The following is a 288,358-nucleotide window of genomic DNA, read 5'->3' as shown; positions in this document are numbered from 1 at the left end:
GAGGGAGAGGGGAGGGGCAGAGCTTGAGAGGGTTTAGCAGGAAGGAAGGCAGTTGAGAAAAAAAATAATCTACCTTGTGTCTCATTGGCTTCTTGGTATCATTTTCTGGAAAGGAGAATCAGAAAGAAACCAACACAAGGCATCTGGGGTGTCGCAAAGTATCAGACCTTTCTCTCCGACTTTTGGGGCGAGGGTAGCAAGGGGGTGTCTCACTAGTGTCCTATCTGCTGCTCCAAAGAGGGAGAGATGGGCTGTGTTTTAAAAAGTGGTCTGTCAGACCAAGATCTAATGTGCCTCTTTTACCCTAAAAGCCTTGTTGCACAACCCAGCGTTATTTCCACAGGCGGCTGAAGTAATTCTGCTCTTGAAATCCTGCCCCATGTGACTTTTTTTTTCTTGTTTGTTAGCTCAGTGATTAAATAATCATGACAGAACGGTTCCCCAGTTTTGTGGGGCATGGACCCGGGTGGTCATCAGCAGCTACCACACATTTCCAGAAAGGTCTCGCTGTGTCCCAGTACTCGGGGCTGGAGTAACAGAGCTGGTCCCCACCCGCAGGGAGGACCTGATCTAATGTCCTTCCCCAGCCGTCAGTTATCCAACCAGGACGCAGCTCGGTGCACACTGAATGCCCCGCTGGAACCGTGCCCCATGGAACCCCGAGAAGGTTCTCCTATCACAACAGGAAGCAAAAGTCAAGGGAGGGCAGGATTTCAAAAGCAAGGTTTCTTCAGCACCCTGAAAACACCCACCTGGCCCCCACCCTCCCCTCCATTTCACCTCTTATCTCTGCTCAACCACTCACTGTTTCAGATCCTTTCTGGACTTCAGTCTCCAAACTCGATTCAGGCTTTATTTTGGGGAGGGGACGCAGAAGTGAAAGATTTAACCAGTCAATGTATTGGACTCTAAATCTCTTCACCTCCCCCTGAAATGACCTTGAAACAGTTTATTCCTTGAGATGCTGGAGCTCGGTTGTTCTGTCTTCATCTCAGAATTTGCACATGCAAAATCAACACTTCGTCTACATGTTCAAAATCAGCCTGGTCTCCTCACTCTGTTAAAGAGAACCATCGTCTGCCCAGATGTTCAAGTTAATCTCTGACTCATGGCACCTGGGTGGCTCAGTCAGTTAAACCTCCGACTCTTGATTTCGGCTCGGGTCATGATCTTGAGGTTTATGAGTTCGAGCCCTGTGTCGGCCTCTGCCCTGATCGCACAGAGCCTGCTTGGGATTCTCTCTCTCCCTCTCTCTCTGCCCCCTGCCCCCCCCCTCAAAATACATAAATAAACTTAAAAAAAAAAGTCAATCTCTGACTCACAGCTGCTAGCTTCATAAACGGGCACCAACACATTCAGCGGATTCTTGATTCGTCTGAAATGTCACTCTACGGAGGGCCCTCGTCACAGTCACCCCACGCCGTCCCAGCCTTTATCACTTCCTCATGCCTCCGTAACAACCCCCTACCAGACTTCTCAACTAACTCCATCCTGCCCAGCATGTCAAACTTAATTCACCTAGATCTCAGATTTCATCACTCTTTTCTACACAGAAGCCCCATCACGGCTTATAACGCAGAGCTCAGCCAGACACCCAGCAGGCCATTCTCCACATTCCTCTGTGGTCTGGTTGCCAACTTCCCCTGGCAGCCTCCCCACTCCCCCAAAGACACCCGCTGCTCCCACCAGGCTTTAATTTTTTTTTTTTTTATGTTGATTCATTTTTGAAAGAGAGAGGACAGAGCACAAGCAGGAGTGGGGCAGAGAGAGAGGGGAGCACAGAATCTGAAGCAGGCTCCAGGCTGCGAGCTGTCAGCACAGGGCCCGACGTGGGGCTTGAACCCACGAACGGTGAGATCCGTGACCTGAGCCGAAGCCGGATGCTTAATCGACTGAGCAACCCAGGCGCCCCTTTAAAAAAAATTTTTTTAACGTTTATTCATTTTTGAGAGACACAGAGACAGCGTGTGAATGGGAGAAGGGCAGAGAGAGAGGGAGACACAGAATCCGAAGCAGGATCCAGGCTCCGAGCTGTCAGCACAGAGCCTGATGTGGGGCTCGAACCCACGAACTGTGAGATCATGAACTGAGCCGAAGCCGGACACTCAACCGACTGAGCCACCCAGATGCCCCAGGCTGCTTTGAATACTGCGCTCTGCTCGGTGTGTGGCTGAGGCTAGCTTTTGGGGGGGCGGGGAGAAGGAAGTACTCAGCTTCATCTCCTTCACCAACCGTTCTGGTCCTTACCACCAACACCTTCCTGGGAGCCATCCTATCTGTGTCTACACCACTTCTTCCAAAACAAGCAAGCAAACCCAAAAACTTTTATCATGAAAGTTTCTAAACTTATATAAAAAAAACCCTCATGAACCCTTTTGTCAGCTTTCAACAGCCATCAAGTTCTGTCATATTTTATTTCATATTTCATCTATTCTCCCTCCAAATTATTTTGGGGGGGCAGTGGGGGAGAGAACCATTTTAAAGCAAATTCCAGACGTTATGTCAATTTATTCCCAAACATCTCAGCATACACCTCAAAAAAGAACATTTTTTTTTACACAGCCACAATGCCATTCTCACACCTAATACAATTGCTAATTCCTTCCTATCATGTATTTCTCAGTCTATATTCAAGCTTTTCAAATTCCCTAAAAAATCATTTTTAGAGCTGAGTATATTTTAATTGGGAGTCAAACAACATAGCATTTGGTTATGTCTGTGAGTTCTCTTTCAACACCTTTTATTTTTTTTTTAATTTTTAATGTTTGTTTAATTTTAAGAGAATGAGAGAGACAGAGTGTGAGCTGGGGAAGGACAGAGAGAGAGGGAGACACAGAATCTGGAGCAGGCTCCAGGTTCCGAGCTGTCAGCACAGAGGCGGACGTGGGGCTCAAACTCACGAGCCATGAGATCATGACCTGAGCCGAAGTCAGAAGGTTAACCGACTGAGCCACCCAGCTGACCAAACAAACAAACCAGGTTAACTGTCCTGTACAATGCCTAACATTCTAGATTTGGCTGATTACTTCCTTGTGGTATCATTTACAGACCACTCATTTCAACCCTTTATACCTTGCCTTACACTGTCTCTGACCTAACTTGTATGTGAGTGTGTGTGTGTGTGTGTGTGTGTGTGTGTATCTGTGTGTTTGGTTTCAGTGTTATAAAGAGTTTTTCACATACCAGATCCTCAATAAATACTTGCTAAATAGCATTTATTAAGCACTACTGTCTGCAGAATTGTGGACTAGAGAGAGACATACAGAAAGAAAGAGACGGATTCCTAACCTTCATGTTTCCAGTGCTGTTAATTATACCGGATAGTGGTTCTCCAACTTGAACATGCATCGGAATCAACTGGATTCCAACTGGATTGGGGGGCTCCATTCCCAGAGTTCCCGATTCATTAGGTCTGGGATGGGCCCTGGGAATCTGTGTTTCTAACAAGCTCCCAGGTGATGCTGCCGGGCCAGGGACCAAACTTTGAGAACCGCTAATATCAGATGTGAGCCTCAGAAAGTCTTCCACAATCCCTGGTGCCCAGGCCTTTTATGCAGTTTTGATTCCCAAGGCTGCCCATTTCTGAGGCTCAGGGTGTGACCTGAGCGGTCTAAAACCTTCAGTGCTGAGGAGGTACTTTGAAGACATGTTTTGTGGTAGAGATGAGAGAGCCTGACTGCAGGGTAGAGGAGTGGCTTCCTCCCATGAAGGAAGGGGTCAGCGAGGTTCTGTGAGTCACAGGAAGTTGGAGAGGAGTGACAGGCAGCGGGGGCCTGCCCCCCGTAGCCTGGATCTTAAAAGCGTCAAGCCAGGGTCTCCGCATATAAAGTGTATGCCTGTAGCTTTGCTCGGTCTGGGGGTTCATAGCAGCCCCAGGACAGGATTGCCACAGGCAGGATGTGGCTGAAGTTTTTGCTATGGCTCTTGCTATAGTGTTGCATCCAGAAATGGAAGGAAATGTACCCTTTGGAAGGAGTGGGAAAAATGAGAAAATGGGAAATTCTTTCAAGAGCATCCTAGACTCAGAGTGACTAAATAAAAAACCTTATTATCTTGCTCAATACACTCAACTAGACTTTTCCCTATCCCAGGCTTATGTCTTTCCCTACAGATAGTAGCCAGCTATTTCTTAGTGTTTTCCTTATGATAATTCCTGTCACTTCAGCTTCCTATCCCCTACCTCATTCTTGGGGGGGACAGACTCCCTTATCTACCTCTTCAGTGTAGACGTTCACCCTGTTCTAGACTTGGCCCGCATTCCTTCTCACTATATATACCCTCCCAGAGAAACACTAGCCGCTTCTTTTTTTTAAATTTTTTATGTTTATTTAGTTTTGAGAGAGAGAGAGGGAAAAAGCATGAGCAGGGGAGGGTCAGAGAGAGAGGGAGACACAGAATCCGAAGCAGGCTCCAGGCTCTGAGCTGTCAGCACAGAGCCCAACGCGGGGCTCGAGCCCATGGACTGCGAGATCATGACCTGAGCCAAAGTCGGATGTTTGACTGAGCCACCCAGGCGCCCCACTAGGTACTTCTTTAGCTTCAACTTTCCACCCATATGTGCATGGCTGCCCCCAAAATATCTGCAGCCCAGACCACTCTCTTGAGCTCCAGACCATAACTCCAGCTTCCTGCTAGATGCCTCCATAGGTAGCATGCTCAATATATCTAACCTATTTTCCCCATCTCAACATTTATCCCTTCCTCTGGCCTTGGACCCCATCATCCAAGATGGGGTTACCATTTTCTGAGTTGTGCAAGCTTGAAATTGGGGAGTTCTCTTCAATTCTTCTCTTTTCCTCACCCTCCCTCTATCTAATTGTTCATCAAGCCCCATATTTTCACCGCTGAAATATCTTTATAATTCATATCCTCCTTGCAACCCCCCCTGCCTTTGACTTAGTTTCGATCCTCACTATCACTTCACTGAATCATTGCTAACGAGGCACTACATGTTTACTATGTGCCAGGAACAGTGCTCAAACATTTCAATACCTTCTCTAAGTACAAGCTAATACCTTCAATACCTTCTCTAAGTACAAGCTAATTCCATCTCTGTTTCACAGACAAGAAAATCAAAGGCTTAAAGATATTAAGAAACTTGTCCAAGGTCCCCTGCTCGCTGGAACATGCCCTGTACCATGTTGGGTACATATTAGAATCAACTGGGGAGGGCGCCTGGGAAGCTCAGTCAGTTGGGTGGCTGACTTCAGCTCAGGTCATGATCTCACATGTCGTGGGTTCAAGTCCCGTATTGGGCTCTGTGCTGACAGCTCAGAGCCTAGAGCCTGCTTCAGATTCTGTGTCTCACTCTCTCTCAGTAACCACCGCCCCCCCCACCAACTTGTGCTCTTTCTCTCTCAAAAATAGATAAATATTAAAAAAAAAACAAAACAGAATCAACTGGGGAGATCTTAAAGCCGACCATGTATCCCATCTGTGCCCCAGACCAATTGAATCAAAACACTATCTGTTTCTATAGCTTCAACTTTCTACCCAGATGTTCATGGCTCTCCCCAGAAGATCTCCAGCTCAGGCCTGTTTCTTGAGCTCCAGGCTCTTTCCTCAGGTGATACTCCTGGGCAGTCAGAGTTGAGAACCACTGTCTTTACTGTCCCTATGCATAGCTATGTTCTCTGCTCCCCATCCTGCCCCACTCAAACCTTCCTCCAGAATGCTGTCTCCTGTCCTTTTAAGCCACCACCATGATCGCACTACTCCAGCAGCCCCCCGTGATGATACAAGGAAGCAAATACTTCTCAACAGAGCATCCATGCCTCCATGGTCTGAATTCTCTCTCATCTGCCAGCTCCCTTCCCTTACTCTCTACCTGCAGCCATGCCACACACTTGAGATTTCTGGTACTTTGCACATGCTATTTACTCAGCCCGAAGTGGCCTTTCCTGCTTTTCTCTTCCCCAGCTTAACTCTCTAGCAAATAGCTTCTCTTTTTCCTTTCTTTTTTTTTTTTTTTTTTTTTTTGGAGACAGTTAAAATGTCACCTCGACAACCTCCTTGGGTAGTATTAATGGCTTACTCCTTGTTCTCTTTGTAGTTTGCCTCATGACTCTGAGCTGCAATGATTTCTTTACACCCTGTCTCCTTCAAAAGACTTTGACTCTCAAGAAGATCTGTGTCTTGTTCGTAATTTTGCCCCCATGATCTAGCCCCTGTGAGGAACTCAGTAAACGTTGAATGAATGAAAGAATGAATGAATGAACTTCAAGACTTTTGCCAGCTTTTGCTGACTTCTGTTGCTGGACTGTAGGGTCAAGAGCAGAGTCCTTGAGTCAGATGAGTCCAAATCCAGGTTCTGCCCCCTTACCAGCTGTGTGGCCACTCCCCAGATGCTAACTTTATTTACTCTGTCTATGATTTAGTCTCCTTGTCTGTGAAATGGGGATATTGATGGTGCCCACAACTTAGAATGGTTATGAGGGTTAAATGAGATTAGTCCATAGCACTCAGTAATGTCCATTATCATTATGTGCTTAGAAAACAGCTTTCTAGGGGCGCCTGGGTGGCGCAGTCGGTTAAGCGTCCGACTTCAGCCAGGTCACGATCTCGCGGTCCGTGAGTTCGAGCCCCGCGTCGGGCTCTGTGCTGATAGCTCAGAGCCTGGAGCCTGTTTCCGCTTCTGTGTCTCCCTCTCTCTCTGCCCCTCCCCCGTTCATGCTCTGTCTCTCTCTGTCCCAAAAATAAATAAACGTTGAAAAAAAAATTAAAAAAAAAAAAAAAAAAAAAAAAGAAAACAGCTTTCTAGTATATTGTGACCAGTTATGAAAAAAATCACATCTATATGTGTGCATGTGTGTATGTAAATGTACATGTGTGTGTGTGTACATATACATAGAGAGAATACATATAGATATCTTCATCTATATCTATATATAAAGAGAGACATGGAAGAATGTTCATGAAGGTGATACTGAGTGGGTTTTTTTCACTTATATTTTTATTTATTGTTAGACTGTCTTACAATAAATATTGATTTCTGTATACACTTAGCCACTTCAACTCCCCAAATACAGCCACACACACACACATACATACAAACACTCTAACCTATAATAGGCGTATACAAACCCCACAAATGCACACATAAAACATACAAACACACATACTCCCTCAGGGGGCAGAAACTCTGAGTCCAGATGTGACCCAGCCTTGGGGACATTGAGAACGTGCCGGTGCAGAGAACATGTGGACCTCGGGCCATCTGTGGCTCTCCGCCAGGAGGGAGGGGCAGGCACGCTGCCAGCTCTGGAGCCAGGAAGTGACATTCCTATTCATCCAAGCCTTCAAGTAAACACCCAACCTGGGTGTCTGGAGACAGACCGCCCCCCCCCCCGGGCCCCCGCCTCCCTGACCATGAAACGTGGGCCCTTGTAGGCACGGGCTGGCTGCACAAGCCTGTTTCTCAGGGTGGAGGAGTGGGGTCAGGAGTAGAGGCCTCCAGCCCACAGCACAGCACACAAAGGACAGTTGGGAAGTTTCTAGAATAGAAAGGAACTAACTAACCGCCGTCAGAAAAATGATTTATTTTTATTCTTGAAAGTTTAGGAAAGGCAAGCAGAACGGGATGGAAGGAGCTCCATTCTACACTTTAATTGGAAGTTCTTTATTTTTCCCCTGGAAGAGAAAACTTGTGATGACTTTTGAACCGGCTTCGATGCTTAGGCCTCAAGCTTGCTGGAGTTTACAATAGCAAATGTATGATCATAATCAGCCTGCCGCACGTTGGCATGTATTGTGACCGAGAATAAGCGGGTGCCACATGGCCTCCAGAAATCAAACTTGCTTTCCTGTTGAAGGGAGCAAACGATGCCGAGTATTAGGACAGAAATGAGGGGAATTTCTGGACCTGTGAGCCATCCCTGACCTTTGGAGAAGGACCTGGAGAGAGAAGCAGCAAGTAGAACAGAGCCTTGTCCAGAGTTGGAGACTCACACGGGTGGGCCCAGCTGCCAGGCCCCAGGCCTCCATTAAGTTTAGAGTCAGCATGGGGAGGTCACAGGGTCAAGGAGCTCCTGTGGAAAAGAAGAGGGAATCCCTAATTCCCTCAAGAGACATGATCTCTACCCTCCGAAGTTTACATTGTAATTGGGGAAATGAGATGGGCACTCATGAAATAATTAGAAAAAAAGTCTCCTTATATCGCCTTCACCCCTCTATCTTGGGCAGTGGAGACCCTACGTACTAAAGAAGTTTACGGAAATATATAGCTGACCAGGGCCACCAGGTACAGCCACAGAGGTCCTACCATGTACAATCTACATAGCCAGATCTCCTTCAACACTTGCATAACACTAATGATCCGAATCATCACCCAAAAGAGGAAGGGGCATAACATTAATATCCAAAATTTTACTAACTTGCAGCTCTGGTGAATGAGGACCCCAGCGCCTCCTTCCACTGCCCCCAAGTTTCCCATTCTTTTGTTCATTCGCTCTCTCCTCCCTTCCTGCCTTCTTTCCTTCCTTTTTTCCTTTCCTTCTTTCCTTCATTCCCTCCCTCTCTCCCTTTCAGGTTTAGCATTTTAAAGTGCACAGTTTTGGGGGTAGCTGGGTGGCTCAGTCAGTTAAGCAACTGGCTCTTGATCTCGGCTCAGGTCATGATCTCGCGGTTCATGGGTTTGAGCTCCTGGAGCTTGGGATTTTCTCTCTCCCTCTTTCTCTGCTCCTTTCCTGAGTGTGCTCTTTCTTTCTCTCTGAAAATAAATAAACTTAGGGGCGCCTGGGTGGCGCAGTCGGTTAAGCGTCCGACTTCAGCCAGGTCACGATCTCGCGGTCCGTGAGTTCGAGCCCCGCGTCGGGCTCTGGGCTGATGGCTCAGAGCCTGGAGCCTGTTTCCGATTCTGTGTCTCCCTCTCTCTCTGCCCCTCCCCCGTTCATGCTCTGTCTCTCTCTGTCCCAAAAATAAATAAACGTTGAAAAAAAAATTAAAAAAATAAATAAATAAACTTAAAAAAAGCGTACAGTTTAGTGGATTTTGGTATATTCACAAGGTTTTGCAAACATCATCACTCATTCCAGAACCTTGTCATCACTGAAAAAGAAACCCTATCCATTAAGCAGTCACTCTTGTTCCCCTCTTGCTCCAGCCCCTGGCAACCACTAATCTACTTTCGGTCTGAATGGACTTGCCTGTTCTGGACATTTCCTGTAAATGGAATCATACGCTATGTAGGCTTTTGCATCCGGCTTCTTTCATTTAGCGTGTTTACAGAGCCCATCCATGTTATTGCATGTATCAATCCTTCATTACTTTTCTCAGGTTTTTCTGGGCACCCAAGATGGTGATTCCCATGTGCTCAGGCACAAGTCTGCTCATGGACGTCTGCTCCCCAGAAGCCACTTGGGAGAAGTGCCTCACAGCTGCTGCCTCTGCCCAGTTTGCAGATGCTGTTCTCCCATCTCGGTTTCGTCATCTAGTATTCTTCAAAGTGGAAAACCCTAAGGTGTCAAATGATATTCAGTTCCTATCAGGTCCTTCCCCCTACATACACCAGAGCTATGTCCTGTGCAGACTTGGGGACAGGGCCTCCCTCCCTGCCTGAGCGCTGCCCCTGCTCCCCCAGGCCTTTCAGAAGATCCCACCTTCAGCTTGTAATGACAGGCTTCTCTGGTGCCTGAGGGAGGGCCTGGACTTCCTCTCCTTCCTCTCTCTCATTCACTCTGATACTCCAGACCAAGGTAGGAAGGAGCCCAAGACAAAACAAACACACCCTAAAACAACGATTGATGTGAGAGTGATTTTTAAGGCTGTGTTTCCACGAAAAACCAGTAGGGGTGTGGGAAAGCAGCGGGGGGAGTACGTGGAAGCCCAGAAGGAACTGATATCAAGTGAAGTCCCACGGAGAGTAACCTGAGCCCAGTCTCCCCAGGGACCAACAGTGCACGTCAGCCCTTGGAGTCAGATGTTTGTACTCTGCACCTGTCAGTCATTGGCTGAGGGCTCCTCCTTTGGTGTGTTCAGTCCAGACCCTTTAGCTTGCAGGGTCCCCTGGCAAAGGACATCCTGACAGGCTGAGGACAGCCCTTTGACATAGAGATGCAGGTGTTGGCCGTGGAGAAGTGAAAGCAGACGGGCTCAGCTACATTCACTCTTTTTTTATGTTTTATTTTATTTTACGTTTACTTGAGAGAAAGAGAGAGACAGAGAATCCCAAGCAGGCTCCACTCTCAGTGTGGAGCCCAACATGGGACTCAATCGCACAAACTGTGAGATCATGACCTGAGCTGAAATCGAGTCAGATGCTCAACAGACTGAGCCACCCAGGCGCCCTAAATGGCTTTTTTTTTAAACGTTTTATTTATTTTTGGGAAAGACAGAGAATGTGAGTGGGGGAGGGGCCACAGAGAGAGGGAGACAGAGGATTCTAAGTAGGCCCCATGCTGACAGCAGTGAGCATGAATCGGGTGCTCGAACTCACAAACCGTGAGATCATGACCTGAGCAGAAATCAGGAGTTGGATGCTTAATCAACTGAGCCACCCAGGCGCCCCTGGCTTTGGCTTTTTAAAAGGAATCTTGGGCAACTGAGGAGAAGAGTTTCAGAGTGAGGCTGAGAAGGTTCCCCTGAATTCTCATTGAGTTCTGAGTCTCAGTGGGAAGTCACAATGACCCCAGACCTAGTCTGTGCCTGGTTAGCCCCGCCACCAGGAGCCTGAGCAGACCTTTCAGGCTACAGCACGACTACTCAGTAAAGGTCCACTGGGGGCCCCAGAAGAATTAAGAGGAAAGGAGACAACGCAAAGAGGGGATATAAGAAAGGGCGAGGGGAAAATGGAGGAGAGTAGACAGGAGAAGATGGGGGGCGTAGGTAACACATAAAGAAGTCAGGGGTAAAGGACAGAGAGGAGACAGAGGCAGCCATGCTGGAGGGTGACAGGCACCACTGGCAGCTTCTCCTATGATGTTTGCAACCTAGGCTTCTGGACACTGGATCTATGATGGAAGCCACATTCACCACATCCTTGTCAGAGCCCTGCTCTCAACCCTCCAGCTACCTTCCCAAATTATATGAGGGGGAAAAAGTCCAGGAGGGTCTCCATGGCAGTCTGACCTTGACCCCCACAGACCTCCCACAGACTTTGGGCTGAAGGTGGCCAGGAGAACCAGGAAGCAGAAGTCCTGATCCGGCCGGCAAACAGAGGGCCCTCAGTGAGTGTGCCAGCCTGTAAATTGTCCTTTTGTTTCGCGGGCTTTACTGAACACGGTTTTATTTCATGTGACTGTGCTATTTCAGGAGGAGTAAATATTGCCGGCGGTCTGTTTAAAAAGGCCAATGACCTGAAATGGTTTTTTTTTTTTTTCCCTTTTCTTTTCCATTTGAATTATCTCCAAAAGACAGGTCTGCCCAAGCATCGTGCCATTTTAATTCATGGGCTTTTACTTCTAACTTTCCCTTTCTGTCTTGTGTTTTGTTGAGCCAGAAAACAAAGGGAGAAAAGAGAAGGGGATAAAGGTACAGGCGCTGACCTAGGCCCGAGCAAAGAGGGGTAGATGTCCAGGGTGCAACCTGGAAGAGGGCAGGGAGCCATAGGCTCTCTGCTGCCTTAGCTGCTTCCGGAACTTGTGTTTGACCTATAATTATAGCCTCTTTCCTCTGATTTCCTCTGTGAAAATAGCAACATTCAGACTAAGCACAGAATAGAAAAAAGCCCTACATAAAGGATCAGGGATTTATAAATACAGTTAAAATTACAGGATTGTTACCCCCATAGTTCAGTTGTCTAAGAGTGGGTTGGGAAAGGGGGAGCACAGCTCTTGAAACTTGTCTCATGCCCTAAAATACCCAGGTGTGCCTCTTTAGGGGCCCTGTCAAAAATAGATTTGCTACAGGTTTTTTGCTTTTTTTTTCACTAGGTGTCAATCATTGTAAGAATGGATGTCCCCGGCCAGGCACCTCCCACTCAGGAGTTCTATTTTGACTTCTTAAGGATTCTCACTCATCATCACCTGATTGTTCAGGTTCTTCTCAACTCATTATCTCTAAGGAGGTGGAACAGGATATCCTTGTCTCAGCAAATACCTCCTAGTTTTCTGCACTTTTCCCCCTAGACAAACAAACACCATGTTCATGTTCGAATTGTCATGTTCTTATGTGACTCAGCACCCTGCCCACAGCTTACCCACACTGGCCCTCCCATTGGGATCTCTTAACTTGGAACAAGTGAGAGATCACCAGGAAAGTTCATCTCTGGTGACAGAGACTGTCAGATGGAAATATGGCCATGGAAAGTGGAGTAGCCTGTTGCCGTGAAAGAGGGTGAAGCAACCGTGAATGAGAAACAGAGGCCACAGGCAAAGACAAAGGCCTGCCTGGTCCTGAAGTCTTTGGTTCTCATGGTTTCTGAGGCCTAGCTCCATGTATTGCTGATCTTTGCATAGCTTAGATACTCAACCTTTCCTTGAATTCCACGAGCTGATACATTCCCTCTTTCCCCTAAACTAGTTCAAGCGGGTTTTTTTGATTGTGGGCAACCAAAAGCCTTGACTAATAAGATAGTGCCAATGCTGAGAATTCTCTAGGGAAGTTGACGAAGCAATATTACCAGTGCAGCTTCTCAAAACTAGTTTCACAAAGGGCTAAGAACAATGTTTATAGGATGCTGACTTTGAATTACTGTCACTGCTCTACTTTCCAGAAAGATGAGCCTTGGGAAGAAGAGTGAAAATATTCCAGGCAGCATGCATGACCCAGCTACCAAAGAAGAGTAAGGAATCTGGGGACAAGACTTGTGGCCAGGCCTCTGCCTTCATGTGGAATCACACATGAGCTTTCCAGATAGGAGATTTCCAGAAGAGAGCACCAGAATTATCTTCCTATCACTCACTACAATGTCTTAACTCTCACTATGGGATCTACAGTACGTTAACCCAATGTCCCACATCTGCCTCTTAGTAGAGCCAAAGAATAGGGACTGATCTTGGTCAGTGTTAATAGCTAACTCTGTGCTCAGAGTTGTCACCTGCACACTAAATGACTACAGTCCCCTCTCTGTGTCTAGAGGGTAAATATAATGGTCTGACATGATGGTGTAGAATATGCCCTAGTCTGGGCATCTGAGGACCTGGATTCCAGCTGAGTTTTTGCCGTCAGGCACTTAGAAGACCAGCTAAGCCTATGGGTCCAGTTTATTCATTGGCTAAATAGGGGGTCGGGCTAGATAATCTCTTAACTCCCTTCTTGCTCTCATGAACCATTACTCAAAGGTAAGTTCCTGGCCTAGAATCATTCTCCACAATGCATACTCTTTGCTTTCCACCAAAACCAGGAGGGACAAAAAGGAAAGAGAACAAGAAATTCAGACATGTTTTCTCATGTTTAAGGTGAGATGAATCTTTTTACAAATTAAGGTTATTTAACATTTGATTTGATTTTTGATATACGTTTATTACACAAGAAATACATGTTTACTATAGAAAATTTAGATATAAATAAGTAAACAGGAAAGAGTTTCATCTGTAATCCTTCCTATCAAAGATAGCGTAGATATTTTGTGTGTATAAATGAATTTTTTTTTTCTGCACACAAATACACATTTTTTAAAGTGAAAATGGGATCAGAGTATCCATTTTCCTTTTCAAGTTGACCTCGACATACTGAAAACATCTTTCTATGTTAATAAATATACTTATATAGCAGTGATTTTAATAGCTGTACGGTAATCTGTTGTTTGGGCGTACCTTAATTTATTCAACCAATCCCCTATACTTTGTGCATATATATACATACATACTTTCTGTGTGTGTGTGTGTGTGTGTCTGTGTGTGTATTTTTTAAGACTTCTGTGTTAGCAGACAGTACAATTCAACATGATAAAGGATGCAGAGCCTCCACACCCTTCCCTGCGGGTTCCTGTGTTAGTCAAGCTCTTTTGCGCTGCAGGGAACCATTTGATTTCTCTGTACCACATGACCTCCTGCCACCCTGGTCACAACTGACTGGACTGGCATTCTCTCCTCCGCAAAGGCAGCCATCTGGAGGCTGGCCAAAAGCCTATGAGGGGCCTGGCAGGAGTCCTGTGCCCTGAGAGGGATTCCTTTCCTGGGTGGTGCTGAACAAAGCGAGCAGATTCTCCCTCTGGGTATCGAATGCGAGACCTATGAGCAACCTCCGTGGGGGGAGAGAGGGGCAGGCACGGGGATGAATCTGTGGGTAAACCTCATGCACTGAAATAACCAGTGAGTTATGTGATTCCTGGGGTTCACCCTCCCTGGCTCCAGGTAGCTTAACAAGGAGGGTGAGGCCGTGGTGTCTGGAGCCCGAGAGCCTGGGTTTGGATCCTGGCTCTGTACTTCTTACGTGTGTAATCTCAGGCTAGTCCCTTAGCCTCCCTGTTCCTGAGTTTCCCCGTGCGGAAAATAAGGACAATAAGGCCTACTACAAAAGTCTGCTGTGAAAACGAAATGAATTAATATACGTAAAAGGCTTTAGAAGAGTGCCGAGTACACAGGAGGTGTATTTGTATCCTGCCTCTGCCGGTACTGTCTGCTCTACCTAGAATCTTGGGAATTTTAGGACTCTTACAGGTCACTCTTATCTTCAAGGACATACTGATGACTTCAAATATCCTGCTTTTATTAGTTTACTCTCAAAACAATTTTTTTTAATATTTTTTGAGAGAGAGAGAGAGAGAGGGAGACAGAGCACGAGCAGGGGAGGGACAGAGAGAAAGGGAGACACAGAATTCAAAGCAGGTTCCAGGCTCTGAGCTGGCAGCGCAGAGCCCGACGTGGCGCTCAAACTCATGGACTGTGAGATCATGACCTGAGCCAAAGTCGGACGCTTAACTGACTGAGCCACCCAGGCGCCCCTGGTTTGCTCTTGAAGTACTTCTGTTCTTTCCACCAGATTCCTCACTTCCTTAAGGGCTTGGGTTACACCTTAGTTTCCACTGTGCCCTCCACAGTGCCTTGTGCAGAGTAAGTGCCCAATACATGATTGATTCTGCCATTTGGTGAGAGAGTATTTTCCATGCAGCCCCAGCACAGCCAGCTTGGACCAGCGTAGTGGTCAGCTGGGCCAGCAGCCCGGCTCCCCCTCCCCCACGGCAGCCTCCCCCAAGCCAGTCTCCTTGGATGGCAGGGCACCAGCAGCCCCGCTGGCAAGAGGAAGCCTAGCGCTCCGTGCAGAGCCGAATTCTTGAGACTGGAAGTCATAGCCTACTTCACGTTGCAGACTTAGAAAAACATCCCTGCCAAAGTGAACCCAGAGCCTCCTTGACATGTGCCAGAGCTGACAACCTACAGGGCTACAGGGGCGCCTGGGTGCCTCAGTCGGTTAAGCATCCAACTCTTGGTTTCGGCTCGGGTCACGATCTCATGGTTTCTGGGTTCAAGCCCTGCATCGGGCTCCACACTGTTATCGCAGCGCCTGCTTGGGATTCTCTCTCTCCCCCTCTCTTCCCCTTCCCCACTAATTTTCTCTCTCTCTCTCTGAAAATAAATGAATAAACTTTATATATATATGTACTATATATATAAACTATATATACTATATACTATATATACTATAAACTGTACATACTATAAACTATACTGTATACTATATGCTATAGTATATACTATAGTATATACTATATACTGTGTCCAGTTTATTCATTGGCTAAATATAATACCATATACTATATATACTATAAACTACATATACTATATAAACTATATGTGTGTGTATATATATATATATATATATATATATATATATATCCCTATAGGGTTACAATCTGTTTTGGGGACTCCTCTCTTCAGGGAAGCAGCAAACCTGCGTGCTTCCTGGGAGGGCCCCCAGGTCACACACTCTAGTTTCCCTCTTGGGGGTGTCCCTGAGGCTAGAGCCCTGGACAAAGAATAGAATGAAGGCAGTGAAGGTTGCTGGTCCTTCTCAGGGCTTTGGTCTCCTCTGGACCCATGTGCTCACCTACCTGGACCACCAAACGTGGGCCTTCAACGTCTGACTGCTGAACAGCCCTTGGAGCCCCAGTTTCCTATTAGCTGGAGAGAGGCTCAGCTGAGCAGGACAACTAGAAAGGGAGGCACTCCAGAGGACAGACAGCAAGTTCAGTACCAAAGGTATCAGGGCTTACCGAGCATTATGCTGCATGTGTCGTGTCGTGTTAATAATAATAGTAACAGCTGACACATACAATTGCCACCTGCCAATGACTATTCCAAGCATCTTCTACTTCTTAGCTCACTTAATCACTACCCCAAGTCATTGGAGTAGATGGTATTATTATCTCCATTTTACAGATGAGGAAACTGAGGCACAGAGAAGTCAAGTAACTTGCTTGAGTTCCCACAGCTACTCGGCGGCACACCCAGACGTGTACCTAAGCCCTACACAAAAGCTTTTTGATTAATGTTTAAGTATGATCACGTATGCATGCACACATTTCATTCTCATGGGAACTCTGTAATGGCTAATAGGCTAATATGGACCCATTTCATGGAGGGGAAAATCGAAGCCCAGAGAGGTGAAACATGTTCGGGTCACATAAGTAACCTGTGGTGGATTTCACACCAGGCTCGTCTGGCTCTGTGACACCTCGACACAGAGAAGACCACGTAAAAGGACAGGAGAATGCTTAGTGGCCTTGGGAAAGGAGGCCATCGAAGACCACAAAGAATTAGGGATGTACAAATCAGGTCTGCTGGAAATAGCAGCAGGCACAGCAAGGAGCCAGACCTGACTACCTGGTTCTTTGCTGGTTTCAAGCCATACCAGCTAGCTAGATGGGTGAGCTGATTAAAGTCCCACGGTGGCATGCCTTTTAGAAAGGTGAACCCAGCAGAGCCGAAAACCAGCTCTAAATGCAGCCAAATCTCCAAACGGAAAAATCTCAAAGCTTTTCTCGCACTCTATACTCACTTTCTAAGCCATCTAATTTTTTTTTCTTTTTTCTTCTCCCTGCTGAGTTTGTTCGCTCCCCCCCCCCCCCACCCCTTCAAACTATCTCTGGCTCAAGAAAGTTGAGATTCTAGAACTCCAGAACTGGAGAGAAACTTAGCAATGATATAAAGCACCTTGTCAAGGCTGCTTAGAGCAAACTACTGCTTCTCATTGTGTGTTTAAACTGTTTCTCCCTGAGGAAGATTTGCCCCTTGTTAATGAGACTGAGAAACTGGCTGGTGGCAGAACTATTTCAGGCTCTTGCCTGGTATCATACAAAGGAGGCTGATGGGTGGCTCAGACTGTTAAGCGGCTCGGGTCATGATCTCACACTCCGTGAGTTCGAGCCCCACGTCGGGCTCTGTGCTGACAACTCGGAGCCTGGAGCCTGCTTCGGATTCTGTGTCTCCCTCTCTCTCTCTGCCCCTCCCCTGCTCATGCTCTCTCTCTCTCTGTGTCTCAAAAATAAATAAACACATTTAAAAAAAGAAGAGTACAGTTAAACAAAATAAATAAAATTAAACAAAGAAATTCACAAATGCGTAATGATAATACCATAAGACTGTGTTAACAGATACTTGTAAGCGGTTTTAGGCAAGCACTCAAACCAGAAACTATCAGTGCCTGCAGGCATCCAGAGACCTCACCAAGGAAGAGACCCAGGAGAAGAACTGAGGTCTAGAGAAATTGCAGGCCTGAAGGCAGCAGGGTTTCTCAGCTGAAGTTAGGTAGCCCTGGTTTGGCAATCCACCTTTGCCCTTTCTGGCTGCGGGACCACAACCAGTGACACACCTTGGCATTCCCAGACCTTCTTTTCATTGTGCAACTGTCTGATTGGGTGGTTCCCTGCACTGAAGAGGAAATGAATGGTGACTAGAACATTGAATCCATAAAATGAATGACTATAAAATTGAGTTACACTTTACAGATACTTTTTTTTAAATGTTTATTTATTATTGAGAGACAGAGAGACACAGAGCATGAGCAGGGAGGGGCAGAGAAGGGGGAGACACAGGATCCGAGGCAGGCTCCAGGCTCCAAGTTGTCAGCACAGAGCCCAACACGGGGCTCGAACTCACCAACTGCGAGATCATGATCTGAGCCGGTCAGACGCTTCACCGATTGAGCCACCCAGGCACCCCATTTTACAGATACTTTTTAAACATTTTTTTTAAGTTTATTTAGTTTTTTTTTTTTTTTTTTTTTTTTTTGAGAGAGAGAGAGAGAGAGTATGAGCAGGGGAGGGGCAGAGAATCCCAAGCAGGCTCTGCACTGCCAGCATGGAGCTCAACGTGAGGCATGAACCCACAAACCATGAGATCATGACCCAAGCAGAAACCAAGACTTGGACGTTTACCAAATGAGCCACCCAGGCTCCCCTATACTTTGCTGATTCTTATCATCGTCACCACCATTATCTGCACCAAGCAGTAACTGATTACCCAGCCAGCTCCTTTTAGAGAGTGAGGAGGTTTTTCTAACGCGGTGGAGGCTTATATTGAGCTCAGCATCTCTGGTACCATCCACGGTGGGGCTAAGTTCCCAGCTACAGCTTTGCTGAGGCCCTGGGCTCCCAGTGGGGAGACTGGACTATGGCACCAACGGGCACATCAGGACAGTGGTGATTTTTTAAAAAATTTTTTTATGTTTAATTTATTTTTGAGAGAGAGCATGAGTGGGGGAGGGGCTGAGAGAGAGGGAGACACAGAATCCGAAGCAGGCTCCAGGCTCTGAGCCTGACATGGGGCTCAAACCCACAAACCACAAGATCATGACCCGAGCCGAAGTCTGATGCTTAACTGACTGAGCCACCCAGGTGCCCCCAGGACACCGATGATCTTAATCACACGTCAGTTGTTCCTCAACAGAAGCTGGCAGCTAACATTAGGTAAATGTCTGCTGAGGTCAGGCACCCTGATGACTGTTTTACACACCTTATCCAATGAAGCAGTATTATCCCCATTTTGTAGATGAGGAAACTATAAGAGATGAAATCATTCTCCCATGGTTTCCCCACTGTATTGTGATTTCCATGAGAGAAAGGACTCCTTTATTATTGCTGCCTCCCTCACATCCAGAACAGTGCTAAGCATTGGGAATCTTCCAGTAAAAACTTTTTGAATGGCTGGATGAATAGGGTAGTAAATGGTGAAGCAGAGAAGACTATATTCTCTAGAAAGATTTTCCAGGCTTACTGAAAAAACTATAATAATCCACAGCTCCTTTAACCTTCTCTTTCTCCATGTATTTCCCCACTGGTTGAGTGTTTTCAATGGGAAGCGTCTTACTACTCTGTGGGCGTACAAGGTTGGTTGCTAACTTTGGAACACTTGTGAATCCTGGGCTCAGAGTCATGACCGAGGCTAGTGAGTCATATTCCCCACACAAAGCTCCCTACACACTGGCTGTCAGAATAAACCAGAAGTTGCCATCTCGTCCCCCGCACTGGCTGTCTCGTTTTACCTTCTTAAAATGACAAAGGATGTTCTGCAGAGGGTGGGGTTGGGGTGATGGTAGACTTCTGGATACTCTTGCTCTCTGGAAACCTGCAACTTGCACAGGTTCTGCTGGAAGCCTCACATTCTACTGGAAGAGTCTGTCCCTCCTCTAGGATATCAGCGTGAACCCGTAGACTGTGGCATCTTTAGTGTGGGCAATGGCTGCAGGAATCCCATGAGGCCATTCGAGGGGGTATATAACATAACCTGTCACCAGGAGACCATTAGCCTCTGTGATAAAGGATACATTTTCTCATTCCTTACTCAGAGAGAAGAGTTTAAATATACAAGCGCCCCTCGCCTGGGTGGCTCAGTGGGTTAAGCATCTGACTCTTGATCTCGGTTCAGATTTCACAGTTTGTGAGACTGAGCCCCGCGTCGGGCTCTGCGCTGACAGAGAGGAGCCTGCTTGAGATTCTCTCTCTCCCTCTCTCTCTCTGTCTCTCCCCTGTTCACATTCTCTCTCTCTCTCTCTTTTAAAATAAATAAATAAATATTAAAAAAAGATACAAGTACCCCTGAGAGAGGAAACACATTGATTTAGTCACACAAAGGTGCAGACAGCTGATGGCAGACAGGAAACAGAGTTCAGGGGAATTAAAACAGGGGCAGAAGAGACTTCGCAAATTACTGGATACTGAAAATGCAATCTACTATCTCTCCTTCACATTGTGGGTTATTCGGGGTCCTTTGCGTGGCTGTGGCAAATGACTGAATCCTTGCTTCCAAGTCTGCCAGTGGGAGAAATAAAAAGCCAGGGAGAAAAGAGAAAATGTCTTTTGCTAGACTAGGTCACTTGTTACCTGCGAACAACACCGTGACCATGTCCTGATAAGTGGTGAGGCTAAAAGTTAGGGATTTTCATCTTCTCGTCAGATATTAATTTGCATAAATTCTGCCATCCCCTTTATTAAAAAGAATGGAGAGTGGATAGTATCTGGCTGCGTGAGGGCCCTCTGACTGGGTGAGCAGCCCCCCATGACGCTTCCAAATGCCGGTTCCTCTGCCAAATATGCCCCAATAGTTTCACTCCTCCTGACCAAAGTGGATAATGCAGGTGTAAGGACAGAGGGAGAAGCGGTGCTCTTAAAAATAGATCTGACTTAGTAGTCTTTAAATAACTGAGGATTGTGATATGAGAGAGGGCTACTTACTTTGAATCTGTATCTCTACGGAGAGCAGAATCTGACAAAATGGCCTCAACTGACTTGCGTAAAGCGATTTGGCCTCGCTGAGTAAGAACTTCTACAAGGTAAGAGAGCTGCTAGACAAGAGAATTTCCTTCGCCGCAGCAGAATGGATTCTTATTTGACCGAGATGATCACTGAAATTCAGCCTACCTTGACACAGAAGGATAGAGTAAATCCTTGTCATTCAAAGTGTGATCCCCAGAAGCAGCATCGGCCTCACTGGGGAGCTTGTTAAAGATGCTGACTCTCTGGCCCCATCCTTGACCTACTCAATACGAATCCTTCCACCCCCACAAAATTCCCAGGTGAAACACATGTACCTCACAGACCGAGAAGCCCTCGACTAAATGACCTTTGCAGATTCCTTCCACTTGAGGATTTCATGGGCCAACTCCAGTTGAGAAGCGGTGAGGCCCCTCTGCAGAGGGGGACCTGGTTGCTAAGGAAGTTGGAGGCGTGATGTTCCCCCTCCCAAGTCACAGCTCTCCACTCGTCTGTTTTTACAGGATATGTTTCTCCACAACCTCAAGGGTACTATAGCTGAAGTCCCTCCCAACACACACCAGACTCCCTGTAGCAAATTCCTGGGAGACCACACAGCTTGAGAGTCTGGTTTGTGTTCAAAGGGACTGCAGCTGCCATACTCTTGAGGTATGTCTCCCTCAGGCCCATCAGAGACACCCAGAGCAAGGAGTGAGGCAGGTAGTCCAGTGGTTTGTATAGATCCTAGCTTTCCTCCCTGGGCCAGAACCACCTACATACCACCCTGTTCATTCATCTGGGGGCTACAGATGGTGGTAGCACCCAACATCGCATCTGTTGAAGAATCCAAAGGCAACTCATAGATTTTCCCTAGAAGGATTTGTAAAAGTCATTATGCATAAATTATTCATAAATATAAATAAGAAAAAGAACACCCAAATCTCAGGTGGGGAGTGAGGGGTCTCAAGATAAGGTAAGCAACCCTCAAAGAGGATTTACTGCACGGACACACACATGCGGAGGAACATGTCCACCCAGATGCTGATATCAACTATTGATTTGATCCATCTGGGCTGCTATAACAAAATACTATAGCCTGGGAGGCTTACACAACAGACATCTATCTTCTCACAGTTATAGAGGCTGGGAAGTCCAAGATCAAGGTGCTGGCACATTCAGTTCTTGGTGACGTCATTCTTCCTGTCTTATAGATAGCCACTTTTTCATTATGTCCTTACGTGGCCACTCATCAGCGTGTGTACATCAAGAAAGAGCTTTGGGGGCACCTGGGTGGCGCAGTTGGTTAAGCGTCCGACTTCAGCCAGGTCACGATCTCGCGGTCCGTGAGTTCGAGCCCCGCGTCAGGCTCTGGGCTGATGGCTCAGTGCCTGGAGCCTGTTTCCGATTCTGTGTCTCCCTCTCTCTCTGCCCCTCCCCCTGTTCATGCTCTGTCTCTCTCTGTCCCAAAAAAAATAAATAAAAAAAAAAGTTGAAAAAAAAAAAAAAAAAAGAAAGAGCTTTGGTGTCTCTTTCTTCTTCTTATAAAGGCATTAATCCCATCATGGGACCCTACCATCGTGGCAACATCTCAACCTAGTGGCCTCCCTAAGGCCCCATCTCCAAATACCATCACATTGGGGATAAGGACTTCAAAGTATGAATTTGGTGGAGGACACAGATGTTCAGTCCATAACAACTACCAATGTAATAGACTTCAGAGTGGCTGTTTTCAAATCTGTATTTTTCCCCCTGAAATGATATGTTCTTGGCTAATACTAGTATTTTTTTAAGTATACTAAGACTATACTAGAGAAATAAAAAGTTAAAAGTTATGCATCTTCATAACAACTAGTAGTGCAGTAGAAATATAGTTCATCAGTCCCTAGGGTGTCTGCACTCCATTTCAGGCCAAAGATGAGCTGCACTATTTATTCACAGTAAGGAAAGCAGTTTGGATCAGGAGCTCTAGAGTTAGAATGATATGGGTTCAAATGAGACTTTAGGGCTTGCTACCTATGACCTCTCCAACCTCTGATTTCCCCATCTATGAAATGGAGGCAATTGTAAGAACTTCTATCATCACATATCATTTTAAGTCATGTGATGGTTAAAATAAATAATATATGAAGTGCCCTGCTACAGAGTAGACATGAAATATATGATGGCTATTACTATCACTGCAGTTGCTATTATTGGACATGGTATTTAAGTCTTTCTGGCTCATATATACTCTTTCTACCAAGAAACAGGATTAAATTTCCTCAGTAGATGCCTTATTACCTTCTTGAGTTTATAAAAGGTCTCCTGCTTCCTGTATCTCATGGAACAGCCCAGATAGGGCTCTGCCCTTGGAGACCCTAAGAACAAATGTGGCCACTTATCTGACTACTGGCTGGAAGAACTCCTCCTGAATCCTGAGCTCCTGGTAAAATTTGTAGCAGAAGGTAGGACTTGTTTGTCAGGAGGCCAGGAGATCTCCTCCACCTCTCTGACTCCCACTGTTCCACCCTGGTGAGCACTGATCTTCATCCATACCTCTTGACCCCTACCTGCCTGCTTCCCCTTATATGACACTTCACCCCTGAGCACATATCATGCACTGGCCTTCAAGGGTCATCTCTCCTTCATGTTAGCTTTCATTTCTTCCAGGATTCCCTGGGGTCAGCCATCTGAGCAGGCCCCTTGGAACATACCCAGTACTTCATGGATGGGTCACCTGTACGTTACCAGAGTAGAAGAAGGTATCATTTCTACCCTACCCTAACCATACCCCATGACATCAAAATCGGTTGTCATCCATCCATGAAAGACCCACATCCCCAAATTCTTTCATCCCAATTCCTTTGTCCAATGCTCTTAAAGCATATGAATGGCTTGGCCTTGGGCCCTGCTCCTCTCCTAGTCAATCACCCAATTATCTCTTTCAGGAAGTTTCCTGCCTTCCTTCCCAAGCCAAGGGCCCCTCCACTAAATTTACCCCTATTATTACCCATTACACTGGAATGACTTGTGTCTCTGTCTGCCTCCCCCAGTAAACCAAGTTCCAGGAGGTCTAGGGCCATGTGTAATTCATCTCTGTATCCCCAGTATTTAGCACTGTGTTTAATACATAGTAAGAATGCAATAAATGTTGTAGAAAGAAAGAAGAAGGAAGGAAGGGAAAGATAGGAAGCAAGAAAGATGAAGAAAGGAAGAAAGGAAGGAAGAATAAGACAGGATGAGAGGTATGGGAAGAAAAAAATAATGAGAATAGGATGGACTTAAATCTATAGAATTCCCAATAGCCCTGAGCAATGAAGCTATAACCCACCCTCCTCTATATTTAATCTTCCAATGTTTCCCTCCCTGTTATTAACATAAAAATGGAGTGAGTTTATAGAGACTCATTAAAATAGTTGGCTAAATAATCATTATGTTTCCCAGAGCCCTTGGCCATCAGCAAGCCCTATAAAGTACTCTCTACTGACATCAGGGCATAAAACCATCATCAAACACAAACACTGCACTTTTTCCTGGTCACAGACACCGAGTCCATTCAAAGGTCAAGGTCAGTCACTTCTTGTGTACATGAATCCCCCACAGCTGACAAACATTTCCACACACATCCAAGGAGAGGGGAAGAAGGACCAACAAATTCTTAGGAGTTCCTTGTTGGTCATAACAACCTTATTGATCTCTCCACAAATGGAGAGAAGAAGGGGCCCAGAGAGGTAAACAGCAAAACAAAAAAGTCAGATAATCAAGAAAGTATCCGCAAGTGTACACATACAGACACACTCAACAGATTAACTTTCCTAATACTGTTTTGCTCAGATTAATAATTAAATGGCCTTGTGTACTTTGAATAGAAGCCAACTGCTCAGCAAAGAGAGGTGACAGAGAAGCATATCAACGAGATCAGCCTGGAATGAAGATTAGTCAGTACGCCATGCAGATAATCTTGAGTTTCTTGAATTCATTATCTATATCTTCTCTGCCTGTGTCTACCTTGGAATTTTAGAGATGGATTAGATATGAGGTCTGGAGAAAGCTTGCTCTACAAACTTTGGTTTATTCCAGTCATTTCGGTCACTGTTCTCTCTCCACCAACTAGAAGTAATAGTTTGACCGTGAAGCCTAAGCTAAACTTTGTTGGTTCTGTTTGGAGGACAACTCCTCTTGGCTTTGGGAACTAATCCATCTGGGTCCTCTCGTTTCATCAGAGCATGCCTCCTTATTAACACCATGAAATCTCTCTGAACAAAGAGTGTGTATTCCCCATGATTCACTCTGTGGTCAGGAATTTCATTACTGAAGGTGGAAATCATGTGGGAGGGGAGTACTGGAAAAAGTGAGTGTGGTTGTAGGAGAAGATACATTAAGATAAAAGATAAATAGATTACTTTTTAAACACTGTCGAGTGCTAATCTAGTCCCTGGAAATAGAGGAAGAGATTAAACTAGAGTTAGCAGGAAGTCTGACATGAGCCCACCTAGTGTTCAGGTGAGGAAGGTGGGAGATGCGGAAAAGGAGCACAAGAGGGAGGAAGGCACATGCCACAGCAGAGGATTGTCCTCCCCGAATCAAAGGAGAATGGGTGCTTCCGGGAGATCAGATTGTCCTCCCCTGGGCACCTACCAGGCATGGATGCAGATGCCTCCCTGGGCCAGCCTTCTTCCTCCCCTCTTTTTCCCTGCTTCCCTCTCTGCTTCTTTTCCCTCCATCCACTTTTATTGACCATCTGTTGTGTCGGGTACAGTGCAGGTGATGGGAATATGAAGGAAATATTAAAAGTCCCTAACCTCAAGTTATTGTTCGACAAACCACCAATGCGGTCATATCACAGAGCCTGTGTCAGTATGCAAAGTGCCAGGGCCAGGGGGGTTCGGTGGAAGCTGTGGACGTTCCTATCTGGCAGCCAACCCTTTCATGTAGCTGATTTCAGTAACGATGTGGTTTTTAAGTTTCCACACACCTACTGCTCTAGATCAAAAGAGAACAAAGAGACATTTCGACCAAACTCAAAAGAATTTTGATTGGATCTTGTTTGAAAAAAAAATCTACTAGAGGACACATAACATTTTGGAAAATGGTACATGGACTGGAATGAGGTGATTAAGGTGATTATCATTAATTTTCCTAAGTGTGATAAAGATGATTGTGAATAACCTTATTCATTAATATCCTTATTTTTTCAAGAGATATGTGTTGAAGTATTTAGAGGTCCTGTGTACCCCATACTATGAAATGGTTAAGAAAAATATATATGGACAGCAAAATGTAAACAATTGTGGAATAAGTAATTGTAGAATTAAGGAGAAGGGTTTGCGCGTCAATTGCACTATTCTTTCAACTTTTCTACATGTTCGAAGCTTCTCATTGTAAAAAAACTGAGAAGATTCTCACTACTTGCTCACTGTTATACTAAGGACTTCAGTAGAATAAAGCCATTTGTGTGTCAATTAGCCAATAAATAATCATAGCTAATATTTATCACGTGCCAGGGAATTCCGAGCTAAAGCAGGTTTTCTCCTTGAGTCCTTACAGCAACACTGCATTCCGGATTTTTCTTTACAGAGAGGGGAACCGAGGCTTGGCAAGGTGAAGTACTGATCTCACGTCACATAGCTGGTAAGTGTCAGCACCAGATCCCAGCCTGGCTGTGATCTGGTTTCAGACTACCCACTTTTAACCACCACTCTCTATCCACGGCCTCCCAGGAAATACTTTGAAATGCAATGTCTAGTTGAAGTCATGGTTACAGAAATCATTGCCGGAAGGGCAATCTGTCAACCTGTGAGTACAAACAACCATTGTAAGAGCCTTTCCTGCTTTGATAGAAAGAAGGGTCTTCCGGGGGGCTCCCAGGGAAGGAGAGGCCATTGGTGGAGCAAAGGGCAGAGAAAGAGAAAATGGGGAATGGAAGCATGGCCCAACCCTATGCACCCTCAACTGTTTGGGGGCAAATTAAAGACGTTAGGCAGGTATTTCTGTCTGGAGCAGCAAAGTATTTTCTGTTTAGTAGAAAAGGTGCAACAATTAACACCACCCCATATCACTACAGAAGCCTGAAAAAAAATCAGAGCTGAGATAGAAAATGGTCGTTTCTTCCCAATGGTTTCTTTTTTTTTTTTTTTTTTAATTTTTTTTTTTCAACGTTTATTCATTTTTGGGACAGAGAGAGACAGAGCATGAACGGGGGAGGGGCAGAGAGAGAGGGAGACACAGAATCGGAAACAGGCTCCAGGCTCTGAGCCATCAGCCCAGAGCCTGATGCGGGGCTCGAACTCACGGACCGCGAGATCGTGACCTGGCTGAAGTCGGACGCCTAACCGACTGCGCCACCCAGGCGCCCCCCCCAATGGTTTCTTAATCAAGGTCTCCTTATGTCTGAAGTTCCTATTACTGACCCACCATTGAGGACATGCAAGGCAATTTAAGAGAGTGAGACTGGGCTCTGTTGAGTCATTGTTACCCCTTGCTACCCCCTTAGGACCGGAGCCAGAGAGTGGAGGCCAGGATGTACCCAGCCAATAGGCTTCTGTAGGAGTTTCAACCATGACCTCGACCTTACTTGCTCTCTGCTCCAGTCTCCTGACTAACTAGCCCATTGCATGGCCGGCCTGGCAGACTCACCATGTAGTAAGCCAGGGTCAAGTTCTATTTTGCTCTTGGTGTATGAAATGTAAGAGTTAGAGAAATCATGTAAAAAGTCAAAAGGATGTAAACTTTGCAAACACCAGTCTCCCAGGGATTTGGCATTAGAACAAAAGTCACTTCCTTCAGTGCCCTTTTCTTACAGCCCAGTTTTTCCTGTGAGGACAGATCTACCTCAGAAAACATCTGTCTAGTTCTAAGTATTTCTACAGTTCTAACCATTTATACAGCGAGGCAAAAGGTCGCCTTATACAGAATTTGGGGACTGCCCCTGGGAAATTTATTTTTTTTAAATAAACACAATTGTGCCAACTGATTTCAGTACATATTTCTAGAAACTTCACAGCATTGTGACAATCACAGACTTTCCCTCAGTCCTGAACAAGGGACTCTGAAACAGCCCTCAGAAGACAAAAAGTTGAAGTCAACTCTGATGATTCCTGTGAAGCAGAATCCATTTCAACTGAGAGAAAAAGGAAATCATTACCCAAACCTTGGAAAGCTACAGAAATGACAGCTATTTTAAAAATTCCAAAATGAAAGGTGCTCCTCCGGGAAGAAATGGAACAATGGAAAAGTATTTGTTAAAATAAATGGCTTTCAGGGTGCCTGGGTGGCTCAGTTGGTTATGCGTCCGACTCTTGGTTTCAGTTCAGGACATGATCTCATGATTTCGTGAGTTGGAGCCCCATGACGGGCTCTGTGTTGGCAGTGTGGAGCCTGCTTAGGATTCTCTGTCTCTCCCTCTCTCTCTGCCCCTTCCCCACTCATGCTATCTCTGTATCTCTCAGGATAAATAAATAAACTTAAAAAATTTTTTTAAATAAATGACTTTCATGGGGCATTTCCCCTAACGGTCTTCCTCAACCCAGATAGTTCTCTTGCCTTAAACCCATCTTGCACACCACCCAGCTGTGAGCATCCCATGAGATGCTGCCATTTCCTTGCTTATACGCCTCAGTGCCTCCCGCCCAACCCACTAACCCCCAGAACTGGTCCCCTTCCTCCTGCTTCTCTGAGCTCCAAGACTCCATTCTCTCCATGATATTTCTAAAGGTAAACACGAACCCACCCCTCTCCTACTTAAAAATATGGCTGGCCCCAGATCCCCCACATGATAAAATCACACACTCTTTGGCACTCAAGGCCTTCAGGATCTTTCTCCTGCCTCCTTTTCCCAGACTCAACTGCTATCACAGCCCACACGCATCCTTTGTTCCAGTTATGCAGACTTCTGTAAATTCTCACCCTGTCTTTACTAAGTGGCCTCTGTCCATGCCTTCTCATTCACTGTTCCCCCTGTCTAGAATGCCATTCCTCTGAGTCCATAGAGTACACAGAAGCTTCAAGACTCAACTCAAATGTTACAACCTCAATGGAGCCCATCCAGAACTACCTTTCTCTATCTCTCTTTCTCTCTCTCCATACATCAGATGCCACACACACACACACACACACACACACATACACACACACACACTCCATGCCCCCAGCTTACTTCCCTAGCCACCTTCCAATATCACACCTTTTCCAGGGCTCTGCTTCGTCCTCTGTTCCCACACCTGCTGCCCACATAGACAGTAAGTCTTTCCTTGAGGACAGAGCCCACACAGTGCTCATCATTGTGTTCCAATTCTTAGCACAGTGCCTGACACCCAGTAGGTGCTTTATCACGTGGAAGAAATCTAGATCCTCCCGAACCAGCAAGGCCAGGCTCAAATTCTGCCTTTCCCAAGTCTTCCCAGATACCCGAGGAGAAACATTCCTGCCACCTCAGAACTTTATATCCTATATTGTCTGTAAATTGTTACTTCTTTCTTCCTAAATATATATATTTTTTTGTATTTTCTAGGATTGAAAAAATTTATCCTTCTACACTATAATATGGTTTCAGGAAGTCACACTTCTTACTCCCTCCCTTCCCCAACCAGCCTTTGGTTTTGTTTAGGAAGTATTGTTGAATTAATTTGTCAACCGGTCCTTTAAGACATCAACATCAATTGTGTTAAAGCTTAAAATTGTTTAAAAACATCAATTGTTACAAGGTCTTAGTTTATAGAGAAAATGTAGCCAAAAGACTGACTTCATTTATCCCCTTTTAAGAAGCCCAGCATTTCTGTAAGATGAATGCTTCTGTTCAGAAGTTGCTGGGAAGCCATGGGCTAATAGGATAAAAAGTCCTGGCCCTGCGCCGTGGCCACCTTCTCCATCGCCTGTTCTGCTTGGCTTCTTCCCAGGCTGGGCTGCTTCCCTTCCCAGGACCAAAGGATTCAGGTTTACACGTCGAAGTCCTCTCTGATTTTCTGGAGGTAATCCCTTCAGTGACTGGTTCTCTGCTGTTCCAATAACACTTCATCAACAGGACCAGTAGCTCTGTGGCCCTAAGGGCGAAATTTATATACATTGCTTCTTTCAAAGTGACCTTGGAGAAACTTTTTTTGTGTTTTTTTTTTTTTTTTAGCCTCACCATTTCATTAGTTCTGAAATGCAGATCTGGGGAAGGAGAAGGATATGTAGAAAAACTCTCACTTAGCTTCTAAACCTGCCACTTCTTTGTATCACCAACTACCTGAAGAGCCCAGTTGCCTGGAGGCCTTTAGCTAGGACAGTGGTGTGCTAGACAGGGTTCCTGGGCTGCTGGCTGGAACAGCATCAAAGTGACCTCAGGGTTGGAACAGGCCAACAGGAAAGCAGCTGGTGTCTCTATCACCATTCTTCCTCTACCTCCATGACCCTGTCTTACCCTCCATAGCCATCCCAACACAAACTGCCCCTCAAAGTCCTTGGTAGCCAAATATTTGTTAGTTGATGGAAAGGACTCTGGTGTCAGTGTCAGACTGACATTGGTAAAGGCTCCCTCTAACAGCCTGTCTTGCCCATATTCTTCATATCCTGGAATTGAACACTGGTGATATGGGAATCCAAAGCCATACACCTGTTCAGATTCAAGGAGTAGCCAGAAGTTGAGAACAAAAGGGCAAAGTGTAAGACTATTTACTGGATAGGTGGACACACAGTAGGTCCAGGCCAGCCTGGGAAGGCCAATGTGACATAATTATGCTTAACCAAAGGTGGGCTCAACCTAGTCTAAGAACCTGGGAGCTTCTCCTAGGCAAACAGCCAGGAGGCTAACAGCATCTTGGGACTTAACAGGTAGGGGACCTCAAGCTGGGAATCTAGGTCCTGGGGCAGGGAATAAACTATTGGATCTTACAAAAGGAATGCTGAATTGTCAGGCAGGGACTTAGTAAAAACAGAATATCACATAGCAGATTAATAATAAGGAATCAGGATACTGAAGTCAAGTCTTGCTCACTAGCTTCTGAACTGCCTTGGTGGTGGGCTACAGGTGGAGGATCTAGAGCCAGGCCTGGTGCCAGACCCAGGCAGGACTTGACTTTGCATGTGGAGCCCTCCCTATTCTAGACGACTAGCACCAGAAGGACAAGGACCACGTGTGGCTCGCTCTCCACTCAGTAAGTGCCTGGCACATAGTAGGTGCCGAATAAATACTTACTGAGTGGATGACCATTATGTAAATTGTTGGGAAGAAGAATGAGGATGCCAGGCACAGCTTTCTTCTTTAAGAAGATCACAGTCCGTCTTTGTCCTGCAGGTAGCACGGCTACCAGAGCTCTGTCTGGACCCTTCCAACTCTAGCCCCTGGATTTATTTTAACAAACACATATAATGCTTGCCACAGTCCAGCAAATATCAACTAACTTAATTCTCAACTCTATGAGGTAGGTACTTTTATTAGCCCCATTTTATAGATGAGGAAACTAAAGCACAGAGAGGTCAAGCAACTTGACCAAGGTTTCACAGTGACCAATAAATGATAGAGTCTGGATATGTAGCCAGGCACTCTGACTCTAGAGCCTGTGCTCACGCAGACCAGCATCTAAGGATCCAGACCCATCACTATCCACGATTTGAGAGCTATGTAGTGCTGATCTCTGTGACCTTCCAGAAGCCATTCACCACCCATAAGCATCCTGCTAAGTCTGAGATGCTGGCAGTGGCTACCAAATGTGGAAATGTTTCCCATGGCCTTTGCATGTCTCTGAAATGCAAATGAGACACAGCTTGGTAAAGCATTGCCTTGTAGAACCCCTCCCTGGGCCTGGACTATGTCAGGGCCAGCTTCATGGGGGCATGTGGCTATGTACTCACACAGGTCCCTGTGCTCAGAAGGACCTGTGCTTGGTTTAATGTTCTTCTGCCTCTCTGCTGCCATCTTGGAATTCTTGATACTTTTTTTTTTTTTTTTTTTTTTTTTTTCCCAAGAGAGGGAACACGCAGGAGAGGCAGAGAGAATGAATCCCAGCAGGCTCCCCACTATCAGTGCAGGGCCCAATGCAGGGTTTGAACTCACAAACTATGAGATTATGACCTGAGATGAAACCAAGAGTTGGATGCTTAACTGACTGAACCACCCAGCCCCCGCCCCCGCATTCCTAATACTTTAGAATAAGGGGACTGGGACCTCTACTTTGCACAGAGCCCTGCAAATGAGGTAGCTGGTCCTGCCTGTGTTTCTATGTTGTTCCTCAGATTCAACCAGATTTCCTTTCACTTACCCTCCCTTTCTTGCCCTTAGGAATCAGACTCTTAGTATAGGTGCTGCTGAAGCGAGCACAGGAATCAGACTCTTAACATCTCCATAAATTCCTCTCATTCATAAATGTTAAGAGAACATGCAGGCCAGCTCCAGTTTTTTAAGAGTCTCTTATTTTAATCTGCTCCCTCCAAAGCCAATTAGAATTTTTTTTTTTTCATAAGATTAAGGATGCTGATACTCACTCCATCCCTCCCACCCTCTCCTCATATGGGAATCTTAATCTTTCAGCTCCCTGCCCATCCAGGAGAGAGAGAAAGGCGGCGAGGCTAAGGTGGGTTGTCAGCAAAGAGATGTCCATTCAAAGAGAACATCCATAGTGTTACAAGATAAACTGAGGCATATTAAAATTTTGAGGAGTTTATCTAAGCAAAGATCAAGTCAGATTATGTAGCACCAAACCAGAAGTGGTTAGGAGTGCTCCACCAACAGGAGTCAGAGGAAAGATTTATGTACAGAAAGTACAAAAACAGAGAGAGAAAATTATTTGATTGACTGTAGCTTAAAGCCTAGTTGACTGTAACTGGTTGTCCTTAGCATTTTGATTTCATAACCTTGAGGCATTTACAGGCTTAGATTTGGGCTTGCTTTCGTAGGCTGCCAGGGAATTAGAGCCACATCAGTCTAATGGCCTTCTTGTTTAATTAATTTAACAGTAGTCTAGATTAAAAGAGATTTAAGAGGCATGTTGACCAAATTAATGTGTGGACTTTGTTTAGATCCCAATTCAAATAAACTAACGGTAAAAAGATATGTCTCAGATGATCAAGAAACATTAAATATGGACTGGGTATTAAATGATACTGAGGAATTATGCCTTATTTTGCTGTGCATGTGAAAGGTATTGTGGTTATGTAAAAAAAAAATGCCCTTATTTCTTTTAGAGATGCATACTGAATTATTTAGGAGGGTTATGACACTGTATCTGGGATTTGCTTTAAAATGCTTCAGGGGAAAAAAAAAGGGTTGGAGAGGGAGAGAGATGAAAGAAATATGGCAAAGTATGGATGCATTTTGAAGTTGGGGATGGGGTTTCTTGTACCCTTCTTCTTTGTTTATGTTCAGAAGTTGTCATAATAAATAGTTAACCATGAAAGAGAGGAAGAAAAAAAGAGAGAGCATCTAGACCACAGTGTTTCCAGAAGAGCAGAAGCAGATGTTTACTGTTGTTCCCTTTTACTGGCTCAGAGGAGTCTGAGTTCTGAATGGGCTGTTTTTTATGTGTGTGGACAACTCTCAACTTTGCAATGTCCTTTGAAACATAATCTTCTAGGGACGTTTCAGTGACAGTGGGATTGGCTCTGCCCAACCATCCTCACTCATTCTCCTTGTGAGTAATAGCTTATGAAGATACCAGTATAACTGGAGCCACAGAGGCTCAAACTCATGACCTTGACTTATTAGCCTCCTTCCCTAATTTCATCACATCCAAGTCCTGTTCCTTCCCTGGGCCTAGTTCCCATGTGAAGCCTTCTATAACCACCCATCCTGTCCTGATATCTTCTTCCTCATCTCCCACAGCAATTACAGTCTAGCAGCTGGCATTTAAATCTTTATTTGGCCCTGAGTTGTTCTTGGATGACTTTGTGCAACCCATTCTCATCTCCCCAACCGACTGCAGTTTCCCATGACTTCCACCCTGACAGAGTTCAGGGTGCTCTGAACAGGTCTCTTCTACACTGAGCAAACTGTAGGCCATTTGTTTGTATATTCAGTCATTTACTCTCCTGATACTGAGCACCTACTATATGCTAGGCATGGTGCTAGATGTTGGGGATTCAACAAGACAGATCCGGTCTCTGCCCAAGAGCTCTTTCTTTTGAGAGGGACAGATGACATTAAGTAAGTACCCAACACAGTAATTGATGACGATGGTGGGGAGCCCCGTAAAAGCAGCGCCCACGGTGCTCTGAGGGTGCAGAACAGGAGACCTGGACTGGTCCGAAGAGTCAGGGGAGGCTCCCCATAAGGAAGTGACTTCAGGAAAGGACTTGAAGGAAATGTAGTAATTAGCCTGACAAGGAGGTGAAGAGGAGCATTCCGGGCAGAGAAAGCAGCATAGGAAAGGCCCCTGGGGGAAGGAGTTTGGCATTCCAGAAGTCCAGTTTTACCGATATGCAGAGACCAAGATTGAACATAAGCATGCTTCTTTAATTGAGATGAATTTCTTTAAAGAAAAATTGTTTCAGTGTTTATTTATTTTTGAGAGGGAGAAAGAGAGACAGAGCACAAGCGGGGGAGAGGCAGAGAGAGATGGAGACACAGAATCCAAAACAGGCTCCAGGCTCTGGGCTGTTAGCACAGAGCCTGATGTGGGGCTCGAATCACAAACTGTAAGATCATGACCTGAGCCGAAGTTGGACGCTTAACTCACTGAGCCACCCAGGTGCCCCAAAATGAATTTCTAAGCACTTTGTAAGCTGGGTTCTTATTATCATCTGATTGTTTTTATTGTCATTAACATTGTTTATTTATTGTTATTTTATTGTTATTATCATTGTTGCAATAATAGCCTCCCATTTGTTCTTGCCCCCTGCATGCATTCTCTGCAGTGTGATTCTATCCCTCTTCCCACTAGCAGCAGAGTCTGTTTCTCTGAGTCTATTTCTCTATCTATTGAATCCAGGCCTGGCTAAATGACCTTATTTGGCGAATGGGACAATCGCAAAATTGACACAGCAGAGGCTCTTGATGGTGGGATCTCTTTACCACCATGTGAACAAGCCTGTCCCCTTCTCATTGAGGATGAGAAGCACCACATGGAAAGAGGCTCCAGCCACACCCTTGGTCCAGCATTCCACTTGAGGCCCCAGACGTAGGAGTGTGGCTGGCCCAGACATCTAGCCTCAACCAAACTAGCCCAGCCCAGAAGAACCACCCAACCAACCCACAGAATCATGAACTAGATTAAATGTTTGTTATTTTAAATCACTAAGTTTTGGAGTAATTTGCGATGAAAAGCTCATTAATACATTATCCGTACATCTTACATCTTATATACTCCTATCAACCAACCAACAAAGCATTTGTTAGGCATTAGGGGTACAATAATGAGTAAAAACTTAACAGTTATAATCTACTTGGGGAGATGTCTTACCTGTGAAAAAGTAAGTAACACTGCAGTTCAAAGTGATAAATGCTAAGTGAGTTCTAATAGTGCTGTGGCATAAGGAGGAAGAAGCGATCTCTAAGGCAGAGAAAATTTCTATAGGAGCCTGAACTTCAACTTGATCATAAAGAGCACCGATTTAATCTTAGGTGACTGGAGAGAAACAGGGGTGGGATCTCCAAGTCAGAAGAAGATTGCAAACAACATGTTCAGGAAACTGGTGAGCAGTCTGGTTTGGCCAGAGCATAAAGAAAATCAGTAAGAGATAAAGTTGGAATGGGGGAGGCCAGGCTACCAAGAGCTGGAAACCTGGGGTTAGAGTCAATAGATTTAGCAAATAAAAATACAGGGAGCTTAGCAATATTTGGGACATACTTATGCTAAAAAAAAAGTATTTGTTGTTTATTTGAAGTTCCAATTTAACTGGAAGTTCTGGTTTTTATCTGGCAACTCTAGCTAGGGTGGCAAACTCAAAAGCCTACAGAAGTCCAGGAGATAAAATACATGAGTAATATGGGCAGGTGTAAGGCAATAGAGGTGACTGAGGACTGTGGCAAAACGAGAGAACACTTATTTCACTCAGGGAATCAGCTCGACTTTGCTCCTGACAATTGTTGCCATGTGAAAATGCAGGCCCAATATTTCCAACTCTTCCAATATTTCAAGAGAGGTTGAAATTTTGGATAGTTATACGAAATACCCTATTGTTTCGTATAGTTATACGAAATAAGTGAATATTTCAATATTTTAAAAAACCTGTGTGGGTCAAGCAAAACATGTCTGCCAGCTGTATCTAGTCTAAGGACCTCTGGTTTTCAACCTCTGTTTTAAGTCCTAAATACCTAGGTTTTTTTTTTTTTTCTCACTATAGTAATATATGCCTGTAAAAAATTCAAACATCAAAACATTAAGGTGAATGTGAAGGTTTTCCTCCCCATTCTTTCCTCAAATCCTATTCCCTTCCCCAGAGAGCCCTTGTCAATAGTCTGGGCACATATGCTAATAACTTTAAAATCTGAGGCCGGGTTAAAGACAGAATCACAAATTCTAGACACATATTCTAGTAGACCTTTGGCATATGTGTACAAGGGGGTATGTGTGTAAGGAAATATGCACAAGGAAGTTTATTGCTGTGAAAAATAAAAAAATATCCTAATTCCCATTTTAGAGAACTACATAAATAAACTGTGATATATTCATTGCAAAATACTAAATAGCAGTTGAACTGGATGAACTAAATGTTTACGTATCAAATGCATATATTCTCAAAAACATTGAGTATAGAAAAAACCTAAAACAAAATTACTTTCTCTATTACCTATCAATCAATCAATCAATCAATCATCTATCTAATCCAAGTACAAAAACATGGACCAGATGGAAACCTGTCTAACTCACTGTAATAGTTTTCTATTGTTGCTCTAATTGGCATAAACTTAATAACTTTCAAAAACACCACTCTATCATCTTACAGTTCCCAAGGTCAGAAGTCTACAACGGGTCAGCAAGGCTGTGTTCCTTCTGGAGGCTCTGGGAGAGAATCCTTGCCTGTTCCAGCTTCTAGAGGCTGCCCGTATTCCTTGGCTCTTGGCCACATCCCACCAACCTCTGTTTCCATTATCACGTCTTCTCTCTGATCCTCTGGTGATTACACTGGGCTCTAATAAAGACACGGGTGATTACATTGGGCTCAGGTGGGTAATCCAGAACAATCTCTCCATCTCAAAATCCTTAATGTAATTATATCTGCAAATTCCCATTTGCCATGTAAGGTAACATACCCACAGTTTGTCACATGGATACCTTTGGAGGGCCATTATTTAGTCATGATAGTGTTTACCTGAGGAGAGAACAAAGAAAACAGGATTGGGAAGACAAAGAAAACTTCAACTTTGTCTGCCAGGTTTTATTTCTTTGCTTTAAAAAAGTCTTTATGTCAAATTACAATTTTCTGATTATGGATGGTAAGTGTTAGTTATATTATTCCATATATATATTCCATATCATTTATATATATATTTCATATATATTTACAGTATATATATGTATTTTTATATTATAAATATATACTTATATATGATTATATATATATAATCCCTCTATCAATTTTTTTTCAAAGTTACCAGAGAGAGAGAAATGAGGTTAGGAAGGGAATAGTACATTTTAACCTGCTTTATATCTATGAAAGGTGTGCTGTGCTATTGTGTGATCTATAAGGGAATAATCAGACTTTTTAAGAAAGAATGAAAGAAAGAAAGAAAGAAAGAAAGAAAGAAAGAAAGAAAGAAAGAGAAAGAAAGGGAGGAAGAAGGAAAGGGAGGAAGGAAGGAAGGAAGGAAGGAAGGAAGGAAGGAAGGAAGGAAGGAAGGTGGGAGGGAGGGAAGGAAGGAAGGAGGGAGGGAAGGAAGGAGGGAAGGAAGGAAGGAGGGAGGGAAGGAAGGAAGGAGGGAGGAAAGGAAGGAAGAAAGGCAGGCGGGAGGGAAGGAAGGAAGGAAGGAGGGAAGGAAGGAAGGAAGGAAGGAGGGAGGGAGGGAAGAAAGGGAGGGAGGGAGGATTTTAGATCAGAAGGGACCATAGAGAAAAAACAGCTAGGCCAGAGGTTGTCTAATAGCCCCAGGAAGGTCTCACCTGGGGCAGTACTTCAAGGGGATGCCGGGCCCAAGGGTGGGACCTCTAAGGACCCCCTTCTTCTCCTCTTCCACCCTTATCCCTTCCACCCTCCCTTCAGCCAAAGCACATATGTTTTTATCTGTTTTTTATGATGGCATTTCACACAAGATGTCATCATCCAAAAAGATGTTCTGTTATGTCAATATGTACCTCCACACACATGCATGCATGCATTCACACTTACATACATGCACACGTATACAGTTTGGAAAACACTAACCCATTCTACCTTTCATCACTGTGTGATTGAGGAGTGTGAATCTGGGAGAGATGAAGTGACTTGAGATTACATAAAAGGTGTTACTATCTCAGTAAATCTCTTTTATTTGTGAGTCAGAGACCAGGCCATTATAAACCCATAGAGGAAAGCCTTAAGATTTTCCAGTAACCGGAACTGTCTTATCTGAAAATGTTTCCTGGAATCATGGATTCCTAGGACAGGGGTGTGGAGACAAGGAAGGAGGGGGTGTTTCTTGAGGAGGAAAGATCCTTTGTTCATCCTCCCCGCTTCCAGATGAATAAAGAAACTGCTGAAAAGAGGGCTATTAGGAAGGGAAGGAGTAGTAATAAATCCTTAAATCTAAAAAAATAGTTTAAAAAATCTGGTTTTCCCAGAGCTCAAGTGGACACAGAGAGATGTTTTTCCTTCTGCCTCCTTTTCTTCTCTCTTGCTTTTGTGAAAGTACGTTTTCCTTATTCTGTCTTTCTAAGCCTGCTTTTTGTCTGTCTCTCTTGTGTTTTACTTTCTTACATATTTATTTGGAGTGAAAGGGACGCAGCTGGAAGTCACTTCTCCCAGGCACGGGGGTGTGTGCGGCGGGGCCTCCATCCCAGAGGAGACTTTCTTTGCCAGTTGTGGCATGAAAGCTGTCCAGAAGTTCAGGGGGTCCACCAACACAGAGGACAGCAGGAGCAGCAACGAATCAGCCCGAGAACACCTGCCTGGCGATGTGCTGTGCAGCGCGGAGCAAGGTGTGAAGAGCTCGCATCCACCATGGGAGGCGGTCAGGCTCGAGCTTTTGAAAAAATTTTCATTGGCACCTGTCAGATGGCTTGATTTCCAGGTGAATAGTTGTATTAAGGGGTTGACCTCAAGCCAGTTTGTATAGTTTTGGTTGTAGTTGAGAGAACTAGTAACTAACATTTTTTGGACATATAACTGCTGGCTGGTTGCCATTGTCCTGGGCATTCGCGGACTGTAGTGGGAACTTCATTTCTCTTTGATCCTTGCTAACAGAAGCTCTTCAACTCTCAACTTCCATTTCTCTTTCATCCTTGCTAACAGAACCTCAGTTTTGTTCATCAATTCTTTCCTTTTGAGGGTCAGAGGAAAGTGACCTGTCTCCAATTCCAAAGGTAGGTATTAATTGGTCTAAGCCAATTATGATATTTCTATTTCCCTTGACAATGGCTGGTTTAGGAAAAGTCATGTGATATATTTTCGTCAGAAATCATCCTAACTGATGTTTGTAGGTTAAGTTCACCTAGTCTTCAGCATTGCCCATGAGGTAGCTATCTCCTTTATTTTTTTTTTTAATATTTTTTAATGTTTATTTATTTTGGAGAGAGAGAGACAGAGTGTAAGCGGGGGAGGGGCAGAGAGAGCAGGAGACACAGAAGCCGAAGCAGGCTCCAGGCTCTAAGCTGTCAGCACAGAGCCCGACGCGGGGCCCGAACTCACGGACCGCAAGATCATGACCTGAGCCGAAGTCGGATGCTCACCAGACCAAGCCAACCAGGCACCCCTATCTCCTTTTTTATAGGTTAAGAAGTTCATTTAAGTTAATACAGTTGATAATCAGCTTAGCCCAAATTCAATCTAGTGACTTCATGAAGAAGATGGGACCAGGCAGGACCCTGAAGGCAAGGTCAGAACTTTGTGCACTGGTCTCTAGTGCAGTGTCTGGCACATGGGAGCCATTTTGAATAAATTAGCCCAGATCTCATGTTCATTACCCTATGCCACTACTTTAGAAATAACGGGTAACTTCTACTTCCTGCAATATGGTAGGCCAGCTATTCTTAAAAATCCCATCACTACCAAATACCTGAAATATCTAAAAATACTAAAAACATTTTTTAAACTATTAAAACGTACTGCCGAGCTGACATTCCTGTGTGTGCTTGCGTGGGTGTGTGCACACAGAAAAGGAAAAACTAAAAGGCAAAAAAAATCAAAGCAATAGCAAGTTTAGAGAGGTAAGCAGGTACTAAAGGCAAAAGCACTCTGAGAGAAATCTCTCAGTTTCTGGAAACCACAGAGCCCACACAAGCTGAAGGATCAGATCAGAGACTGCAGCTCAAAGCTGGGCTTCTGAAGGGCAGAGCCGCAGTGCGAATGGGGTACCCTCCAAAGGGACAGACCAAAGAATCACTTGTCTTGGCTTTTGTTCTCAGTTTGAGAGAAAAAATGTTTCCTTGAGCTGTGAGTCATCACAAACCAGCCCTCAACTCAGGTTTTGGGTCCAAATTCACTCTACTTGCATATTCTGAAGACCTCCAATTGAGAATTACATTTAAATTGATCCTGGGTAGGCCGTGATTCTGAGTGCTTAGAAGAAGCAAATATAGATCCTCTCTGGAGGAAGATACCACCCTTGGCCAGGCCTTGAAAAATTCCATCAGATAAAGATCCAATAAATATCAGCCCACGGTTTTCAAAAACAAATTATGAAACACACAAGGAAACAAAGTGCCATGAGTGAGAGTCAACAGAAACAACAAACAGAAGAATCGGGTCACAAAGACTTCAGATACTGGAATTATCGAAACAGAACATAAATTAAATACATTTAGTATCAGTGGAATGAGGAAAAGAAAGAAGTATTGGGGGTAGAAAAAAGGTAAGAGAATGAAGAGGGTGTTAGGCTTGTATTCTTTTTTTAAAAAGCGGGGCGCCTGGGTGGCTCAGTCGGTTAAGCGTCTGACTTCGGCTCAGGTCATGATCTCGCAGTCTGTGAGTTCGAGCCCTGCATCCGGCTTTGTGCTGGGAGCTCAGAGCCTGGAGCCTGCTTCAGATTCTGTGTCTCCTCTCTCTCTCTGCCCCTCCCCGACTTGTGCTCTGTCTCTATCAAAAATAAATTTAAAAAAAATTTTAAAAAAGCAGAGTTAACATATACTAATTACTCAAATAATACAGTGACATATACATGTAAAGATCCTAGCAATGCAGAATGTAAGGAAATTAGGAATAAGAAAAAAATTTATTAAATGTCTCCAATAGAAAGCCATGCTCTGCTTAGAGCCTACCCTTTAGGATGATCTGATTCTAGCCTTTCATTGCCTTTGATTTATTTTACAATTCTGTAAAGAGTACTGATAGCAAAGCAAAATAATGTTTGTCCATAGACACAGAAGTGAATTCCGTCCAGTGGAGGGACGACATCCCCCTCTCTCCACCCTAGAAAAGCCAGTTTTGCATCCATTTACAAATTCTTTTCAATATTCCTGATCTATAAATCTGCTGTCCTTTGGATTCCTTTGAACCAATTGTAACATCTGCCTAGTCCTCTCATTAATAATAAGTTTAAACAATCTTAAAAAAAATTTTTTTAATGTTTATTTTTGAGAGAGAGTGAGTGAGTGAGAGAGAGAGAGTGGGGTAGGGGCAGAGAGAGAGGGAGACACAGAACTTGAAGCAGGCTCCAGGCTCTGAGCTGTCAGTGCGGAGCCCAAGATGCAGAGCTCAAACTCACAAACTGTGAGATCATGACCCGGCCTGAAGTCAGATGCTTAACTGACCAAGCCACCCAGGCACCCCTTAAACAACCTCGAACATGTGTTTGTTTTATATCTCGTCATGATTTTCACCTTTTTTTTTAAAGTTGTCCTTATAACAAAATAGAATAAAAAATTGAAAGACTCCTTCTTCCTGAACCCTTGGAAAAACCACTAATGACCTGGTAATCCTGGAGAGCAAGTTGGAGATGAGGCGGTGACCAGTGAAAGGTCACTCGGCATGCTGCCCCTCTTTCTGGGCAGAGTCCATCCTGGTCCTAGAGGCTGTCCCCAGGGTTAGTGGCTTGCCCAGGTCGCTTCGGTGCAGGACTTCCTGGGTTCAGTTCACGGCTCACCTTCTTGTGCTCAAACTTCTTGTGCTTTGGTGTCCCCTTATGGAAAATGAGGCTAGTCATAAACCTATCTGGTGGGGCTCTTGTAAAGATTAAATGAGTTCATATTTGCAAATCACTTGAAATCGTGCCTGGCCCATTGGCAAAACCAAGTCCTAGCTAACACTATTATTATCTGCATGACTGAATGGTCTATTTTTGGGCAAGCTTCCATCTAAAACAGTACCAGTGCTCCCCAATAAAGTGGTATTTTCTTAATTTCTCTCTTTGCTATTCCTTTTCACCCGCTCACTGTTTCTGATGAACTCTTGGAAGCGAAACTGGTTGGTGGGGAGAAAGAGCAAAGGAGGAGGAGGTGAACTCCAGGAACCATTGGGTCTGACGACGAACAGAGGAGCTGGAACATCTTCGACATCTAACTTGGGGTAGGAGAGAAAGGAAATGTTGAAAATTTTGTTTGTGTCAAAATATCCTATCAACCTCAGCCCTGTGGTTAGTGAGTTGTTCCCACTAGGAAAACACTACAGGCTGAGCAGATTTGTTTTCTCAAGACAGGAGGGGTAACAAACCAGCCACAATTGTCCCCTGGCACTGGTGCACCAGAATATTAAGTTGTTATCTGTATGGTGCCCAGAATACCAAGGGGCAAGCGATATGGTGGGAAAGGTATGGGCTTTGAAGCCAGACAGGTCAGTGAGGAAACTCAGGCCCAGTCACTTGCTGGCTGTGTGACTTTGTGGAAAACACTTCTTCTCTCTGAGCCTCAGTTTCCCCATCTCTGTAGTAGAGATCATTATAGCTTTCTTTAAGCCTCTGGTGAGGATTAATTTAGGCCCAGCAGTGCCTGGTGGTCAGGCAATGTCAGCATCACTTGTCTTGTCAGGAGGGAGGCCTGGCGTCTTTCAATACCAATGCCCTCTGGGAAGATGGAAAACCAAACTTTTGCGAGCATCCCTGGCAGCAACTGTTCAGTCATGCAGCTGACCTTCAGGAGTTGAAGGAAACTGAATTTTCCGCAGGAAGAACAGCTGCCAGGTTGTTGGTCAGGGTTCCTGGAGGGTGGGTCACTGAGGATTGGTCTCCACTCAGAGGTGGTGGTAGCAGGGGAGCTGGGTGGGGCAGCGACAGGCAGTGGGGAGAGGTTCATTGGCTTCTTCCCTGCTAAAAAATAAACTCCAGGGGGCACCTGGGTGGCTCAGTCAGTTAAGCGTCCGACTCTTGATTTCAGCTCATATAATGATCTCACAGTTCATGAGTTCGAGCCCCACATTGGGCTCTGCACTGGCAGTGCAGAGTCTACTTGGGATTCTCTGTCTCTCCCTCTCTTTCCGCTCCTCCTGCCCTCTCGCTCAAAATAAAAATTAAAACAAAAACAAAAACAAAAACAACTCCTGTCCATTTTCAGAAGCAGATCCCACCTCAACACCCCGGCAGGAATCCCCTACCTGTCCAGGTGGGGAGGAAGCCCTCAAAGGGGAAATCTCCCCCGTTGCTCTTGGGGCCAACCAGCACAAGATACTGCCAATCTTTACCAAGAGCTTTCTACCCACAAGACATTCTAACAGGGGATATTGGGAACAGGGGTGGGGAGAGGGGCAGCTCAGAAACAAGTCAGTTTCAGTTTCTTTGCTGTTGTCTCTTTGTCATTCACATTATGACTTTTCTTGCTTTGGGGCTCTTGTCGACATTTTGCCTTTATTCTGATCATTGATGCCTCTTTCCCTGTTTCCAAGATCACACCCACTTCCCCCATCTCCGTGTCAGATGTGCAGCAGAGAATCCAGGAACCCCTACTGCCATGTGGGCTCCTCACCTGCCTTATTACTCTTTACATCCCCAGCACTTAGCACAGCACCTGGCACAAAGATGGTCCTCAGTCATGGGTGCTGAACCAGTGGAGTGGCTTGTTACTGGGCTGGAAGTGAGATTCACTTAGAGAGGGGTAGCTCTGTTAAGGTATCTCTAAAAGGCAGCTCTGTCCATCTCTGGCTTGACTGGGCAGGTGGCAAACAAAAGGTGGTTTCCAGCTTTCCAGCTTCTCCCCCAGGCAATACATAACACTTGAGATTTGGAACCTGAGACCTGAATTCAAGAGACAGACCTTCCACTTGATAACTGCACGAACCTTGGGCCATTTACTTAAGCCCTTTGAACAAACTTCAGTTTGTTTATTTACTTTTTTCCAGGAAAATATAAGATTTTCCTTTCCTGCTTCATAATCAGAGAATTTGTGACAATTACACAAATAAGGTTTATGAAAATGTTCTATAAAGAAATATATGAGTGACAGCTATTATTTTTTATAAAATGATTCCACTAGTGGGCTCTAAGTGTTGTGGTTCAAAGGTATTGGAAACCAACCATACGCCAGGGGTTTCAATAAGTACATAACCGAGAGGTGAAAAGAACACTATGAAGGCGCCCAAAGAAATGAGCCATTCACGGACCGCACCCAGTCTGGGGGTGTCCTGGGTGTTTCTGTTGCTAACTTGCCATGTAGTCTTTCATCCTGTGGAGTCTGAAGCTGTAAATAACACCCAAGTCATTCTCATTTTGCTTCAGGACACCCCCAGGCTGAGTCTGTGAATGGCTTCTTTCTTTGTACTAGTTCTGGCCACCATCTTGGAGAATAAAAATCTTCCTTGACTTAGGATGGGGTTACACCTCAATAAACCCATTGTAAGTTGAAAACATCGTAAGTTGAAAATGCATTTAATGCACCTAACCTACTGGACATCATCACTTAGCCTAGCCTACCTTAAACATGCCCAGAAGGCTTCCATTAGCCTACAATTGGGCAACATCATCTAACACAAAGCCTATTTTATAATAAAGTGTTTAAGGTTTCATGTAACTGATTGAATAGTGTACTGAAAGTGAAGAACAGCATGGTTGTGTGGGTACAGAATGGTTGTAAGTGTATCGGTTGTTTACTTCCGTGATTATGGCTGATGTTAGCATCACAAGAGAGTATCATACTGAATATCGCTAGACTGGGGAAAAGATCAAAATTCAAAGTATGATTTCTCTGAATGCTTATCACTTTATCATTATCATAGAGTAGAAAAATCCTAAGGTGAACCGTCTTTTTTTTCTTTTTACAGTTTATTTGAGAGAAAGAGCATGCACGCAAGAGAGCATAAGCGAGGAGGGGCAGAGAGAGAGAGAGGGAGAGAGAGAATCCCAAGCAGGCTCTACTCTGTCAACACAGAGCCCGATGCAGGGCTCAAGCTCATGATCTGTGAGATCATGACCTGAGCCGAAACTAAGAGTCAAACACACAACCACCTGAGCCTCCCAGACGCCCCCTAAGTTGAACCATCTTAAATCGAGGACCATCTGTATTGAGAAATAACTAAGTATAATCTCAGCTGAAGCCATCTGTGGATCGTAGACACTGCATGATTTCAAGTATCAGTGTCCATTCTAACAGTAGGTATCACAGGAGGAAAAATTAATAGACAAACAAGAATTTTGATATTTCCCTCCTCTCCCACCTCAAACCAGATGCTACAGATAAGCCAGCTCCTTGGCTGATAGCCAGCCCTGCTGATTTCTGGCATTCACCTCCTTCTTCTTAGCTCTGTTTCGCCCCCTCATACAGTTCTGCTCCCAGGAGTCCACCAGAAACAGTGGGTGAGGGAAAAGGATTAGCAAAGAGAAAAATTAAGAAACTACCACTTTTATTAGGAAGTAGTGCCCTGTTTTAGATTGGCATTTGCCTGAAAATAGACCATTCAGTCGTGTAGACAATAATAAATTATACGTAAACACCAAACACCCACGCACATTTTTTGAACATGTAAATATTCGTGTGACCCATGTGGATTTGGAGATGGTGTAACAACACCCTAAGTACAGCTTAATGGTTAAGAACTAGGGATTGAGCACAAGCTCTACTGATTACTAGCTACCCGACCTCAGGCAAGCCACATGACCTTTTCTATGATTCAGTTTCCTCCTCTATAAAATGGGAATAACATAGTATTCACCTCACGGACCAGTGGTGAGGATTGAGTGAAACACTATAGACTCTCCTTTACAGCAGCCTGGAAGGAAACAGTGACCCTAGTAAGACCCTTTTTCTTCTCTGCTTTCCTCTCTCCTTGTCAAAGACTTATCTTCCCCTCTCCCACAGGAGCACCTGATTCAATGCAGACTTCCTCCTTCAAGGCATCTAGCCCAAAGGACTTGCCCTCCCCTCCTTGTACGGGGGGAGCTATGTTCTTGGCTTTGAGACAGATTCTTAAATTGTCTTCTGCAGTTGCAAGTGACTCAACGTTGCTTAGAGATTTAATTAACCAGCAATAGGAGGCTTGAAAGAAGCAAACCTCTGGGGACTTTTGCTCTTCTTTGGTTGGCTGTGAGCAGAGGGAAAATGGAACAAAAAGGAACCTTACAGAACTTCACTGTCTAATATGGTAGCCACAGTAGCTATTGGGCACTTGAAATGTGATTGTCCAAATCAAGATGTGCTGTAAGCATAAAATACGTACCAGATTTTGAAGATTTGTATGAAACAAGAAGGTAAATTTCTCAATAATTTTTATATGTATTACAAATTTTTATGTATCTGCTTTACTTATGTTAACGTGGCTACTAGACAATTTAAAATGATCTATGTGGCTCCTGAATGGTGCTGTTCGTGATTTAATAATGGCTAATAGCATGCCTGCATTTTTAAAAAGTGACTTTAATGTAGATCTCCTTTTACCTTTATGAAGTAGGTATTATTATAACAAATTTTCAGATTAGGGCAGCAAGACCACAATCCATTCTGTGTTTGGACAATCAGTAGACTTGCTTGGCTGGAGCAGATCCAAGCTAGGGGAGAATCAGGCAGAAGAACACTGACTTGGGAATCAAACCTGGCTTCCCATCCTTGTTGTAGCATTAAACAGCGTGTGACTTCCAGCAAATTACTGCCCCTCTCTTGGCCTCACGTTTTACTTAAAAAATAAAGAGGGGTGCCTGGGTGGCTCAGTCGGTTGAGCGTCCAACTTCGGCTCAGGTCATGATCTCGCAGTTCGTGAGTTCCAGCCCCATGTCGGGCTCTTTGCTGATAGCTCAGAGCCTGGAGGCTGCTTCTGCTTCTATGTCTCTCTCTCTCTGCCCCTAGCCCACTCGCATTCTGTCTCTGTCTCTCTCAAAAATAAATTAAAAAATTAAAAAATAAATAAAGAGATTGGCTAAATTAGAATTTAAGAGTGGGAGGCTAGTGGCTTATGGGCCAGATAGAGCCACAGATTCGTTTGTGTGCTTTGACCAACAAAGCCTTATAGGATTTATTTATTTATTTACATACTCAGGTAGAGGCCAGGGCTCTGACCGTTCACCTTGGACTCACACTCCACCACTTCACACACTTTCATTACCTGCCTCAAAACCCAGGAGGCATTTGAGTTTGCAACCCTTGGCTGCAAATGCTAAACTTCAGGTGGAAGGACTCCGTGGAAGGGCTGCTGACTCTTCCTTCGGTCCATGCTAATGCCAACCATTCTTAGAACTGGGCGGTCTCAAGCAGTGGGCACCAATCTACTCCAGGCCAAATTTTGGTCTCTCCTAGTTTTTGTTTTTGTTTTTGTCTTTTTAATGATGTTACCATCTTGAATTTCTAACAAAAACAACATTATATCTTCTTGTAGAATCATAAATATTAACCTAGAAGGAAACTTAAAAATAATCTATTCAGGGCAAACCTTTCATTCTGTAGAGGAGGAAATCAAAAGAAATTGAAGGCATATTGTGCTTTTATACTTGCATGTGTCAATGACTTCATCATCTGTCTTGGCAAATACGATAAAAAGTATGATGAAATATAATTATTTTTAATTCAAATATTATGCAATTCCCTTACATGAAATCAAGGTAGAATTTTCTTCTTCTTCTTCTTCCCTTTCTCCTTCTTTTTAAAATAAAAATTCAATGGGATGGCTGGCTAGCAAAAGAAATAGTCTAGAACTGTTTCCCTTCCCTTGTGATTATGCTATACAAAACTTGCAACAACAACAACAAAATAGGTAAATGTAACCCATGCAACGCAAGTAAATAGCTAAAGGATTTTAAAGCACTGAAAGAAGCCTTTTTACAGGAATAATAGCAATTTGGATGTGAGCTACTGCTTTTGCATATTAAACACGAGTCTTTGTCTCTTTCACCTCAGTAGTGTGAGAAAGCAAAATCTGATTTGATGGGGGATTAGGAAAAGACCATAAATAAAAGGGTGTGTTGTTTCCTGAGGGACAACCTTCCTAATGGCATTCTGCCCAGAAGCCCTTTCTTTTTGGCTGACCCACGTGACCAGGATACGTTGACTAACCAGACTGAGACCCAAAAGGGTCAAGGAGAGACCACAAAGTTGATCAATGCCTCCAGGGTCCAGACTTGAGCCAGTCCTGAGTCTGAGACCAGACTGGTCAGTGTTGCTGTTGAATAAACACAGTCATGAAAACTCTACACGTGATCTCTGTTTGGAGAAGCTCGAAGTCAGTGATGGAGGAGACCCTCCCCAAGGTTAGCTAGTCATAGGCAACACAGGAGTATCTGAAAGTACGATCACTCCTCAATACTACTCACAGGCATCTCTTGCCAGGAAAGAAGTCTAATCTTGGGTACATGGTGGGTACATGGCTGGGTTCAGGCCAAGAGTATCTCCTTGTATTCCTCTACCTTCAGGAAGCCAACATTCAAAAAGGGGAAAAGACAGATCTGTTTTTCATCCACAGAAATATAAAAAGGTAAATGCTGGAGGTTGTCTTAGGGATTCAAGGAGAGGTGGAAAGAAAAAACAGCCTTTGCAAATGGCAAAAGCCAATCCAACCAATTTAAGTTGAGGAAAAGATGGAAATCAATAGTAAATGGTTTGGGGAGATAAAGGTCTTCTCAATACTCTATGTTCTTTTCTCCTTTGTTTATATACTTTGCTCTAGCAACAGGACCTTAATTCACCTGTTTCTCCAACAACCTACCCATCTTTCAAGGTAACTCAGGAATCCCACTTCTCCTAAGAAGCTTCCTCTAACCCTCCAATCCACAGAGTTTCTGCATTTACTATCGGTATCATTCATTTGCCTCTTAAAGATGGCCTTGAGCTGCCTTTTTACTACATTTATATACATGCACCTCACCTTCCTGACTTGACTGTAGACCCTTCACAGGCAGGGTGAAGTGTGAGTAACAATGTCTAGCTGAGCCGAGCATAGAACTCTCGAGAGGAGACCAGGGCAACAGGCTCTCTATCAGCCATGGTCCAGGGCCTCCCTGCTTCTGCTTCCCAGCATGCCCTGGGACACTGCACTTTACTGACTCCATACCTGGTTCCCTTTTTTGTGGCCAGACAGGAACCACATTCATCTGTCCTGTTTTTTCCCTTACCAGAAGGCCAAAAAAGTGATGTTTATCTTTTTATTCAAGAGATAAGGTATCAGGGAAACAGAAAGTACTATCAGCTGTTTAGAGAGGTTTATGAGAGCAATTACCATTATCCAGATTACTAAGATTTTCTTAGAAAACCAAACCTTTTCCTGTTGAATAGAGGTGGACCATTAAAAAAAAAAGGAAGCAAAGAAAAACTCTCCACAGCTTCCTTCTGGAGGTGTTACCAGGCATCTGAGGACTTAAAAAGCAAAAACATGCAATCCAGGCTGAACCATGCATTTACATGCTTAAGATGATAAGTTTTATGTTATGTGCATTTTTACCACAATTAAAAACTTTTTTTAAAAAGTGCAGTCTGATGGGGCACCTTGTTGGCTCTGTCAGTGAAGCATCCGACTTTGGCTCAGGTCATGATCTCACGGTTTGTGAGTTTGAGCCCTGCGTTAGGCTTTGCACTGACAGTGCAGAGCCTGCTTGGGATTCTCTCTTCTCTGCCTTTCCCCCACTCTGTTTCTCAAAATAAATAAACTTAAAAAAAAAAAAAAAGCACAGTCTGGGGCCACCTGAATGGCTCAGTCAGTTGAGTGTCTGGACTCTTGATTTCAGCTCAGGTCATGATTCCAGGGTCGTGGGATCGAGCCCTGCGTTGGCTTCCATGTTAAGTGTGGAGACTGCCTGGGATTCTCTCTCTCTCTCTCTCTCTCTCTCTCTCTCTGCCCCTTGCTCCCCACCCCACAAACACCCATGCACACTCTCTCTCTCCTTCTCTCTCTCTCTCTAAAATAAAATAAATAAACTTTAAAGTTCAGTCTGTATACAATACCAAGCATTAAAATAAGAGTAGCAGGTTGAAAATGGAAAATGGGAGAGTACAAACTTAAGGTGGAAGATGGGTTAAGCTATTTTAGCCTAATGGAAGGATGAGGGCAGTCAATAACTCTGCTATACCACAAGTTAGGTGAGGAGGAAAATAACCAGTAACATTAACTATGATATAGAGTTAGGCATTTGTTAAGAAATCAAAATTGAACTTGGAATTCAAATGGGATTGAATGCATAACTAAGTGCTAGATTCATTAGATGTCTGTTTTTATTTATAATTTTCTGCCTTTGAAAAGAATCTGAGGTGGAGCTGAGAACGTTAATAATATTACACAGTTGAACACGTGACTTCATTCTTTTCCCTCTAAGTTAAAAGTCAGAACGTGCCAAGAACATTAAATTCCAGCCGTCCAAGTGAGGTAAGGAACAAAGGAAGGAAATGGCCACTTGGGCCGGGTGTCTTTGATGGGCGCATCTGCAGGGAAAGTTGAACACTGGAGACAGAACCTCCCGCCCAAAATATTTTTTCAAAAGCCTCCCCATTGTTGCAGTCTCCCTCAAACATATCTGACTTCAGAACATTTTTTATATATAAGATATTGAGAAAAATACCAGTAGGAGCTCATCAATTACATCATAATAATGATAGTAGCTAGCATTTGCTGATACTTAACATGCCAACACTGTTCTAAACATTTTATACTGACATTTACCCTCAAAGCAACCTACAAGGTAGGTATTGTTAATATCTCCCATTTTACAGATGAGGAAACAGAGGCACAGCCAGGCATGGAGTGAATTGTTCAAGGTCACAGAGCTAGTAAGGGGTAATGTCAGGGTTTGAGTCAAGGTAGTTAGTTGGACTCTATAAAGCCGACATGGGCCTCACCCACGACATGGGCCTCACCCACCGTTGAGGACTAAAAGGCTGTGTCTACCCCCATTCCCAAAATGTCTATGTTGAAGCTCTAACTCCAATGATGGTATTTGGAGATGGGGTCTTTGGGAGGCAAAGGTTTAGATGAAGTCATAAGGGTGGGGTCCACATGATGGCATTAGTGCCCTTCCCCATGATGGGATTAGCACCCTTATTAATAGAAGACGCACCAGAACTCTTCTGTCTCTGTCTGCCTTTCTCTGTCTGTCTCTCTCCTCTTTGTGTGTACAGGGAAGAGGTCATGTAAGCACACACTAAGATGGAGGTAAACTACAAACCAAGAAAAGAGGCCTCAGATCGAAACCTACCCTGTCAGCACCTTGATCTTGGACTTCAGCCTCTGGAACCACGGAGAAATGAATTTCTGATGTTTAAGGCACTGGTTTATGGTGTTTGTTATGGTGGCTCAAACAGACTAAGACAAACACTATACCACATCCTCCTGCTCAGCACAGAATTGTAGGGAATGGGTGTGTAAATGCTTAGGCCACGATAAACACTAAACACTACAATGAATGCTGAAATAATACACAAGATGCCTAATGAGAGATGATTGTTGATTGATCAGTGTTGTTACCTCCTCTCAGCTCCCACTGAGCACAGGTGCGCAGTGTCTTGCCTGCCCATGGGGCTCACTTGGACACAACATTTCTAAAGGCAAGTGGACACTATAGGAAAAAAACCATGCAAGTATGTTCAATATGTTAAAAAAAATAAAACTTTCTTTTAGAATACCTTTAGATTGACATAAAAATTGCAAAAATAGTACAGAGAGTTCCTGTGTACCCCATACACTGGTATGGTACATTCGTTACAATTAATGAACCAATATTGATACATTATTATTAACCAATGTCCATTCTTACTTCAGATTTCCTTAGTTTTTATCAAGTGTCCTTTTTGTATACCAGGATCTCCTCTAGGATGCCACATTCCATTTAGTTGTCACATCCTTAGGCTCCTCTTGGCTATGACAGTTTCCTAGACTTTCCTTGTTTTTTTTTTTTTTTTTTTTTTTTCAACGTTTATTTATTTTTGGGACAGAGAGAGAGAGAGAGAGAGACAGAGCATGAACGGGGGAGGGGCAGAGAGAGAGGGAGACACAGAATCGGAAACAGGCTCCAGTCTCCGAGCCATCAGCCCAGAGCCTGACGCGGGGCTCGAACTCCCGGACCGCGAGATCGTGACCTGGCTGAAGTCGGACGCTTAACCGACTGCGCCACCCAGGCGCCCCGACTTTCCTTGTTTTTGATGACCTCGACAGTTTTGAGGCACAGGAGTTAGGCGTTCTGTAGAATGTTCCTCTGTTTTTCTCATGATTAGGAGGATTATGGGTTTTTAGGAAAAAGACCACAGAGGTAAAGTATCATTTTCACCACATTATAAAAAAGGTACATATTATCAACATGACTTAATCTTTTTTGATGTTGACCTTGATCGCCTGGCTGAGGTCATGTTTGTCAGATTTCTCATTACAAAGTGACTCCTTCCACCCCTTCCCATGCTGTTACTCATTAGAAGGAAGTCACTGCATAGCCCACACTGAAGGAGTAAGGAGTCACGCTCCACCTTCCTGAGGGTGGGGTGCCTATGCAATTATTTGGAATTCTTCAGCACAGGAGACTTGTCTTTTTTCCCCCACTGATTTATTCACATCATTCATCTTCCTCTTCTTCTTCCTTCTCGTCCTTCTCTATTTCTCCTTCTCCTCCTCCTTTTCCTCCTGACTTTATTTTTTAGAGGAATTTCAGATTCATAGCAAAATTGAGCCGAAAGTACAGAGAGTTTCCATAAACCCCATGCCCCGCACACACACACAGTCTCCCCCACTATCAACATCCTGCAGTAGAGTGGTACATTTGCTACAATAAGTAAACTTATATTGTCACATCATCATCACCCAAATTCGCAAGTTTATATTGGGGTTCACTCTTGGTGTTGGACATTCTATGGGTTTTGACGAATGTATAATGATGTACCCACCACTGTAGAACTGTACAGAATATTTTCACTGCCCTGAAAATCCTCTTGCTCTGCCTCTTTATCCCTTTTCCCCCTAACAGTGGTTCCCCTGGCAACCACTAATCTTTCTACTGTCTCCATAGTCTTGCCTTTTCCAGAATGCCATATAATTGGAATCATACAGTATATACGTAGCCTTTTCAGATCGGTTCCTTTCACTTAGTAATATGCATTGAAGATTTTTTCATATCTTTTCATGGTTTGATAGCTCATTTCTTTTCAGTGCTGAGTGATACTCCATTGTCTGATGGACCACAGTTTATCTATCTCTTCACCTATCAAAGGACATCTTGGCTGCTTCCAAGTTTTGGAAATTATGAATAAAGTTGCTATGTGCATCTGTGTGCAGGTTTTTGTGTGGACATAAGTTTTCAATTCATTTGGATAAATGCCAAGGAGGGCAACAGCTGGATCACATGGTAAGAATATGTTCAGTTTTTTCAGAAACCGCCAAACTATCTCCAAAGTGACTGTACCATTTTTGCATTCCCACTGGCAATGAATAAGAGTTCTTGTTTCTCCACATCCTTCCCAGCATTTGGTGTTATCAGTGTTCTGCATTTTGGCCATTCTAACAGGGACATAGTGGTATCTCATTGCAGTTTAATTTGTAATTCTCTAACGACACATAATGCCTAACATCTTTACATATGCTTACTTGCCATCTGTATATCTTCTTTGGTGAAGTGTTTGTTTACATTTTTGGCCACTTTTAAAACGGGGTTGTTTCTTTTCTTAATGTTGAGTTTTAAGAGTTCTTTGTATATTGTGGATAACAGCCCTTTATCAGACGTGTCTTTTTGCAAATATTTCCTCCCAGTCTGTGTCTTGGCTTATTCTCCTGACATTGTCTTTTGCAAAACAGAAATTTTTAATTGTGATGAAGTCCAGCTCATCAGTCCTTTCTTTCATATATTGTGCCTTTGGTGTTGTATTTAAAAAGCCATTGCCACACCCAAGGTCATCCTGGTTTTCTCTTATGTTGTCTTCTAGGAGTCTTACAATTTTGTGCTTTACTTTTAGTTCTATGATATTTTTGTGGAGAGCATAAGGTCTTGTGTCTAAATTAATTTATTTCACATGTAGATTCACAGTATATATCACATGTATATATCTTTTTAATACATGTGTTTAAATAAATTTTATAAGAAAAATATTGGTAACATCCTAGTGACCTCTCAAGGCATAAGGGCGGCTTCAGAGCACTTTGGGAGATGTTGATCTTCTAAACAAAGACCCTCCGTAGCCCGGTCCTTCCCACTTCTGCACACTTGGCCCTTGGGACTTTTTGGATACATTCAGTCCTCCAGCAAGACTGAGCTGCCCACTGCCCCTTTCCACCTTGTTGCTGCCAAAATTGCCACTTCTAAAAACACCCTTCATCCCAGAAGTTCCAGCTTTCACACTGGAAACTTCCCTGGCTGAAGTAATCTCTTTCTCCTCTGGGCTCAGAAGATATACTGCTTATATTTCTGTTGGAGGCCGATTCTTGGTCTGTTTTTGCTCCACCTTCAAGAATCCGTGTTTTGTCCTCATTTGGGGACAGTCCTATTCTGCTTGGGGACAAACTGATGTGATGATGGTCATCTGGCTCTTCCCAGATTTGTGTATTTTAGGTACAACAAAAACATTTGTGGGGCCCAGACAAAAGCACACATGGCGTCCCATATACACAGATCTAAATATATAAAAGTTATGAATCGAGAGAATAAACCATTGAGTACGTTTTATTCTCCTACCCTGACAAATATACCTTCAGGTTGACCTGGAAGGACCATTTCAAATTCAGAATGCTTGAACTCCTTGGGGTTCTGCACTGGAGTGGGGCAGCACAGGTAATGATGATTCCTGCCTCCCGCCCGCTCCCTGCTCCTCTTCCTGTTCCTGGCTCTCTCTCAGGTACCTCATGTGCAAACTCCATCCTGCAGTTCGACCTCTGTCCACATCCCCTGCAAACAGCTGCCTCAAGACAACTTGATCTCACACTGGCAGGGAGGTTGACCCTAGGAGGATGGGCCTGGGGAAAGTCACATACACCCTGAAGGCAGGATGAGGCAGGGCTATTTGTGCAAAGGATTCCGGCATCCCAGCTACCTGAAGCATGGTCTAAAAGAGGAGGTGGGCTCTGAGTGGCCATATCTCCTTGGCCCTGAGGACTCCTCTTCCAGCGAGGAGAGATGCGGCTGGAGGAAGCACGTTTCTCAGACACTAATGCGCATGTGAATCTCCTGGCATCTTATTTAGTAGGTCCGGGTAAGGCCTGAGAGTCTGCATTTCTAAAAACTCGGGGGTGATGCCAGTCCTGGCGGTACAGGACTGTATTTTGAATAGGAAAAGTCTAAAGCATAGACCCAAGGCAGGGGTCCCTCTTGCTGGGGCACACCAGTACCTTTAGCACAACAGGATGTATTGTATAATAACTTACTCACCGCCATGGATAAACTACCAACAGAACTTAAGACACACTAGTCTACGCAAAAAGCAATGTGTACACAACACAAAGTTGAATGCGGCATCAAGCCCACACCTGGGGAGCCCATCACTCTAGCATGACCAGTGTCATGACAGGTGAGTGTCACAGCTTGCAGCCCTACTAGTTATTGTTTTCTTCCCTTTCTTGCACACTGGAGCTCCTCCCTTGTGTGGCTCACCCTGTGTCACTCACTGACCCCTTACTGACCCATGACTGACATGTCTGTTAGGGCTTTGTTGTGTCCTCTGAGACCCTTTCTTACAAATGCATTTTCTTACTCTTCCTCGTCTTTTACTCTTTCTTCTCATGTGCTTCCCCACACTCTCAGCACATTTCTTCTGGCAGTTTCTTCAGCAGACTGGCCCCTTTTCCGGGTCCTTCTGCCCTTTCCCTTTAGCCCTCAAGGCCGCCCCCCAGCCCCCCGGCCAAGCCCCTGGAGCTTGTCCCGCAGCTCCTGATGCCCCTTCCCGGTTGCTGGAAAGCACCCTCCCTGAGGCCTGCCTTCTGTAGCATGGAGGCGTCTTCAGCCAATTCCATGTGGCAAGAGAAGCTATTTATGCCTTTCGGAAATCTCATCATTGGGGCAGGAAGTGACAGACTTCCTGGCAAAGAATTCCCAAGAACATCTTCCCGAAGGAAAAAGAGAAAACATATCTCTGACGTACGTGGATGGTTTCCTTACTCGTAACTGGCCCTGCCCCAACCCAGTGATATGGCTCAAGGCAAAGGCTCCTGCTGGTGACAGAAGCCCACTGTGTGTGACCCACTCAGGCTCGGGACCTTGGATGTGGCAGGTGTGCGACCTCGACTGAATCAAGTTGAACTTCCTGGGGCTGGAACTCTGTTTCCTATTTACTCTCTCTGCTCCTGCAGATCTTCTCATACGGAGCTGCTGAATGTTGGTTAACGCGCAAACTTAATTTTTTGCTACAGCTGAGGGTTCGCCATACGTCAGAATGAATGCTGAGTCAAGCAGATCATGTACAGGGTACACAGAGGGATGTGAACTTTCTTTTAGAAAGAGGGATGTTGGACCATGGAGCCAGGAACTACCCTCCCACCCTTCCCCCCAAAAATTCATGAAAAACCAAAAACCAAAAAACTCTACTCTCTGACTGGAACATATGAGACCTTCGTCTCAGGATTATGTAAGAGAATGGCAAGAAACAGGATCTTTTCAAACAGCGACATGGTGATGTAAAGGGACCAAAGGGCCAAAAGTGAATGTTCTGTCTGTGGTTGGTGGAGACGCTGTGAGGGCTTGTTATGCTCTAGCAATGACTGAAGGCAAAAATCACTGCTGGCTGTGGTGTCTTATTGAGCCTTATGATAATTTTCCCCCAAATATTCCGTTCCAAATTCTAGTGGTCAAAGACGTGTCTCTGGCTGAAAAGGACTAAGAACCACCACACTCTACCATAAAGACTCAACAGGACTAGCCCAAGGGCAAATTGAAACAGGAGTGTTGGTCTTCAGGGTATAATTTCCTCTTCCTGCTGCAACCTTCTTGCCCACAATTGCTGGCTTCCTGGCAACACATAAAACTTACTGGTAAAGAGTTCTTTCTCCTAGAGTTGGTAGTTTCAAGGTATACTCTAGTTAATCTAATTAATTGATGATAACATGCAAATGACATGGAATCCCCCACTCCATTCACTATTCATTTTCATGGCGGTCTCAGAAGACCCTACCTCTCCAGTGCCTGTGAAGGTAGAAGATGGACACATGAAGAAACCTTGGTTGAGAGATACTCCTGCGCAGGTGTGGTCTTGGGACCCTCTCGGTCTATCCTGACACACCTGCTATTCTCTTTATACAAGTGGTGTTCATTGTTACTATTTGTCTGATGGGCTGGCTGATTGACAGACTTTTCTGAATGACAAATGAAGGTCCAAGGGTGTTTTCCTTAGTGGTGTCCTTTAGGATGGTGTTCAGGAAGGTTGTCTTGGGGAGGTGTCTGGTATAGCCATGATTCATGCCATGATTTACACCATAACTCCCTTTCCACTTGGGAGTCTGAGGTGTGACCCTAGCTGAACCAAGTGGCTTTCCTTCCCTCAAATCAGGAGGTTGGGAGACGTGTTATTCATGTGCATTGGTTGAAATGTTCAAGCTATTGTTTCCTTTTTTTTTTAATTTTTTTTTCAACGTTTATTTATTTTTGGGACAGAAAGAGACAGAGCATGAACGGGGGAGGGGCAGAGAGAAAGGGAGACACAGAATCGGAAACAGGCTCCAGGCTCTGAGCCATCAGCCCAGAGCCCGACGCGGGGCTCGAACCCACGGACCGCGAGATCGTGACCTGGCTGAAGTCGGACGCTTAACCGACTGCGCCACCCAGGCGCCCCTGTTTCCTTTTTTTAAAATGTTTATTTATTTTTGAGAGAGAGGGACAGAGACAGAGTACTAGTGGGGAGGGGATGAGAGACAGGGAGACACAGAATCTGAAGCAGGCTCCAGGCTCTGAGCTGTCAGCACAGAGCCCGACGTGGGGCTTGAACTCACAAACCACAAGATCATGACCCGAGCCAGAGTCCAACACTTAACCAACTGAGCCACCCAGGGGCCCCTGAGCTATTGTTTTCTACATGTCTCATTTGTTCTTTCTTTTTTCCTCTTTGTCTTTTTTTGGATTGATTTTTTTTTTTCATGATTCCATTTTATTTCCACTATTGGCTTATTAACTGTATCTCTTAAAAATTTTTCTTTGGTGCTTGCTCTCTATGGTTTATAGCACACACCTTATCCCAGTCTGCCTTCGAACAATGTTTTAGTTTTAGGTCACTTCATGTATAGTAAGAGCAACTTACAACAGTTTAATTTCATTTCTTCCCTCCTATCTTTTGTGCTATTGTCATATGTTTTACTCCAACATAGGCTGTGAACCCCAAGATACACTGTAATGATTTTTATATTAATCAATTATCTTTTAAAGAAATTTAAAAGCAAGATAATTTTCTTTTATATTTGCCCTACAATTTGACATTTCTGGTGCTCTTTATTCCTTGGTGTAGATCCAAATTTCCATCACCTTCCACCTGACGAACCCCCTTTAACATTACTTCCAGTGCAAGTCTTCCGGGCAACCAATTATTATTGCCTTTTCTTTGTCCGAGAGAGTATTTGTTTTTGCTTTTTTTTTTTTCCTGAAAAGATATTTTTATAAGGTATATACTTCTAGGTTGATAGTTTTTACTTTCAGCATTGTAAAGATGCCCCACTGTTGCTAACTTGCAAAGTTTCTGACAAAAGAATGCTATCATTCTTGTCTTTTACTCCTCTGTATATTCCTTCTTTTCCCCTTACTTTTATGATTTTAACTTTTATCACTAGCTTTTAGCAATTTGATTATGGTGTGCCTTGATGCAGTTTTCTTTATGTTTATTCTGCTTGGAATTTCTTGAGCTTATTGTATCTGTGAGTTTATAGTTTTCGTCAACTTTGGGAACATTTCAGCCATTATTTTCTTCAAATTTTTTTTCTGTTCTCCCTCCTCTCCTGGAACTCAAATTTCAAGTATGCTATACTACTTGATACTGACTCACAGGTAACTGAAGGGCTTTTTTTTCTTAGTCTTTTTTTCCTTTGGACAGTTTCTACTGCTATGTCTTTAATGCACTGATCTTTTATTTTATATTATCTGAACTGTTTTTAATCCCATTCAGCATACTTCTCATTTAGATATTGTAGTTTTCATCTCTAGAAATTTTTAGATCTTTTTTTGCATCTTCCATTTTTCCCTTCATTGTGTTTATGTTTCTCTCTGTCTTCCTCAGCACATGAAGCATGTTTACAATAGCTGTGTTAACGCTCTTGTCTGCTGAATCCATATTCTCTGTCCTTTCTGGGTCTGTTTCTACTAATTGATCTTTCTCCCAGTTATGGATAATATTATCCTACGTTGATGCATGCTTGGCAAATTTTGCTTGGTTGTGGGACATGGTGAATTTTACATTGTCGGTTACTGCATTTTGTTGTAATCCCTGAAGTGAGGCGCTACGTGTTCTGGCATGCAGATAAGTTGCCTAAAGTCAGTTTGGTTCCTGCAAGGCTTGCTTTAAGCTTTGTTAGGGTGGATCCTGAACAACAGTGAGTTCAGAACAAATTAGCTCCACTGCTAGGACAATGCCTTTCTGAGGACTCTCCCAGACGCCGTGTGTATTATGAGGTCTTTCCACTCTGGCTAAGGGGAACAGAATTCTGTGAGCTCCAGGAATATGGGGGCTCTTGCTTTCCATTGTTGTGCTCCCTCTCTAACTGACCCCTCCCACCAGCTTCATGTATTATTGTCTCACATGTGCCTGAATCAGTACTCAGCCAAAGACTTGATCTACAGACCTTCAGAGCTCTCCCTCTGGGTGGGTCTATCCTCTCTAATATGCTGCCTCTCCAACTCTAGCCATCTTGGCTTCCCTGAATTCCAATCTGTCAAGCCAGTGAGACCACCAGGCTGCTTGGGTTCTGCCTCCCCATGCTGCAGCCTGGAGACTTCCTCCAGCTGGTAAGCTGAAGCAACTGTGGAATTGACCTTGGGTTTGTTTTTTTTCCCTTCTCTAAGTGACACAGCCCTGTGGTCACTATGGCCCAAAACCTGAAACCATTGTGTCATAGTTTATCCAGATTTTTAGCTTTAGTTTAAGTTAAGAAAATAAATTCCTGGGGTGTCTGGGTGGTTCAGTCAGTTAAGCATCAGACTCTTGGTTTTGGCTTAGGTCATGATCTCATGGTTTGTGAGTTTAAGCCCCACCTTGGGCTCCATGCTGACAGTGTGGAGCCTGCTTGGGATTCTCCCTCTCTCTCTCTCTCTCTCTCTCTCTCTGCCCCTCCCCAATTCACTCTCTGTCTCTCAAAAAAAAAAAAAAAAAGAGAGAGAGACGGAATGCCTGAGTGGCTCAGTTGGTTAAGCATCTGACTTCAGCTTAGGTCATGATCTTACAGCTTGTGAGTTCGAGCCCCACATCGGGCTCTGTGCTGACAGCTCAGGGCCTGGAGCCTGCTTTGGATTCTGTGTGTGTCTCTCCCTCTGCCCCTCACCCACCCATATTCTCTCTCTCTCTCTCTCTCTCTCTTGTTACTCCATTATGGCCAAAAGCAGAAGTTTTCTCCATGCAGATATAATGATATAACATAGACATTTTACATCATGATGTTTTCATTTAACAGTAGATTTTGGTCATTTTTCCATTTCACTGTATAATTTTTGTAGACATTGTTTTAAACTGTGTTTACAATCATTTACTTATCAAAAAGCTATCAGTTGAGTAACTCTTATGCTCCAGGCTCTGAATAAAGCAGTGAACCGAACAGGTAAGATTGCCATTTTCACAGAGGTTTTGCTCTAGTGAAGGGAAGACAGGTAAAAGATAAGAAATAAATGAGCAAACCACAGAGTGATAAGAGCTATAAAACAGGGCAATATGTTAGAGAGTGACAAGGACAGCTATTGAAGATGGGTATTTAGAGAAGTCCTCTCTGAGATATGGAGTCTACTCCCTGAGTTAAGAGCAGCCATGTGCAAAGCATTCTGGGCAGAGGGAACATTAGTGCAGGAGCCCCAGGAAAGTAGGGAGCCTGGGGTACTGGAGGAACAGAGAGGAGACCAGTTTGGGTAGAGTATAGTGAGCAAGGGGGAAGAGTCATGCCAGACAAAATCAGGGAAGAGACAAGGGGGCCAAGGCTTTGTGGGGCAAAGAATACCATGCAAGTGTGTAATTTATTTACTTAACTGTACCATTATATAATTAACTTACTTATTCCTGTCCTGTTGAAACTTAGGTTCTTGCATTTTGAAATGTTTTATCATAAATGACACTGCAGTAAACATCTTTGATTTTTCTTTTTCCTTTCTGTACTTAGAATTCTTTCAATATGGCAGAATTCCAGTACTGGCATTAAAGAGACAGAGGGTATGTAGCAGAGGCTGTTGCTACCGCCAGGGTCCCTTTTACCGTCAGCGGTGTCCTTCCTCTAGCCCCTGCAGGCGCTGCTGACAACGCACACCTTTGCCCAATGATGCCACCTCCCCGCATGCCTGGGAATGACACTCCTCCCTCCACAGCCTACAGTCAATGGCTGACGGGTGTGGGGAGACAAAAGCACCTACCTCCTTGACTCAATGCAGGACAAACTGCGGTGCCATTTATATTCCAGAGCTGCCAGAAGGACCAGGTGGAGGCCACATTTCTCCTGAAACCACATTCCTGCCTAGCTTCTTCCCCTCCTTATCCTGCTCCCCGTCCTCCTTTCATGATTCTTCTAGAACACTCTCCCCGAAAGTCACCTGCACAAGAATCTCCACATTAGGCTTTCCTCCTAGGGAACTCAGCCTACAACAGGATAGGAACCTTCGGAAAATTTGAATGAAGAATTCTGTCTGTAGACTCATTATGCTCATTGAAGACAGTTTGACATTTGCCAAGTTACCATGAAGGGTAGGAAGCACTGGGAGGTGGTGGATACGTGATTGAAGGACTAATAGGTGATGACAAGAACGTGTAGAAAAAAGGATTAAGACTCCATCAAATTTGGACAGGTAGGGAACACAGGTCTGTGAAGACATAGGAACAGCCAGGCTTAACCTAAATGAGAACAACCCGTTTGACAACATCCAGGTAAACCTGTTGTCCCTGTTCTCAGCAATAATGAGAGCCTGCAGGTCCCAGAGCACATAGCTTATTTTCCTCTGAAGGAGTCTGCCATTTGATTCCAGAGGCCCTGTGGCTTTAAGATAAGAGGACAAGAGAGCAGAAACACTAAAGCCAGGGGTGGGATCCATGGTCAGAACAAAGAAAGGGACACAATGAGAGATGGGAATGAGGGTTCAGATCAGGGAAGGAAAACTCTGGGTATCCCAATGCTTCGGTCATGATTTTCTTTTCCCTCTCCTCTGTGGGAAAACACAATAGTCCATGGGAAAGCCTGAGATCAGCAGTGGCTATCACCCCCCTCCCCCAAGCCCCTCATCACCCCCTGCCACTCTTTCCCACTCCACCACCTCTCCATCCACTGAAGAAAGGATCTTGGACAAGGGACCCCACACAGAGTGTTTGGAAGTACCCTCTTACTGAGAGTCTGGGCAGATTCCAACCTGGCTTCCAAAGTAGATGGTAATTCTACTGCCAAGCATTTATGAAGACGCTGAGATCTAGAATCATTAGCAAATTCATCCAAATGTCAGGAATCTGAGAAAGGACCATGTGCAGGAAGGCCATCTCTACCTACGTCAGAATGAGAATGGCAGTGACTGAGTAGCCCCCCCTTAACCGTGGTTTTGCCTTCTGCAGTCGCAGTCACCTCTTGCCAACTGTGGTCTGGAAGCAGAGGATCCTCCTTCTGACCTGTCATCAGAGAGTCAATAGTAGCCTAACGCTATGTTGCAATGTCTGTGTCATTCGCCTCACTTCATCTCATCATAAAGGCATGTTTCTCATCTCACATCCTCAAAAGAAGGGCGAGCACAGTACAGTGAGAGATTTTGAGAGAGATCACATCCATGTAACTGTCATTACAACATATCGTTATAATTGTTCTGGCTCATTACCAGCTTTTGTTGTTAATCTCTTACTGTGACTAGTTTATAAACTTTATCGTAGACATGTACGCACAGGAAAAAAAACACAGTGTGTATATAGGGTTTGGTACTATCCATGGTTGCAGGCATCCCCTGCGGGTCTGTGAATGTATCCCCCATGAGTACGGGAGGCCTGTTGTACACACCTGAAAATACCCCTTATGTACTGAACACACAGTCCTTCAAACATGAATGTGACATGTGCCTTGAGTTGCCTATCCAGGTCTGTGGCTGGGTCTCAGTGAACCACTCAGAGGTATGGTAATAACTGAAATTTTCACAGGACCTTACAGCTTCCAAAATACTTTCATAAACATTATTATTTAGCTGCCACTCATCTGTAAGCTAGATACTCTTATTATTGTTACTGTTTTCATTTTTTCAGAAGAGTACATAGAGAGCCAGAGAAGTTAATAACTTGCCTAAGATCCCAGAGCCATCAAGAGGCAACCCTTTCTTCTCAGTCTGAATCTTGTACAGTTCTCACGCTATCTGCCTGCCTTGTCCCCTTCCTGCTCACTGGAATCTTTTTATGTCCTGATGTTCAAGGCTAAGAGTTCTGAGATCCTAGAAAGGGCAAGAGGGAGTTGGTCATCCATGAGCTCCAGAGCCTGCTCTCTCCCTCAAGGGTATCTTCTCATGCTTACTACAAGAGGAGCATTCTATCCTACCCTTTTTTGCTTTGGGATGCAGCTCCCACATCCTGGACGTAAGAAGTACTTTTTTCCCTCCCTGATTCACTCCTCTGTGGCTCCCAAGATGGCAGGCCTCTCCACACCAATGGGAAGATGGCAAGATGTGCCAACCTATCCCTGGGAGCAATGACAGTGAGCCCATGTAACAGCCTGGGTAGGAAGTGAGTAGGGGGTTCCTCTGGCTGCAGTGAATGCTGAGCACATTGTTTCTGCCCCCCGGGATCCCCTTTCTCCTGCACCTCCAGGCCTGTCTATCTAACCTGGGATGATGGAATGCCATTTCTTTCTCTCATTACTCTAAATTAAGTATCATTAGGAAGGTAAATGCTCTCCCTAAAACAAATAAATCACCCAACACACTCCAGAGAGAGATTTAATTATTTAAATTATTTCTAGATAATCTGTCTCTTTGGATTATCCAAACCACTGTTGAAAACTAACATAAAAAACAGACTCACCTGAAGCCCAGAGCCTTAGGGCTTACGCTGACTTGCAGACTGGGCACGAAGCCTGCCATGGAAGGAAGTCCGTAGTGATAGCATTTGGGAGGATTTGTCATCCCGAGGAACATGGTGGTAGTATTTTCAGCATTTGCAGGCTCTGAGTCATAGCAAAGCATGCCGCGCTGTGGGGAAAGACCCAGCTCTGGATTGGACGGCTTCCCAAGGCAGAGTCAACCGACAGGCCCGGGAAGCTCGTTAATCCTCTTCAGGGCGTCAGCACCATAGCCAACCGAAGCCATCAGTGGGCACAGATGCACTGCTGAGATTCCCGGGCTGGGACGTGTGGGGGCCAAGACTTGTCCAGAAGATGATACAGAAGAGACTCTAGAGTGGAGGCCCACTCCCCTGCCCCCAGGAACAAGGGCAGCTTATCCTGGGGAGGAAGGGGCTAGGGCTGTTATGGTGGCAAAGGAGCAGGGACCGGAGGAGGCTTGTACCCTCAGAGGAGTCATGCCCGCCATGCCTTGGCACAGCCAAAGCGAGCCCAACAGCCATGCCTCTGCCTGCAGTTCTGTTGGCTAACCTGGGAGGTCCCTCTAGGGTGAGAAGAGCCAGAAGATTCTGCTTCTCTGGTCGGCAACACGGAGCAGTGAATTTGGCGCAAGAGCAAAGATTTGGAGGGAAAGATACGAGGCAAAAAAAAAAAAAAGAGGTTTCCCCTGGGAACTGCTGTGGTGATGGGAGGGAGTTCTGGATCAAGTGCCAAAAACCCAGGAGGTATCTAGGAATAGGCTGTGGAGGTGCTTTGTGACCTACAGTTCCTCCCATCCCTAACATTCTGCTATTCTGGTTTATTGGAGGAGACCGGATAAACATACATCAAAAATGCAGAAATGCTAAGCAGCAGGAAATGTAGCGATGGAGTCAAGTCTCCACTTTCTGCCTTTAAAAATTTTTTTTCATGTTTTTATTTATTTTTGAGAGAGAAAGAGAGAGAGCACATGAGCAGGGGAGGGGCAGAGAGGCAGAGAGAGAGAGAGAGAGATGGAATCTGAAGCAGGCTCCAGGCTCTGAGCTATCAGCACAGGGCCCGACGCAGGGCTCAAACTGACGAGCGGTGAGATGGTGACCTGAGCCGAAGTCAAACGCTTAACTGACTGAGCCACCCAGGTGCCCCTCCACTTTTTGCCTTAATCGTGATCTTTGTAGACCTCAGCCAGGCCCCAGACCACCGACAGGAGGGCCGAAGACTGGACACAGAGGGCATACATGTGGGAAAAGACAGGTGATTCTAGTCGAAAGCCCAAAGAGCTAATTATAGAGCCCACCGAACGGAGAAAACTCTATGAAAAGAACTATTTTTTCTTACCTGAGGCTGCAAATCTTCTGAGGAGAGACTCTGCTATTGTTTCGGTTAAGATGTGCACTTCCTGAAGGCAGAGAAGGTGATTCAGGTGTTACCCCTGGAAAGGTGGCTGGCAGTGAGAGAGGGGTGGGTGCGGATGACTCAGGGCTGATTTGGGATTTGCTGCCTTACCTACGGTGACTCAGGCAGCCCAGGCCCCTGCCTTCTGTGGGCCAAAATCCTGCGACAGGATCCCCCATGCAAACATGCAGGCAGTTGCCTTGCGGGTGGTCTGAAATGCTTCTGCCACTGCTCTGTAACTGTCTCAAAGGACAATCATTCGGCGGTTAAAACAGGGAAGGAGGGAGGTATGATGTTCTATAGCTAAGTGGATTCAGGTGGGGCCAGGAACGTTTTCTAGAAAAGGGGGATTTCAAATCTACTTGGCTGAATGAAAAGGAGCTATCTCCTGTCTCATGCACGATCTACCAATGTGTCTTCGTGTACACTCCCCTGCTCGGCAGTGGTAACACATTCAAGTTGATCAATAGATTGGAGTGAGCTGAGGTGTCTGCAGAGTTCCTGTTGCCTGAAGAGGCTGGGTAGCACATTGGAGAGTGCCTGGTTTCTGTTGCCGGAAAGAGCTGGGCTCAAGTAAGTAAGTAAGTGGGCCACTTACTAGTCGTGTTTCCTTGAACAAGTTGCTTGAACTCCCTGATTCCACAGGATCCTTAATTATAAAATGCAGACAATCACTCCATACGGTGGGACTGAGAATTAAATGTGACAATAAACAGCACTAGGCCAAAAGGAGCCCCATGTGTTTCACTTCTGTGCCTGTCAGAGGCACAATGGGAAGGCAGGATCTGAGATGGAGCCGGATGAACAGGTGTGCCCCATGTGGGGCCTTAGCTGTGCTTTTCTCTAATGAAGTGCCATCTGGAAGGGAGCCAGCCTGAACCCAGATTGCCTGTCCAAGATGGCAGCCTGTCCAGAGACTCCTCCACATAGAGCCCGTGGCAGGCCTAGGACACATGGGCCACACGGTCCATGCCTCAGCACTGCCTTTGGCAAATAGGGCCACCTTTGGAAACTCCCACCAAGCCCAGGCTCTGCAACTGTGCCTGAATAACACAACACAAACACGGCATTAAGGCCTAGAGGTGGTGCCTCGGTGCTGTCTGTGGTATGTCTCCTGGGCATTGATGATAAGGGCTGAGAAATGAAAAGGAGTCTCAAAAGGGGAACTATTGGTTAAGATCACATGAACCAACTTTTTGTAAACACACTTCCATTTTTCTTCTTGCTTTTTAATATTCCTTGTGTGTTCTTGTATGAAAATGTATCTCTTACAGCTCAGTGTGTCAAACGAGAAAGAGGAATCAGGGGCGCCTGGGTGGCTCAGTTGGTTAAGTGTCCGACTCTGGATTGCGGCTCAGGTCATGGTCTCGCTGTCGTGAGACGGAGCCCCATGTCGGGTTCTGTGCTGACGGCTCAGAGCTTGCTTGGGATTCTCTGTCTCCCTCTCTTTGCCCCTCCCGGCTCATGCCATCTCTCTCTGTGTCTCTCAAAAATAAACAAACAAACAAACGTTAAAAAAAATAAAGAGGAATCAATCACAAGTCCCAGGTTCCAGCGCCAGCTCTTATTAACTGAGAGAGACCTTGGGTGGATCCATTCATCTTGTTGAGCCTCAAAGATCTCAGCTGTAAAACGAGGACACTAGTGCCTCTCTCACAGGGTTCTGGTTAGGATCCAATAAAATAATGAACGTAAAAGCCCTTAATGAACTGGGGGCAAAAGGGATACAAATGGAAGCTAGATTTTGCATTGGTCATCTGCTTGAAGCATTGTAATTACTGGGTTGACTTGCTGGGCTAACATCTGAGCCTGTTCCTTCTTCTCTGCTTGTCAATCCTTACCTTAGTTTCCCTTCCCCATGAGGTCAAAAGAACTGGGACACTGTTGATCCCATTGTGCCTGGGGCAGGTCAGATGTTCCTGAATAGTCATTACAGACTTCTAGGGATAGAAGTGATGATCCCCACTTGCTGATGTGAGTGTGAGAATCCTTTCTCCTTGCCTCCCAAACCCTCTCAAGACATGTTGTTCCTGTCTTTTCTTCAACAAGGGTAACAAAAATGAAAAGAAAAGAAAAAGAAAACAAAAGAAAAGGGGTACATAGGGACACAGGGTATGGGATGCTGACTGCCATGGTCTCACCCACAGACTTTCCATGAAACACTTGACCATGACAAGATTTCATGGGAAGTCTCTCAAGTCCCCTGTCTTTGTTTTGTTCATCATGCCCTCCCCTCTCAAACACTGTGAAGGCTGTAGAGGACGAGGCTATAGCTACACGGCACAAAAGCCAAGACTGGGTGCAATTCCTAGCCATTCCGTGGGAATGTGACTTTACGGCCACTGACTCCTCTTGCTTTTAGCATTAACTACCTTGTCCTAGCAATTTTCTTTCATTAAAACATTAAAACCATTTTCTAACTGTAAAATAATAAATACTTTTAGGGAAAAAAAAGAGCTATAATTCCACCACTGCTAACATCTTGGGGGTATTTCCTTTCGCAACCACAAAATGTGGGAGATGACAGGTATATATAGTTTTGTGTACTTTTTCACTTAATGTTATGCTGTGAGAAATTTCCCATGATGCTAAAATTCTGAGAACGACAAGGATTTTAATGGCTGTATAATGTCTGTTATACAGATGAATCATAAGTTACTTAGCCGATTCCCTATTGTTCAACATTTAGACTATTTTTATTTTTTTCTATTAAAAATAACACTGCTATTACTATCTTTGTCCATAAGTGTCCATGCCTCTGATTATTTCCTTAATATAAATTACTAGAAATAGAACCAGTGGGTCAAAACAGTAGGAATATTTTTGAAAGTCTTGATATACGGAGCCAAATTACCCTCCAGAAAATATGCACCAATTTGCCCTTCTGCGAATAGTTGCAAAAGTACTCACTTCACCCCATGCCCACCACAGCTGGATATTAACTCTGCTTTAATCTTTGCTCTTTTAATACATGCAAACTGATTTGCCTTATCTTTTTAAAAAATGTTTATTTTTGGGGCGCCTGGGTGGCGCAGTCGGTTAAGCGTCCGACTTCAGCCAGGTCACGATCTCGCGGTCCGTGAGTTCGAGCCCCGCGTCAGGCTCTGGGCTGATGGCTCAGAGCCTGGAGCCTGTTTCCGATTCTGTGTCTCCCTCTCTCTCTGCCCCTCCCCCGTTCATGCTCTGTCTCTCTCTGTCCCAAAAATAAATAAACGTTGAAAAAAAATAAAATTAAAAAAAATGTTTATTTTTGAGAGAGAGGGTGGGAGGAGGGGCAGAGAGAGCGGGAGAGAGAGAATCCAAAGCAGGTTCCAGGCTCTGAGCTGTCAGCACAGAGCTCAGTGTGGGGCTCGAACTCCCAAACTGCAAGATCATGACCTGAGCTGCAGTTGGACACTTAACCGACTGAGCCACCCAAGCACCCTGCTTTCTCTTTATGTAGCTACCTTGTCCTGTCATTAGAGGTATGGTACTTGTTTGTTACCTGTTTGATTATTGTGTATGCCCTGCCTACTTCCAAATAGAATCTGGGGTGGTTCCAATTAGATAATAAGTCTCCAAAGACAGTAATGTTCCCAATTTGTAGCATCTATGACTGGCACAACAGGCTTCACATAGTCAATATTTGATACATGTTTGGAGGCTATTTTTGTACCATATAAAGATGTTCATGAACAGAATAGGGCATTCCTTTCTCCTGATGTATGTGACTTCATTATGTTCCCTTTTCCCAGCCCTCAATGCTCTTAAGCATTTAATCTTAAAGGCATATAATTATTTGCTAGTTTTGGGGGGAGAAAAAAGCAAAAAATAAAAAATAAAAAATAAAAAAAAACACCTCTATCTTCTCAACTGAGTTATCAGTCACTTGAGGGTAGAGGATATGCCCTTTATTTCTCTTCGAAGAAATGAGTACAGCATTGAGCACATGTAGACATTTAATTTTTCATTCATTAATTCACTCATTTAATAAGCATTACCGACCATCCATTATATGTCAAGCACTGTACTCAATGCTGAGGAAAGCAGCTTCCAGTCTAATAGAAGGGGTGGGTGTGGGAGCATGTAGGATGCTATGAGAACATTAAGGAGGGACCTGAAACCCGGATGGGAAGAATTAAGGAAAGCTTCCTGAAAGAGGTAGTAGCTGACAGGAGTTAGCCAGTAAATAATGTGGCTGAGGGGTTGGGTGTTTCAGGGGCAGAGAGCTGCATCAGCAAAGTTATAGTAGACAAAGTGTGGTGCTTGGAGGAGTTTCCTACTGGTGTAGCAAATCCAAAACTTCGAGAGGGACAGAGAAAACGCAGGAGGTGAGGCCAGAGAGTTGGCAGGAGCCATAACATGTACAATGAGAACGAAAGCGACCAGTTTCAGGCTTCGCCAGTCAGTGTGTGCAGGGGCAACGCCACCAGCATCAATATCCAGCTCTCCCAAGCTCAGCATCCCATCAGCTTGACTAAAGGAAGTCGAGATCTTTGCAGAATATCAGGTATTTTCAGGGTCTTTTCCACCAAGTCCTTAGAAGACTCTTCAGGGAGTACATCCATGTTTCGGTGAAATAGTCTAGGTTATCACCTGCCCATGTCTAGCGAGGCTGGAATCCTGCAGTCCCAGGCTTTAATGCTTCAACTAGGGTACCAACACAAGGCTGGAAGTTCCGTCCTATCGTTGTCACAAATACCTAGCAGTCTATTGAGCTTTATAGTGTTGACACTGGAGCATCACTGTTGCATCTAAAGACCAGAGATGATTGCCACAGATCTAGCAAACCCTCTGGGAAAATGCCCTTGTTGGGTAACGTTCAAATAAAGTTTCCCCAGTAAGGCTGCTTGACTGCACAACAACAGCTTTTCAAACTTCCACAGAAGTTCTCCCCACTCCACTTTCTTACAGGAGCCACACATGCTGCCAAAGTGGTTAGTGAGGCAAGTTACAGCGTTAGCTTCCACCATGAACCCAGAATGCCATTCCCCTTGGGCACTCTGGCCTAACTACTGGATTTGGTCTAAGGGGCCAGACACCTTCTTCTATATGATGACTTAATTCTTGGGTCCCCCTGCTACTTATAATCATGACTCCTTCGGGCCCATCAGATGACTGAAATTCAACTAGGGACAAGATTCAGACTCTTTCTCATAGGCTCACTGTTCAACTTCTGTGTAAATCAGTGGGTATAAATAGATACACGGAGAGGAGGGTGTTGCCTAACTGTTCTCATCAAAGGCATCTAAATAACATCTCCTGCTCAGACAACACATCTGGATTTGTTAAGCTACTTAGATTTTATGCTGCAGACAAATAGGATCCAATCGAGTTTTTATATAGTCTATTAGTATACAGATTGCACTATACTAATTAGGGATTAACATCCATAATATACAAAGAGCTCTCAGAAACTGATTTGAATGGTGCCTGGGTGGCTCACTTAAGTGTCTGACTCCTGATTTCGGCTCAGGTCCTGATCTCACAGTTGGTGAGTTTGAGCCCCACATCGGGCACCACGTTGACAGTGCAGAGGTTGCTTGGGATTCTCTCTCTCCCTCTCTCTCTGCCCCTCCCCTGCTCACACACACACTCTTATAATAAATAAATAAACTTAAAAAAAGAAAAAGAAACTGATTTGTAAAGACAAACCTGATAGAGATGGGTAAATAATATGAATGCAATTCATAGAAGAAAAATCCAAATGTCCAAAAAATATATTTAAAGATGCTAATTAAAATTAAAGTAGTAATATAATAGCACTTTATATACCCTCTGGACTGGTAAAAATTAAGAACAGTGATAACACCTACTACTGGTGAAAGTGAAGAGGAAACGGCTATTCATCCATTGCTGGATGAAATATGAATTGCTGCAAACTATTTGGCAATCAGGGAAAGACTATAACAGTTAAACATATATGGCCTTCAACCCAGCAATCCGACTGCTGGGAATCTAGTCTACAGAAATAAATCACGGTTGAAAAGATACATGTACAAAGGTATTTTTTGCTGTTGTTTGTGGTTGGCAAAACACTGAAAAGAAGTGAATGCCCACCATTAGGGGAATGATTGAATACATTATAGCATGCACATATCATGGGGAGTAACGGAGCCATTTAAAAAGTATAGCCTACATCTATACTCAGTGACTTGGAGGGATTTCCACTAAATATGATTAAGTAGGAAGAGCTGTATGCAACAGTGTATATGTCCTCCGATTCAATTTTGCTGCTAACAGCAAAACAAAAACCCTAACATCTTTTGTGTGTTAGCATGTATGTGTGTGTGCGTGTATGTGCATGTGTGTGTGTGTGTGTGTGTGTGTGTGTGTGTGTGTGTGTACATTTCTCCTGCCTTGTCTTGCAGATCGGAGTGGCCAATGAGGTATAATGGGAGTTTTGGACTGAGTGTTTGGTGAATCTCTTTCTTGCTATTGGTCTTCCCCTTTTCTTTCTTTCTTTCTTTCTTTCTTTCTTTCTTTCTTTCTTTCTTTCTTTCTTTCTTTCTTTCTTTCTTTCTCTTTCTTTTTCTTTCTCTCTTTCTTTTTCTTTCTTTCTCTCTCTTTCTTTCTTTCTTTTTTCTTTTTTTGCCTACAGATTTATTTAACAGAAAACCATCTCTTCCACTTTTACTGAGGTGGCTGACCATGACCAAATCTGCCTCTAAACTGGAATTCAGTTGCTGACCCAGCTGCGGCCTCAGCTTCCTTGTTGGCACCAAGGGACACAGCCCTGTCTCTGTCTCTGTCAGTGTCCCCTCAGGTGAGTCTTTCAGGTATCTCTCCTTCCAGACCTTCGGGCCCTGGCCTGCCATCTCAGGACGGCTGTGACACAGAGCGGCAGGCACGATCTCAGGGGGCAGGTGGAGGTAGTCACAGAGATACTGGATACCCTGGCTGGTAAGATACCAGCAGAAATGTTTCCAGACAAACTGTTCCTTTACGTGGCCCCGTGATTTGAGAGACTACATGGCCTTCATGATGTGAAGATTGGGCACATTCTTGTCTGCTGGCTCGGGGGGTTTAGGCATGTGGATGTCTTCCTTGGCTATCGTCGCTCCCTTCTTGAAAAGGAGTTCATAATGACAATACGGCTCTCCTCGGGCATCAACATCTCGTTGGCTGCCACGTCTGGGGCTGGGGCTGGGGAGTGGTATTCTCTTTTTTTATCTGAAATAGGAATGTGATAGCTGGCACTTTTACAAACATTTTTATGGCTTTGAAGATATGACCGTGTGAAAGATCGCAAGGCAGACAGTTTGAAGGAACCTGGCTCCCTGATCACTTTATGGAGCCCTGGGCCTTGTTCATATAAGCATAAACCCTCAAGGAATTAAACCTCTGTAGCTGGGTCACTGTTGTGAGGAGGCAAGCACAATATACGATTATGTGAGCATGAAGAAAAGTGGAAGTATACATACCAGGTTCTTAGCATTGATTAACTGGCGTAGGGGTGGGGTGCAGGAAGTAAAGAAAGAGAGAGAAGGGAAGGTATAGAAAAAAAATTTTTAAGTGCCTTCTATTCAGAACAACACAGCATTATGATATTATACCATTTATTTCCAATTATATATTCGCTCCTTCTGAGCCCTCTTTGTTCCTACTTAAAATTCTCCCTCCCTGAGGGCCATCCTGAGGCATCCGAATCCCAGCAAGAGACAAGGTTCAGACTCTTTTCTCATATGATTGATCAATGTTAAAAAGCTGACGGAGGAATAGAAGTATCTCAGGGTAGTGAGATTTCAGGGAATCATTTTCTTTCTTCCTTATTTTGGTATGATTGTCTTATTTTTATATTGATAATGTATTACTTGTATAATCAGGAAAGAAACAGCAAAGCTATTTTCATTGTGGAACAACAAAAATAACAAAGAGAGTGGAGTGAGGCAAGGTCGGAGGCAAGATCAACTGGGAGGGTATTTTCAATAATCCAGCTAAGAAATGATGATGATCTGAATGTAAGTAATGACAACGGAGATGGAGACATGTGGAAGGTAGATAGAATCAACAGGACATAGTGGTTGATTGGAAGAGGAAGAGAAGGAAAGGCTTCCAGCTTCAGCAAGTGGACGGAGAGGTATGCCATTTCCTGGGGTGAGGAACACAGGAGGAAAATCAACTGTTGAGTGGAAGACATGTGACATCTTCAAATATTGATGCCTAGGCTCCACCCCAAATCAGAATCTCCAGGCATGTGCCACAGGTGATTCTAAGGCACAGCCAGGGCAGAGAGACCCTGGTGAAGACCCTAACATGAGGCTGAGGACCAGGGGGACATGAAGTTTGAGACTAAGAAAACATGGTCAGAGAAGGAGGAGGAAAGCAAAGGATAATATGTCCTGGAAATCAATAGAAAAGGAAGTTTCTGATACTTGGCACTGTGCTTAGAATATAATTGGTGCTCAATAAATACTTACTGACTAAATGACAGAAGGAAGGAAGGGATAATGGTCTCAAATATTGCTTGGGGGTCAAGAAAGAGAAGGGTTCTAAAGTGCCCATTGGATTTGGCATCAAAGAGGTTGCCTTTAGCTCTGTGGGGTCAGTGTGTGTTGTTGAGCGGTGAGGATGAGGGCAAAAGTGCCAGTGGGCTGACAGCTGACTGGAGACTGGCCAGCCATTATATTGAAAATCTTGGTTATGCTTAGAAAACACATTTCTGAAACATTATTTTGTGGTACTGAAAAATTCTCCCTCTGCCTATTATATAGGATTCTGATTTGGGTGTAAATTAGAAGCATAAGGAGCTAATTTAGGAGCTTATGCTCTCAAGCCAGACTTGCTAAGACTGAATCTAGACTATGCCACTGACTCGATGCACATCTGTGGGTAAGTCTCTCATTGGATCATGGTGAGCTGGGCACACAGAAAGCACTCAGCAAAATATCAGCTGTGAAGTGTTAGACAGCCATATATACATGGAAGCCCAAGAATGAGTGGCAGGATTACAAAAGTTCTTTCAGTACAGTTTTGTGCAAATAGTCTATAAGGAACGTGTACTACTTTTATAATTAGAAAAACACGTAAAATGATATTTAACAACAACAGAAAAGTGTTGCTATTCAAGAAAAGATAAAGAAAAGGAAATAGCTAAAGGGTATAGGATGAAAATTTCATGTGTTTCTGGTGGGACAGACATTTGCCTGTTCACGGCTTTTGAAAAAGCCTGAAAGGTGCTGAGGGTGATAACTGTGGCAACAATGTTTCTGGGGAGGGAGAAGGAAAAGGGGTCGGAATGCAGTTTGAAGAATTAGCCTTGGACAGGATGTGTCTTCCTGTGATCGGGAAGGAAAGAAGTTGTGAATAGATATAAATGCAATAATTTGGGGGCACCTGGCTGGCTCAGTCGGTACAGCATGCAACTCTTTTTTGTTTTTTTAATGCTTATTTATTTTCGAGACACAGAGAGACAGAGCGTGAGTGGGGGAGGGGCATAGAGGGAGACACAGAATCTGAAGCAGGCTCCAGGGCCAAATTGTCAGCACAGAGTGTGACGCGGGGCTCGAAATCACAAACTGTGAGATCACGACCTGAGCCTCAGTCGGATGCTTAACTGACTGAGCTCCCCAGGTGCCCCTAGAGCATGAAACTCTTAATCTCAGGGTCATGAAATTACTTAAACAGAGGTGTAGAGATTACTTTAAAACATAATAAAAAATTTTAATGCAATAATTTGTAGGTGCAGAGGAAGGAGATCAAGGAAGTTCATGACTGACAGTCTTGATGTCTATTACTGAAGCCAGTAAGGCTGTCTTCTGAGAGGGGAGATTTTGAAAAGCCATCATAGGGAAGAAAGGAGGAAACTGACAACACAGATACTGCCAAGTGGCACCAAGCTCCTGGCTTTGGATGGAGACGCGACTCTGCCAAGGCCCTGACCTGTGTCACATCCAGTGGAGCAGATGTATCCACTGTTCTGTCACAGTTCTGGTGCGTTTGTGGCTCGCTTTAGATCCGTGATTTAGTTGCTTCCCATGTGAACTCTACTCCTTCTCCCTCTTATCGACAGAAATCCTACTCGGTCTGCAAAGCCCAGCTCCGGTTTATTTACTCATTTATCGATTTTAACCAATCCAATTTCCAGGTGGTCTCTCAGAACCTCAGACCTTCTGGGTTCAGGAACTGGCCAAAGGTCCATCTATGCCTTTTCTCTTTGATACCTGTGCTGTCTGATCATGAAAGAGTCATTTCAGGACAGGGGCTTGCCTTGAAGTTTGACTTCCTGATGATTTTTGATTGGGGGCCAGTATTATATTCAGTCTGTGTACATGTGCTTCCTTTAGTTCTGTTATTAGGGATTTAATTTACTGGAGGGGAAGCACCTGCAACCCGTTTGGAAAAACGTTTAATGGCAGCTCTCCCGGATGTGACCCACTTGACAGTAAAAGTTCCAGTGGAATCACTGTAGCGTGGTTCACGTGTAGATATAATCAGACATTTGGCTAACTAGTTGGAAATGACTGGGTTTCCCAGATTCCCACCATACCTATTCTCTGATTTTATCAGGCTCTCCAGTGCTCTCACCCCTCCATTTCAACCAATGCAGCATGCCTCCTGACATATTTTTCTTCTACATCCTGCATGAAACCTGTGACATATCCCGTGGCCTTCTTAGCATCCAAGGTCCCTGATTTTTCCCATTGCATCTTCCTTACCGGCCACCACTCTTGAATTAATCCAGCCGTCTCTTTTGCTTCTATGTTAGGGCTACTGAGTCCTTCATCAGAGCCTAGGTTTTTGCCCCAACATGGCCAGCAGGGGTTAGGGGGGCCAAAGGACAAAAAGCCAGCCCTGATGTCACTGGTGGAAATCAGTGGGACTTAAGGACCAAGGACTGGGCCCAGAACAGCCAGGACATTGGTTACATACAGGTGGACTAAGCAAATATGTAATATATTCAGGATAATGAAAGCCAATCCTCTCTGCTAGTGAAGGGAGTTACAAGGATGGAATGGGGAAGATAAACCCTGCAATATTGGGTTGGAATTGGAGGCATTGGTTATATCTCATGGTTTTTGATAGATAGATATGGAAATAGATACACATGTGCATGTTTATGTATATTTATATTATTTACATTTATTTATATTTACATTTACATTTATAATTTCCGAGTTCTATCCATTGAAAGGACAAAGGCCTAGAAGCAATAAATGACACTCCAGAAGGAAAGAGCACACTGAGTACCCAGATCCTGGCTTATGATTATCATCTTCCACTAAAAGGAATCAAAACTTCTTGGAGAAATGGCTGATTTCAGGGTAGGGGCAGGGAAGTATAAGATGAGCCTAGGGCTTGTTACCAGAAGTAACAAAGTACTAACATATCGAAAGGACACAGGAGATAACATGAAGGGATTCTTACTGACCAAATGGGGGACAGTTTGAAGATTAAAGAAAAAAAATAGTAACATTATAAGTCATTGAATAGGAGTTCAATGAGTCCATACAATTGACTTTTAACCAAAAATTAAGAATTTGTGGGGCTTATAACATGTAGAAATAATTAACATATTATAACAATAGCACGGTAGCCAGAAAGGGAGTAAATATATTATTGTATGTTTCTTACCTTGTACATGAAGTGATATAATATTATAATATTACTTCAAAATATGTTGTGATGTTAGGAATATATATTTGACTTCTAGAGAAACCATTAAAATAAACAAAAACCCCATGAGAAATAGCTAAAATGGAATACTAAAAAATGTTTTGCTATATACAAATAAAAGCAGGAAGGGAGGTAAAAAGAAGCAGAGAAGAGCTAGAATAAATTAAAAATAAATAGCAAGAGAGTAGACTTAAACACAGTTGTATCTATAATTACACTAAATATAAATGATCTAAACACTACAATTAAAGGATAGGCTGGATAAATAGGATGGTCTAGTAAGGCCTCACTGCAAAGGTGACAACTGAACGAATACTTGAAGGAAAAGAGGGAACAAGACATGCAGATAACTAGGGTCAGAGTGTTTCAGACAGAGGGAAAAATGTGTACAAGACAGATACTGTTTTATTTTTTTAATGTGTATTTATTTTGAGAGAAAGGGAGGGAGAGAGAGAGAGAGAACAAGCAGAGGAGGGGCAGAAAGAGAAGGAGAGAGAGAATCCCAAGCAGGCAGAGCCCAACACAGGGTTTGATCTCAAGAACCATAAGATCATGATCTGAGCTGAAATCAAGAGTCAGACACTTAACTGACTAAGCCACCCAGGTGCCCCCAGATACTGTTTTAAAAAAGAAAGCTGATTAGCAGACATTGCTCAGAGCTGAGGCTGCTTGGATTCCCAATGACTGAAACATCCAAAAATATTCCTAGGATTAAAATTTTGTAAGTTCATGGTTTATGGTAATAATGATCACAGTTATGGATTTAGGGATTAGAATAGAAGATACCTTAAAGGTCATCTTGTTCCAACCTCACACCTGTGGCATGGCTAATAGATAATGAGTTGGAGTCACAGCCAGTGAAAATATTTTCATGCCTCCCCAGGGCCTACTCTTCCTCTTGATGAAAGGCTCTAGTAGCAAGTTCTTTCTTCTATAGAGCACAAAGCTGTTTCACTGTATTTGATTTTTTTTTCTGCACTTAAGCAATCCTGATGAATGTCTTACCACATCCAGCGAGACCTAAAGTTAGGAGGGTTTCAACTTGACCATAAGTTTCTTGGCTTTCATCACCTTTGCAGGGCCTGTCAAATGGTTTAGATTTCAAAACTTAAACCCTTGGCCTTTACTAAACCTTCCCAGTATCTTCTGTCAAGAGGCTTCCTGGACATTTGAAGGGAAAGTAAACCAAATGGGCGTTTGTTTCTCATCAGTGAAGGCAAAGTGCTCGCCGAGGCCAGCTGGCCTATTTTTGTCTATGTATCAGGGATGGTTGCCAAGAATGAGCAGAGGGGTTTGCCTGCAGTAAAGACCAGAGACAGGGGTTGGTGGAGATGGTTACTGATGCAGAAGGCAGGCCCATGAACAGGATTCAGAACCTGTTGAGATGATCCTAGCTCCACCTTTAAGCTCAGGCCTCTCATTCTCCTCCTCACATGTATCCTCTTATCTGTACGCTCAGGACTGTAAGGGATTCATTCCTCTCCTAACAGAAAGTAGATATCAAGTCTTTGGTTGGGGAAGACCTTATAGTGCCCTCATCTTATTATGTGATGCTCTGATTGTTGGTATTCTGAATCCAAAGTGTCCCTTCCCACACCCTCACTAATGAGGCTCAGCACAGCTTTGGCTGGATGCAAAGACTGGGTGGAAGGACATAGGCACCTGAGGTAGCACTAAATGTCAGAGGGAGTCAAGTTAATCCTAGGGAGTTGCAGACTGACTCAGATTCAAAGACTGAGTGTAGTCCAGAGAAACACCAGAATGCTGAGGTTTCAGAGCCATGGGACCAGGTAGAGCTGGTATTAAAGGAAAGCAGTTTGGGAATAAGCCAACGCAGAGTCCTGAGTTACTTCAACATTTGCACTTTCCTTAAGGCCCTTTGTGTATTAAATATATCTACACAAATTGGAGTTAATTCAGGGTGCTTTTTTAAAAATAGAGATTTTTAAATATATATATTTAAAAATATAGGTTAAAATACAGATTTCTAAGCCCTGCTCTCAGAAATTCACATTTAGGGGGGATCTGGGTGGCTCAGTCAGTTGAGCATCCGACTTTGGCTCAGGTCATGATCTCACAGTTCGTGGGTTTGAGCCCTGCATAGGGCTCTGTGCTGACAGAATGGAGCCTGGACCCTGCTTCGGATTCTGTGTCTCCCTCTCTCTCTCTCTGCCCCTGCCCAGCTTGTGTTCGCTCTCTCTCTCTCTCTCAAAATTAAATAAATAAACATTTTTTAAAAAAAGGAATTCAGATTTGGTCAATCTTAGGAGGACCCAAAAAAAGCTGTCTTTTGAAAACTTCCTCAAATAACCCTGGTGTCTTGGGAGTCGTCAGTTTAAGGAGTCGGGTCTGGCAGACACATGTGCTGGGTCTCTTGCCGGTGGACATCTGGGCTTCTTGCCCTGAGCTGTCGTACTGTGTTCGCCTTAACTTTTCTCTCACCTACTTTGCTGGTCCCATGACTTGATTACCACCCTGTCCGGTGTTAGCAGGTCTCAGGTCTCAGGACTGCCATGAAAAGTAAGTGAGCTCATGTTAAAGAGTGCTTAGTGTTGAACCTGGTAGTCAGTAATCACTCAGTAAAAGTCAGTTATTCTTATTATCATCTCTGCTTGAAACTATATGATGTGCCTGAATTGTATGACTCATTAGACTGTGCAATAATATTTCCTGAAGACAGTAGAATTAGATCAATCTCTGACCACCATTAATCCCTGGAATCTCTTCTTCTCCAGGAAACTTCCTGTTTGGCCCCATTGGGTTCTCACTTGGTGACAGTCTGACTTTCATGGGTCTGCTTTGTATTGTTTTGGCAGGATCTGGAGCAGGTGTAAGCCCCTTTGTGTTTGTTTAGAAATGCTTTCCCCTGGTTGGAAGGAGTTGGGCCTCCCACTCATAGTGGTTTGTTTCTATCCCTTTGTGGTTGTGTTTATGATTGTGGTGCAACTACTTGGAACTGAAGTGTAGTCTCTTTGGAGATGGGGTATTCTGTAGACACAGTGTGAAATTCCTTGGGCAGGGAGGATCCCCAGAATGTAACACAGTATCTCTACTGGTTCTAGAACTGCCCAGAGTGGATAGGATTTTACTGTTATAATGAGAATTAGGATTCTAAAATGCAGGAATGTAAATGCAGGATCCATTCATTTGTTCGTTTGTTCAACTAATGTTTATGCTTTTTAAAAATTTTAGACAGAGAGAGAGAGAGAGAGAGAGAGAACATGTGAGTGGGGGGAGGGGCAGAGAGAGAGAATTTTAAGCAGGCTCCATGTTCAGCACAGAGCCCGATGCGGGGCTCAATCCCACAACCCTGGGATCATGATCTGAGCCGAATCCAAGAGTTGGACGCTTAACCAACTGAGCCACCGAGGTATCCCATGAGTACTTTTAATGTGCCAGGCACTATACTAACATTGAGAAGAAAAAGAGGGTCCCCACCATTTCAGCCCAGGACCTCTTGTTCTCCATCCTGTCCATAGATTATAATAGCATAGATTATTAAACTTCACTTATTCATACTCCAAGTTACTGAACACCTACTATGTGTGAGGCTAATAGGTAAAGAGGATATACAGTAGCTCACTTTTATTCATGAAGGATTAGTTCCAAGACACCCAGTGGATGCCTGAAACTGTGGATAGTACTAAACTCTGTATATACTATTTTTTCTATACTTATATACCTATGATAATGTTTAACATATACATTAGGCATGATGAGAGATTAACAACTTACCCAATGACAAAATAGAACAATGATAACAAGATACTAAAGTAAAAGTTATGTGAATGTGGTCTCTCTCTCTCTCTCTCTCTCTCTCTCAATACCTTATTGTACTGTACTCACTCTTCCTGTGATAATATAAGATGATAAAATACCTACCTTATGAGATGGAATGAAACGAGTGATGAAGGAATTGTGATGTAGCATTAGGCCACAGCTGACCTTCTGTGGTTATGTCAGACGGAGGATCGTCTGCTTCCAGACCACGGTTGACTGCAGCTAACTGAAACCATGAAAAGCAAAACCACAGCAAAGGGAGCGACTACTGAAGCCCCTCTCTCCAGGAGCTCACAGTTTCGTAGGAAAGGAGGTTCAGAAACATATAACTATCCTGTTGCAAGTCCTGTTTGGCATGAGCGAGATGTGATTATTCTACCAAGAGCTTAGTGCTAAAATAGAGCTATAGTAAAAATGTGTGCAGGGGCGCCTGGGTGGCGCAGTCGGTTAAGCGTCCGACTTCAGCCAGGTCACGATCTCGCGGTCCGTGAGTTCGAGCCCCGCGTCGGGCTCTGGGCTGATGGCTCAGAGCCTGGAGCCTGTTTCCGATTCTGCGTCTCCCTCTCTCTCTGCCCCTCCCCCATTCATGCTCTGTCTCTTTCTGTCCCAAAAATAAATAAACTTTGAAAAAAAAAATTAAAAAAAAATATGTGCAAAGGACAAGAACTTAAGAATTATGTGCTTGGTGGTGTGCTTGGCAATATAGCAAAACAGAGAGAGTAAGAGAAATCGAAAAGTTGTAGCTTGGCTCTATTATTTACCACCTGTGTGACCTTGGGCAAAGTACCTTCCCTCTCTGAGTCTCCCGTTTCTCATTTATAAGATGGAGGAAATAACATCTACCACATGGATTACTGCAAAGAGTAAATGAGGCCTTTTTTTTTTTTTTTTAAAGAACTTTCAGTTTAGTCCCCTTTTATTCCAATCTACTACCTTGCATAATAGTGGGTTAGTGCCTGACTGTTGCCCTAAATTGTGATTTCCCAAGGATGGTGACTGTGTCATATTCAGCTCTGTATCTACTGTGACCGCCACTTGTTGTATTGTCCCCAGCTCATGTCTGGGACAGAGCCCCTCACTGCTGCTGCTCCTGCTCCCATGCCATGGGCACCATCCAGTGTCCAGGGGCGTGTGGCTAGGTCAAGATGCTCGGCACAGAGGAATGATATAAATACCTGGGGGTATGGAGCAGGAAGCTGGCATGGTTAAACTTGCTCCTACTCTCCAGCGGGTTCCTGATATGCTCCCTCAGTTTTAACCTCCACCCACACCCACGTTCTTGAACCCAGCCCCTGCCCCTTCTCTTGCTGTCACACTGCCTTGTCTCTGGCTGCTGATTTCCTCACTGATCTGATTCTCCACACTAGCAATCTGGGCCTCACTGATACACCCCTGCCAGCTTCAGATACCTGTGGTCACATGGGAGTGACCCCCAAATGACTTCTACTTCTCTCACCTTGACTCACTGCCCTAGTGGATACCTTGCTACTAGCTTTTCTGCCCCAATTGGACTTGTGTCCCACCGTGACCCACTCAACAAACACACACTGAGTTCGAAAAGTATGCCAGGTTCTCCGTGCTAGGGAACACACATATAGAAGACATGGTCCCTGCCTTGAATGACATCTATGATATGGCTCCTATCTTTTGGAAAAGGGCTGTTCAGCTTCCACAATGAGGTTTTCTAGCCCACTTTTTTTTTTTTTTTTTGGTAGAATTTTTATGTTTTATTTTATTTATTTAATTTTTTTTTTAACATTTATTTATTTTTGAGACAGAGAGAGACAGAGCATGAACGGGGGCGGGGCAGAGAGAGAGGGAGACACAGAATCGGAAGCAGGCTCCAGGCTCTGAGCCATCAGCCCAGAGCCTGACTTGGGGCTTGAACTCACAGACCGTGAGATCGTGACCTGAGCTGAAGTCGGATGCTTAACCGACTGAGCCACCCAGGCGCCCCTAGCCCACTTTGATGAGTAGACACCAAAGTGCCTTCTTGTGGAGCCCTAGTGCCAGCCCTCTTTACCAGACTTGCAAGAATAGCACAGGGGAGGAAGCGGGGAATTGAGAAACAGTTATTGAATACTTACCCTGCTCCAGGTACTGGGGATACAACAGAGACTATGAAACATTTTCTGTCTTCGCAGAGCTTGGAGGTTGTGGTAGGCAGAATAATGGATCCCAAAGATGTCCATGTCTTAATCCTTGAATGCTGTCAATATACTATGCAACATGGCAAAAGGAATTAAGGTTACAGATGGAATTAAAGTCGCTAATCAACTGACTTTAAAATAGAGAGAGTAGGGGCGCCTGGGTGGCTCAACTGGTTGAGCGACCGACTTCAGCTCAGGTCACGATCTCACGAGTCGTGGGTTCAAGCCCTGCATCAGGCTCTGTGCTGACCGCTTGCTCAGAGCCTGGAGCCTGCTTCAGATTCTGTGTGTCCTTCCCTCTCTGCCCCTCCCCTGCTCACGCTTTGTCTCACTCTGTTTCTCAAAAATAAATAAATGTAAAAAAAAAAATGTTTTAAATAGAGTATCCTGGGTTACTCAGGTGGGCCCAATGTGATCACAAGGATCCTTAAATGGAGGAGGAGGAGGCAGAAGAGTCGGTGTCAGAGAGATGTGACGTAAGGAAGATTCAACTGGTCATTGCTGCCTTTGAAGACGGAAGCGGCCATGAGCCAAGGAATGAGGGCAGAATCTAGATGCTGGAAAAACCAAAAAACCAGATTCTTTCTAGACCCTCCAGAAGGAACACAGCCCTACGCGCAGCTTGTGTTTACCCCAAGGAAACCTATTTTAGACTTCTGACCTCCAGAACAGTACGATAGTAAATTTTTCCTGTTTTAAGCCACTCAGTTTGTGGTCATTTGTTACAGTAACATTTGTTAATTTCTTACTTAACATAGAGTTCAAGTGGGAAGATGGGAATTAAAGACAAAATTATCGTTCAATGTGATGAGTGCAGTGATCAGAGAAGTAGCAGGTGCTGGGACTGTATGGAAGGGGCCCCATCCCAGCCTCAGTGGGGGAGCCAGGCAGTGCCTTCTAGAGGAAGCGGGCTGGGTACCCGCAGCAGAAGGGGAGGAGCCAGATGAGAACCTGCTGTCACCAGGGGTGGGGGATTGTGACCTGGCCCATCAGAAGTCCAGTGAAGAGGTGTGGGAGGGTCTGGGCTACTCTGGGCTGGTCCCTATGCCTATAGTTACTTCTTTTTGGAGAAGTATTTGGCGAGAGTGCTCAAAATGTAAAAGGTGGATAAATAAATTGTGATACATTTATACAACAGAATATAATACCTCAATTAGAAAGCAAATAAAAATATTTTTGCAGAAAAAAATGTAAAAGACATAAATCTTTAGGCCCAGCAATTTTCACTGCTGGGAACTTACTGTGTACGTGTGTCCTCATAGGAGTTCAAAGATAAGTGTACAAGGAGGCTCTCTGTTGAATGGTTTCTAGTTGTTAAAAACTAGAAATAAATGTTCATGGATGGGTGATTCATTACATTTGAGGCATCCATGGTATGACATTCCATGTTGTGGAAAGCAAAAAAGATCCATTTGGCCTGACACGTAGAGTGACCAGAAGCTTTATCCAAACTGATACTTTCTTGAGAGTGGAAGGGATTCTATTGATAAGTATGCTGGTTTAGAATGTGTAAATCAGGACTGTCTGGTATGGGACATATGATCATACTACCAATAAATAATAATCTCCAGGGGCACTGAGGTGGCTCAGTCAGTTAAGCTTCTGACTCTTGGTTCTGGCTCAGGTGATGATCTCATGGTTCATGGGTTCAAGCCCTGTCTGTTCAAGCCCTGTGCTGTCAGCACAGAGCCTGCTTTGGATTCTCTCTCTCTCTGTTCCTCCTCTGCTCTCTCTCTTTCAAAATAAACATATAAACTTAAAAAAAAAAAAGACTCTCCAAGGAAGCTTTTTAAGTGAGAAAAGCAAGTTATATAACACTATGCATAGCATTGGTTCCATTTGTGTTTCTGTTTTAAAGAAAGGATACATCTCATAGTTATATATGCATAAATGCTTTTTTATATAAAATGTATAAAGAACTAATTACCGCGGTCAGATATGGGGAGAACAAGACCATATGGGAACCATTTTTATTTTATTTTATTTTATTTTATTTTATTTTATTTTATTTTATTTTATTTTATATTTTGAGCCTATACTCATTTTAAACTCTACAATGGGTACTTAAGTTACTTTCACAGTAAAAATGCCAAATTGACAAGGTACATATATTGCTTTCATAAAAAAAAAAATGCAAATTTAAATAAAGTCATGGAAAACCAAATACATTTTAATTAGGTGTTTGCTCCCAATCTTCCTCTGGTTCCTAGGTTGGCATGCCTCACTTCCTCACATACTACCAAATCTGGATCTCAACAGGTGCAACAGGAAATGGTGGGCAAACAAAACATAGTAAAGAAATAAACACATCAACATCATGTATGATAAAAATTCCTCTAGGTTTCCAATTGGGACAATTATAAAAGTAGAGGCGAAATTTTCTAGAGAAAGGTCTCTTTAAGGCTGCAGACTCTCCACTCAGATTGGAGGGAGCAGGTGCCCTATTGTAGAAAATATTTTTCCTCTATATTCTGAAAACTATTGCAGGACAGTAAATTCTTCCCCCCACTCCTTTTTCCTTCTGCACTGAAAAAGGAGTGCATTTTTAAAGCTTTCCTCCTTGACATGATAAGCTCCTTCCAAGAAGGGAAGGGCTGAATTTCAGGTCACTTCCTCAGCCCTTGTTGTGGACCCTGCCTGAGAGCAAAGGGGAAGAAGGATGGTTCTTTGGCTTGGTCATTTGGTCAGAGGGCCTTAGAGGAGTCAAGTCTGTCTGAAGACCTGCTGATTTCCTTGGATTTTTGTTACCCTGGCAGTTTTCCCTCAGGGAAAAGGAGGGACTAAACACAACCAGGTCAAAAGATTGAGAGGGTGGAGGTAGTCTGACTGTTTCCCTGAAGGACATTTTAATAGAACCCCTGCCTGTCAGACTCATTCCATTCCTGCCCTGTCCGGATCTTTCATGATCACTTAACTTTTCCAGCCTTGGAGAGCTTTCCCTCACAGTGAGGGGGCAGGCGGTGGCAGAAAACACTAGCGAACTAGGGTTTGACCCAGTCTATCTGCCTCAGAAGCCTGTGACATCTCTATACTTCTGGCCCATCCCCTCTTCTCCCTGTGGGAATTCAGCATCCCCTTCAGGCAGGGCTTTCCCTAGCTGTAAACACCACTCCTCCCACCCTCCAGACTGTCCTTTAGTCCCCCCACAGACCACACCATCCTTCCCACCTCTACTCTCCCATCAAATACCACCTGCCTCTTCGGGGAGCTCTTTCAGTCCTATCTCTTTCATGAAGATCTCCCTGAGCAGTGATATTATGCTAAGAAGATATTGGATTTTAAATGCTTATTTAGTTATGTTTGAGAGGGGGTGCAGAGAGAGGGAGAGAGATAATCCCAAGCAGACCCCAAATTGTCAGTGCAGAGCCCGATGTGGGGCTCAAACCCATGAACTGTGAGATCACAACCTGAGTGGAAATCAAGAGTTGGATGCTTATCCCACTGAGCCACCCAGGCACCCCAAAAGATATTGCATTTTAAAAATAGTTCAAAAATGGTGTGCAAAAGATTATTATTATCATTGATGAGCATAAAATCATTGACCGTAGCCATGGGGCACGTTCAATCTTCAGGCTTAGCCCAGTGGCAGCCTGTGGTGGAAGCCTGGGATTCTTTAGGTTGGCTTTTCCAAACAGGTGACCCGTGGGGACTGATGGCCTGGTAGCCCAAGGGGCTCTCCAGCTGAGGGGGAGAGCAAAGCCAGCCAGAGCCAGCCTGCTGGCAGGAGGTGCAGGGAGAAAGCTGGCTGCAGTTTGCACATCAAATCCCGAACTGTTTTGCCTCAAATTGGAAGGCGTCGCTTTCTAAGAGGAAGGCAGTTCTTCCCACAGCTTACCTGAGGCCATCACAGCAACCCCTGGTTGCTCTCTCAGAGAACACAGGCTATATTGTGGTCTCAGGACAGAAGCTGGACATTCATTCAACCGGTTCCCCTGATCAGGGAACTCTGGCTGTCGCCACGCACACCCAGGGGTTCTTGTTTCCAGATGTGTCAGTAGAAAGAGAATCTGGGCTTGAGTCAGAGAATCATAAACCGTGAAGTGGTAGAAGGGACTCAAGGAGAAATCCAACACTCTCTGATAAGGTAAATGAGGCCTAGAGAGATTTCAGAAGTGGTTCCCAAATGCCAATCCTTTTATCTGTCTTCTGGGGGTCAGGGGAGACAAAGTAGTGATTTAAAAAAAACTAACTAAATTTATTGAATTTGAAAGATGTGTCTTTTATTCTGATATTATGACCTTCTCTTGTTTTTCATGTTTAAGGTAATTTTTAATGCTCTTTAAACAAATGTAGTGACCGTACTTGAAATTCCAAAGTTCAGATACACAGGTAACTCACCAAAGGCCCTATAAGTCTAGTCAGAGGCAGGCCTGATTTTGAATTTCTATTACTCATTGTTTTCTTCTAACCCACAGAGACACTTAACGTATGACTTGGGGTAAATGATTTACATCCTGAGTTCCAGATTTTGCCATCTGTAAAATGAGGGATCATAAAAATCTGCCCTGGGTCACAAAGTATTCATGAGGCAAAAGTGAGATAATGGGGAAAGAAGAACTTTGAGAAGTAAGGTTTTTACACTGAACAAGGGCTCAGTGTGATTACTATACATCAGTCAACTGATTCTTGAGGTTCTAGCTGTGTGGATTATTTGCTTTGAAGACTGTATAGTTTCCTAGGGCTCAGTGTGATTACTATACATCAGTCAACTGATTCTTGAGGTTCTAGCTGTGTGGATTATTTGCTTTGAAGACTGTATAGTTTCCTAGGGCTGCCAGGACAAAGTACCACAAACTGGTAGCTTAAAACAACAGAAGTTTATTCTCTCACGGTTCTGAAGGCTAGAGGTCTGATATCAAGGTATTGGCAGGGTCACGCTCCCTCCAAAGCCTCTACAAGATGATCTTTCCTTGTCTTGTCCACTGCTGGTGGCCCCAGCTGTTTCTTGGCTTCTCACAGCAGAACTCCTTTCTCTGCTTCTGTTTTTCCATGATGGTCTTCTGTCTCTGTGTCTCTGTCTCTTCACACAGTAATGTTCTTTTCATGAGGAAACCAGTCACATCAGATTAGCGCAACGCCATCTTAACTCAATTTCATCTGCAGTGAGGCTATTTCCAGATAGAGTCATGTTCTGAGGTACTAAGGACAAGGACTTCAACACACCTTTGCAGAGGGGACACAACTCAACCCATAACAAAGACCGTCCAGGTAAATTTTAAGTTGTGTTTTGAGTGGCACCAGCTGCCCTAAGGAAAGCAAATTTCAGTCACCCCACTCTTCCATAAAGGACCGCTGTGAGGCAAAAACAAAGGGAAGTAGGGGGGACTTGGGGGATTGGAGGAAAATTAAAGCAGTTGGTTAATCAACAAACGGAAACCTTGGCTTCTGAAAGATGGAGTACTTAGCGCTCCAAAAGCTTGACCAAGCTTGAAAGCAAATTCCAGGCTGTGTTCGCTCCCTGGAGAACTCTTAGCTGGAGTGCTGCTCCCCCCAGAACAATCTGCATTGCCAGGGAAAGGTGAAGCTTTCTTAAGTCAACACACTTGGGCCTGAAGCAATATTTATTTATGAAGGGTCTGAGCTGGGCTCTGCTCTGCTGAGAGCGGACACACTGGTGACGGGGGCACTGCTTGGCAGTCTGGCCTTGCCAGGCCCTGGGGCCAATTGAATCAACACCAGCCCTCTTCTCGTCTAGCTGCAAGCCTCTGCTTCCTTCCCAGAGAGCTTTTTTGTTTTTTATTCTGACTCAAAGGTCAAAGCCGGCTGTGTTCCATTCTCCCAAGGACTGCGCCAAAGAAGGACATGGTCATGAGGAACTCCGCTCGGATCTTGCAAAGCATTCTCTCTCCATGAAGTTTGTGGGCCCTGAAACATGTTATTTGATGAAAAGAGGGTTGCATTATGACTTTCACTGGCCCTTGGCGCTTTTGCCTTTGTGGGCTCCTCCCTCCATATAAAAATATTGAAAATTATGTTTTATATAATTGGTATACGGATTAGCATAATTCACTCTGGATTCTTATTATATGTCCATTAATATTATATATATATTTTTCCTTCTGGTTTTAAGAGAAGTTAAAATATTTTGGGGCTCCTGGTGACTCAGTCAGTTAAGCGTCCGACTTCAGCTCAGATCACAATCTCAGGGTTCATGGGTTCCAGCCCCACTCTGGGCTCTTGTGCTGACAGCTCAGAGCCTGGAGCCTGCTTCAGATTCCGTGTCTTCCTTTCTCTCTGCCCCTGCCTCGCTTGCACTCTGCCTCTTTCTCTTTCAAAAACAAATAAAAACATTAAAAAAATGTTAAATTAATTAAAAAAGAAAGCCATTTTTGTTGGTCCCTAAAATATCATGGGCCCTCAGCACAGTGCCTATGGGTAAGTGAGCTCTGGAGAGGGGCTATGCTATTTTTAAGCATGTGGGCGTGAGGCACCGAGAGGGGTGTGTATCTGTGTATATCCATATGTGTGTGTGATTTAGATCTAGGAGGTGATTTAAGCTCAACCCAGTCTGGAACAGAGGAATGACCAAGATGACCTCTTGAGGCCCATGTAAGCTGAAGAAATAAGGATTAAAGAACCAAGCCCTTTCTCTTTCGAGTTAGATGTTCCCTTTCCTCCTGTGAACCCAGATATGTATCCAAATGGAAAGTGCATCTACCTTGTCAATGGTTCCCTGATGTCCAAGTTCAATATCTGGATACTTGGCCTCACCACAAGTCAAAAATGTAGAGGAAGATGTGCAAAACAGGGTGATGAGAGGAGGAGAAAGCCAGAAGGAATTACCTGGACCACTAGTCTAAACAGGGGCCCAGAGCCTGAGATTATTGCATATCAGCACAAATCCTTGCCTGTGGCGGGGGGGGGGGGGGAGGGGGGAGGGGGGGTCTCAAAAAACATTTTTCACAGGGACCAGAACTATTCAGTTTTGAGCACAAAGTATTTTATCTTCCATCTAACCTAGTGCTCACCTACCTTCTCCTCCATCAAGGAAAACTGTACCAGTTTTACGGAGTCTAGGAAGCATTCACTGAGTCCTTAGTTTGGCAAACTTCATCTGTAAAGGGCCAGCTAGTACATATTCAGGCCTTGCAGGACTTACAGTCTTTGTCGCAACTACTTAATTCTGCTGTTGTAACGCAAAAGGAATCATGGATAATATGTTAAAAAAAAAAAAAAAGAAGGCCATGGCAGTGTTACAATAAAACTTATTCACAAAAACAGTTGGAAAGCCAGATTTGGCCTGTAGGTTGTAGTTTGCCAAACCCTGGACTTCCCTACCTTTCCCTTCCTGACCACATCTTGTTCCTTTTTTCCAGAACATTTCTTGAGTGTCTATTATGTGCCATACACTGTGTTAGGGATATTATTTGGTCTGGTAATATTTAAGTTATCCTGTTTTCACTTCTCATTTCTTGAATGACCTCAATGGTCCTGTTTTCGTCTATACCCTCCATGAAGCTTAACATAGTGCTGAACTGAGTATACTTTGGTTTCTTATGGTCTTTGTTGCTTACATTTTTCTGGTCTTGAAATCAACAGCAAAGGCATTAGTTAAATTCACCAAAACCCACCAATTTGTATTTGGTGTTCAAAAACCTTTCCTTTTAGGCTTCTGCTTTCCTCATGGAGCAACCTCCAGTTCTTGCTTGCCTGGCAGTTAACAATACTCAACACTTGTCAGTCAACAAATATCCATTTAGCACCTACCAATATACTCCAGGCTATTATTTAAAAAAATAAAAGACGCAATCTCTACTCTAAGTGTTTATAAACTGTGGTACACATTGGTGGCACACCAAAAACCGCATCTCCCACTAGTATTACCCTTTTGAAGCCCAATTGATTCTTGGGTAAGCTGGTGGCTTTCTCAATCAAGGAGATATTAACAAACATGAAGCAAGTAGGTAAGTACTAGCATAACGGAGCTCTACTTCTTGAAATGCTCTCTTTTTGAACTTAGCTGCCATGCTGTCGGGAGGCCCAGGACAACGAGCAAGAGAGGAGACCATGTGGAGAGGCCTTGAAGAATGAGGCATCACATGGAGAAAAGGGCCAGCCTGCCCCCAGTGGTTCTAATTTCATCGGCTGAGGTATCTGACATGTGAATGAAGCTCTCTCGGAATCTCCCATCAAGACTGAGCTTCCAGATGACTGCAGCTATGTGAGACACATTGAGCCAGCAAAAGGACCACCCAACTGATCCCAGCCTGAATTGTAGACTTGTGAGTAAAAATCATTTTAAGTCACTAAGTTTTGGTGTGGTTTATAATGCAATAGACAAATGAACTAACAGTTGATAGACACTAATTAGGAAGAGTGTACACACACACACACACACACACACACACACACACAGAATCCAACCAAGAAGCCACATAAGGTCATGCCTGCTGGATCAAAGGCTTGTACCAGCAACTCAAAGCCTAAAGACAAGGCCAGGCTAGAGCAAAACCACTGAGGAAGTGTTCTGGGACTGAATGACAGATAGGATTTGAATATACGGAAAAGAGCAACCTAGGAAAAGAAACAGCGAGAGCAATGGCTCATTTCTCTATGGACTACATGCTTTTACAAGAAGACTCTGAGAGCTAAAACCATCCCTAAGGACTGACTCTAATGATGGACTTCTAGGAATGGTGACATAAAGAGGCATTTTGGTATGCAGCTGAGGTCCCTCCCATTTCTCTCAGAACATACACATGGGTGGCAACCTATTCTATTTACTCATAAAACCAGCCCTGATAAAAAATAATCTATTATCAATTTAGAAAACTCCTGGGGCTGGGGCACCTGGGTGGCTCAGTGGGTTAAGTGTCTGACTTCGGCTCAGGTCATGATCTCATCGTTGTGGGTTCGAGCCCCATGTTGGGCTCTGTGCTGACAGCTCAGAGCCTGGAGCCTGCTTCAGATTCTGTGTCTCCCTCTTTCTCTGCCCTTCCCCCACTCATGCTCTGTTTCTCTCTGCCTCTCAAATATAAATAAATGTTTAAAAAAATTAAAAAAAAATTAGAAAACTCATAGGGCTAAATCCCCAGGACCCTAATAGGGCTTTCACTTTTAGGAGGAATAGCCAGGAACAACTAGGTTTACGCTGTCTACTTTATAAAATGGCCAAATGCTAGGTTACAGGGTCCTGTTATTATTCGTCCTGGTCCATCTTGTGTACCAATGATTTGGTGTCTTGTTTATCTATGTACTACCCAATTAAAAATTTTTTTTCACTTTTATTTACTTATTTGTGTGTGTGTGTGTGTGTGTATGTGCGTGTGAGAGAGAGAGAGAGAGAGAGAGAGAGAGAGAGAGAGAGAGAGAGAGAAAGAGCGTGAGCAGGGGAGGGGCAGAGAGAGAGGGAAACACAGAATCTGAAGTAGTTCCAGGCTCTGAGATGTCAGCACAGAGCCCAATGTGGGGCTTGAACCCACAAGCTGTGAGATCACGACCTGAGCTGAAGTTGGACGCTTAACCGACTGAGCCACCCAGGCGCCCCTGTATTACCCAATTTTTAAAGGCTAATTGCTTCTCTGCCATCTGAGTTTTTGGTTCCCTAATTGGCGACACCACTGACTGAGATCTAGAGCTGGACAATGACCACACTGTATTGTAGCTGACTATTCACTTCTCTGCAATCCCCACCAGAGCACAAGATGCTCAAAGGTAAAGATATTTTCTATTCAGCGTTGTGTCTCCAATGCCTACATATTGATTGACATATAGCAAGTGTTCAATAAATGTGTAATGCATTAATGAGATGCAAACCAGGAAAAGGTTAACTACAGAACCAGGCAAATTAGAGTGGAAGACAGCAGGCATGAAAGATCACTAACATTTGTCCGCGCAACTCTATTCCAGATTGCGTATTAAGCATGTGATGAATCTCTTGTTCACTGTTAGTGTTTAGCAAGTTTTAGTTACATCTGGAGAGGTCAAATTATTTATCCGCAGCTGGGATTCCGCTAGGCCCCTCTGTTCCATGCTACACTTTCTAGCCCTCCTCCTGGATGTTGACTATGACTCAGCCACTCCTATTTGAGGGTTCACCAAATACGGGCAGAGGTGGAGGGGAGAATAACAGGAGGGCTCCATTTGAGAACTTCTGCTTGGGCCTCAGGAGAGAACTCACCCTTAAGCTTGTGCTGAGGAGGATTAGGTACAGACAGAAGAGGCCCTCAGAGTCTTTGAAGACCTTTTCATGGGCACAAGGATGGAGGAGGAGGCACACAGCCTGCGGCAGGAAGGACGAATCCCTCCTAGGCTGTTCTTTGCTCCTTCAAGACTAAGTTACTGTTCTCTGGAAGTACTGACGGGCAGGAGAGGGCAACCAGGCCTGCCTGTTCATAGGGTGAGGCAATACAACTTGACCCTGTTTTTCCCAAGTTTCATGATTAAGATCGGGAGCCGGGGTGGGGCAGGGGCTTGGCATCTACAAAGTAGACAAGGGAAATTCAGGCTTGCAAAGAGCAGGGTGGAGCTGGGGTGACTCAGGGGACAGGACCAGTGTGGGGCACAGCCTCTGGCAGGCAGGGGCAGATCTGAGGAAAGTGTCTAACTGCATCTCTGTGCCTGCGGCTTTGCAGGCACCATTAGCAGGGCGGTAAGTTCACCGGTGGCTTGGTCTCCAATGGCCTAGGCTCAAATCCTAGTCATTTAACTTTTCAGGGCCTCAGTTTCCCCTTTGACAACATGGGGCTGTAATGCTAAGTGGGGGTGACAAATAAGTGAGAAAGTATATTGGACATCAGTTCCTCTCCTTCCTGTCATGCTGGCCCTCAATATTCCCCAGAGCCTTAGCGGTGAGCTGTGTCAAGCAGGGCCACATCATAACTCTCATGGGTCCCTTTTGTCTTCCTGGGTTGCTTCTTTCATAAAAAAGTATTAAAAATTCTATTTTATGACTACATTGGTATAAAGATGGATATAATCCAATCTGGATTTATTATTATATTCATTATTATTCTTATAATTCTTTTCTTCTGATTCTAACAAATTAAAATTATATTTTTGTGGCCCCTAGAAGTATCATGGGCCCTCAACGCTGTGCCTAATGGATAGGTTGGATATGGTGTCAGGCCATAAGCTATTCATGTAGGCTTGGGTCTCTTCCTTCTTCCCCCCTCCTTTTTTTAAATGTTTATTTATTTTTGAGAGAGAGAGAGAGACAACACGCGCACGTGTGGAGGGACAGAGACACAGAGTGAGACAGAGAATCCCAAGCAGGCTTCATGCTGTCAGCACAGAGCCCGATGCTGGGCTCGAACCCATGAACCATGAGATCATGACCTGAGGTGAAATCAAGAGTCAGACTCTTATCCAACTGAGCCACCCAGGCACTCCTCTTACTTCTTTGTTAATGTTTATTTATTTATTTTTGAGACAGAGAGATAGAGAGTGCACAGGGGAGGGGCAGAGAGAGAGGGAGACACAGAATATGAAGCGGGCTCCAGGCTCTGGGCTCTTAGCACAGAGCCCCATGAGGGGCTCGTACCCATGAACTGTGAGATCATGACCTGAGCCGAAACTAAGAGTCGGACGCTGAACCAACTGAGCCACCCAGGAGCCCCCCCTTCCTTCTTCTTGAATCTTTGCAATCAAAATGGCTCAGAAGAATGAATTCACAATTGAAGGTCCTTTTTCCCCCCTAAGATATTTATTGGATCAGTGAGGGTGTGTGTCACACATGACTGGGTATTTCTGTGGTGGTCTCAGTGTGTCTGAACTTTAGGATGTAGCTGCTTTGGAGTGGGGGAAGGGTAGTATGAAAGCCTAAATTATAAAGTGACTGAAACTTTATTGGTTCATTCGACAAATATATTTTTGTTTAGTATTTATAGGAACCTGGTCCTGTTATAGGAACTGGAGACATACTACAATGAACAAAAAGGACAAAGTCCCTGTCCTCATGCAGCTTGTCTTCTAGTGGGGGGAAATAGATAAGAAACAAACAATGTACATCTGGTGATGAGTGCTAAGAAAGATGAGTAGGGAGAGCCGGTGGTGATAAGGTGAGAGGGGAGTTTCTATTACCTAGAAGGTGATCAGTAAACATGTCTTAGATAAGGTGATATTGAAGAGGAGCCCCAAAGGAAGTGAGGGATAGAGCCATGGAGTTATCTGGAGGAATAGCATTCCAGGCAGAATGAAAGGCAAATACCAAGACCCTGTAGCAGGAGCCTTCTCACGAGTGTGAGGAACAGAATGGAAGCCAGAGGCTGGAGTGTGGCAGGAGATGAAGTTAGACAGGTGGCGCAGGGCCAGATCATGTAGGGCTTTGTAGGCTGTTGTAAAGATTCTAGCTTGTACTACAAGTGTGATGAGAAGCCACTAGAAGAACTTGTTAGAAGAATGACATGATCTGACTTAGCTCTTAATAGTATCACTTTGGTTACCTGCATGGAATAGATGGGAGGAGGCAAGCAGAGAAGCAGGGAGGCCAGTTAGGAGAGAATTTATAGGGATTTGGACCAGAAGGTTAGCAAAGGTGATGCTGAGAAGTGGTTACATTGAGGATATGAAGGTAAAGCCACCAAGATTTGCTGGTATATTAAGATGTCCAGGGAACCAGAAAAAGAGAGGAGTCAAGGAAAACTCCCAAGGTTTTAGACCGGACAATTGGAAGCACGGAATTGGTGTTTACTGAAATGGGGAGAGGGGACAGGTTTAGAGAAGACTCTGAGAATTTGGTTTTGAATGAGTTAATTTTGAGAAGCTTCTTAGACAGAGATTTCCAAACTGAAGCACAGTGACCAGTTTTCCGATGTGGCCTACCCCCAGCAAGGGGTGTGGAAATAAGCCACGGAAGCTCCCTTTAGCTGACAACATTGTCCAGAGAGGGACAGAGCTATGAGCCATCAACAGGCAACACTCATGGATGCTGAGGGAATCCATGTCTTAGTCTTGGAGGGAGGGGATCTGGATGCTACCTCACAGTATCCACTATAAATCACCTCTTGTGCTGTTCAAATCCACTCCATCTGGGCATAGTTTCTCTAGAACTATAGCTGGTCTGTTTCCTTGGGAAACTTATGGAAGGTTAGTGGGATGAACTAGCCACACCCCTCCCTGTCTCCACTACTTCAGCTAGTCTTGAGGCCACAACCAATACTCATCATCTCCCTCCTGTACTACCTATTCTAGAATCCCCTCACCCGGGGCTGGCACACTGTTCCAAGTGGCTTACCTGGTGTTGTGACCCAGACCCTCATCCCTAAGGGATCTGAGCAGTGGGTCACCATGTCCTTCCTAGATCAACATTGATGCACTTTTCCATTTACCTTTATAATCAGGAGAGTATCCAGAGACACCCCAGTGGATTATGTGAGTGCCAAAGATAGTCTTCCCTTCCCCCAGGGTGTAACACAGCATCCTGCTGATTAGGGTCAATCACCTTGGCCAATGTAGTGATCCTTTCCTGTCTGTCAGTCTCTTGGCAGGAGGAGCCTGAAGTGACCAGGCAGAAGCTGTGGCTTAAAGCTTACTGGAACCCCTAATGTGCCTCCTCCTAGTAGAAGCATTCTCCCTTTGGGAACCAGGGCCTCTAGACCCACAAAGCTGTAAATTGCAGGGACGGGAAGTACAGATTCCTCAAGCAGGTCACTGGAGTGATGGTGAATGGGTCTTCCTCTTGGTTCCTGGACCTATGTATTCTGCCTATTGAAGACACAGTACCATATAATGGTTGTGCTCAGGGTGAGATCACCTCCTGGGGGACAACACCCCAACTTTGTAGGATATCAATTCCAAATTAGTACCTGAGCTGCATCTTTAAGCAGCCACTTTGCCACTCTATCAGGCCAGCAGCTTCTGGGTATAGCACTAGGGGATACCGTAGTCTTGTATATGGGAGGGGATACCCACTCCCATATCTCCTTTGCTAAAAAGCAAGGCCCATGGTCCAAGGCAAGGTCATGCTCAATCCCATGTCAGTGGGTCTAATGTTCTGTAAACCTTTGAGTTGTGGTATTGGCCAAGACTCCATCAGTAGAAAAGGCAAAACCAAATATGGAATATCAACCAGGAATATACTGTTTTTAAATTAAATCTTTACTTGATAATTATAAATGCACACGCAGCTGTTAAAATTAAACCAGAGATCCATGTACCAGAGATCCCAGTTTCCCTCAATGTACATCTTGCAAAACTATAGCACAAGGTCACAACTGGGATATCAACTGTGATACAACTCAGATTGCCCCAATTTTACTTACACTAATTTGTGTGTGTGTGTGTATGTGTGTGTGTGTGTGTGTGTATGTGTGTGTGGTTGTGCACACACCCTTAGTTCTACACAATTTTATCATACATGGGGGTTAGTATACCCACTACTGCAGTCAAGATACAGAACAGTTCCAGCCCTGCAAGAATCCCTGTATTGGCCTTGTATAACCACACTCCCCCATCCCTAATGCCCGACAACCATTGATCTGTTCTCCATTTCTAAAATTTTGTCATTTCAAAAATGTTTTATAAACAGAATCATACGGTACACAAGTTTTTGGAATTGGCTTTTTTCCCACTCAGCATAGTTCCCTGAAGATTCATCCAAGTCCCATCCATTAATAGTTCGTTCCTTTTATTGCCAAGTATTCCATGATATGAATATACCATCCTTTGTTTAACCATTTATTCACTGAAGGACATCTGGGCTGTTTTTAGTTTTTTGGTTATAATGAATAAAGCTCCTCTGCATATTTGTATACAGCTGTTTGTGTGAACATTAAGTCTTAACTTCTCTGGGATAAAGGGCCAAGAGTGCAATTGCTGGGCCATATGACAATTATATGTTTAGTTTTATTAAAAAGACTACCAAACTGTTTTCCAGTGCAACTGGACCATTTTACATTCTCTCCAGCAATATGTGAGTGATCCAGTTTTTCTCCATCCTCACCAGCATTTGATGTCACCACTTTTTTATTTTAGTAAGCATGTAGAGATATTTCATTGTGGCTTTAGTTCGTATTTCTCTATTGGCGAATGATATTAACATCTTTCCACATGCTTACTGGCTATCTGTAGATCTTCAGTGAAATGTCTGTTCATTTTTTTGCCCATTTTATAATTGGATTTTTTTCACTGTTGAGTTTTAAGATTTTCATATATGTATATTTTTAGATACTAGTTCTCTGTCAGATATATGCTTTGCAAATATTTTCTCCCAATTATAGTTTGTTGTTTAATCCTCTTTATAGGGTCTCTCACAGAACAAAAGTCTTACATTTTGATGAGGTCAAATTTATCAATTTTTCCTTGTGGGTCATGCTTTTGGTGTCAAGTAAAAAACTCTTTGCCTAGTTCTAGATCCTAAACATTTTCTCCTGGGTTTTTTTTTTTTTTTTCCTGTAAGTTTTATAGCTTTACATTCTACATGTAAGCCCATGATCCATTTTGAGTCAATGTAAGAGTTATGTATATGCATTTGAGTTAATGAATTATGTCTTAAGCCAGTCAAATGGTTTCCTCTTCTAAGATGAAAAAGCTCCAGGGCATCAACTTGCCACAAGTGGTTGGCTCGTGTCCTCGGAGGATGGTGCTGTACTGGGGGCTGAGCATTAGCTTCTGTTCCTGGTAGGTTGGTCGTTTGTGGAGGCAGCAGCTAGACTAGCCTTTGTAACTTGGAGTCTGCACAGAGTTAGCCAGTGACAGAAAGTATCTGAGGTCAACTGGCTGACACATTCTATTTGGGTTTAGTGGCAGTTGCTTTCTGGTGGCCATTAATATGTGGCAAAATACATCATACTTCATGCCTACTTCCATAGATCTATCACATGCCTCTCCCTCAGACCTCCCTGGCTCTTATCTCCTAAGCTTTGTCCTTCCCAGGTCCCTGGTCAATACAGCCAAGCTATTCACCACCATCTGTATATTCTTTACCTTAGACTATTTCTCTTTTCTTACAAGAGAGTTACAGGTGCATGAAAGCTCTATTATGAAGGTTTCTCCTCACACTGTTTTTCAGGGCTGCCCCTGGATAGGCTGTAATGCAGCATCAGTCCACTTGTGGCTTGTCCCATCTGTGACCCAATCTTAGCTTCTTCCTCTTCTATCAGCTGATTGGAAGAGCCCCACCACGTGGTCACAAGTATGAGCTGAGGGAAATGTGGTAGTTGACATGCGAGTCTGGAAGCTACATAGCCTTTCCAACCTTGCCTCAAAGTCAATACAGCATTACCACCTTGTTCAATTGGTAGGAAAAGTCACAAACTTTCCCTGATTAAAGGTAAAAAAAAATCAGACTCTACTTCTTGATGTGGGAATAGCAAGTCACACTTTAGAAGAGTATGTGGTATAGGAGATATTGGGTCATCTTTGGAAAGTACAATCTGCCACAACAAGGTCTCTCTACTCAGGCTGGTAAGAACTTGAATAATTCCCAGTCATGAATGAGCCCTAGGAATTTTTCAGCTCATAGTTCCCAGGAATTAGCCTTTCTGCAGCAGTTTTTTTTTTCTTTTTTCTTTTTTTTTTTTTTTTTGGTCTGGTCTTGTGAAATGTCACCCCGTGCATGCACAGATTGGTGTTCTTTCAAAGACTCAACTCCTTATACAGAGCTCTTTCTCCATATAGCTCCTTCCTTTTGGGCATTTATCTACAAATTTTTAGCTGACTCAGCTTCCACAAACTCTAATTTGCCTCCTCAGTTCAGCAAGACCACTGGGCTCTGTTAGGGTTTTCCAAAGCAATTCGTAAAATTGCATTGGTGCTGTAATGGAGGCTGAGGAGTCCAAAAGTTTCCTCCACAATTGAGGGTTCATCTCATTTGTTTCCCTTCCTTCACGGATCACAGTCCTGTCTTGACTCTTGTCCAATGTCTAAAAATGGTTGTTTCATATCTTTGAGCCAGTTTTTCAGTTGGTTATGGTGAGAGAGTAAGTCCCATTTTTTCATAGGTGGAAGCAGAGCCTGAATATATTCTGAAGATAAAGTCAACAGCATTTGATTATGAGTTGGATACAGGTTGTGAGAAAAAGAGAGATGTCAAGGATGACTTCAAGTTTTTGGCCTGAAACTAGAAGGGTGGCATTGCTGTTACCTGAGGTTAGATCAGAATAGGGTGTGTGTGTGTGTGTGTGTGTGTGTGTGTGTGTGTGTGGTGGGGGGAGGGGTAAAATTAGAAGTTCAGTTAAACATCCAGGTGGGGATGTCAACTTTTCAATTGGATATAGAAGTCAGGCGTTCAGGTTGGAGATCAGGTTAGAAATATACAATTGGGAACAGTCTCTGTATAGATGGCATGAGAAGCCATGAGTCTGAATGAGATCACCCAGGAAGAGAGTGGGTGGAAAACAGAAGTCCAAGGACTGAGTCCTGGGATACTCCAATATTAAATATTTGGGGAGATGAAGAGGAACCCTGGAGTTGTTTGTGCTAACTCTGCCTCTCCCCCAACCCCATGATTCTCTCTTACTCCCACGACTATGCCCCGTCCTGTCTTGCTGATTTTCTGGCTCTGACTTCTGCTGACCTGTTTTATCCTGTGGCCCTCCCAGTCCGGGCCTGACAGATCAGTTCCAGGATTGGTATTGGCCTTAGAAACTGCTCTAGCCAATCCATGTCCTCAGAGTACTCTGGAGTCATTTGAAATCCATCTGGCTCCATCAGGACTGATTCCTGCCAAAGTATAGAGTAGGAATAAGGCGAATGCCATGACTTCCACAGTGAGCAGTGGTGGGGCCAAACCCTCTTATCATCTGTGATAGCAAATCCCATATTGAGAGCTCAGAAGAACAGGGAAGTAGCATTCATATAATCCTTGACAAAGCCAGTTTCTTCTATCAAAGATTCTGTCTTGCACAGTATTACTGTGTGGGAAACTTGGTTGTTGTACTCTGCCTTTGGCCTCAAAACACTAAGTGCATATTTCCCAAATACCTTCAATTTCCCCATAGCAATTTATTATTGACTGGAGAGTGGTAATCAATATTAACATTATTTATCTAGTCACACATAAAAAGGACTAGATAAGGAATTTTATCATAGCACTAGCTAAAAAGTAAAATATTAGAAATGACCTACTACACGCCTAACAGTAGATGAAATAAATAAGTTATAGTATGTACAACAATGGTAAGCACTCAGTAAAATAATTTTGCAGATATGGGAAGATGTTTACAATATATGTTGCTGATATAAACATTTTAACAAGGCAGTACAGTGTGGTGTTTAAAAGCACTCTCGAATAAACAGACTTAAGAGAACTCCGTACCTTGAACTCTAACAACTAATGGCTAGATAGAGAAGGATGAGCCTGCAAAAGAGACTTAGCAAGATCAGGGTCAAAGATCAGGTCAAAGATATATGAAAAGTATTGTGTCATAGAAGGCAGGGGAAGATGTTTTTTTAAGAAAGAAGGAATGGTCATTCAACCATTCGATAGAGTCCAATGCTGAAAAGGCAAGATGAGGACCGAAACATGACCATTATATTGACCATGGATATCACTAATGACCATTGCAAGAGCTGTTTTAGCAGATTAATGAGCAAAAGCCAGACTGGAGTGGGTTGAAAGGTAGATGGGAGGTGAGAAAGTGGAACTACTGTGAGGAATTAGATTGTGTAAAGAATGAGAGACAGAAGGCCACAGATAGAGGATGTATGTTCAGGGATCCTTTATTTTTTATAAAGTTTATTCATTTATTATTTCTGAGAGAGCACAAGTGGGGGAGGGGAAGAGGGAGAGGGAGACACAGAATCTGAAGAAGGGTTCCAGGCTCTGAGCTGTCAGCACAGAGCCTGGCACGGGGCTTGAACTCACGAACCGTGAGATCATGACCTGAGCTAAAGCCAGATGCTTAACCAACTGAGTCACCCAGGCACCCCAGGGATTCTTTTTTTATTGAGAGAGATATGAGTTTGTTTGGATCCAGTAAAGAGGGAAAGACTAGATACACGAGAGTAAGACCAGATAAATTACAGATGAGATTCATGAAAACGTGGGTGAGGATGGGCTATAAAACACAAGTGGTGGAATTGTTCTTGGTTAGTTAGTAGGAAGAAACACTTTTCAATTGTAAAAGGAAGCATGAAGGAAGGGTAAACGTGTGGGTAGCTTTAAACATTTGGCAATACAAAGGAAGGACTCAACAATGAGGATTTGTGTAGAGGGCGTCAGAAGGGTCAGGGGAGTGGGGAAGGTTTGAAACAGTTGTGGATAGTAGGAGTGTGAGCTGACCAGAGACAAGTAGTAAACTTTCAATCACGCTTTGTCCCATTTGGGGGTGGAGATCCTGAATTGTAGTGGAACCCATCTCTCTGGCAGTCAGACTTTCTTCAGTAGTATTTGGTTTCTTGGGTGCAGGCAAGAAGGAAGCAGATAGAAAGGTTCACCTGTTGTTGGGATTTGGCCATACAGGAGATGAAAATTTCTCCCACCTGCTTGTGAGCCTAGGTGGCTGTTGCCCAGCTCTTCTGTGGAAGCATAGCCAGAGGGAAATGGGAAGAAGGTTCCTCTGTCCCCACTAAATGAGTATCCCTAAAGTCCACCTTCCAAACTTCCTGTCCCTGGGAGAGCGGGTCTTTTGTTAGCCTGACAGATTCCCCCATGTAGAGCTCAGCCTTCCATATATGCTCTTTGCTGTTTCTATAGGCTTGTCAGGAACAATCCCTTTCAGTTTTCAGAAAGGTCTTTTTATAAGTGCTGCTTCTTGATCCATACTGTGCTTGTGAGTGCATGGGAGGGACAGGGCTTGACTCCCTGAGGAAGGTCACTGTTAAGCTCCAGTGAGAGGACAAACAGCCTTCTTTAATACCCTACTCACTCAATACTCTGTTGCCAGTACTGCCTGTCAGAAGCAACGGGGCTTCTCTTTCCTCTGGCCCTTGGCTTCTGTGGAAAGCAAAATAGAATGGAGATACTGATTTTCTTCAGCTCTAAGCTTTATTTATTTATTTATTTATTTATTTATTTTTTTTTAGATATTTTTTTTTTTAATTTTTTTTTTTTTCCAACGTGTATTTATTTTTGGGACAGAGAGAGACAGAGCATGAACGGGGGAGGGGCAGAGAGAGAGGGAGACACAGAATCGGAAACAGGCTCCAGGCTCCGAGCCATCAGCCCAGAGCCCGACGCGGGGCTCGAACTCACGGACCGCGAGATCGTGACCTGGCTGAAGTTGGACGCTTAACCAACTGCGCCACCCAGGCGCCCCTTCAGCTCTAAGCTTTTAACCCAAGGAGGAGAAAACATGGAAGCCAAGTTATAATTTGTGCATGTGTGACATTCCTAACATGGTCGCTGGGCCAGAGTTGGCGCTGGGAAGGGAAGGGCTGGTGGGATGGAAGGAGTGGAAGAATCAGGTTCCAGCTCCTGCACAGGACTCAGCTGTAACTTCTACTGCATAGAGGAGAGAGGCGAAAGGGTACACACAGGGTGAGCCATTACTGGTTCTGCTGAATTGTAGACAATGTTTCCCAGGCAGACTGGCTTTGGGAACAAGCTGGCCTTGGGAAGACAGTCACACTCCCGCCCCTCCCTTCCCCCGACATACATGCTCCAACTAGAAAAAGGCCAATGTGTATTTCCTATGTGTCTTTGCTCCCTCTAGACAGATGAACCTCATTTAAATGATAAGGTACTGGCCAGCTGACAAGGACTCGCATATCACTTGCCATCTCTGGGCCTGTTACTTCATCTACAACCTGACAGTTGAACGGGATGATTTCTAAGGCTTCTTCTGATTGTAAGTCTGGTATAGTCTGGGTATAAATCTGACTGAACTGGAATGATACCAGATTTTAATTGTTTTATGGGAACTGGATCCTGAGGTCTTAACACACATTGGATGATATACACAGAGTCCCAGCACTGGTTCCAGAGGAGGGGGTCAGAGGAGAGAGAGAATAATTTAGGATGGCTCCACTCTGAAGAAAGTGTTGAACCTCCATGGCTTTGACTGCACTTTTTAGGCCTCAGTTTCCTCAACTACAAACTCAAACTCTAAGCCTAGAAGATCTTTAAGATGTAGTTCTGATTTTCTTGTTGCATGTCTCTCTCCTCAGGTAATTTTGAGCCCCAGTGGATAAATACAGTGTATTTATTGAACTATTTGCTTGGCGTTTGTGCAGTGCTATAGTGGAACATGATCCCTATCTCAAGGAGCTCACAATGTATTTTTAAAAATACTAAGCCACACACACAGGAAAGTATAGTATAACATGCAGTATTATCCATGGCCAAATGAATAATACAGACACCACAGGATGGCTCTCTCTGGGCAAGCTGCAGGCTGGAGGAGCCACAGTTACAGCTTGCTTCCCCATGGCCTTCTGCTACTTCAGCTCTCACAAGGGGCTTTGTGGGGGTCAGACTTCTGGGTTCAGTTCTGGTTTCGCCATTTGCAAACTTTGGGGAAGTTATTCAACCTTTGTAAACTGTGAGGTTAGTTTTCTGACCTTTAAGAGGGGGCTGATAAAAGTACCCCCTTGCTATGTTGTTGTAAAGATTACGTGAAATTTCAGTAACAGGGTATAGAGAGAATGTACCTCAACATAAGAAAGGCCATATATGATAAGCACATAGCTAATATACTCAACAGTCAAAAGCAGAAAGCTTTTCCATTAAGATTAGGAACAAGACAAAGATGCTCACTCTCAGTACTGTAATTTAACACAGTGTTAGAAGTCCTAGCCAGAGCAATTAGGCAAGAAAAAGAAATAAGACACCTGAATCAGTACGAAAGAAGTAAAACTGTCTCTATTTGCAGATGACATGATATTATATATAGACCCCCCCCAAGACTCCACTAAACAACTGTAAGAACTAATAAACAAATTCAATAAAGATCAATATACAAAAACCAGTTATGTTTCTATGCACTAATAATGATCAGAGGGAAATTAAGAAAACCACTCCACTTACAATTACATCAAAAGAATAAAATACCTAAGAATAAATTTAACCAAGGAGGTGAATAATCCATATGCTGTAAACTATAAGTGATGAAAGATATCAAAGAAATAAATAAATGGACAGATATTTCATATTCATGGATTAGAAGAATTAATGTTAAAATGTCTATATTACCCAAGGGAATCTACAGATTCAATGCAATCCCTATCAAAATTCCAATGGAATTTTTCACAAAAATAGAACAATCCTAAAATTTATATGGAACCACAGAAGACCCCAAAGAGCCAAAGAAATGTTGTGAAAGAAGAACAAAGCAGGAAGCATCACACTTCCTGATTTAAAACTGTATTACAAAGCTATAGTAATCAAAAACACTATGGTACTGGCATAAAAACAGACACATAGATCAATGGGAATAGAATAGAGAGTCCAGAGATAAACCCATGCATATATGGTCAATTACAGTTCAACAAAGGAGCCAAGGATATATAATGGGGAGGACAGTCTCTTCAATAAAGAGTGCTAGGAAAACTAGGCAGCCACATGCAAAAGAATGAAACTAGACTCCTATTTTACACCATATACAAACATCAACTCAAATAGATGAGAGACTTAAACATGAGACCTGAAACCATAAGATTCCTAGAAGAAAGCATAAAGGGTAAGCTCTTTGACATTGGCCTGGTAATGATGTTTTTAATTTGACACCAAAAGCAAAGACAACAAAAGCAAAAATAAACAAGTGAGACTACATCAAACTAAGAAGCTTCTGAAGAGCAAAGGAAACCATTAACAAAAGGAAAAGGCAACCTACTGAACAGGAGAAAATATTTGTATATCATATATCTGATAAGGGGTAATATCCAAAATATATAAAGAACTCACACACAACTCAATAGCAAAAACAAAACAAAACACCCCAAACAATTCACTTAAAAAATGGGTGGAGGAACTGAATAGACATTTCCCCAAATATATACAGATGGCCAATAAATACATGAAAAGTACTCAGCATCACTAACTATCAGAGAAATACAAATCAAAACCACAATTAAGATAGCACCTCATGCCGGTTACTGTTAGAAAGACTATCATCAAAAAGATAAGACATAACAAGTACTGAAGAGGATGTAGGGAAAAGGGAACCCTTGTACACTGTTGGTGGGAATATAAATTGTTGTAGTCAGTATGGAAAACAATATGGAGGCTCCTCAAAAAATTTAAAAATAGAACTCCCATTTGATGCAACAATCCCACTGCTGATTATTTTTCCAAAAGAAAGGAAAACAGGATCTTGAAGCATTATTTGCACTCCTATGCTCATTGTAGCATTATTCACAATAGTCAAGGTATGGAAACAAGTGTCCATCAATAGATGAATGAATAAAGAAGATATATATAATGGAATATTACTCAGCCATAAGGAAAAAGGACGTCTTACAGCATGGATGGACCTTGAGGGCTTGAGGGCATTTTGCTAAGGGAAGGCAGATAAAGACAAATACTGCATGTGGAATCTAAAAACTAAAAAAAGAAAAAAAAGAAGTCAAACTTGTAGAAAGAGTAGAAAGCAGTTGCCAGAGGTCTGTGTCAGAAAAGTTCCCCTAGTATGATAATCTCTACCTGATGCAGTGATGTCCAAGCCTGTCACAGAGAGACAGATGGCAGTGATGGAGAAGGAGCCCATACCTGTGGCCATCCATGGTTTGGTTCTTAGATTGGCACAAATCCAGAGGCAAGCAGGCAGGGGGTGGGTCGACTGAAAGAGGCAGAGCCCCCATTGGGCTCTAATCCCTGCTGTGCTGCAGAGTTCTTGAGTTTACTGCAAACCACTCAAACCTGTTGGATACCAAGTCCTTTATTTCTTAGGAGTATTTAATATAAGAAAAGAAACTTGAATTCATAAGAAGAAATCCCAAGAAGTGAACAGGGTTTACTTTTTAAGAAAAGGGGGAGGTATAGAGGCGCCTGGGTGGCTCAGTTGGTTGAGTGGCCGACTTTGGCTCAGGTCATGATCTCACCGTTGTGAGTTCGAACTCTGCGTTGGGCTCTGTGCTGACAGCTCAGAGCCTGAAGCCTGTTTCGGATTCTGTGTCTCCCTCTCTCTCTGCCCCTCCTCCACTCACGCTTTGTCTCTGAAAAATGAATAAACTTAAAAAAATTTTTTTTAAAGAAAAGGGGGAGGTATAGAGGAAGTCAAGATACTAATGGGGATTCACCTAGAGTCCAGACTTGGGGGCCTTGAATGGATCTAAGGGAGGTTGAAGGGTTTTAGGCAACCAGATTTACAATAAAGGAGCCACAAGTATCTCTAGGGGAGTCTTTGGACATACCTGTTCAGCAGCAACTAACCCAAAGTCTTGTCCCAAGGGCTTTCAGGGCCAGTTAGTGCAAGTTGCTAGAGCCCTGTGCTCATGGGATCACAGGTTTGACCTCTGTATATATGTAACTGTCCCCACATTAGACTGAGCCCTAGCCCTAGCTGGCAGTCACACATGTACATCACCAGAGACACACAGGGGACTGGCTGGGAGAGGACAGGTGGATTCCGCCTCCCTCCCCCCCCCCCCCACCCCTTTGGAATCTTGCTCAAAGAACACTCTGGCTCAAACTACACACCTTGATACCTCAGGTTTAGAGCAGGGTCATTGTCATTTTATGGTATTTAGAAGACCATGTGAGCAGGGAGAGAAGATTCACTTCTGAGGATTCACTTCTGAGGGTCTTCAAGCTGAGGCACTAGCCTAGCGGGTTGACCAATTGGAATGACTGGCAATTCTCCTTCAGGGAGTAAGTACTCAGAATTCTCTCTCTTTGGGGAAACCGCACAACACTTCTTTCTTGAGGGCTGCCTGGGCATCTCAGCCAGACCTGCAGGGCTGGTCATCCAGACTCACAGTGAGAGCTGTAGCTGAGTGTCAGGCACACAGAACTGGAGGGCTGGGCCTGTGACGGCAGGTCCCAAAATAAGGTGCCAAGCCCTACTTCTCACTTTCCCCTTGCGCCCTGTGAGATGCTGGCACTGCCTTTGGAGCCATTACTCAGCAGCCTGAATGTACAGAAATAGGCCGAGTGCACTGACCCAGGAGGCCACGGTTCTTTCTTCTGGCAGGGTCCTGTCCTGGCGTGGTGGGCCCAGGCAGAGCCGCATGGCCTGGCCTCTGACTCTCACCTCCTGCCAGGCAGTAATCCTACCACAGGACGGGGCTTTACTTAACTGTTTCTAGGCCTTTGAACATGTGTCTCCTTGCCCCTGGACGGTACAGCGTGTTAACCGGTGAACACACTTTCTTACCTTCCCCACCTTTTCAACACACACTCTTTCCACCTTCTTGTCCTAAATGAACACTTGCCCTGCTTTGCCCTCTGGCCCTCTCCAGAGAGGGCAGTTTCTCTCCCTCCCCTGGTTTTCAAGGTCAGGAGAACAACCTGGCATTCTCCAAGTTCCCGTTGTTTCCCCAGACCATGCTCCCCCATCCCTCTTGGGCACAGCATCCCATCTTACTGGCCACCTTGTCCATCCAACTGTATCCTGATTTCCTGCACTCTTATCCTCCTCAGTGGCTTAATGCCTGCCTCACAGCTTTCTTGGCCACTGCATCCCTGTGAAGTGAGGGGGACCCTTCAGATACCCTGGGTTCACTATCATTTTGAAAAACTACACGACTATATTTTGCCCAACCTATGAGTCACTGAGATGAACGTGATTTGGAGATGGGTACCAGAATGGCCCCTGTCATCTCAAATTCTCACAGCCCTACTTGGACCACAACCTAAGCGACTTTTTTTCTACCTGTCGAGGTATTTCTTCCTCCACCCTCCCCAGAATCTCCCACTTCCTCCATATCCAGCCTGGACCTACTGGCTGTCCCAGAGTGCTCATGGATCCCTTTCTTTATTCTTCCCTGGGTGCTTCCTTGCTGCTGCCTTCCCATCCTGGCTAATCCCCAGCTCAGCTTTCTTTGCCTCTGCTACCAGATTGCTGAGCTCTGCTGGAAACTGACCAGCTTCCTGTGTACCTGAGCCCTTGACAAACCATCCCATTAAGAGCATGTGTGTCTGATTCTCTTTCCCCACTGCGTGCTCTTCAAGGTAGGAATTTTGCCACCCCGGACGTTATAAAAAGTTAAAACTTAGCACACGTCTTGCACTTGTCTAGGCACTTGACACATACTGACTCATTCAACCCCTACCCAATAACAACGAGGACAATACTGTGAATACTTCTCTCACCTGGTGAGCAAATGGGGGCTCAGAAAGATGAAGTAAATTGCAGAAAGTCACAGAATTAGCAAGTAGCAGTCAAGATTAGGCAATCTGGGTGAGACATTATATCATGTCTCATCATAAGATAATCATTAACTCTGCACAAAGTCAGTTGACTTTCATCAGAGCTCCTGCTGTTCAGCAATCTTTTAAGTCAACTTTTGTTCACTCCTAATTGGACGTATGTGCATTTCAACTCTGACTCTTTATTATTTTTGGTCAATGTAGATCAGAGACCAAAGGCATCGCCGCAGAAGTCCCAGTGAATATCTAGAATCTCAGGGAATTCTATCTTCTCCTGCCTCATTTCTGATTGAATCAGCTCCCATATAGCTTCCCTCTAGACAATATTTACCATAGCCCTGGGTCGTTCTAAGGGCTTAACTGGGCTGCAGTGTCCTGGTCTCCATTCTCTAGGGAGGGAAGACACTGTAATTCTCATAATGGTTATTTCCAGCCATTTCCATGTGAACTGGCTTTAGAGGCTCGGATTTAAATCCCTCCTTTACTACTCGTTATCTTCTATGGGCGAATTATTTAAATTTAGAGGTTTCGTTTCTTTCTCTGTAAAATGGAAATAATAATAATCCACTTAAAGGGTTGTATTTATTAAAGAGCCTAGCGTAGAGCCTGGCACAGATTAGGCACTCAAAGCATTTGTTCCTTTTCCTTCTCTTTTCCACACCCTCCTTCTGCCTAGCTATACGTTTACTCCATTTTTCCCATCAGCAGATCTTTTCCTGATCATGACCTGCCCCCCAGCATCTATCCTTTCTCACTTTTCTCAGTCAGACTCCTTGGAGAGTAAACTACAATGACCATCTCCCCCTTTCTCCCTGATACTGCCACCTGGCTCCAGTAGTATCCTCTAAATTGCCAAATGCAGTTGACGTTATTTGTTCTTCATCTTGCCTGACTTTATTCAATTTTGTTTCCTGAAACGTTATCCTGACCATCTCTTCCTAAGATGACTCCTCCTCACTCACTTCTGTCACTTCTTTCTTTAATCACCCCCAAATGCTGGCTTTTCTTTATACTGACGGTTCTCCAAGTGTGATTCCCAGACCAGCAGCATCAGCACAGTCTGGGGACTTGTTAGAAATGCGTATTTTTCAGGTCCCACCTCAGATACCCTGAATCAAAAACTGGTGGGGTACTTGCTCGTTTGAGAGCTACCATGCTACACATTGTCTTTCTGGCTGATCTCTGTGAGCTCCCCTTCTAACTATTCTTTTCACACCAAAAATCCTTTCCACTCCAGACGGCTCTCCAGAGCTCCAATTGTATACATGCAACTACCGATGGGGCATCCCCAATGGCTGTCCATTAGGTGTCCCCAAGGAAAACAATCTTATAATCCTATCACCTCTGTATCTCCCTTCCCCAAATGATACCACCGTTACCCCATTGCCAGTGCCAGGATCCTGGGATTCATGATTCCTCTTTTACCCACTTATGAAAACACTAGTTTGCCATTTCAGGAGTATCTCTCAAATTGGCAATATCCTTGTTATGCACCCCCATTACTTCACTTCAGGCCCACCCTCCTTACCGCTTAGATTACTAGTCTCCTTCTGACTGGGTGAACTGCCTGATGTCTGGTCCCTTTCCAATGGACCCCCCACATTGCTACCAGAATCATCTTTCTAAAAAAAACCAAACAAACAAAATAAACCGGCTGTGCTTATCCCCTGCTTAGTCATTCAGTGGCTGTCCAGGGCCTTTGACATAAAGTTCAAACTCAGTATGGCGGCACTGTAGGGGTGTCTATGCCCTGAGCCCTGCTGGCCTCTGCAGCCTCATCTCCTGCTGGTGTTTTATATGTCCCCTCTGCTCCAGCTCTAACAGGAAACGGAACTACTCAAGAGTTCCTCAGACAGGCCACTCTTCCTCACACCCTCAGACCACTATTTCCTTTGTGAGGAATGTCCCTCCTTCACTTACCATCTAGAAAATGTTTCTTCTCTAAGGCTCAGCTCGGTCAGCTTTGGTATGAAACTTTCCCTGAATGCACAGGCTCAGTTTGATGTGCTCCCACAGGCCCCACATCTGTCTTCATCAGAGCCCTCATCACAGTGTGTTCAATGTTCTCTGGTCTGCCCTAAGCACTGGGGAGCAGCTTGAAGATGGGCCTGTATGTCATCTTTGTTTAGTGCAAGGCTTGACACACAGTAGGTATTCAGAAATAGCTGCTTAATAAGACTGCCATTTTTTTTTAAAGGCATCTACATTTACTGCCTATTTCCTAACCACCCCCATCTTTTCATTCCCAGCCACATCTCATCCTTATTATGCTACTGAAAAAGCTCTTGAGAAGGACAAAGATGTGCTGGCCTTATTCAAGCTCTCATCTTCCTGACTTGTCTGCAGAGTGAATCACCTATTTCTCAAAACATTCTCTTCCTTGGGCTCCTGAACTGATGCTTTTTGAATTCTTGTTACTTTTTGGTCTTCACTTGTACTGGATCCTTCCTTCTTCGTGCTCCTTGCGACTGCTCTGCATCACAGCAAGTCTAGAGGTGGCTGCTGGTGGTGGTGGGATTCGTACAGTGATGTGCTGGTAACCTGGCTCCCTGGGGGGGGGGGGGAGCCCTGATTTGCAGCTTTTGTTTGCTCTATGTCGCAAAGACTCTCACCAGGACCGATTTCCAGCTACCTACATTTTAACGACCAGCTCACAAAATTCCTGAGTATTTAATAATTGGCTCCGACGAGCCTAACGCTGGGTATGTAGAAATGAATTAGACCAATTTGACATTTAGGAGGATACAATTTGGTGGAGGGAATACAGAAATAATTCTGAGACAAATGTGATAAGCACTACTGAGGGCATTAAAACAAGGCACCACGCATGAGGCTGAGTGGAAGGAAGGTTTATTTAGGAAAATCTGTGAATACCTCTTATAGGAAGGAGGGAGGGTTCGAACTGGATCTTAGAAATGGTACGTAGAGAAATGGCTAGTAGATCAGGAAGACTAGGGTACAAAGAATGTGAGGTGCCAGAACGGATTCTGCCACTATCTAGTTTTGTGACCTTAGTCAAACTGGTTAACTTCCCCAGGCCAGTTTCTTCATTTGAAAGTAAGAATTTGATTTCCATGGCCCATTTCTGCCTTGATTTGATGACGAATCTTGGAAAGAGAAAGAAAATATGAGTGGGGAAGAAGGAAAAAAAAAAAAAAAGAAATGTACTTAGTGTGAAACTTTTAGAAGGTCAAATGCTGCAGGACCTTCTCTTCTAACTCGTCCTACTTGCTAGCTTCTGGCTCAGTCCCAATTATGGAAATCCCAACCCCGTATCTGAGCAATTGCATGGTTTGCTAAAGGATCAGTTCTTTTCTTTTAAACTGAACAAATATAGTGAATGCAAATCAGTTCATCCTTCTGCTTTGAGGGAACAGAGGATTCTCCTTTTTCCTTACAGAGTATTAAAAAGATCCCACAGACTTCCCTAGTAGCTTATTCCATTTGAATAACTGTTATTATCAAATCTATCTAGAATTTCTCTATCCCCACATCTTGCCTAATCTTCTCTATAGAACTATTTAATCTTCATTCCTTTTCAAAAGCCTTTAAAAACATGAATCATAAAACATCCAGAAATATGTGTATAACATAAATGCAAGACATAATTATAAAGCAAACACCCATGTGACCACCAAGCTGGGGAACAGAGAACCTTGCCACATCCTAGGAAGTCCCCCTGTTACTTCCCAAGTATACAACCTTCCAGAGGGATCCACTGTCTTGATTTATTGTGATCATGATCCTTGTTTTGCCTTTTACCACCCATGTATGTACGCTTCCATACTATTTCAGTATTGCATTTTTTGTTAACACTTGACATGAACAAAATCATATCACATGCATTTGCTTGTTTCTTCTGCTCACCGTTCTAACACTCATTCTTGCTGTGTGTAGCTAGTTTATCCTTTTTCATTTCATGGTTACATAGTGTTCTATCATGAGTATCCAAGTTTACCCATTCTACCCTGGCTGGTTATCTGGGTTGTTTCCAGGCTTTGGCCAGTGTAAACAATGCCGCTCTGACCATCTTCGTTTTCGTGCCCTGGGCATGTGAGCTTCCCTAGAGTACAGGGGTGAAATTGCTGGGTCGGAGGGTATGCATATCCTCATCTCCATTCTTCAGTCTCTCCCCTACATTTGTGAGCAAGCCTTTCTCTACTTTTCTTTTCTGAAGAATTTTGTTCAGAATTCTTCGTTCCTTTTTTCCAACCTTCAATCGTGTTAATCTTAGGTTCCTATTAACACACATTATCGGTACTGATGCTAGCTTCTAGTGCTGCGCATCACCTTCCTCTGGTAGTTAAGAATGGTTTCCTCTCCAAGAAGTAACATTTTTTCATTTATTACTCAAAGAGAAAATATATTTGGAACATTTTGAGAGTTCTTCTAAGTGTGTGCAAAATAGAAAGTGTGTATTTGATTAATAGAGGGCCAGGGACAAGTTTCTTTCTGTGAGGCATTATAGTATGGGAATTAAGACTGTGGGCTTCGAGTCAGACCAAATCCACAAAGTGCTGGCTATGTGTCCTTGGGCTGATTACTTAACCTTTTGTACTTTAGTTTCTTTATCTGTCAAAATGTGGATAACAAATTATACCTACCTATAGGGCAATTGTGTGTATTACATGAAACAATCTATATAAATTTGGTCAAAAGAGGTTTATAAACTTGGTCTTTAAGGAGAAAGACAGGCTTTCAAAATGTAGTGAGGTAGTGAGGAGATATTCTATGAGTTTGTCTCCAGTGTTTATACTGAGCCTAAATACTTTTCTCACTCCTTGCTGGAGCAGCTGGCTAGGGTAGGCAAGTGGGATGCCGCCTGTGGCCACAGGACAGGGTGAAGTGAATTGGCCCGTGTGGGAATCAAATACACAGCCCTGACTTTAAGCACTATTCAACAGAGTTCAGTGGGCAACATAACATGAAGAAGGAAAAAGTGAATGGGACTAGAAATACTGTCAAAGTAAACAGGAAGGCAAGAGGACACCAGAGGATAGCTCAAATTAACAAGCTGCTCTAAATGGCACCCTCTTGTGAAACTTGTACAAGAGAGTTGGCTGCAACAGAAACCATTCCTAATCGTCAAAAAACCACATTCTAATTTTCCTTATCCTCTAGACTCTCCATATAGGATTCCAGACTTTGTTGCTTGTATCTCTTGGTTTTAGGACCTAGTTTTCCAAAGCCAGAAACTTAATTACAGGTTCAACACTTCAAGGCCAATACCTAATCGCCTCATTAGGGAGCTGAGAAATGTTTAGCATTGCCATCCTCTCCTTACCCCTACCCTGAAGTTATTAACATTCGCTTCGACTTGTCTGTTAAGTCAACCCTTGTAAAGACAGTGATTTTTGGACTCTGAGTCTCTTACTTCCACATAAAGTTATCTAAATTCAATAAGGCTTTGAGGAAGTAGCATTTCCAACTCGACATCAACTGGTGGGCCAAACAACGACCCATTACAGAGGCAACAATGCCTTACTGGATTTTAGTTTTAATTATTTCAGTTCCTGTATCATTACTATTTCACCGTTATGCTTAATAAGCCATATTATGCTTCTTATTAAATAATTCTTGGAATATTGTGAGTGCACTGTAGGTTATAGAAAAAAAGGTAGAAAAGAAATTGAAAAGGGGAAGAGTGGTTTGGAATGATTATTGAATGATGTGTTATGACAATATTTGCTAACTACAGGTCAACATAGCAAGGCCAGATAATTTATTTATAGTTTGTTGTTTCAGTAACATATATTGTCTGGTAGTATACTGTTAGGGGAAGGGCTGATTTGTACAATTACGGTACTTTCACACTATGACTTTAAAAGTGAGTAGGCTGGGGCGCCCAGGGTGGCTGACTTTGGCTCAGGTCATGATCTCGCGGTTCATGAGTTCAAGCCCCGCCACTGGGCTCTGCACTGACAGCTCAGAGCCTGCAGCCTGCTTTCGATTCTGTGTCTCCCTCTCTGCTCCTCTCCCTCTTGCGCTGTCTCTCAAAAATAAACATTAAGAAAGATTAAAAGGCTGATAACAGGGGAAAAAAAGTAGCCCTTATCATCTTCATTTGAATTGATAATTTTGGCACCAACCCATGAAGGGGGCTGAGCATGGTGGGATCATCTGTTTGCAGAGGTGCAGATACCAGCTAATAAAAGAATGCCCCATTCTAGAACTACAAGTTCCCATTTGGAAACCAGAGTCTTGAACAGCGGCAGTGGCAGTGGCAGCATAATTTGGTGCTCAGATGCCAAGAGAAACCCCAATGTTGAGTCTGAAACCTTCACGACTGGTATTTTGGCACTGGTGTGACACTGGCAACAGGTATCACTGGCACCAAACAGAAGCCCACGGAAGAATCTCATTAAGTGAGAAAAAAGAATCTAGAGTCTACACATTACTCCTCAGTCAAATGTTTGAATCTTGCATCCAACTAAGATAGCCACACGGCCTGCTTTGAGCTTCATCTCTTATTTGCCTTCCCACTGGCCAGGGAACACATCAGCCTAACAAGTGATCAAGAGTCGGCATTAATGGCGAGCCAGCTGTGGCTTCCTCCCTAGGGGTGAACACGTGTTAAACAGTATAGCAGAGCTGGGGGCAGCAGTCAGGAAATGGGAGGATGGGCTCTGTGTGAGCAAATGCGTGGCTTGCTTAGGAGTGCAGGATACAGATTTGCAAATTATACCTCTTTGAACATTGGCTGAGGCCACATATGAAATAACCTCTGTAATTTTCATGTGTACCTGGTGGGAAAGATTCATGAATATCAAACACCTGTGAAACTGGAGGGTTTTGTCCCCCCACCCAGAGGTCTATTTGCTCCTTTTGAAAAGTGGACTAGAAGACCAAAGCAACACTAACAACAACAACAAAAGCTTCCCAAGTGATTCTTATTTAGTTCCCATACCTTTGAGGACCATGGCTCTAGTGGAACGGGAATGAACAGGAATGATTTAGAAACAAAAAGTTAAACCTTTATGCCCATTTATTCAATAAGGATAGAATCTTGCTCTCTCTACTTTGAGAATAATAGCTAACAGTAATTGTTCAATAAATGTTAGCTATTATGTGCCAGGCACTGTCCCAAGAGCTATACCTGTAATAACCACACAATCCCATTTTACAAACGAGAAAAACCGCTTCACAGAGAGGTTAAGGAACTTGCCCAACATCACACAGCTAGGGCTTGGATTCAAAGCTAGGCAGTTTGGCTACAGAGAATATGTTTTTAACCATTATTCGTAATATTGTAAAGAATATAATAGAACCATGCATGAGAAAAGCATTTTACTTTGAAAAGTTAAGGTGCTCCAAGAAGCTGTTGAATGAACTTCCTGGAGGGAACAGTCTATGTGGCTTCCAGACAGCACTTGCTACATTTACAGCTGCTCACAAACAACTTCACTCAAAGGACTTGAAAATCTGATCTTTGCCTGTTTCTCTCAAATGCTGACTTTAGTCTACCGAAGTGCCACAGGTAAAGTGACTCCTTTGACAACCGAAAATAAAGAGAAGAACTCTGCAGACCAGGTGCCTCACACGGGGCTTGGCACCCAGGTGATGAATAAAATGTTGACTGAATTGAAAGCCTTCCAGTCAAAGGCACTTTGAAATGTGCTATTCATAGTCCACAAAATGGCTTGAATACAAATTATTTAGAATGTCAAAACAGGAAGGGGCATGTGGCAAGTTAAGGAAATTAAAGAGAAATGAAGTATAAATGGAATACTAAACCTTTGAAATTCAAAATAAAGAACCTGGTTATATATCCTTGAAATCCTCTTTCTTGGCTTAGCCAGGAAATGGGAGGGGTAAGCTCTGGGGATGGAATAAGCCTATTCTTTAATAATATAATACTTCTTATTTATGTTCTATGTACTTGCTGTAAGCATACTGATCTGAACAAGCTGCTTAATATGCTCAGGTGATTTTTTTTTTTAAAAGGCTGACTTTACCCCACCACATTCCCTAACGACCCTTGCACTTTTTAACAGGCATTTAAACATAGCTCAGAAATAAAAAAGGCTTTTCTACCACTTTAGACAACAAAATGGTTTCCTTAGAACAATGCTGAGCTTGTATTCCTAGCACTAGATCTAACGAGGCCTTAGACTCACGTCATGTCCAGCAAAATGTGTGTTTGGCCTCCCCATAATTTTTATCCAGTATCTAAAGAGCTAATAATGCATAAAGCAGGGTTTTCCATAATTCCCAAGAATTTAATGAGTGATGGTTAGTTAGTTCACAATGTGGCATGATCCAAACCTAGGCAGCCAAAGAACCTCCTATGGAGACCTGCTGAGAAGTAGGGAGAGCTGATGAGCAAGAGCTCACTGGACCCATATTCAGCCTTTAATTGCCATGTGGAGGACAATGACTCAGTTTCCCCAACATGACATTCTCCTCTAATCTCTCTTCTGATGCACAGCTGTAAAATGCTGCGCATGCTACCTAGTTGTGAACTCATTCTATGAGGCTACTCAGCCTTTGCTTTATGAGCAGTGTGAAGGGAAGTCCAGGAAAAATAGATCTGAGAGTAGCAGTTTATCTGCTAGGATAGGCTCTCAAAAAGCACATGCTGAACTGATATATGACCTATACAAGATCATGACCATAGGCTGATTTCAAGCTGGGAACTAAACAACACACACACACACACACACACACACACACACTAAAAAGTTATCTCCAGGCATCCATATTGCCCAGCTGAGGTTTTAAAAAATGCCTCCTATACTGGGTTTCAAGAAAAGTCTTAGTGAAGTTTTAAGCTTTTAGGGCTAGAGATGGGGTAGTGAGCTGAACTCACCCTCTGCCAGTCCAACAGGGATAGCTACAGATGGTTTTGATTTATCATCAGTTAAATGTGCAGCCCAGATTAAAGGAAACATTTTAAAGGACTAATTAGTCAACCCTCACAAAAGTAAATTAAGGGCCTGTGATGAAACAGCCAAAGGAAACTCTAATACAGCACTGTAGCAATAATGCTTGGAGTGTATTCAAATGGAAAAGCTTGGGCTGGAAATACTTGTTTAGAAAAAGAACTACATCACTCCACCCTACTTCATCAAGTAATTCAAGCCATCTTAAGTGCTCAAGGTCTGACCAAGCAAGACAATATTTATTAAAACTTCTTTCAGCTTGAACTAGATCATATCCTTGGGAATAAACAAATTTTATTCAATGACAAGTAGAAGGGATTCTTGATTACTACTATAGTTCTTTTGTGTAGACTGCTTCTAGGTTAATGTAAAAAGCTCAGAAAAGGATATCAGATAAGGTAAAAAGCTTTATTATTCAGGATCAGCTCAAAGTCTGACACTGACAGAGGCAGGGATAATTATTATCTCATTACATTTGACCTTTGGCACCCATTTGAAGTACTAGTTTTCCAAGTGGGACGTGTTACAGCCAGTAGACTCTCAGCACAGTTCCTGCCAGCCACATTTACCCCAATTTCACTCAGCAGAGCTGTTAGATGTTCAAGGATACAAAGAATGTAATTATCTAGTTATCCTTTTTCCCCTCCACTTGGCGTTGAAAGCAAGAGACAGATATCATTATTAGTAGATATGGTCATAAGCAACACGTTCCCATAGCCTAACATTCAAAAATCAAACACCAATTATAAGTAGAATTCCTAAATATTCAGTTAATGCTATGGAGTGCTTTGTTTCAAAAACAGCAATTCTGTGGCTTCCCTTTACTTATTTTTCTCCTTGGAGAAAACCACGCGTAATCAACATATGTAGTGCAGGTTGTTACAAGCTTGACTTATAGGAAGCAAAGGAATTAAAAAGTTGTCATTAAGAACAGATTTTTAAATTATGACAAAAATATGAATAAACTCTACACATTTCTCAGGGTTATGGATAAAATGAATCAAGTTTCATGATTGTTAGGGGAGTCCCTTCTAAGGATGTAGCACATAGAAAGTACATGGAACTTGTTTCTATGAGCTTATAAAGGGGACAAATATAAAACAACAGTTCAATTCAAGATGATCGAGATGTAACTGTTGGTTAAAGAAGATGCTCAAGATATTCTGTACACTATTAACGTAGAGTCAGTCTAAACATCTTCTACATTAAATATCTAGAGAAATTTCCATGACTTTTCAGCTCAGGGCTATTCTAGAGGGTCACTGTTTTTTGTTTTTTTCATATATATACATGAAGAAAATCCAAAAAATCAAGTTAAAAAGCCAAGAGTTGTTTTTTAGGTTCTGGGTTTTCAGTTCAGACCTATCTTCTTTTATAAAAGTATCAATCAGAGATGATTACTTTTTCTTAAAATCTGATGACTTATATTTTGAAAAACTTGCAGCCCCTAGAGAACTGAAGATGATTTCACACCCCAGCTTCCATGCAGGACTATTGATTTTATAAGTATCTTTGTCTAGTAAGTGGCAAAACCATAACCTCTTATAAAACATGATGTTGGGTTGCTACCTAGTAAATTGCTTAGTAAAAAATATAAGGGTCATAGTCTCATATGGGAGATATATTTGGGGGAAAAAGGCCAAGTAAAGGTTTCTAGTGTTGTTCTCCTAGTTTCTCCAAAGCGTCGACATTTATCACTGCTCTGAAAATAAAGATGATTTTAACTTAAGAAGACTGTATTTTAACACTGAATCAATATAAATGTACTTATCTGAACATCACATTTTTACACATACTAAAAACAAAACAAAACAAAAAACCAAAAGTGTAGTGAAAAGATTATATAAATTTTAAATGAAATTATATTTGTTTGAGGCAGCACAGATCCAGGGGTCCCCAGCAGAAGACTTCTTCAGCACTTGGCCTTCACAGACAGGCCTCCTGCTGTGACCAGCAGATATTTTCCACTGTGTACCCACAGTCTCAGAGTAACAAGAGACAAGTCTTACTTTTTGCCTCTATGAGCTGGGATGTCATTATTGTAGAGAAGAGGCATAATTTAAAAAGTGAAGACTACTCATTCAAAATGTTACAGAGTGACAAACTTACTTTATGGAATTTAAACACAGCATTCACCCCAAGGAAGCTGCATATAAGCTTAAAACCAGAGTAGGTAAGCTTCAGAGTTGAAACGATTTTTCTCTGAAAATGAAAGAATGGTAGCTTTCTTAAAGATCAGAGTTACTGAATCACTCTGTTGTATTTTTTGTCTTGTTTTAAGGGGCCAAAGTTCAGTTAACTCACTCAGATTAGAATCTATAATTCTGTTGACTGTTCGGGACTACAGTAGTCATCTTGAGATTTTCTATGGAAGTATGTACAGATTTTCCTCATGGAGCTGGGAGTAATAGTGACCTAGAAAAAGAAAGTTTAGATTTCAGAGATTTTCTAAGATAAAGTTCAGCTGTTACTTCAGCAAGTTATCAGTAAAGAGTATTTTAAGTTGGGATGCCTAGAAATTTGATTATTTAGTCAGCCAGCTTTCAAGTTCCAAATACTTTGAGGGCAATGTCTCTTTTGGCTGATTTGTACTGAATTTAATAAAAATTTAACAGATGTATGTAAGAATGGAAGGCATAGATTTTTCATGTGAACTGAAAACATTTACTAGTTAAACCTCCTGATAAGACCCAAAGGCTATAATAACCCTCCTCTTTGAAAGAAATGAGTAAATCACGCCCCCCCCCCCCAATTTACAAATGGGACAGGGATTCAAATGGCAGCTGCTACCCTTTTCTGAGGAAATCTTAATCATTATGCACATAAAGAAGAAAAACCTTCTAAAGAAACTTTAGCTTCAAAGATTGAAATTATAAAACCGGAAATATATGGGACTGGCACACTATTTTTAAAAGCCTTTATAATGTACACATTAGTGAAAACAATTTTTCACTGAAATTATTTTTCTGATAACACACAGCTGAGATCAGTTCTGGAAAAAAAGGATTTTGGTCAGGGGCAAAAAACAGATACAAAGATAATTTTAGGAGAAGAAAGAAAAGATTCCTGATAGCTGTTTTCTTTCCCCATGTTCTGTAGCAAGATCTTGGTTGGATTCTGTGTTTTAAGTAATCTTTAAAATATTTCTAGTTTATTTTCCCTAAAATTATGGGACAGGCTTCAGGACAGTAGGATGGGGGATATGAACCCTTATTAAACTAGAGCTGGCTTGAGGCTCTCCAGCTTTTAGATTGAATTTTAATCATCGTACCACCTTCTTAACACAGAGCAAGAACCACTATGAATCAGAGCAGAAACTTTGTGAACCTACCCCCCCCACCCCCACTTGCAAACTGATTACCTGAAGCTTTCTAGTCCCTCTGACCTGTGCCCATACTCACTCGATGCTCATAGCTACTTCTCCCTCCACCATTTCAATAGGTCATTTGCTTTTTAAGGTTCACAAACCTATTTCTGCCAGCAATATGTGTTTTTGAAATTATTTAACTTCAATATTGTGTCAATGAAAACAGTAGTCCTAAAAAGATAAGTGAAACTAACCTGAATGTTTAAAAAGTATAGATATAGATGAATTGCCAAAAATACTGGTGTGAGCAAGGTGACGGTAAAAAAATGGGGGGAAGATCATAAAAATCTGGAAGGATTCTGCATTTAAATTGCTTTAAGTATCTAAGTTTCACTGTATTTGAAATAATCATAAACCATAATGACCAAACTGGAAATCTATTCATGGATGTTGGTAACTTGCCCATGAATGTCAGTTTTATCTATAAAAAGGGGAGGGAACCTATAAAAAGTGGTTGCCAGGGGCTGGCTAATGGGGAAAAGAAAAAAAAAAAACGCAGGGGTTAGGTGGGGAGGGAATAATGCCAAACAAAGAAGAGGGAAGATAATTGAATTGATATATTAGAGCATGATGAAGGCTTTGAGGAAACAGACACCAGGGCTGAGTGGTATGGACCTTCACGGAAGGGATTTTAATGGGAGTAAATCGGGTTGCTAGATAATGAAATACAGCAACACCTAGTTACATTTGAATTTCAAACAAATAACCTTTTAGTATAAAGAATTTTTAGTATAAATATGTCCCACGCATTATTTGTCCTGAATTTTTATGTGCTAAATCTGGCAACCCTAGGTATAAATAGATTTACTGAAAAAAAAAAAAAAAAAAAAATCCTGACTTCTGAGAAGGGATTTGTGCTTGACCTCCTCAAGTTAGAGAATCTATGTTCTCACTGGCTCCTTTCAAGTTAGGAAATGCATCTTCCCACCACTGCCGACTTACCGGGCCTGGAGAAGTCTTTCCACTCTGTCTCCTAGAATTGGGGGTCTGGGAGGATGGACTTCGGGGAGATGAATTCTCAGCCTTCCGTTTGGCCGCCATGGCCAGTAACCAGTTTTTATTCTCCGGGGAGCTATTCTCTTTGCCTACCACCTCAGACCCTTCTCCACAAGATCCCAAAGGAAGAGGTAGTGTTCCGCAGCTTTCTGAAGCATAAGGACTGGCGGGAGAAGGAGGCTCTGAGATACTCATACTAGCTCCTTCAATCTTGCTTGGTTTGGGAGGACCTAGAGAGTCCTTACCAAGGTCTTCCTGGCTACCAGCAAGGCAGCACAGATCCAAATGAAGCTTTTCAACTGGGTCATCAAGCTCAGTCACACAGTTGCAACTCTTCACACACTTCTGTTTCACACTCTCCAGACAACTTGAGTCCAGCCTCCTCTTGACTCGATTTCTGGACTCAGAGCAAGCCACTGCTTGGGATGATTTTAGGCTCACAGGAATGAGGGCTTTTCTTGGAGAAGTGATCTTGGTTTCAGAAGCAGGTGGCGTGATGGGTGGTGAGGAGGATGGTGTTCGGGTCATCCAGTTTCTAATGGACATCTTGAAAGACGAGGGTGGCTTGGGAGAGACCGAGGACACAGAGCCTCTTCTGCTGATGGGAGACCGGGCTTTGGCAGGAGGGGTTTTAATAGAGAATGTGGGAGTATTTGAAGGAAGAGGGAGGTCTCCTGCACAGCTTGGAGCACAAGCTGCTGATGATGGGGAAGAAATAGATGGACTGCTCTTTACTCTGGGGGCTTTGGCAGGAGTGCTCTGGCTACTTGTCACTGTTACTGAAAAAGAACAGAGGGTCACAAAAATCAGAAGAGAAAGCCATAGAAAATCCCTGAATTCTCACCAAGGAAAATTATAGCTAACTTACTCATATAGGAATGGATTTCCCAGTGAGTCGATTACATAAATCACTTGATTCTTACCACACCCTTTCAGCATTTTCCTTCCCCTTTCCTAACTGCCAGCCTCCCAACCACTCTGTTGTAAAACATTTACTTGTAATAATCTAGAAAATATAGAAATATTAAAGGGAAAATTTTAAAGCATCCAGGTACACCATTTACAGCATTTTTTCTATACTTGTGCATGTGATATATACGTTATACACCTCAAATTTTTTCTATACAAAAGAGACCATAATGTATATACTATTCAGTAACCTGCTTCTTAGCATATAATGAACCTTCCCCACATTAACATAGATGTACATTATAATTTTTACTAGCTACCAAGTATTCTAAGGTAACAGCAAGACATTTAAGTTGTTAATGATATTTTGTTTTCACAAGTAAATTTGCCATTACAATTCCTGTATATGCTTTGGAGCAATGTGAGGGCAGGGGGGCACTGCACAGTGGTTCCCAAACATAAGTGCACTGGTCTAAAATTTGGCACGACCATTTACTACTGACTTGAACACAACCCTTTACCTCCTCTGCTTCTGCTTCAGTTTCCATATCTGTGAAATGGAGAGCTTTTAATGTCCATAGGAAATAATCCCATCAATTGCTTGCTAAAGTTATTAGGCCTCACTTGGCTTTCCACCTTAATTTATAAATGGCTACTTTCTGCAAGTCAAAGAATGCCAAAGAACATTTCCAAAACCAAATGCTTGCTCTCAGTAGAGCAAGTCAGTGGACAGAACTCTTCTCTATGTGTCTTGTCCCTTGTTTACAAGCAATGGCAAGCCCTTGAGGAAAATTCTTATAAACTTCATGCTTCTTCCCACTTTGGCCCCGCCATAGACAACTCTGTATTTTCTTACTTTCCTTCTGAGCTTTCTAGATTTCTGAAATAGTGTTCCTGTCTCTAGTAACAAGGAAAGGCCATCAATTATTTCTAAGTCACAAACTCTTTGAATTAGAACTCTGATATTTAATTCAGTTTAATTACTGAATTGCATTTATATGCAACTGAATTTAGGATGAGCTGACATAAGACAATCACTAGAATACAGATTCACAGGCACTAATTTCAGTCATTTAGTTACCCTGTATGTTCTACCCTGTGCTTTTTACTCATCAAGCAGTTTTGCCTTGAGACAGAGAAATTCTACAAACTGACTTTTGCCTAAACTTTCCCCATCAACTATACGTTCAGAAATGTCCAAAGTGATACTGCTCTTTCAATTAAGATCATTTTACTGGAAAATCCCATTCTGGAGTAACGTGCTCCAGAAGGAGAGTTAGTGACAAGGACTGTCCCTGAAGCATCTGGTGATAGTTCTCATATTCTAGAGCTTGATTAGTCATTATTTCAGGAGGACAGAAACTTTTCATTTGTGTCACTCTTCAGCACAGATCAACAGTCACTGTACAGTCCCTACAGTTATTAGTTCCATGAGAGTGGGCTGAAGGGTAGGGTTAAGGCAGAAAGTCCTAAAATAGCATGGGTCTTAGAACAGGCACGTTCTAACACAGGATTAGGGGAGAAGGAAAAGCTGGGCCCTGGGCTAAGCAGGTATCTAAGTTTCTGATACCTAAGTAGCAGACATCTGAAGTGTTTACTAAGGGTCAGAGGGAGATCTGATGTGGTGGAAAGCTGGGGCATTTCTCTTCCTTTAGGATGTTAAATGGAGGAAGGAGTGGACCATGGGGTTTCAAAGAGAAGATTTTATTAACTTTGAAGGTTAACAAAACTCTGCACCAAATTTCAATCTTTTTAAAAAAACAGTAATAAGATTATTAAGATAATACAATTTCATGGTAAAAAAAATTCAGTTTCAAAGGGAAATTAAGCAAAAAGTAAAAAGCCCTCTTTTCAACCTCATTTTACTCGTGTGCATCCCACAATTTTCTAGATGACTATTACCACACAAAGGTATTTCAGATCTTAAAAACCCAACAATGGATTATTACACAAACACACACCACATACACACATTCTGCAATTTCTTCTTTTCTCTAAACAGTGTTTTTTCTCTATATCTCTATAAACTTAGACACACTGCATTCTTTTTAACAGCTACACAGTATGTCACTATATGGTCCCTCGATTTAAATATAACATGGCTGGTAGTACATCATCTACTGAACCCCTATTGACCCGAAGCACTGTGTGAGATCTGAGGACACGGTATCATAGACTGCATTACTGCCCTAAGGGCCTCCTGCAAGTCAGTTCTTTTGAGGAATTATAGAAAGCTTACTAATAATCAGTCACTTTGCAGCTTCTTTCTGTATAAGAGTTTGCCATTTGGCCTCAGCCTACCTTTCCAGTCATATCATGTACTGCTACTTTAGGATCCTGTTACAGGAGACTACTCACTGCTTCCTGAACAAGCTGTGCACTGTCACATCTCTGTCTTTGTTCATGTGGCTTTCTTGCCAAGTCTGCCCCTTCTTGGCCAGGTAAAAATTCTCCTCATGTTTCAGGCTCTGATGACAGCCGTTAACTTCATTGTGAAGATTTCACAAACTTCTTTCCTCCTCTCCCACAGGAAGTAGGCTCCTTTTGTTTATACAGCTAAGAGAAATGTTTACAATGTACTACAGGGCTTTTGTATCTGCCTCCTGGACTAGACCGTGAGCACCTAGAAGGCAGGTGATGATGATTTACTCATTTTTAGGTCTAGGGCCCCTGTAGCACCCAGCAAAGAATTATTAAACAATGTTTGTGAAATTTCATTACTGCTGAGAGGGATGACAGTGAGGTTCCATGCATCAAAAAACAGACTCTGTAAGCATTCTGCAGACTTGCAAGACTATGGCAAGCACATGAGATAGTACAGGTAAGGTTTCCTTCTCTTCAAGATAAGGACAATCATCTTTGTCACTCAATAATGCCTAGACCAGAGGTTCTCAATCCTGGCTGCATACCAGAATTACTTGGAGCTTTGTAAGAATACAGGTACTTGGCCCCCACCCCAGACCTACTGAATAATCTCTGGGGACACACAAACTTTTAAAAAGCTCCACAACTGGTTAAGATGCACAGCCAGGGTTGAGAACCATTTGCCTTGACAGTACTGAGATCGCTGGCTGAAACAGTGACACAATAGTAAGCGATAGAGCAGGTGCTGGCTGGGAAAAGTAGGGCAGAGGGAAAAGGCGCTGTGCCTCGGGTTTAAAGCCTTCTAGTTGGTGTGTTAAGAGGGCCAGAAGAGAAGATACAAAGCCCAGGACAACAGTGAAGGATTGGGGTGGCAATTAGAAGCTTGGGAAAGCAGAGGACCATCATTTTCAAACTGGTAGTGTGATTAACAGCAGCCACTCTGTTGCTGGAAGCTGGATTACAGGGCTGAATAGCCAATGTGCCAACCTTTGGCATTCGAGTGGGGTTGATTTTCTTTAGTGCTCTTCAGAGTAACTCTAGCAGCACCCTGAATGGAGAAATCTTGGTTGGGTCTTAACTTGAACTATGCTTTCCTGTGTTGGGTTTTAAAGGAGGCAGTACTGGAGAGTGCTTCCAAGCATGCACTCTAAATGTTTATTTATTTTTTAAGAAATGGAGAGACAGAGTGTGGGTGAGGAAAGGGCAGAGAGAGAGAGGGAGATAAAGAATCTGAAGCAGGCTCCAGGCTCTGAGCTGTCAGCACAGACCAAGCACGCACTCTAAAACCAGACTGCAAGTGTTTGAAGTCTGGTTCTACTACAAACTTCACAGCTGTGCGGGATCTTAGGCGAACCTAACTTCCTTGAGCTTTAGTTTCGGCTGTTTGGGAAACTAAGTAAGATAATCCAAGTGGGTCTTTAGATTGTCTATGCTCATACTCAATAATGGCTGAATGTGGTTGCTATTATTATGGTCCAAACTTGGTCAACATGTATAACTCTTTTTGTGACTTGGCTTCCAAAACCAAGAATAATTAATGATACACTAAAAATAATTAAAAGCAACTTCACTTTTCATTAATACTCTTAAAATGGTTACAGCAATTAACATAGAAATGCCACCTCTGGGAATCTATTTTAATGGGATGAGGGAACCCTAAATTCAGAAAAAAGTTTCACAAAATTTTGGAAACAAAATGTCCAACTACGAGAGAATAGCTAGATAAACTGTGGAACATTTACTCAGTGGACTATTTTAAATATTTTGCTAAAAAGATAACACAGAAAGTGCTTAGAACATCATGTTCAGGGAAGACGTCCCCAAGAAATCCAAATGTATTTACAGTATAAACATGATTCTATTAATAAGAATCTCTGTGGAAAAGGAGGAAAGTCTCAAAAATAAGTTAAAATGTTAATTAAAATTATTTGTGAGTGGTAGAAACACTGATGGCTTTTTACTCACATGATTCTTCTCTTTTTTGTTTTCCCAAATTAGGGATAGATAAGTAAATATAAAGACAAGGCAGCTGATAGACATCTATGTTCACGGATCACAAAAGTTAACACATCTTTAAGATGGCAGTATTCCCCAAACTGAACTATAGATTTGATATAATGCCTATCAAAATCTCAGGGAACTATTTTGTAGAAATTGACAAGCTGATTCTAGTATCTGTATAGAAATACAAGTGACCAAGAATAACCAAAATAATCTTGAAGAAGAAGAAAATTGGGGGACCCAGAGTTTCCAATTTCAAAAACTTGCTACAAAGCTACAGTAATCAAGACAATGTAGTATCAGCCTAAGGATAGACATATACATCAATGGAACAGCATGAGAATCTAGAAATAAATCCTTACATTTATGGTCAATTGATTTTTGGCAAGGGTATGAAAATAATTTAATGGAGTAAAGAATAGTCTCTGTTAAAAATGATACTGAGAAACCTGGATATCCATGTATAAAAGAATGAATTTAGATCCTTATATCATACACAAAAATAAACACAAAATGGACCAGATGGCTTAAAACTAAAAATCTCTTTGTGACCTTGGGTTAAGAAATGGTTTCTTAGATACAACATCAAAAGCACAAATTGACAAAGGATAAAACAGGTAAGTTGGATTTCATCAGAATTAGAAAATTTTGTGTCAAAGGACATCATTAGGGAAGTAAAAAGACAACCTACAGAATAAGAGAATATTTGCAAATCATTATATGACAAAGGGCTTATATCCAGAGTATATAAAGAACACTTACAACTCAACATTAAAAAGACAAAGAGTCCAATTAAAATTTGGGCAAAAGATGTGCAGAGGCATTTCTCCAAAGAAAATATACAAATGGCAAATAATAAGCACAGGAAAAAATGCTCAATATTGTTAGCCATTAGGGAAATTCAAATCTAAACCACAATGGATACCACTTCACATTCACTAGGAGGGCTGTAATGAATTAGACAATAACAAGTGCTGATAAAGATATAGGGAAATTGGGACCCTCATTTTGGATAATGAAAATACTCTAGAATGAGATTGTGTTGATGACTGCCTAACTCAATATACTAAAGACCACTGCACTGTATACTTTAAATGGGTGGACTTATGGTAGGTAAATACATCTTGACAAGTCTCTTAAAAAAAAAAAAAAAAAAAAAGAGCCTCAAAGGGGAAAAAAAGTTCAGGAAATAAAAAGTAACAGCAGTTTACTATCTAACTCCCTTCTGAATAGAAAAAAAACAAAACCAAAAAGCTAACTCCTGTTCAAACCAAAATTATGATCCTGTATTGGGAAGACAGGGGAATGCGGAGCATGCAGAGGCTTGGTAATGCTGGGGACACAGAGAGCGAAATCCTCATCTCACAAAGTGAGACGTCAGTAGATTAAGTTGAAAACAAAAGAAAACAAAAATCAAAAGAAACAGAAATGCACAAATACTATTTAGAGATATAGACACACATATCAAAGAATCAGCTAGAAGATTTGAGAGTGGCTGCCCCTGAGAAAAGGGAACTATGGGGCAGGGCATCTGGGGACTGTTTATCTCGCTCACTGTTGAAGGACTCGCTGGCTTTTTAAACTTACATAATACTAATAAAAGAAAAAAAATTTTTTTCTTTTTTTTAAAGAAAAATTTTTTTTTCAACGTTTATTTATTTTTGGGACAGAGAGAGACAGAGCATGAACGGGGGAGGGGCAGAGAGAGAGGGAGACACAGAATCGGAAACAGGCTCCAGGCTCTGAGCCATCAGCCCAGAGCCTGACACGGGGCTCGAACTCACGGACCGCGAGATCGTGACCTGGCTGAAGTCGGACGCTTAACCGACTGCGCCACCCAGGCGCCCCAAGAAAAATTTTTTTTAAGAGAGGAAACACCAAAAACTAAAAAATAAAGGCATCAAAGGCTTTACTAAAGCAGACCTACAAGTAAAAGACCCTCCCCTGGAATCCAGTTCTGCTTATAGCATCTTTTAAGAGACTAAAGAACCAAGTCATTAGAAAAATGGGCATATATTCGGTCTCATCTTCAATTCCCCATTAGCTTAGGCCTTGATGGTTAACGTAAAATGAATCTTTTAAGCTTGAATTTCCAGCTTATTACTATATATCTGTTGATAACATGAGAATCCCCTCTGGCTGGTCCAGTGCTTGGAAGAGTTTTGCTCTTGGTGTACTATCACTCTCTTCAATACTGTCTCTGTCAATTCATGGTTATTACAAAATCCACATACATGGTCTTTCCAATGCCTTGGTTTCTATAGCCTTGTCCTTTAATTCACTCAAGCCACTTACTCCTTGACCTTATTACTACCAATCTGGAAATTCTGTTATCTCAGTTTCAACCACCACCTATATTACAGTTCACTTTAGTGATCAATCTCCAAAATCCCTCATCTCTAGGGGATCCTCAATTCATTTATCTTCCCACTTTGACACTATCCCCTAGTGCCACTATATGCTCACTTCCTTCCTTACCCAGTTTAAATCCTGCAGTCAACCATTACAACCATCCTCTCATATCTACCCTCAACTTCCTTGGCCCTCCTCTCACTTTACACTTGTGGATTTAAACCACACCTCTGGTTAAATGCAACTCCGCACCTATAGCGTATCTGTACTTGGGCAGCAGACAACCATTAGACACTGCTCACTTGCAATTCATGACCACTAGCCTCAAGTTGACCCACTGCCCAACAACCGTATTTCCCTGGTCCACTTTCTCTTCTTTTCTCTGCATGACTATTTCAGACTCACTTATCTCTCCTCAAATCTCAACCACTTCCTCCCTTACCCTTATTTTCAGTTGATGATCCTGATTCCTATCTTACTAAGAAAATAGAAGCTATCAACTTCCATAGGTTCTGACCTACCTTCACTGTGCCTGTATGTTCCACCTTCTCTCTAATTATTATGGATGACCTATCCACACTCTTAGCAAAGTCCTACCCTTCTACTTGTGAATTTGATACCATCCCTTCACACTTACTTGAGAACACTGCTCTAGTAAATTTCCCTGCATCAAGTTTCTCTCTTGATACAAAACGCTATACTGCTTAAATTTTTTTTTAAACATTTACTTTTGAGAGACAGAGTGCAAGCAAGAGTGGGGGAGAGGGGGAGAGGGGGAGGGACAGAGAGAGAGAGAGAGAGAAAATGAATCTTAACCAGACTCTTCACTGCCAGCACAGAGCCCAACATGGGGCTTGAACTCACGGAGTGTGAGATCATGACCTGGGCCAAAGTCCGACGCTTAACTGACCGAGCCACCCAGGTACTCCAAAATGCTATATTCCTATTAAAACAAAACAGAAACAAATGCTGCTTCTTCCTTCAGCCACCACTTTATTTTTCTCCTTTCCTTTCTAGCAAAACTCCTTGATAGAGCCTTCTATACTTGTAGTCTCCAAGTTCTCTTCTCTGATCCTCCTGAACATCCATGAGACCATGACACTCCACCAAAATTGCTCTCATGAAAGTCACCAAATAATCCCCACACTGCCAAATCCAAAGGTCATTTCAGTCCTTGTCTTACGTGGAATGCTAAAAACATTTGACCAAATGGATCCCCCTCTCCATTACTTACGTGGGTCCCAAAATACAGTACTCTCCTGGTTTCTTCTCTAACTTCTCTGGTTGTGTCTGTTTCTTCACCTCTCTAATCTCTAAACATTGGGGTGTTCCAAGGCTCAGACCCCAGACCTATTCTCTACCTTAGCTATAGCTTCCTTGCTCTATGATGATGGACCCCAAATTTATAGCTTTAGCCCCAAACTGCAAAATTAACATCTAACGGCCTCTCTGACATCTCCATTTGAATGTCTAATAATCATATCAAACAAATATCCAAAGGGAATTTCTGCTATTCCCTCCCAAACCTGTTCCTTCTGCAGTGATTCCTGTTTAGGTCAATGGCAATTCCATTCTTCTAGTTTTACAAGCCCTAAGCTCTGATGTCATCCTTAGTAATTCTCCCTTACATCCCACATCTGATTCCACACCATGTTCTGTTGGCTCCACCTTGTACATATATCCAGAATTTGAAGACTTCTTACCATATCTTTTGCTACCCCTCTGTCCAAGTCACCATCATGGCTTCCTGGATTATTTCAAAACGACATTAAAATTAGCTTCCAGCTTTTATACTGCTCCCTTTACAATTCGTTTTCAACACAGGAGTAAGAATGATCAAGCAAAGTCAGATCATGATACTCGTCTATTTAAAACCCTGCAATAGCTTTTTGTCTGTCAGAATAAAAGACAAATTGTAGAAGAACCTCATTTCCCATTACTATTCCCCTCCCTCTCCTTAGCTTGCACCAGCCACAGGGGCTATAGCCATATTAGCCCCTTCAAGGAACAAAAAAATATGTCAGGCCTGCTCCTACTTTAGGGCTTTTGCACTTGTCTGCCTGGAATGTTCTTCAAAATGTCCACGTGGCTCACTATTTCACTTCTTTTACTCAAATGTCATCTAAACATTTAGACCTCCCTGGGCACCTAATTTCCCAGTGTTCTTTTTTTTTTTTCTCAAGTACTCACGATTTGACATAGTACATATTTTACTTTAACTTGTTTCTATGCCGCTCATACTAATCTGTAAGCTTCGTTTATGTCTTTGGGTTTTTTGATTCTTTTGTTCATTGCTAAATCTCCAGCAACTCAGAACAGTGCCTAGCACATAGTAAATGTTCAATAAAAATTTTGAAAATAAATCCACCACTGGATTCCAGTGCTTCGTATAGATGATAAACATAGTAGTGCTCAGAAAATATGTATTGAAAAGAATGAATGTCAAAAAGATGGTGCTTTCCTTTAAAAATATACCAAGACAAGATGAAATCTAGCTGATCACTCTGTACTGTAGAATGAAACCAATTAAACCATGAACAACTTAGAAAAATGCATGGGATCCTTACCTAGGTCAGCTCTCGCCTCTTTTTTCTTCTGAGATGCCCAACCCACTATGGAGAGCTTATCTCCTCCTGATTTCTCCTCTAAGCCTCTATTCAAACGCCAGATTTTCAGTGTATTGTCATCAGAGCAGGTAGCAATCTAGTGAGAACCAGGAAGGGAGTCAAGAAGTTTCAATCAAAGACTTACAACAAAGGAAAAATTTTGTAGATCTTAAGGACTCATAAGGAGAATTATTCTGTCTGACACACCAGGATATAGAAAATGATATCTGAAAAATCATATACTTCCATTCTTTGCTTTCAGGAATCACTCCAGATTTCCAAAGGACTCTCTATAGTTTCTTAATAATTCTGCTGGTATGTCTTTCATTACCAGTCATTTATTACCTGACCTAATGCCCTACTATAAAACCAAGTTCATTTCATTTTTGCCTTAAAAACTTGGGCTAGTCATTATCTTTATAACTTTCTATAGAACTATGACATATATAATTATAATACCTTTTTTACTCTCCCTCTTAAATGATAAACCAGTACATGTCACCATTCAATTTCTACCACTTTCTTCTGAATTATACATGATCTGGCTTACTGCTAAAGTAATGGGATCATTTCCAAGATCAGGCTTAGTTCATGACTCTAGGAAGCTGTGACAAGTAGAATGAAACCATTCCTTTGAGATTCTTTTTAAATAGGTAAAGGAGCGATCTGGGAAAACAACAAGTTCACTAGGCTGAAAGAAGTTAAAAATAACCTTTGCCCCTTTAAAAATATCTGACCATTCCCGGTCTTGGTCCCAGCCTTTTATGGCAGAGAAAGTCCAGCCTGAAGAGCTTGTGGCAAATGGCCACTGGTACCAGAGCTGTTCCCCAGCATTTGTTTATATAATTTCTCTATTTCAGTCACTAAAGAGAGAGAAAAAAAGAACACACGTTCTCTTAAGTCTTGGCCCCCAAGAGACTGGCAGCTTTTTCCTTTCCTTACTGGGAGGCCAAAAGAAGACACACATATTTAACTGCTCAACAAGAAATGCCTGGAATCCCCAGTTACTCTATGGTCTATTAATAAGAGTTATTAGTTCCAGAGCACCTACTGTGCATCTGACAATTTACATTTTTTTAACTTGTTTAATACTCACAATGTAAAAAACCTTGAACTCAAATAACCTCATCTGCAGATTAGAATAAAGTTGTTTGCCCAACGTCACCACAATTAAGTGGCAAAGCTAGACTGAAATATTATGTTTTTCCAATTTCAGAGGCTAGAACCTTTTGTTTTTATACCATACCTACCTTCCTAACTCTAGGCTGGGAGCAAAATTATTTTATTTTATTTTAATGTTTATTTACTTTTGAGAGACAGAGAGAGACAGAGCATGAGCAGGGGAGGGGAAGAGAGGGAGAGGGAGGCACAGAATCCAAAGCAGGCTCCAGGCTCTGAGCTGTCAGCACAGAGCCCGACGTGGGGCTTGAACCCAAGAGCCGTGAGATCATGACCTGAGCCAAAGTTGGACACTTGGACACTTAACTGACTGAGCCACCCAGGTGCCCCTAGGAACAAAATTATTTAAAAAAAACTTTTAAAAGGGTAGTCACTAGGTGAGTATAGGTAAACAGCCCTGTCATCTCCTAGGAGTCTTTCGTGTGCATATACATGAGGACAATATATGGTGGTTGAAAAAAGATGACATAAATAACTGAAAAATTAAAAAACTATCCCAATTCTACAAAATAGAAAATATGTTAAAAGCAGATATTTCACTGGAAGTTACATGGAATCTCAGAAGGAAAATGTCATTGGGATATAATTATTGGTGATTAAAGCGATTAAGTTAAAAAAAAAAAAAAAGGCCTATCACGAGGCTGACCACAGAAATGGTTATATAGGGATACAGAAATAAAAAGAAATCCACAGCAGTATTGGAAAGCTAGCAGAGATGCCTTGAGTAGAGCAGACCATAAAAAGTTTCTGGAAGATAAAAAACAGATGGGAACAAAACCTCAAAACTTCATACATGAAAGGGGAGATCTCCACAGAAGTGATATTTCTTGTAAATCCCAATAACCCAAAGACCAGGGGAAGCAGAGGCCAGGAGAGTGACTGGAACTTGGGCTGCTATTGTATGAAAGCCCTACATGTACATAAAGATTATGATTATGTTTCTGGTCTTTCTACATTTCAGGATTTTGTTTTTAAGTATTACTGTTAATTTTTTTAAGTGAGAAATGTCTAAAACATTTTAGAGCTACTTATGTAGTTTTGCCATAGATAACCTAGCAAATTAAGACTTCACAGCAAGCATTGTTTAGGCATGTGAACACTAAATTGGATTGTGAAGAACAGTCGAGATGTTACCTTTAATATGTCACATTGATAATATGTAGATAGTTAATAAAACTAGTTTTTTCACCTTAGAATTTTTTTTACTTTAGTTTCGGATAAAATTTAATTACATTAAAAACTTAATTCTACGTTTAGGAAAACAATGACTTCCAAGGAATCAAGAAATCCATTCTTATTCTTTAGTGTAAGTTTCTCTACTGGTAGAGAAAAGTAGAATGTGTATGATTAATGCTGACATAGATCCTGGATGGCCTCTACTTCTTTCGATCTCTATTTAAACATTGAAGTCTGTATAACACTCAAAATAACCTTGGGAAAATCTACAAATCTGTGATCCACTTTTTAAATCAACTACAGAGATTTATTTACAAACCTTTGTGAAGTCTGATGGACACCAGCACACAGATGTGACCTCTTGAGAGTGACCCTGGAGTACCGTAGGAGGATGCCAGGGTGTGGAGACCTATTACACCATCAAAAAAAGAAAAAAACAAGTCAGCAGAGCAGTGCTAGGTCTCCCAGATAGAGCCTTGGAATCTCTCCATATTTGTACCTTAGATAGCTTTGTTACCAAACGTCTCTTAAGTATGCCTAGTTATAGCTCAGAAAAGAGTTCCAATGGGCAAAATATTTCTGCCACCGATCTGAGAAAACAGATATGAACTCAGATACCAGGACAGGACTACCTAACTATCTATATATATTTTGACTAAAATTCAAGAATGACATTTTTCCTCACTTCTTAGCTGGTAACTTTCTGCAAGGATGGGGTTCAGCTGCTAGGTAGTGTGCACTTCAAGGGAGCCCTGTTTTTACATAGCCTAGGCATTTTCAGATCTTCTCTAATCAGTGACTTCTGGGAATACTGCATTAACTAAACCCTGAAGGCATCTCAGACATACTACCAGTTCTCCTGCAACAAGAGGACAGTCTTTCATCCAAAAGACTCACTGATTTTTACCAAAGTCATCCCTTCATTTTGAAGGACTATAAACCATATACTTTTACATGGCACTTTGGTATCCTTTTTGGAACAAAAGAATCTTTTACAATTTCATTTTGGTTAATTTGATTAAAGAACTCTTGAATTTTCAGTTAATTTCTGCTATGTTTTAATGAATCAAGGGTCATATTATGCAGTACAACACACATGACTAAGGATCAGATTCCCCCCCTCACTGGATGCCATTAGTGATCTGCATTTGACAGTTGATTCATTCGAGAGCTGTCAATCCCTTTCAGAGGCCATGGGAATTAATCAGCACAATATGGCACAAACTCATTTAACTATTATTAGCACATGTGTTTGAAAAAGAGAAATTATTCCCTTTTCATTTTCCCAAGGCTCTGAATCATTGCTCATCTGTATGAAGAAAGTGGAGGCGACTCTGGAAAGAATATTTGCAAGAATGACTAAGTAAACTTAATAGATTTCCTTCAATTGTAGTGAAGATATTCAACACACTGATTCATAAGGTTCTCCAACTCAATCATTACTACTCCTCTCTTGGGTTAAATGGCACAGGTAATGATTCAAAAAGCAAAAAAAGAGAAAGAACAGAGTCTAATTTGTCTCGCTGGGTTAATTAGAGTTTTGCAGAAAAAGCTTTTTCCTGAGTATTAACAAAAAGGATCTCACTTTCTGCCTCCTACAATAGCACAGAGAGCAATAACTCATTCTCTCACAAGGTAGCATATTTTAGAAAAGACTTTCATTTCAGGAGTCACAGAAATTCTCCATCCTCTCTCTTTGGGATGGCCCCAGCCCATTAAGTTTCTCTTCACCCAAGGCCCAAGCAGGATGGGTAGCAGCAAATTAAAAGGGAGAGAAAACCCTCATGTTCTTTTGACCCTCCCTGGTAGAAACACATTACTCTACTGCATTGGTTTACTCTGCTTATGGCCTCTAGCTTGTCATTTCATGATACTGGCTCTTCTTCAATTTCCTAGGCATTATAATACCTAAGGAAACCTAAACGTGTATACAAAGGATTAAAATAAATTAAAAAACAAACAAACAAATATCCGCCAATAGAATCCATGTACATTTTTGCATTTACCTATAGGATCTAAGAGAAAAAACAAAAGATCCCTTGGAAAAACTTTTTACAAACTGTAAGATAGGAATAATAATGACAATAAAAGTCAGCATTTGTTGAGCCAGGCACTTTACATAGCTTCAAACGTGGGGGGAGAAGGTTCCTCAAAAAGTTAAACATAGAATTAATTACTAGACGACCCAGCGCTTATATTCTTAGATATACACACAGAAGAGCTGAAAATGTATGTTCAAACACTTGTACATGAACGCTCATAGGTGCTTTATTCATAAAGCCAAAAACGTGAAATAATTCAAAAATCTACCAACTAATAAAGGCATAAGTAAAATGTGGTCAATACATACAGTGAATACTCAGCCATAAAAAGGAATGGAGTACTGATACCTGCAACAACATGATGAATCTTGAAAACACTGTGTGACTCTATGTGTAGGATATGTCCAGAAGAGGCAAAACCATAGACAGAACAGAGGTTAGTGCTTGCCAGAGGCTGAAGGCAGGGAAGAACAGAGAGCGACTCTTATTAAAAGGTATAGTGTTTCGTTTTGGAGTAATGAAAACATCTGGGAATGAAATAGTGATGGTGGTTGCACGATATTGTGATTATACTCAAAATCCCTGAACTGTACATTGACAAATGACTAAAATGATGAACCTTATATTCTATGAATTCTATCTCAACAAAAAAAAAGTGGAGAGAAGGACATGAGGTAGGCTGAAATGAGAGGTACTGTCCAGCAAGTTTATCTGAATGGTAGTTACAAGCGCTTTCGCAGTTTAGGACTATACTAGCGTGGTATAGTACCCTTGCTGACTACTTGAAGGAGATAAAATGTCCTCTGGTGAAGCTCAAGTTGTTTTTAAATCCTTCCTTTTTATTCAAGTAAGTTTTTATTTATGGTCACTTCATTTTTATAAAACATTACTGTCTTTACATGATTTCATTTTTTTAAAAGCCTCTATTTTTAAGTAGGAAGAGGAAACTAAGTCCAGGAGACATTTACACCTGTGCATCCTGGAGAGGGTCAAACCATGGAAAACTGCCCTCTCTTACATATTCTAGCTGTTATACAGACTTTGCTTCAAGGCATGAAGAGTCCCTGTGGTAAAACTCCTTGAACTATAAACGCAACAGGTAGAAAGAACTGGCTCTAAGCTATGCATGTAATGAACATTTTGTATCCTTAAACGTACAAAAAAGATGAGCACCTTTCCCCCCCAAAATCTCCTTACTATGCCCAGAGAGAAACCAAATCTCATCTTTATTTCTGCCATGAGATCATTTACACTTCCTAAAGTGTCAGGCTCAATGTTTCGCCAGTCAGCGGTAGAATTGACTGTGCCAAATGAGTTTATTTATAACCACTTCAATACTATTCAGCGGCTATAACAGAAATGAACCAGGAAAAGGAGGTGAGGGATAAGAAATTAGAAAGAAAAAAATATATTAACTGTATTTTGAAGTCTTGGGCCTCAGTATCAGAGAGCCTAACTATATTATATCTCCCCTTTGCTGAGCAGTGGTAAAGATTAGAAGGCTATTCTCTTCTGTCTTAAGATCTGAAACTCCTTTATTTCACTGTTTTCTTGTGCCCATGGGCTTTTTAACATAGGAAAAATCCCAACACTTGAAGGAATTCTGACTGCTGGAAACACAGCAGAGCTATAAGATAACCTAACAGCCTGGATACTCAGCTTGCATGGAATGGTTTTAAACTACACCCCCACCTTATTTTTTAATCATGGAAAAGAGAAACTGAGCCACGTCACTAGGCAAATTCAATTTTAGGAGCAGTGAGCTTGCCAGGATCTCAAATATCAGAGCCTGCACATTGAGTTATGTGTGGACAGGCAGGAGAACATCATGTCTGAACCACATCATTCAGCACTGACATGTGACCCTGCCTAGGAATTTAGAAAGGGTCACCCATGTATGTGATAGCCACTGAGTAGACATCTGAAAATGGGTTACTAACAACAGCCAAGTATCTTTACTGCATGTCTCTAAAGAAACTATACCTCCACCCTTATTCCCTGAAACGAAACAAAACAGTTTGCGTACTAAAGGAAATAGAATTGACAATAAAATATATCTCTAAACACATACACCCATGTATAATACACAATTATATGCATAATTACATATATGTAATAAAAAACTTATTTTAAAAGATCTTTAATAATGATCAGTGCATTAAGTATTTTTTGCATAATCTTTTATTATGCTTTTTTGTATGTGTAATTTTCTTTTAAAGAATTAAAAAACTTAAAAAGATACAGACTTTGGTAGGAATAAAATCTTCCTGCTAAGTTGGAAGTCAAATAGAAAAAGGAATGGAGATAAGATAGTGAGAGAAGGAGAAAGGGAAAACAAAAAGAAAAATAAGCATTAAGACCAAATTTGAAACTCAAAACTTAAAATATTAGAAGAAAGCATTAGTATTGCTAACCTATATCATCAAAGTTTAAAACTCGTATCAGAAAATTTTATAGACAAGAAACTAAGTAAAAACTCTTATGAATCAGGGTCTCAAGCATATATTTTACAAGCAAATTTTCATTTAAAAATACAATAAGTAGGGGTGCCTGGGGGGCTTGGTCGGTTAAGTGTCCAACTTTGGCTCAGGTCATGATCTCACAGCTTGTGAGTTCAACCCTGCTTTGGGCTCTGTGCTGACAGCTCAGAGCCTGGAGCCTGCTTCAGATTCTGTGTTTCCCTCTCTCTCTCCCCGCCTCCCCTGCTCATGCTCTCTCAAAAATAAATAAACATTAAAAAAAATAAAAATACAATAAATAAAAAAAAGAAACGTGCTTGTAGGAAAAGAGGCAAGTACAACACAAAAGCAACTTGGATAGAACAACGTCTCCACCATGTGACCATCTAGGATATTGTGACTAAAAACTCTTAAGGTAGTGTTGCATTTTTGTACTTCTAGGTATTATTCAGAGAAATCATTTTTTGGTGTGTCCCCCAGGACCAGATGAAATTAAGCTGAAGAATTATCCTTCATACCTGACAGATTCTATCCTGTCCTAAGCCAACATTAAAGATACGACTTCCTATAGGTTGGCAGGACCTACGAATGATGTAATTGCCTCCTAAGAAGGGATTTGATAACATTGAATCTGGGTCTATGAAGTTTGAGACATTATGACTCTAAGATCCAAAATGTGTGAATTCTGATCATTTAATTCACCAATGTCAGGGACATTTATGATATTACAGGGCAACCTAGAAGATAATTAATTTCTAGCCCTAGAAAAACAATGCCATATTACTCTTATTTCTCTGAACTCCCAGACACTTCTATAATTAATTAGTCCCACAAGAGCTACTTTTCAGTGGTCAGCAAGTGCTACTTGTGTAGTATTTCAGTTTTCTCCACTAGTGTCAAATGGAAAGCTTTAAATTTATTTTTAATATATTTTTTAATGTTTATTTTTGAGAGAGAGAGAGAGAGAGAGAGAGAGAGAGAGAGAGAGGATCTGAAGCAGGCTCTACACTGTCAGCACAGAGCCAACTTGGGGCTTGAACTCACGAACCACAAGATCATGACTGGAGCTGAAGTCAGGCGCTTAATGGACTGAGCCACCCAGATGACCCCAGCAGCTTTAAATTTCTTAGCTTATAGTAGTCACTTAGGTATCATTGTTATTTAAAAAGTAAAAAAATATTGGGGCACCTGGGTGGCTCAGTCAGTTAAGTGTCCGACCTCAGCCCAGATCATGATCTCACAATTCATAAGGTAGAGCCCTGTGTCAGGCTGTGTGCTGACAGCTCAGAGCCTGGAGCCTGCCTCGGATTCTGTGTCTCCCTCTCTCTCTGCCCCTCCCCTGCTCATGCTCTCCCAGTCTCTCAAAAACAAATAAACGTTAAAAAAAAAAAAAAAAAAGTAAAAAAATATTATAAACTTGTGAAATGGGAAATCAGTAAAATAAAAAAATTAAATAATGCTATTAAATATATACAAAAGTGAGAAGCACCTGGACAGCTCAGCTGGTTAAGCGTCTGACTCTTGATTTTAGCTCAGGGCGTGAATCTCACGGTTCGTTGAGTTTGAGCCCCGCTTTGGGCTCTGTGCTGACTGTAGTGCAGCGCCTGCTTGGGATTTGGATTCTCTCCTTCCCTCTCTCTCTGTCCCTCCCCCACACTCTCTCTCTCTCTCTCAAAATAATAAACTTAAAAAAAAAAAAATATATATATATATATATATATATATATATATATATATAAAAACTTGATAAAGCATCTATTCTATTCTAGTAACCTTAAGATTGAACACTTATGAAAGAGTAAAGGATACAATTGCCATACAAATATTTTTGAGTGTTTTGTGTAAGGCTCTATGGTTAATTTGGGTATAGGATCCTGGGGATTAAAATACTGTATTTTAAAGATATTTCTAGGGGCGCCTGGGTGGCGCAGTCGGTTAAGCGTCCGACTTCAGCCAGGTCATGATCTCGAGGTCCGGGAGTTCAAGCCCCGCGTCAGGCTCTGGGCTGACGGCTCGGAGCCTGGAGCCTGTTTCCGATTCTGTGTCTCCCTCTCTCTCTGCCCCTCCCCCGTTCATGCTCTGTCTCTCTCTGTCCCAAAAATAAATAAACGTTGGAAAAAAAAAAAAAGATATTTCTAAACAATTTTTATTTACTTATTTTGAGAGAGAGTGTGTGTGCAAGCAGGGGAGAGGCAGAGAGAGAGGGAGAAAGAGAATGCCAAGGAAGCTCCACGCTCAGCGCAGAGCCTGACATGGGGCTTGATCTCATGATCAAGGCAGAAAGGCAGTCCAACGTGTTTTTCCAGGAAGTAGGACAAAGTAGTTAAGACTCTCTCCGGTCTTCTGAATTCTCAATTTCCTGATAATCTGTGAAACTCCTGGAGGACACAGATTGTCATTTCTGAGAAGCTCTGGCCATGAAAGTGTGTTATATTCTGACAGAGAGAGGTTTGGCTATGTTAAGAAGCAAGAAGCAACTTGTATTGAACATCTGATGTAAAGAAAGTTAACAGTACGTGTTTGTATTCAACTTGCTCATCTTAGAAAAAATATTTGTAAGAACACTTTAGTCTCTTTAACCTCTTTGTGAGGGAAGTTTGGCAACTTACCTTCCAGATATAGGCAGCTTCATCACTTGAGCCACTGACTAAAAACTGGTCATCTGGACTAAGACTGGATTTAACATAGAAGGTAGAGTTTTGATGTCCATTGAAGATAGCCACTGCCAGAGGGGGGAAAAATAAAATTACTTGGTTCTTATTATTTCCAGTGTTCAAATAAATGCAGACAGTATACATGTTCTAACAAGTTTTATTAGTGTATTGACTATTGAATATTGAAACAGATAGTCAAGCTATTTTCACTAAATTAAAAGGAATTGGACATTGTCACAAAAGTAAAGGAAGTCTCAGAGAGAGGCTTTATATTAGATGCACTCTCATGACCTAAGCCCAAATACTTGGTATAGAGCTGGCTATAGAAGAGAAAGTGATGAAAAACATTCCTAAGAAGAATGGAACCAGTCTCCACTCTTTTAGTAAAATGCCTTTATTAGACCCCTCTTTCCCCACCCTGAGGAAGGGCTTTTCCATTGTATAATACATTGGTCCTTCTTCCTCTAAGACTTCAAATCTCAAGGACAAATTTCCTATTTTATTCTTTCCTCACTAGACCTCACAGTGCTTTGAACAGAGTAGATTTTCAAACATTGTTGCATGAATAAGCAGTAATCAGTGGAAAGAGTTAAGATTTAGGGACAGGTCATTTGGGATGTAGGAATCTATCTTAATTTTTTTGTAGGAGTCTTTTTAATTCCACACTTTAAAAAGGCTGGAAAGAAGTAGCTAGTGGGGTAAACTATATGTTCACACGTAAGATACTCCAACTAGGTTAGTTTTAGCCTTCAGGTTTAGACTTCTTACTACCTGTGGTAAAAGGGCAAGTAATCCAATCTAGCACAATGTGCTTGACAGGTTCTTCTACCCTCAGACCAAAACCTGAGGCCTCTGGTATGAGAACACTAATAGGAAATATAAGAAAAATAATCTCACTTATTGGAGAATTTAAGGATACATATAAACAGGAAAAAAAATTCACTCCAATCTTCTAACAGAAAGGAAACAGGAATTATTAAGGGACTTAATAGCTTTCCTTAAGTGGTCATAGAAACCTCTTCCTTTTACCAGAATAAAACTGGAAAAAGATCTTGTAGTTTTTGCTTTTCAAGAAAAAGCCTACATATTAAATAGTTTCCACGGCAACACTCTCAATGTGGAAGTAGAATGTGAATCAATTCAGATATAATTTTCTTTTCATCTATTATGATAGATAAATCCTCACAAAATAAACAGCATCCTTTGTTCTGAATCCAACTCCAAAACTATATTTATTTTTTTCAACTCTAACTATGAATGGAAAACTACAGACCAAATTTCCCACTAAACCAGTAAGTGTTTACTGCCCTCTGCTGGTCTAATAATGTACACTGTAAATGCTTCAAACCTTTTGAAAAATCCTTAAACCTGTATTGGCTTTGATTAGCTTAACTTAAATTAATAATTTGGGCTCTGAAAATGCTTTACTGAAGTAGTTCAGAGTCATCCTTATGAACATCACTTAGTATAATAAAATATTGTGAATTAAAAGCATGGGAAATGAAATATTAAGCCCAGGACCCTCTGAAGGATTTTTAATTAAAAAAATTTTTTATTAACATTTATTTATTTTTTGAGAGTCAGAGAGAGACAGAGCATGAGCAGGGGAGGTACAGAGAGAGGGAGACACAGAATTGGAAGCAGGCTCCAGGCTCTGAGCTGTCAGCACAGAGCCAGATGCGGGGCTTGAACCCACAAACCGTGAGATCACGACCTGAGCCGAAGTCAGTCGCCCAACCGACTAAGCCACCCAGGGGCCCCAGGACCCTCTGAAGTTTTGAAAAAGATAAGCAATTACCAGATGTCACACACACATCTGTCACTCAATTTCTAAGGAATGTTATCTATCTACCTATCTATCTATCTAATACTATTTTAGGAGCACAGGAAAAAGGTCACTAAATTATTAGTAAAGTAGCATTGGGCATATTTGTTCGATGACAGAGGGACAAACTAAACTCAAGCCCCCCTTTAGGGCCACACCATAAAAAAAAAAATGACACAAAAAGAGCTCTTGTGGGGCATCGGGTGGCTTAGTCGGTTGAGCGTCCAACTTCAGCTCAGGTCATGATCTCACAGTTTGTGAGTTCGAGCCCCACGTCAGGCTCTGTGCTAACAGCTTGGAGCCTAGAGCCTGCTTCAGATTCTGTGTCTCCAACTCTTGCTCCCCCTCCCCCCCTCCACTCACACTCTCTCTCTCTCTCTCTCTCTCTCTCTCTCTCTCAAAAATTAACATTAAAAAATTTTTTTAAAAAAAGGAGCTCTTGTATATTTGATAACACAATTGGGATTATATTTTTATTTTTTGGAGAAAGATTTTAAAAAGTCTATTTTATATGGCTATTTAAATTAAAAGCTATCCAAGTTCTGGCTTTACTCAGGAAAATAGGAAAAGTTATACACCGTTCCCCTTTCCAAATAATCTTGTTCTTGTTTAGACAAACACCAGAACCAATCCAGGGTGTTAGAAATACCAACTGTGAAGCTGTCATAGAATTCAAACTCCTAATAATGGCTTGGGGCAGTCTTTGGAAACTTCTGTAAGAGCCCAGCTAAATTCTATACTATTTTAAGGTTCCTTATTTATCAACACATCTTACTTTAATGGGAACTAGGTAACTTTGGGGATTGGTTATAGAATTCAAAGTCTGTTTCTGACCTGAGCAAGAACCAGGTTACGAATATGTAGCTTGCCTAAGTAATTGATAATATTCTTAAAATTATGTAACCCAAATAACCCTTTTCGATGATGTCTAAGAAATTTTCACTTCTTTTTATAAAATGTCATGTATCAACTTTGAACACCAAATTCCAATTTTAATTTTCTTGAAGAAAAAAAAAAAGCGAGGTTGGGGAAAACTAGAGATATTTAAGGAGGCTGAGTAGATAAAAACTATTTAGGGGCTTAAAAACTTCAGCCCCCTAATTTTAACAAACAACCCCCAAACAAGACAAAAGCTAAGCAGAACAGCTTTCTGTATCACAAAAATTGAGATAAATCTAAATATAGTCAAAGGGACATAATTTCAGGAAAGACTCACCGTTAACATAAAATTAAATCACCATAGAGAGCAGGATTCTGTTTACTTGTGCAATTACCACAGGGAAATGTATCTATCAAAACATCACTAGAACTAATCAAAGACCTCAAAGTCCTCATACGTCTTCATAAATTTGGTTTAGAAAAAAGGCCAATATTAAATTATCATTAACAAACACTTCCATATTAGTTTTTGGGTAGGAGATTTGAAGTTGCTAAGATCTTACCTGGAGAAGTCTTTAATCCAGTCATATTGAACATGTAGATGTTGTCATCTGTGCAGTTAGCAAATAAAGTAGAGCCCGTGGAATCCAAAATCAGACTTGAGTATCCTAGAAAAAGGAAACTTTAGTTAGCATGTCCTGATGACAGTGAGTAGAACAGAAGTGAAAATGTGGAGGCAAAAAGAACATTCTACAAGATTATCAGAATTTGTCTTCCCCCAAATATATATAAACCAAAAATATTCTTCAGAGTGTTTATCTTTCTAATTTCAAAAAGATACAATGACATGTTAGCTTTAAGTCTGTGTTGCTGAAAACCAGCTTGATATTTATTTTTAAAATTTTAACAAAAACTCGCACATCTAAAAAAAGTCCTACAGGCTATAAAAAGGCTTACCTAGTTTTCGAGTGCTGCTACCTGGGTACAGAAAAGACTTGGATGCTATGGGTTCCTGTCGATAAGCAGTATAATTCTTCCGTAAATCCCATATTTTGATTACCCTAAAAACCAAGGTAAAGAAAGTTATTTTGTAGCCACCCAACTCCAACCAGTTTCAACTACATTGAATGTGAAAGGACTTTTAATCTGACTCCTCTGGCTCATCAATCAGGTATAATGAGGATATCTCACTGGGAAACAGATTGAACTATCTCATACCGTTATTTCCAATGTCAGGCTAACAACTTAAGCAGAACGGAAACAGATGTGATCTGACCCAGTGATGGGTTACCTTGAGTTTACTTTAAGGGAGCGGAAAAGGAAGATGAAGGTTGGGTTCCGATGGTCTTTGTTTCATTGTTTTCAGAAACAAAACAAAATAAATGCTTCCTAAGCCATTAACACTCTGCATGTAACCTCTAACATCATAAGGAATAAGCCCTGTCCCTATGGTTATCTCTCTATATAAATCCTTAAGTAATCTAAATAAATTTTCCCGTGAAATGAAGTATTTCTTCATTTCACTTATTGGTATAATTGTCTTAATCCTCAACATCTAGTTTATAGACAACCTGAAAAAAACCCAAGTTTGGTATAAAAGGGCAGTATCCTTGGAAACAAACAGAGCAAGCTTTCACAGCCATTCAGAAGCATTACTAATAACCTTCAGATAATCCTTCATTTGTGCCTGAGAATTTGGTCCACAGACAAGTTTTGGTGTCCAGAAGAGACAACAGAAATCCTAGTTCATTAAGCCATCATCCTAAATTAGTTTCGAAGGTAGGGATGCCTTCAGAGATACAATGAGCAAATAAGAGGGCAAAGAAGGGTGCTTAAAAAAACATTCAAAGAATTTTTATTCTAACAAAGCAACCAATCAAGAAGTACCACAAACTTATTTGAAAACCAAACATTCAGACCAATCACGGATGGTAGGTATGTGAAAGTCATTAGGCCTTATTACTCCTTGAAATGCCCATTATATACCCAGAATCAGATTTCTTCTTTTAGGGTTATTACTAAACCTGAGAAGATAAAATCCAAAATAACAGAAATCTTACTCCTCAAAATAAGACCCACTGCTTAAATTCTACCGCATGGACAAGTGAGCTACCCATCCAGCTTCTCTACAACAGCAATAGCAGCCAACACAATGCTCCCTGTGCTAGGTAATGTGCTCAGTGTGATACATTACCTCATTTAATTTTTTGAGCAAAAGTCCTAACTAGGTATTTTTCAGTGTCATCTGTAGTTCTCAGCTGGATATTCACTACGCCGAAAGTTAAAAGCACACACATTCAATTTTAACGGGACTAGGTGACTTCCCTATGTTTATGAAAGAGATCTCATCAAAAGAAGCAAGGCTCTTACCCATCCACAGCTCCCGCCGAGACTAATGTATTCTCATCTTGAAAGAGGACCACAGTAACACTCTGCTGGAAATCCTAACAGCACCAGAGGCAGAAAAAGAATGGCAGAAAGTCCTATTTTGGGTATCATAATCTTTACCACAAAGAAACCAAGATGCTAAAATGATGGCTTCCCCCTCACCCAAACTCTGAGTTAGACTAAATTTTCCCTTTCTAATAATCCTAAATCAGATATTTATCCTGACCAAGAAGTAATTTTGTGTGAAAATGACCTAAACATCATTAAGTTATAGTACATAGTGTTGACTTTGCCTTGTACTCAAGAAACAAACTGGTTCTACTTAAAATCAGCCCTACTAATAAACTGTGTATTCTTAGAAAACTCATTTAACTTCCCTGTGCCTGTTTCATCTGTAAAATGTCACCGTCTACCTAAACTATCATACAGGAGTGTCTAAAGAATTATGGATAAAAAATGACTACATGCTCTGAAAAATTAAAAGGAGCTCAGTAGAGTTTTACCTCCTAATTGTCATTAACAAATTTCCTTGGCTCAGAATCTGATTGTCTAAAATGATATTAATTTTAACTTCATCTGGCCTCCAAAAATCACGTTAACCCTGTCAGTTTCTTCTCATGCCTGTGTCCTATTCATGGTTTACAATTTTAATTAGTAAACACATTTCTCTAATATTCTCTATATTAATTTGAATCCTACAGACCAGGAATATTAGCAAAATAAACACAATAAGACCCACCAAAAAAATGGCGATTTTTTTTTTTTTTGAAAGAGAAAAGGTATATTATGGGCATTGTTTAAGCTTTGACTACAAATTTTCAGAGAGATACTATATTCTACCTAAATGTCTCAATATATTTAATATTTTGCCAAATGTTTAAAAAAATACTAAAAACCTACATATTTCCTGTAGTTATGAAAACAACAGGGATTCCCTCCTCCTAAAGAAAACTCTATCAAGGTACTTAATATGCTTCTTCAAACCATCCCCCCTTTTCTAATGAATTACATTATACTCTAGATGCGTGTATGTATGGAGGTCTCTAGGATGAGGCTCAGGAAGATGACTTTTTACTATACTTCCAGGTGACTGTGTTGCACCCTACAGTTTGAGAACTACTACTATAGTACTGTAGGTATTGAGTATTAAGCAGTAAACCACTGATACCAAGAGGAAATGAAGATTCTCATTCATTTAATCTATAGCTCCTATTTTATGCCCAAGAAGTTCTGTAAAATGAGATTCTATCCTGTTAAGATGCACACATGTACACAGCTATAAAACCTTACCACAGAAGGAGCAAGTCCTTTTGAATTCTGTTTCTTCTTAGGTTTTGAAGGGGTTTGCTTGTCTAAGGTATTGTGAGCTCCACTGATTTGATTCACTTGCCTATAAAATCCATCTGAAACATATTCCGAACAAACTGATTTAGGTTTCAGAACTTTATTCCCATGCTGAATATAGCATTTACGTATAAGATCCCAAAATTGTATTCCTAAAAGTGAAAGAAGAAGCTGGGAGCTACTGCATTACATTTCTTTCAGTGAGATTATAATATATCAAAAAAAAAATAAACGTATGGATATTTAGAGCAGCTTTATTCCTAACTGCCAAAACTTAGAAGCAATCAAGATGTCTTTCAGGAGATGAATGTATAAGTAAACTGTGGTATATCCAGACAATGGCATATTATTCAGTGGTAAAAAGAAATGAGCTACCAAGCCACGAATAGACATGGAGGAACCTTAAATACATATTAAGTGAGAAAAGCAAATCTCAAAAGGCTACATATGTAAGATTCCAATTATATGACATACTGAAAGAAGCAAAACTATGGAGCCAGTAAAAGATCAGTGGTTGCCAAGGGTCAGGATGAATAGGCAGAGCACAGGGGAATTTTAGCGTTGTGAAACTAGTCTGCATGATACCATAATTATAGATACATGTCATCATATGTTTGTCAAAGCCAACAGAATGTACAATACCGAGAGTGAACCCTAATGTAAAGTACAGAGGGACACTGGGTACTAATGATGTATCAGTGCAGGTGTATCAATTTTGACAAATGTCCGCAGCTCGGCTGTGGGATGCTGACAGTGGGAAAGGCTGTAAGGATAGGGAGTAGACCAGTACAGAGAAAATTCTGGATTTTCTGCTCCATTTTGCTGTGTATCTAAAAGCCCTCTGAAAAATAGTCTGTTAAAAATAAATAAGTTATTTTTAAAAAAGCAAGCAGAGATACGATCATTGCATTCTGCTTAATGGTATCATGGGGGCAGTGTGAGCATAATTATGTTTAATCCAATTCTTTAAAGCCAAATAATTTTTAAACTAAAAGATCATCTCCCAGTGAGCCCATGTATTAATAATTCCATCAATAGTTTAGGTAAATTATTGCAGTTCAGAAGACAACAGAAGTAAATATGGAGGGTAATACTTGCAACACAATGACAATTTGTACAGTGAGCAGAAATGGGGGATTGTGAACATGTGCCCCCTGGTGGTAACTATATGAAATCACTAACTCAATCAACGTAAGTATGGGGTGATCCTACATTTATCAAAACTAAAATGGAACTAGGCTACCTTTTTTGTTGCACCTGGTGTCCCAGACCATAATGTTGCCATCTCTTCCACCTGTACAGAAGACGGCTATGGGGAAATAGTTTATAAGAAGTTAACAAAACCAGTCAATAATGCATGCATTTCAATTTAAGTTTCCTAGAGCATGTATTATATGTTACGCACTGTAATTGGCAGAGGAGATTAAAATCGAAAAAAATACATGGCTTAACAATAAGAGAAAACAAAGCCGTGAAGGGAAAAGACTACAAAGAACTCAAAAGGTTTATGCTGAAAAAAACACTTTACAGAAAAATCCCTCTGTGTAAATATTCTTAAAACCACACAAAACACTATATATGGTACGCTTATGGAAAGAATAATGATAAACAAACAGTAACCAAAATATACTGAGAGCTTACTAAGCGCTACACACTAACCCATGTGCTTTATATAAATTATCTCAATCCTTGTTATCAACCCTCTTAGGGGGTTATTACTATCCCCATTTTATTGATAAGAAAACTAAGGCATAGAGAAGATAAGTAACTTATAAAGATATTCTTAGCAGAATAAATCGAGAGCCCACTCTCCAAATCTCCAAGCTATACTGTCTCAGTATTAAAATATGGACCAGATCTACACAAAATGGTACAAGAGGTTGCCTCTAGGTTAGAAAAAAGGGCAATGGGATTAGAGAAGGGAACATAGGGGAACTTCAATTTATCTGTAATGTTTTACTCTTTAAAAACTAAACCAAAAAGACTCTGTTTCCTGTGTGAAAGAGTGAGCCCTTACCGAACCAATCTTTACCTGCATTAGCTATAAATTTTGGACAAAATATAAAAACCAACTACCTGAGGGCTGTTTAGAAACTGAACAAAAACATGCAATTTTTGGAGGGGAGTTTACACCTGAAGCAAATGATTGGCCTGGGCTAAATTACTGTTTTTTTGTAGTTTTGCCTTGAAGGTAACCACAGTTGCACGAGCAGTACCAGGCAGCTAAGATGCCAATAAAATATCTGCCATCTTTCAAGCCATAGGAACTAGGAAAAGGAGACTGAGACAACAAGAGCTGTCAGAGTGAGAGGGGAACTCCAGAGAGAGCCAGAGAAAGGGTAACTCTAATTCTGTGTTTAAATTTAAAGCACAGGGCACCTGGGTGGCTCAGTCGGTTAAGCCTCCGACTTCGGTTCAGGTCATGATCTCACAGCTTGTGAGTTCGAGCCCCATGTCGGGCTCTGTGCTGACAGCTCAGAGCCTGGAGCCTGCTTCAGATTCTGTGTCTCCCTCTCTCTGTGCCTCTCCTCTGCTCATACTGTCTCTAAAAATAAATAAACATTAAAAAAATTAAATTTAGCACAAGTCTCTGGTTGACCCCTGAACCATATATGCAAGGGAAAACCAAAGGCAGCTGGTAATTAAGGCTTACGTTGAAGAACTGAAAATGGGGTCTGACCCTTCTGTATGTCTAACAGCCTGCCATCTAACTACTACTGAGTTAATTGCCTGTTAAAACAAAAATATCAACAAATGAAAGTCCAGGGAAATAAAAATGACTTTGCCCAAGAGTTTAGAGGCAGAAACCACATTAAAACAGGGGTTCTACATATGGTTGTAAAAGTGCGCCCTGTACAAAGGCATTTGGCTGAAGGATCTAAAATCTAATCTGTGTTTACCAACCAAACTATGTGGCCTTGGGGGCAGTGTCCAACCAGATAATTCATGCTAGAGCACCTACAGACTACTGGGAGCCATGATAAAAGCCACCAGCCCCAATTTCTAACACAGTGCTTTTTTCTACTAGACCACATTGGCATAGACTTACTGTATAGAGTTTAAAGAAATTAAGTGAAGGGACCAAAAGATACAGTGTTTCCCTTTCCTATTACTCTTTAAATAAATTTACTTTGTAAGGTAAATTTTCATCTTATTTTTATAAACTCACAGCAAACTCTGACACAGTAGTAAATCAGAACACAAACACCTAACTTTATACAATAGATATATGAATGAAAACTTAGAGGTAAAAACTATGCCATTTATTTTTCTTCAAGGTTCCGCTCTCAAAAGCAACCACAGTCAATTAAAATTGACATTTTTTTTAGTACATATCAGCTCAACAGCTCAGTTTGATTTTCCTGAGTGCTCATGTGAATAAATAAAAATGTTCCTTTTAAAAATAGAATATTTCTTAATGATAAAGGAGACTGCAATACTTGTCTTTACCACTGAGGTAAAAATCAGATTAGTTCAGCCACTTCTTTGAGATCAGTGTTTGTTGGTCTTTTTGTTAAAAAAAAAAAAAAAATTCAGTGAGAAACTAATAGAGGAAGGAGAAAAGAAGTGAACAGAAATGAAGAGCTCATTCAGACAATCCTTTTTCCCTAGCTACTACAGCACTGTTCTGTATTATATCACTCTTTATATCTTCTTTCTCTATTATAATAGCAAAATAAATATAGAAAGATCAACTGCGAGCAAATAATGGTTGAAAACATATTAGAGAATTGGGCCATTTAAAGTAATTAAATAGTAAATTTTTAGGTAGAGAATCATGCCCATTTTATCAAGTTTCCCACTCTATCCTCACACCCCATTTAATTAAAATTTTACAAGTAAAGTATCTAATTTATAAATAGAGTTAACCAGTGTCCACTACAGGTTTTGATTTTAAAGGACACTCGAAGTTGTACAGAGGTATTGTGGCTGTTTATAAGTATTTACCTTATCTGCAAGATTATAGAAAAAAATTATCTGAAGATTCTTAACAGGGACAAGCTGGAGATAATGTCCATAAGAACGGGACTAAAAGCCAACTTTATTTCATGGGTTTCAGTCATGAGACTCTCAATCATCTATGTAGGTAAAGTAGCATCTCTGACAGGGGAAAGGGAGGAAACAATCACAGCTTCTTATTAACTCACTATAAAGGTTAAGGACATGAAAGAGGAAAGGTACAAACCTACCTTTCTCAAACTTAGAAAAGGCAACTGATTTGAGGCTGCACTGATGACCTTTGCATGTTCCAATCAGCTCACCAGCTTTTACATCCCAAAATTTGGCTGTTTGATCACCTGCTGCTGTAACCTTTCAAAAATAAGGTATCATAATTTAATAAAGAAACGCTTTACCAGTGTTTACCCAAATTCCAATAAAATGAAAGTCACTTACAAGCTTAAGTTCACCAGGAACCCAGGCCAGATCAAAGACAGCATTCCAGTGAGCCATCCATTCTAAACAAAGAAAATGGTGAATGTGAAATGTCTAGACTATGTTCGGGGTAGCCATATCAATAGCCGTCTGAATTTCTTGAAAGCTGTTGTGAAAAGATCAGTCATCAGCACCCCACAGTCCATGGGCCAAAGAGAACTTGTGTACACACAGACATTATACATTCCCTTTACTACTATAGAGAACTACCATTTGATATCAAATTCCTTTCCATGAGGTGACTAGTAATATACTCTCTAAAATGGAATGTTTCTGAAACATTTCCAGTTCAAAAATCTTCATCATGCTCTCTGAATGCAATCTAAACTAGTTTGACATTCAAGGTTCTGCATACTTTGGTCTTTATCTCTGTTGCAAGGTTTATCTCTCACTGTTCTCCATATATCTTATTCCAACCAAACTGGATCACTCCCTATTCCCTAATTGTAGCCTATGCTTTCTTATCTCTAGGGCTCTGCTGATGCTTTTGCCTCCACCTGGCGTGTCCTATTCCACCTCCATTGGTTTAAATACCATAGTCCAACTCAAATATCCTACACCTCATGAAAAATTTTCCTTGCCATCTTTACTACACGAAAGTTTTCCTTTTGACACCTGTGGCATTTTTCTTGTACATCTACATCATTTATAGCCTGTTTTATTTATCTCCACACTTGACTTAACTAGTTCCAAACTATCAGCTTCTTAAGGTCAGCAGAACTTTTCCTTGGGAAATGCTTGGGCAACATAAATACTTGAAAGTGATGTTTCCTCCAACCACGTTAAGTGTAAAAGATTTAACTTCTTAAAAGAAGAACTGTTTTTAATCCTAAAATGTGTGTGTGTGTGTGTGTGTGTGTGTGTTTTTAAACTTTCAGTAAAGGTATTGCCATAGTTAATAATATTGACAGAAAGGCAGTCCACCATTTACTTTGGGCCTGGTCCCTGAACAGGCTTATTCAGAAGTGAATAGGGGCACCTGGGTGGCTCAGTTGGTTGAGTGACCGACTTCAGCTCAGGTCATGATCTCACGGTTTGTGGGTTTGAGCCCCGTGTCGGGCTCTGTGCTGACAGCTCAGAGCCTGGAGCCTGCTTTGGATTCTGTGTCTCCCTCTCTCTCTGCCCCTCCCCCACTCATGCTTTATCTCTGTCTCAGAAATAAACATTAAAAAAAAAAAAAATTAAAAAAAAGAAGTGAATATAATTGGTAATATATCCAAATAACAATTTACACGAGGCTTTATGAATTCAGAATAATGTTAAAACAACAAGTTTAGACCTAGACTTACCTTTGACACACTTCTTTCGATTGGCTTGTGATTCTGTGTTATATAACCTAACGAAGCCTTCTTCATTGGCAACTGCTAGTATATGCTCCATATTGGGAGCTAAATAAGAAATAAAAAATAAAATATATAAAAAGTAACACAAAAATTTTAAAGCTGAGTATAAAGCTCTAAAAACAATACAGTATAGATTAACTGAATGCTACTAGTTAAACACAAAGAATCTGTTTGAAAAGAGGGAAGAGGATTCTACCCAAATAGCATTTGATATGGTAGAGACGTTATTTGAATTAAAGACTGCTTAAAATTTGCCATAATATCTAATTCAGTGAATGACTCAAAACCACCAAAATTATCTTCAGATAATCTCTTATTTAGAGAAGGGTAGTACTTAAACAAAGTAAGAGTGGTACTGACCAATGGCGAAGAAAAGCATATGATACAAGCCACCAGCAAGTTGAGTCTACTAGTTAAATTTCCTTTTCATACCCTTTTACTTTTCCTCTCTTAAACCATTAACCGTGGGGACAAGTACTTCTATTTCTGTTCATATGTTCCCCAATGCATTATAGAAAGAAAGAGATTCCATCAGACCAAAAGGTGTACCTACTGGGCAAAACAGTTTTTCATGATGGCTGAACCTTTGCAATCCTTTCCCAGTATCAATTAAAAAACAACAAAACCAACAATGCTCTAATAGTCTATGCTTTAGAGGAAATCTATAATTATGCATAGAGATTAAGAAAAGCCTATTTCATAAATCATAGAACAGTTATTAGAAAAATTCTAGGGGCACTTGGGTGGCTCAGTTGTTAAGTGACCGACTTCAGCTCAGGTCATGATCTCACAGTTGGTGAGTTCGAGCCCCATGTCAAGCTCTGTGCTGACAGCTCAGAGCCTGGAGCCTGCTTTGGATTCTGTGTCTCCCTCTTTCTCTGCCCCTCCCCTGCTCATGCTCTGTTTCTGTTTCAAAAATAAAAAATAAACATTAAAAAAAAAACATAGAAAAACTCTACCATCTATCTAACTTACTTTTTCTTGAAAGGGGGACAGCCAGTATTATTTCTTCTCTAAATGTGAAACAGATTATTTCTGAGCAAGCCTAGATTAGATAGTAATTCTCTTACCAGAAGAGAAGGTACATCCAAAAGGAGGAACTGGGACTCCTGTTTCTCCATAAGAAGTGTGCTCATCATTACAGTTGCACTGATAACCAGTTAGAAGGGACTGTAGAGGGTACTGTGAAGACCATCCTAAAGTAAGACACAATTCCTTATAGAATTCCAATATATCATCACATATCAGTACTTTAAACAAGCACAGAGGTACATATCTGTTTTTAAAAGCTTTACATACTTTATATAGATCCACTCACTATCCAGGATCCTCTAGAATACAGTTTCTGATATTTCCCTAAGGGAATCTGAGGTAGAAAGGTAGAAATGAAAGAGCGCACTCAACTTCTGGTGAGGTACAGCTTTAGGCTTAAATGGAGTCTTAACCCATTTTAAATGGAGACTCTCCTTTGTACAGTGGAGATTTTAAAAAGCAAGTGGCCAAACGTTGGAAAAAAAAAAAAAAAAAGGGGCGCCTGGGTGGCGCAGTTGGTTAGGCGTCCGACTTCAGCCAGGTCACGATCTCGCGGTCCGTGAGTTCGAGCCCCGCGTCAGGCTCTGGGCTGATGGCTCAGAGCCTGGAGCCTGTTTCCGATTCTGTGTCTCCCTCTCTCTCTGCCCCTCCCCCGTTCATGCTCTGTCTCTCTCTGTCCCAAAAATAAATAAACGTTGAAAAAAAAAAAAAAAAAAGCAAGTGGCCTCTGCACATTAAAAAAGATCTTACCTCTCCTCCACCCTTTGGTGACAACCACAAAACACAACCACAAAGATTACCGCAACCATTAAAACTGCCCTTCTCTTCAATTAAAAATTGTTTCCAGAGTTTCTAAATCAACATCACCGCAAACTCTTAAATTACTAGAAATATTGTACATAATCCAATGGTCAAAGAGTTAAAGGAAATAATGTAGGTAAATGTGCCCACCTAGCCACTAACATATTCACAAGTAAATTCTAATTCCATTTCCTCTTTCCTTACCAGTGCTGAAATTCTAGGATTCTAAAATGTTAACAGCAACAAGTCACAGTATCTTAAAGTACATGAGAGCAGTTTTCATGTGAGGCATTACATACCTACCCCTAGAGTACAATCGGTTAAGCCCTGGGTAGTGGTAGGGTCAGGGAAGTCTTTAGAGTCTTTAGAAATCGAAGTTGAGAGATGAGTAAGTTTTCACTGAATATACAAGAGAGAGGAAGAAATTCAGGGTACAGGGAGAATTTATTCAACTTGGGTCAGAGATCTAATGTGCACTATGGTCCTAAATAAATAGTAAGCAATCTTCAAAGATTTGTTTTATCATTTAGATATAGGGGTCAATACATTTCAAATATTTAAAATATTTAAATATTTTAAACTGAGAACTGAGAACTAAATGTTTATTAAGCACCAGAGGACAATGAAGTTACATTCTATTGAGAGCTGTCTAAATAATTAATAAACCCTCTTACATTTTAGGGTACTTTTAATTTCCACTTTCATCAAAAATACTGTTTGGAGAAGACCTCTTAGTCTGACATACCTCAGACACATCTAGCTTTGGTGTTCCTAGAGATAACCGGAAAGAATCGGTACAAAAGAAGCAAAGAATACAATCCAGATTTAGTCATTATTCCTGGGGATATTACCTCAAGGTCAGGTATCAGGGTAAATAAGCCATTAAAAGACCATTAAAGGAAGAATACAACAGTTATGTTGTAAAATATACATCTACAGGATGAATTTTAAAACAAAAACCTGTATTCTAAAGTCATGCAAATGTACACTTGTGGTTTGGGATTAAAAAATATAATAATCTAATGATTGCAACCCAAAGAGTCTAAAGGACCAAGTCGTGAACAATTTAGGCAGAACTGAACAGGATAAGCTCTGGAGATGCAATTCTCTGCAATTACACAGGGACTCCTTCAAACTCTACCTTACTGCTTATGGACTAATATGCACAAAAGGCCTAACAGGGCTTGGTAACTTGTCCCCATCCACCCTTACATTTCTGCACTCCCTATAACAAACAGTTGTAGACGGCTCTCTCAACCAACTGTTGGATCCTTATTGTGCTTTGCAGTTTCCAATACGAATGTATAATGCTTTCCCCCCATAACACTCACTTGGAAAAGCCTGTTCTTTCCTCGATGTACAATTTAAGCCCCTAGAATTACACGCCAATTTTTCAAGGAGTATCTAAGATATGAGAGTTTTCAGTGAATCATTTGATATATGTGCATTTCTATAATGTCTGAGAAGGTTGTGGCTCTTTTCCCTCCTCTCCCTTCATCACTGTCTTTCTTCTACTTTTCAAAAGAAAGGCATTTCCATGTCCCAATCTTAAAACTTGTGTTGATCCAAAGTATAAAAACTTATGGGACTCCAACTAAGAGACAATAGGATAATTCCTTTAATAAAGGCATCATAAATAGCCCAATCCATCTCTTTAAGATATACTTCCAATGAAATTTTATTTTTTGCTTCATAATTAGTTATCAATATTAATAGTCCATATTGTTTTGATAACTTGCATACTAATAACTGTAACAATTCAGAAGAAACTCTTGACACTTAGAGCCTTATGATTACAGACAATTTTGACAGTGTGGTCAGTAAGACCTAGAATCAAGCCTAGAATCAAATTACATAAGGATAAATCCTGTGAAAGACAGTGGAAATAAAATCAAGAGAAAAAGCAACTATAGCTGACCTTGAACACAGGTTTGAACTGTGCGAGTCCCTTGACATGTGGATTTTTTTTGACAAATAGAGTACTGTAAATGAATTTTCTCTTCCTAATGATTAACTTTTCTCTAGTTTTATCGTAAAAATACAGTATATAATATGCATAACATAGAAAGCGTGCGTTAACTATGTTATTGGTAAGACTTCCTTCCAGTTAACAGGAGGCTATTAGTAAAGCTGTGGAGAAGTCAAAAGTTATGGTGGAATTTTGACTGCGTGGCATTGATGACTCTAACCCCCATGTTGCTCAAGGTTCAACTGTACATGCAAAATATGGCAGTTAAAGAGTTTGTTCATACTTAAAAAAAATGATTGATGTGATCATCAAATCACTAGTTTTTATATTCTATTAGATACATTTTAATTTTTTATTTTAAAATTTCAGTAAGTTTAAACCTATGATAAAAACTTTTAGATAACAATTTAAAAATAGATACAGGAGTAATCAGATTTCCACTTTAGAAAGACTGTTAGCAGCAATGTGGAGCATAAACTGGAAAGAGAGAAACTAAGAGACCATTTAGGAAACTTGTTATTTAGTACAGACAAGAAGTTATCAGGACCCAGTGGAAATGGAATGGTAAGCATAGAACAGATCCAAGATACACTGATGAGGCAAAATCAGTGGGAATAGAGAGGACAGATTCAAGAGGTTTTAAGAGAACTTTCTGTATCTTGTGGACAGCAGAGGAATTTTGGTTGACTCAAGTTTCTGGCTAAGAAGACTAGTTTCAGATAATGGGACCACTCCCTAAAGTAGGTAATAGAGCAGGTTTGAGAAAAAAGTTCCGTTTCGAGTACTTGAGTCTGAGATGTTTGTGAGACTGACCTGCCGGGTGAAGATACTCACACAGCTTTTATAGGAATGGATGTAAAGTATAGGGAATGGAAGGTTGCAGGTAGTAGGGGAAGAAGGCCTGGTTGTGGCTATGATCATCCATAGGAGTAGGCAGAAGGAGAAAAGGGGCCTAGAATGGAACGCCAACATGGAAGGGGAAAGAAGAAGGTCCTACAAAATTCAGTGCATAGTATGTAACAATGAATGAATTTCAGAGTCTGACACATAACAATAAATGAGTATTTGTGAATGAGAGAGAGAGGGGAAGTAGACAGATATACTGAGAGAATGAGGAAAAAAATCTGTTACAAAATAGGGGCTAACTATAGCCCCAATAGCTTGCCTCAGGTCTCACAGATAGTAAGGACTCGTGCTGGAATTAAAACTCAGGCAGTTTAACTCCAAAGATAGAGCTCTTATCCACTGGGCAGTACTGCCACTCAGGACACAGGGCACAGAGAAGGTACTTAAGCAAGGTCCCAGGCGAGTCAGAGAGGGGCATTTCGAGTACCATCAGAAAAATATACAAGGGGGAAGTAGGTAAGGATGGTACAAAGTTCAGAATGGGGGCAAGAAACTGAGGGACTATTCCTCAGTCTACTACTTCTCAATATCCTTTTCCTAGACCTTTGCCTTAATAATATAAAAAGTTCCCTTCTCAGATTCTTTTTGTTTTCCACATGATGTCAAGGGGGAAAGAAGACCTAGTCCCTTTTTAAATGAACGGGATTTCATTTCTATCCAACCTCAGTCTGGGTAGTAACTCCCTGGTCAGAAACTTACCAGAAAGTTTCAGGTTGATGATACTCAAACCTGAGCTCAAAACTCCTATTGCCAATGTTTTAACCTAAGGAACCCCAACAACTGTAGCGAGTAAGTTGGATTTCTACATACCACCAACACAGAAACATCCCCAAGTTATACCGCTACAGTGAAAAACGAAACAAACAAAGCATTTTAATCCCATTTCTGTAAATAACAATACATACTACCTTGGCATCGAAAAACATTTGTAATAATATACTTTAATCTACTATCAGTGATTATCTCTGGGGGATGTGGTTAAGGGCATTTTTCACTGTGTAATTTCGAATTTTTATGCACATGCAGTAATCAGGGGGAACATTTTTTTGGACCATGCTGGAAGCAGATGTTCTGTCTTCTCTGCTTGACTGAGTTCTTTAATAGCGAATCATATTCACCAGCGTATACAGCAAACAGTAGGGCTTACTAAAGTTCTACAACAAATGAAATCAATGAGTTAACAAATGGATCCGTAAATGAGTCTTGAAGATCTCACAAAGCTGTTAAACCGCACACACACACACTCAAATGCCCGCATTGTCCAGTTAATGTGCAATATAGACAAGCCGTAAAGAAGGCCAGCCGATTCAACTTTCCTCCCTCCGTCGGCCCGTATTACAATTTAAAACCTCCCGATTACGATTAAAAGTGTCCCAAGGACAGGAAAGTGCAGCTTTCTTCAGTAGTTCTCACTAACACGAACTCACTTTGGCCGTGGGAGAACTCGGGGGCTGGGAAACAGAGTTGGAGTCGGCCTTGGTCCGCGGTGTTGTTCGGGGGAGGTGAAGCCCGCCAGCAACAAGTAGCGGTTAGGGCCGTTACTCACCATTTCTCGGGACGCCGAACTGGGGCTGGCGGAGCACCGAATTGAAAAGCATCTGGGCCAGAGGAAAAGGTTCAACTGCAAGAAAAGCCGTGGAAATGCCCCTAGGTTCTGCAGAAATCGTAGCTTGCGCCCCTCTGAACACGACTAGTTATTGCCTCCAACTCCCGCCACTGTAAGCCCCGGCCACCAAACTCCCCGCCAAACTGACGTCACGCCCTCTGATTGGCTCTCGCCGCGGCGTCCGGGCGCCTCCGAGTCACTTCCCCCTTCCAATCCCCGCCTCCTTTTCTCCGAGCCGCGGGAACCCAGAGTTCTGGAGCTCCCTGAGCGCCTGCGCGGGGGGCCGCAGAGGCGCTGGCGAACGGCGGGGAGACCAGGGCGCATGCGTAACAGGGCTTGACATAGCGCGGAGGAAAAATCCGCGAGGTGGTGGAAGAAGATGGCGGTGCTGGGGCAGAGTTTGCAATCTTTTTAAATAGGCTAGTCGAGTAACTATTCGGGTCATGGCGTCAAACTCAACTAAGTCTTTCCTGGCAGATGCCGGCTATGGCGAACAGGAGCTGGATGCTAACTCTGCCCTTATGGAATTAGACAAAGGTATTCGAAAGAGCGGGCTGAGCGGGTGAAACGGGTGTGGGGGGCACTGGCGCCACCAGGCGGTGGTGGCCGCCGGACAGGCGCATGCGCCTAGTTTTCCTGGGAGAGGGAGAGAGGGCGGGGGCGGGCACCCATGCTTTTGGGGAATCCAGAGCTTTTGCAGCTCTGGTAGATTGCAGGGAAATTGCAACGTTGCTGGCTTGGCTTTGCACCAGTTGAACAAGTAGCGAGCTCCAGTGATGGGCCCGATTTGATCACTTGAGGGCACGGTTCCCCGATTTTCCAAGCAGTTTGTAAAAATGCTAAATTTAAATTGTGAAATTGTTTTTCAGTACGTTCAGTTGAGACAAGGTCTTCACCAGGAGTGCTAAATAATAATCTTACACCCACTTTATAGCGTTGTATTTTATTTCTGTAACTCTGTTACCTACGGGTTACTAGGCAGGTTAAATATGGCTAAGAAAATCCAAAAAGCATCGCCCCTTTTTTTTGTAAATTCCACGAGTTCTCTTTTCCTGTCGGAGAAGGGGTGAGAGGTGCGAGGGCTGCTTGGTGTAGTCGAAGGAGCTTTGGAGTTAGACTGAGTCAAATTCCAATGCCACTAATTTTATTATCATGGACAGGGCACCTAAGTTCACCTAACCTAGGTATTTTGTCTCCAAAGTGGGTTCAGTACCATTGAGCTGGCAAGACTATTGTAAATATTGATATAAGTGTATGCAAAGGAAGCCTTTATTAAATGCTAAAGAGATATGCCTTCTTAGAGATGGATGTGGGAGGCAAAGGCAAATATTTGACGGTAAAGAACTAAAGTATTAAACCTTTCAGTGTACTTCAGTGATTTTTATTGAATGGAGGAAACGTTTTGTCACCTGGTATACAGTTAATTCTTCATTGACCAGAGCCAATGTATACTTTATCGAGGATTGGGACTACAGCTTAGAAGGATCTGTCTTTAAGTCCACTTTGAGCCATTTCCCAGCTCTCTAACGTGGACACTCTGTCAACTTTTTGGGATTTCGTTTTTTTGTTTTTTAACCTGTAAACATTTCTAGTAGGTAGGTCTAGATAAGAGTTTATCAGAAAAAGCTTTTAACTCCTTTTGATCAACATAAAGATGTCACAGCACTCCAATGAGATATTCCTTTGGTTGAGTCACATTATCTTTAGTACATCCTCATCAGCCAAGAAAATGATGCTGGGCTTTGCTTTCTCTTACCAAAGCCGTGGGCCGGTTCCCCCTATGAAATATCAAATTATAATAGTAAATTTGATTTTTAAACACCACATAATCCTTTCATTCTGGAAATTCCTTCCTATTTCCCAGTGAAAGTTGCAGGTCTGGATATCTAATAACTCTACCAATTCTAAAGACATTTTCTACCACTCTGGTTCAGGTGGGCTCATTTCATGACAGTAGGACAGTGGTTGTAGAACAAAGATCAGGATCAGGCTCTGAAGAAGTTGAGAAATCTAGAATTCCTAAAAATTTGACATTGTGTTAAAAAATATATAACACAATTTTTGCTTTTTAGAAGTTGATATAGCATACGGTATTTCATATCTGTAAGAAATAAATGCATGATTATTGAGTGTTTAACTATAAACCGGCAGTCAGTCCTAGGTATTAAGCAAGTGATCGTGTTCAAGTCTCCCAGCAGTACCCCAGGTGAGTATTCCCCAGATGTCTCAGGCTCAGAAAGATAATTTGAACAATATAAGAACAAAACTTGTGGGGGCGCCTGGGTGGCTCAGTCGGTTGAGGGTCCGACTTTGGCTCAGGTCATGATCTCACAGTTGGTGAGTTTGAGCCCCGCGTCGGGCTCTGTGCTGCCGGCTCAGAGCCTGGAGCCTGCTTCGGACTCTGTGTCTCCCTCGCTCTCTGCCCTTCCCCCACTCGTGCTCTATCTTTCTTTCTCTTAAAAATAAATAAACATTAAAAAAAAAAAAGAACAAAACTTTTGTTCTTTTTCATTTCACCATGCTCCCCTTTTAAAGCTGTTATGAAATTAGATTACAGGAATGGCCAGTTTCATTAGAATATAGTTTAGTATTTTAACTATTGAGTCATTTCATCCTGTATCTGTTAAAGTATTTCTGTTTTATGAGCCAAAGGTCATAGGGTCAGAAGGCTACAAGTTCTGACTTTGTTTTAATTCCCAAACATCTAGACCAGAGTTCCCCAAATTGTATTCCAAGGAATAGTTTCTCAAGTGTTTTAATAGGAGGTTCTTAGTCCATAGCCCCTTGCACCCCGCAAAATGTACTCTCACATTCACACACACAACTTATTTCATCAGGCTTTGTACTAGGGAAACAGTGACAAAACAAAATGAAGCCCCTGCATCTGTAGAGCTTATATTTGGGACAGAGAAAACAGGCAATAAGCAAATAATATTGAGCATATATTGTGACAGGTAGTGATACATACTGTAAAGTGAAACTAATGAAGGGGGCTGGAGAAAACTGGGTGTGGATTGGGGTTGGTTATTTTATTTATTTATTTTTTACTTGTATTTACTTTTGAAAGAGACAGCATGTGAGTGGGGGAGGGGCAGGGAGAAAGAGGGAGACACAGAATCCAATGCAGGCTCCAGGCTCTGAGCTGTCAGCACAGAGCCCAACGTGGAGTTTGAACCCACAAACTGTGAGATCATGACGTAAGTCTAAGTCTGACGCTTAACTGAGCTGCCCAGGTGTCCCTGGTTTGTTATTTTATGTCGGATAGTGAGGGACAGGCCTTACTGGTCAAATAGAGGAACAGCAAGTGCAAAGGCCCTGAGGTTGGAGCCTGTTTTGCATGCTGTTTCTGGAGCAGAGTGATAGACATTGAAGATAAAAAGATAGCCAGGAGCCAGTTCATGTAGGGCAATACAAGCCATTGAAATGATTGGCTTTAATTCTGAGATGGGAAACCATAGGGAATTTTCAGCACAGGTGTGGCATATCTGACTTAATTTTGAGAAGGATCAGTCTGACTGCTGTGTTGAGAGTACATTGAAGTGGGAGAGCCAGGGATGGAAGTGGGGAAACTAGTGAGTCAATTGTCACAATCCAGGAAGAAGAAAATAGTGGTTTGGTCCAGGGTGATTTCAGTGATGATATGTGAAGTGCTGAGATTCTGGATATATTCTGAAGGTAGAGCCAATAAGATTAGCTAATGAATGTGATGAGAATGTGAGAATTAGTGGTCAGGAAAAAACTTAGAGGTGTTTGGTCTGATCTACTAGAAGTATGTGTTGCCATTTACTGAGTGGATGAAAGTGAAATCAGTTTGGGACTGCTAAATTTGAGACATCTCTTAGTCATCCAAATGGAGATGTTGTGTAGGCAGTTAGATGTACAGATGTGACACTTGAACTCCATTATAAGGAAATATCTGTGGCACTCGTGTCCTAAGATACACAGTTGGGAGATGTCATTTATGATTTCTTGCACTTTGTTCTGAGCCTTTTGAGCAAGCATGGCAGTTAAGCTATTTGTTTCTGATCTCTCTAGGAATAAATGGATGCCATTTAAAAAAAAAATTTTTTTTAACGTTTATTTATTTTTAGACAGAGAGAGACAGAGCATGAATGGGGGAGGGTCAGAGAGAGGGAGACACAGAATCTGAAACAGGCTCCAGGCTCTGAGCTGTCAGCACAGAGCCCGACGCGGGGCTCGAACTCACGGACTCACGGACCGTGAGATCATGACCTGAGCCGAAGTCAGCCGCTTAACCGACTGAGCCACCCAGGCGCCCCAGTGGATGCCATTTTGAAGCTGACACAAGTCCATTCCTTCCAGATGTAGTTAGTAACACAGAAAAATAATCAGGTGATAGCCATTCATTCATTCAGGAAATATTTACAGATCGCCTACATTGCGTTAGTCACTGTACTTGGACTTGGGGCTATATTAGTGAACAGTACAGCTTTAAGAAGGAAACAGGGCTAAATCATATATGGCCTTGTTAGTCAGGACAAGAAGTTTGGATTTTATGCCAAGTGCATTGAGAAGACACTGAAAATTTTTAAGCAGAGGACTGACATGAGATTGGTTTACATTTTTAGTGATCACTGTAGCTGCTTTGTAGAGGTCTTTCGGTGGTATGTCCCTTTTTTAGAGTTTTTAGCTGATAACCATGCTGACTGAGCTGTGAAGACCAAGCACATACAGAGTTAAATGTTATAATCAAGTGTAACTTAAATTTATCTGCCACATTTCAGAATATGGATAATCATTAATCCAGGCATTATAAAGGACATATCTCATTTACATTGATCAGTATAACTTTCTCATTAATATAACTTCTGCATAGTCTGAACTGACAGAAAGTGTCCTAATGATTTAGGAAAACCTATGCAAGATCTCCTTCACCCTGAGTGAAAAGGAGTGTCCTTTAAATGACATCATTCAGGGGCGCCTGGGTGGCGCAGTCGGTTGAGCGTCCGACTTCAGCCAGGTCACGATCTCGCGGTCCGGGAGTTCGAGCCCCGCGTCAGGCTCTGGGCTGATGGCTCAGAGCCTGGAGCCTGTTTCCGATTCTGTGTCTCCCTCTCTCTCTGCCCCTCCCCCGTTCATGCTCTGTCTCTCTCTGTCCCAAAAATAAATAAACGTTGAAAAAAAAATTTTTTTAAAAAAGTAAATGACATCATTCAGCCTGATTCCTGTAAGGTTGGCCTTGGAAAGGATGAGGTGAAAGAGCAACCAGGAAGGGAGTGGTTCCCTTTCTTGCAGCTGGGCTATGGGAACAGAGGAAATATAAGAGATGGAGTTGCTACTTGAGGTGTTGGTGAACTTACTGCTGCATGAAATTTTGAGGCGTGCTCTTTGAAAAATTTATGAAATAGAAAACTGATACAAATCAGGACGACTATTTATTCTCCCTTATTTTCCCCTTAGATGCTATCACCTCACCTGTATTCCAAACCTGTGAATTCTCAGACTGAAAACCACAGATTGCTATTACACTGTCCATTTTGGCACAGATGTAGTTGGTGTTAAACGATAAACAAATACGAGGCTGTGGAAGTATCTCCATATCCCCTACTCAAGAGAGAGGCCTCTGCAACAAAGTCTGTACCAGGTGACCCATTCCATGCCAGAACTGACTGATTCAGAAGGGGACCTGTGACCCACACTGAGTCAACCAGATTCTCTCTTGAGAATCTGTACCACCAGACCATATTTAGTCTGAGAGTATCAAGAGGTAGACCTGTAAGAAGGTCACGTGGAATTGAAAGTCTTAACATCTCAAATCCTGATTGGTGATTACTTGATGGGTCATGAACTATTCCAAAAACCCAAGGCCCTTCTTCAGTTCTTACTGAAATCCATAGACTCATTTTTATATGTGGGTAAGAGCTACTATTTTGACGATTTTGTAACTTACAAACTGCATCGTTAAATATTACTGAAAGTTGGTATTCATAAAATAAAACTAATTTGTTTATGATTCTGAATCACTATTCTGGCTGTACAGTATTGCATACATCCCACCATACACAGTTATAGACAATTTATGAAATTTGGGTGAAGGATGTTTTATTGTTCATTATCAGTTGCGTTGACTATCATTTCTGTTGTTTCTGTTCCCGCTTTTTAAATATAATTTACTGAGACTCGCCATGATCAATTTATTAAGCTGTGGGATGTTAGGTTATCTTACAATGTGTGGTGCATACTTATGTTGGTATTTCTTCTTCCCTACCCCCATTTTTAATGAATACACTTCAAGATACATATGTGTTATGGTTCCATTTTAAATCATCCTCACCCCTCAGCTAAAGCGAACGTACATACCAAACTCTCTTAAAACGTGCTTGGATGGTAATGTGTATTAGCAGTGTTCTTTGTGGTGGGTATTAGTCATGTTGGTGGTCACTTAACATCTTGTGATCGCTCCTCCTGTGCTTGAGGAATGACTCACACCAAGAGCCCTGTCTCACCAGAGTGGAAGCCAAAACTCACCTTTCTAGTTAACTTTGCAAAGCGCGAGATGTGAACTCAGCTCTGCCAGTCAGAGAGACCTCCTCCGGGCTCTGTGATACAGGAGGTTAGCAATGCACGAAGACGTACTTGAGGGCACACTCACAGTTCCGTGCCGTGGCAGTGACCGTGGCTGCGGTGTGAGTGGACAGTAACGGCAGCAATGGCTACAGCGTTCCTGGATGACAGCAGAGCTAATAGTTGCATCCCGAGTTTCCCAGCAACAAGACTTCTCATCTCATCAGTCTGGCAGTGCAGTATTAGGTGTTCTTAGCTGTTTAGCCTCAAAACTATTTATTAGGTTTTTAATAAACTCATGTTCTGCCTAATCAGCCAGTTAGCTTGTATGGCTTGAAGCTAAGAACTCTGACTGATACATGCTGCCTGGAAATGTGTGTTGTTTTGAAAACTTGATTCATGTACATAACAACCCCCAAGCTTACCATAATTTATGTTATTCTTCCTCAGTTCCCAAGAATTTGTTATCCCTCAGAATTAGAGCACTCTAAAATCATAATCAAATAATCCCTTTTTAAATCTTAACTTCTACTCTCTAGTTGCGTGCTAGAGATGTATTTTAGCTTAATAGTTTAGGACCATAGGCTCTGGAGCCAGATTGCCAGGACTTGAATCCCGCATCTGCCATTTATTAGCTTTTGTTCCTTGGGCAAGTTGCTTAGCTCGTCTTTGCCTGTGTCATCTTTAAAATGGAGATAAAAGGTGGCTCATTTAGTTGAGCGTCCAACTCTTGATTTCAGCTCAGGTCATGATCTCATGATTCATGAGATCGAGCCCCTTGTTGGGCTCTGCGCTGACAGTGTGGAGCCTCCTTGAGATTCTTTCCCTCTCTGTCTGCCCCTTCCCCACTCATGCGTGCACACTCGCTCTCTCTCTCTCACAAAAATGAACATTTAAAAAATAAAAAAGGAGAGCTCCGTTTCTTTGGTGGGAGAATACAAAGAAAGATGTAGAAACAGCAATCACATCCCTACACCTTAATGTCTGTTTTTATAGTGGCATTCTCACGATCATTGGTCTTATGATCAGGGCATTCTTCCTCAGGTTGGTTGTAGCTAGCAACAGAAGTAAAGTGAACAGCCCTTCTTACATGATCTGATTGTGCTGAGTGCCTATTTTCAGGTGCTTGGTTTATTATGAAATTGAAACTGGCCCAGAGCAAGCAAGATGGGTACCAAGCCCCAGTTTAGGATTGTTGCCAAATCCTAGGTCTTCGTGCATTTTCCTCTTCCCTTGAACCTTAGCTTCTGTCCCTCAGAGTCAACCTAGCTTCATGTTTCCTTTTTCCAAAAGCTCTTACATCAGAAAATAAGCAAGAAATTTACTCTTCTTTTACTTATTTATTTTGGTTGGCTGTGTTACAGGAATGAGGGTCTATTTTATCTTAAAGAAATAAAATTAGACAGTATTAGAGAAATCAAAACATTTCTCTGGCCAAATTCAAAATTATCTTTGGTACATTTTAAATCACGATGTTTAAACAAATCAGTGTAATCTGTGGTTTTGCTTTTTAAGGGAATGTAAAACATCATATTCTGTCAGGAAACTCCCTCTACATGGGCTGCCTCCTACTTTACGTTTTTCATCCCAACCAAGGTTTAATTCATTACAAACAATTTTACTCCCTTTTGCGTCACTGAACTACTGGCAGAGAGAAGAGGAGGAAAAAAATTCAATGGCTGTGCATCATCCCAATAGGTTCCCCTAGCACACATGCACAAATATATCTGTTACTTCTCTGTTCTCTCACCTGCATCCTCAGACTTGCCCTTCCTTATCTCCCCTTCCCTTTTGTCTTTACTGCCCTGTGTGTGTGTCTCTGGAACCCTCTGTCAAGTCAGGCCTTTAGAAAAGCTTTTAAGCCTACATGAGCCACTGCCAGGTACCTAGAACATTTCCATTGGCAAGGTGTGTTTGGTTGGGAGAAGAGTTCTAGAGCTTTAGTGGCAGTTCTTCTATGTATGGAGGTGAGGGGCAGAGGAAAGGGGGAGCAGGCAAAGAAGGGATATGTTCTAAATATCTCAATTAGAAATTTGAATTAATTTTCCCATGGGAACTTTTATTATAAGTTGTTATTGGATTCTGGAATATGATGAGTGCTGACAGTGCTTTTTTTTTTTCCTACAAGGAAATATATTCCAAGTACCAAGTAACCAACAAGAGTGCGTTTACAAAACTCAAACCATTAATACATTGTAGGAATTGCCTGTGCAGATTTACTCTGATTGTCTTTTGTATTGAAGCGTAGTCACACCCAGTAAAGAGTCCTCAGATGAATATTTTCTTTGTCATTTTCTAACAGCGAGTAGACTTTACTGAACAGAGAGATTGTAGCGCCCCTATTCTTGCCCAGATTTAGATATATATAATTAGCATTTTGTAAATGCTAAAATACTAAAAGAAAGAAATATTTGAAGCTGATTATATTAATACCATATTAAGATACTCATTCTAAATGAATATTTTTTCAGGAATTGAACATTAACTTTATAATTTGTTGGTTGCTTTTTTTTTTTACGTTAAAAAAATCAGATTAATTGAGGTATAATTTATGTATAATTAAAGTCACCAAATGCATGCAGTCATGAAACCACTACCACAATCAAGACATAGAATGTTTCTGGGGTGCCTGGGTGGCTCAGTTGGTTGAGCATTTGACTCTTGATTTCGGCTCAGGTTGTGGTCTCACAGTTAGTGAGTTCGAGCCCCACATCCAGCCTGCATGGACAGCACTGAGCATGCCTGGGATTCTCTCTCTCCCCCCTCCCCCGCTCAAGCTCTCCCTGTTCTTTTTCTCTTTCTCTCTCTCAAAATAAACTTAAAAAAAAAAACAAAACAAGATATAAAACATTTCCTTCACCCCAAAAACTTTCCCTGTACCCCTTTGCAGTCAATTTTCTCTCTCAAGCCCCTGACAATTACTGATCTGTTCTCTGTCCCAAAGTTTTGCCTTTCCATGAATGTCATATAAAACAGTCTTAAAGTTTTGTAGTCTTTTTTGGGTCTGACTTCTTTTACTTAGCCTAGTGATTTTGAGATCTACCCATGTTGTTGCATGAAGCAGTATTTGTTTCCTTTTTATTGCTGAGTGGTAGTCCCTTGTGTGGATAGACCACAGTTTGTTTATTTATTCACCAGTTGATGTACATTTGGGTTTTTTCCAATTGGGGGCCATTATGAATAAAGCTACTGTGAGCAGTTGAATACAGGTATTTGTACAGACGAATATTCTCAATGCACCTGGGTAAATATGTAGAAGTAGGATTGCTGAGTGGACAGTAGGTAAATGATCACCTTTATAAAAAAACAACCAAACTGTTTTCCAAGGAGTTGTATAGTTTTGTATTCCCACCAGCAATATATGAGAGTTATAGTTGCTCCATAGCCTCATTAGCACTTGCTATTGTCTGTCATAACATTTTTTGCCATTCTAGTGGGTATGTAGTGCCATCTTAATTTGGTTTTTAATTTACATTTCCCTGATGACCAGCCGTGTTGAACATCTGTTAACTTGCATGTGTGTGCCATTTATATTTGTTCTTTAATGAAATTTCTCTTCATATCTTGCCCATTTAAAACAATCAGGTTGTGGGGCGCCTGGGTGGCTCAGTCGGTTGAGCATTTGACTTCAGCTCAGGTCACGAACTCACGGTTCGTGGGTTCAAGCCCCGCATGGGGCTCTGTGCTGAACACTTGCTCAGAGCCTAGAGCCTGCTTCAGATTCTGTGTCTTGTTCTCTCTCTCTCTCTCTGTCCCCCCCGCCCCCACCCCCGGCTCATGCTCTGTCTCACTTTGTCTCTCAAAAATCAATAAATGTAAAATTAAAAAAAAAAAAATTAAAATAAATAAATAAATAAATAAATAAATAAATCAGGTTGTCTTCTAGGGTTACCTGGGTGGCTGAGTCAGTTAAGCATGTGACTTCAGTTCAGATCACAATCTCATAGTTCGTGGGTTTGAGCCCCACATCGGGCTCTGTGCTGACAGCTTGGAGACTGGAGCGTGCCTCAGATTCTGTGTCCCCCTCTTTCTGCCCCTCCCCCGCTCGCACTCTGTCTCTCTGTCTCTCAAAAATAAATAAACGTTAAAATTATTAAATAAATAAAAATTAAAAATCGGGTTGTCCTCTTATTGAGGCAGAAGAAGTATGGATGATGTCTGTGGAGTGACCGACCCTATAGGGTAGAGGCTGGAGATGTGGGTGGTGTAAGAATTCACCCAAGGCAGAACAAAGGAGATAGAAGTTTATTGAATACACTGCAAGAGAACTTCGGGGCAGGATAGCAAAGGAGAGACAAGCGAGTAGGCAAAGTTGGGGGACTGAATTTAAGCGGGTGGGAAGTGAAGAGGCATGGGAACATACAGAATTTTCCTTTTTTGGTACTTGTGCCTCGTCATAAGTAGCCCATTGGTCAGCTAGGGCTTATGGATATTTTGAGGTGGGTCTTCCCGGTTGCATTCAGCTCCATAGTCACCATGGACCTTTTTACCTTACTCAGGTTTCCATTGGTCGAGCCTGTTGCCTAAAAGTGGCCTCCGCATTGTCCTTTATCAGATATGTGTTCTCTAAATATTTTCTTCTGGTATGTGGCTTGTCTTTTCATTCTCTTAACAGTATCTTTTGAAGAGAAGTTTTTTTTTTTTTAATGTGTATTTATTTTTGAGGGAGAGCGAGTACACACAAGTGGGGGAGAGACAGAGAGAGAGAGAAGGAGACACAGAATCTGAAGCAGACTCCAGGTTCCCAGCTGTCGGCTTACAACCCGACGTGGGACTTGAACCCATGAACCGAATGATCATAACCTGAGCCAAAGTTGGACGCTTAACCGACTGAGCTACTCAGGCACCCCAAAGAGCAGAAGTTTTTAATTTTGATAGAGTTTAATACTTTTTTATTTTATGGTTTATGCTTTTTGTGTTTTATCTAAGAAGTCTTTGCTTAACCCAAGCTCATAAAGATTGTCTCTGTATTTTCTTCATATGGTTTATAATTTTAGCTCTTACATTTAGGCCTATGGTTCATTTTTGAGTTAATTTTTGTGTATGGTGCAAATTAAGGATCAAGGTTTTATTTATTTATTTATTTATTTTTGCATATGGATATTCCATTGTCCCAGGATAGTTTGTTAAAAATAGTATCCTTTCAACATTGAATTATCTTCGCCCCTTTGTTACATCATTGCTTTGAAACCTTTCTTCTTCCCTAATACAAAGCATTTAGTGTTAGGTTTCTTGAAGAATTGCATTAGCTGCCTCCCTTAGGTTGTGCTTTCTTTTTCATTCAGTTGAAGACATTTCTTTGTGAAGTTTGTTTATTTTTTGCTTATTTATTTTGAGAGAGAGGAAGAGTGCCTGTGGGCGCTCACATGAGCGGGAGATGGGCAGAGAGAGAGGGAGAGGGAATCCCAAGCAGGCTCCGTGCTGTCAGTGCAGAGCCCAATGTGGAGCTCGATCCCATGAACCATGAGCCAAGATCAAGAGTTGGATGCTTAACCGACTCAGTCAGCCAGGCACCCCAAGATATTTTTCTAATTTCCCTTTCACCCATGGCTTATTTATAAGTTTTTTAATTTCCAAATATTTGGGAAGTTTCTAGATATTTTTCTCTTAGAGATTTCTGACTTAATTCCGTTATGGTCAGAGAACATAACAAGGTATGATTTCAGTCCTTTTAAATTTGTTGAGACTTATTTTATGGCCCCAAATATTCTTAAACTACTCAACCTTTTTTAAAAAAATTGTTTCTACTTCATTAGTTTATATCTAAAAGTGACAGTTTACCAAATTACTATCTGGCCTATTGTTTATAAAAGATCGTGAGTTACAATTGTACCTTACCTAATTGTTGTGAATGTTATTTTATGGTATAAGTAATTTTACTGTGTAATGCTGTGTTGGTATTTGCTATTTTTGCCTTGTTGTAACCACAGATTTGTAAGCTATTCTTCTGTTTTCGTGCTTTTCGTAGGTCTAAGATCTGGCAAGCTTGGCGAGCAATGTGAAGCAGTTGTTCGCTTTCCCAGGCTCTTTCAGAAGTATCCATTCCCTATTCTCATCAATTCCGCATTCCTAAAGTTAGCTGACGTTTTCAGAGTTGGGTAAGTCTTTTTAAAGCCTCGGCATCCTAAAGTATTTGTTCACGTTTCTTTGTTTAATATTGTGGTCTTTATTCTTTTTGTGCTTTAGGACTTCCACGTGGTCAGTGACCATTTTAGTGGATGCACATGGCAGTTTGCGACACTTTTTGGTGTGAAATATAATGGTGTTTTAAGCACAAATGAAGTCACAAGTCAGAGGGTACTTCTTTGGGGAACAGGATAAATCAAATTAAGATGATCTTAATGTATTGTTGTATATTTTGGAAGTGTCTGATTTGTACAGGTTGTTTTGAGAAGTTTCTGACTTAATATTTTGTAATACAAGATTGCATGTTACTGTGAGGTTCCTAAAACATGGGAGCACTGGATAAATCCCTGCTGGTTGGTTGGTTTGTTTTCTCCCCACCAGTCCCTCCTACTTCTTTCCACCATTTTTCATGCACTCAGGTACTTATATACACACCGAGTCAGACTTGAAGGAGAAGAGATTTGTAGAATTAGCTTGCTAGAAGAGGAAGACCATCTGAGCTCCCGGCCATGGTTATAATACAGTTGAAGAGATGAGGTTCATCTCTACAGCTTCTCTTCCTGACTCTACCCTCTTGGTGTCTGGCCTCAGAACTGTAGGCATTGCTAACTGCTTATGCTTCGTATTCAAAGCATAGGCTTCAACTCTTTTAGTGATGAGACAAAAAAATGATAAGATTGAAAAACATTGCCCCGTTGCTAACATTTAAAATCATGTGTTGCTTTGATTCCTAATTAAATATTACTTTCCTAAGGTGGTCTCATTTACCTTTTCTCTGCTTCTTCGTAGAAACAATTTCCTGAGGTTGTGTGTCCTTAAAGTTACTCAACAGAGTGAGAAGCATTTGGAGAAGATTCTAAATGTGGATGAATTTGTGAAGAGAATTTTCTCTGTGATTCATAGTAACGATCCTGTGGCAAGAGCCATCACACTCCGGTATACTCTGTTGCTATAATGAATCCACAAGATTGTTTGGGCTGTAATTATGTACTCAAGAAAGGCAGTATATGTACTTTTTTCATTTTGGATGGTACTAATTTATTTTTTCAATTAAGACGCCAGGCAGAAATATGGTAACCATCCCAATCTATACATGCTTTTCAGTTACCATCTATGATACTGTTTGGTTGTGAATTATTGCCTAACTTGTGTGTTTGAAACATTCCTTTTCCTAAGTTGGTGTTCTGATCAGATAACTTGGATCTGAATCTAGCTTAGCCTCAGCTGATTTTGAGCTCTTCCTGACTTTGTTCTGTTTCCAGTCAGTTTTTGTATTCATCCGTGGTTATGTGCTCATTTTTAAAAAAAATTTTTTTTTAATGTTTTATTTTTGAGAGAGAGAGAAAGAGAGAGAGAGAGAGAGAGAGAGAGAGTAAGCTGGGGAGGGGCACAGAGAGGGAGACACAGAATCCAAAGCAGGCTCCAGGCTCCGAGCTGTCAGCACAGAGCCTGACATGGGGTTCAAACTCATGAACTGTGAGATCATGACCTGAGCTGATGTCGGATGCTTAACCGACTGAACCACCCAGGCGCCCCTGTTATGTGCTTATTTTTATATGCAGTCATTTGTATTTGAACCCTTTGGAGAATGCCAGATACAACTACTGTTGTTTGTTCAGCCTTTCTTTCTTGGCAAAAAAAAAAAAAAAATTTTTTTAATTCTGTCAAAATTTTATACTATAAGCCTCCTATCCAGTTTCAACCATATTTTCTTTTTAGGTCTGCCGTCTATGGAATGTATGTGTAATGTTTAGACTTTTGAAATTGACTTTCCTAAATTATAGGGCTCATTTCTGACTTGCCTTGTTCAGACAATCCTCTTTTTAGCCAGGAAGTCTAGGATGTCACTTTTTCCCTAAGTTTTTCCATCAGGAGCCAGCGCTTCCCTCTTGTTCAGGATTAAGTGCTTTTGTCATTCCTCTTCCTTTTGAGTGATTAAATTTTGAGCACAGTGTGATATTTTAAAGACAGTAAATTGGCTTTATCTTTTAAAAACCATATATAGGGGCGCCTGGGTGGCGCAGTTGGTTAAGCGTCCGACTTCAGCCAGGTCACGATCTTGCGGTCCGTGAGTTCGAGCCCCACGTCGGGCTCTGTGCTGGCAGCTCAGAGCCTGGAGCCTGCTTCCGATTCTGTGTTTCCCTCTCTCTGACCCTCCCCCGTTCATGCTCTGTCTCTCTCTGTCCCAAAAATAAATAAACGTTGAAAAAAAAAATTAAAAAATAAATGAATAAATAAAAACCATATATAAAAGATTTAAAGATATCTTACCTTTTTTTTGTTTGTTTATTTTTGAGAGAGAGAGAGAGAGAGTCAACACTCACACACAAGTGAGGGAGGGGTAGAGAGAGAATCCCAAGTAGGCTCCACGCTGCCAGCACAGAGCCCCATGTGGGGCTCAGTCTCACAAACGGTGAGATCATGACCTGAGACGAATCAAGAGTTAGATGGATGCTTAACTGACTACCCAGACCCCAGATATTCTTACCTTTTGATTCAGCAAATTCACTTACAGAAATTGTTTGCTATAAATCATTTTTAAAAGTTGGTGGATATATGTATACAGATGATCATAGTATCATTTTTGTAAAAGGTAAAAAATAATGTGTCGATATGGGAATAGTTAATTTATGGACCACTGTATAACTTTTAAAGAATGAAGTAAGTATGTGTTTAACATAGAGATACTAAGTTAAAAAAAACAGTCAAGTGATGTTCATTTTATTAACTCATTTTTGTCTGTAATATTAATATATGTGTTTATACAGGCTCAGAAAAAAATCTGAAGGAATATATACTGTTAACAGTGATGAGTTTTGTCAGGGGTCATTGGGCTATGGATTATAAGAGACTTCCGAGTGGTTTTGTAATGTTTGAGTTATTTTCCACATGTATACATCATTTATTTATTTATTTATTTTGATCAGAAGACAAAAAAAAAAAAAGAGAGAAAAAATAGAATGTAAATAGGGGAATGATTTCATAAATAATTTAGACCTAGTTTGAATATTTTGAGAAGAATATAGATTAATATTTGAATATTCCATTCATTTTGCATGCTTGCCCTTTCTAAGTCATGGCAACTGGGCTTTGCCACAGTTCTTCATTGAATAACCAGAGATTTCTAGAAAGCTTCCAGAAAGAGAGGATTTACTTATTTAGATCACTTTAAAGGGAAAAAATTCAGATTGAAGTAATAGGTTTCAACATTAACACTTGATGCAAAAAGTACTAAAAGAAATTTGAGCTAAGAATGTTATGGAATCCAGTTGCCATTTAAAATGTAGTACAATAAGAAGGTCTTCAGATGGATAAGGCCTCAGATGTTTTTGCCAAATATAGGGACCTGTTTTGAAAACATTCTTGACGTAGGCACTTTAGGAAGAGGATAAAGAGCTTGATGATTGGGAATAAGGGGTGATCAGATCGTTTTGTAAAGTTTGCAGAATTGTAAATACCAAACCAAAAAAAAAAAGTGTTTTTATAACAACTCAAAACTGAAATTGTAGTATCAATACAATATGAGAATATCAAACACTTTTCACAAAAATAGAACATTTTTGAATAGCCTTAGAAATTTTTTTCATGATTTTGTTGTTTTTTCATCATATAAGAAATGACTTAAAGTAAAAAAGTATTTTTTAATTTAGTGTATTATTTGATATTACATTATAAAGTTTTAAAAATACAATCTTTTATATTTGCAAATGACATATTAGATAAAGGGTTAGTGTCCAAAATCTATAAGAACTTATCAAACTCAACATCCAAAAAACAAATAATCCAGTGAAGAAACGGGCAAAAGACATGAATAGACAGACACTTTTCCAAAGAAGATGTCCAGATGGCCAACCGACACATGAAAAAATGCTTAACATCACTCATCATCAGGGAAATACAAATCAAAAGCACAATGAGATATACCACCTTACACCTGTCAGAATGGCTAAATTAACAACTCAGGCAACAACAGATGTTGGTGAGGATGCGGAGAAAGAGGATCTCTTTTGCCTTGTTGGTGGGAATGCAAGCTGGTGCGGCCACTCTGGAAAACAGTACGGAGGTTCCTCAAAAAATTGAAAATAGAACTACCCTACGACCCAGCAATTGCACTACTAGGCATTTATCCACGGGATACAGGTGTACTGTTTCGAAGGGACATATGCACCCCACTCTTTATAGCAGCACTATCAACAGTAGCCAAAGTATGGAAAGAGCCCAAAAGTCCATCGATGGATGAATGGATAAAGAGGTGGTACATACACACACACACACACACACACACACACACACACACACACACACACACTGGAGTATTACTCGGCAATCAAAAAGAATGAAATCTTGCCATTTGCAACTACGTGGATGGAACTAGAGGGTATTATTATGCTAAGCAAAATTAGACAAAGACAGATATCATATGACTTCACTCATATGAGGACTTTAAGAGACAAAGCAGATGAACATAAGGGAAAGGAAGCAAAAATAATATAAAAACAGGGAGGGGGACAAAGCATAAGAGACTCTTAAATATGGAGAACAAACAGAAGGTTACTGGGGGGGTTATGGGAGGGGGGATGGGCTAAATGGGTAAGGGGCATTAAGGAATCTACTCCTGAAATCATTGTTGCACTATGTGCTAACTAATTTGGATGTAAATTAAAAAAAATAAAATTAAAAAAATATAAAAATACAATCTTTTAGAAATTATAAAGAAAACTAATTTTGCGCTTCAGCAAGTAACAAACACCATATCATTTACTGCTTATGTAAGAAAAAGCATGATTTGTCAATAAAAAAATTTAAATCACATGTTTGACTTGGGACTAAATATATTAAAATGTAGATTCCTTTCTTTTCCAGTAACACTTTACTATAAATTTTAACAAAAGAGCAAAAAACTTTTTCTAATGCATTTCCTAGTAAATTACAGACCGTACACTTTCCTTTGGATACTTTAGCATGCGTTATCATTAGCTAGAGTTCAGTTCGTTTACAGGGTTATCTGGTTCTTTAATGTCAGTTAATTTACTGAGTACTGACAGATGCTTCAAGTAACTCCAACCACTATCAAGGTATAGAACTTACTCCAGAATATTCCTTCATGCCCCATCCTACTCACTTCTCTCATCCACCTCCCCAGAGGCCACTGCTGGTCTGAGTTTTTCCTGTTACCTAGATAAGTTTTCATCTGTTTTCAAATGTCATATAAGTGGCCTCATACAGTGGGTATCCTTTTGTGTAAGTCTTCTTTTCGTTTTTTGATATTAATCCATTTTGTATGTCATTAATTTGTTTGTTTTTATTGCTGAGTACTTTTCCATTGTGTGACAGTAACAGTTTATTTGTTCTCTTACTGGTGAACTCTTAGGCTCTTTCCAATTTACAGCTATCATAGGTAAAGTTGCTATGAACCTTCTTGTCCAAGACCTGTTGTGAACATGCTTCCCTTTCTGACAAATATATACTTAGGAGTGAAATTGCTGAACCATAGGGTAGGTGTATATTTAATTTTATAAGAAACTGCCAAGCCTTTTTCCAAAGCGATTTTAACCATTTTATATTCTGACCAACAGTATGTGAGTTCTGGTTACTTCACCTTCTTGCCAGCCTTTGGTGTGTCTTATCTTCTACCTTAGCCATTCTGATGGGTGTGTAGCAGTTTTGATTTGCGTTTCCCTGATGGTAATGATGTTGAGCTTTTTCTCACGGTTTTTCTCTCTCTTTTTGGGGAGTAGTTGTTCAAATCACTTGCCCATTTTCTTTTGTTAGATTGTTCAGATTTTAAGATTTTACTTGCCTTTTTATTACAGAATTGTAGGATTTCTTGATATATTCTCAATACCAGTCCTTTGTCAGATGCATGTTTTACGTATCATATTTAAGAATAGACAGAAACTTCTTTTAGGGCCTGAATGCCATGAACAGAATTACTACCATTTTTTATACTCTTCATTAAGTTATGTCTCAACATAATTGTTTCTTATGTTTTCTGTCTGTAACTAAAATAATGTATGCCTCAGAATAAATAAAGTTCCAAACTGGGTAACTGTCAAAACCACCCCAGATGCTGGCAGTGTAAAGCCAAGTGAGTAGGCTGTGAGTGTGCTTATGTTATAGCCACTAACCACTGTACATATGCTTTTAGTTTGTACCACGAGGTCTTCAAAATATTCTGCTTTTAAAATGGAAAAGTAATTTAAGTACTTTTGTAATTAAAAAAAAAAAAAGATGTCAGCATTTTGAAACCCCATTTGGGAAACAGTGGCCTGCTCAACTGAAGAGAAGTTTGGCTGTATGCATAGGGAGAACTGTTTTGGTCCCAACTCACATTCTGATGTGCTGACATTTCATAAATCACTTTCCCTGCTGTAAAATGAGAAAAATGATACCTGCCCTAATGGATTCACTTATTTCCTATGTGGCAAAATGCAACACATGCCAAAAAAAAAAAAAAAAAAAAAAAGTTTTCAGTCACCATAGAAATGTAAAGAAACTGGCTGTTAAAAATCTATCTTTGAAATGTATGAAGCATATTAGTGATTATATATTCATTCCTTCTATCATGAAATGCTTGATTATAATACTTTTTTTATAAATAAAAAGATATAATACAGAAATGATCTTAACATTTTATAGGAACATGATTTTTCATTGAAGAGCCTGGCAATAGCACAATGAAAAACTGAAAAACGAGTGTTGAGAAAAACAAAGTCTACAAAGAAAAGATGGGGCTGGTAAATGATAGATCAACATTAAGTACCCGTTGAGTAGAAAGTTTGTTGTGTGTTTTAAGGAACATAGATTTAAGTGAGAACTCTGATCTCAAGGAGAATGCTTTCTAGAAGAATGTATTAATAAGATTAAACTCATGAAGAAAAGCAAAAAGTGATGTCTCTCAAACGCTAAGGAGTTTTTAGAGTCAGAATGATTTAAACTTAAAAAGAAGAGGGGCGCCTGGGTGGCGCAGTCGGTTAAGCGTCCGACTTCAGCCAGGTCACGATCTCGCGGTCCGTGAGTTCGAGCCCCGCGTCGGGCTCTGGGCTGATGGCTCAGAGCCTGGAGCCTGTTTCCGATTCTGTGTCTCCCTCTCTCTCTCTCTGTCCCTCCCCCGTTCATGCTCTGTCTCTCTCTGTCCCCCAAAAAATAAATCAACGTTGAAAAAAAAAATTAAAAAAAAAAAAACTTGAAAAGGAGAAAGGACAAGGAAGAGATGATATTTCAAAGATGTTTTCTTTTTTTACCCATTACTTTAGACTTACCAATTAAAACAGGGGCGCCTGGGTGGCTCAGTTGGTTAATAAACATCCGACTCTTGATTTCAGCTCAGGGCATGATCTCACGGTTTGTGAGTTTGAGCCCCGGGTCAGGCTCTGCTCTGACAGCGCAGGGCCTGTTGGGATTCTGTCTCTCTCTCACTTTTGCTCTCACTCTCTCTCAAAAATATTTTTAAAAAATCCAGACTTATCAAAGCAAATGGAAGGAGAAGAAGCTGAAAGGTATTTATAACGTTTGAAATGTAGTGCTACAAGTTATTTATAATATTACCAGAAATATCTTCAGAAAGTAGTGACCAGTGGGATTATGCTTGTTTTGCCGTTTTATATTTAAATAGCAACAAACTGTTAATCCAAATGTGTCAATATTAGCCTAATCTCATTTTCTCTTGTATAAAATATATCACAAGCCATTTATTTCTTTTGAAAAATATCTATGTAATTTCAAAACTTTATTTTCAAATTGAATACAAATCACATATTTAGTCCGTTTTAGTATTTTGTTTTGTATAAACTCTAACACTTCTGTCCAGTCAAACCTCCATAAGATAGTGATGGCGTGTCAAGTTGGAAGGTACTTAGGACATTGACTTAGACAAAGGTTGTCCCTGTAAGAACTCTGTTTTGTTCATTGCAGTGTTTTGCAGCCCTCTAAAATCCACGCCTTTCTGCCGAAAACATCTTTCAAGCTCTACCTTCTGTAGTTTATGTTACAAGCAATAGATTTTTTTTTCCCTTTCCCAAATTGACAGTTTATTATAAAGTAGCCTGTGTTTTTCCAGACTCTACCTTCCTCACCGTCGCAGACTCTGATATGAGCCCCAGGGAACATCCTCTACCTCTTTTCTCTTGGTGTTGAAGACAGATTTGAAGATCATGCTATCAGTATTTACTGATGTGGAAAAAAAAAAATGGAAATCTTACTTTTTTTACATTGTGGATCTGCTTAATAGCAAAAATGTTGCTCTGTTAAAATGGACTTACTTATAGAACATTGGAAAATTGGTATTTTGATGCTTTAATAATTCAGAAGTTTCTGGGCTCCACTTGGTACCTGGAATGTACTTCAGGATGATAATTTTAAATTTTGCTTATGTTAGATAAGCCATGTTAATTTTTCTGACATATTGGAGTATGGAAAAGTGTTTAGAATTTGAGTCACTGCTTGGTTCCTAAAATTGATGCTTTATTAACCTGAGGTTTAAGGATTTACCTACAAATTTTAATTTTGGTATCTAGCTTTGCCTTGCTTCTTCCTCTCTTGATTTTTAGCGTATTTCTGTTATTCTTGGGTTTCTTTTTCTCTGTAGGATGTTGGGAAGTCTGGCATCAATAATTCCTGAGAGGAAGAATGCTCATCATAGTATCCGGCAGAGTCTGGATTCACATGATAACGTAGAAGTTGAAGCTGCCGTTTTTGCTGCTGCAAACTTTTCTGCACAGTCAAAGTAAGCATCAGCCTTTTAATAATTTGGCTTCCCGAGAAGAGGTTTTGAAGGAATAACTCATCACTGTACATAAACACTAAGAGGAAAATATAAATGGCGAGGCGTATTTTCCAAGAGAGTTTACATCATGTTGGGGAAACAGAACCTCAGTACATGTAATAGAAAAGTACATATGTTGGCATTAACTGTAATAAATGAGAATTTCCAGAAGGACAGATCAGCACAGATTGGAGTAGTTAGGGAGGGCTTCATTGAGGAACAGAAGTTCTGTCCACTGAGGCACCCTGCCCAAACATACATGGTTCTGATGCTCAATTGCGACTTTCCTGTTGTCTCTTCAAGGTTGGCTGTTTGGCATTAGAGCTGTGGATAGTTTGACAGAGATAGTAACTCGAGCTGAAACCAGGTTTAACCTATTTGGGATGTCATATCCTACACTATTATCTTGTAGGACAGTTTTTTTTTTTTTTTTTTGGATGCAGTATTGACCATGATTATGTTACTGTTTGACTTGTTAAATTACTCTCTCTAAAAAAATATATTATCCCCTTTACTGACTGATAATCAAAAGTAGCATTGCTCTGGAGGACATTTTGGTATGCATTTTGCCTTAAACATGTCCATCCTTGGGGCGCCTGGGTGGCGCAGTCGGTTGAGCGTCCGACTTCAGCCAGGTCGCGATCTCGCAGTCCGTGAGTTCGAGCCCCGCGTCGGGCTCTGGGCTGATGGCTCAGAGCCTGGAGCCTGTTTCCGATTCTGTGTCTCCCTCTCTCTCTGCCCCTCCCCTGTTCATGCTCTGTCTCTCTCTGTCCCAAAAATAAATGAACGTTGGAAAAAAAAAAAAATTAAAAAAAAAAAACAAAACAAAACAAAAAAAAAAAACATGTCCATCCTTTTTTCCCTTAAGTGGACCTATAAAGTCCACTTCTGAGAACTTATCCCAAGGAATCAGCAAAGTGTACTGATAATTATTTGCAAGGATGCTAGTTGCAATGTTATAAAAACAAAAAAGATTAGTAGCAACCTAACTTCTAACCAATGTATGTAGATAAATATGATCATACAATGAAGTGTTATATCAGTTCTTAACAAATATATTTTAGAAATGTATTTGAAAACAGGGTACATCATAGCTTATGGGATAGTATAGAATATATTTTTTAAGAAACGTGTGTTTGTATTGATGGAATGGAAAAAGACAAAGGATATATAGATCAAATATTGTCTGTGGGTGATAAATTGGTATCTTATTTTAATTTTACTTTTTATAAATTTCTGTATATACTGTCAGGAGCAGGTTTGGACTTTATAATCAGATGAATGATGTTATTTTTGAAATTAAAAAATAGCATTTCCTATTAAGAATCTCTGCTAAATTTGGATAAAACTTGAAATAATCACCAATTTTCTTCAGATTTTAGCTATATGAGTATTCATTTCTTCAGCTGCTCCTATCAAACCTTCAGAATCATAGGATTATTCATTGGAAAAGGAGAATGGAGAATAGAAAGCATGTAATTTTTAATGTACTGCTCAAAATTAGTAGGTGTGGCAGTAATTGAGGAAGAGAGATATCTGAGTAAATACAATTCTTATTTGTGCTTTTGAAAACTAATGTTTTTTTTCTTATTGAGAGTAATTACTACTGAGAGAACTTTTTAAAAATTATTTTTATTGGATAAGAATTATATCTAGTGAATGGTTATCTGATTACCACTGACAAAGTGTCAGTACTTTATAATCTGAGTAAATTTGCTACTTTCTGTAGCTCCAAAATAGTTTTTTCTTTTTTTTTTTTTAATTTCTAATGTTTGTTTATTTTTGAGACAGAGAGAGACAGAGCATGAGCAGGGGAGGGAGAGAGAGAGAGGGAGACACAGAATCTGAAACAGGCTCTAGGCTCTGAGCTGTCAGCACAGAGCCCGACGTGGGGCTCAAACTCACAAGCCGAGAGATCATGATCTGAACCGAAGTCAGACGCTTAACCCACTGAGCCACCCAGGTGCCCCTCCAAAATAGTTTTCTAAATTTAGTTTCTAAATTTAGATGATAGATTTGTAATTTAGCGATTATATTTGATTTAATGAGAATCATCTTTACTTCAGATTTTCTCTTATGTTATAATCAGAAGCCAATTTTACCAGCTATGGAATTTCTAATCTGTTTTAGAAAAGATTAAGACCAAATAACATAGAAACATGATTCTTTGTTTATAGAATTGATGACCAGTAAACATTTAAATTGACAGTTTATGTAGAAGCAGTTTTTAATGTAAAAGGTTTCAATACGATATAATTTGTGATGTTTAAAAATACCAAAATAGCACAGTAGGGAAGGCTGAAGGGCTTATCAAAATGTATCAGAGTGTAAAATTGTATGATGAACTGTATCTTTTTGAGATTAGCGTTTACCTCTTCTTCTGAAATGATGACAGACCTGGCCTGAGATCAGATATCTCAACCAGTACTGATGGGTTTTTGTCTTAGTATCTCTATCAATTTTGGATCTTAAATGGATTAGAGCAACTGGCCAAATAAGACCTTAAGAATTTATTTAACACTGTTCTCCCCCTGTCTAGTATCATAATCACATCTCACTTGTTCTAAAAAAGGTTGGGATTTTATATATTTAAAGAGCTAGTCACCGGGTCACAAAGCAGGAGTTGGAAACCCAAATGCCTTCAGAGACTGGGGATGCATTGTCAATGAGAAAGGTGCCCTCTTGTGGCCACTGTGCTGAACTGAATAGTGCACTTGCCATCTAAAAGTGGTAGCTGCATGCCCCTTGGCCCCAGCTGATTGTGACAGGGCAGGAATGTAGGTGCAATGTTGTGAGATCTGACGTTTTTTTTTTTTTTGGGGGGGGGGCTGGAAAATCTGATTATTCTGTTTATAATCTTATTACCATATGAGACTATATATTTTTAACGTACATTCTTAGTGTTGACATTAAGAATTTTATTTATTTATTTATTTTTTTTTTTTTTAATTTTTTTTTTTAACGTTTATTTATTTTTGAGACAGAGAGAGACACAGCATGAATGGGGGAGGGGCAGAGAGAGAGGGAGACACAGAATTGGAAGCAGGCTCCAGGCTCTGAGCCGTCAGCCCAGAGCCCGACGCGGGGCTCAAACCCGCGGACCGCGAGATCGTGACCTGAGCTGAAGTCGGACGCTTAACCGACTGAGCCACCCAGGCGCCCCTGACATTAAGAATTTTAAAAAGTGTTACTGGATAAGTGAAAGCAAAGAAAGAGAAAGAAAGAAAGAAAGAAAGAAGGAAAGAAGGAAAGAAGGAAAGAAGGAAAGAAGGAAAGAAAGAAAGAAAGAAAGAAAGAAAGAAAGAAAGAAAGAAAAGAAAGGAAAAGATAAGAAAACTGCAGGCTTCTAATTTGCAGTTCATTGGCCCTAAAGCCCTGTAACAGATTTTTAAATTTTGAGTTGCATAAAAGTTATATAGTTAGTGAAAAAAATTCTTCTTGAATATCCACCATATCCAGATAACTATTCTAAGCACCCAGGAATACAGGGGTAGAGAAGATCATGGCCCTATTGTTATGTAAACACAGAATAGTTTTAGATGCGTGTTAATATATGAAAAACTAAAACCATTTTGTGATAAAAATAATTTCATCATTGTGATAATGACCTGAATGAACTGCTTTAAGTAGGGTGATCAGGGAAGGCCTTTCTGACGAATGACATTTGAGCTGAAACTGAGTGATAAAGAGGCAGCAAGTGAGAGGAAGAATATTCTAAGAAGAAGGGATAACAAGTATGAGAGCATTCTGAAATGTGGATGAGTTGTATATACAAACCTGATACACCTTTTACCTTATACCTAAAAGACATTTATAACTTAACTTTTTCTTATCAAATGTGAAATTGTTATCTTAGAACAGTAGTTTTCAAACTATTTGGTATTAGAATCTCTTTACACTTTTCAAGCATTATTGAGGTCCTCAAAGAGCTTGTTTATGTGGACTACAGTGATTGATATTTACACTATTAGAAATTTAAATGTCTAAATTTTTAAAGTACTTATTAATTCATTTTTAAAATAACAGTTCTTTAAAGATGTTAATGTAAAAATACCGCTATGAAAATAATTATTTTCCAAAATAAAAAAGCAGTTTTGTGAGATGAGTAGCATTGTTATACCTTTTTTGGAAATCTCTTTAATGGCTGGCTGGATTCTAATATGTGTTTCTGTACTCAACATTTCTGCTGGCAATATGTTATTTTGGTTAAAGCGTATGAAAAAAATCCAACCTCACACAGATATATAGTTGGAAAAGAAAGGAATATTTTTATTTAGTTTTATTTATTTATTTTATTGTAGGGGTTTTATTTTATTTTATTTTATTTTATTTTATTTTATTTTTAAACGTGAAATTTATTGTCAAATTTGTTTCCATACAACACCCAGTGCTCATCCCAACAGGTGCCCTCCTCAATACCCATCACCCACCCCCCTCTCCCTCCCACCCCCCATCAACCCTCAGTTTGTTCTCAGTTTTTAAGAGTCTCTTATGTTTTGGCTCCCTCCCTCTCTAACCTCTTTTTTTTTTTTTTCTTCTCCTCCCCCATGGTCTTCTGTTAAGTTTCTCAGAATCCACATAAGAGTGAAAACATATGGTATCTAAGAAGGGAATATTTTTAAAGGCTTGATAGGTAATTACGGATATTTTTCTTTGATGCTATACCAAAACCAGACAAGTGTGGTTTCTTAAAATTAAACTGCAGTGTGGGCTCTAAAACCGTATCCATGAACTTGTCCTTTATTACGCTGATATCCATTGGAATCTCTTACCCATGTCTGGTTTTATAACTTATGCATTTGTCTTTTGGAAAGTATTGGTTCACTGTGTTATGCACATCATCCAAATGTTGACGCACCTCACTGTATCATATCAGAGGTTCACATTTGTTACTCTCACCACCGATCTCATCAGGAAAGTCTTTAAATATTAACCTGTCAAACTCATGGCCATAGTTGCAAGTTTTCTGAAATCCTGATTTTTGCTTAGAAGTTCAGATTGGCAAAAAATTTTCCCCTGTTATTTTCTGTGAATTTACAAGCTGGCTTTATTTGTCTTTTGAGAAAATGTCTACCAAATAGTCATGTCTGAATAACCATGAAGTTTTATGAAAAAAAATGGCTAATTCATATCATAATTGAAATAGTTGCCGGGGACTTATCCTGGAGACATCCAGTGTGTACTTTATGTGTGCCTTCCATTTTGTCCGATAATATTAAAAAGACACTTGCTCAAGGGTTGAAATTCAACAAAATTAGTAATTTCCACTGTTTTATCAGGGACATTTGTAAGCACATCTGACTTCCTTTCTTCCTTTTCATGTGAGTGTGCAGCAGTCAGCAGTGCAATGACCGTAGTTCAGTTTGGGGACACTGCCTTGACTCTTGGTGAGGTGCTAGCAATTTCAATCGTTACTTTGGTACCAGTGGTGACGATGGCACATTGGTGTTCCAGAAAAACCAGAAGATTTAAAAACAACCAAGAGGGGCGCCTGGGTGGCGCAGTCGGTTAGGCGTCCGACTTCAGCCAGGTCACGATCTCGCGGTCTGTGAGTTCGAGCCCCGCATCAGGCTCTGGGCTGATGGCTCAGAGCCTGGAGCCTGTTTCCGATTCTGTGTCTCCCTCTCTCTCTGCCCCTCCCCCGTTCATGCTCTGTCTCTCTCTGTCCCAAAAATGAATAAACGTTGAAAAAAAAAAAATTTTATAAAAAAAAAAAATTAAAAAAAAATAAAAAATAAAAACAACCAAGAAAAAGTTACTCACTTTGAAAATTTCAGCACAAATCATGTTGATTGCCCAGAGTTCACATAAAAGACGAGGTTTTATGATTAGGTGATGCTGATACAACCAGAAGAGCATGTCTTGCCATGTCTGTTGATTTGTCCATCTGTATGCAGAAATAAAACTCTGCAGTTGAGCTGTTACTTAGTCTTCCTGTTTGCAGCTAAATCTTTTATTTCATAAATTACTCTAATGTTGAAAAGTGGCAGTGCCTTGACTTCTTTTACTGACTTTTCATCCAGGTTTTCAGCATTGTCAATGCTCAGCTGCACATGACTCTTATGTTAGGTGCACTTCTCCAGCCAGTGCATTATAACTCACCCTGTTCTTATTTTTGGTTTGAAAATCAATATTTTGCTTTTAAAGAGCCCATTTAAAATAGTCTTTTTTAAAAAATGCTAAATAGTCTCAAAATGAAACCACGAGTTAACTGGTACCATAATACATTTTGAAATGTTTTATATCATGAGGCATGATAAGTTAAATTATAAACATCTAAAAAATCAAGGATAGCTTTAGTCATATTTTTTTTATTTACAATTTTGCTTTCCTTTAGAATAGGTTTTTTCTTTCCACACATTAGAAAATTCTCTGATATGTCAGTTTTAGCTTTTTTCAGCATCTTTAGACCTAGACAGTACAGCTTGTGTTGAGAAAATGAGTCTTCTAATCTCTGGCCAGTGATTTTTTTTTTTAATTATAAAAAAAGACTTTGCAAGTAAACTTTATTTTATTTTGTAATAAAATATTATTGAATTCTGAAACAAAAGCAACTTTAGATAAAATTTTAGGAAAATCTTTCAAAATTTAATGCAGAACATGACAATGTGTACTTCCTGATATGTTTCTCTATAAACATAAGGAAAACCTCAGGATTTCAAAATAATGATGAATGATAATGAGATTCTAAAGATAATAATAGATATAGTCAAGGGACGCCTGGGTGGCTCAGTCAGTTAAGCGTCCCACTTTGGCTCAGGTCATGATCTTGCAGTTCATGAGTTCCAGCCCTGCGTGGGGCTCTGTGCTGATAGCTCAGAGCCTGGAGCCTGCTTCAGATTCTGTGTTTCTCTCTCTGCCTCTCCCTGCCTCATGCTCGCTCTCTCTCTCTCTCTCTCTCTCTCTCTCAAAAATAAACATTAAAAAAAAATAGATACAGTCAAATATAGTAACAACACAGGAGAATTGAGAACAAACAGAGTTAATCTCAGAGAATGTGTTCATATACTAAACCTACTACCTTGGAAAATTCTAGAAAACACAAGAATGCACAATTACACATTCCATTAGCTGTCAAGAGATGGTGTCATTATGCATCATGTAGCCTCTGGAAAACACTGAGCTTATGAGAGAATGAAACTGAAAATGGCAAATATCTTAATGGCAGGAAATATTTTATGTGGACATCCACTGAACTGCAGAGGGGAAGTATTTTATGTCTTAACATATCATTTATCATGGCTAAATGAGCCAAGCTTGATCATATTATCTGTATCATATTTCCTTACATATGATGTAATGTCCTATCCCAAATATTCATGTTATTAATAACTTTTGCAACACTCATATTTTTGTTAAGACAGAATCAAAAGCAACCCCTTGGAAAATACTTTACGTGTATATAATGTAAAAAAAAAAAAAACCCAAGCATGGCTAACCTTAAATAGTTCAGCTCTTGGTAAGATTCTGCCCATATTTCCTACCAGTTTTCTATTTCATAATTAGTCTATTTTTCTAAAACTTAGAATATTTAAAATCTATTTTATTGCTTGTATAGTCAGCTTATGGTATTAAAAGCTTTTCATAATTAAAAGCCTTTCCTAAAACATCGCGAACTGAGATAGTGACCTCGAATCTTTTAGACAGTGGGGCTCGGTGATGCAGGACGCGTGCAGCAGCACTCGTAAGTCAGAGCATCGTTCCTTGAACGCCACTTGAGAATAGTGTTGACAGCCGTTGGCTGGTGGAAGTTTAGGTGTCAGTTGCAGTTCTCACCCCACCCCCTGTACCAGACCCTTGTTACGACTTGTAATATTGTGTTGATTTTGTTCTAAGTCCTTAGAAAACGTCAGCAAAGCGTAAGAGACTCTTAAAAACTGAGAACAAACTGAGGGCTGATGGGGAGTGGGAGGGAGGGGAGGGTGGGGGATGGATATTGAGGAGGGCACCTGTTGGGATGAGCCCTGGGTGTTGTATGGAAACCAATTGACAATAAATTTCATATATTTAAAAAAAAATCATTAATAATGAATACAATAAAATAAAGTAAATAATGTATTAAATAGGAAAAAAAAAGAAAACATCAGCAAATGTAATTTTTCTTGGTTTTAAAGTTTTTGCTGTTCTCTCTTTTTTCAAAGGGATTTTGCTGTAGGAATCTGTAACAAAATCAGTGAAATGATTCAAGGTATGTGTGCTTCATTTAGTATTATGAAGTGACTTACTGGGATTTGTATTAATAATAGCTGCTACCATTTATTAAGTACTTACTGTGTGCTTTTCACCATTCATTTACTTACTCATTTAAATAATATTTATTAAGCGTCTTCTAAATGCCAGAGCTGTTCTGGGTGCTTAGGATACAGTAATGAACAAAACAAAGTCCTTGCCCTCCTGTAACCTACATTCTAGTGGCAGAAGTGGGGGGGGGGGTGGCAATAGACCAATAAAAATAAAATATAACAGTTGCTATGGAAAAAAAAAGCAGGGTAGGGACAGGGACCTCCCAGAGTAGAGTCCTCACCCCAGGGTGGAAGGGGGCGCTTTATATTTTGCATATGCTGGTCAAGGAAGGCCACTAGTGGAGTGATATTTGTGTGAGAGATGCAGATATTTAAGGGAAGAACAGTCTGATCTGGGGAGTGGAGGAGTTCGTTTCTTACTCTGTTCATGTTCCTCCAGTGTCTTCTTCCAGTTGCAGTTAAACTCAAATCCAGATTCCTTACCATGGCCTACAAGGCCCTAGTTTTCTAATCTCATCTTCCATATTACGCTTCATGTGTATTAACCCCATTTACCCTCCTGCTCATTAAAGGGGGCTCTGGGGCTCCAGCACTGCACAGCTCTAGAGAGCACCACGTCCTTTGTATTTTTCTAAGTGACGTTCCTTTGAGTTGTACAACTTGGCAGACGTCGACAGGTAATGCTGTTAGGTCTCTTTTACAGAAAAGGAAATGGAGCCACGTTAAAATTACCTGAAGACCAGGATACAATGGTTGAGCTTTGTCCTGTTCTCCTTTATTCCTTTGTGCTTTTTTCTCACTGCCAGAAAAGGGCTCTACCGCAGAAAGCTATCATTAAAAGGATGCGTCACTCATTTGTTGAGTAGTTTTTATCAAACGCTTGCTCTGTCAGATAAGAGCTCAGCAGGGAACAGATATCACACTTGAATTAAAATAATCCAAGGAGGGTTTAAGGAAGCAACGATTTACAAAGTTGTGGGCAGGATGAACTGTAGGGGATAATGTAGTCCTGCACCCAAGGGTGCAAAGAGGGAGTGATTACCAGAAGCGTGAAGTCATGTCAAGAGGGCCACTTTGAAAAACTGACCTTCAGTGTGCTATGACCTGATGTGGCCCTGTGGAGAGGGACTCAGGGAATAAATACTCTGACGTCTTTCTTCTTTCTCCTATACCCTGCTGGGGCTCTACACTGGCTAAACTCATACAGTGGGCAAATAGCAAGGGAGTTGGTGAAAGCTATGCCCATGACCTTCCTATGCCGGTGCGGGAGTATTGTGTGTATTTGGGTGATCGTTATTTGGGTATATTCACATGTAGAAACCCGCTAGTTTGCACACTTAAGATTCATTATTGTTTCTCAAATTTTATCTATAAAAACTTTTAAGCAAAAGAACAGGAACTCTAGGGGGTTGAAAGAGAAAGAGGGAAAAAAAGCACAGGAGTAGGGTGGAGGAAGGCTGGAGCCCAAGATAGGGAAATGGCAGGGGAGTCTTAGTAATAAAAGCATCCTTACATTTAAGTTTAAGTTGCTTGTGTTTCTGCCAAGGAAAACCTCTTGAGTGTCCCTAAACCAGTAAAAATATCTATCAATGCGAAATATTCCACTGACTGCTGGGTTGAGCATAGATTTGCAGAGGAAGGAGGGAGGGATATGAGATAGGAGTCTGCCATGGGGAAAGGTGCAAGTAGGGAAAATACTTAGGAGAACTTTGCAGTAATTCAGTCTGGAGATGGTGGTGGAAGTCGGCCAGAGGGACAGCAATGGGAACAGAATGGCATCGTCAGATGTGGCTTGTATTTTAAAGCTACGATCAATAGGATTTGCTAATAAATTTGGATGTGGGGTGTGAGAGAAGTAAGAGAATCAAGAAAGGCTCTATAATGATGCACCTGTCATATACTAAAATGGGAAAAATTTTCCCATTTTTTTGTGGGGAAGACCAGAAGTTCTCTGCGCCCCAGTAAGTACAAAATGCTTCTGACCAGACATCCCAGTGGAGGTGACCAGGAGGTAATGGGATTCATGTATCTGAAGTTCAGGGGCAGGGTGGAGGGGTAGGAGGAGGTAGTCTTTAGCATATAGCTGATAATGGAAGCCATGGGAATATATCACCTCACTCAAGGAAAGTACTGAGGGTGAGAAGAAAAGTGTATTACCAACCGCAAGGAATACCAGAAATTAAAGTGTGGCTAAAAGAGAGAGATTGAGACGGAATAGCCAGAAGAAGGACAAAAGCCAGGAAGAGTATGCCTTCAAGAGAGAAGAGTTTCAAAGACAGAATGGCCAGCAGTGTCAAACGCATTTGGTGCTGTAAGGATCAAAACATTAATAACATAAGCAGGATATGGCTACAGAAAGGAAACCAGGGAGTCCATACTCTGACCTCATTTTTCTCCCCTCCATCTCCGGGGGCTCTCTGCTTTGGCCAGACCTAAACAGAGGCCACACAGCAAGGGAGTTGTCGATGGAAGGCACCCCTGGATGTTGGAACGTTCTTATATATTCCCACTAACGGTGACTTCACAATGGGAAAACAGTGTTCCGCAGAGTATGAATTAGCTTTTGGCATATATGTGGTGAATTATGATCTACAGGTTTTTGTTCTTTATCATCACAAAGCCATGCTGCAGAAGAAAACATGTTTTTGTGTAGCTACAGTGTTGGCAGCAAAAGATACACTGGGCTTAATCCTCATGGAATGCCTGCCGTGGAGGAGGTAAAAAAAGGCATTGCCACACTAAGTTCAGAGAACTTCAGAACCCCTCCACACACAGTCCGTTCACATCCAGGTCTTGACTTAGTGTTGAAGGAAATAATTAAAACTGTAAACATAATTAAATTGTAGCCATTGAGTATGTGTGTACGTATGTATATGTACCTGCATGCATATATCTTTTTAGTATGCTGTGGGAAGAAATAGATAGCAAATAATAAACTTTGCTTTCTGCTGTGCCTTTTAAAGGCATTTTCTACTGTCAGCATGTAGTTTCATACTCACCAAAAAATTAATGTTAAGATAAATGCTTTGGAAGAAAACTATCAAACTTAATTGGGGGTTAGCTTTACTATAATTATCTTTGATGTCGTAAACATAACATTAGTATACTATTTGTTTTTAAATGGTCATTTTGCTAAGTGAATCAGACCTTTTTTTCTTTTAATTTTTTTTTAATGTTTATTTTTGAGAGGGAGAGAGAGAGAGACAGATCACAAGTAGGGGAGGGGCAGAGAGAGAGAGGGAGACAGAATCTGAAGCAGGTTCCAGGCTCCGAGCTGTCAGCAGAGAGACAGATGTGGGGCTCGAACTCCTGAACCCCGAGATCACGACCTGATCTGAAGTTGGATGCTCAACCGACTGAGCCACCCAGGCGCCCCGAATCAGACCTTTTAAATGTGAAATATTATCAAAGATGATAATCAGAAATCTGTCCCTAACGATTCCTTTTGCATCCAGGGTTAGCCACACCAGTTGACTTGAAGCTGAAGTTAATCCCCATCCTTCAGCACATGCACCATGATGCGATCCTGGCGTCCAGCGCACGTCAGCTTTTACAGCAGCTGGTCACGTCCTATCCCTCCACCAAGATGGTGATTGTTTCTTTGCACACTTTTACTCTGCTTGCCGCTTCATCTTTGGTTGATACGCCTAAGCAGGTAATTTCAGTTTTCTTTAAACTGCCTTTTCTTCAGTAAACTTTCCTATTAAGTATAAACCCAGAAATTTAAGTAACCCCTAAGTTTTGATAATATTAAGGTCCCTTTCTCTGGTAAAGATGACTTTAATTTCCTTTTGCTTGCTTTTTTCTTTCTGCATCCACAGTAGTAATTCTTGGGAGCCCTTTAAGAACATGAAGTAGAAGTGAGGGCACTTGGCAGAGCATGGAGTTGGCAGTAAAGATTAAAAGGCCAGGTCCTGTGCTAGAATCTTACGAGTTAAAGGATTATAAGTATACTTTTATGCACGAGGAGAAACTGGCCCAAACATGGACCCATAGCTAATAAGTGATAGGGCTGCAATCTGAAATGAGTCCTGTCTCAGATCTAAAAGCTTCACTAAACGGTAGTACATCCCTAATGGTAATTTCAGTGGCAGTGTTGTTCATGAATGACCTTTCTTTCATAGATTCAGCTACTATTGCAGTATTTGAAGAATGACCCTAGGAAGGCAGTAAAGAGACTTGCTATTCAAGATCTGAAATTACTTGCCAATAAAACACCACACACTTGGAGTAGGGAAAATATTCAGGTATGTAGAACTTTCAACATTAATATTTTATATAGAAAAATAATGCAACATTGTCATAAATTGTTCTACTTTCCATTTTTGTACCATCTTTGTCATCTTTTAAATGTTTGAATTTGAAAAAAAAAATTAAGAGCAGTGTCGATACGTATGGAAGAAGTTATTTTTTAAGTGGCAAAATAAATGCCTGAAACTTTTATCCTTTTGTGCATTGTTTGTTTTAGTGAGTTAGACTTTGCCTCTCAGTTTCCTGTTACTTTTCCCATAGCAGCACTAAGGCTACGTGAGAAGCCCAGGAAAATCATTTATTTAATTCCTGTCTCCTTTACTCACTTTAGGAAAAACAGTTGGTGCCAGCTGTGATTTATTAGGGAGAAGGTACTGGAAGCGTAACTCAGCAAAGTATATTTTTCCTTTTTATAGAGAGGAAGGACATTCTTAAGTTTTATTTTGTAAATGCAGGAGCAGGTCTCAATCTCTAGACTTTTACTAAGGTTATTTACTTATTTTGAGAGCAAGAGAGAGAGCAGGGAAGGGACAGAGAGAGAGAGGGAAAGAGAGAATCCCAAGCAGGCTCCACACCATCAGTGCAGAGCCTGACGCAGGGCTCGATCCCCTGAACCGTGAGATCATGACCTGAGCTGAGATCAAGAGTCAGACTTAATGGACTGAGCCACCCAGGCGCCCCAGTCAATCTCTAGACTTTTAATGTGGCATCTTTTATAACATTTTTTAGGTCAAGTTAATGTTTTATATTTCTTCTCAAAAGAAGAAATTTGTTTATTCATTACTGTTAACAGATGCACCATTTTCTAAAAAATGTTTGAAGTGAAATGCAGGATTATTAGAATGTAACCTTTATTTTCATGGATTTTATTATCTTTTGGTGTCATCATAGCTACAGTGCAACAAAAACCTTTGAATTTCAGATCATGAAGCTAAGGTGCCGCGTTAATTTGGGTTTTTTGTTTGCAGTTTTCTAAACACGTTTCCGTATGTTGTGATCGGTAGGCCCGACTATCCCAAGAGATAAGGGCAGGTGTTAGTATTTGCATTTAGGGGGTGAACAAATTAGGGTTCAGAGAGACTTAATATGCTTAAGAGAGCTTCTTAAGGGGACTTAATTGAGATTTTAATTAAGAGAGAGCTCTGTCCTCTAATGCTTTTTCCACTAAATAATACTGTCTTTCCAAGAAGAGAATGTACTCGGCTATAGTAGGGAAGCAAACCCAGTGAAAGTGTTGTATTATTCCTTCACATTTGCCTCTTTATTGTGTGACACATCACACGTACAAAAAAGTATGTAAAATATGGTTTAATGGTTTAAATAATTGTAAATGAAAACAATGTAGCCACCATCCAGCTAGAAATAGAGGACTGCAGGCTCACAGACCCCTGCCACCTTCCCTCACACAGTCCTCCCTGATCAGAACCAGAACACCTACCCAGAGGAAACTGCTATTTTGACTTTTGTGATAATCGTTTCTTCACTCTTTATTGTTTTACCACCTATATATGCTTCCCTGAAAAATAATGCTTAGTTTTTGTTTTTATTTCTTTTGTTTAACATCGTACTGATGAGACTCATCCATGTGTTTGCATGTTTTTTTTTTTTCCCCCTTTAATGGCTGTGTAGTTTTCCATTATACAAATGGACCACAGTTTATTTGCTTTTGATGGGCTATTTCCAACACGGGGCACTTGCAAACAGTGCTGCTATGAGCATTCTTTATCTCTTGGCACATATGTGCTGGGCTTTCTTTGTATACTTAAGAGTGAAACTGCTGACTTCTAGAATATGTAGATCTTCAGCTCTACCAGTTAATGTCAAACTGTGTTCCAAATTGATTGAGCCAGTTTACATTCCTGATAAGGTGAGTGCCCATTGGTCCACTTCCTTGCCAACACTTAGAATTACCAGACCTTTACATTTTTACCAGTTTAGAAGTTGTAGTTTTAATTTCTAATTCCTTGATTACTAAAGAAGTTGAACATCCTTTTAATATGTTTATTGATCATTTGGATTTCCTCTTTTGTGGCACAGCTGTTCAAGTCTTGATTATTTTTCTGTTGATTTGTAGTCATTCTTTGTATATTCTGGATACTTGTACTTTATTGGTCCTTGGCATTCTATATAAATTTCAGAAGCAGCTGATCAAGTTCCAGGTTAAAAAAAAAAAAAAAAAATGCTGAGAGGGGCGCCTGGGTGCCTTGGTCAGTTAAGCATCTGACTCGATTTCATCTCAGGTCATGATCTCATGATTTGTGAGTTTAGCCCCCTGTGTGGGGCTCTGCACTGACAGTGCGGAACCTGCATGGGATTCTCTCCCTCTCTCCCTCTTTCTGCCTCTCCCCCCTTTCCCTCTCTCTCTCTCTCTGTTTCTCTCGCTCTCTCTCTCAAAATAAATAAAACTTGAAAAAAAAAGCTGATCATTTCATTGGGATTACATTGAATGGAAAGATCAATTTGTAAGAAATTGATGTTTTTACAGTGTTATGTCTTCTAATACATGAATAAATACATTGTATTATTTATTTAGTTTTCTGCAGTTTATCTTTTACCTTAGTCTGTTTTGTCTGACACTAATATAGTTACTTCTATTTTCTTCGGGATGTACCTACATGGTAGAGTATCATCTTTTTACTTCTAGTCTTTATCTGTATGTTTCAGATATATCTTATGTTAATTCTGCTACAAAGACCTTACAACACAGTACTCATTTATATTCCTCTAAACTCTTACGTATTGTTGTCATGTGTCTTAATTCTGTCTTATCAGTTTGGTTGTTTTATAAATTCATTGATCATTTGGACCTTGCACTGTCTTTGCTCTTCAGGCTTTCTCTCTGGGATACTTTTTTTTCCTGCCTTTGCAAAGTCCTTTATTTATTGATTGATTTTTTTTGGTTGGTTGATTGATTGATTGATTGGGAAGTCCTTTAGTGAGGGTCTGTGGTGGTAAGCTCTCCCAGTATTTGCTTGTCTGAAAATGTCTTTATTTTGCCCTCAATCTTGAAAGATACTTTCTCTGGGGGTAGAATAATGCCCAGGGCCTGGAGGATACCATTCTGCCGTCTACTGGTTTTCATTATTACTGCTGAGAATGGCAGTACTCTTTGGAAGGAACTTTTTTCCTGCTTTAAATTTTCTCTGTTTAATTTGACGGTCTGCACAGTGAACCATCTGTGGATTTCTTCTGTTTAAACTGTCTCGGCTATTGATTTTCTTGAAACATAAGAATGGTGTTTTTCAACACTTTTGGGAAATTGTCAGCCATCATTTTTGCAGATGTTGCCAATCTATCTTGCCTTTCCTCCCGGATGTCCAGTTAAATGTATGTTAGCCCTTCTCGTAATCCCCCCCCCACCCCCGTAATCTTTATCTTTTTTCCGCCTCTTTAACTCTCTGTGCCGTGCTCTGAATAATTTCTCCCATCCATGTTTTAGTCCAGTAATTATCTCTCCAGCTTATCTAAGGTCTTTTCAGACCTGTCTCTGCTCTCTATTTCTCTTGGCCCTCTTTTGTAGTACCCTTTTTCCTTATATACTTGGCTGTTTTTTACTTTGAGCTCCTCATTTTTCTTGGAGAAGTGTGTGTGGGAATCTTCTAAAGAATAATTTCTCTAGAGAAGGTTTGTGTTTGCTTCTGCTGGGTGGAGAGACCAGGTAGTGATTCATGTTGTGGGGAAAAATAAAGTCAGGGAAGAAGATCAGTGAGTGAGGAAGAGGGAGGTTCTAGTTTTATGTAGGGGGGGTCAGGGGAGCTCTCACTGAGAAGCTGACACTTTAGCAAGGACGTAAAGGAGGGATCCCAACTTTGTGAGCCTCTGAAAGAAGAACATTACCAGCAGGGAGAACAGCAAGAAAAAGGTCCTGATGTGAGAGCATTCATAAGTGTGAGATCAGTGTGGTTGTACATACAGTGTAAGATGGGTGGAGGGGGTAGCAGATCATTTAGGGCCTTTGAGTCCTTTGTAAGGAAGGACTTTAGCACAGGCCATTATTATTTTTTCATTGAAATATATTTGACATATCACATTGTGTTAATTTAAGCATGTTATTATGGGACACTTCCATATTGTAATACGATTGCCATTGTTGTGATAATTAGCACCATCACATTACATAATTATCATTTCTTAATTTTAGTGTTTGGAATAGTTAAGTTCTAGAGTCTTAGCAAGCTTGATGATGATCATACAACATTGTTTTTCATATTCACTGTATGATACATTAGATCTCTAGGACTTATTTACTCATAAATTTGTACCCTTACACAACATCTGTCCTATCCTCCCACCCCCAGGTTAGACAGAGAGAGACAAATACTGTATGATGTCACTTATTTGTGGAATCTGAAAAGGCCAAACTTGGGAAAACTAAAACAGTGGTTACCAGGGTGATGGGGGTGGGGTGCAGAGGACATTAGTATACTTGTTCTAAGAGACTCTCTCTGACTTAGATATATTGAGACTAGATTGTAGGGACACAAGGGCAGAAGCAGGGAGAACATTTAGGAGGTAGTTGCAAATATTCCAATTAGAAAATACTGTGGTTATCTGAACCCAGGGGAACAGTGGAGATAGCAGCGAGAAGTGGTAATATTCTGGATATATTTTAAAGGCAAAGCTGACGGATTTACTGGCAAATTATACGTAGAGTGTAAGAGAAAGAAAGAATGACTCAAGGTTTTTGGCTTCAACAAATTTACTTGGATTGAGTAAGATTCTGGGAGGCTTTTTTCTTGAAGATCAGGAGTTCAGTTCTGAACAAATGACGTTTACAGTGTCAGACATCCAAGTAGAGATGTCAAGGAGTTGGGAGTTTAGTGAACAGATCTACCTGAAGTTGTAAATATGGGAGTCATCAATTTATAGATGGTATTTAAAGTCATGAGACCAGATGAGTCACCTAGGGAGAGAGTATAGATGAGATTCAGGGAACGATGAAATAAGAAACAACCAGCAAAGCAACCTGATATGCAGCCTGTGAGGCAGGAGATAAGTCAAGATAGTATTATTTTATAGGAAGAAGGTTATAATCAACCATGAGGGATACTGCACTATATTTGTATTCTTCAGGATATGAGGACTGATAATTCACCTTTGCAATTAGCAAAACGAAGTCATTAATGACCTGCATGAGAGCAGTTTTATTGGAGTATTGTGGGCACAAGACTGGTTGGAGGAAAACAGGAAAAATACAGACTGTGAATATAGAAAGTGGGTTTTTAAAAATTTTTTATTTAAAAATTTTTTAAGTTTATTTATTTTGAGAGAGAGTGCTTGCATGTGCACGAGTGGGGGAGGGGCAGAGAGAGAGAGGGAAAGAGGATTCCAAGCAGGATCCGAGCTGACACAGCAGAGAGCCCATTGTGGGGCTTGAACCCACGAACCATGAGATCATGACCTGAGCCTGCATCAAGGGTTGGACACTTAACCTACTGAGCCACCCAGCTGCCCCAATTTTTTATTTCTTTTTTAAGTTTGAGGTTTTTGTTTTGTTTCTAATTTCAGAGGGAGAGAGAGAAAACAAGAGAACGAGCATGGGGGAGGGGAAAGGGGGAGAGAGAGAATCTTAAGCAGGCTCCACATTCAGTGTGGAGTGGAGCTTGAACTCAGGACTGGGAGATCATGACCTCAGCTGAAATCAAGAGTTGGATGTTTAACCAACTGAGCCACCCAGGTGCCCCTAGAAGGTTCTTTTAAAGGAGTTCTGCTTTACAAAATAGGTCAGTCAGAGTAAGACAAATCCCATATGATTTCACTCAGGTGGAATTTAAGAAACAAACAATCATAGGGGGAAAATAGGGAGAGGCAAACCAAGAGACAGACTCTGAACTATAAAGAACAAACTGATGGTTATCAGGGGGTCGGTGGAGAGGATGGGGGGGGCGCATGAGTTAAATAGGTGATGGAGATTTAGGAACGTGCTTGCGATGAGCACCAAGTGTGGAGTCACTAAATTGTACTCCTGAAACTAGTATTACACTGTATGTTAACTAACTGGAATTTACATAAAAACTAAAAACTAAATAAAAAATACAGGAGTTCTGCTTTAAAGAGCAAAGAATTGAGACTGTACTGCTAAAGTGTATGTTGTCTGCTTTTTGTTTTTATCATGGGAGGAGTTTAAAGAAACAGAAGTGCCATTAAGCTAGGGTAATAGAGGATTGCCAGACAAGATATTTGAGCAAAGCAGTGTATATACATATGGTTTCTGGCATATATATATATAAGTGCTTTTTTAAGAGGCGCCTGGGTGGCTCAGTCGGTTGGGCATCTGACTTGGTTTCAGCTCAGGTTGCGACCTTGGGGTTGTGGCGTCCAGCTCTGTGTCAGGCTCCTTGCTGGGCCTTGAGCCTGCTTAGGATTCTCTTTCCCTCTACCATTTGTACTCTGTCTAAAAAAAAAAAAGAAAAAAAAATGCTACTGTAAGAGTAGCTCTAAAAAACTATATTATAGGTAAGATTTTTCTATCATTTTCCTTCCTGTATGCTTTGACAGATTGTAGGGTTCGGGTGGTGCTGTCTTAATAAAATGAATTGGGATCTTTATCTTTCTATATTCTGGAATGGTGAGGTGAATAGCTATGACAGAAATTTTCTGTCTCCTAAGGATACTGCTTAAAAGGTATCAGAAACCCATCTGGACCTGGAACTTTCTCCAGGGATAGTATTTTGAGAATATTTCCAATTATTTATATAGGTATTGCCCTATCTTTTCTACCTTTTCTTCAACCAGTTTTGATGTTTTCCATTTAAGTCACTTCTCAGATTCATTAGTATCAATATAGAGAACCTTTATAATTTTTAGTGTTTTTGTATTTGAAATTTTATCTTTATTTTTTCTTACTCTTTGTGTTTATATCCCCCTTTTCTTGATTTGACTTTGCACAGGCATGACTTTCTTATCTTTTTCAAGGGCTTAGAACACTTATTTTTATTCTTGTTTAATAATGAAAGCAGTTAAGGCTATTAATTTTCCCCGTAGTGCAGATTGCCTAAATTCTATAAATTATGGCTTCTAGTGCTCTCATTGCCATTAGTTTGAAAAGCATTTTTTAGAAGTCAGGTTTATTGTGGTATAATTTATTTACAGAAACCTTTCTAGGTATACTGATCAATGAGTTCTAGTAAGTGTGTGTAGTTATGTAACCACCACCACAATTGACATATAGAACATTTTCATCACCCCAAAAGTTCCTTCAGGCTCCTCTGTAGTCAGTCCTTCCCCCAACTCCTAACAGCCACCAATCTGATTTCTGTCCCTATAATTTTGCCTTTCTAGAATATAAATGCAATCACACAGTATGTAGCCTTCTGGATATGACTCTTTTTTACTTAGCATAATGCTTTCGATATTCATTCATGTTGCTGCATTAAGCAGTAATTTGTTCCTTTTTATTGCTAAGTAGTATCCCAGTGTATGGATGTACCACAATTTGCTTATTCATTCACAGGTTGAGGGACACTTGGATTGTTTCCAGTTTTTGTTATTATAAATCAAGCTACTATTGTACAGGTCTTTGGGAGATATTTCTGAGGTAAATACCTAGGACTTGAACTGGTGGGTTGTGTGGTAAATATATTAGTAACTTTGTAAGATACTGCCAAACTGTTTTCCATGCTGACTGTACCATTTTACATTCCCACCAGCAGTATGTAAGAGTTCTAGTTCTCTATCTTTGCTAGCACTTTCTATCATAGGGCTTTGTAATTTTAGCCATTTTATTAGGTATGCAGTGGTATTGCATCATGGTTTTAATTTGCATTTCCCTAATGACTAATGATGAGTATCTTTCAGGCTTGTCATCTATATCTCTTTGGTGAAGTGCCTATTTTAATCTTCTATGCATTTTTTTAAAGATGGTGTTCTTGTTACTGAGGTTTTTATATATTCTGAATACAGATACTTTATCAGATATGTATTTTACAAGTATTTCCTGCCAGTATGTGTATTTACAGTATCTTCTAGAGAGTAGAAGTTATTTACTTTGATGAAATTTAGTTTATCCATTTTTTTTTCACTCTTTTAGGTTGTGTTTTTTGTTTTATCTAGGAAATCTTTACCTGATCCAAGGTCACAGAGATTTTGCCCTGTGTTTTTTTCTAAAAGTTTTATAACTGTGGTTTTATATTTAGCTCTGTGTGATCCATTTTGAGTTGACTGTTGTCTACTCAAGTACAAGGTAGGGATTGATATGCATTTAGATAGGCAATCATCCCACACCTTTTGTTGAAAAGACTGTCCTTTCTTCATTGGCTTACCTTAGCATCTTTGTTAAAAATTCTTTGACCATATTGACATAAGTCTGTTTCTGGGTTCTGTTTCTTTGATCTATGTGTCTATCCTTAAATGAATAGCACACTGTCTTGGGGTTTTTTTAGTTTTATTTATTTAAGTAATCTCTACACCCAGTGTGGGGCTCCAACTTACGACCCTGAGAGCAAGAGTCCCATGCTCTTCCGATTGAGCCAGCCAGGCACCCCAATAGCACACTATCTTGATTACTGTACCTTTATAGTAAGTCTTGGAATCAGGTGGTGTGAGTCCTCTACCTTTGTATTTATCAAAATTATTTTCGGTGTTCTAGGTCCTTTGCCTTTTCATATAAACTTTAGAATCAATTTGTCAGTCTCTGCAAAAAACCTTGCTAGGATTTTGATTGGTATTTGCATCTATAAATCAGTTTGAAAAGAGCTGACATCTTAATAGTATTGAGTTTTCTGATCCATGAACAAAGTATCTCTCTCTGTTTATTTAGGTTTTAGTTTATCATCAGCAGTTCTTAGTTTAAAGCATCCAAATCTTGTAACATTCTGTTAGATTTATTCCTAAGTAGTTCGTGGGTTTTGGTGGTATTATAAATGATTGTTTTCTTAGATTTCCAAGAGAGCAATTTTGATTTCTTCTGTGACCCTGAAATTAATTTTTTTCTTTATTCGTATTGGTTTTTTCCGGTTTTATTGAGATACACTTGACACACATCACTGTATAAGTTGAAGGCGTGCAGCATGCTTTCACTTACGTTTATTGTGAAATAATGACCGAAGTAAGTTTACTTAGTGTCCGTCATCTCATGCAGGAACAATAGAAAAAAGTTTTCTTACTATGAGAGCTCTTACGCTTTACTCTCTTAACAACTTTCATATATATCACACAGCAGTGTTGACTGTGGTCATGTTGTATGTTCCACACCTGATACCAACTGATCTTATAACTGGAAGTTTCTGTTTTTGAAGTTATCAGTTTTTTGTATTCGTGGAATTTTTGTTGTTGCCAACCTTCTGTTATTTCTAATTTTAAAGTTTCTTTGAGACCCAGTGTAGGATCACTTTTTATAAATATGGTTGACCATTGAACAACATGTGTTTGAACTGCATGGGTCTACTTATACATGGATTTTATATATAGATCTGTCAGACTACCATGTTCTACTGTGTAGGGAGTCAGCACCCTCACCCCTGTGTCAACTGTAGTTCAAAGGATTTAAAAAGAAGGTATATTTTCTATATTAATTATATCAGATATGTTATATGTAGTATAATATGTAGACAAATATATACTATATAATGTTACACGTTATATATACGTATTGTGTTAATATTACATATTACATGTAATGTTACATATTGTATGTGTATACTACGTACTATATATATTACTAATATAGCATTTTAGTATAAAGCTATATTGAATCTACTTTATTGATAGTACTCAAGTATACCATCTTAAATTAGTTTTTTTTTTTTTCCTTTTGATCTATGGAGTTTTGATGTTTATTCTCTTCTCACACCCATTTGTATTTTAATTTAAAAATCTTAGGGGCGCCTGGGTGGCTCAGACTGTTGAGTGTCCGACTTCACCTCAGGTCATGATCTCGTGGTCTGTGAGTTCAAGCCCCGCGTCGGGCTCTGTGCTGACAGCTCAGAGCCTGGAGCCTGCTTTGGATTTTGGGTTTCCCCCTCTCTCTGCCCCTTCCCTGCTCACGTGTGCACTCTCACTCTCTTTGAAAGTAAATAAACAGTAACAACAAAAAAATTTTTTTAATCTTAATGCTCTTATTGCACAAATAGAACTTATTAATGTAAAGGAATCCTCTATCCTATTTAAAGCTTTTTGCCTCTAGGGGCTCCTGGGTGGCTCAGTTGGTTAGGCGGCCGACTTCGGCCCAGGTCATGATCTCGCAGTACGTGAGTTCGAGCCCCGCGTCGGGCTCTGTGCTGACAGCTCGGAGCCTGGAGCCTGTTTCGGATTCTGTGTCTCCTTCTCTCTGACCCTCCCCCGTTCATGCTTTGTCTCTCTCTGTCTCAAAAATAAATAAACGTTGGGGCGCCTGGGTGGCGCAGTCGGTTAAGCATCCGACTTCAGCCAGGTCACGATCTCGCAGTCCATGAGTTCGAGCCCCGCGTCGGGCTCTGGGCTGATGGCTCAGAGCCTGGAGCCTGTTTCCGATTCTGTGTCTCCCTCTCTCTCTGCCCCTCCCCCGTTCATGCTCTGTCTCTCTCTGTCCCAAAAATAAATAAACGTTGAAAAAAAAAAAAATAAATAAATAAATAAACGCTAAAAAAAAAAAGTAAAAAAAAAAAAGTAAACGGTAACAAAAAAAATTTTTTTTATCTTAATGCTCTTATTGCACAAATAGAACTTATTAATGTAAAGGAATCCTCTATCCTATTTAAAGCTTTTTGCCTCTAGGGGCTCCTGGGTGGCTCAGTTGGTTAGGTGTCCGACTTCAGCTCAGGGCCTGATCTCACAGTTTGTGAGTTTGAGCCCCGCATGGGGCTCTGTGCTGACAGCTCAGAGCTTGGAGCCTACTTCGGATTCTGTGTCTCCCTCTCTCTCTGCCCCTCCCCCGCTCATGCTCTGTCTGTCCCTGTCTCTCAAAAATAAGTAAAACATTAAAGCTTTTTATCTCTGATTCTTTATATATCATTAACATTGCTACTTGTTTTTCTTTGCATGTATTCATTAGTCTGTCAATTTTATTATTGACTTTTCTCTGTCATTTGGGTTTAATCCTTATAAATAGCACATAGTTAAATTTACCTCTTTAGACTTAATCTGAGTCTTTTTAAATAGTGTAACATAAATTATTTGCATTTATTGATATACCTGATGTTTTTGCTTACTTTCCCCATCTTCCTATTGTTCTTATACATTCTTTTTTGTTTCCTTTCTCCATTACTTTCCTTTGTTACTTTGATTGTTTTCTTTATTCCTTTATGTTCCAGTGAATTAAAAAGATTTTTACATGCTAATTAAACATTTGTTTTTACTTTACTTATATCTGTACTCAATATATATTAATGTAAGAACATGTGTGTCTGTTAAGAATGAAAAGTGTGGTCATTGAAATGTTGCAAATTTTAGCAGACTTGAATTCTCTTTTTTCCTCCCCTTCACGCTTTCCTATATCTTATTAAAATAATCTGGAATTTAATGATCAATCTTTTTTTTTTTTAATGCTATGCAGTGGGATTTTTTTTTTTTTGTAATAAGTTTTTTCATAATATATGCACTGAACTTCACAGCCACATTAACAGTCACTTAAATGTTAACTAGTTTGTTGATTTCACAGCTTGCTAGTATTTCTTCATTTTACCACATCTTCCCTTGAGTTTTTAATTCTGATTTATCTTTCTTTTTTCTTTGATTAACTAACTTTTTTCTTTGATTATTTTTAATTGAAAATATGTATTTTTTAATATTTGTTTCTCTCACAAAGAATTTTTTCCTGTGCCTGAAACCTGAGCATATTGATCTTAATTAAATAGATATGGTCAAATAATCACTACCTCACAGCCTAGATATATTTTTGAAAATATTGAAATAGAACAGAGGAAAACAGTGATAATGATATTTGTTGGTTTCAAATTTGAGTTTTACTCCCAATTACCAAGAGTAATTATATTTTTTCTAGGGCTTCCTTCTTCCCCCCTTCCCTCCCTCCTTTTTTCCTGCCTGTCATCCAGTCGCATCCACCGCTGTTTAATTTTTGGGTTTTGGTACTTCAAGAGTGATTGTGTCTATTTCATTGCTACTTTTGCTGGTGTGATGGTAGGTATTATAATTAACATATGGAATTATATATTCCAGATTTAAAGGAAATCCTTTCATTCTAAATGTTCTAAAAACACAAAATGAAGGCCTAATATAGTGTATTTTTATTAAAATAGCCAAAAACAGAATTAATTTCATAAGAACAAAAATATTTTTTCATGTGTTTATATTTTTGTTTGGATTTTGTATGCTTACTAATACAAATATCCATTTTAGTTGGTGTTAATTTGTGTTAATAGCTTACACTTGTTTCGATGTTATAATCTTATCTGAAGAAATTGATTTATACAACCTGTTACGAAGCAAAAGATTATTCTGGATATTTTCAAAGACATAATTTTATTTTTGGTTTTATATCTCCTGAGAGCTCTGATTTGTACCTAATCTGATACAGGAGGAATGACAAGTTAAGCCTGAGAATTAGTTCTTTTACATCTTTTTCTTTGTGGTTAGTAGAATGGAGGCATTTTGAGAGATTATGTCTCTGGCAGAGTACTTTGAAACATAATGTTTTTCTGTACCTTAAAGATTATAAAATTTTTGCCATGCTTTTCTGGAACACATCCCTGGTGGCCAGTCCCATTCTAGGGTAGAAGAGAAGCCCCTATTTAGGAACTGACCCAGAAAACAGTAATTCAGGACAGAGCTTCAGTTGAGAAGTGAGGTAAGCCAGCCTAGAGAGAGAAATTCAGACCAAATAGTGAAGAAGATTGTCGTGGTGAGTGAGAAAGGGCGCTCCGTTTGAAGAGTTAGTTTTCCTTTTTGTCAATGTGAAAATGGCCCTGGTAAGAACAGTTTGTAATAGGCTATGTCCTTGGAACAGAAACTTGAGCCAGACTTCATCACTGACATAGGATTGATGTGCCATCCCTGGGGAACTTTGTGATGTGCTCTGTTAAGCTTACTGATCTGAATTAATGAACCTTGAAATCAGTATGTATTTACTGGGAGCATTTTAGTACCCAGTACTGTGCTGAATGACAGAAATTAGAAGATAACATTAATTTTCTAATATTTTCCCTCAATTTTTTAAATGGTAAAATTCTTCTTGCTTTTTAAAAATCATTAATATCGTTTTCATAAATGTCTCACATATGCCTTCTTGATCGTCCCGAAAGGTTAAATGTCTCCTAATACACAGAGCATTCTACAAGGCATAATTTTTAATACATAGAAATATAAGACATAGTCCTTAACTTCTGGGGCTATTTGGCTGAGGGTTTTATTCTTAAGCACAAGTAAGTTAATAGCACAAGGGAGGACAGTTTAGGGAATAAGACATAGATAAGTGGAAATGGCTTAAGTATTTGAATAAATAAAAAAAGACTGTGGTATTACCTAACCACAATCACTTTTTTAAAAACTGCTTTCTTCTGTACTTCAAAAACAGCGTCTGTGTCTTCTCTTATTTCTTAATCCTTCACTCTTTCTTTCATACACTTGCATTTAGATCTGTTTCCCTATTGCTTCTGCTTAGGCACTTAAAACGTCGCCAGTGTTCTTAATGCTAAATCCGGAGGCTTTTCTGCCTTCGTCATGGCCCCTTCAGCCTGCCCCTTCTCTTGGCTTCTTTGCACTGAACTGCCCTCACTCAGTTTTTCCACTCTTGAAACTGTATCATCTTTGGATTCTTCACCCCTCCTTTTCTTTGGAGTTGAGTCTTTGGGTTGAGTTGAAGCTGGGTGCTTCCTCCCATTTATTTTGTGCCAGTCTGACTGCTCCCCTTCACATCAGCCTGGGCATTCTAGCCCTTCTCCTTGAGATGAACTACTCTCCAGCATCGTAGCTTGTAGAGCTTACAGAATTCTTGGACTTTCTATTATTATAGACAATAAACGTCGCCCCCCCCCCCTTTTATTTTAACATTTATTTCTTTTTATGCCAATACATTCATGTGTAAAAATTCAAAAGCTGCAAAAGGATCCATAGATATAGATATATAGATATAGATATAGATATAGATATAGATATAGATATAGATACACACATGTGTATATATATGTATTATCTATATGTATATGTAAAATATTTCCCACTTACTCTTCTGCCATCCCCTCAGCTCCTTTGCCCAATGGCAACCAATGCCTAATTTCTTGTATGTTTTTCCAGAGATGTTTTACATGAAAGCAATTTGGTATACATCTTTACCCCCATTTTGCAGACAAAGAAGTTGAGACTCAAAGATTTCAGTAATTGGCTCAGATCACAGAGATGGTAAGTGGCAGGGCCAGAATTCCAGTGTGAGTCTTCCAGTTAAAAATCTGCTTCTTGTCAGATTCCAAACGCTTGGTAGATATTTCTCCTTGGACTTCATATCTCTTCCTATTTCCGTCTTTCCTCTGAAATTAGCTTATTCCCGTAAATTCTCAACCTTCAAAAATGGAATCAACATGCTCTTGTCATCAGGTTTGAAATTTTGTAGTAGTCATTGAGTCCTTGTTGATTCCCTCATACATAATCTGTTTCCAAACGTCTTTCATATTCACACTCCACTCTCCATTCCTACCACCAAGCTGTGGTTCAGGCTATTGTCCATCACCACCTGCCTGGATTACTGCCATAGTCTGTAGGTTGGCTCCTTGGCTCTCAACTGTGTTTATCATTGCCAGAATAATCTTCCCTAATGCTTTTGATAACGTTATTCCTCTCCAGTGGCTTCCTTTTACCTTTCTCATTAAGTCTAAATTACTCTGCCTAACTTTCAACGTCATCCTTAATCTGACCTAATCTTCCTTATGCAGTGTTTCTCTCTCTTAGACTTCATCTCTTTTGGACATACCTCCTCTTAGGTCACAAATAAATACTCCATATTCAGATCTAATTGCCACAGTTCTTGTTTGCTTCATCTTGATCACAGTCTTCCCTTCCATGACCAGAAACTACTTTTGCATTTCTCCCGGGATTATTTGCTTCTGCTGCTGCTGCTTTTCTTATTAACTAGGTTTTTGTTTCAGTTGAAAAAGTACATGTGCACATGGTAAAAAATTCAGAGTTCAAAGTGCACAGTGAATGAGATACAAATCATCTCTTCCCCCAGCCCTCGCCCACAGAGGTGGTCAGCGTTACTATTTTCTTACATATCCTTCTGAATTTTGTCATTTGTCATCCATATGCAAGCATGTGTATGTCCCGTCTTCTTTCTGTACGAAAATGGAAATACAGTATATACATGTTCTGAACCTTTTATCAATAGTACATCTTGGGAAACATCTCATGTTAGCACTTAGATCTACTGTGTTCTTTTACCAGCTGTGTGGTACTCCCTTTATATCTCCAGTCCCACGGACGGACAGACATTAGAGTTGTTTTTAGTACTTTTACTGTTACTGATTACATTGCTACATTGACTAGTTGGTTTAAAAAAAAAAAAATCACCTTTATGAATGTACCATTTCTAAAAAAGGAGTCCTTGGGTCCAATGATATGTACATTTAAAATTTTTGTATTTAATGCCACTTACCCACCAGTGAAGTTTACGCCATTTTACCATTCTATCTGCAATGCATGAGAACACCTGTATCCCACACTGTTTTCAGTATTGTATTTTATTAAACTTGTCTAATCTGGTGAAAAAAAGTCTCTTAATTTAAATTTTTCAAATTATGAGTGAGGTTTAACTTCTTATATTTAAAAGCCATTTTATATACAAAAACCATTTTGTATAAATACTATCTGTGAACTACTCATTTTTCTATTGGGTTGTTTATTTATTAGTAAGAACTTTTTATATATTAAGGTTATTGGGCCTTCATTGACCTTACATGATGGGAATATTTTTTTTTTCCAGGTTTGTCAATTATATTTTTACTTTTTCTTTTCCCATGTTGATCCCTTAGTAGTTTTTATAGTTTTGGTTTTTATTTGTGACAAGAAAGAAACAAGAGTCTAGTTTTATCTTACCCAAATGACTGGCCAGTTGTCCTTGAACTGTTGATTTAAAAGCCCCTCTGATTTGAAATGCCATTATCGTATATTAAATTCTATGTGTAGTTGAATCCATTTCTGGGACCAGTTCTCTCTGATTGATTTCTCTGTCCATGAGTATGAAAAACTTTGACTTCTACAGGTTTATTATACATTTTATATTTGGTAGGGCTTATTTTGTCCGTCATTATACTTTATCAGAATTTTTCTGGATATTTTCTGATTTTTATTTTTCCATATGATCTTTAGAAACAGATGATCTAAATCTCCCCATTCCCAAGATTTTGATATTTTTATCTGGGACATACTAAGTTTATTTTATATTTTATAAAGTTTATTAACCCTTTCTGGAATTTTATTTTTTATTTTTCCCCTGGTCTTTAAGTTTTGCCATTTTCTGAACCTTTGCCCTTGTTGGAGAATGGGAATTAGTTGAATTTAGCAGGGCAGTTATTTGACTACTTACAAGACATGTCCCAAGAGTAAATATACAGGATGAGGCAGGAGTCCCTGTAGTATAAGCTTATATTTATAGCTGACTGTGCTGAAAGAAAAGCATCTTCTTTTTCGTAATTCTTCAGATCATCTTAGGCATAGAGTAGATGACCCGAAATGGAGAAGAGACAGCTCATTCACTTGTATAGTAGATAGAATTGCCACATTCTATTTTTTTTTTAAATATACATACATGAACTAACATACGTATCTCTCAAGTAAGCAGAGTGTGGTAGAGGTTCTGCTTGTGAGGACTAAATAGTACGTAATTTATACACTGGGCTTAATAAAAAATCAGTCATGATGACCTTTTTTTTTTTAAGTAGACTTTATTCTTCATAATAGGTGTAGATTTACAGAAAAATGGGAAAGACAATACAGAGGATCGCCACACACCCCACATCCAGTTAACCCCTGTTATTAGTAATTAACATTAATATGGCACATTTTTTAAAATTAATAAACTGCTGATACATTATTATTATTAATCAAAGTTCATTCCTTATTCTGGTTCCTTTAGTTGTTACTTGGTGTCCTTTTTCTGTTCCAGGAGCCCATCTAGGAAACTACATTATATTTAGCTAACATGTTTCCTTAGGGTCCTCTTGGCTGTGGCAGTTTGACTTAAGTTTTTATCATGGGGGGGAAAGATACAATTTTTCTAAAAGCTAGAACATTTAAAACAACTAGACAATTTTAAAGTATATTGGCATTTCAACTTCTGCGTTCTTTACTCCTCTGTATTTCAGGCACTCTGTGAATGTGCCCTCCAGACTCCTTATGACAGCCTGAAACTTGGGATGTTGTCTGTCCTTTCCACACTGTCAGGGACCATTGCCATCAAACATTACTTCAGCATAGCTTCAGGTAAGGCGAAGACAGGGGAGAGCTTATGGACAATGTGGTAATCCCTTTTTTCATGCTGATGGGTCATGTTGCTTCTTCTGTAAAGCCTTAGAATCCAGGACGGTTCCAATCTCATAGTCTGTTATATGCTAGTGATTGATTTGAAAAGGATTTCTTAACTAATGTCTGTTGTTATAAAATCTTGCACGTTTGATTATAATTCAAGGATATTGGCTTTCTAGATTTGCCCTGTTTTGAATTATATGTAGGTGAAACAGTATTTTTGCAGATACTTAACATAGCTTGTTTGCTTTTGTATGCCTCTGACTCAAAGTGCCCTTTGGATTTAAGTACATTTCAAAGGCCAAATGGTGGTGATGTTTAAAAGCAAATGTCACATGCCCTCTTTTAGGTATATGTCATCCCTCTGGAAAATGATTAAAATAAAACTTTACCCCAGTTCAATAATGACTTCCTAGTTGCCTATTCCAGATGATTTAACTTCAGAATGCCTTTATTGGGGTGCTTGGGTGGCTCAGTCAGTTAAACATCTGACTTTAATTCAGGTCATGATCTCATAGTTCGTGGGTTCGAGCCCCACATCGGGCTTTGTGAGGACAGCTCAGAGCCTGGAGCCTGCTTTGGGTTCTGTCTTTCTCTCTCTCTGTCTCCTCCCTCCCCCTCCCCTACTTGTGCTCTGTCTCTGCCTCTGTCTCTCAAAATTAAATAAACATTTAAAAAAATTAAAAAAAAAAAAGTTGGGAAGTGGGAGAATACATACTAGTGATACCGCAGTGACCACGGCCACATCCAGTCTCTAGGATCTGCCGTAGGCAGTGGGCGTTTGCGGTGTCATGCGTGGTCCCTTTGGCACCAGTGTAAGTTGTGACATTGAGGAATCAGTGCCAGTGGTGGCAATATCTTCACTGAACTCACTCTGTGCATGATTTGGGCAGTGATCTTGGTTGGTCTCTAGCCTTGTCTGTTTCCTATTTTCTAAGCTTAGTTTTCTAGCCTTTCCAGTAATTCTGTGAGGTATTTCTTTTTAAAAAAGTTTTCTTTTTAATGTTTGTTTATTTTTGAGAGAGTCAGAGATAGAGCGTGACTGGGGGAGGGGTAGAGAGCGAGGGAGACACAGAATTAGAAGCAGGTTCCAAGCTATGAGCTGTCAGCACAGAGCCCGACATGGGGTTCAAACTCACAGACCGTGAGATCATGACCTTGAGCCTCAGTCAGACGCCCAACTGACTGAGCCACCCAAGCGCCCCATTCTGTGAGGTATTTCTACAGTTATCCATTGCCACAAAATAAATCACTTCAAAACTTAGTGGCTTAAAACCATCGTGTTTGCTCTGATTCTGTATATCAGCAATTTTGATTGGCTTTTACTCAGAAAACTGCAGTCCTCTGGAACCTGGACCAGACTGGACGGTCTAAAGTAGTCTCATTCACCAGCTGGAGCGTGAAAGGCTCTCAGCAGAGGCACCATGGTTCTCCTGCATGGGACTCTCAGCAGGCCAGCTTAGCTTTGTTAACATCGTGTCCTCGGGATCCTCACAGCAGCCAAAAGAAGGCAGGCCACCAGCACAGAAGCACTTCTTGGCGTTTCACTTGCACATGTTTCTTCATGTCTCAGTAGCCAGGGCAAGTCACACAGCCAAGTCTAAATAAGTGGAGAAATAAACACCTCTTGAGGCAAGGAATTAGAAAATTGCATTGCAAAGGGGCTTGCCTGCAAGGGATGTATTATTACAGCCTTTTTTATCAACAATCACATGCCCATTATGCTTTCCCTAAGTTCTTTTTCTACATGAATCAGCCAGTCTCAGTTTCTCAGCTGATACTTACTATCCTTGACCGACATCCTACCTGAAGAAAGCTGTGGTAAGCAGAGTATTAGTTGTGTCTTATAACTTATAAGTGCCTTCCCATGCAAGGTATCATTGCTTCTGTACAAGTAGCCTTTCAAGTAAGGCAAATGCAGAGGAGTTTATAAGTATTAAAATCGAGGCTTACAGATTTGCAGTGATATGTCCAAAGGCACACATTATAAAGTGCCTTAGCCTGGGCCTGAACCCAAAAGTTCTGACTTAGGGTGCAGTTTTATACTAAATGACCTAGATGTAAAATGACTTTCTTTTTCTTTATTTCTTGAAAGTCATGTATAAGCTTTGTCAGGTTATAGTATTCAAACACTTCTTGAGCTTTGTCCTTTTATTGAATGTTGAATTTTATTAAATTGCAGTTTCTATATGGAATTAAGCAAAAGGTTTAAATAACCACATTAGGTAATGCTTATAGGAAATTAAAAGTCAAGGATTTTACAAAATTGGACTATTCCCGTAAGCAATAGTAAATGTTTAAGTATGTTTTCATTGCTTAGATTTTTTCAATGTAAGCAGGATAGTTTGCATCTAAATCACTAACGAATGGCTCATAAGCATGTAAGATGTTCAGTGTCGCACATACCTAAGAAGAATGCCAAACAAAGCCACACTGAAATACTTTACCAGTCCATCAGATTGGCATAGATTCAGAAGTTTGATAGCAGGGGTGTGGGTGAACCATGACTCTCATTCATTGCTCATGGGTTGTGAATTATTAGTCTGCATAGGTGATTTGGGAATACTCATCAAAATTATAAATGAGCCAGAAATTTCACTTCTAGGAATTTATCCTACTAATATAGTCACATATTTGACAAATGACAGATGAACAAGGGTATTCATAGCATCATTATATGTAATAGCAAAATACTATCCATCAGCAGGGGTGTAAGAGCATAAAAAAATCCATCAGTAGGGACCGCATTAAAGAAATAATGTTATACAGTGGCAATAGAAGTCAGTGTAATTTATTAAAAAGAATGTATGGCATGGAATAATCTCCATGATACAATGTTTAAAGAAAAAGCAAGATGCAAAACTGTGTAAAAGGAGAAAGCAATAGCAAAATATGTGCACTTGCAAATTTATAGAGCCTGGAATGATACACAAGGAACTGATAACATTGGGTGCATGAAGAAGACTTCTCATTCACTGACTTTATACCTTTTTCTAATATTTGTTGAACCTTTTGAACCAGTTGGATTTATCTTAGCAAATAATTTCTAAGTAAATAAAAAAATTAAATTTAAAAGTAATATTTTACCTGAAACAGTTAACATAGAAAAATGCCACAAAATACTATATTTTAAAGGCAGAGTATTGGCCACTATCTACTTATCATGAGTATGTGTGAATTTTTAAATTGTGTTGATGTGCGTAAAGGGAAAAAAATTTATTTAAAGGAAACACTCTAGAAAGCTAATGAAATAATGCCACACTCATTTGTGGGATTTGGGATGATTTTTGTTTTTTTCTTTGGATTTTTATGTTTTTTTTTGCCAAGTGTCCTATGATGATGCTTCATAGAAAAAAAGGAAAAATGTAAGTTGCAGAACACATTTGTAAATTTATAAATGAGTCTGTTTTGTCCAAATCACATAGGAAAGAAAAAGAATGGAGGAAATACAAGTGCCATAGTTTTGAAAAGCTTTTCAAATATTTTAAAAACACTGAGGCTTTACCTGAGCTAGTATTTTTATGTTAAACTGGGGATCAGTAAGGCGATTTATGTCCCACACTGCCTGAGGTAGTCTTGGTTTATGCCAGTTGTAAGTAGTAATGATGTCCCCTTTCAGCCTCAAAAGATATGATCAACCTTGGTAGGAGAGGCAAGGTTGAAGTTGATAGGAATCATGGAAAATAAGCAAGAATGGAAAAAGGAAGGCAGGAACAAGAGACTGTTAAAAAGTTGAAAAGCTTTAATCTTCTTGAAGCTCACTCACTTATACCTGAGAGCTTCTCTACTGTATGTAAAAATATTTGCAACATAAGCCTTACGTTACAGAATTTCAAGTGTGAATTTTAAAGGTCACTGCAATCTATAGCATAGAGCATCAGGTATAAAGCACAGGGGTAGGACATAAGTAACTGATTTTACGTTACAGAATTTCAAGTGTGAATTTTAAAAGTCACTGCAATCTACAGCAGAGAGCATAAGGTATAAAGCACAGGGGTAGGACATAAGTAACAGATTTTATGATCTCAGGGGCAAGATGCTTAAAATCTTTGGGCTTCACTTTCGTCTGTAAAAAGCATTGAATCATGTGATGTCAGAATCCTTTCCAGTTCTAAAATCATGAATTCTGTGTAAACCTTAACTCTATGCCAGCCATTGAGGTAAGAAAAGCAAACTTTAAAAGTTTTGTTTCTCTTTTTCTTTCCTCTCTTAAAGGTCAGGTTTACCTGATTAGAAGCCTGTATTGAGATCCTAATTTTAATGAGAACCAATTGGTTCCCCAGAACCAATCTTTAGTTGTTTTGGCTTTTGCTGTACTCCTTAGTCAGTTTTTATTAATATTTTTGTGGGAAAGTCCTATATTATTTTAGATCCTAATCATTACAGACTATCACATATACCTGTTCTAAGTACCTTGACAGGAGAAGCAGGAATGATTGTTTTTATTGATGATGGAGTAGAAGTAAATGGAGTAAAAATTTTCCTTTGAAAATGAGAAAAATGAACCTAGACGTTGAATTGCTTTTGGACTATATGAGTGAATTAAATCGGTGCTACTTTTCTCTTCTTGTTTAGGAAATGTGGGTTCTTCCCCCAGATCTTCTGACTTGGTCCGATTAGCCCAGGAATGCTGTTACCATAACAACAGGGGCATTGCAGCTCATGGAGTGCGAGTCCTAACTAATATAACTGTCTCCTGTCAAGAAAAAGGTCAGTTTGATCAGGACTGATACTATATATAAACTTTCAAATTGAGGTTTTGGTGGAATTGTGTATGTGTCTTTGGTTTTTTAATCCCTTATTTTTAGCACTTGTGCTTTTACCTACTGGTTGCCTCCCGAAGTGTTCTTAGAGCAGGTTTTCTCAAGACTACTTAATCCCATGAAAAATAAAACTATGAAAATGAGGACCTTGGGATTGAGATTGTGAAACTGAAAGGTTTCATGGAGCATTGCCCATTTCCTCTCAGTGCTGAACTTTGCGTGGATGGTGCTGTGGGTAGGAATCGCTTATGACTGCCCTGTGGTATGACAGTTTGTTCACCTGTACAAAAGCCTGAAAAATTTAGGAAGAAATACTTTAAGTTAACAAGGGGCTTAAGTAACAAATCGTTTCACCTAGGGGCAAATGAGTTAACAGAGTAATATGAATTAAATTGGCATAGAATTTGTCTCTGGGTATTTAAAGTTAAACTGATTTGCATAATTTAAGATATGAATAGAAAATGCTTAGGGGTGCCTGGGTGGCTCAATTGGTTAAGTGGTTGGCAGACTCTTGATTTGGACCCAGGTCGTAATCCCAGGGTTCTGAGATTGAGCCCCACTTGGGGTTCTGTGGACCGTAGAGCCTGGTTAAGGTTCACTCTAGATCTCTCCCCCTGCCCCTCTTCCCTGCTGGAGCTCTTTCTCTCTCTCAGAAGAAAAAAAAAAAAGGAAAAGAAAAGAAAAAGGAAAGAAAGAAAGAAAGAAAGAAAGAAAGAAAGAAAGAAAGAAAGAAAGAAAGAAGGAAAGAAAGAAAGAAAATGCTTACATTTTATTATATTCCTAACATCTTTGATCTAAATAAAGGCTTGAATAAGTTCATGCTGGTGTTCAAAACCAGAAATGCATTTTGGATATTTCTTCTGTTACAGTGTTTATTTTGATCTTTATTAAGGATCATAAATAGAAATCTTAGCCCCACAAAACGTCAGCACTGCTCATTCTTAGTACCTATTTTTTTTTCTCTAGCATCCTGACCTTCAGTAGTCTTAACACTGTTTGTCAAGCCTTATACTAATTCAGATAACATTTCTTTAAATTGTTCTTTAAGTGTTGATTCTTATTTGAATAATTAAACCTGTTTTATTTTTTAGTTATGAGTGTTTTCTACCATGTAACGTAGAAAACTGTGTGTTCTCAAAGCTCATACATATTAACCTAAATATGGTTAACTAATATATTCAGAACTTTCTAGAACTTCTAGAGAGATTTTAGCCCCATGGCAGTGGAAAGATGCTGTAGTACTCTATTACATGAGATGTCTTAAGGAATTTGTTCTTTGTGGTCTGACTTAAAACATTAATAAGATTATGTGGCATCTTCATTACTTCCTAAAAGGGGTGCAGTTTTCATTAGAAAGTTACCTTGTAGGTGAAAATAGACAAGCATAATCTGTCCAGTTAGGAAAGAAGATTAAAGATTTATGTCTAGTTAGGAAGACATGGTTTGCCGTTCTAGTATTTTCCTCAGCGAAGCTGGTGACCCTGTTTCAGTTATGCTTTATTTATACCTTTACGGCTTTAGCTCTTGATTTAATGTGGGTATATATATCTTTTTTTAAATATTAGTTTCAGGTGTATGACACAATGATTTGGTATTTGCATATATTGTGAAATGATCACCACAGTTAGTCTGTTTAATGTCAGTCACTATATACAGTTATAAAATTTTCTTCTTGTGATGAGAACTTTTAAGATCTACCCTTTTAACAACTTTCAAATATGCAATATAGTGTTATTAACTATACTCACCATGCTATACAATACATCCCGTGACTTACTCATCTCATAGCTAGAGGTTTGCACCTTTCAACTCTCTTCTCCCATTTTTACCTACCACCTGCCTCTGGCAACCACCAGTCTGTTCTTTGTACTTACGAGCTCGGTTTTTGTTTGCTTTTGCTTTTGCTTTTTGCTTGTTTATTTGTTTTAGATTCCACGTATAAGTGAAATCATATGATCATATGTCTTTTTCTGTCTGACTTATTTCACTTAACATTATGCCTTCAGTATCGATCCATGTTGTCTCAAATGTCAGGTTTTCCTTCTTTTTGTGGCTGAATAATGACCCTTTGTGTATCAATACCACATTTTCTTTATCCATCATCTTATTGGTTGTTTCCATATCTTGGCTGTTATAAATAATGCTGTAACGAACCTGAAGGTGCATATGTCTTTTTGAGTTATCATTTTTATTTTCTGTGAGTAAATATCCAGAAATGGAATTGCTGGATCATATACTAGTTCTGTTTTCAGTTTTCTGAAGAACCTCCATGCTGCCTTCCAGAGCAGTTGCATCAATATGCATTCTCACCAGCAGTGCACAAGGGTTCCTTTTTCTCCACATCCTCACCAGCTTGTTCTTTCTTGTCTTTTCGACAGCAGCCATTCTAACAGGTGTGAGGCGATCTCTCATGGTCGTTTTGATTTACATTTCCCTGATGATTGGTGATGTTGAGCCTCTTTTCGTGTACTTATTGGCCCTCTGGATGTGTCCTTCAGAAAAATGATTTTTCAGGTCCTCTACCCAGTTTTTAATCGGATAGTTTGTTTTTTGCTGCTGCATATGAGTTCTTTATATATTTTGGATATTAACCCCTTACCACATACATGATTTGCACATATTTTATCCCATTTAGCAGGATGCCTTTTCATTTTGTTAATGGTTTCCTTTGCTGTGCAGAAAGTTTTTAGTTTGATGTAATGTATACATTTGTATAATCATTAGTAAAGTAGTGGAAAGTGGAAGTCTAAAGATAGCCTTTACATTTCATAAGTAATGGCGCATGTACTTTTTCAGGAAGGTTAGCTTTACACATGACAGTGTTTCCTATATCTTCCAGTCCTTAATGTTTTTTCTTCTAAGTGTGTGTGTGTGTGTGTGTGTGTGTGTGTGTGTATTTAATCTTCTCCATTTGACCACTATAAAACTTAGTGTTTTTCCTCTAGACCTTTTGGCACTGGAACAAGATGCTGTCTTTGGCCTGGAATCCCTTTTGGTACTTTGTAGTCAAGATGATAGTCCAGGTGCTCAAGCCACGTTAAAGGTGAAAATATCATTTATTTTAATATAATGCCTGTTTTTATTGCCTCAACTAGGGATTGGCAGTCTCTCTATAAAGGGCCAAATAGTAAATATTTTAAGTTTTGCAGGCTATACACTCTTGTCACAACTACTCAGTTCTACAGTTATAGGACAAAGCAGCCATGGATGGTGTGCATAAGGGGAAGAAAGAAAGTGTGGTGGTACGGCAGTAAAACTTTATTTACGAAACCAGGCAGGTGTTGGCCAAAGGGCAGTAGTTTGTCAACTCTGGCTTAAACACACAATTTGCCCTTGATCTTCACTTTCAAAATTATCGCTTTGACCATTGTTATTCCAAAGAATAGACAAAGTAAAAATCCAAACTTTGGCCTATTTTGCCTTCAGTTGACAGTGTTTATTTAGTTGAAGTAAATACATATGAAGGTCCTAGGCAACATAAGGCAAAATTAAATAGGCAGAGCCCCTGTACTTACAGAAGTTTATAATCTGAGGTAACACTGATAAGAGATTTTAAAAGAGATATTTAAAATTTATTATGGCACTGGAGATTTTTAAGGCTTTTAAGATGTGAAATGAGCCTACTCTTATTGGAGTGAAATATGAAATACAATTTGTGATGGTACAAAATTAAGAAAGGTGGGGCTAATAGAAGTAAAAGGCTATTAGGTAGATATTAGAGATTATAAGAATGATAGCTTGTCTAAGTTATGATTCAGTTCGAAGTAAGTCATAACTTAGTTTAGAATGTTAAGAAAAGGTATGTCACAGTGATGAACAGTAAAGATATTAGTTAAATAAAAATGTGTTTGGCAAATGATTCATCCCCAGAATCCCTTTGGAGCCACAATACATTTACATAAAAGTTTTAAAAAAGAGAGAAAGAAAACAAACCAAATCCTTTTCTTACCAGTTGTAGGTGTCAATAAAACACTGGCCTCAGCACCATGGGACATACATAGATGGCCAAGAAAGGTCTCTGTATTAGAGGAGTTCCCCATCTAGAACACACTGACATTTATCTAAGGGACAATAATACCAAACAGAATGCACTAAGTTCCCTGGTAGTACGAATCAAAGTGCAATTCTAATGAGAGGACAGAGTTAAGAGTGATTCAGTTGAACTAAGGATGTTAGGGAAGATTTGAACGAGTAGCTGTCTTGTGAGTTAAACCTTGAAAGATGGGGTAGAATTTCAGTATTGAGGAAAGATCATTTGAATCCAAGGGATGACTGTTATAGAAGTTATGAAAACAGCAATCTACCTCTCATGTTGGAAGATGGTGAATAGCCCCCTGTGGCTACATGACACAATTAGGAGATCTGGAAGATCTGCTCTGTCAAGCAGGTTACCAGACCTGATGCCAAGGAACTTTGTCTTGATTCTCAAGGTAGTTGAGGGGATATTAAAATTTCTAAAGTAATGGACATGCTGTAACATTTGTTGAAGACCTCATTGTGTCTTCCTAACACATACTGAAAGCTACATGGGTGTAGTGCGAAGGTGGGTTAACAGGCCCATGCTTTCAAGAGATGGAAATTAGGAAGAGATGTATGTTGTGGTAGAGAGAATGGGAAGGAGGTGGATATTGAAGATTTGGCGAAAATGGAAATGACTAAATGTAGCAGTCATTTGGCTACATAAAAATGAGAGGACTTCTGGTTTCTGGTTTTGGTGGCTGGGATATTAGTTGATGCCATTAACTGGACCGAATGGAAGTTCTAAAGCCAATTGATTTTTGGATTTCAGGTGAGAAGTAAGAAAGAAAGAAAATTAGAAGTCTCTTCCCACTTCAGTGTGCCTCAGTGTCATTTAGGACACCTTTTTTGAACTTTAAACTCCTAGTAACCCCAATACTAAAAAAGTTAATCTATTAAGTTTGGGACAGGTGGGGTTTGGAAATCTGTATTTTCGTTAGCATCCTGAGTGATGCTGGTATAGGGAAGTTTACAAACCATACTTCAGAAGCAGTTTTTGAAAAGTAACAAAAGTGCAGCATGGTGATATCCCATTTGGCATGTATATGGCCTCTTCCTTGTTGTGATTTTCATCTCAAGTCTTTTTTTTAAATAGGCCTACCTTGAAATGAGTGGTTAATATACAGTCCTGACTTACTCTCATTTAAACATGGCTCACTTTCAGATCCTGATAATAAGATTCAGTATGCCATGTGTTTCTTAGGCAGGAAAATGTTATGCCCACAGAAAACCTTTTCCTTGATATTTCCTAATCACTTGTACGAAATTCTTTTCTTTAAAGCTTCAGTTAATACCTTCAGCATGTAACTGGTCCATCTTTTATTCAATGTGCAGATTGCTCTGAATTGTATGGTGAAGCTAGCCAAGGGCAGGCCTCATCTTAGCCAGTCAGTGGTTGAGACCTTGTTGACCCAGCTGCACAGTGCTCAGGATGCCGCGCGGATCCTGATGTGCCATTGCCTGGCGGCCATTGCCATGCAGCTGCCAGTGCTGGGCGACGGAATGCTCGGGGACCTCATGGAGCTCTACAAGGTGATCGGACGGTCAGCCACAGACAAGCAGCAGGAACTTCTGGTAAAGAGCCACCTTTTGAACCTGCCGGGGATGAAGAGATCTGGTGTAGTGGGAATTACTTTAGGAAGTCAACGTTACTGTTTGACTCTACTTAGATTAATTATGTAAGACCAAGAGTCTGCTGAAGTCAGAACAGAATTGGAACTGTGAGCTTTTGACTATTTCTACTTTTGATTTACAAAGCTCTGTTTAGTTCAAATCTAAAACTGCATTCTTCCCAAGCCCTGTCAAGTTGCTTAGTGTAGCCAAGCCTCCAGTCTGATATTTTTGTTTTATTACAAAGTGAAAATAATTTTTTTTCCCTTTCTAATGCAAAGCAGTAATGAACTAAACCCTATTTTGTACTTTCAAAAATGTAAGTTAAAGACGTAATGATAACAGTGACCATAAATTAGCTCAAATTCCTCTTTTCCAATTCAGGACCTCTGTAGCTGTTTAGAATCCTGTTTAGGTATCAGTATAGTCCTGGGGTTGGGAAAGGTGCATGCTTAGAAACAGAAGACAGGGAAGCTATATAATAATGTGTAGTTGGAAGTTCTCCAGGGCTGAGAGTAGGCTTCGCTCTAAATAAGCATAAATGAGATGTAAGCCTTAAGTTGGCCGCTTCATATTATGGTCATCTGAATTTAGGGCTTGGAGAAAAGTGTAATGAGATTTCTTACTCAAGCTCATTTTATATTTAATCCTCCGGGGAGAATTGTGTAAAAGATTACCCCCATTTCATTCCTACCAGGAAAAGTTACCCTTGATGACCAAGTGGCAGTAGCCATGGGAATGACATCATACAGTTATCCCAGCTTATGTGGACCTTTATATATATCAGCTTCAGAATACTAAGACACAGTTAACCAAGTTTATTTTTTATTGAAGCAGCATTTTCAACTAATGTTCTTTGTCCCTTTTTTGTTAGTACTACTGTGAGACAGTTTTAAATTATGAAACATAATATTAAAGCATAAGGAATAATATGAAAACATTTGCATCCGTCACCTAGCTTAAGAAAAAAAATCTTACCAGTACAGTTGAATTGTACTTCCCTATGTACCTCCCTAATAGTATCTTCTTCCTTCTCCCAGAGCTAACCAGTGTCCTGCATTTGGTGTTCATCGTTCCCATGCATGTTATACATTTACTACCTTGGTATATATCCTAAGTAATAAACAATATTCTTTTCATATTTTTAACTTTATATGAAGGTTATCTTGCTACATGAAATCTTTTGCATGTTGTCTCTTTGCCTGTTTGGTGGGAGCCATCTAATAGATAAGGGTATCTCTGGTTTACCCCTTTCACTACTATATGGTATTTCACTGTGTGATATCATAATCTCCTTATCCGTATTTATGGGCATTGTTTCTGATTACTTGCTATTACAAACAATACTCTGAGCAATGGGATAAATTGCTTAATGACTTCGAAGTGGAAAACTAATAAATGTCAAAGAAAAACAAATTTTGTTCTTTTTTGATGGGTTCTAATTTTTCTCGCTTTTGGTTAAAGTTATCTATGACATTGGATAGAATTACATGTTTTCTTCCTTATTTTTCTTACTTCTTTCTCAACGTTAGGTGAGTTTGGCCACTGTGATATTTGTAGCAAGTCAGAAAGCACTATCCGCTGAAGTAAAGGCAGTAATTAAGCAGCAGCTCGAAAGTGTCTCCAACGGATGGACTGTTTACCGAATTGCCAGACAGGCATCCAGAATGGTACGTGTTATCCTTCTGTGTGAACTGGGTTGGTGAAAGTGACAGGTTACAAACCTTTGATTGTGTGATTGTCACCCCTAGTCAAGATGGAAAGTAGATATGGAAGTATGTTTTAGTCACGGGATTGAAAGATGATAATGGAAAGGACCTAGTTTATAACTTTTCTCGTGTGTTATGGGGAAAGTTCCACGGGAATTCCAAAAATATGAACTCTTTTTGGCTGAAGAGTTTCAGCCACTTCATTTTGCCCTGTATTCTCATAACCACAGCTGCCTCCCACCCACCACTTCCATCCTCCATCATCAGTACACCAGATCTTTCTTCTTTCTCTCTCTCCAACCTTGTCATTCTTATTTGGAGATAGGGGCATGTTTTAGTAGGCTGTTCCCTTCTCAGCCATATGAAAAGCCTAACAATTTTTATTTTGTTTGAGAGAAATATAGAGCTTGGACAGTATAGAAATCCTTTGGGGATAAGACCAGAGAGCAAGTTTGAGAAGTGTTATTCTAGATATTGTAACACATGTTCTCATTTTACGGTGTTTCTCAAATGTGGGGAGGAGCTCTATCGAGAGAACAATTCTTTGTTATAGTCAATACCCCCAAGCATCCAGGCACTGCAGGATACCGAGCTCCCGTTCCCCCCAACAGCTCCCCTCCCTCGGTCATTTCGAGAGGCATTTGCGGTGCTGCTAATAATCACTTCAGGGAACTTACTGGAGTTCACATCCCACCTCCCCACTGCACTAACTAGCTCATACAGAATGACATACAGTAGGTGTTCATACTTTCTATAGTTTGAACTAAAATTCTAGATGTGAGTTATAGTTCATTCCATTTATTTTCTCTTTGGAACTGTTTTAGAAAAGAACTTCAGGCATTCTGTTATATAAAAGCAGCTCAGCATATTTTCTCTGAAGAAATACTTAGACTGAGTCTCAAAGAATTATATAATGTGAAGAATGATTGTTAAAACTTATCCAAGGTTTGAGTTTGTCTTTTAGCTGCCTCACTACCTAATTCAAGTGTAAGAATCTCATCATGTGCACACCACCCCCCCCTTTTTTAGGGTAACCATGACATGGCCAGAGAGCTTTATCAGAGTTTGCTGACTCAGGTTGCCTCAGAACATTTCTACTTCTGGCTGAATAGTCTGAAGGAGTTCTCACATGCAGAACAGTGCCTCACCGGGTTGCAAGAGGAGAACTATAGTTCAGCACTTTCTTGCATTGCTGAGTCTTTAAAATTCTACCACAAAGGGATTGCTTCCTTAACAGTAAGTACTCTTAATTCTCCTTTGGTGGTGATAACTTGATTCGTGTGAGAATGGTCTCCCTTTTCTTTTTGGGTTATTCTGTTCTAACTACCTTGAAAAATCTGCTGATAAATAGATTTAGCAATATTAAAACAATAAATAGGACGTGGTAGTAAATCCTTAACCCCTCCCCCACTTTTTAATATTCATAAGTTGATGGAAGTTTATCATTTTGTTTTTGTCAAGTACTAGGTACCACAGAGAAGAAGGATTACTGAATCCATGCAGAAAGGACACATGGAGATAGGTATTTCCTCTAGACTCCTAGTAATAAGACGTACTGGCTCAGTACCAACCATCACATGTAACTCCCTGCCCCCTATTTCATGCCTGGAAGCTGCTCACTAAGAAACTAGAGTTTCTTACTTTGTAGACAAAGAAGGAATTATCAAGGATGCTAGCGTCCCATTTTTACCCCTTTGTGATATCCTCCTATTCAAATTAATAGTCAGCCAGCTACTGTTTTTTGTTTTCTCTGCCAGGAGAGTAAAGGGGTTGCAGGAAGGGCAGACCATTAACATTTCTTACGTTTCCTTGAAATGAGTCGTATTCCAAAGTAAGAACCTATATCCAAGAGGAGCGTGTTCTGTATTAATGCAAAGATTTTTTTTCCCCTCAAGAGTAAAGAGTTTATATAATCAAAATTAGACAATTTGTAAGTATTGTCACCCAACTTTTAAGATTGTATATATTTACATGGAACCATAAAACTTTTGGTACCTGTTTACATATGTTTATCACATAATCTAAACTATTCTTAATGGTGGGCCATCCCAAAAGAGATGTTCCGAAGTAGAATAAAGAGTAAACAGATGTCACAAAAGAGACAGAATATTCAGACTCCTGTGGTACATATCTTTTGAAGTATAATTTCTTTTTTAGCTAGGATTAATCAGCAGCTGTTTTAAAAACGGGAATGCACAAATGGCTTCTCTCTAGCTCATGGTGCTCCCAGTAGCAGGGACTACTGTGATTCTTTCCTCTTGATTATTCCAGGAAAAGAGTGTTGTTACCTATATCAGGCTAATAAATGCCTCAGAAAATCAAAAGGTACGGTTATTGGTTGCGATCAGTAAAAGTATTTCATTTTCTAGTTCACATGGGGCTTGTTTATTCAGCACAGAAAATGGTTCCATCCGTGAAAGAAGCTCAGAGAACAGTGAAGCAGACAGAATTAATATTATGAAAATCCTGTTGAATATTTAATAGTCTTCTAATGATTTGTGTGGTATGTGTATTTAATGAGGCTTGGCAGTAATTAAGGATTGAATTCTGACATAGAAAGAAAGTACTCAGTTGACAGACAGAAAGCCCCTGTCTTCATCTCCGCTCTGCCGTTAACATATTATGACCTAAGGCAGGTTATTGGGCCTCACATCATCTCCTTTTGAAATGGAGTTCTTTTATTCAACAGACCATAAGCACTTACTATGTGCCAGACGCTGCTTTGAGGTTAAAAAAAAAAATCAGGAAATGATTCTCTTCTTGATAACAGGTTAGAGAAGAAGGCAGTATGATCTTTACAGTCATTTGGAACTTTCCACATTTCTGATTGTACTATACCATCAGGGTTTTTGTAAAGATTTTATTTTTATCATTCATTGGGCAAGTGTGGATTTGATACTAGCTTTGCATCTTTGTAACTGAGAAGATATGAGCACAGATGCCCTTCTATTCCTGCCACGTGAATGAGCTGATGTGAGATTTTACAGCTCTGTGAATTACCTCCTTCAGCCAAACTAAACAAGAGAAGCTCAACATTCTGTGCTTACGGGGACCCTACAGCGACGCTGGGTAGCTAATTTCCCAACACAGTGATTAATGATACAGTTATCTTGCTACTTAAGAATAAAAATTGTAAAAAGTATTTTAGTTTTCTGTGCTGTGTAACAAATCACCACAAATTTAGTGACTTAAGACAACACTCATTTATTATTTCACTGTGTCCATGAGCCAGAAGTCCAGACATGGCTTAGCTGGGTCCTCAGCTCATATTGACCTGGTTGCAGTCATGGTGTCTGCCAGGGCCAGTCTTGTCTGAGGCTCAAGGAAGCGCAGGGTCCTCTTCAGAACTCACGTTTGCAGAATTCATTTCCTCACAGCTGTAGAATCTGTGGAAGCTTCAAGTCCAGCAGGAAGATCTCTCACCTTCAAGACTGTCTTTTAATGGGCTCACCTGATTAGGGGAGATCCATCCAGAATATACGAATCTCTCTTTTGATTGATAGAAAGTCACTTCATTAAGGATCTAAATTACATCCCCCCAATTCATCACCTTTGTCATATTGCACTAGTTAGAAACAAGTAACAGGTTTCATTCACACTCAGAGATTACTGAAGATGTGGATACCAAGGGATATGAACCAGAGGAACCATCTTAGCATTCTGCCTACGATGGTAGATTGTTAACTTCATCTATTTTAAAAGAGTGAATATGTATAACATCTCCATATGCATTGTAGAGGGTATATAAAAGTGTAACAAATATCCAAGTATACCTGTCATCTTCAGGAAATGGGACATTACCATAGCTTCTAAAATTCATGCATATTCCTCCATGTTTGCAGACCATTTCCTACCCTACAGAGGTAACCACCATCCTGCATCTTGTGTGTACCGTTCCCTCGCCCTTCTTTATAATTTTAATGCGCTTTTTTGTAATTCTAGACAAGGTACCATTTTATGTTGTTTTTGAATTTTATATAAAAAGGAATCCTACATATTTGTATTCAACTTGCTTTATCTAAATTATGTTCTTTTTTTTTTTTTTTTTTAAGTTTTATTGATTTTGAGAGAGAGAGAGTGTGCGAGGGACAGCGTGCATGAGGGGAGGGGCAGAGTGAGAGGTTGAGAGAAGCCCAAGCAGGCTTCGCGCTGTCAGCACAGAGCCTGGTTTGGGCCTTGATCCCATGTACCATGAGATCGTGACCTGAGCTGAAATCGAGAGCTGGATGCTCAACCGACTGAGCCACCCAGGCTCCCCCATCTAAATGATGTTCTTAAGATTTATTCATCTTATTATGTGAAGCTCTAGGTCCGTTTTACTGCTGTATATTCTTTTTTTTTTTTTTTTTTCAACGTTTATTTATTTTTGGGACAGAGAGAGACAGAGCATGAACGGGGGAGGGGCAGAGAGAGAGGGAGACACAGAATCGGAAACAGGCTCCAGGCTCTGAGCCATCAGCCCAGAGCCTGACGCGGGGCTCGAACTCCCGGACCGCGAGATCGTGACCTGGCTGAAGTCGGACGCTTACCCGACTGCGCCACCCAGGCGCCCCTATATTCTTATATCATATGAATATTTGCCCCTCCTAGTGTTGATAGAAATTTTCATTTTTCCAGTTTTTTGCTAGTATAACAGTACTGCTGTGAACATGCTTGTACATGTCTTTCGATACACCTATGTAAAGCTTTCTCTAGGACAGTCATTCTCAGTTGGGGATGATTTCATCCTTCCAGAGGACATTTGGCAATGTCTAGAGACATTTTTGGTCATCGTGATTTGTCATGGTATTACTGGCATTTATAGCGAGCACAGGCCAGAGATGCTGCTAAACATCCAACAATCCACAGGACAAGTCCCCTCAACAAAGAATTACTCGGTTCAAAATGTGGCTGGTACACTGAGGTTGAAAACCCTCTTCTGGGGCAGTAGACCTCAGTCGAAGTGGTGTATCTGTCCCATGCTCCAAAGTGTGTGGGGATGTTTCTCTTTGTCATAGGGTAAGGGGGACTGCTACTGGCTTTAATCCTGAAATGCCCAGGACACTCCTGCCTCTGCTAAGAAATACTGCTCTGATATATTTCCTAGGAGGATAATGGCAAGGTTATGTGTACCTTCAACTGACTAACTAATACCAGGAGCCTCTCTACAGTGGTTTACAAACTTCTAGTCCTCCCAGCAGGGTGTAAGAGTTCTGTTGCTCTGCATTGTTCTCCTGACTTGGTATATTCTAGAAGTTCTGATTGACATTTCTCAAGTCATTAATTCAATTAAACATTTTACTTACTTATTTTCTTATTTATTAGGTATAAATGACATGTAACATACTGGTTTCAGGTATATAACACAATGATTCAATATTTGTATATATTGTAAGATGATCACTACAGTAAGTATAGTTAGTTAATATCCATCATCAGCATACACAGTTATAAAAATTTTTCTCGTGCTGACAACTTAAGATCTACTCTTTTAGCACCTTTCAAACATGCAATACAGTATTATTAACTATACTCACCATACTATACACAATATCCCCATGATTTATTTATTTTATACCTGGGAGTTTATACTTTTGACCCCCTTCACCCATTTCACCCACCTACCTACCACCGTCCCCCCCACCTCCCCACCTCTGGCAACCACAAATCTATTCCCTGTATTTATGAGCTTGGGGTTTTTTTTGTTTTTTTGTTTTGTATTCCACATATAAATGAGATCATACAACGTTTGTCTTTGTCTGACTTATTTCACTTAGCATAATGCCCTCATGGTCCATCGGTGTTATTGCAGATGGCAAAATTTCACTTTTTTATGACTGAATAATATTCCATTATATATATGCACCACATTTCCTGTATCCATTCATCTGTCGATGGACGTTTGGGTTGTTGCCATATCTATTGTAAATAATGCTGTAATGAACATGGGGGTGCATATATGAGATAATGTTTTTGTTTTCTTCAGATGAATACCCAGATGTGGAATTGCTGGATTATATGGTAGTTCTGTTTTTAGTTTTTTGAGAAACCTTCCATACCGTTTTCCATAGTGGCTCACACCAGTTTACATTCCCACTAACAGTATATCAGAGTTTCCTTCTCTCCACATCCTTGATAATATTTATTTCTTATCTTTTTGATGATGGTTATTCTAACAGATATGAAGTGATATCTTGTGGTTTTGATTTGCATTTCCCTGATGATTAGTGATGATGAGCATCTTTTCGTGTACCTCTTGGCCATCTTTATGTCTTCTTTGGAAAAATGTCTAGTCAGATCTACTAATTTTGTAATCAGATTGTTGTTTGTTTTGTTTTGTTTTGTTATTGGGTTAATAAGAGTTCTTTATATATTTTGGATATTAGCCCCTTGTCAGATATAGGATTTGCAAATCTTTTCTCCCATTCAGTAGTTACCTTTTTATTTTCTTGAAACAATTGAACATTTGTTTCATATTTGGCCACTTGTACTTTGTGTGTGTGTGCGTGTGTGTGTGCGCGCACTCGCGCGTGCATGTGTGTGTGTGTGTGTGTGTGAGAGAGAGAGAGAGAGAGAAAAGATGTTTCACAGAAGTGAAAGTTGAAGTTTTTTGTTCATTTTCCTAGCAGGCTGGCTATCTTATTGATTTGTCAGAGTTCCTTATATGTTGTGGATACTAGTTTTTTTATAGGTGATATGAGTTGCAAATATCTTATTTTGTAGCTTTTATTCCCCACTTTCTATCTTTTGATGAACAGTAGTTCTTAGTAGTCTAAGACTTAATGATCTAAGTTATTGGTCTTTCTTCCTTTTTGGTTTTTGTTTTAAATTTTTTTTCCCCAGTTCATGCTTCCTTTACCTTTGTAGCTTGTTTTGCTCAGCTTTATGTTTATTCATTCATTTTATTGTTTTTACATATTGTGGTAATTCATTCATTTTCATTGCCCTGTGATATTCTTTTGGTGACTGTTAAAGCAATTTGTTTATTTTTGATATCACTGGGGAACATTTGGATTATTTCCAGTTTGGGACTGTTAAGAGTAATTTGATATGAATATTCTAATGTACATCTTTTGGTAGACGTGTGCATTTCTTCTGAATGGTAGTGCTGTGTCATAAGATGTACTGAGATTCAGCTTTAATAAATACCAACAAAAGTTTCCCATGGTGGTTTCCAGCTCAGACTCTTACCAGTATAAATGCTTTTTGGGGTTCATAGTGTTTCTTGAATTTATGGCTTGATGACTTTGATCATTTTCAAACATTTGGCCATTGTCTCTTCAGCTATAGCTTCTGTCCCTTTCTCTTTCATTTAGGACTCCAGATACCTACAATAACTCTTTTCACCATGTTTCATTTTTCTCTTACATTCTCTTCTGCATTTTCCATCTTTTTATCTCTCTGTTCTTAGCTCTATGTATGTTCTTCTGACCTATCTTCCAATTCAGTGATTCTTACATTGTGTCTAATCTGCTGTCAGACCTATTCATTAGGTCCTTAATTTCATTTGTTGTGTTTTTTTTTTTTTTTCAGTTCCAGAATTTCCATTTGGCTATTTTATATTTTCCAGTTCTCTGTCAGGACTCTGTCTTGCCATTTACTTTCTTTTAACTAATTCATGTCCGATGTTCTGTTTTCTGGATCCATTGTGGCTTGTGTCTTAGACTGATTTTTCTGCCTCTTGGTTTGGAGAATTTTGTCTTTTTTGTATGCTAGGTAGTTTTTTATTTGGTTTTGGACACTGTGGATGAAAAAGTATCCGATTACATCATCCAGAGCCTTACATCTCTTTCTTTGCCCTTGGCAGGCAGTTAGGGTAAGATCACCTTAATCCAACCAGGGACTGAACTGATTCAAAGCTAGGCTCCAGTCCTGGAGAGAGCCAGTACATTTTTGGGTTCTCCTGACTCCTGGGGCGTAGCCCTTTGAGGTTATAGCCAAAAGCCTGAAATGTTCTTCCCAGCACCCCCTTGGTCCTAGGAGATTGCCAGCAATTCTGCTCAGCTTCTCAGACTCTCAGGAGCAGCTTGCAAGTTAGCAAATATCTCAAGGGAGAAAATGTTACCAAATGTTAGTCTCGCCTCGCATTTTCCATCTCTCCATGATTTTTTACTTCAAAATCCTTTTTTGCCTTAAGCTCTTCAGTGCTTTCAAATAGATGTTCTTAATATTGTATTCAGTCTTCACTGCTGTTGTTAGCAGGAGGCCTGGTCTAAAACAGTCTAGGCCATGATTGCTTTATGCTTGGCTTATTCTTTCAAAATCTGAGCTTATAGTAAGCAAAATAAGCCAGACACAAAAAGACACATGATACGTGATTCCACTTGTACGAGATATGTAAAGAAGTCGGATTTATAGGAACAACAGTACAATGGTGGTTGCCAGGTCCAAAGTTTGCATTATGGCTTACACATACACACACACACCTTGTTTTTTAACTGGGCTCATCAGATAGCTTTCTTTTAAGCCATGTTGGTTTCTTTAGGTAGCTCCATTTAGAAAATTGGGTGGGGGGGCACCTGGGTGGCCCAGTCAGTTAAGCATCTAACTTTGGCTCAGGTCATGATCTCACGGTTCATGGGTTCAAGCCCTGCGTAGGGCTCTGTGCTGGAGCCTGGAACCTGCTTTGAATTCTGTGTCTCCCTCTCTGCCTCTCCCCGACTCATGCTCTGTCTCTCTCTCTCTCTCTGTCTCTCTGTCTCTCAAAGGAAATAAACTTTAAAAATAAAAAAAGAAAATTGGGTAAGTACTACAAGTCAACAGTTAAGTAGTGTTATTTGCATACCTAACAAAGATTTAACTGTAAATATTTAGGGGAAAAGAAAGAAGGAAGGGAAAAAAAGCAAGGAAGGAGAAAAATAGTTATTTAACGGGGAAGTAAAATAGCAATCCAAATAGTGGGGATAGCTCTTCCCAATTAGCTGATGCCTCAGAGTAAGCCTTAGGGAGAGTTCTGAGTCTGTTGTTCCTTCATTGGCATGTGTTGAATTCACTGAATATCATTCCTCCTTGAGGAAGTTGCAAGGGTAATATTAGTTACATATAATTTTTGTTTTACCTGTTAACCTTAGATTCCCAATTTCTGTTTTAGCTTTAGTTTCAATACAAAGAAAAGTAAATAATATCCTTTATATTCCTTATTAGCATTATGCATACTGCTATAAATCTAAGTTTTATTTCTTACACATTTTCTGTCTTTCATGGGTGATCTTACCGTAAAGCCTCTGACCTCTATGACAAATCTATCTTTTCTGTGTTCTTTTGAACATGTGTTATATCTAGCATTGCTTTCCTTCAGTTTAACACAATCCAAGATGCATAGTCACTTTCAAGATGACCATCTTATATCATCAATAAAATATTCAAAAATAAATCCAGAATTGCGGTAAATCTCCCTCATTGTAACTACATCTTGTTTCTCTTTCAGTTTTATAATGCATGTTGGGACAAGATTGCCAGTGTTTTTTGTCTGGTCAGACGGTCTGTATTTATATAAAAGTATCATATACACCTACTTGTATTCCTGACCATTGTAAAGTTACTGACAAGCAGTAAGTTAAAAATAGCAGGTAGTAGTTTAAGGAGCAGAGGAGGTCTTATAAGAGCAAACTAAATCTCTAAGGAATTAAAAACAATTGAACTGATCTGTTTGATCTCCTAATCTATGCTGTGTCATGATTAGAACAGACATCCCAAAAGCATGAAAACCACAGAATTCGCTATATTGAGTACAATTATTACCTCTAACTACTATAGCTCTATTTATATGTAGCTTTTAAATATCATCAAGGACCTTGGAATTTAAGAAGGATACTAGAGCAGGTGTGTGTTCTAGGGAGTGGCTAAGTCCTAGAGTAAAATATGAATACTACCAAATAACAAAACTTACTATTTGACATTAAAAGTAGAGCGAAGTACACTAAGGTCAATATGTGATACTTGGCTAGATGGTAATATTGTACCTGACTTCCCTAAGTCAAATGCGTTGCTCTCCTGCTGAAAGGATAGTGTTAAGTGAGGTAGTATCTAAGGAGCAAACAGCATCAGCATGTTTTAAGCTAGTCGTATCAGAGGAAAATTATTTTCACTATGCCTCCATTTATTGTTAATTTAGCATATTTTTGGTATGCCTTGTGTTGAAAGCACCATGCTCGGTTCTCTGCTAGAGTAGTTGCTGAGTAGTTAAAAGTTGTCCTGGTTCGTTGCCAATGAGTCTCTGGCTTGACTTAACATTTTTTGCCCCCTCTACGTAGCAAATGTTGCTTTTACTATCCAGGACCCTGGATAAGTACCCTGATACTTCTCCATCTTCGTTGAAACTTATTTGTGTGTTTTGAACTGTTCTTCCTTCCATTAGCCTCTCTGTGCATTCTAAACATGTCTACTCAGAAATTCTTTTTAGTATTAATCTGGGCTCACAGTGGGAAAATGCAGCTATGAGACAACATGTTTTTTTAACAGTGACTGTCTAGCACCATGTTTCTTCTGCCCTTCTCTTTCTTTCCTCCTTCACTTCCCAACTTTTAAAAATCCTATTCATGATTCCAGTGATGAGAATTTCAGGTTAGAAAGGTAGGAAGGTGGTGGGGTGCCTGGGGTGGCTCAGTTGGTTAAGCCTCTGACTTTGGCTCAGGTCATGATCTCACGGTTCGTGGGTTCGAGCCCCACGTTGGGCTCTGTGCTGACAACATGGAACCTGCTTGGAATTCTGTGTCTCCTTCTCTCTTTACCCCTCCCCTGCTTCCGCTCCATTTGTCAAAAATAAATAAACGTTAAAAAAAATTTTTTTTTAATTTTTTTTAACATTTATTTATTTTTGAGACAGAGAGAGACAGAGCATGAATGGGAGAGGGTCAGAGAGAGAGGGAGACACAGAATCTGAAACAGGCTCCAGGCTCTGAGCTGTCAGCACAGAGCCCGACGTGGGGCTCGAACCCACAGACCGCGATATCATGACCTGAGTCGAAGTCCGACACCCAACCGACTGAGCCACCCAGGCGCCCCTAAAAAAAATTTTTTTTTAAAGAAAGTAAGGTGGTGATAAGGGGGTTTTGGAAGAATGATAATGTCCTTGAAGTGTCCCTCAAATGATAACCTACTGGTGATGATTGAACCAACCCACATGCTGTAGAGACTGTGAATGTAGGAAGTAAGGAACCTGAATGCTGATGAAACATAGTTTTTCAGAGCTGATGCTAAGTATGCTAAGTTTTTCTTTCTAATATTACATCATTCCTCTTATAATGTAGGTGTTTGTTTATCCATCAGTGTTAGAGCTACTGCTCTTATGCACAAACGGTGCCGGATACTTTTTGTCTGGCCCCATCTTGTTCTTATGTTTATTTTGTCTTATATTTATCTTTTTCCCCCCAGGCTGCCAGTACACCACTGAATCCTTTAAGTTTTCAGTGTGAATTTGTAAAACTCAGGATTGACCTTCTACAAGCCTTCTCTCAACTTATCTGTACTTGCAATAGCCTAAAGACAAGCCCTCCACCTGCAATTGCCACAACCATTGCCATGACCTTAGGGAATGACCTTCAGAGGTGTGGTCGCATCTCCAATCAGGTGTGTCTTAACTTTATTTTCAGTGCAGTGTTTATTTATACTTTAGAGGTTTTTGAGGTTAGTTGTGAGATGAAAAATTCTGAAATCAGCGGTTTGACTAAAAGACATTAACTATCAAATGCTTATTAACTCATCTGTCTTGCCAAAAATAGGCTGACATTTTTTTAGTGGCAAAATGATTGAAGATGTCTCACTAGGTGCTGCATGTTTATAACTGTATTAATTGTTTTAGTGGAACTGGAAGCTAAAAAAGCAATGTTTTTTGTTTCTGTGTATTATATGTATTATTATACTTCCTTGAACGTTTACCATCTTTGTTAATTTTATTTAACAATGTTTGTAAGAATGAATGGAATGGAAATGAAGAGTTGAACTACTTTTGGATTTGTTTGTTTGAGGAGGGTTTTTTTTTTTTTTTGTGGTCTGTTATTATACAATAATGATAGCATGTTTGTTTCTGGTAATGGATACTTTTCCTTCTTTCAGATGAAACAGTCCATGGAAGAATTCCGAAGCCTTGCTTCCCGATATGGGGATCTTTACCAGGCATCTTTTGATGCTGATTCAGCAACTTTGAGGAATGTGGAACTATATCCTAAGCCGCCTCGTTATTTCTTGTTCTCTGGAAGTATTCTTTTAAATGTAGAGTTAATGCTTCAGATGTCCTTGACTAAAAAATATATAGTAGATAAGCCTACAAATTTATTATAATTAATAGCTTCTCTTTTGAAATCTAGTATGAGCAGTACAGTTGTACTTTTTAACTTCAGCCAGGCTTTAAAAATTAATGGTGACTCAGTGGTGGCCTTTCTCCACCGCTAAGAAGAGCATCCAAAACCCGGGTCCCCCGGTGTCGCATACTTGGTGCTCACTTGAGCTGCAGCGGAAAACGTAACACATTTTCCCACCAGAAAACCATTTTCTCTTTTGCATCACTTCTGTTTTCTTCATGGTGAACAACCCTGGTTCCCATCACCTTTATTAATGATCTATTATTCCATAATCTTCATTGTCCCTTTTGTTCCCTAAGCCTTCCTTGGGTTTTCCGTATTTTCTTATTAGCAGCCTCAAACCCTTTTTGAAAGGAGGGCAGAGATAAATTGTTTTTAAGTTGTAGGGCCTATAAACCAGTAGTTCTGGGCCTTTTGGGTTTCTAAGTAAAAACCTTATGAATGCTGTGGACCCTCTCCTCTCCAGAATGCATTTATACACACCCCCCAGCAGATTTGTAAAGTTGCAGTAGGGTTAACAGATCCCTTGAGCCCCAGCTTAGGAACCTCTAGGGTATCTAGAGACCATTTTGGTTGTTGCTGTTTTTAACTTTTATCAGTGAAACTTCTACATCTAAGCAGAAGAAAACCATTTCTGTGATTGAATCACAGGGCCTGTTACTTGGTTCCCACCCCCTACCCCACCCCCACATTAGGCAGCCTCTGAAGTACTCTTCCTGGAACAGAATGTGAGAGTCACTATTATAAACAATAAAAGGGGGAAAAATAGAGTCCCAAACTATTTGATTTGATAACATTATTGCTGCCTTCACTTAAAATGTGGTCCTCATCTCGACTTGAACTTCAGAGAATATAAAGTCTATGTGGATTTCTCTCTTTTCATGTATAACCTTAACGTCCATCCAGACAGCAGCAGAGCTGTTTACTGATATCTCATGCAATAGAAGCCCTCATTTTGGATCCAGAATCAGCAAGGTATTTCTAATAATAGTTTACATTGAAGTACATTTTCAAATATGTTATCTTACCTAGTCATCACAACAGTGTTTTGGAAGAGGTTTTACAGAAGAACAAAGAACAGGGACTTCTCCAGTATTTACCTGAGGTCACAGCTACTGACAAAACATGGATTTTCCGACTCCATTGTTTATTTACCTCCTGCCTCCTATTTTTAAAACACTGACCTGGAAAAATAACGAAGAAGAAATTCTTTGAAATTTGAATATTTTCTTCTTGTGTACTGTAACTAAATTTTGGTATGGAAAACTGGGTTAATAATATAATTAAGCTTGACATTTTTATTCTTTGGTTTCCTAAACAAAAAGATATTCCTATTTTTGCTTCATTAATATTCTTCTCTCCTCTTCCATTAACTAATTATTCAGGAATGTGCCACTGGTTTTTTTTGTTTGTTTTTTTGTTTTTTTCCCATTATACTATTCTGTTTTGGAATGTGCATTTTCAGGTGTCTGTAATTTCCAATCTAATAAGGCCTGTGATTCCAGGGTCAGCTTTCTCAAAGAATACAATCAACAAAGCAGGGTAAAATTTCTCTACCCTGAAGCATTCACTCACCATTTCCTTTCCGGACAATAGCAAAGTCCTTGCTTCTGTCTTAAAATTCTGCCTACTCCTAGACTAGGCCGCTTGGCTATCTTTTTCCCATTCATCTGATCCATTTTAATATTTTCATAACATACTAATATTTGCTTATTTTTCCTTTTATCCTGTTCTCACCAGTGTTCATTTTCCCTTCAGACCTGCAGTGCTTGTTTTTAAAAAAACAAACCCCTTCCTTTTAAGTTTCAAAGTGTGCTTACACTTTCATGTACTTTGCAGAGTCTTTGCCAATTAATTGCTGATTCAAGACTCACATCACACCATTTTTTATTGTGCCATACTCATTTTACTTCTTAGCACCCAGATATCATTGTACTGTTGACTGGTATGATAGGCATGTTTTTCTCTTGATTGACTTTTTTTTTTTTTTTTTTTTTTTTAACGTTTATTTTATTTTTGGGACAGAGAGAGACAAAGCATGAACGGGGGAGGGGCAGAGAGAGAGGGAGACACAGAATCAGAAACAGGCTCCAGGCTCTGAGCCATCAGCCCAGAGCCCGACGCGGGGCTCGAACTCACGGACCGCGAGATGGTGACCTGGCTGAAGTCGGACGCTTAACCGACTGCGCCACCCAGGCGCCCCTTGATTGACTTTTTAACAGAGAGATTGAGTACACTGTCAGCAGGGATGGGGTGAAGGGAGTTATCCAGCCAGCTTACTCGTGCTGCTACTCTCTTTCTTACTCTTCTCCGCCCCCTCTCACTCTCCAAACCAGTTCTCCTAGCCTCTGCCCTTCATAGCAGGGAAAAGTTGGAAAAGAAAGCTTGTACCTTGAAGGAGGGTTCTTTGGGTTTCATTCTCAATAGTATACAACTGCTAAGAGTGGCTTCCTCCTAAAACTTCTGTTCTCGATATTATATATTCTGTGCCTTCCAAGTAAAGAAGGACTTGCAGCTAAAAAAGAACCTCAAGAGGACCTCTTTTGCACTGCTGGTGGGAATGCAAACTGGCACAGCCACTCTGGAAGTCAGTATGGAGGTTCCTCAAAAAATTAAAAATGGAACTACCCTGTGACCAGCAATTGCTCTACTAGGTATTTATCCAAGGGATACAGGTGTGCTGTTTTGAAGGGACACGTGCACCCTAATGTTCATAGCAGCACTATCGACAATAGCCAAAGTATGGAAAAAGCTCAAATGCCCATCGATTGATGAATAGGCAAAGAAGGTATGGTATATATATACAATGGAGTATTACTCGACAATCAAAAAGAATGAATCTTACCATTTGCAACTACGTGGATGGAACTAGAAGGTATTATCCTAAGCAAAATTAGAGAAAGACAGATATCATATGACTTCATTCATATGTGGAATTTAAGATATAAAACATGAAAATAAGGAGAGGAAGCAAAAATAATATAAAAAGGTGGGGGGGGGGGGACAAAACAGAAGAGACTCTTAAATATGGAGAGCAAACTGAGGGTTGCCAGAGGGGTTGGGGGGGGGGGGATGGGCTAAATGGGGCAAGGGACATTAAGGAAGACCCTTGTTGGGATGAGCACTGGATGTTATACATAGGGGATGAATCACTGGAATCTACTCTTGAAATCATTATTGCCCTACATGCTAACTCACTTGTTAATAATAACAATAAATAAATAAATAAACTTAAAAGTTAATTTAAAAAAAAAACTCAAGAAAAGGAGGCATAACATTGGTATTTCACTGTAGTTTTTACAAAAATGTGTCTATCTTTTTCATAGCCTAGAAGCTTTTTTGGAAGAAGGCATCTTGTCTTACTATTCAGCTTTGTATCTCTAGCACCTAATATAGTGCCTGAACCAATAACAGTAAATATGGATTATGACAGGGTAGATGTTTATAATTATGAATTGTCTACCTCATTCCAACTTTTTAGAATTATCAGGAAGAAATATTTTGAGATGGTGGTTCATTGCATTTTGCTATTCTGACTTTTTATTTGTAATAAGTCCTTTGCACTTAATCTTTATGTTACTGCCTAAAAGATAAGCGAACACTTCCTGGCTATGACAGAATAAATAGACTGGACTTTTCCTTTTACTGCGAACAACTAAAACCTGGATAAAACATAAAAGTTTTATGTAAAACTGTAAACAGTTAACTGTTTACAGACACTGGACAACAGGAAATTCAGGAATGTCATCCCTTGGTGAAGGGACACAAATAAGGTAAACCCTACCATAGTCTTTCCTTTCTTTTCCCTGGAGGCACTCAGCAGAACACAGTGGTCTTGCTTAGTTGAAGAGATAGGAATCAGGGTTCAGGGAACCAGAAGAAGCTAGAACTTGCAGGACAGAATACAGGGGAGAGAAAGCAGCTTTCCAGGGAAAGAGCTCCAGAAATTTCATACGCTGTGATTCTTTGGCTGAAGATTAGCATATGTGTACTAAGATACACATATGTAAGGGAAACTGCACAAGGCCAGGCAAAAAACAACTACTGGGGGAAGAACGATGACCAGAAGTTATAAGCTGAACAATTCCTAGAGTCCACACATGTCTGAGAAATGTTTTGAGTTCCACCTAGCCAAATGGAGAGACCTTATTGAACACTGAGAGCATTCAGAAGAAACACCAGAAGGGTCACACCACCTTAGCAATAGGGCTAAACTAAGTCTAGAGCAGTCTTTCAGATAAGCTTTAAATGAATCAGGATTATAAACAAGTAACTTGACTGTCTACCAAAACAAAATTTAACATTCTCTAAAGACAATAAAATAAAAAGTTCAACAGTATAAAATCCACACTTGTAGCATCAGATCAAGAATTATTAGACATGAGAGGAAGCAGGAAAATGTGACATAACCAGGAGAAAATTAAGTCATTTAGGAAAAAGACTCAACAAATGACAGATGATGGAATTTACAGAGTTGGATTCTAGAATAGTTATTACTAATATTTTCAGAGATTTAAAGGTAAAAGATAATTAGGAGAAAAATTAAAGATGTAAAAAGGACCACATGGAATTTCTAGAGCTAAAAAATACAGTATCTTGATTTTGCCTTTATTTTTGAAAGATAATTTTGATGGATATAGAATTCAACTTTGGGTTAGGTTTAATGGTACATTCGATATTGCAAGAGAAAAGTTCAGTGAACTTGGAAGACATAACAATAAAAACTACCCAGACCAGACAGTGAAATAAGAAACAGCCTGATAAACAACAGAGTCAAAACTAGCCTGTGGAACAGTATCATTTGTACTAATATATACATGTAACCACAAATCCTAGAAAGAGGGGAATGAAGGAAAGGGAAATATTTAAATGGCTGAAGTTTTTTAACGTTTAATTAAACATGTAAACCCACAGATTCAAGAAGCTTAACAAACCACAAGTAAGGTAAACAAAGAAAACCATAACAAGGCATACATTGTAATCAAATTGCTGAAAACCAATGATGAAGAGAAAAAATTTAAATGGAGAAAGGGAGTGCATAGAAGGGAAAAAAGATCAGAAATCCACTGATTTCTCATCAGAAATAATGCAAGCCAGAAGACAATTAGAACATCGTTAAAGTTATGAAAGTGAAAAAGGTAACCCAGTATTCTATATTCAGTAAAAATTACCCTTCAGTAATTAAGACTAAATAAAGGCCTTTTCAGACAAAATCTGAGGAAACTTGTTACCACCAGATGTGCACTACTAGAAATGTTAAGTTCTCCAGACTGAAGTGAAACCATTTCCACTGTAAACTTAGAGCTACAAAACAGAGTGAAGGGCACTGGAAATGGTAAATATGTCACTAAATATAAAAGACGACTTTCATTTTTTTAAAGTGTTGATCATTCAAAACAATAATAACTATGGAAGTTTATAACATGTGGAAGTAAAATGTAGGAAATAAGACATGACAGGGAGGGGATTGCTGTATGATTTTTATGTTTTACATGAAGTAGCATATAGAAAATTATTTGAAGACAACTTGTGATAAACTAAGGATGAATAAACTCTAGAGCAACCACTAAAAAATAAAACAAGCCAGGAGATGAGATAAAATGAAATACTAAAAACAACAACAGAAACAAACCCAGTTAATCCAAAAGAAGATGGGGAAGACAGGATAAAAAGAAACCGTGAACAGGTGGAAAAGTAGAAAACAAATTACAAGATGGTAGCCATAAACCCAATCATACCAGTTATTACAGTAAATGTAGTCTTACTGTAAATAAAATCAGAGATTACCCTACTGAATACAAAAGCAAACCCAACTGTCTGCTCACCACAAGTAACCCATTATAAAGACACAGATAAAAGTAAACATAAGGACAGAAAAGTATATATCCTGAAACTCTAAAAGCTGAAGTGACTATATTAATATCATACAAAATAGACCTCAGTACAAGGTACATTTCATCATAATAAAGGAATCCATCCATCAAGAAGACATAATTCTAAATATGTACAAAGAAACATATGAACCAAAAACTGGCAGAACTGAAAGGAGAAATAAATCCACAATTACCAAGTTTTCAACACTTCCTCTGTGAGTAATTAAAGAACAGCTTGTCAGAAAATTTCTTAGGATGTAGAAGACTTGAACAACACTATCAATCATCTTGACCTAATTGACATGTACCAACAGCAGCGTATATGTTCTTTTCAAGTGCATTTGGAACATTTAATGAGATAAACCATACACTGGGCTAGAAAACAAATCTCAATGAACTTTTAAAAGTGTTGAAATCATACAGAATATGGTATCTGACAATTAAGTTAGAATTGACTAACAAAAACGATCTCCAGAAAATCCCCACACATTTAAATATTAAATAAGACTTCTGAATAACCTAACTGGTCAAGAAATCAGAAGAAAATTTAGAAAATATGTTAAAACAGGATGAAAATGAGAACACATATCAAAATTTGTGAGATGCAGCGAATGCAGAGCCTAGAGGGAAATTGACAGCTTTAAATGTTTTTATATAACATAAAAAGTTTAAAACCAGTGATCTAAGTTTCTACCTTATCTGATGCTACAGAAAGAAAGCAAGTTAAACTCAAAATAATTTGAAGGAAAGAAGTAACAAAAATATGAGCACTGATAAATGAATTAGAAATAAATAGTGGAGAAAATCAATGAAACCAAAAGCTGGCTCTTTGAAAAGACAATGAAACTGATAAAACCAGTTAGTCTGAGTGGTAAAGGAACACAAATTACCGATACCAGAAATCAAGAACACCAGACCAAGTCCTACAGCTATTAAAAGCCATAAGGGAATAACAGTTTTCATGAACACAGACACAAAAACTTTTAACAAGACATGTACAGATTGAATCCAGCAATATACAAAAGATAATGCATCAGAACTAAGTAGGTTTTATCCCAGGAATACCAGGTTAACAATAGAAGACCAAACGGTGTAATTTACCATATTGCATAATAAAGGAGAAAAGCTAAAGCGGAGGGCTTAATAAACATTTCAAGTCTTACTATGAAGCTATAGTAATTAAGACTATATGATATTTGTTTGATGGTAGAATGGAGAGACCACTCACATATGTGATCATTTGATTTTTGACAAAAGTACCAAGGTCCTTCAACTTACATCTTAATGAAATTTATTTCTTAAGTAAATGAATGCTTTAGTAGGAGGTAGAGCAGTATATTCTGAATTTAGACCCTTTTGGTAGCAGGTAACTCCGTAAAAGACTTTAGTTTCTTTATGCTTTGTATGTATAGTTTTCCTTAAAGTCCTACAAATGAGGTTCAGTTCTTGTCTTATTGGAACTTAAGATATAGTACAGAGCAGGAAACAAAGCTTTGGAGCCAGGCCAATGCGAACATGAATCCCTTGCCATTCACTCCTAGCTGTATAAATATATGCATGTGATTTCATCACATTGAGCCGCATATGCATGAACTATAGGTAACTTGTGATGCCTGTCTCCTAGAGTGGTTGTGGTGGTTAACTGAAATAACCTGTATAAAGTACCTAAGGGAAGTGCTTTAGTTATGCCTTTAACACACCACTTGATGTTAAGAGGATAATAAGAGAGGGGCGCCTGGGTGGCTCTGTGAGTTGAGTGTCTGACTCTTAGTTTTGGCTCAGGTCATGATCTCATGGTTTGTGACATTGAGTCCCACGTTGGGCTCTGTGCTGACAGCATGGAGCCTGCTTGGGATTCTCTACCTCTTTCTGTCTCTGCCCCTCCCCTGCTCACTCGCATGCTCACACTTTCTCTCTAAACAGATAAACGTTTTTTAAAAAGAATAATAAGGGAATAATAAGAACAGTGTTACGCCCAGTGTGGCTGAATTACCTATGTTGCATTTTCAAATAACCGCCTTGAAGTTTAGTTGGAATACAAAAGGTTTGCTTTCTTTTTTCACTTAGGAAGACTTTCAAAAACACTTTTAGGTCTGAGTCAGTAGAGGAAGAAAGAAGGAATCTCGGTAAAACTTTCCAGCATGCTCTATATACTAGCTCTCCCCTGAACATGCCTGTGCCTTTCACATCCATGCTGTGGATCCATGCCGTTTCCACAGCCACAAATGCCCTCCACACTTCCACCTCTCCACATCTCCATCCTGCTTGCCCGCTAATTTGCTCAGGACCTGTCTCTTCTGTGGCATTCCTCCCCTCCCTCCATGTGCTGATCTGTTATTTATAGATCTTCACTGGTTATTTGGCACTTATGGATAATTACCTTTTCAAATGTCTTAGGTCTCCTTCCCCTCATGGCACTGACAGGGTTTAAACATTTTTCTACTACCTAACACCAAAGTGATTAGACCTACAGAATTTGAAGTCAGGTCTGGGTTTGAATTCCAGGCTTATTACTTAACCTCTCCAAGCCTCAGTTTCCCCCCACCTGTAAAATGGAAACAACCGTGCCTACGTCGTTATTTTACAAATTAAATGAGAACATGTGCAAAGTGCCTGACACATGTAGACATTGAAGTAGTGACTATTTTGGTTGATTAATTGATACTGATTTGACCTCAGTTTCCAGGAATATGGATCTACTGGAGCGGCCCATGCTGACAGTGAATATGAGAGGAGAATGATGTCTGTGTATAATCATGTCTTGGAGGAAGTGGAATCACTCAATCGGAAATATACCCCTGTTTCTTACATGGCAAGTGACATTTGTTTTATTGAGTTTTCATTACATAGATAGAAGTGGGTTTTTATCCAACACTTACTAACCATGTGAATTCATCGAATTCCCCTCTCTGCCTGTTTTCTGCTGTGCCTATTTTGTAAGGGTTAATAATTGCTGTGAGGATGAAATGAGCTAATCCATGGAGCACTTAGCACATCTCTCACTGCTATAGAGTTACGTTAATGTGTCAAATCTGCTCTACCAGAATGCACTTTTTTTTTCCTTTTAACAATTGAACTGAAGTTGCAATAGTTCTCAACCCTGGCTACACGTTAGAATCACTTTGGGAGTTTTTTTAAAAAAATAAATCACTACCCAGGCCCCACTCCAGACCAAGTAACTTTGAATCTCTGCAGTTGAGGCCCAGGCATTAGTATTTATAAAAAGCTCCCAGGTGATTGATTCTGTCCTGCCACCAGGGTTGAGAACCACTGGCCAATTGAAACAGAAAGAACTGTGCTTGTCATCTACAAGGCAGTGAATCACTTCCTGCCAGATGGTGCCACTGATGTCCTTTTAGCCTGCTGAATCTATTGCCTTTGGCCCGTTCAGCTCTTCCTCTTCCTTCAGTTTCCTCCATCACAGGACAGACTGACACACCCTCACCCAGATTTTCTCCTCCCTGTCTGGCCATTCCCCAAGTGTCTTAGTCGGCTCAGGCTCCTGTATCAAAATACCTGTAGACAGGCTGGCTTAAACAACAGACACTTCTCTCTCATGGTTGTAGGGGCCGGAAAGTCCAGAACAAAGGTGGCAGCCAGTTTGGTTCCTGGTGACAACCCTCTTGCTGGCTTGTGGACAGCCACCTTCTCACTGTGCCCTCACACGTGGAAGAGAAAGGGAGCTCTGATCTCTTTTTTTCTTGTAAGGACACTAATCGCATCATGGGGCCCCATCCTCATGACCTCATCCAACCCTCATACCCTCCCAAAAGCCGTGCCTCCAATTACCAACATATTGGGAGATAGGGCTTCAATGCAGGAGTTTGGGGAAGCCACACATTCAGCCCATAACACCCCATCTGTGACCTTATACCTTGGAGAGTTTCCCTTGCCTTGGCCACCCATTAGATGCTGACATTCCCTGTAGCTCTTTTCTGGCTCCCGCTCTTCTCGCTCTGTACTCTCACCCATTATCAGGTGTTTAAGAAGAAATTGGTAAGATATGTTGTTGAAGAGTTAGGTTAGATTTTCAGGACAGATACATTCCCTGACATAAGATCGTCGGTACGTATTTGCTGAGTTGAATGGACCTGGGTGGTTGTTTGACAGAGACTTGGTTGCTAAGGGACAGAGTAAAGATTCTCTTTGAAGGAAATACACACATCCATGCAAGACATTAGATGTCAAAAAATATAAAGGCTGGGGGCACCTGGGTGGTTCATTCGGTTGAGCATCCGACTCTTGGTTTCAGCTTGGGTCATGCTCTCACGGTTCGTGTGTTCAAGCCCCACAGCTTGGGATTCTCTCTCTGCCCCTCCCCCTACTCTTGCACATGCCCCCCCTCTCTCTCTCTCTCAAATAAACTTTAAAAAAATACAAAGGCTGTAAAGTATCAGACTCAACAAAGAAGAGCGTGTTGGTGCTATGCTAGTCCTCCTTCTGGCTTACTAACTACACTACGTGCCTCCATATTTCCAGACTGTTAACTATAATGGTAACTATAATGGTAATGTTAACTATAATGGTAATGTGTTAGGTAATGCTCCTAACACACCTATGCACATGTGCCCAAGGGGCCATCGGCCTCAGAGGCACTCCACACTCTCCATATGGGGAATTGCAAAATCTGCCTCCATTCTTTTAAAAGAGAGAATGGTACCTTTTTGCCCCAGAACAGCCTGAGGGCACTTGGGTCCCCTAAGTCCAGCCTTTAAAGAGGTTTCTCTCCTAAAATACTATTGGCATCAGACTTCCACCACCAGTAGGATGTCCCTGCAAGTGCTTCCCAGATTCCTCCTTGCAGGAAGGTGAATAATGTTGCCTTAGCAGTTAAACCTGTAGAAATAGACCCAATGTGTTTGAGTCTGTGTTGTGGTTTTCTCAAGTAATAGACCTGGCATTTGTATTAGGAGTCTCTTGGGCACGAAATGTTCAACAGCCTGAAACCAGTAAGGAGTGGATTCTTCTGGCCTAGAGCCTTAATGCCCAGCTGTTTAAAATTGTTCACAAACATAGGCAACTAGGTGGCACTGTGCTTGGAATCAGCAGCTCAGAAGGGCAGACAGCACAGTAGAGTGGCTTGCAACTTCAGGCCACTGGTGGGGAAGTAGACTGAGGAGGGGAGGGGATGGTACACCAACAGGAGCAGTTCTAGGTCACCTCAAGTTACAAGTGTTCTGATGGTGCTGTAATTTTTTTTCTCTTAAGTTTGCAAACCATTGGTGAAATAGAAAACAAATCACTGAACTAAGAGTCAAGCAACCCAGGTTCTAGTCCCAGCTTGTCTCATTACCTGTCTGGGTGACCTGTGTTATCAGCAGAATTGAGGATTAGACTGGGTGATCTTTGCAGTATCTTTGACGGTGTCATAGTTGTATGCTCATCTCCAAACTCACCAAGTTGGATACATTAAATACGTAAAGTTTTTTGTATGTTGGTCATACCTCAATAAAGTGGTTTTAAATACATACATACATACATATATACATACATATAATATCTCAGAACTCTTTTAAGTTCTAGTTGTGTGGCTCCTCTTACTAAGACTCAAAGGATTCATTGTAGTAATTCTCTTCAGCTATGCTGGGATTTTCAAAACTCAGTTAAATTTGTGAAATAGATATTTGAAATAAAGTATTCTATTAAAATTTCGGAATTCCATAGAGTTGGACTGTATTGTCATTCTTCATCTGAATTCCAGTAAGTTTCCCCCATTGCTCACTCTGGGGCTATAGGGACAGGGAAGCCACCATGTGGAGATGGAGATGGAGATGGGATGGAAGAATGAGGATGTCAGGGTTCGTGGGATTTGGTGTCTGGCCTCGGACATCGATATACTGCTCTGGCTTCTTTGCCATATTTTCTTTATCCTACTTTAACATACAATAGTTACTCTATGTTGTAGTAACTAAAATCATTATATAATAATATATCTAATAGCTCTAAGTGCTATGGAAATGCAAAGTTTGTGCATTATTTTGCCTTGAGGATTTTCTTCTACATTTACTTTTTATTTTATCGAATATGCTTCAAAGTAAAGTAAAAATCTGCAATTGTATTCCTTGACATGAGAGATTTGGCAAACATTTGGGTGTTATGCCTATTTCCTGATAGGTATGTACCTTTGCAATAATCATAGGACCATTTGTACTTAAAAAAAAATTTTTTTTTAACGTTTATTCATTTTTGAGAGATGGAAAGAGACAGAGCATGAGTGGGGGAGGGGCAGAGAGAGAGAGAGAGAGGGAAACACAGAAGCCGAAGCAGGCTCCAGGCTCTGAGCTGTCAGCACAGAGCCTGACGCAGGGCTTGAACTCACAGATCGCGAGATCATGACCTGAGCCAAAGTCGGACGCTTAACCAACTGAGCCACCCAGGTGCCCCAACCATTTCTACTTTTTAAACTTCTTCCTTAAAGTACCATTTGTTGATGAAATTTGGAAATTTATTTTTATTTGACTTAGTTTCTTTTCTTCCCCCCAGCATACAGCATGCCTCTGCAATGCCATCATTTCCTTGCTGAAAGTTCCTCTTTCATTTCAGAGATATTTTTTCCAGAAACTGCAGTCTACCAGCATCAAGGTAATAATAGCAAGAATAGAGGTTAATACTGGTTAAAAACCCAATTATCTTTTGAAGAATATGTGGGATAGAGCTCTGCTTCAGGATCATACCTTTGGTTTTGATGAAACTTACAGCCTTTAGTTGTGAATTTCTTCTCCCTTTACTGAGTGGTTTGGTGAAAGGAATGGGATTTGGGGATTAAACCCTCTCCCTTGTGACCTGTCAGTGCCAGATGCAGCGAGACGGGTGTTTGGGTACCTGGAGCTCTGTCCCTTGTCTCCAAGAATAATTTGAGAAGTTTCATGATAGTCACCTACAAGGATCTTGAGCTTAGTCCGTGTGTGATTGGACTTTCCAGACCCAGAATAAATCAGGTCCAATAAAACATCACCAGTCCTACCTCCAGGGCACTTTTGTCTGTGAATATCCAGTTTTGAGGAGCTGGCCAATGAGAAGAGCTAGTATTTGAAAATATGTAAGCCACTCAACATTCAAAAATGTATTTTTGATTCAGAGAATGGAATTTTTGGGAAAGGAGGAAAACTGTCACCCGCAAGAGGTTTTCTAGGTTATCCCTGGCAGTAAATGTCTTCCGTGCACTTTGTATATCCATTCGAATGTTTTGGGTTGCATTTCATAATGACGTGAATAATAAGGGAAATTGATTACCTTAGGTAAGATGTGTGCAGGGTTGATTGAGGCAATGCTCAACATTATCAGAAAGACCCAATTTCTTCCATCTCTTCATTTAGCAGAATTTGGGCTTTCGGTAGTTTAAGTGTATTGGGGATTTTAAATATGTTTTTAAATAAAAAACTACTCTAATGAGAGGTTTAAAATTGACTTTTATACCATTGTGACTTGATTGTATGTGTAATCCTAGAATACGTTTGCCTTTGAATTTAGTGTATTTAAAATTATGAAAGACCAGAGGACAGCCTCTAGATATGAAAACTTACATGATGCATTTCTGTACTGGAATTGGTTCCTTGTCAAAGAAAGTCCCCACCACAGAAATGGGCAAGAATAGTGCCTTCACTTTTTTCTAATCCTCTTTTACCCTCACACAGAACTGGGGTTTGACGTAGAAAACACAGTGGTATTTAAAAGGAAGCATTAGGACAAGGAACCCTTGACCTTAAAGGTACATCTGCCTGGTTGTCCTGGCATAGCCAGGTCGTTAGTTGTATGTGTAACGTTGTAACCTATAAATAATAATTAGCACAAACTTGTCTGTCAGAAGAGAGCTTGCTCTTGCTTGTTAGCATTTATTTTAATGTTGGTATTCTAGCTTGCTCTGTCACCATCCCCCCGGAACCCTGCAGAGCCCATCGCGGTCCAGAATAACCAGCAGCTGGCACTAAAGGTAGAGGGAGTGGTTCAACATGGATCAAAACCAGGACTCTTCCGCAAAATTCAGTCCGTCTGTCTGAATGTTTCTTCTACACTACAGAGTAAATCTGGACAAGACTACAAGGTAATTTAGAAAAGAGGCAGAGTTATGATGTGGATTTTATCAACTTACATTAATGGAAGTTTTCTAGTGTTAAGCAGACTGCAGTTACACCTCCTAACAGGTGAGATACGGACACAAGTTAAAAGTACATTCTGAGGCTTGAGGGGGCTCGTGAACAGCACTTCTCTTTTCCCTGCCTGAGCCAGCTGATGGAGAAACATCCAGGCAGACAGTAATCAAATACGAGTTTTATTATTATAGCTGTCGGGAAACCCCGCTCAGGTATCTGGCAACAGGGACTTCTAGCTTTGTACCACTGAATTTTCCCACCAGCCTCAGCCCGCACACACAAGAGCCTGCCCCTGTAAAACTGATGGTAGGAAGGAGCGCCCTGAGTCCCAGAGAAGGCAAAGAGAAGATCTTAGCTCCCCATGCTCAGTTCCTACCCAGAAACTCCCCATCAGTAGGATTTACCTCCTTCCCTGGAGACCAATACTGCCCATCTAATGAAAAGTCCCTCCACATGGAGGGAAACCTCAGGACTGAGGGAATAAGTGCTCCCTTTCCCCCAAAAAGCACACATCGAATTATTTTTCTCTATTTTAAGGGAATTGTAGCATTTTCCCCCCAAAAGGCTATACAGCATTGACAGGCATGGTCAGATAAAGTAAAATCTTTCCTTAAGGGTGTAACCCTAGGAATTGGCTGCTTTGAGAAGTCACGAGGTAGGTAACCAAAAATCGTGCTTGCTTTGTTAGCCGAGACCGGGATGCTGAGTACCGTGGAATACCAGTATTCCAAATGCAGAGTGTTCCTTTCTGTGGACATCTCTTTCTGGTTCCTTGATGGTTTAGTCACAGTCAATGGAACAAGGGAACAAGTACACAGTTGTAGGGACGGAGTTGTTCAGATGCCCACATTGGTTGTATCCGGGTTTATTGTGGGCACGCTTGAACTGAGCTCCATAGCAAGGAAAGGAGTATTAGTAGAAATATAAAAAGAGAGCATTTTATTCTCTTTGGTGGTTTTAGGCTAAAAACCCAAGAGAAGGTGTGGCTTAGGCCGTTTTTACTTTCTTTACTTTGGTAACTTTCTCCTCCTTCTTTGCCCACTCTGATGTGCCTCAGCCTTCATTCTCTTCTCTTCCTCTCTGACTCCCACAACACGGAGCATGGTGCCTTATGTAGCAAATATTTGATGAATGATGAAAAAAAAATCATTTACTGTATTTGGAGTACAACTGCTATGTTCGTGGGTGATCCCTATTGTCACAGAAGATCCTAGTGAGAATTTACATAGTTAACTTACCGCTTTCAACAGCTGTCTCCTCACTTTGAGTTTGAGAGAACAGTAACGATGATTCTTATTGTTCCTTGCATATGATTTCCACTCTTAAGAAAAAAACCTTCAAACCAGTCTTCTGCTTATTGACTTACCTCTGGAGGTATTGCTTAATGCCCGGAAGCTGTTATAAGTTATATAGGACAGGATTGCTCTGTTGTGTTACATGCAGTGAGTTCTCAACTTGAAATGCATCATCTGTTCAGAGCGATCAGGTTGCCTTGGCCTATTTCTGGTCCTTTTAAGGAAGTTCTTGTTTGGTAGGCATGTTGTTTAGGGACATAAAACCCCTATAGAAGTTGTGCAAACAAACAAAACTGGGCTTATAAATCTAAGATCTTGAATTGGTCAGTGACTTCATTCCATTGCTGTTACGGAAAGATTAACCTGTTCCCTGAGTCACAAAGCTTCAGGGCACATTTATATCATTAATTATACAACAGAAACACACACATAAATGTAGAACAATCTGGCCAAATATTCACTAAGGTTACCTGTGTATGCATTCTCAGAATAAGTGTCTCTCTTAACATACTTCATCTTAGGTACAGGTCAGGGTATACCAGCAAGTGTTACTCTGTTCTTTGAAGGACAAAGGCATGAGTGTCTATAGCTACATAAGTGAACAAGCCCATAAATCTGTGTTTTAGAATATATTGTGCTGCCCATCTGAACAAGACACTGATTATTAAATGAGCACTGTACAAGTTATAAAGTTAATTTGTTTTAAAGAGGGAGGGTTGACTGTATTAAGTAATACAAAATCAGACTGGCTAGGAGGAGGAACCCTAACTTGTATTTACTTAGAGTTATGTTCTTTTTCAGTCTGTTAGATTTTAAACTCCCTGAAACAGGTGATTGTACCCTGTTTCTTCAGAATTTCTCTTTACAGACTAAAGAAAGATGGGAATCAGAGTTGGGGTTGGGTAAGCAAGTGTAAGAGGGGAATATTCTCTTCCACCCTCTTAAGGTCTCCGGCTGGGCCTACGATTAAACTAACATTAAGGCACATTAACAGGAGAAAAGCATACAAGTTTGTTAGAATTGTACACATACATGGGGGTCTTCACAGACAATGGAAACCCAGAGAAGTGACCAGAGCAGAAAGCTTATGTAACTTTTAGACAAAGAAACAGTAAATTTGTGGAGACTTAAGACAAATGGGCAGTAAAGAGGTGGGGAGTGACTGGGAGAGAGATGGGGCGGCAGTCCGTGCATTTCAACCTTGATTCCCAGTCTCTGGTGATAAGGATGTTCTCCTTCTCTTGGTACAGAGAAGGCACCTTTCTCATGGGAGGTTTTATGGCCTGTTTTAGGTAAAAATGGCAAGGTCAGAGACCCTTCCTACATCCTCTGTTTCGCAAGTGCCTTTAGTTGAAAAGAATCAATGTGCCAAAGCAGCATTGTTTTGAAGAGGCGTGTCCTGAGCTCCTTCACAAGGAGGAAAGGCAGCATATGAAGGGGTCGAGACAGGCTCTGGGAGCTTGTTTTGGTAGTGAGGAGGTAGTTTCACTTAGTGATAAAGAGTGTAGGCTCTGGAGTTCACTTGCCTTGGTTCAGATGCCAGTTCCACTACTCATTAGCTGTGTGACCTTGGAGAAATGACTTAACCTCTCTGCCTCAGTGTTTTTATCTGTAAAACAAGGATAATAATAGTACCTACACCTCTTGGTTGTTTGCAGGGATTAAGTAAGCGCTTAGTACAGGGCCTACCTCACAGTAAGCACTCAGTACGTATTAGCTATTACTATTATTTAACAATTTTTTCGTTCCAGATACCCATTGACAATATGACCAATGAGATGGAGCAGAGGGTTGAACCTCATAATGATTACTTCAGTACTCAATTTCTGTTGAACTTTGCTATCCTTGGAACACACAACATTACAGTGGAATCTTCTGTGAAAGATGCCAATGGTATTGTATGGAAGACGGGTCCCAGAACTACCATATTTGTGAAATCCCTGGAAGACCCTTATTCCCAGCAAATTCGCCTGCAACAACAGCAGGCCCAACAACCATTACAACAGCAGCAACAACGAAATGCCTACTCACGGTTTTAGCCACGTGATGAATGCACTACAGACTTTACAGGAATTGATCAAATGGGCAAAAATAACTTGATTTTTCATATGGATTAAGATATAAAAGAATGTGGAGTCCATCTATTCATTGGCTTCTATAATGTAATACTCTGGCGAAAAAAAAGAGTTGGTTTTTCTTTAAAAATTTAATTTGAGAAATAATTGGATTCCTAGCCAGAAAGACGCTTTCCCCTTGTTCCTTCTCAAACCATGTCCTTTATCTTCTGTTTGACATTTTCATTGTTTTTCTGTTGCTGAGCCTTTCTTTCTCTTTCAAGAAAAGTCATGTGTTGGGATCACTGAATTCATATATTTGACTGATTTCTCCACCAAAACACATCACTCACTACCTGGCACAGACCTCCATTCTGAGCTAGGCATTGGGAAGTGCTGACTAGTTGGTACGGAGGAGTCTGTGGGAGTAGAAACTGAGTTCTCCCCTAGACTGACTTCAGTGTGTCCCCTGAAACATCCAGTTTTCTGGATTTTGAGAGGAAGCAGTCTAGCAGAATTGAAACATCCTGCTACATTATTTCAACTATTCACCTATATTTCTCTATGCTAAAGCAATCTTAATTTATTGTTTTAGTATTTAATTGACCCCCCCCCAAAACCAGCTAACAGTTACAAACAAAGATTGGCAAGTAATCATTTGTGTTTTCTAATATTTGTTTATATTATAGACTTTTTACATTATTTCCAAGAGTGAAAAAAATCACTCACATGTAATATCTTAATCTTTTAAATTAGGAGGGCAGATCCTTTGATTGGTTTGGTTTCTTCTTAAGTTATGTAATGCTAGACTTGATTGTCTAGAAAGAACAATCTATAGCACAACCTCAATTAGTTGGGATGCTCAGGGAATAGAAATTTTCTGGTTAGCCAGAAAATCCCTTTTTTTCTATCTCAATACTGGTTGAAAACCATTATATAAAATATAATAATAATAAACTTTCTTGTCTTAACACAGTATACTAGATGTATTTTACCTGTTCGTTCTCGGTTTGGGATCATTCAGTGCTTGGGATCATGGTTTCCAAACATCAGGGATCGTAGGGTTGCGCATGTTCATGACGTGTGTGGGGCAGTTGGGCTGGAAGCAGTTCCTGAGATAGAGCTGGGCACCTTCCCTAGAGGTTCCCTTTTTATTTATTTCTTTTTGTTTTCAATATATGAAGTTTATTGTCAAATTGGTTTCCATACAACACCCATTGCTCATCCCAAAAGGTGCCCTCCTCAATACCCATCACCCACCCTCCCCTCCCTCCCACCCCCCATCAACCCTCATAGAGGTTCCCTTTTTAAATAAATCTCCCATTTTCTTTGTTTGTGTTTTGCACTTTTTTTCCCTTTAAAGTCAACATTGGCTCAAAGAAAAAAAAAATGAGTTGGTATTTCTTTTTCCCTTGTCATGTTGCCTCCAGGGATGAGAAGTGATTGGCGATTTGGGTCCCTCTGAGATTGCCGGGCTCGGGTGAGCTATTGTCCCTCTTCGCCATTGGCCAGCCAGAACATCATGGCAAAACGTACGAATCTCCAGTGTTGACTGTGGATGGCATCCCTTTATGTTCAGCCCCATTGTACACAGTGCACGGTGTGCACAGTTGTGATAGCATCTGGGGGCACAGGCCTTAGGAAGAACCGCCAGAGGGATGTGGAAGAGGCTACAAACCCCTTGACCTGCCAGGCATGGAAAGAGCTGACCCAGCAAGCACAGGTTGTCCTTTTAGCTCTGATGAATTAGCTGAGTTACCTTGGGCAAGTTACTCAATCTCTCTAGGCTAGTTTCCTTGTCTCTAAAATGACTGAATTAGACTGGATCTCTTCAAGTCAATCTAGAGTTTTTATCAGGTGACTGAAAGACTAAAAGACCAAAAAAAAAAAAAAGACTCTTAAATTAGGGGAGAATTTTTTTTTTTAATTGTCTATTTTCAGAATGAAATTTTATGTCACTGTCAGGTTTCTGGTACTGTTTTGAAGCAGAATTCTCAAGAGGTAAATCTTGTAAGCCGCCAGCCCTCCCTAGTTCCCTTGAGACCTGCCCAAATTTTATGTTCTTTTTTTTTTTTAAACCGTTTATTGTTTTTTTTGAGAGAGAGAGAGACAGGACACGAACAGGGGAGGGGCAGAGAGAGAGGGAGACACAGAATTCGAGGCAGCTCCAGGCTCCAAGCTATCAGCACAAGGCCTGACGTGGGGCTCGAACTCAAAAACCGTGAGATCATGACCTGAGGTGGAGTCAGACGCTCAACCGACTGAGTCACCCAGGTGCCCCCCAAATTTTATGTTCTTAAAAGACCAGCTTTTGATAGCTGTAGTTATAAACTCTTTGATTTGGTGCACTGTAGGAATTATTAATAAAAACGAATCCAATAGTTCAAAGTATGAAAATAACTCTGTGAAGCAAAAAAGGCTATTTTAATTGAGTGTGTCCGTTAGACCCAGGGTTAGAATTCTGATTTTATGTTTGGTATCATGTCTACTGCATTTCTGGCATCAACTGTTAAGCAATTATTTGAAGTAAGGGGAAATTGTGTTTATAATTTCAACACTATAATTATAAATGAAAAAGAAAGATGAAGGAATGAAAGATACATATATACTGATTGTGAAGTGAGCGTGTTCTGTGAATTTACACATATGGATAAAAAAGGGTATTGGCTGATCGATTCTAGGGAAGACAGGGCTGATTTTTCCGTGTTTAGTCATTTTGCATTATAACCTGGGGGGTCGGAGCACAGCCTTTGGAGCTACACTGTCTGGGTCCAAATCCTACGTACCTAACTTTGTGACCTTGCACAGGCTACTTGATACTTGATATCTCTCTGCCTCAGTTTCCTTACTCCTAAAATTGAGAAGTTTAATAGTGCTTCATGGGATAGGTGGGAGGATTAAGTGAGTTAACATAGACGTAGTATAGGAAAGCAATTAGAATAACCCTAGCATATAGTAAGCAGATATACAGGTTCACTAGCATTGTTACTTCTATTATTATACCCTCCCGAATATTATTTTTCACAGTGTTAGATCAATTCTTATTCTTAGCATTTTATTTATTCATAATAAAAGTTACCTTCCTCTGCTACTAAACACACATTTAAGCTTATCTTCCCACATTCTCAATTTGGGTATGTGGGGTAATAACAAAATAATGTTGACCCAAACAAAACGGAATTCCTGTCTACAACCAATACTATAAATCCTATTAATTAAAATATTTAAAGACATGTATGAAGAAGATCATGAAAATACTTTCCAAAGCTGCTGATTGTCTTCAATGGTGACAGCAATAGTATATTGACCATTTAGAAATTAAAGTACTGTTATATTCCAGCTTGACCTAAGAGGTCTTGTAATAATGACCTTTCTAGCACAAACTAACCAAGGTGGCAGGTAATTTGCAGCTAGAGGCACTAAGTGACTTTTCACCTTGTGGTATAGTTCCTAGAAGAAGAAACCAAGATGCCCAGACGAGAGTTCCAGAGATGCCAGTTTGAGTTGTATTTGTAAGACTCCCTTGCCATGGATCCTTAGATTCGTCCCTTGGTCTTTCTGTGCCAACTGGCCAGCATTGGGAGTGAGAGGATCCTGCCGCTTGGTATGTAGCGTATATGCAGCGCTTGTCCGATAGAAGGTTCCATGATGAGGGAAATGTTCTAAGTCTGGCCTTCCAATATAGCCACTAGCCATATGTAGTTATTGAACAACTAAAATATGGCTACTGTGACTGAATCTTTTATTTGCTTTTAGTTCAGTTAAATTTAAAGAGCCTCACATGGCTACTGCCTGCAGAATTGGGACCGTGCAAGAGTGCGAAGAAATAAAATTCTCTATTCCCTTAGGGCCTAGATAACTCTTAAATAGATTTCTAGATAAGAGGTCTGTCTACATTGGAATTTTTTGATGTCCTGAAGGTTTCACATGGAAGACTGTAAACGACAAGGAAGGTACTCGGGGTTCGTGGGTGTGCTTTGCTCCTAGGAATACTGTGCTGCTCAGACACCCAGTCCTGTTCTTTCTGTAGTTAACCCTTGGATTTAGCCTTTGTCAATCATCAACATTCAAAGTACGAGGTCCAAAAGTCTGGTAAGTGGGCTTAGATCTCCTCCCAACAGCCAGAGGTCATGGTCTCCCTTTTCACTTCTTGCTCAAGAACACAAAGACCTTTAACTCCATGGGCTGTGTATTTTATTGGCTTGAGTGCACCTCGGCCGTTATTACCCCGCAGTATCTCCTGGTCTAACGTATTCATTCTATAAGCAGTTTAATTTTTAATTGCAGTTGGGATTTAAACAGAATGAGACATGTTTTTCTCCTTAACTAATATATGAAGGCCTGGAGCCATTGATTTCCACATTCTAATGTAGAATGCTAAATGTTGTAAATTTACTTTTTTCAAATCTACTGCAGGTACAAAACATTTTCAGTCTATATCTTTTCCCTTCCTGCTTCCTTGCTAATCTCCCCCAAAGCAATTCTGTCATGTCCAGTCAAGTTTGTTGTGCAATAACTGTCCTCTGTTTAGGCTTGGTTAAAGATTGAAACTTGATGAAACGAGTTGAGGGACTGTTTTCCTCTCAGATCCTGTCTACAAGGGCTAGCTTTCGTCTTGTGGTACTTGGCTGGCAAACGGAGACTAAAAATATTTTTATTGTTGTTTGCAGTTATTTTTAGCAAATTATAAGGATAAAATAATACCAACTCATTTGGTATTAGGAAATGAATCAGTCAGCAAAATGAACATCCCTACCCTCAGAAGTCAGGATGAGTTAAAGAAAATCAGATTGTTTTACAGAGAGAAAATATTCTCTACCTCACCTTTTGGTTTTCTTGGGAGATTCGTGGGTGGGTTTTGATGAAGGTTCTTTGTGGCAAGAAGCAAAAATATTTCAAATGGAAAACCAAGACATCATAGAGCTAAATTAGGCTGAGGAATCGCAAGAAGATAGCAATGTCTAGTTGTGTGTCATGGAAGGTGAGGACAGGCAGTACTGCCCCAAGTCGACCCCCATCCCTGGAAGCAGTGACGCTAATGATGCTTTTTGCCTTATTCATCCTCTCACTCTGGGGAGATGAGCAAAGTGATGACGCATTGCTAAGACTTGTGTCCCCCACCTGGCTTTCCCTTCCCACCCCCAGCCAGTAACAAAGGCAGATGTTATGTGTTAGGAAGGTCAGTTCTGAACCCTCCCAACACCCACACATAGGAGAAGAGTAGATGAAAAGCCTACTGTACAAATGCAAGCGGGGGACCTGGGGAGAAGGGCCTCCCTGATGTGAGCTCCACGCTATACCAGGCTCTGAGCTGAGCGTGGGAAATGCAAAAAACTGACAGGGAGAGCCCTCAAGCAACTTGTAGTCTCTTGACAGAAGGAGACTTGTATTTCTACAGAACGTGGAGAGGGCTTTATAAAAGCTAGTGAGAGGGGCGCCTGGGTGGCTCAGTCGGGTAAGCGTCTGACTTCGGCCCAGGTCATGATCTCACAGTTTGTGAGTTTGAGCCCCGCGTAGGGCTCTGTGCTGACAACTCAGAGCCTGGAGCCTGCTTCGGATTCTGTGTCTTCCTCTCTCTGTCCTTCCCCCATTTGCACTGTCTCTGTCTCTTAAAAAATGAATAAATGTTAAAAAAAATTTTTTTAATTAAAAAAAAAAGCTATCGAGAGAGCCCAAAAGATGCCATTCCTGAAATTCTAATAGTGTCTCCCCTTGTATGCAACAGGACTGGCTCTTAGGCGATTAGAAAGCGGCCATCATTTGGCATTTTCTCCTTTTGCAGCACTTGGAAATGCAAGTGTCCCTTCCTCCTCAGACAGCTTCTTGACATAATCAGAGACCTATTGGGTACCTATTCCTTGGAACCAGAGAGGAACACCAGAGCATTGGGAAAAAAGATACCCTCCTGAAGTGTAAAGTCGGTATTTGGCCTCAAGGAGATAGGAGCTTACGCTCAAAAAGAATTAAATATTGTCTCATGTTGCAGAAACCACTGCTGCTTCTAGCTAGGCTGTTCAATGACACAAACCCCCAATGTCACATTCCAAGGTATCAGGGCCTTAGGGAGAAATCTGTCATCACAGAATCACTTAAGCAACATCAGATCTATCCTACTTAGTGGTTACAGTGTCCCCTGGGATGCTCAAAAGCATATTGGCCCTGGCTAGAATCGTCTCTCAGGGAGTGAGCTCATCAGGAATCTCTCCTTGAGGGCCCTTGACACAGGAGAGGGCCCATGAGTCTGTCCTAAGCAGTACCTCTCCTTCCTCCTTCAAGCGGCTGGGGCCAGGAGTAGCTGATGGAAAGCACTTTTCCTTCCTCCTGAGCACTAAAGCTACCTCAGCTGACATCACAGGGCTCTGTAGCTCAGTCAGCAACATTCGTCTGAGCTGGAGTTTGTGAATTTGGACAGATTCCCCAGATCTGTGCCAAAGGCACAGCCAACAAGGACACAAACAATTTTGAGAACAGGTGACCTTTTTTATTCATTCACCAAATAAATGTTTATCGAATGCGTCCAGGGTACCCGGAACTGGGCTTATGATGGACAAGCTCCTTGGGTTTATGGCCCTGACACTCGTGTTTGCACAGACCGCGGGAGGGAAGGCTGTGAGAAACCCACCGTGCTCTTGATTTATGCTGGTGGATCTGAGCTTCTGATCATTTGCTCCAGTGAAAGGGGAAAAGAATGTTTGGACAGGACTGTCGAGGCTAGAGTCCTCGCGGTTTCCAGTGCGGCCCTTCGGCAAAGTGCTTAGCCTGATGCCGGCTCCTTTTGTATACACCATCTTCACGCCTCGCTAAGTCCTTCCTTCTATCCAACTTCAACCCCTCATGGCAGTCAGCCTCCTGCTTCTCTGTGTTTCAGGGAAATAGAAAACTCCCCAAAACCACGGCCATAGGGAAATAGCTCTAATCAAAACAGTCTCCCCCGACCCCCGCTATACCAGACCCTCCAGACCGGCAGAAACCCCCTTGCCCTGATCCTTCAGCCAGACACGAGAGCTGGTCCCCTTGTGTGACCGGTATCCAACCCAGTCTTGGGTACGGGCTGCTGCCCAGCCTTCAGGGTTGACACAAATGTGGACAAATGGTGGCTAAAGTTGCCACGTCCCGTTCATAGGAACAGACAGCTCCCTATGCTGTCCCATGCCCCACCTCAGCCGTTTGGCTATTTTCAGGGTCTCTGTTTGCTTTCATACTGCCTCTGGGAGCCCTGGGTGCTTCATCTGTGAAATGGGGCTGATGACTGCCCTTTGAAGAGTTGTCAGTATTCAACGTAATGATACATGTACCAAGCCTGCTCCTTGGCAAGGACCCACCAAATGTTGCCTTCGGCCTCTCTGGTCAAGTGGCCAGCGTGGCCTGGTGGCCCAGAGAACAGCAAGAAAAGAAACCAGCCTTCTGAAACAGCGATGTTTGTCTCAGATCATCTCATCTCCACCTTAAAGGAAGATGACGTCCCAGGGCATTTGAGGACCAAAAAGTACTAAAATGTCTTAGACTCACTAGAAATTTATTATTCTCTCTTGGGAGGAGGGCATTTACATTTATCGGCATCCTTGTCAGCATCATCTTTGGGCCCGGTGGGGAGGGAAAAATAGAGAAATGTCACCAGTGCAATGAGCCAACCCAGGCTTCTCTGTCATTCGGAGTTATTTAGCAGCTGCAAAATAAGTGGGCTTATATCCAAACTTAGTTCTTTGCCATCAAATCTACTGGACAGAAGCCCCAGGATTCAGTGGACACTTTCTGACAGAACGTAGCTATTTTCCTACTGATCAGAGTTTGCCATTACCCCCAAACTCGGACCATGAGGCACAGAGGCCGAAGATTGAGATGTTTAGGTTGGCTAGAAGGAAGAACTTCGTGAACTGTGAAAATAATTAAATACTAAAGGAAGGAGGCATTTGGACTGCGTGAGCTATTCGGTCCAAACAGAAGGATGTGTTTGCCAGTTACCTCTCTGGAGGCAGAAGGATGGACTGTCGGACCTCCTGGCCCATTCCATCAGCAGGAGCTCTTGGCGGCTGCAGCGTCCCCAGCTGAGGGCTCTGCCTGGGAGACGGGGTGTGGCCCTCCTCCCCACCAGGCACGTGCCCTCCAGACAGTACTCAGGCACTGCGGCTGCAGATATTAATAACCCCTGCTTGACTCTTTCTGGCTTTAGGGTAAATGCCTCTGGACACTGCCCAGAAGGACAAGGGAACCGAGGTGGGAGGAGGGCTGGGGGGCGGGGGTCAGGCTTGACGGCTGAGAAGAGAGGGGTGGCGAAGAGGTTATGTTTCCTCTCACCTCCTCAGTGAGTGTCTGTGTGTGTGTGTATGAGATATGTGTCTAGCCAAAGGGAGGAGCTGCCCTACTTTCGAGGGAGGGAGACTGGCCTTCACAACGTTCTCTCCTTCTGTCCCCACTGCCATCATGCTTGCTCGCAACCTCATTATGTCTTCCTGGATATCACCTTCACTTCCTGTTTTCCTTGCTGCCAGTCTCTGTCTCCTCAGGAATCCGTACTTCCCATTGCTTCCCAATTCACTCATCTGGACCAAAACTTTCATTCCCACTGGGTTCTCGAAACAGCCCCAATTCGTCAGTGTGTCATTGAAGACCTCCCCTCCCCGCTCCCCACTGGCCAATGAGACATCAGCCTAGCGGCCGGGAGGGCCTCACCTCTGGCCACACTTGCGTGGATAGCCCAGTCTGTGGGAAAACTGGCTTCTTGGACATCCCCAGAGCTCAGTCTGCACTTTTTCACCGCCATGGTTTTGTTCATATCTTCCCTCCACTTGAATGCTCCTCTCGGCATCACTGAAAAGTCTGTTCATCCCTCCGTGGGCAGATTCTCCAGCCAGGTGCAGGATTCCGGCATGGCCCGTATCCTATTCAATATTGTGTGAAGCAGTCAGGCTGCTTGGCCCTTGGGCAGGCATAAAGGAGGACACGTAGTAGCTAATGTTACCATGTCCTGCTGATGAGAACAAATGGCTCCCTCCACTGTCCGCCCCCACCCCACTGGCCTGTGGCTATTCTCTGGCGTCCAGCCTTCACTCATCCCTGCAAGGAGCAGCCCTGTCTGATCTGCCCGCCGGCCCACTGTTCACCTTAGAGATCAGAGGTGTGGAACCAGCTTTCTGCTGTTTCTGAGCTCTGAGCAGTGTAATGGTGGGAGCACAGCCTACGGGTATCACGGGGCCCAGCAGAGGTCCAGAGTACAGCTCAGGTTCTGATCTAAGGCCTGAGGCAGGAGGGAGAGGACCAGTGCCTAGAGCTCATGAGAAAAAAAAAAAATTGTTTTTAATGTTTATTTATTCTTGAGAGAGAGATTGAGAAATAGATAATCCTAAGTAGGCTCCATGCTATCAATGCAGAGCCCAATGCAGGGCTTGAACTCACAAATATGAGATCATGACCCGAGCCGAAATCAAAAGTCAGACCCTTAACTGACTGAGCCACCCAGGTACCCCAAGTAAAAAATAATTTTTTAAAGATCATTTATTCAGCTCTTTCCTTGGAGTCCTCTTCACTCTCCTCCAGCAGCAGCTGGAATTGGTCAGAACTTAGAATGCGTTGATACTTTGCGAGCTTTGGTTTCTGGCCGGGTTCTTCCCGGTCCATCCTCTCTTCATCCCTTGCTCTCTCCCTGCCTTTCGTCTCCGTGGACTGATTGAGTGCTTGTTCTATGCAGGGCACTGCCTGGGTAGAGTCCGTGCTCTCAGGAAGCTTTGGCGGGTAGTCATCACATACGTCAGGGTGACAGTGTTTGTCCGTGGTGCTGAGGGCTAGCTGAGGTGCCAAGCGTGCACAGAGGGGACGCTGAGAAGCACTCTGCGTCATTATTCTCATTGACTCAGGAGGTATATAAAGTGCCGTCCAGAAGAGCCCGTGGGAGGTGAAATGGGCAATGGAGGGCACCAAGGAAGAAAGGGGAAGGAGAGGAAGCGGAGGTGGCTTTTGGTTTCTCGCCACCCCAATCCAGCCTGACTCCAGAGCCAGCTACAAATCAGACTCCGACAGTTCAAATCTGATGCTTTCACTCCCGTACGGGTCTTCTATTACGTTGCTGGCCATCTCGCGTTTCCCCCTCGCATCCCCATGTGCTTTTGCCAGCTTCTACTCCACAAATGGAACCTCCCTCTGGGTGACAGAGCCTGGAGCAGGTAACCTCAGGAGCCATCCAGGGCCATGTTTTTGGCTATATGAAAGAAGACAGCCCAGCTGACTTCCTGTCCAAGGTTCCGTAAGCCGCCCTTGTGTCCTTATAATGCAGGAAAACATTTATCTTTGTGCTTTTCATCTGGGCACTCCCCAATACTTGATCTTTCCCTAGTCAGAGGCATCCACAATGCCCTGAAGAGTGACGGGTTAAAGCAATAATGCAAAGACAAACCCAAAAAGAAAAAACCCATGTTTAGTCTTTTTAACATCCATAGGGAAGATATCAAGAATAAAAAAAGATAGAGTTTGGCCTATAAAAATAGAAGAGAAAGGGGCGCCTGGGTGGCTCAGGCGATTAAGTGTCTGACTTCAGCTCAGGTCATGATCTCACAGTTCGTGGGTTCAAGCCCCACATCAGGCTCTGTGCTGACAGCTCAGAGCCTGGAGCCTGTTTTTCCCTCTCTCTCTGCCCTTCCCCTGCTCATGTTCTGTCTCTCTCTCAAAATTAAACATTAAAAAAAAAATTTTTTTTTAAATTTTTTTTTTGTTCAACGTTTATTTATTTTTGGGACAGAGAGAGACAGAGCATGAACGGGGGAGGGGCAGAGAGAGAGGGAGACACAGAATCGGAAACAGGCTCCAGGCTCTGAGCCATCAGCCCAGAGCCCGACGCGGGGCTCGAACTCACGGACCGCGAGATCGTGACCTGGCTGAAGTCGGACGCTTAACCGACTGCGCCACCCAGGCGCCCCCAAAATTTTTTTTTTTTAATAGAAGAGAAAGGGGAGCCTGCGTGGCTCAGTCAGTTAAGCATGGCCTCTTGATTTCAGCTCAAGTCATGATCTCACCGTCATGAGTTCAAGCCCCACATCAGGCTCAGGCTCCACGCTTAGCCAATCTCTCTCTCTCTCTCTCAAAAAAAAAAAAAAAAAAAAAAAAAAAAAAAAAAAAAAAAAAAGCATTAACATAGAAGAGAGGAAGAACAATAGGATTACCTTGCCCCACTTTAGACATGTTGGCATTCTAACCGTTCCCTGAACCTCCATGCATTTCACATATTAGGCCTGTGTGCACACTTGGCTTTCAGCATGCACTGCTCTCTTCCCTATGGCTCTGCCTAGCAAGTTCAGATCACCTCTAAAGGTTTACCCAGGTGGAGAGTTTGCCTCTCCATAAAGCTTTCACTGAAAGCCCCACAGAGCTGGGCACCACCCTAGCTTCTGGTCTACTCTCCATTAAAGCCCTCAGCTTCTTGTAACTCCCCACTTACATATCTGTCTCCTCTTCTGTCTAGGTTGTGAACATCCAAGGGGGGAGATTGGAAGTTCATCTTTGCATTCCTGGTGCCTGACACATGGTAGGCCATCGGTCAAGTTTACTTTCTTGAGAATTCAAATGACCTAGCCATGGTACAGTTTGTGGTCCTGGGAGCCAAGCCACTGAGAACAGATTGCAAACTCAAAGAGCTCTTGCCCAGCCCAATGGGCATTTCTAGTTCTCAGTCCTCAACTGAATAGTTCAACTGCCCGGGGGAGCCTGAGCAGTACTAAAAGGGCCCAACGGTCCCAGCCATGCACTTGGGCAACCTGATAATTACTGCAGTCACTGCTGCAGAGGTGCATTTCCTCCATGAGTAGTGTGGCCCGGGCCCTGCAGTCTCCGGTAGGAGCCAGACCTGGGCTTGGCCCCTTTGTGACCAAGGTGAAGCTCTGTCATCCCTGTCCCTGGGCTTCAGTTTCTCCATCTGTCATGTGGTTGTGGGTCTTAATTAGAAAGCTCTTAGGGATTCCTGAAAGGACTGTTATTGTTCAGCTGCACAAAGGATATTATGTCACAGTGGTATAAGAGCACGGCAAATAATGGAAACTAGGAATAATAAGGGCACTTATTCCCAGAAGCACATTGATTTAAACCACAAAAGCTCCTTGGAACAGGGCTTGAGAATTGTAAAAGCCTGAGCAGTCAACAACCCCTGTGGGAGGGGAGCCCATGCCAGGCTATTGCTGGAGAGTTGATTCGGTTGGTTCGTTGTAGGCGGCCCAGTTTTGTCCCTCAGGTGTTCTCACTTGGGTGACATTTCCCTGCTCTAATGAGCCTAGCCTGTTTGCTGGGTTCTGGAGAGAAACAACCATTACTTCCACATCCCTTGCATAAGATGCAAAGAATTGGCCTTAGCACAGTTCAGGTTACTTTTCATTCTCTGTATGACGAAGATGGGTCTCCAGATACTAGAAAATTCATCACCACTTTTGCTTCTAAACTCTGCATAGCAGAAGTCCCATCTGGGTCACATCTTGACCCAGCCATTGCTACCGCTGGGCAGCAACTTTAGAAAACCACCCAGATGCACTGTATCTGTGAAAAATAAAGCTCCCTTAACAAACAGATCATCCAACATGGAAAAATATGTTGAAGCATTGCTCTGACAGAAGAAAGGACAGGGTCTGCAAAGAATGGTGGCTCTGATTGCACAAAAATTTCAAACTCCTGAATGAAAAAAAAAAACAAAACACCATAACCCAAACTATAAGATAAAAAGAACAAATGGTAGGGGATATATTTGCAATATTCATAATAGACTAATGAGTACTATCCTTAATATATAAAAGTCTTTGAAAATCATTAAGAAAAATAATAGCACCCAACAGAAAAATGGGTTGAGGATCCAGAGAATCCACAAAATAAAAATTACAAATGGCTAATGAACAGCTTTTAAAAACATTATAATGAAATAAATGTAATGAAAGAAATGCAAATTTAAACAAAAAGATTTCATTGTTTTCAGCTATTAGATTGGCATAGATTTTTATTTTTAGCGATATGGTGAACTCACATTTAATGTTACCTAGTAAGGGTAACTATAATTATATTCTATGACCCTACAATTCCATTCCTTATTCCTCCTCAAGGAAACTTTGCATCTGGGCATAAGTAGACACATGGGAGAATGTTTGTAACATCTTTATTTGTAATAGCAAACACTGGAATGAACCCAAATATCCATCAATAGGTAGATATATAAATTATGATATATTCACAATAGAACACTATACAATGCTAACAACAAATGATTACAGATACAGGTAGCAACATGCATGAAGTTGAGTGTATGAAGTTAGTCACTCTGATTCCATTTATATAAATGTTATGGTGTTCCAAGTCAGAATATTGGTTCCCTTTGGAAGGACGTAGTAACCGGGTCAGGGCTGAGGTGCATTTCTATGGCACTAGCAATGTTGTGTCTTGATCTAAGGATGTGTTCATTCTGAGAAAATTCATCAAGCTAAACCTTCATGATAAGTGCACTTTTTTGTATGCATGATATACTTCACTTGTAAATGTTTTTTAAAAGCAAGTCCTCAAAGAATACACACACAAAGCATTATTTCATTTACATGAGGAAAAAGCATGCAAAACTAAGTCATATATTGTTAAAGAATATGAGCATATGTGGTGAAACTAAAGAAAAGCAAGGGGCTGGTAGAGACTCAATTCAGGAAGGTAGATTCTTCTGAGGAGCAGGATGGGGGCTTTGGGTGGTTATGATCTTTTAGCTCTTAAGCTAGATGGTAAATTCACAGATGTTTTATCAGTCTTTATGTCCTTCACATGTTAGAAATATCATTTTCATGTACTTAATAGAAACAAAATTAAAATTGTGTTTAAAATTTTTTTTTTTTTTTTTTTTTTAGAGAGAGAGAGAGAGAGAGAGCACAAGCTTGAAAGGGGCAGAAAGAGAGGGAGACAGAGAATCTGAAGCAGGCTCCAGGCTCTTGGGCTGTCAGCACAGAGCCTGATGCAGGATTCAAAGCCACAAACCATGAGATCATGATCTGAGCAGAAGTCAGATGCTTAACTGGCTGAGCCACCCAGGCATCCTTAAAATTATTTTTAAAAGACTTGGACACAACTGCTGTTGGGAGGCCCCTGCCAATGCATTGGCCCCTGCCAATTAATGTATTGATATACATCAATACAAGTTTTCCAGAAAGGAGAATGTCTCTCCTATCCATGTAAAAATTATACTTCTTCTAAGAAGTTTCCCTAAGATAGAGACAAGAGAGCAAAGATATTATAAAAGAACATCAAACGTGGTTTAGTAAGACAAAAATTGGAAACAATATAAAGTTTTGTCAATAGGAATTGATCAAATTACACTAACTCCATAAAATAGAATACTATGTAACTATTAAGATTGATGATGATGATGTACATCTTTTGATGTCCATGGACATAGGTTCACTATAGATTCTTGCATAAAAAAAAGTCAGGTTATGAAACAGTATGGTATGATCTCATATTCTTAAAGCTGTATCTTTTCATGTATAGATGTGTAAGTAAGAGTCTGGGAAGTCTATCAAAATATTAATAAGGTAGCTTTTTCTAAATGGTACGCATAATTACTTTAAAAAATCAAAAGGTTTGTTTTAATTTTTTTTTTTTTAAATAGGGCGCAGTAGGAAAAAAAACCTCCCCAGCTGCTAACTTTCCAAGATACATCACAGGCATGGAAAAAGAACTTAAAAATATATTTTCTTATCCCTGAAATCCTAACACATGAATGGAAACCCCCCGGAGTGCAAGGCCCACCTACATTGCATACATATTTAGTGTGGCCGGATACAGGTTTACAAAAACATTTCTTAAGCTCCCTGGGTCCATTCCCCTCTCCTTTGTCCAACTTCTTTCAGAGATTATCCAGCAGGGAAGGCATTTGAATGTTCAAGAGCTTCAGCTGCAAGCACATTCACATGTGTGTCGACATTCCATAGCTGTTTATCAGGGCAGGGCCTCCCAGAGGGCAGGAACGAGGGCACCGACTGAAGGACACCTGATGTGGAGTGCAGGGGAATAGGTTTCCACATCCTGAATGCTTTGATCCCTGGGACTGCAGGCCTTGACTCTGCACCCTTCCCCACCTCACCAAGACCATCCCCCAGTCCTTCATGAGTGACTTTAGGCGGCCAGTGCAGTGAACTAACAATCTCCTCAGACAGGAGGCTACTCACCTGTAGGCAACCACTGAAGGTCTCTGCCAACTGTGTCCTCAGAGGCGAGCTGTCACCCTCCACACCCACCACCTTCTGTCCAGGCTCCACGCCCCCCGCTCATTCTCAACTCTCTCCAGAGCCTCTGGACTCTCTGTGCCCAAAGAGCTGGTTCAAAAATTCAGAAGGTCAGCCTGGGCCTGGAGAGAGTCTGCTCAGGGTGTATCCACGGACTGCAGGCCCCGATTGCTCTCTGTACCCTTTCCCAACGGTGTGTCCCCTGTGGGGTCCCTGGGGACACAGGCAGTGGGGAAGCCTGAGGGCAGAGAAAGCCACTAAAACATCCCACAGGAATTTCCCTTTCATCCTTGTGGTGTCGTTGTTAAAGCAGATAGGTGATTAAACGTGAGTAGAGTCTTAATATTGTTTACCCCAGAAACGTGCAAATTCATTGTTTTTGTCAATACGGTCAAATTACTTCAGCTACATCAATGTTCACTGAGTGCCTGAGGAGGGTCAGGGATTCGTTAGGCCTATGGGAAGTAGAAAGGTAAGTGCATTCTTGCCCTCCATGGGCTTCTAGAAGCGTTCGAAATATGAAATAATACAAGCTTTTATTGTCATTTTTACCATGGAGGTATAGAAAGCAACATGGAGAAAAGATTAATTCACTTTCAGATTCTATATATTGAATCCTGAGAACTACCAAGTTTTCTGATTCCATTTCAATTCTGTGAGTGTGTGTGTGTGTGTGTGTGTGTGAACCTCCCCTCCAGGGGGGCTGCCACTAATGGGTCTGCCTCTCCAGACAGCCTCCTTTCTTTGTGTCTCTATATTTCAAATTCCAAATTCTTAGAAAAGAGAACCCGAGCAGGTCACTGCATAAACATGGCTGCCTGGACCACACCGAGGGGTGTGGTGAGCGGATGTGTTTGGAGGGGGTTGGGGCAGGTTGAACTGTACCCCGAGAAGATAACAACTGAACAGATAACCCAGTGTATGTCTACAGCCGTCCTGAAATGTGTACCATCCTTTCTGATAAGAGTCACCTCGCTACAATGTGAAAAGCAGAAGGCACAGAGGTGACCAATGATCGCCTTCATATTTTACACTGTGTTGTAAATTCCATTTGTTTATCTCTCTCTGATGGTAAAAAGCATTATGTAATCACTCACTGTTATGTGATAGTACAGTCAGACGTCTTTTCAAGTAAGGTGTGCTGCCCTTAGGTACGCTATTAGGTACTATAAGGATCACGTATCCAGATTCTGAGTCATTCACTTAGCAAACACGGAGTAGCAACTACGCGCTGACACATGGTGGCTTTGCTTGAGGAATCCACAGCGTAGGGTAGGAATCCATGATATATAGCATGGAAGTGATATGAGCCATGAAAAATTGAAATTCATCTTATTATTTAACTCCTGGCTTGTCCTAGAGAGACTATGCAAGGAATCCTGGTTTTCAAATACACAAGCTTCCTTAATTGGGACTGAGCATAGTTGGCCACTCCAGCAGCAGGCCCGGGAGCAAATATTCATTGTAAGTCTACACTATGCAGAGCTCACATTATACTTCTGGGGACATCAGAGAAAGCGGTGGGGGGAGGGGTTCTATTTCCTGTCCTTGGGAAGAAGCTGACAGTCTCCTAGAAGAGGCAGTTATGTACTGGTGGCTCCAGAATTTCGATACAGGAAGGACTTAGGCCCCTCATTGGTTGGGAAAGGGTGGGCTTGAGAACCCAGCTTGTCGTCTTTGCACAGAATTTACCTGAACTAGGGGAACATCAACTGTTCATGGCCAAGTAAAAGGTGAGTGTGTGGAGGGACGGGGTGCTGATAGAGTTGAAGAGAGAGTGGCTAACATCTCCCAACCCTGCTCCGCATTAGGCCTGGGTAAAAATGCATCCTACATGTATGAAAGGAACATCAAAACATGCACACAAGAGTCAAGGAACTTGGCCTTTGGTACTCACTTTGCCACTTACTGGCTGGGCAAGTCATTTTCTTCTCTGGGCTGCAGTCAGGGCTCTGCTGGCCTGCCCATAGCACTCCAGGAGGTCCTGAGGACAGATACGAATGGATGTGAACCAAGCAAATATTGTCAAACCAACCTCAGTTAAATAAAGATCCCTGCTCACCTGGTTGGGATATCCAATCTTGATTTCAGTGACCTGGCAGAATCCACCTAGTAGCCTAAAAAGCCAGAGGAGTTTTACAGTGGGGAGTGTATATAGACAAAAAGAAGGAAGAGGGAAGAATAACCAAATCTGAATGACTGAAAGAGCATTTCATTGTTTAATTATAAATTTACCCAACCAACCACTGATATGATATAATATGATATGATATATATATATATATATATGTATATATATATATATATATATATATACACACACACACAATATAATGATACAAAGTGTTGGCTTCTAATTCTTTTCTTACCAAAAAACTAGAAAGGACCCTGAATCCACTATGACTGAGAGACAGGTATAGAGGTACAGGGTTATTATATACGGGAAGAGAACAGAGGTTGGGGTCACTCCAAAGTGTCTGGTATCCCAAATCTGCCACTTACCAGCTGTGCCACCTGAGGCACGTTACTCGAAATTGCTGGATCTCATTTGTAAATTTGTAAGTTTGAGGCAGCACAGCCTCACTCATGGGGTCGTTGTGAAGATTAAATGTTAACACACCCCGTTGTAGATGCTCAATACTGGTAGCTACTTGCTTTATTCTTGCTTGTAATAAATTATTCTTCCTCTCGCATCGTCTAAGTTCCCTCAGTACTCACTTGCTGTTCATGTCCCATGTCAACTGGGTAACAGTATCCTTTTTAAAATTTAGGATGCCTAATTCTATATGAAGAAAATTCTGCTGTTAGACTTGTTCTTCTCTTGGACAGAGTCCCAACAGAGGCACAAACCACCATCCCCGGCTTCTTCCTACAATGGTGGCACAGCGCCCCATGGCCACATGGCTCCAGCTGGAAGGGTTAATACTGCTAGAGGGATTGGATGGAAATAAGCAAGAAGCAGCTTCCAAATTACGGGTAACCCCTAAGGTTGCTTCCAAGCCTGACACACCACAGTTTTAAGATTTTTGTCTGTTGACTTCATGGATCCAGATAGACTTGCCAAAGCCTAGAAAGGCCAGCTGACTCAACAGAGGTTGCACATTGAGCAATGGCTGGGCAGGGATTAGTGGTTCTGGACTTTGAGCTATTATCACAAAGCTGGAAGAGACCTTGAGCCCATCACAGTGGAAATTTCAAACCCATGCCTGCAGCGTTCAATGGGCCAATAGTATGCCATGTTGATTTTTTAAATATTGCTTGGTAATTTTCAACTCAAATAGTTTTTACTATATTAATTCATTTTAAAAATATTTATTGACAACACACAGTACCCATTAAGTTCTCTTTTTTGTTCTTTAATGACATTTCCTAGATGGAAATCAAGAGTGGGAGCCTCTGGGTAGGACGTCCTGGCCTTTGCCTTAACTGGATTGCAGTGTGTGTTAAACCTCTAGACTGCCTGCAGTCTTGTGATTGGAAGGGAGAGCAGGAAATAGTGTGAAAGTGAGTCAGACTGAGGTCGGGGGGAAATTGGCATGAGACAGCAAATAGCACAATGGTAAGGTGATCGGGAACAGAGTCAGGTCTTCCCACGAACACATGGGCGAGCCGGGAGAAGATGAAGGAGTTGTAGTGAACAGAGAGGAGGAGAATTACAAAGATGGATGGACTGAGTGTAGGTACCAAGCAAAGAAAGGAATCGGGAAGCTTCTGTGTCTGGGTCCACCCGATGCCACTTGTATGAGTCAGAATTGAACTCTGGAAGCAGAACTACTATGACTAGTACAGAATACGGAATTTATCATAATAAATAAGCTCTTTCACAATGGGGGTGTGGAGCTGGGAGAGTAAAAATCTAAGAGATCACGGAAGTCACTAACCAGCCTTGGTGTGTCTGAACCAAGTGGAGCTTACAGAAAGCAAGGCAGGTCGAGCTGTGGAATGGGGCCTTCCAGGGCTCATGCAGAATCTTTGGAAGGATTGACTCTTTGGAGTTGATTGGCTGTTTGCAGCTCTTGCCTCTGTGAGTTTGCAGCAAAATGTCTGAGAGTGGGCATGGGGTCACTGTTGGTCAGCAGGGCTGGCAGTCCCAGAGGGGCAGGGAAGCACGGGGACACACAGGAGCCTGGCTGAATCTCCGTGCCTCTCACCAGCTCCAGCCAACAGTGGCCTTCAGCACAAGATGGCGGCTGCTTCACTGCTGCCCTCACCATCTCATGCCACTTCACTTCTAGCCACCCTAACCAGAGTCATTCAGGGAAGGGGGTGCTGGGAAACACAGTTCCCAGAATAATCAAGGTGACCATCCAGCAATCCCACACTGTGATCTGGGAAAGACAGGAACACACTCAGTTCTGAGATTCACAGACACATTTTTGAAGTTTCAGAAAAGTTGATGGTAGAGAGGAATGCTGTCAAAGTGTTTCTGTGTTTCTGTCCAACAAGACTCTGGGTTGCAAGTGACAGAAATTCTAATACAAACTGGCTTAAGTAAAAAAAAAAAAAAAAAAAAAAAAAAAGAGGCTTTGGGCAAAAATCTTGGGGCAACTCAAAGAATCAAAAGAATAGTTGCCAGATGATGCCAAGTCAGACAAAACTTGACCCCATAAAAACATAGTCTTTCATTTCCTTCTCTCTCTCACAACCTCATCTCTGGATGGCAGCCTCATCCTTTCCGCCTTCCCATGTGGCAGCTCTGGTGTCACAGTTATACAGCCACTTGACCAGAAAGAAAAGACAGTTTCCCCACCAGCTTTATTTTTTTTAATCCCTGATTATTATTATTATTATTATTTTTTATCAGTCCTTGGATAATCCCCAGACCAATTGCTGTGGCCAGGTGAGTAGGATGTTATTATGGTTAAATAAGTCAGGGGACAGGTGCACCCCTGTGGCCTCAGAGGAACAAGCCAGGGTACTTTGGTCAGCCACCCAGAACCATGCAGAGGAAGAAAGGCTTTCTCCCAAGGAATGAAGCTCCATTCCCAGAAGAGGGGAGAGATGTGCTGGGCAGACAAAAGTACCAACTGTCTCCATTGGTGTCTCAGGGACTGAATGAAGTGTTCCCCCAAATTCATTCTTCTCCTTCTGGTTCATTTTCTTTAATGTTATAGCTGCTGCAGCCGGTTTCTGACCACACTTAACTGGTATTCCAAAGAGAACTGCTCCAGGAAATGCTTGGTGAGAGTGACGATCAGGTGACAACAACTATCTGAGAGACCTAGCGATTGGACAGTTTGCTCAGAGCCATTCAATTACTTTCAAAGAGGAACTAGGACTCTGACAGAATATTCCCCAGGGAACACATTAGCAGGCTGGTTTATAGATCGCCCTGTGGAGATTTGGGTTACTCTCTCCATGGCCTAATCGGATGGTTTTCCTGGACCTGAAAGGACAGAACAGGGGCAGCGTTGTTACTCAGAGGTCAAAGAATATAAGACATTACTTGGAATCTGACTTCAGCATGGAGGTGGGTTGAGATGATTCATGATGTGTGTGTGTGTGTGTGTGTGTGTGTGTGTGTACTTTGAGGTAAAAGGAGTGTCACTGAAGTAACAGACATCTTTTCTAGGAGGAGGAAAGGAATCTGAGATTAGGGTTCTGGGGGCTCTGAAAAAGGCAGACAATTTCATTGTTCTTTAGGTTATCTGTAACCACCTTAATCAGATGATCTAAGACTTCTTTTTGGCTAATAATATCATTTATTTCTCCTCTCCTATTTGTCTTTTATACTTTGTCAGTGGTTTCCATGCTTGGCTGTGCATCAAAATTACTTATGGAGCTTTTTAAAGAGTTCCCAGACACTGGGTCCCAGCCCCAGTATCCCCCACTCCCTATTTCAAGTTCCATGAAGGATTCCAGTGCACAGGCAGAATGGAAAACAGCTCTTCATGCTGTAAAGTGCTCTCCATCCTTCAGAGAGATTTTGTGTGCTTCATCTTGCCTGATACCCAGAGCAAGACCAGGCTGGGAAACTAAGGATATGTGGTTAAATGGTGTTTTTAAGGTCAGACAGCGTGTACAGGCTGGAACCAGGTGGGCTGGAACCTGGGTTCTTTTGCTCCTGACCCAATCAAAAAGGGCATCTAGGGCTTGGTCGTGACCTACCGTGGAGAAGCAGCAGAGAAAAGAGGCCTGACTAATAAGAATAGGTCTACTTCCATATGTAATCAAAGTAATACTCGTAGGCAGTATCCATAAATGAGTACCTCCTACAGGCAAAGCCCTTCCCCAAATGTACCATCCATTAACTTTTCCTGCTCTGGTGATTACTGCTGTGGCATGTTTGAAAATCTGCTTGACATCACTGTTCATTGGTTTCTTCATCTACACAATGAGAATGGTGGGTTTGGGTTCCTTCTACTCTCTTTCTAGATTATTATATCTGTTCACTGAATAGCCCTTGGACATGATGTGATTGCAAGGGCTGAAAACAGCCCTCTATTTTCTTAATGTCTATTGATTCTTTGTCCCTATGTTGCAATGTGGTATAAGAACACGCTTAAAATGTGATAAACCCTAGACAAGATGCATTACGACTCAGTCTCATGCAAGTGAAAAATGAAAATGACTGACAGCATAGGGAGGGGGGAGTGTGCAGAACAGAAAGCAGGGAGGCTGTAAATCCATGAAGAGGAGTGGGGAGAAATTGCTGGAGGTGATAAAAGAGAAGGGTGGCAGCAGCAAATGTGGCTGATTTATTTTGCCTGAGGTAGGGAGGTCCTAGATGGATTATCGGATGCCAGTTTAAACTCTGCTCCCTTACTTTTACCCTAGCCCTTCTGGAAGACCTTAAGATCCTTCCCCCTCAGATCCTTCACTATCCCAATCCCAGTAACCATGAAATAGACACTAGTATCTTAAATGAATGAAATATTTCTGTTGGCCCTTGCCAAGAGCTGGAACGAGGAACCCAAAAGTAAAGAAGGTAATACAAAGAGAGACACAAACCCAGAAGAATGGTGTCAGGAAAGTTAAAGCCCCTACAAAGGTGGGCCTTGCCAATCATGACCAGGGCAATAAAAAGGCCCACTGGGTCATGTTCAGAACAAGAAGATAGGCTAGACCCACAGTTTGGGAAACAGCACGGTGTTAACAAGTGACAAAGAGACAGAAGAGACACTAAGGTCCTAAGTACTTGCTCTCTTTCCTCTATTGGAGACACAACCAGGTCTCTGAATGCTCAGGCTGAGCTCAGGATCTGGCACACAGTAGGAGTACAATAAAAATTTCTTCAGGGAATGGAGAATGAATGGGAGGAGGATAAAGAGGAGAATGCCCTTGAAGTTCAACAGAGAGCCCATGATGTTTGAAAAAGTGTGAGAAAAGAGTCTGTGCTATCAATTCAATCCAAATCAGGAGCAAAAGTTCACTGTGATAATCAGCTCTGTAGGAAACAGACTGAGATGGCGATTGGGCGAGTGAAGGGGATAGAAACAGGATTGAACTGTAATGCAGATGCAAAAAATCTCAGGTCCGCCCCATAGACTGGCTCTTTAGAGTTGGCTCACCCTGAGGCTAGGGGGCTGGGTCTGTCTACCTCATCAACCAGTCAGGGATATAGGCTATGCTCCCGGACAGAGGTGTGACCTTGGCCCACCTGTGAACTGTCAGCAGCCAACACTCCCAAGAGCTGAGGGAATGAGTGACTCAGTCTTGAAGAAAGAATGTGTGGGCACACTATGGCACCCACAAATAATTAATCCCACCTCCTTATTTTACAGGTGAAAAAAGTCCAGAGATGAAATCACATAGCCGGTTAACAGCCAAGCTGGGACATCTCTCGAAATGGTTATTAGAGTGTTCCCACAGGCCTAGTGTACGTGGAATTTGGCATGGGATTTGATGGAGCTACCAATATGGATGAAAAGGAGAAAGGGAGGTTAGATCAATGGTTCCCAAATCTAGCTGTTACCAGCATCGTGTGTGAAGGGTTACTAGAAGGCATATTCCTGGGATCCATTTTCAGAGAGTCTCTTATGAGGGAGTCTGGCACAAAGCCTGAGAATCTGTATTTTAACAAGCGCCCACATGATTTTATGTGGCACATCTCCCAGCCTGCGCCTGGGAACCAGTGTATGAGAAAATAAAACATCGTTGAATAATCTGTACAAAGTATTGTCAAATGATGTTATCCTGGAAGGAGATCTCATCTGGGTTCAAGAGGGCTCACTCCTGAACTGTGATTTAGTCAACAAATTTTATCAACTTGAAGACTTCAGTAGCATATATATCCAACAAAGAGGACCTCAGAATTGCAAGAGATTGCTAATACTTTAGATGATCAAATTGAGATTTCAACAGATTTCAACATGTGGCCCTTAAGTATGATTTTACAGATTGATATTTATTGATACTGAAAGTTGTTCACAGTATCTAAAATGAGAGAAAGCAGCAGAGAGGCAGCGGGTATGGTGGATTAGAGCACAGACATTGGAACCTAATGGGCTGCATGGGTTCGAATCCCAGCCTTACCGTTTACTTACTATGTGGCCCTGAGCAAGCTTTTTCTTTCCCTGTGCCTCAGTTTCCTCATCTGTAAAATGGGAACAGTGCTATGTAATTATAGTACTTGTCTCATAGGGTTACTGTGAGGATTATGTGAGTGAATATGTATAAAGGATTTATAACTGTGCCTGGCACATAGAAAATACTGTAGAAACATTTGCTGTCATTATAGGTAATTGTTTCAGTTATCTATTGCTGTTAAAAAAAAAAAAACCAAAAAACTATCCCTTGGGGTGCCTGGGTGGCTCAGCCGGTTAAGCATCCAGCTCTTGGCTGGGGCTCCTGGGTGGCTCGGTCGGTTAAGCGTCCGACTTAGGTCAGGTCATGATCTCACGGTCCGTGAGTTCGAGCCCTGTGTCAGGCTCTGTGCTGACAGCTCAGAGCCTGGAGCCCGTTTCGGATTCTGTGTCTCCCTCTCTCTCTGCCCCTCCCCTGTTCATGCTCTGTCTCTCTCTGTCTCAAAAATAAATAAACGTTAAAAAAAAAAAAAGCATCCAGCTCTTGGTTTCGGCTCAGGTCATGATCTCACTGTTCGTGGGTTTGGGCCCCATGTCAAACAGAGCCTGCTTGGGATACTCTCTCTCCCTCTCTTTCTCTGCCCCTCCCCTTCTTGCTTTCTCTCTCTCAAAATAAATAAACTTACAAAAAAAACAACAACCAAAAAACAGACTCAGGCCCAGCCCAGACACAGAGGAGAGGAAATAGACCTCACCTATCAATGAGAGGAGCGGCAAAGAATTTGCAGCCATCTCTAATTGACCACAGAGGTTTACCTCCATGTCTGTCAGTGTGTGTGTGTGTGTGTGTGTGCACGCTCATGCATGCACATGTATGCATATGCATGTTTATGCATAGGGAATGATGTGTGGAAGAGTACATACCAAGATGTAAATGATGGTTATCTTTAAGAGGATGGTTACAGTATGGTCGTTATTCTCTTATTTATCCTTTCATGTTTTGCTTTTTTCTCCCTGAATTTTCCAGAATAACGTATGTTACATTTATAAAAAAGAGTAATTTCCATATTTTTAAAAAAGATTTCATTTTTAAAAAAAATTTTTTTTTTCAACGTTTATTTATTTTTGGGACAGAGAGAGACAGAGCATGAACGGGGGAGGGGCAGAGAGAGAGGGAGACACAGAATCGGAAACAGGCTCCAGGCTCTGAGCCATCAGCCCAGAGCCCGACGCGGGGCTCAAACTCACGGACCGCGAGATCGTGACCTGGCTGAAGTCGGACGCTCAACCGACTGCGCCACCCAGGCGCCCCAAAAAAGATTTCATTTTTAAGTAACCTCTGCATCCCACATGGGGCTCGAACTCACAACCCCGAGATCAAGAGTTACATGCTCCACTGACTGAGCCAGCCAGACGCCCCAGTAATTTCCATATTTTGAAAAAATATATGAAGATTTAAAATGAATATGAGCTAAAATTGTGATAGTTCTACCAAAAGAAGAAGAAGAAGAAGAAGAAGAAGAAGAAGAAGAAAGAAAGAAAAACACTAGCTCACATCTACACAGCATTAATAAAATTACAGCAGCTACATGTAGAACAAAGGTCCTAATCCTACTCCCCTCAGCAATCAGACCACACTGAAGTGTTACATGCAGTGCTGGATTCTGAACTCTAAGAAAGATTCACAAAGGGAAACACAACATAGAAGGCGTGAAAGGGGAGACAAAGGGTCTCTAAACTGTTTCTCGTGGAGAAGGATTTAAGTATACTTGGGTTGAAGAGGCTTAGAGGAGTCATGATACAGTGACCTGAGCCCTCATTCCAAATGCAAGGAGAGGTGCCATGGGGAAGAGGCATTAGTATTAGTCCTAAAGAAGTAGCAACATTTTATGGAAGTGACACAAAGGCATATGTGAGATTCTTCAAACAAAGAAGAACTTTCTAGGTTGTAAAAGAATAAAGCTGGAATGAGCTTCCCAGCAAGGTAATAAACTCCCTGTGCAAGTAGAGACCAGATGCCCACGTCTCAGGGGTCCTAGAGAGAGAAATTCTGCCGTGGGGAGGTGCCTGGCCTAAGACCCTTCCCAAATCCCTTCCAAATCCCAGGCTGTATGACCGTAGGCTTACATGGGAGTGAAAATAAAACATATGGCCATTTATTTAGGAAGCTTCAGCTTTGTCTTGGCTAAAGGCAGTGGCCCAAAATAAATGAGTTCTTGAGATTCCTCTAATGAGTCTATAAGTGGATATGGCCCTTGCTGCGAAAACATGATAAGTCAACAAATATCATCAAGTGAACAATAGATACACGACAATGTCTGGAGTATTAAGATGTGGTCTCTCGGACCACAGGTTTAAAGTTGTTTTTTTTTTTTTTTTTTAATGCTTATTTATTTCTGAGACAGAGACAGAGCGTGAGCGGGGTAGGGGCAGAGAGAGAGGGAGACACAGAATCCGAAGCAGGCTCCAGGCTCTGAGCTGTCAGCACAGAGCCTGACGCGGGGCTCGAACCCACCAACCGTGAGATCAGGACCTGATCCGAAGTCAGTTACTCAGCCAACTGAGCCGCCCAGGTGCCCCTCAGACCACAGGTTTAAAGTTTAATAAAAGAGGAAAGACATATAATCACTGTATAAACTTAACATTCTTAAATACTGTCATTACAGATGAGTACCTGTGGGCCTGGCAGGGGCCCAAAATGTAAATGATTGATTTGTAATAGCAAAGAGAGCTTGAGGTGGGGAGAGCTTCCGGTTGCAACTAAGAGATGAGAAATAAGAGGCTGGGGGGCAGAGTTGGGGGGGAGGCAAACGAAGAGAGGCCTTGCTCCATAGCTTCGTGTTAACGTGAGCAGCTCTGGTGAAGGAAAGAAGGCTGCGTGCCAGTCTCCTGGGTTGGGCTTTCCTAAAAATAGATCACATTCTATATTTACTATAATTGTAACCACTTCCATTTACTAAGGATCTACTATATGGTAGTTGCTTCACATATCTAGTCAGTAACCAGGTAGAGCAATGCCTATTATTTTCAGGGATCAGGGTCCAGAGGAAGGAGGAGCAACGGCCGACTTCCTTTGGCGTGCCTGCCTCACTCACATGAACCTTGGAACTGCCCCTTGCCTCAGCAGCCATCTGTTTAGCATGAACCCTGCTCTCCTGCCCTCAGCTGAGTCCGAGCTCTCCCCCCAGGCATCTGGAACTGTGTCCAAAGAGAGATCTAAGCTTTCCGTGAACTGTAAAATAGACACAAGGACACTGTGGGTGGCCATATTCTGTTATGCTGAGACAGAGAACAGAAGAGACAGAAAGACAGACAGAGAAATCAGATACGCAGAGAAAAAGAGACAGGGAGAGTGCACCACGTGCTGCCTGGTAAGCAGTCACCACTTCCACGGCTCCGTTCTTTCCTGGGACCTGGATGCCTTCCTGCCCTCCAGTATTAAGAGACAGCCCTCTATCTTTAAGTTAAGTTGACCCTTTTTGCATACACTGGCTTGAGCGTCTATTCCTGGCAACCAGTAAGTTTTGAACTAATACAGTGTTTTGTCCATCTGTTAACCAAGGGGCCAGTCTTCCAACTTAGGTTCGTCCATGGGGATCCCCCAGCCCCTTTCTGTCTGCTCCAGAGTGGCAGTTTTAGGGTAATACTTCCTAAAAGGAGGTTTGGCGGGACGGCTTGCTCTCTGCTTCATCAAGGTGGTTTCTGTGCCCGTCAGGTGTCATCGGTCTCAAAACCAGCTGCGCTGATGAGGCGAGAGGGCTGTTCAGCAGCTGCTCAACTCGCTCAGACCGTTTAATAGTTCCCCACATCACATCGCCCCCAGAATGTGCACCTTTCCCATGATGTTGTCGCTCTCCAGGTTTCAACGGCACGCCACAGAAACAGATGCTTTGGGAACTTGGGTTCCTAAGCCCCTAGCAGCTACCGCAGCATCTCACCCTGGACCTGCTCCCTATACACTGCTGCTGTCACCCTTGCTAGACCTTCTCGAAAGCCTCTTCTTGGCTCTGCCCACAGACCCCCCACCTCATTGGAATCGCCTGAACCTTGTACCAATGTCGGTGAGAGCTCTGATGACATATTCCTGCTTCGTCTTCCAAGCTACCTGTCTTGGAAGGGCCTTGGGGCAGGGTCTGCGTCCTATTTGTTTTTGTGTCTCTAGCCCCTGTCACAGTGGATGGCACATGGTTGGTGCTTAATAAGCGTTTGTGGACGAATCATTAAACCAACGCATTTCTCCCCTGGACTCATTTCATTCACGGTCTCTTCACACGGATGTGCTGACACACCAGCAATGCTGTTTTAGTTCACTAATATCATTTCTTTTGGGACAAGTTTTTCTTCCCTGTTTTGTCCTTGTCTGCCTGATGGGCTGTAAAGCGAAGGCCTTCCTCTCGCCCTCTTTCTCATCCCTAGCACAAGGCTTTACGAACAACTGGTGTCGATTCGTTTTGGGGGTTTTGGGGTGTATGTTTTGTGTTTGTTTTACAGAGCTCAAAATAATGATACCGTGCTTATGCTTTCACAGGTAGTTTCTCTGATGGCAGTTTCTTCACTGTCCTGTCCTTTTCCCTCCTCTCGTTGTGGCCGGCCCCCTCCTGACAGTGGACATAGTTCAACACAGGGCTTTGGATTCAACGTGAATGAATCCATTACACAAACAGACAGGAATTTACTCAAACGTAATAGAGAAAGAAAGGGAGAAAGAAAGGAATAGAGATATCTATTTAATTGGCCTCATTGAACTTGGAAAAATCTATCGCATCACGTTCCTGAACTTTTTGACAGAGCAAACAAGAACCTCCCAAGTGGCCACTGGGAGATCGCCCCCGTCCCCACCAGTCAGGCCGCGGCTGCGCACAGCGCACTAGGCGAGCTCCCCCGCCTCTGGCCCCAGCTGCTGAAGGTCTTTCACAACAAGGCGGAGACAGTGGCTTGAGAAGATGGAATTGGAGCAGACGGGGGAGAACAGGAGAGGGGAGAGGCTTGCCAGCCAGCAGAGGCCTCCATGAGTGAGAGGCAGCTCCGTGGGGGTTATATTGGCCACCCTCACCTCATGGTGGCCAGGGTACTGCTCCCCAGTGGGCAACCCTGAATGCAACTTCGGTGCTGCTGCCTTGCCCTCTGAGTCTTTGGGTTCTCTGGGAGGCAACAGCCCCCTCTGCATCACATCACCTTCTTTTTAGGTGAACCGAGGCAGCCGCCGGAGGGGAATAAATATGACAGAAGAGAGGGAAACTGACATTTAAGGACCTACTTTATACCAGGCACTGTTGTAGGCTCTTCCTTTCTCTCTCCTTTCCCTTCTTCCCTCCCTCCCTCCTTCTTTTTTCTTTTCTTTCTCTCTTTTTCTTTCTTTCTTTGTTTCTTTCTTTTCTTTCTTTCTTTCTTTCTCTTCCTTCCTTCCTTTCTTTCCTTCTTTCTTTCTCCCTTTCTTTCTCTCTTTCTTTCTCTTCTTTCTTTCTTTCTCTTCCTTCCTTCCTTCCTTCCTTCCTTCCTTCCTTCCTTCCTTCCTCTTTCTTTCCTTCTTTCTTTCTTTCTCCCTTTCTTTTTCTTCTTTCTTTCTTTCTTTCTTGGAATACAACTTTCTAAGAGCCTATCTATGAAATTTTAGGTATCTTCAATTACTAATAATGAATTAATTAATTTCTTTTACTGTGTCTGGCTTGCTAGATATTATTCAAAATCTCAATGGCCCAGCATTTCAGCAAAATGCTTGTGACATTGTTCAGCTTTTCAGCTAATAATATACACGAGGGAATTCCCTTTTGTTTTTCTGATCTTCTATGTAGCTCTGAGTGTATGATCAATATCTGTAATCTCATTCTATTCTCAGAGCTGAAAAGTAACTTGAAGGCTTCAGATGGAAATTTTGGGGATAATATAACTTCAATTGCCTACTGATATCTGTTCTCTCCTTTATCCTTGCCACATCTCCCAGCCTTCCTTGATATAATGGCCACGTGGCTAAATTTCTTCCAAAAAAAACAAAACTGTGAGCAGAAGGGCCGTATGCCATAGGCCTCTACCTGTGAACAGGCTGTGCCTCATTCTTATTCTTTCCCCTCTTCCCACACATGGGGATCCAAATAAGGTCATGACTTAACTTTGACCATGCAGACAACATCAAGGCCTAGGCGATGGAGAAGCCACAAAATGGAAGAAACTTCGATCCTTAAATGTCAGGTAGATCAGAGCCCCCCACTGCCTGGAGCACTCACCTTGGACTGTCACCTGACAAAGAACTAAACTCCTGTCTTCTCTAAGGCATGGGATTTTTGTTAGAGCAAACTAACCTCACCCTAATGAATACAGAAATTGGTACCAAAAGTACGGTATTGTTATTATAAAAACCAAAAATATGTGGCATTGGCTTAGCAGTTGGGAGATAAGATAATTGACGTGGTTTACTAGAGAGAGAGACAGTGTCCTTGTTATGCTGGGGCAAAAACTTGTCAAGATTGTCACCTGCCATTATTTGAAGGACAGACCAATTGCCTAAGCCCCTAAATCTACATGAAGTCATTGCATAAAACCACATTGTTAGTATATACTGGCTGCTCCTTCCTGTTTTTTAGTAATACACTGCAACAGAGGCTGGCAAACCCTGGCCAGACCGCCACGAACCCAGAAATAGGGATCTTTAAAGTCAATTGCCTCTCTACCCAAAACAAGAAGAAATAAAACTATAGTTGTCTAGAGCATTTTTCAAAGGTCAGTTAATACTTCTTAGCCGAACCAAGAGCCAGGCCTGTGGCAAAGGGTCTAGGGTCTAGGAATTTACCCTGAAGCCTATCATTTCAGATGGACTCAAGGTAGCCACTATTAAAATGAGAGAGAGAGAGAGAGTTATTGATCAATCAAGGAAGCAAAGAAATAAAGCAGCTTTACAAACGATGTTCAGGAAAGAACTTTGGGAATGGTGACTGGTTCATGGAACTGACTGAAGCTTTTACGGTTTTTAGACTTTTACATTGCCAAAGAAACAAGCCTCATCCAGAAAAAAAAAAAAAAAAATCTCTAAGTCTTCAAGGCATAAAGAAACCCTTGGCCTTGAGCCTCTGACATATGCCCCGGTAGGAAGCCAGCTGTGAAATTTGCATGGCACCAAAGAGGGCTTAATCCAGAGCTCACTTCAAATGCTGCCAGGAAGAAAAAGAGATGGCAGAATAACCTCAAGAAGGCAAAGCCATCAGCCACGAAGGTCAATGGACATACCTCTTCCATACTCTTTACCACTTCTTGCCAGCTGGGATTAATCACGTTGTTTGCATGTAGCTATTGGTCATTTTCATTGGCTGATGGTATTCCTTTGTAAGAATACACCATAATTTAGCCATTCTATCTTTTATAGATATTTAGGTTGTTTCTGGGTTTTTTTGTTATCATGTTATGAACATTCTTTTACAGATTTCTTGGTGCACAAGTGGACAGAGTTCTCTAGGGTAGATTCTTAGGGGTACAATTAATGGGTCATTAATTACTCAGTAATGTCAAACTCTCATAGTGATTGTGCCAATTACAGCCCCTTCTACAGTGTATTTGTGTTCCCTTTGTCCCATACCCTTGTCTGATGTGTTATTTCTGGATCTTCTAATATTGTCTAACTGGTAGAGGCATAATGTTGTGTTGTTGGGGTTTAATTCACATTTCCCAACTTCTAATGAGGTTAACTATCTTTTTATATTATTTATTGGCCATCTGGACTTGCCCTTTTGTGCCTATTCAAAACTTTTGAGTGGAACTATTGGGTTGTCTATCTCTTTCATATTAACTTTTAGGAATTCTTTTATGTAACAATTAATTATTACATAATGTTGCAAATATTTTTTCCCACTTTGGGGCTCATCTTTTCACTCACTATCTGGTCTTCTGATGATGATGAGAAGTACTTAATTTTAATGTGATTAAGCTTAATTTTTTTAATTCCTCAGTGTGCATTTCCCTATCTATGGTTCATACTCAGAATGTCTGAGAGATGGTCTAATTATCTGCCCAAGCATAGTATAGGGCAATGTGATTGGATGATACTCTCATGCAAAACCATTTCTAGGCGGCCTACAGGTATCTGTGTTAGGATCAGTGTTAATCTCTGGGCCTATTTACTATCCCTAAGGTAGGGGAGTACCATTTAAAAAAAAAATGAGGGGTGCCTGGCTGGCTCAATTGGAAGAGCGTGTAACTCTTGTTCTCAGAGTTGTGAGTTTAAGCCTCATGTTGGGTGTAGAGATTACTTAAATAAACTTAAATTAAAAAATTAAATAAAACAATAACTGATGGGACAGGTATAAATTAGACAAAGGACAATATATTTAAGTTAAGAAATGTTACTTAATAACAACAAAGCTCTTAATAATCCATATCCAGAGATGAAGAAAATAAACAGAAAACTTTCTAAAAATTATGTCATTCCATAGTGTGGGATTTTGCAACTCAAGTATTTGGTGATTGAATACTTAACAACAACAACCTACTAAAATGCAATTTGCAGGCAGCTGATGGATTAGATTCTGGTGATTGCAAAGTTAGTGCTGGGAAATAATACAGTTAACATTTCATGAAAGTATTTTGAAGTGATTACAATTGCAATCTAAAAAGTGGCAGACCAGAGTCTAAAAAAGGAGAGTCCATGAGTTCAGATTGGCCAGTGTTCATCAAGGAACTTCCAAGAGAGAGCAGGACTGGATACACAAGAATGTTCCTGTCACTTCAGGCAGCTCTGTTTCAGTTTTAGAAAAATAAACTATTCAAATCAGAAGCTCAGGTGAGGAGGGGAGCTTTCAGAGACCTGTGTGAGGAGAATTGCTCTACAGACAAGATGCAGAGAGCCAGAAGGGAACTGTACTAGGATCAGGAGTTTATCCAACCCAACAAGCATTTCTTGCCTGCCATATCACAGATGCTACGGTGGATACAAAGTTGAAGATAAAGTTCAGTTCAGTATCCTTGCGTGGCAAGTTCCAGAGAATGAGGCTCCAATTAATAAGTAATGTTTTTTTGGCTCATGTCTACAGAAGTTCAGGCTTCAGTGTTGGATTAATTCAGTGGCTCCTGGGTCATCTTCCCTCTGCGTACTGACCTCATCTTCAGGTTGGCTTCCCATGTTGTGACACAGCTCTTCTAAAGGCCAGGATTTCCCAAAGAGAGGAAAGCTTTCATGGAGGTTCACTTTTTCTTTTTAAAATTTTTTTTTAAAGTTTATTTATTTATTTTGAGAGAGAGAGAGAGAGAGAGAGAGAGCAGAAGTGGGGGAGGAACAGAGAGAAGGAGAGAGAGAATCCCAAGGAGGCTCCACACAGTGCAGAGCCGGATGCGGGGCTGGAGCTCACAAACAGAACTGTGAGATGATGACCAGAGCCAAAATCAAGAGTTGAATGCTTAACCGACTGAGCCACTGTCCTCCAGGGGCCCCTGGAGGTTCGCTTTTAAAAGCAAAGACACTTTTTTCCCAGAAGCACCTAGCAAAGTTAACTCCATTTTTCATTGGTCCAACTGGACCATGTGCTCCTTTCAAAACCAATCCCCACATCCAAAGAAATGTCATGCATTGACTGGTTCAGAAACCCAAGCCTAAACCAATTGCACACCAGGAACTACCTCTAGGCAATAAAATCCCATCTTTTTGGTTGGGGTGGGGGAGGGGAGTCATCCTTCCCCAAAGCTAATAGGCCAGAAAGTAAACACCTGAGTGAAAATCAGGGTGGTGTCAGGGAATCGCACAAAGGATGCAGTGCCATTTTCCTATTACAGTCTCCCTCTGCCAGGAGTTTACAGTTGAAAGGGGGAGACAGGGTTGTAATCTGCTCATAATGAAAAGTGACGGGGGTGGGGGGGCTGGGTGGCTCAGTCAGCTATGCATCCCACTCTTGATTTCGGCTCAGGTCATGATTTCACGGTTCCTGAGTTCGAGCCCCACGTCGAGCTCTACTAAGATCGCAGAGCTTATTTAGGATTCTCTCTCTCTCTCTCTCTCTCTCTCTCTCTGCCCTCCCCTGCTTGTGCTTATGTGCAGGCACTCTCTCTTTCTAAAATAATAAGTAATTAAACAAACAAACAAGCAAAGAGTGACAGGAGAGATGCAAAATGCTACAGGAGACTAGAGGAGAAGGCCACTTGTGGTACCTGAGGGTCAAGGAGCTGAATCATGACAGATGCATTTTTGAAAGATACGGAGGCTAAGAGTGTTGGATCCAGAGCACCGGAGGAGAAATGCAGTTCAGAGGAAGCAGGAAATTAGTTAGGTCTATAGTAACATTCAAACATCCAAATGAAAATGTCTGAAATCTCCTGCGTAGTACTCCAGGCAGCATTTTAAGGAAGTAGGTAAACAGGAAACTCCTGAGAGACACCTGACGGTAGCAGTGGTGATTATTATAACACAGTGATACTTGGTGATCTCTCAGTGTCTTTTATCTGTCTCTGGTCCAGGCGAATAAATAGAACAGCGGCCGACATGCATTAAATGCTTTACTGACGTCGTTCACTCTGCTGAGTATCCGACAGGCGTTAACTTGTTAAAACTTCACAGCAACACAGCAAAGTGATTACTCTTACTGTTCCCATTTGACAGATGAGGCACAGGAAAGTTGGTTTGCATTAAAAAGTGGGTAATAGGGATAAGAAAAAACTATTCAGTATTGAAAAAATATCTAAATGGAAAACGTGCTCACTCATGGCAGTGCGCAGGACTGTTAAAACGGCCCTGAGAGCTGAAACCGTGCAAAGGGATGTTTGTAAACAATGAGAAAAATTACAATTGTTTGGTGACCTTCAAATATTTTTTTAAATGTTTATTTATTTATTTTTGAGAGAGAGCACCAGTGGGGGAGGGGCGGAGAGAGAGAGAGAGAGAGAGAGAGAGAGAGAGAGAGAGAGAGAGATGGAGGCACAGAATCTGAAGCAGGCTCCAGGCTCTAAGCCGTCAGAACAGAGCCTGATGCAGGGCTCGAACTCATGGACTGTGGGATCATGACCTGAGCCGAAGTTGGGACGCTTAACCGACTGAGCCATCCAGGTGCCCCGACCTTCAAATATTTTTGTCAAAACATTTAAAATTATCTGCCAGTTGTAAATGTATCGGGACATGA

General features: G+C 41.2%; 2 protein-coding genes, 3 long non-coding RNA genes and 1 pseudogene across 8 annotated transcripts; 3 read left to right on the top strand and 3 right to left on the bottom strand.

The window, feature by feature from the left end:
• Positions 1-7,386: 7,386 nt before the first annotated feature.
• Positions 7,387-66,826, bottom strand: LOC123584861. The gene is made up of 3 exons (XR_006705710.1): positions 65,378-66,826; positions 64,024-64,190; positions 7,387-7,802 (listed from the first exon to the last, which is right to left on the bottom strand). It is a non-coding gene; the product is annotated as an uncharacterized LOC123584861 (long non-coding RNA).
• LOC123584862 lies at positions 19,977-35,898 on the top strand. Its single transcript, XR_006705711.1, has 3 exons — positions 19,977-20,646; positions 26,123-26,176; positions 34,447-35,898. It is a non-coding gene; the product is annotated as an uncharacterized LOC123584862 (long non-coding RNA).
• Positions 45,035-51,336, top strand: LOC123584863. The gene is made up of 2 exons (XR_006705712.1): positions 45,035-46,196; positions 51,037-51,336. It is a non-coding gene; the product is annotated as an uncharacterized LOC123584863 (long non-coding RNA).
• A 4,265-nt stretch (positions 66,827-71,091) lies between the features above and the next one.
• On the bottom strand, positions 71,092-74,048 carry LOC123584859 (annotated as a pseudogene).
• Positions 74,049-111,921: 37,873 nt separating this feature from the next.
• Positions 111,922-160,746, bottom strand: DTL (denticleless E3 ubiquitin protein ligase homolog). Of its 4 annotated transcripts, none has more exons than XM_045452464.1 (16): positions 160,542-160,733; positions 155,358-155,483; positions 154,234-154,332; positions 152,906-152,967; positions 152,701-152,821; positions 149,754-149,819; positions 148,457-148,569; positions 147,149-147,222; positions 145,736-145,839; positions 145,342-145,446; positions 142,030-142,142; positions 135,239-135,328; positions 132,526-132,661; positions 122,279-123,111; positions 120,274-120,384; positions 111,922-112,194 (listed from the first exon to the last, which is right to left on the bottom strand). In XM_045452464.1, the coding sequence occupies exons 1-15, from the start codon at positions 160,591-160,593 to the stop codon at positions 120,286-120,288; spliced, it is 2,193 nt and encodes a 730-aa protein (XP_045308420.1). In that variant the 5' UTR covers positions 160,594-160,733; the 3' UTR covers positions 111,922-112,194; positions 120,274-120,285. The 4 variants fall into 4 exon arrangements, with proteins under 4 accessions (XP_045308420.1, XP_045308422.1, XP_045308421.1 ...); XM_045452466.1 differs by lacking the exon at positions 111,922-112,194 and adding an exon at positions 118,359-120,171; XM_045452465.1 differs by lacking the exon at positions 111,922-112,194 and having other exon boundaries at positions 118,359-120,384; positions 160,542-160,746.
• Positions 160,747-160,825: 79 nt separating this feature from the next.
• INTS7 (integrator complex subunit 7) lies at positions 160,826-254,563 on the top strand. Its single transcript, XM_045452462.1, has 20 exons — positions 160,826-161,138; positions 173,095-173,224; positions 174,042-174,188; positions 181,840-181,977; positions 190,158-190,204; positions 193,715-193,914; positions 194,384-194,506; positions 211,736-211,853; positions 216,471-216,605; positions 219,604-219,701; positions 222,011-222,250; positions 223,819-223,956; positions 225,025-225,231; positions 235,348-235,542; positions 236,029-236,132; positions 237,180-237,248; positions 244,826-244,958; positions 248,630-248,728; positions 250,002-250,187; positions 253,283-254,563. Exons 1-20 carry the CDS (start codon positions 161,045-161,047, stop codon positions 253,568-253,570), a joined length of 2,889 nt encoding a protein of 962 aa, XP_045308418.1. The 5' UTR covers positions 160,826-161,044; the 3' UTR covers positions 253,571-254,563.
• The last annotated feature ends 33,795 nt before the right edge of the window (positions 254,564-288,358 follow it).

This window comes from Leopardus geoffroyi, chromosome C3 (genome assembly GCF_018350155.1).
Source record: "Leopardus geoffroyi isolate Oge1 chromosome C3, O.geoffroyi_Oge1_pat1.0, whole genome shotgun sequence".
Lineage (NCBI taxonomy): Eukaryota > Metazoa > Chordata > Mammalia > Carnivora > Felidae > Leopardus > Leopardus geoffroyi.
The sequence above is the reverse complement of the archived record's forward strand: the minus strand, read 5'-3'. Positions and strand labels throughout refer to the sequence as shown.

What these genes read in the sequence shown, in the direction of transcription:
- INTS7 (XM_045452462.1), top strand. Translation starts at nt 161,045, where the DNA reads ATGGCGTCAAACTCAACTAAGTCTTTCCTGGCAGATGCCGGCTATGGC. An exon ending in GGAGTAGGGAAAATATTCAG is followed by an intron (nt 194,507 to 211,735) that starts GTATGTAGAACT and finishes TCTGTATTTCAG; the next exon opens with GCACTCTGTGAATGTGCCCT. An exon ending in TGTCTCCTGTCAAGAAAAAG is followed by an intron (nt 216,606 to 219,603) that starts GTCAGTTTGATC and finishes TTTTTCCTCTAG; the next exon opens with ACCTTTTGGCACTGGAACAA.
- DTL (XM_045452465.1), bottom strand. Translation starts at nt 160,593, where the DNA reads ATGCTTTTCAATTCGGTGCTCCGCCAGCCCCAGTTCGGCGTCCCGAGA. An exon ending in TGGATGTACCTTCTCTTCTG is followed by an intron (nt 154,333 to 155,357) that starts GTAAGAGAATTA and finishes TTTCTTATTTAG; the next exon opens with CTCCCAATATGGAGCATATA. An exon ending in GAAAGACTTCTCCAGGCCCG is followed by an intron (nt 120,385 to 122,278) that starts GTAAGTCGGCAG and finishes TTCTTTTTCTAG; the next exon opens with GTCACTATTACTCCCAGCTC.